The following is a 254,206-nucleotide window of genomic DNA, read 5'->3' as shown; positions in this document are numbered from 1 at the left end:
CCTGGGTCCAGCGACGTCGACAGCATCATCCATCGTGGGACAGCTCGCACCTCCATCCTGGTCGCCGACAACGCCTCCTGGTCCGTGAGATCTGCAGAGCACAGCGTCGCCCACTCTCCTAGTCGAGGTGACTACCATCCGGTGCCCTCCTGGTGCCACCTGACTACTGGCTAGTAGTCACGAACTTGGTCCCCTCTGCTTTCAGGTGTCATCCATCTTCGATCCAGGCTTGGATCACTCGAACTATCTTCACTGGTCGCCTGCCAGCAACTTCTTTCTTCAGGCTCCTGGTTCGTCTACGAGGATTCCCGACGTCTTTTGAGACATATGCAGCTGCAGCCCCTGGGCTAGGTAACTTCGGCATTTCGGTGCCCCAGCATAGCCTCACTATCCAAGGGTCAGGATCCACTGTCGTTTTCGATCTACCTTATCGGGTTCGCCCGAGAACACTACCTTTGTCCTTACTAGCTCCCATAGACTTTGTCCCGCATCCTGCGTGAGAGTGCACACTCTGCACCCGAGTCCCCTAGGCCTCCTACTAGTAATCTGAAGGTTCAGTAACGTAGTCCTAGCGATTCCAAAGCCTATTAGTACAGTACTTACCTGCTAGTAATTTCGCATTCCACTTCCATAGTATATGGTTTTCGGTGCCCCTCGGGCATTTGTGTAAATTGTGCAACTTAAAGTATTTTCGTAAGAGTTTTGTTGTGTGCTTAGTACCTTGTCCTCATAAAGAGTACAGGGCTGTTGTGATCTAAATAAATACACTGTTTATTTTCATAACACTTGTGTGGTGTCCTTTCACTTGGTGTTCAAGGGGTATATGTGATGGTATAACAGCTGGCTTAACACGCCCTCTAGAGTTTAACCCGAAGACTGCTCGTATCCACGCTACTAGGATAGCTGGTCTATAAGGTTGACTTACAACCAATCACCATAAGGGTTGTTTGGACTGATACAAAGTGTTCACTAGAATAGTGAACATTATATATCAGGCCAACTTCTCACACCTAGTGCCGACCTGTTTCAGTCCAATGTGGCCAAAAAGGTCCAGGACTTTCTTCAGGGCAAGATTGACCCCCTATGTGAGGGAACTGAAGGGATGGGGGGGTCCCTATCCTATCAGATTGGCGAGGGCAGAGTACGATAGCCTAGGACCAGGACCTACTAGGTTGAGATGCTGGGTGAGACCTTCAATTGAAGACCACCCACTTTATCTTACCGGTCCTGCGTGAATCGGTCAACTTCCCTAATTGGATGAAGTCTGGCAGATGACACACACTACATTTTACATTCCACGAGGAGCAGCTACTCTGCCCTCGCCAATCTGATAGGATAGGTACCCTCATCCCTTCAGTTCCCTCACATAGGGGGTCAATCTTGCCCTGAAGAAAGCCCTGGACCTTTATGGCCTGGACATTGGACTGAAACATGTCGGTACTAGGATCTTAGGACCATAATATTCGCAGGGTCAATACTGATTTGCATATGGCTGGGTTCAAACTGGTATGGCAGGGTGAGCATAAAAAACGATGATTTTAGGTCCAGATCTGTGCTGGGCTGAATGTATGACACTTCTGTATTCTGTCCATCAATTGTTCTTTTTGCATTTGTCAACCCGAGTGGGACGGGTATGCCCAGACGTGGGTCCCGTGCTCTCCATGCCACCGAAGTTAAGCTATCCTGGCGGATGAGGACTGCAAGCCCGAAACCGGTCCTAGGATGCTTGTTTCCAGTCCAAGGGAGGACCTGGCTTGGCAGTTCGGGCTGGACTGTTCCCATGGGGCACAGGGTAAAGACTGATTTGCATATGGCTAGGTTCAAACTGGAATGGCATGGTAAGCAAAAAAACAATGGATTTAGGTCCACATCTGCATTCTGTCCATCAACTGTTGTTTTTGCATTTGTCACCCCGAGTGGGACTGATATGCTCAGACATGAGTCCCGTGCTCTCCATGCCACTGGAATCAAGCTATCCTGGCGGGTGACCGCTAAACACTTGTAGAGCGCTCTACTCACCCGAGTGGGTCTCAAGGCACGGGGGTGCTGCTACTGCTCGAAGAGCCAGGTTTTGAGGTGTTTCCTGAATGTGAGGTGGTCCTGGGTCAGTCGTAGGTGGGCAGGGAGGGAGTTCCACGTCTTGGCCGCCAGGTAGGAGAATAATCACCCTGCGGCGGTCGTTCTGCAGATCCGTGGGAAGGTGGTGAGGGCGAGGCTGGCAGAGCGGAGTTTGCGTGTAGAACGTGAGGCGGATGTTGAGGTATTCAGGACCTATGTCGTGGATCGCTTTGTGTGCATGGGTGAGAAGCCTGAACGGGATTCTTTTGTTGACGGGGAGCCAGTGCAGGTCTCTAAGGTGGGCTGATATGTGGCTGTGGATTTCGAGGATGAGTTGTGCGGATGAGTTCTGTATGCGTTGGAGTCTTTTCTGAAGTTTGACTGTGGTTTCTGCGTATAGGGCGTTCCCGTAGTCTAGTCGGCTGGTGACGAGGGCCTGGGTGTCCGTCTTTCTGGTTCCGGTAGGGATCCACCGGAAGATCTTACGGAGCATGCACAGGGTGTTGAAGCATGAAGATGAGATGGAGTTGACTTCCTTGGTCATCGTGAGAGAGGAGTACAGGATGAATCACAGGTTGCGTGCGTGGCCAGTGGGTGCCGGTGCGGTGCCCAGTTCTGTGGGCCACCAGGAGTCGTCCCAGGCGGATGGGGATGGTCCGAGGATGAGGACCTCCGTCTTGTCTGAGTTCAGTTTCAGACGGCTAAGTTTCATCCATTCAGTGACGTTTTTCATTATTTCCTGGAGGTTGAGTTTGGTTGTGGCTTGGTCTTTGGTGAGAGAGAGTATCAGCTGGGTGTCGTCGGTGTATGAGATAACGTTGAGGTTGTGTTTGCGTGCAATGGTGGTGAGGGGGCTCATGTAGATATTGAAGAGGGTTGGGCTGAGCGATGAGCTTTGGGGTACGCCACAGATGATCTCGGTGGCCGCGGAAGGGAGGGAGGGAGGTGGACTCTCTGGGTTCTGTCGGAGAGGAATGAGGTGATCCATTCCAGGGCTTTACCTTGGATCCCTGCGTTGAGGAGGCGGGTTATTAGGGTGCGATGGCAGACTGTATCAAAAGCGGCTGAGAGGTCTAGGAGGATGAGGGCGGTGGTTTCCCCGTTGTCGAGTAGGGTCCTGATGTCATCAGTGGCTGAGATGAGGGCGGTCTCAGTGCTGTGGTAGGCTCGAAATCCGGACTGGGATGGGTCGAGGGATCCATTGGCCTCAAGGAATGTGGTCAGCTGTTTATTGACGATCTTCTCGATCCCTTTAGCCGGGAAGGGAAGAAGAGAGATGGGGCGGAAGTTTTTGAGGTCTTTAGGGTCCGCTGTGGGTTTCTTCAGTAGGGCGTTGATCTCTGCATGCTTCCAGCTCTCTGGGAAGGTGGCGGACGCGAGGTAGTTGTTTATGACGTTCCGTAGGTGGGGAGCGATGATGGTGTCGTCTTTGTTGAAGATGTGGTGAGGGCATGGGTCGGATGGCGAGCCGGAATGGATGGTGTTCATAGCGTGGGCGGTGTCTTCGGTGCTGATGGGAGTCCAAGCGCTGAGGGTGGTTGTAGGGCGTTGGTTTGGTGGCTGGGGGTGGAGTCTGGGCGCCGAAGCTGTTGTGGATTTCGGCGATCTTGCAGTGAAAGAACGTGGCAAGGGAGTGGCAGAGGTCTTGTTTTTGCATTTGTCACCCCCGAGTGGGACTGATATGCTCAGACATGAGTCCCGTGCTTTCCATGCCACTGGAATCAAGCTATCCTGGCTGGTGAGGGCTGAAACACTTGTAGAGCGCGCTACTCACCCGAGTGGGTCTCAAGGCGCGGGGGGGGGGGTGCTGCTACTGCTCGAAGAGCCAGGTCTTGAGGTGTTTCCTGAATGTGAGGTGGTCCTGGGTCAGTCGTAGGTGGTCAGGGAGGGAGTTCCACGTCCTGTTCTCAGGACACCCCCGCGCAGCATGGCCACCAGCTGTGTGTGTGCACCTCGCTGCTGCTCGCAGCCTCGTTGTGCCATCTGCCTGCCTCCCTAGCTGCCTGCCTCACTGTTCCTTTCCCCAGCAGTTCCGCCGTATTTTCATTCTAGGTGTTGTATTTCCTGCCTAATTGTTAAATAGTTGTTGTATTTCCCCCTTGTGCCTGCCCGCCCCGCTCCCCGCTTCCCGCCGCCATTCACGCGGCCACGCCCCCTTTTGTTCCGTGTCCTCCCCGCTGCCGCCTACCAGCTGCTCCTCCCTCCCACTTGTCCTTAAATGGCGACAGCGCGGCGCAGGTGAGTGTGACCTGTTCTTAGGACACCCCAGCGCCGCACAGCCACCAGCTGTGTGTGTGCCCCTCGCTGCTGCTCGCAGCCTCGTTGTGCCGTCTGCCTGCCTCCCTAGCTGCCTGCCTCACTGTTCCTTTCCCCAGCAGTTCCACCATATTTTCGTTTTAGGTGTTGTATTTTCTGCCTAATTGTTAAATAGTTGTTGTATTTCCCCCTTGTGCCTGCCCGCCCCGCTTCCCGCCGCCGTTCACGCGGCCACGCCCCCTTTTGTTCCGTGTCCTTCCCGCTCCCGCCTCCTAGCTGCTCCTTCCTCCCACTTAGCCTTAAATGGCGACCGCACGGACGTGCAGCGGTCACGCGCAGCGGGCGCGCCGATTGTGCGCCTAAGGCGCGCCAAAGGCAAGCCCGCATGCGCCCGTCCGCGCCTGGACCGCGCCCAGCGCCAGAACCCCCAGCTCCTGCCGACCCCAGACAACACGAAGGAGCTACAACGCCGCCACCCTCAACGCACTCAACGCCGGCCCAACCCCCGCCTGCTGCCGAACCACCCAGAAACGTACCCACGGACCCTTCACCTGCCAAGCCTGCAAGTTAACCTGCCTCCGGACCTGCACCGCTCCCGCCAAACCAAGCACCCGCGGTAACCACCTTAAGTGCATCCTGCTCAACACCCGCTCCGTCCACAGACACGCCGTCGAACTCTGGAAACTGCTCGACACCACATCACCAGACGTCACCTTCCTCGCGTAAACCTGGATGAACGCCTCCTCAGCGCCCGACATCGCCATCGCCATCCCGGACGGATACAAGATCATCCGGAGGGACCGCTTGAACCAGACTGGAGGAGGCTTCGCCATCGTACACAAGAGCACCATTCGCATCACGACCGACTCCAGGGACACCTTCCCCGCCGCCGAGCACCTCCACTTCCAGATACACACGGACCCCAAGACAACCCTCAGAGGCACCCTCGTCTACAAACCCCCGGGACCACGCACACAATTCAGCGAAGACATCACAGACTTCATCAGCCCGCACGCCCTCCCCTCCACGGACTACATCCTCCTAGGGGACTTCAACTTCCACCTTTAGAACAACAAGGACCGCAACACCCCCGCCCTGCTGGACAACCTCGCAAACCTCGGACTCAAGCAACTGGTCAACACCCCCACCCACTACGCAGGCCACACGCTTGATCCCGTCTTCTCATCCAGCAAGCACATCACCTTCAGCCAAGCCACTCTACCGGACTTCACTGGACCGACCACAGCTGCGTCCACTTCAGCTTCAGAAGAACAACGACCCACCACCACCCGCAACAGGTTCCTCACAGGAGCTGGAGCAAGATCACCGCCGAGCAGCTCACCACCTCCCTCAGCCAGAACCCGCCTGCAAGCACAACGGACCCCAACGAAGCATCCCGCAACTTCACACAGTGGCTGACCGTCTGCGCAGACGACCTTGCACCACTGAAGAAACCTCCCAGCAGACCCAGAAGCAAGAAAGCCACCTGGTTCACCGACGAACTCAAGAACTCAAAGAAGAACTGCAGCACCCTCGAGAAAGCCTGGCTCCTCGACCAGACCACAGACAACATGACCACCCTCAAACAAGCCACCCGCAAGCACCACCAGCTCATCCGCACGACCAAGAAGAAAACACTGAAGGAACGACTGGACAACAACGTCCGCGACAGCAAGGAACTCTTCGACATCGTCAAGGAGTTCTCCAACCCCAGCACCGGCAACAACAACATCACTCCTTCTCAAGACCTCTGCGATTCTCTCGCCTTGTTCTTCCACCGAAAGATCGCCGACATCCACAACAGCTTTGACGCACCAGCCACGCTCCCCACCGTTGAACCAACGCCCCCCACCGCCACCCTCCGCACCTGGACCACGGTGACCACCGAAGACACAGCCTGCACAATAAACACCATCCACTCCGGATCTCCGACCGACCCCTGCCCCCTCCATCATCGCACCCGAACTGCGGGAAATCATCAACGCCTCCTTCAACACCGCCACCTTCCCGCAGAGCTGGAAGCACGCCGAGCTCAGCGCCCTACTGAAGAAACCTACAGCGGACCCGACCGACCTCAAGAACTTTCGCCCCATCTTGCTCCTCCCTTTTCCTGCCAAAGTCATTGAGAAGACCGTCAACAGACAGCTGGCTGCCTTCCTCGAGACAAACAGATCCCTTGACCCCCTCGCAGTCCGGTTTCCGAGCCAACCACAGCACTGAGACCGCCCTCATCGCAGCCACCGACGACATCAGAACCCTGCTCGACAACGGGGAAACAGCGGCCCTCATCCTCCTGGATCTCTCCGCAGCGTTCGACACTGTCTGCCACCGCACCCTAGTCCAACGCCTCAGCAACACAGGTGTCCAAGAGAAGGCTCTGGAATGGATCATCTCGTTCCTCGCCGGAAGAACGCAGAGAGTCCGCCTCCCCCCGTTTCGATCCGAGGCCACCAAAGTCATCTGCGGCGTTCCGCAAGGATCATCACTCAGCCCCACCCTCTTCAACGTCTACATGAGACCCCTCACAGCCATCGCACGCCAACACAACCTCAACATCATCTCCTACGCCGACGACACCCGACTGATCCTCTCCCTCACCAGTGACCCCGCCAACGCCAGAACTAGCCTACACAACGGGATGAACGACGTCGCCGAGTGGATGAAGAATAGCCGCCTGAAACTGAACTCAGACAAGATGAAAGTCCTCATCCTAGGACCATCGCCCTCCGCCTGGGACGACACCTGGTTTAGTCCTGATGATGATCCCTTAAATTGAGCAATGGATCGAAACGCCGTCGATTTGTATAAATAGACATACATGTAACTAATATGTACCGCTATATATAGTCTATGCTGGAGAACACTATCTCATTGATATAACAAGTGTCCAGGTTGCTCTTTCCTTTTGCCTGTATACTCTATATTTTTTCCCCCCTTTCATTTCTTCTATTACTTTCCCTCTCACAAGTACGGCACAGGAGTGTTCCTCACTTTCAAATTACCTACTTGTATTTAATTTTATCTCTTCATTAAAATAAATCCCTGGTCCGGCTGGACAGGATTTTTTGTATGGTTACCATTGTGTTCTATACTACATTTATTTGTATTTGTCAATTTGCTCTGGACCCTTGTTTTGTGATAATAGTATATACCCTTGGTCCCCAGCTACCCTTCGGGTGCCCCTTGTTTTTTATAAAAAACTTGAGCGCAATCGCTGGATTGCAGGGGTTTGGTTGCCAAACCTATACCTCGGTTTCCGAGGTGGGCGCTCCTAGTGCCCGTGTACATTTGTTCCTTGTTCCCTATTTTCTTACCTTGCCTTGATTACCAAGTTATGTCAGCACATGCCCCCCTTTACACAGCAGATTACATTAAGCATCTATGCGCAGGTCCCTCCCTCCTTTCCGATAACACAGATGCTCCATCTTCTGTTGATTCTTCGCTGCCTGACCAATTAGAGAAACTTAAGAAAAAACAGGTTTGACTCCAACTGATGATATTAATGCTCACAGATTATTTAAAATCTGATGTAATACCCCTAGGCCTTCAAGTGAGAAACATACCCGGCATCTTCACAGATAATCCTAAATATATCTCAAACTTCAGCTATATAGGGACGACCTGTTCAAGACATTGGCTGGCTCTAGGTATAGATATAGCTACTGAGACAATGAAATCCTTAAAACTTGAAATAAACGATATTTTGAAACAAATTAATGATTCTGATCCCAGTGCCGATTGTAAGAAACTGCTAGACCAAATCGAGAAGACGGTGGCAGACTTTAATAGAATTGAACAGAACAAAAAAGCCAATAAAATAAAGAAAGATATCAGGATGTATAATATCGAGAATACCTACCCCTACCTCAAGAAAGATTTTTATACCAATAGAGCTTACACCAATCCACAAAATAGCAGACCCTGGGGACGTTATAACAAACGCCAGACATTAGTAGGATTCTCAGATACCTCGGCAGAGTCTTCAGATAATTCAGACCCGTAACTCACGCCGAGGAGGTGGAGCAAGAGCCCCACATAATAATTTTTTAGGCAGAGGCCAACACCAAACCCCTCAAAGAGGCAGGGTAAAGAAGCCACAGAGATGAGTCAATCCCCCAGGAGAACGCAGGACGAGAAACAACTACTACCAGTGGTAGTTCCACATATGAGACCGGAAGTCCATATGCAGTCCACCCCCGAGATTATTCCGATTTTCAATCTTTCGGAACATAATCTACGCAACCCTGAAACAGAACTCCTCAAAAAAGGTTTATCTTTTGTCCCGACTATTCGTCCTAACTTTATGGATCTACACACTGAACTCTTAAGATTCTTTAGGTTGGTTCGATTAAAAGCTTTCTTCCAACTACATCCCTCCCCAAGCATCTATTCAACACACCCTTTCGCCCACCATCTACATTTCTGCCATCCTCTAGCATGGTCCCCTCTGAAGTTGTTACGTTTGAGAAGCTAGTTCAGAAAGATCTCCAATGTTTGGAGAAGAAAAAACTATACATTCCCTACAACATTTCCAGAGAGGAAAAAGATGCCATCAACACACTCAAGAATAATCCCTCATTAATCATAAAAAGTGCCGATAAGGGAGGGGGGATTGTCCTTCAAAATATTGATTCGTATAAAGATGAGATTCATCGACAATTAGCCAATACAGATCACTATCTAAGATTGGCGACTAACCCCACTAAAGACATCCAACAAACTATCCTAAGGCTTACCTCTGAGGCCTGTTCAGGGGGATATCTGAGTAAGAAGGAGTTAAATCTTTTGAATGGCAAAAATCCTCGACTCCCAGTGATATACACCCTTCCTAAAGTGCATAAAAGCACTATATACCCTCCGGGCAGACCGATTGTTTCTGCTTGTGGATCGGTCCATGAACCCTTGGGTGCCTTTGTTGACTTTTTCATTAAGGATTTCGTACCTGGGACCACTTGCTATGTTAGGGATACTATGTCTATGGTCAATCTAGTGGAACATTGTCCCTTTGACCTTGCAACCAATACCCTGTGCACATTGGACGTAGAGTCGCTATACACAAATATCCCACAAATAGCGGCTCTACTAGTCATTCAGAGAAAACTTGATTCACGTCCACGCCCACATAAGGTTCCCACTGTATTTATTCTTCAACTGTTGGAGCTGTGCCTGACCCGAAATTTATTTGTCTTTGACAGTGTTTTCTACCAACAGATAAAGGGTACATCCATGGGGGCAATTTTTGCCCCCAACTTGGCAATACTTTTCATGGATGCATTGGAAACTAACTCTATCCTCAATGAGACTAATCCTTTTTACTCAGGCATTGGGTTATGGCGTCGTTACATCGACAATATTTTCCTTATATGGAACCATAACATTGACACACTAGACCAATTTTTACATTGGCTAAATACCAATTGTACTGATTTAAGATTTACACTCTCGCATGATAAATCAGAGATTGCCTTTTTGGATTTAACAATCTACCATAAAGAGGGCGAAATATTGACATGTCTCTTCAGAATACCCACTGAGAGGAACACACTGCTAAGTTATGACAGTAATCACCCTAAGGCATTGAAGGACTCCCTGCCATACTCTCAATATCTGAGAATAAGACGAAATTGTTCATGTAAATTAGACTATTTTAGGGAAGCTAACATTCTGTCTGACAAACTTAAACATCGTGGTTACCCCAGAAAGTTGGTAAAAAATGCTTCTAAAAGAGCCTGGTATTGTCCGAGAGAGGTACTACTAACACCAAAAGTACGTGAGAAATCAGACAGGATAGCATGCGTCACCACATTTTCCCCTGTGTCTAACCAAATCAGGAAGTCCATTCTTAGACATTGGCCAGTAATCAATGCAGGCCCCCAATAACCTAAAGAGACCCATTTTTGCATTCCGTAAGAGTAAGAATCTCAAGGACCACCTGGTCAGAGCGGCATTACCTGCGCCTGGGCCAAGGTCTACCATTGAATCCAACTGAAATCTTCCCCCAGTCCTAGGACATGTGAAATGTGGAGGGTGCAATGTCTGTGGGTACACAATTGAGACCCGTAATTTCATGCATAATGGTGTCAACGTTGAGCTAAAATCTTTGACTAATTGTAACACCAATAATGTTATTTATGCGATACTATGCCCTTGTCCAAAAATGTATGTGGGTCAAACCACACAAAAAGCAAAGACTCGGATCAGCCAGCATCGTAGTCCGATCAGATGTGGGACACTCAATGCACCATTAGTGGAACACTTTACAGAAAAGAATCGTATGGAAGATGACATTCGCTGGACAATACTCAAGGTTGTCAAATTACCACCCAGAGGCGGCAACCTGGCACAGCTTCTGAATCGCGAAGAACTTAAAAGTATCATTCAGTTTGATACAATACGGACTGGCCTCAACAGGAATGAGGATTGGACTAAACTACTATGAAGTGTTCAGTTAGAACAAAATAACTTGAATACAGAGCACTCAAATGGACAAATGGTTTTTTACCCAAAGCCTCATGCCTATAATTGCTGCTTGTGATCACGTGCAATTTTTATGCCTTCAACTCAGTTGCTAGTGAGAAATTCGAGTGTTTAACTACATCCCTGTACATTTATTTGAACTGTTGTTTGTGATGTTGTGTAATGTTTTACATTAAGTCACTTTTGGGTCCACTTTTCACTAACTCTTCCCCCACTCGAGCACTTCACCACTCCAAGATGACCGCCATCTTCGGCTCGCTTCGCGTGGTCACGTGACCACCACCTGACACCAGCGCGTTAATGTTGCGACGCCCTGACCTCCGTTCTTACAGAACAGCGCGAGCATCCAGACTGTCTCCAGCCACCTCGCTGCTCCTGCTGACTAATTGCTGCTAAGCGGTAAGCTTCGTAATCCGCATAGGTTCCTGTGCACTAACCCTAGTTGACCACTGTTTTAACAATCCCACTCGTTTTTTCATAGCGGATCTCTTTATCGTAAAACCGCCTGAACGGAGGAAATAGTATCTGCAAATTTTAACTTCTTGACTCATTTTCGAGCACCTATCATTGGTAAGCAACGAATCCTTCGGCCACGGTCAAGCCATTAGCTCACTTAATTTCCGGTTTACGAGCTTTCATTCCTTCTTCCCCCAGCGTTACCGGCTGCTCCATCCCGTAATTACAAGCAATCCTAGCACTGCATGTAAACCATATAATTAGTACCCTCGGAACCGAGGTAAGCTCATATTACTGCCGTATGCCAATTCCTCACGCATGCCAGTCGCATTCCGCCGTTCTGCATGTTTTCAAGGTAACTTTTTAGTTATCAGTCAATGCCGTGATTGCTATAATCCCTTCTGCATGATATTCACACGGTACAAAAAACTCCAATTTGCCACTATTCTTCATTTTTGTGGTCATCGTAAATACGCTATGACACCACAGATCCCTGAGGTGGTTCACATTACGCACATGCCATGCCTGCCCATTCATAATGCTCAATGCTCCTTCACAGTCACAATGTGTGTTCACTGCCGCACTCCCAGCTTGCCTTATTTCAACAGGTGCACTGCGCTTCCGAAAATGCAAAATGTAAAACTGCTGATAGTGTCTGCAAGACCTTGCCTTTTCAATGCTCCTTCAGAGTCACAACGTGTGTTCACTGCCGTACTCCGTGCTTGCCTTATTTCAACAGGTGCACTGCGCTTCCGAAAATGCAAAATGTAAAACTGCTGATAGTGTCTGCAAGACCTTGCCTTTTCAATGCTCCTTCACAGTCACAACGTGTGTTCACTGCCGTACTCCGTGCTTGCCTTATTTCAACAGGTGCACTGCGCTATCAAAAATGCAAAATGTAAAACTGCTGATAGTGTCTGCAAGACCTTGCCTTTTATTTTCCTGTTTTCTACTCTTTCCACAGGCGTATTGAATTTAACCAGGCAAAATTTAAATTGTTTTAGTCCTGATGATGATCCCTTAAATTGAGCAATGGATCGAAACGCCATCGACTTGTATAAATAGACATACATGTAACTAATATGTACCGATATGTATAGTCTATGCTGGAGAACACTATCTCATTGATATAACAAGTGTCCAGGTTGCTCTTTCCTTTTGCCTGTATACTCTATATTTTTCCCCCCCTTTCATTTCTTCTATTACTTTCCCTCTCACAAGTACGGCACAGGAGTGTGCCTCACTTTCAAATTACCTACTTGTATTTAATTTTATCTCTTCATTAAATAAATCCCTGGTCCGGCTGGACAGGATTTTTTGTATGGTTACCATTGTGTTCTATACTACATTTATTTGTATTTGTCAATTTGCTCTGGACCCTTGTTTTGTGATAATAGTATATACCCTTGGTCCCCAGCTACCCTTCGGGATCCCTTGTTTTTTATAAAAAGGCCCCCGGCCCTAGGCAGCGCACCCAAGCCAACAGACCACGCACGCAACCTGAGCTTCATCCTGGACTCCTCCCTCTCAATGACCAGACAAGTCAACGCCATCTCCTCATCATGCTTCAACACCCTACGCACGCTCCGTAAGATCTTCCGATGGATCCCGACCGAAACCAGGAAAACGGTCACCCAGGCACTCGTCACGAGCCTACTGGACTACGGAAACACCCTCTACGCCGGAACCTCAGCCAAGCTACAGAAACTACTCCAACGCATCCAGAACGCCTCCGCCCGACTCATCCTGGACATCCACCGACGCAGCCACATCTCTGGACACCTGAGGGACGTGCACTGGCTCCCCGTCAGCAAGAGAATCACGTTCAGACTCCTCACCCACGCACACAAGTCCCTCCACCACCTAGGTCCCAAGTACCTCAACGACCGCCTGACCTTCTACACGCCCACCCGCCAGCTACGTTCGACAAGCCTCTCCTTCGCCACCGTACCACGCATCCAAAGAGCCACCGCGGAGGAAGATCCTTCTCCTACCTGGCGGCCAAGACGTGGAACTCCCTTGCCACCCACCTCCGGCTGACCCAGGACCATCTCGCCTTCAGGAGACAACTCAAGATCTGGCAGTTCGAGCAATAGCAGACCCCCCTTCCCCTAAGCGCCTTGAGACCCTCCGGGTGAGTAGTGCGCTATACAAATGCTATGATTGATTGGCCGCCAGGTAGGAGAATAATCTTCCTCCGGCGGTGGTTCTGCGGATCCGTGGGAAGGTGGCGAGGGCGAGGCTGGCAGAGCGGAGTTTGCGTGTAGAACGTGAGGCGGTTGTTGAGGTATTCAGGACCTATGTCGTGGATCGCTTTGTGTGCATGACTGAGAAGCCTGAACGGGATTCTTTTGTTGACGGGGAGCCAGTGCAGGTCCCTCAGGTGGGCTGATATGTGGCTGTGGATGTTGAGGATGAGTTGTTCGGATGCGTTCTGTATGCGTTGGAGTCTTTTCTGAAGTTTGACTGTGGTTTCTGCGTATAGGGCGTTCCCGTAGTCTAGTGGGCTGGTGACGAGGGCCTGGGTGACCGTCTTTCTGGTTCCGGTAGGGGTCCACCGAAAGATCTTACGGAGCATGCACAGGGTGTTGAAGCATGAAGATGAGATGGAGTTGACTTGCTTGGTCATCGTGAGAGAGGAGTCAAGGATGAATCACAGGTTGCGTGCGTGGTCAGTGGGTGTCGGTGCGGTGCCCAGTTCTGTGGGCCACCAGGAGTCATCCCAGGTGCATGGGGATGGTCCGAGGATGGGGATGGTCCGAGGATGAGGACCTCCGTCTTGTCTGAGTTCTGTTTCAGACGGCTAAGTTTCATCCATTCAGTGACGTTTTTCATTATTTCCTGGAGGTTGAGTTTGGCGGTGGCTGGGTCCTTGGTGAGGGAGAGTATCAGCTGGGTGTCGTCGGTGTATGAGATAACGTTGAGGTTGTGTTTGCGTGCGATAGTGGTGAGGGGGCTCATGTAGATATTGAAGACGGTTGGGCTGAGCGATGAGCCTTGGGGTACGCCACAGATGATCTCGTGGCCGCAGAAGGGAGGGAGGGAGGGAGGTGGACTCTCTTGGTTCTGTCGGAGAGGAATGAGATGATCCAGTCCAGGGCTTTACCTTGGATCCCTGCGTTGTGGAGGTGGGTTATTAGGGTGCGATGGCAGACTGTATCAAAAGCGGCTGAGAGGTCAAGGAGGATGAGGGCGGTGGTTTCCCCGTTGTCGAGTAGGGTCCTGATGTCATCAGTGGCGGAGATGAGGGCGGTCTCAGGGCTGTGGTTGGCTCGAAATCCGGACTGGGATGGGTTGAGGGATCCATTGGCCTCGAGGAATGTGGTTAGCTGTTTATTCTCGATCCCTTTTGCCGGGAAGGGAAGAAGAGAGATGGGGCGGAAGGTTTTGAGGTCTTTAGGGTCCGCTGTGGGTTTCTTCAGTAGGGCGTTGATCTCCGCATGCTTCCAGCTCTCTGGGAAGGTGGCGGACGCGAGGGAGTTGTTTATGACGTTCCGTAGGTGGGGAGTGATGATGGTGTCGTCTTTGTTGAAGATGTGGTGAGGGCATGGGTCGGATGGCGAGCCGGAATGGATGGTGTTCATAGCGTGGGCGGTGTCTTCGGTGCTGATGAGGGTCCAAGTGCTGAGGGTGGTTGTAGGGCGTTGGTTTGGTGGCTGGGGGTGGAGTCTGGGCGCCGAAGCTGTTGTGGATATCGGCGATCTTGCGGTGAAAGAACATGGCAAGGGAGTTGCACAGGTCTTGCGACGGTGTTATATCGTTGCTGTAGGCGTTGGGATTGAGAGCTCTTTTACAATGCTGAAGAGTTCCTTGCTGTTGTGTGTGGTGTTGTCCAGCCGTTCTTAGAACGTGGCTTTTTGGTGGTGCGGATCAGCTGGTGGTGTTTGCGGGTGGCATTTTTGAGGGCTGTCATGTTTTCTGTCGTCTGTTCACGGCGCCAGGTTTTCTCGAGCGTTCGGCAGGATTTCTTCGATTCTTTGAGGTCGTCAGTGAACCTTGTTGTTTTCCTGTTGCCGGGCTTGCCTGGAGGGTCAGTGGTGGTGATAGGTGGGTTTTGGCTCAGTGATGTGGTTAGCTGGTCTGCGGTGACTTTGCTCCAGCATCTACGGGGGATCTGTTGCGGGCGGTGGTGGGATGTGGTCTTCTTAAAGGTGAAGTGGATGCAGCTGTGGTCGGTCCAGTGTAGTCCGGTAGAGTGGCTAAAGGCAAGGTGGCTGCTGGCAGAGAAGATGGGGTCGAGCGTGTGGCCGGCGTAGTGGGTGGGGGTGTTCACCAGTTGCTTGAGTCCGAGGTTGTCAAGCAGGGTGGTGGTGTTGTTGTCATTGTTGTTCTCCAGGTGGAAGTTCAGGTCCCCTAGGAGGATGTAGTCTGATGAGGCGAGGGCATGTGGGCTGATGAAGTCGGCGATGGCTTCACTGAATGGTGTACGTGGGCCTGGGGTCTGTAGACGAGGGTTCCTCTGAGGGTGGTCTTGGAGTCGGTGTGGATCTGGAAGTGTAGGTGTTCGGCGGTGGTGAGGGCCTCTTCGGAGTTGGTTGTGACGTCGATGGTGTTCCTATAGATGATGGCGATTCCTCCTCTGGTTTGGTTGACGCGGTCCTTTCGGGTGATCTTGTAGCCATCCGGCATGGCTATGGCGATGTTGGGGGCTGAGGAGGCGTTCATCCAGGTTTCTGTGAGGAAGGCGACGTCTGGTGCTGTTGTATCGAGGAGGTCCCAGAGTTAGACGGCATGCTTGTAGACGGAGCAGGTGTTGAACAGCGTTCTATGGGACTCTGTATTCGACCTTCACTTTCCAAAAACAAAAATTCTAACTTTAGAACTCTATTATTCTACAATTTGACTTTCATCCAAATGTGAACTCTGTTTTTGGCACAAAGTAATCTGCTTAAAGTAGATCTATTCATAGACAACAAGACTTCTGTGAAAACTTCAGAGACAATATTTTGACCTTGTCCACAACCAAAACAGTTTATATATTCTGTCATGGAATGGTCTCGACTTTTTCTTCTGTATTTAAGATCCATTTCATAAATGTAATTTCATGATTCATTCGGATAGCATTTCCAGTCTCATACTATAGGCTTTGAATGAAAACATTGCTTTTAAAATGCTTACAGCACATATGCTAATTTTAGTGTACAACCATTTCGAATCCATTTTATGTATTTTGGGTGGGGTTTTTACACATCATGCTTTAGATATGTTTTAAATGCTTAGAATTTAGTAATGTTGAACATAATAAAGTGGAGTGGGTGTTGTGTGGCGTTTTAGGATCCGAGTGAAATTTCCCGATTCATGCCCTTATATACGTACAATTCACATTGTCCTAATATAGGCATAGAAAAAAATACCCATATTTAGACATAGCCCATGCAGTCCAAATTCAGGCATGGCTACTTCCACCCGTACCAGAAAGCCACAACGATTGCTTGAATATTGATTTGTCCAAGAACTCATGGAGTTTTCAAAGAACTACCACTCACTTGGGGTTCTTCAATGACGTTATTATGCCCGACTTTACATCAAACCAGGCACCTTCAAGGTATAAATATGCCTTCACTTGCTCTAGCAAACACACAGTGGTTCGGAGCAGTTCGACTATCTACTTGCCCGACGCAGCTCGCTACAGCAACTGCCGAAGGAAGCCGACCCTCCAGCTGACGCACTGATCGAGAAGCTGTCCTTTCTCTTGCTGAGAATCCAGCTCCAGTGTTTCCAAGCGCCCCTCGCGGGGTGTTGGGAAATAGAGTCCCGAGACAGAGATACCAGACCTCCTTCATTCTAAACTAAGGTATGGAGCTGATTAGACCCTAAAGAGAAATCTTGGATAAATTGTTGGCAAAGAAACTAAACCTATGCTACACCACACTTCTTTCCTTGTACTAGACTTAGGTTAGGTACCTCAGAGTAGGCGTATTTTAGAAGCACCAGTTGAGTACTTTTAGCCATTGTTATTTATGTATGTATTTATCTATGGTTTAGAAACCATACAATGCTTTTACAGCATAATACTCTTCACGCTGTACGCATTATACTTTGCAGCCTGTATTACGATTGTAGCAGTTCACTTTACTTGCATGAGAAAGTAAACTGTTCAATAAATCCTTTTATTGAAAACGCCCGTCTCTATATTTTCTCTGCACCTCTGATGAAACGAAGCATGCACGATTGACTGAGTAAAATATCTATCTATTGGTTTCATGACTCTGAAGGTACGTTTATTCTTGGGGAAAGAAAGTTGTCATGTTTATGCGGTTGTCAGAAACAAATCCCTTCTTGTTTATTCGAGAAAGTTTCTAGTGACCTCTGAGCTAGCTGCCACTCACAATTAAGTTTAATATATTTGATGGAGACCTACTAGACATAAGTCCTACGTCAAATCTATAGGATATATAATTCCAATGCGCAGAGCCTATTGGGAATATAGGAACTACACTACAGTATGAAACACCTCAAGTGGTCTATGACGCCAGATTCCTGTCTGTTATTCACGGGTCTAGAGTACACATTAATTAAGGCTATTTTTGTCTTTGTGGGAAGTGTCAGCAGGACACATTGGATGTCGTTAGTGGGAGATGTCATCTGCTCGGCTCTACAGCCAAGGTGTGTACCCACCCAGATAGTTATTCCACCGGAGGGTCTCCCCCTCCCCCTCGTAGTGGCCATGATGTTAAAAGACGCAAAACCCACCCTCTGAAATTCTTCCCTCGCCCATGTCTCTTGAAATATCATGGTTATCCACAAAAGGCCCCCATTCTGGGCAGATTAGTTTGTTTTTAAGTCCTGCCAGGTTCCAGGACAGGATTCGCAAGCTGCAACCTGTTCTCTTGTCCTACTCGGTGCCTCAAGGGCGGTGGCACGTGGGGACGGAAGATCACCAGAATGGGCTCCGGGTTAACTATTGGGTACCCTGCCAGGTTCACCTTCTCTGTTCATACCCATCAGAGCAAGTAAAGGTGAGGCATCAGAGACCCTACTTCATTGTGTTCTGACTCTTGGCGGGCTGATCCACTGGGCGTTGTCCGGGCTACTGCACCTACTGATCGGGTCCCACCACGGTCTACTTCGGCCCTTTGGACCTGCCACAGAAGTTTAGAGTTATCCTCTTCCTGAGACCCTCCCCCAGTCAGTCTACCTCCTCCAAACTTTCATATCTATTATTCACCGAGATTTTAGGTTGGGGACCCCTTTTACATGTGTCCCAGCTTCTCTCCATTGGGGTCCCTGGGCTCATCATTTGAACTACCGGTGTTACACTACCTCTTGAGGTTATTTGATGTTGAGGATAAAAGAAATCTAAGGGACGTTATGGCAATTAATGGTAGTGTTCAGTAGGTTTCTGACGGTGTTCGGATTTTTGAAATTAATAACAACACACTCCCCTGGATCTGTTTTCCGGCGATTTCCAACGCCAAAACAGGCATTTGTTTCTGAGTTCCAGTTGGGTTTCCTTTGTGTTGGGTGCGATTGGCGGGGTTCCTGTCAATATAACTACATAACTACTTAACTACATATGGGGCACATGCCGGTGGAAGATTTATGTTGGGCAGGTGGGTATCAACAATCACATTCCTCTCTACATTATGGCCTTGCTGTGATTGCCTGCTCTTTTTTCTAGTAACATCCAGGACTGGGGGGCGAGGTTTATCACTACTTCTGTTGGCAAGGGGTGTGGTTTCAACACTAGGCCCATGACTAATACTACTATTTCTCTTCTCCCTGCTGCTGCTCGCTTCCCCTAACTCTTGGCTAATAGAAGGTCCCTCAGTGGTACGAGCCCCCTCTCCCAGTTGAGTGTGTTGTAATCGAAATATCCACTGGCAACGTATTTCAATCCCTCCCCTCACTTTGTTAGTAGAATAATCGTGCCGTGCTGATGGCCCGGCATCCCCTGCTGCCAGTGCTTTCTCCAATTTGTCTAGTCTACTAATTAGGGGGGCTAGTTCTTCTATGAAGGTGGCTCTCAATTTGTCATGAAATGCCACCATCAAATTCCGTGCCCACGGTGGATGTGAGATATCTACACTGACAGATTGAGGGCTATCCTGGTTGTATTCTTGCTCAATGGCCCCCTCGTGTTCAGCTGTGGTGTCCTCACAGAATTTGTTTTCCTAGGTGCGACCTCAGTGGTTAGTTTGCGTTTGCAGTTCTTAGGGATATTTGTGCATGTTCTACCCTTGCGCAAAGCTTTCTCTGGTGGGACATCCCGAATGGCTGTCGTGCTGGGCTCAGCTAACTGTGATTGAGTTGTGGTTATTGGTGTGGACGGATCCGGCACTTGTATGAATATGTCAGGAGTGAGTGGCAGCCGCCGTTCCGTTAGCTCAATTTCAGTATTCGCCACCCCAATAGCCCTCTGAGGCATTTCATCTATTGATGTTGTGGGAAGTGGGGAGGCACTAGTGGTTTTATTTCTACTAAGTCCTACACTTTTTCCCATTTTTTACTCCACCTGTCACTCAATTAATACACACAGTTTAGCCTCAGATTGGGAATGAGGGAATCGCCCAGCATCAAAATTAAAGCATTAGTCAGTGTCCAAAAAAGCCCCCTATTCGTTCGTAGCCCCACCAAGTTCTGGGGATTTGGTAGCTTTGTGGACCGGACCAGCTGCCATGTGTGCAGTAGGTAGAACAGTTTTATAATTGACTATCAGAGTAGCAGTCACACAGCAGTGGGTCAGACCTGCTTGTTAGTGTCTCTGCCTCTTTGACGCAGGGTCCATGGAGGAGGGTGTGATGTTGGGAGTCTTACCCACTGCCTCCGCAACAAGCTGGAAGCCAGTGGATTCCGCCAAGGGGGATGGCCCAGCCCGGGTGATGACGGGCGCAGGATGGTCCCGCCCTTGGCTCGGCTTTGCCCAGGTGCGGCCAGCGCCGCTGGGTCTCTCCAGCACTAAGGGCTCAGCTGACTTCTCCCTCTCAGGTAGGAGACACGTGTTGCACTCAGGGACTATGAGTCCCACCAGAGTGTGCGTCCCAGCGGTAGTGCTCACGCGCACCAGGAGAAAGTGCCCCTGAGATGGCAAGGGGACAGGAGGCTCAAGGAGGAACACAGCCCCTCACGGGACCAATAAGGACAGTAAAACAATCCCACAGCAGATTAGCGTGTTTCAGTTTTGTATTGCCACTCGTCATGGGTGTAATCTCCTGTGATCAAGAATGCTTTGCATTCAAAACAAACATTAAGATTATGGATTAAGCCACACATACTGCAACCTTGACCGGGTCAAAACAATGTGTCGCAATATTTACAAAGACAAGGACACTTTTTAAAAAAACTTTTAAAATACGTATAATGGAGAGAAGAGAATTCAATTGAGTTGAAGCCAGAAATTAAGGTGTGAAAAAGTTCACATTTAGTGTAGCAGACCACAGGAGCACCAATCAAAGTTTGAAACCAGCAATAATTTCCACAGAAGGGAACACTGTTTCAGAGGCATGGGTGATGGCAATAGGATCACCAATGACACAATGGGCTGCGATATTTTGTAAACTCGCTTAGGCATAGTATTACAGCCATATTAGTAGAATTTAGTTTGAGCCATAGTCCGAATAAATAATTTCTATTAGTTTCGTACAAACCGTTCGAGGTGCATTACCTGTTGGCCTGATTTTGCAGTATCTCCAGCTAAGTTTTTTCTACAGCAGCAAATCCTGTTCAGTTGTCCCTCTCAGAAGGGGTATCTGGCCTTATGATGTCCTCGTCAGCTGCAGCCTGCAGCTTCATAAATCTAGAGATTTTCGACTTCTGAAAAAAGGACAAAGTCAGAACGTAGAAATCTTCACCGCAACTTTGTCAAGCTGCTCCCTGGCGACAAAGTGGGGCTACTCACCTTGCAGTACACCATCTACCTTACCCGCTGAACTTTGCTGTCTCAGCAACTTTTTCTTGATATGAAGGTAAGCCAGGACCGGGCCCAATCCACTACATGTAGCCGAACCTTGCTTCATCGCCCTGGTCATTTGTGCCAAGACACCAGTCGTGGATGGCTTAATACTTTATAGTGCTATTTACCACCTTAAATTTGAAAAATAAATAACTCTGGTTCAATGGCTTCAATTTACTTTAAATATTATTCTAGTTATTGTGTGGGATTTTTCCTGTGTTGTGTTTCCACTTGATTACTGTTGGTATGCTTCATAAATACCCAAAACAGTGCATCTAAGTTAAGCATGACAGCGTTTATGCCAGGCTACCAGAGGGTTAAGCACAGGTAAGTATGTGTCCTTTTGTGGTTCACCTGACAAGGATTGTGGTTGTTGCTTGAGAAGGGTTAACACTCCACTCAACGTCCAAAACAATTCTTACATGTGGCATTTAGATATCCCAGAGTACACATTTCTGCCCACTCCCAACATGGCTGGACTGTTTCGAGCTCTCTAGCCCATCCAATAGGTATGGCTACCTGGGGCTACACTCCCCTTGAAAACCAGATTGACAACAGCTTTTCCCTCTGTGCCTGAGAATAAAGCTTGTCTGTCTAAACAAAAGTGCACCTGTTCCTAATGTGACTACCAATTGCCCTTCAAAGGTGGAAGAAACAGAGAAACAAGTGAGTGGCACTCCAGAACACAACACACTCAACCCTCTCAGGGATCACAGTAACAGGACACACCCCTTTGCTCTCTCACTCGTACTTGTCAACAATAAGATAAACAAGAGACACAAAGGAAGTTTATAATATTTATTTGAGCTGCCATGCTCTAAGATGCAGTATCTGTGCCACAATTAGACAACGAATGCATACCAAAAATATACTTAGCATGGTAAACAAACCATGTACCATCAAAAGACTTGTCTTGTTACAAGACAGTTTAGCCTCCCCTTTCTACTGAAGATAAATGATTATAGCCTTATAGCCCGCCATAGCAGGCTATTTAAGGCCCGCTACCGTGCTAAAGGCCCGAGCCGAAGGCAAGACACTTTAACGCGGTAGCGGGCCTTTAATAGCCGGTCTAGCCCTGTTACGAAGGGTTATAAGGCTATTAGAACATTCTGCAACGAGAGGGCAGAATGTTCTAACAAATAAAATAAAGGCCTCTTTAAGCTCGAGGGGATTTAAATCCCATTGAGCTCCGAGAGGCCTTTGTAAGACATTGGAATGTTGCTCTGCAGGCCTTTACTGGCCCGCAGAAGCAGGGAGAACTCCATTGTCTACAATGGAGCTCCCAACATTCCAATGTTCTAATATATATTATAGATCTCTGGGATTAGTGGCGGACCCTGTACTTTAGCATACATAGGTGGATGTTCTACATCTCAACTGGCTCAGCTCTCTTACTTCAGGACCTTCGACCAGTGTGTTTTTTCAGAACCCCGGTCCTCAGTTATATGACATGATATGTGTGCTCACAAACAGCAACTGCATTCTCTTGCTATGTCAAAGTGCTAGTGACAGCCCAGAGAAAATAATAAGGGGCATGGCAGTTTGACCTTGTCTAGTGTGTTCAGACTAAATATCAGGAAAAGAATAAAATACGAAAACATGTGGAGGTTCTGTGTGAAAATACAATGGGGCACAAAGGCAAGCATGTTATGTAGTAACGTGTGAAAAAGAAAAGCGGTCAACAGCGTACACAGTTAGGCTAGCATAAGGGAAATGACAATGGGTCATGAAAAAAAACACACAACAGTGGCTTCACCTTTCAAGCTCCCCCTCTGGGCTCACACCCCCTCTGGCCATCCTGCCAGAAGATCACACCTCTTCCCCATGGCAGGTTATTAATTCCCCTTCCTGAGAGTTGTTCTCACCTCTCCCTAGGAGGGCAGCAGGCTGCCTCGAGGACAGCAGTTGTGTGTAACCAAAGGCAGTTACTGGAACGTCTTGGGCAACAAATTGACAATTTTCAAAAATTTGCAATTACAAAATATTTACATTGAACTCAATTTGCACATCAATTTAGATTTAATACAATGCTTCTTTTGATACCTTAAAGCTTCAACTTCAATAGTCCCATTTGGAAGTAAGCAATATTGAGTTGTTGGTGTGTAATTCCATACTAACCAATGGGGCTACTAGTCTTAATACAGAGAAAACGACAATGCAGGGATTTTGCTGTCAGCACATGTACAAAAATAACTGATATTCTTCTCTTTAATATAATGCACCCTGCCTTTGTTGCTCATTAGACCTACCTTAGGTGTGACTTACAAATATTAAAAAGGATGACTTTGCTACAGGTTGAAATGGCACAGTAAAGTTAGCATGTTTAAAGCAGTTCTGCCGGCCTGCAGTGGCAGTGTAGAAGAGATGTTACACCTTGTCACACTCGTGGTGGCACAATAAGTGTTGCAGTCCATGAGGAACACTTAACGTATAGACCCTGGGTACACTGGGTGTCATACATTAGGGACCAATGTATTAATAAACTTAAACCAATTGGAGAAAAGCCAATTAAACATGCACTTATAAGGAAGGGTCAGAGTACATGCACGAGGCCTGGAATGTAGGGTCCACAGGCGCTACAAAGTCATTACACAGCACTAAATCCAGCAATAGCAGGGCAAAACGTATACTGGGGAGCCTGCAAAAAGACTCTCTCTAATACTTAACTACATAATTAAACATTGCTTTTGTTCATTTACTACAAATACTCAAACAGTATAGCATTTCAGCTACTCATGAAATAAAAATAAGTCTTTAAAAATACCAATGATAATAAAGAGCATATTCCATTTTATGGATCTAAATATGCCATGATGTTTTTTATTGAGAATTAGTCACGTTAGTCACATTGCATTGAGGCTATAACATGGAATTTTGTCACAATAAGACATTTTTGAATCTTCATTTGTTGTTGCAAATAAGGTTTTATTGCACATTTATTTTCACAGGTCTGTGTCTACATGTGTGCATATGAATTTATGATACAAGTAGTATTTTTAAAAAGGACAAACAGTTGTCATTGCAATGAAATCTTAGAAAGTGAGTGAATGAGGTAATACAGACTTTAAAAAAGCTCTTGATCTGATACCATGGCGATGATGATCTTTACCTTTATAATTATGACAATTCCGCACACATTTATATTTACCAGTCTCGTACCCCTGTGCTGGGCATGACGGCAATGTTGATAATACGAAAAAATTGTCAAATAATAGAATATGTAAGGTGAAAGAGAGGACTCTTATTGTATTTTGAACTTGTCTTCCGGATTCACTTTTGTATCCATTCTGTCTCCCAAATGCTAATACATTTCATGTCCCCTTGCTTGACTAGTATCCCACATTCTAGGCTATGAGTTGTCTACAATGAACGGATTCTCTGATTATTTCACAATATCTGCACTCTTGTGAAGCTTTTCTCATGTTTGCCACAATGAATTGCCCTTATTTAGGGTATCTGTGTGAAGTTTTTGCTAGATTCGGAACAAAGAAAAGGTTTCTCTCATTAGTGCGGATTGTCTGACAATGATTTCTGATCAGTAACACGTTCCCTACATTCTGTGCATGGATACTATTTCTCACTAGTATGGATTATTTGAGGTCTTAAAAGAGCTTTCTTCCTATTGAAGCCTCTCCCACATTCAGTACACCAATGCAGCTTCTCACCAGTATGGATTCTCTGATGCTTCAACCGCGTAGCCTTCTCAGTAAAGCTTTTCCCGCATTCTATACACTGATGGGGTTTTTCACCAGTGTGCATTCTCTGATGTTTCAAAAGAGTGCTTTTTACAGAAAAGCTTTTCTCGCATTCTGTGCAATGATAGGGTTTCTCACCAGTATGGAGTCTCTGATGCATCAACAGCGTACCCTTCACAGTAAAGCTTTTCACACATTCTGTACTGATAGGGTTTCTGATCAGTATGTATTCTCAGATGCTTCCACAGCATACCCTTCTCAGTAAAGCTTTTCCAGCATTTTATACACTGATAGGGTTTCTCACCAATATGGATTATGTGATGCCTCAACAGCATACCCTTCTCAGTAAAGCTTTTCCTGCATTCTGCACATTGATAGGGTTTCTCACCAATATGGATTCTCTGATGCCTCAAAAGCGTGCCCTTCCGAGTAAAGCTTTTCTCGCATTCTGTACACTGATAGGGTTTCTCAAAAGTATGGAGACACCCTGTTTTCCAACGTGGCCTTCTTCACAGAAACCTGGACCAATGCCACCTCCAGCCCCGACATCGCCACTGCCATCCCAGACGGCTACAAGATCCAAAGAAAAGACCGCCTCCACCGCCGCCCAGGAGGAAGACTCGCCATCACTCATAAGACACCCCTCCGACTTTCCTCATCCAGCACGAGCCATCCACACTCCAACACAGAACACCTCCACTTCCAGATCCAGACCAACCCCAGGACCACGCTACGCGGCACCCTCATCTACAGACCACCGGGCCCTTTCATCCAGTCCACAACCACCATCACTGACCTCGCCGCACCCCACGCAATCATCTCCATGGACTACATCCTCTTGGGGACCTGGATTTCCATCTAGACAACCCCAACGACCCCCACTCCGCCAGCCTCACCAACCTCGGACTGAAGCAGCTGGTCGACACACCCACGCACAGAGCTGGACACACTCTGTACCCTATCTTCGCGGGAGGAACAAACATCCGGTCGGGCCACACTACCCAGCCGCCCTGGACGGACCACCACTGTGCCCACTTCACCTTCAACTCTACCGCCGCACCCAAACCCACCCCGCGACCGCCACAAAGAAACTGGAGTAAGATCACAGAGGAACTTCTCAACACCACACTACACCAAGATCCCTCCAACGCCACGACTGACACCACCTCCGCAGCCACAGAACTCCACCACTGGATCGCCCACTGCGCCGACACACTCGCACCGCTCTGACACCCCGCCAAGCAACACCAGCTGAAGGCTCCCTGGTTCACCAGAGAACTACAGGAAGCCATACGCTCATGCAGATGCCTAGAGAAAACCTGGCGAAACCAGAAAACCATGGAAGCCTGGAACAACCACAGGAGAGCCCGAAAGGAATACCACCAGTACATAAGAGACACCAAACGTACCTTCATAAAGAAATATCCAGGCCAACGCGACCAACGCCAAGAAACTGTTCAGCGTCATACAACAGCTCACTAAGCCACCCAGCGAAGCCACGGACGTCACCCCCCCCCCCAAGCAACTCTGTGACAAGCTCTGCACATACTTTCACTGTAAGATCTAGGACCTCTACGACAACTTCAGCAAACCGACGAGGGACAGAACTCTCCCCCCCATGGCAGCCGATCAGCCAACGATTTCGACCTGGAAGCCAGCGACCGGCAAACACATCACCGCGACTATGCATAAAACCCACTCAGGAGCCCCCACTGACTCCTGCCCACGGCACACATTCCACAGGGCCGCAACCACCATAACACCCGACGGACCATCAACACTTCCCTCACATGCGGTATCTTCCCAGATGACTGGAAGCGGGCGGATGTTAAACCCCTCCTCAAGAGGCCCACGGCCGACCCAACGGACCTGAAGAATTACCGCCTATCTCTCTGCTCCCGTTCGCAGCCAAAGTCACAGAAAGATTTGTGAACGCTCAACTGACCACCTTCATCGAAGAGAACTCCATCCTAGACACCTCCCAGTCCAGATTCCGCCTTAACCACAGCACTAAGACCGCTCTCCTCTCCGCCACAGACTGCATCCACATGCTAATCAAACAGGGATAAACAGCGGCCCTCATCCTTCTTCACCTCTCTGCAGCCTTCGACACCGTCTCTCATAGCTCCCTTGCAGCCAGACTTCACAAAGCTGGGATACAAGGAGCCACCCTCGACTGGATCCGATCTTTTCTCTCCTGCAGAATCCAGAGGATCACACTCCCTCCCTTCCTCTCCAAACCCACTGACATCAACTACGGAGTGCCCCAGGGAACATCACTCAGCCCCACGCTCTTCAACATGTACATGGCTCCCCTCGCCGCGATCGTCCAATAGCATGGGCTCAGCATCGTTTCCTATGCAGACACACATCTCATCCTTTCACTCACGAAGAATGCCGATGACACCAGACTCTGCTTCCAGGAGGGAAAAGAAGAACATGGCAACCTGGATGAAGGACAGCTGCCTCAAGCCTAACTCGGAGAAGACCAAGGTGCTCATCCTCGCACCCTGCAACTCAGGCTGGGACAACTCCTGGTGGTCCTCTGCCCTCGGGAACCCACCCACTCCATCAGACCACGCATGCCTCCTCTGCATCATCCTCGACTCTGCCCTCTCCATGAACGGCCAGGTCAATGTCGTCGCTTCCACCAGCTTCAACTTCCTGCGCATCCTCCGCAAGACCTTCAAATGGATCCCCCCTGACTGCAGAAAAGCAGTCACCCACAGGCTCATAACCAGCAGACTGGACTACGGCAACGCCCTATACGCTGGGATCAACAGATCTCTCCTTCACAGACTCAGGACCATCCAGAATGCCGCCGCCAGACTCGTCCTCTGCACTCCACGCCACAAACACTGGACTCAACACCTACGAGATCTTCACTGGCTCCCTGTCAAGAAGAGGGTCACCTTCAAGCTCCTAACCCCCGCCTACAAATCCCTCAACGTCGGACCCAAATACCTCAATGAGAGACTATCCTTTCACGTACCCAAGAGGAACCTCAGCTCGGCCGACCTTGCCCTGGCAGAGGTCCCCTGGATCCGCAAGAACAGAACAGACGGGATAGCTTTCTCTCACATCACAGCCAAGACCTGGAACAAGCTCCCCGTGAACATCAGACGCTCCCCAACCCTGCACACTTTCAGGAAGGACCTCAAGACCAGGCTCTTCAACTGATCTGGAGCTCCCCCCCTAGCGCCTTGAGACACTCTTGGGTGAGTAGTGCGCTTTATAAACCCCTGATTGATTGATTGACACAAGGTCCTGGTGGGTTACTGGTATAAGGAGAAGATATTGCTGGAGCAGACATTTTCTACTCAAACCAGTTTACATGAGGCAAAAATGAGGCATAGTCCTGCTTTATGCAAAATGCCAAAAAGTGTACATTTCATGTAGTACATAATTGCTCAAGATTACGCTGACTCAAACAAAAATTTCACAAAACGCCTAATCAAGACCTGATTGACTCAAGCCACAGGCTTAATCAAATAAAAAGGCTTTGCTTACATTACAGGTGCTGCTGAGGCTGGGGCAGGAGGACTTGGGAAGGGAAAAACATCCTGCCAGCACAAACTCTCCATAGAGCAGCACTGTGAGAGGTGAGTGTGTGCGAGACGAGACGCCATGCAGCTCAGGCGAAAAATCAAATATGCCACCTTGGGTCAATCGGAGAATGCTGCTCACTGCTGTGAGATCACAGGGGATGGGTGGTGCCTTGCCGGAAAAACACCAGGCCAGGCACCATCATGACCCACGTGAGAGCGGTTGTCATGCAACCTCTGCTTCATATTTTTCTCGTTGAAGTACCACAACCCCCCCCCCGCGGGGTCTGCGGGCTTAATTATAAGTTGGTCATTTTTGTCTCAAATTGTCCAAAGCAAGTTTTTCATTTTTAGGGAGGTTCCATTTCGCATAGATTTTCTTAGTTTCTAAACTTGACAAATCCCTTAGTACCTTCTTTTCGAATATTAATAGTTCTATAGACACATCACTGGTAGCAACATCGAGAATACTTTATCCAAAATAGAAGCGAAAACCATCCTGTTACTGGGCACTATGGAAAATTGCCTGAATGAGATGTCGGAACTTACAAACTGCAATTAGCCGCTACACCTGGTTGAAAAAGCAATACCATAAAGAAAGACCTTTCAATTCAACCTCTCTTCAAAGTGCATGATCCTTCCTTAGCAACATGAAATATCCCAGAGAAATGTGTCACACCATTAGTCTCCTCTCTCAAGATAAAAAAGACGAAATACTCAGCCCACAAATGAGAAAATATAGGAAGGATAAAAGCACTGAGGACAAATGTACATCCCATAAAAAACAAAAAATATAACTAATCTGAAACATCCTGGCCTAAATACCGTGGAAGGCACACTATGTCATGCCATCAGAGAGAAGTGCAGTACGTTTTGCAAAATGAGAAACGCTTCAACAAAATTATCCCCAAAGACATCTAGGTGATCATTACAATGAAACATGAAAGAATCAGCAATTATGCCATCTAAATGTAATGTGCAGCCTCATTGAAGCTTAATAAATACTGGCCCAAGAATGTTAGAGCAGACAACATAATGGAGTTTAACATCACGGTATTTATTACATGATGTAACCACGATGAAGTCTTGTTTCACTGAAGGAAGAACGCATCGGGAACTACAAAAATCCCAATGGCTTCACGCATGCGCAACAAAAACAGCCACGTGACGCAAAGAGGAAGTACAGCCTCAAGCCGCTGACATCAGACGCCATGAAGAAAGGTTATCAGTCGATTTAGAGTGATCAATTCCTTCTAGCGGTTGTATTTTGCCAGCGAGAACAGTGAATGAGATATTCGTTACCCGTCGCCGCTTAGAACTAAGCACGATAGCAGGTAATATTGTCGGAAGATGCGATGCCGCTAAACTGTCATTACACTCCGGCACCAGCAATCTAATCACGCCAGCATGCTCGGGCGGTGGAAGTCTAAAGGGGTTGAGAAGGATTTCACGCTAACGGAGTGAGCTAAAATAAAGAGAATGCGCGTGTGTACATCTTAAAGGAACATTGCTACTTTTAAAAATAAAACCTTGGGACCTTCACTAAAGATACAAGCTTGCTATCATGAACAAATACAAAGCACGTCTCAGTTAAAGCCTGCTATACATGTATAAGTTCACTTTTCACGTAGCATGGGCACCTTGGATTTCACGGCGACTGCAACTCAGGCAAGAAGTAACCTTAAAGCACCCTTGTATTCAGTAGTGGTTAATAAGCACTTTACATTTTCCACAGAATTAGGGATGCAATAGTAATATACAGTGCTCTCTTCTTATTTTCCCAGACTCTACAATAATTAAAAAAAAGGAAAATTAAGATTAACCAAGACCATTCTCCAATATAACCACAGGAGAAATGGTAGGTACTAAGTGTGAGCATGTCCAATTGTACCTTTCACTATGCAGGCATATAAATCGAGATTTTAATCACCATTCTTATTCAAACAGGTAGTGAAGACATAGTAATTCACTTCAGCTACAAGAGACGGTATGTAAAGCTTCAAAACTAATAGTAGAAATATTATCTGAAACAATGAACAGAACACACTTAAATTAGTCTTCTAATTATTTTATAGATCCCAAAGTTGTCCTACCACAACTAAAGCCAGCCCTGATGATGACCTTGATGTAAACAAAGTGTGATGGTCTCACAGCTGCAAGGTCGAAACGGGTCGGCACAATCTAGTGGTCTAGAAATATTTAGCAAAATAGAAGCTGCTGCTTCTTTCAGTTGTTATAGTTGGACTAATGCAAACTCAACTTAAAAAATTCTCAAAATGTTTTCTGGCCACTTAACAGGCCCTGAAGATAAGATAAGTGCAGAGGACTAAGTTGAACACAGTCCCAGTACGATAGACACCAGTAGGACACTATGCTTATGTTGGAAACCACACAGTGTTAATATTTTTGGATAACAAAAGTGTGAAATGTACTCTTTTGCATGAAGTAGAAGAATGACGATGCAATGTGTACGAATCTCAAATATTTGAATGTATCGAAGTGTATTGTTGTTGAATAACCAAAAGTAAGTCTAGTGAGTAATGTATTGTTTTTTGTATGTTTTGTATAAATGTTAAGTCTATTCAGAATATCAAAGAAATGTTGTTGTGTATAAGGTGAAGGAATACTTAAATGTTAAAAAGTATATTAAGAAAGAAAAAATAATAACACAAACACAGAGTCAATAAAAGGGACTTCTGTGATACAAAAAACTTTAGGTGTGATTTATGGTGTCAGAGGTATCATGTTTTGTTGAAATTATCTTTTGATTCTAGCCTCTGTTCTCCTCAAACAAATCATTCCCCTTAGTTATATGTCCAACAAGGACAGAGCGCAGAAGGAACAGTCCACTGCAGAAAGGCAGGAAAGACTGGCACTTCCCCTACAGCTATGGAGGTGTGAAACAGATCACAACCAATCCCCAAAGATGAAAACTAAGAGGAACCCAGGACCCTGAGTTAACAGAGAAGGCAGAAGGAGGGGAAGGGAGTAGGAGAGTAAATTGAATCTCCTAGCAAAGGTGAATCAAAAAGGCACCATATTACATGAAGAAGCCCCTAGAGGCATTTAGCTGTACATGGAAATTCTGAAAGGGAGGTAACAATGTAAACTCCCCTAAGAGAAAACCAATAACACCTAAAAGAGGCCAGTGGAGAACACCACCTGGCAAGGTCCTCTCAGAACGGGGAGGCTGGGTGGGCGTTAAGGAATCTGTGGCTAGACAACGTCTCTACCAGATACATTGTTACCGAAGATAAGTCACTCGTACATCTGATAGAGTCATCTAGCCACAGATTCCTTAACTTCGAATAGATACCAGAGCCAAACCCCAGGAGGGAGGTGGGTCTGTGACTGGACAAAAGAAAGCATCAAGCATTTGAGCCAGCAACCTGGTGACGGACAAGGGGTAAGCTGTGGCGGAACAGCCAGACAGCACCCCAAGCAGCTCGGAAGAGCAGAGATAACAGGATGCAAGACATCCCAAAATATGCCAGAATGGCACCAGACCATACCCATACAAGAATGACCGGTAAAAACGGCTCCAGACATATACCAAAACAAAGGAAAAGAGAGAGAGAGAAGAAAATGGGGACACTCTCAGCTTAATGGTGCACTATATGGACCCTGACCAAAGGACGAGATAACATGAGAGATGAAACTAGAGCCTATCAGACCAGCCTACGGAAGGAACAAAGAGTCTGAAAAGATGCAACCAGGGCCTACCAGACCAGACTATGGAAGGACTGTTGGAGGAGCTTTTGCTAAGAACCAAAGGGTAAAAGGTAGAAACTGAGTAATGCATGGAGTACAACACGTAGGTTCAAGTGCACACCCAGTTCAAAAGGGGGGAACACGGGTGAAAAACAGCAATGTAACCCCGGAAGAAGCAGGCCACTACCGACACATGCAGCAGGCAACAGGGTGCAGAGGCCTTAAGGTGGCATGGTTCAAGAAAGCATAAGACTGCCCGACCGTGCAGCATGAAGGTCAAAAGAAGAATGAACCCATGAATACAGATATGTAGGGAGTATGCCAAGGACAACTGCTATTAGAAGGGTGGCCCACAGGCATAGCTGATAGAACAGTAGGATGACACCCAGAAAAGAGGCACATCCAAAGGAAAGGGCAGTAGAGGTACAAAAAGCACCACAAATAAATGTGAGAAGAGTCTCTGAATCTGAGACCAAACCCTCCAACTAGAGGAAGGTAAGATAAGTACAGTGCCCGAACACTAAGAAAAAGAGCAGTTGCAAAACTGGGACACCACTCCAGTAAGTAGAAGCAAGGAGGAACCGGTGAAAAGCTCCCCCACGCATGGGGACACAGGTCCAGACCTTGCAACCTCGAAAGGAGGTGGCAACCCAAGAAAGGGAAAGCCATGGCAACCGGCATGTATACATACATGCAGAACAACGAAATCTGTAGAGAAAGAACTAGCCAGGAGCATGGAACATGTCCATACTATATTATACCCGGCACAAGTACCCCACATGGAGTATGCACACCCCAAACATCGGGGAACACCTCTTAGGGCAATAAAGCCAAGCCCTAGAGCGCAGTAAATAACTGAACCCTTGAACATGAGCTCCGATCCCCATGACATTACCGAGCTGAGCTCAATACCACAGTCAGAGGACCAGACACAGCAACCTGTGGAACACTGCCACAGCAGGCCAACAATTACCAGAAAGCAAAACGCATCCAAGGGATGTCAATAAAAGGGTAATTCCCCTGATAGAAAAGAAGACGTAAGGCTGACAGCCATTGCTAAACATAGAGCACATCTAAGGGATGCAAAATGAAAAAGTACCACCAGGGAAGACAGGCCTAGGAGGACCTCAGTGTGAGGATGAACGCCCGCAAGGAGCCATTGAAACGCCGACTCGCCATATTCATCAAATAATAAAACCCCATTAAAAGGGTAAGTCAACCAGCCGTTCCCGGATATTTTCAGGGACGACGCTATCTCTCAACCAAGCGTGGCACCTTAAGGCAACAGAACCCGCCACAGCTCAGCCTAAAGAATCCGTCGTGTCTGGGGCTGAATCGCGGCCATCCCAGAGGAGGCGAAGGAGATGAACGCAAGCACCTTCAGAGGTGGTAGGAAGCAAAGACTCTGCGGAGTCCCACAGGGCAGAGGTAGCCCAAGCCAAAACACACACTGTATTTACATACCGCAGGACTGCACTAGTGGATGAAAAGATGTTCCTACCCCACGACTCAAGCCACCACGACTCCAGAGAGGAAGGAAGCGCTAGAGGTGGCAAGGAGGGGAAAGCAGTCTGCAACACAAACCCCTGCACATCAGGATGTACAAAGAGGCACACAGGGCCGCTGGAGCTGGACGGTGGCGGTGCAAAAGTGGACGAGCCACCGGGTCACCTGAAGCAGGTCGGACCCAAGCACCTAAGAGGGTACATAAAGGGAAACCTCAAAGGGCAGAAGCGGCTCCACATTGCTGGACCAACGGTGAAGGACCTCAAGCAAGGGGTCCACAGACAAAGGGGCAGAAGGGGGTTGCATATTTAAAATTTGCGAGGCCAATGAGACCACTCTCAAAAAGGCTGCACCAGACTCGGTAGCCCTCCTCGGAGGGGACAAAAGCTCATTTGTGGGGGAGGTTTGTAAGCTGACCCTCCCCAAACACCGAGGGTGCGACCAATGCCCTGTGTAAGGGAGCCACACTGAAGAATGAGGATCTTGCTGGGGCTCCTGGGGAAGGGAAGAGCCTGCCGGCTCTGGTAGTACCTGAGGAGGCTCCACAAATTCAAAGGGGGGCATTGGTAACAGTACCTCCGGCAACGCCAGGCAAGAGGGCAGTGCTGAACATTCTCCAGAGGCCTCCGGAGAAGAGTCTAGAACTCAGTGTCAACACGGCAACAAAACTCTGCATGTCGGAGCCAATTGTGCCTCGTCAGACGCTGACTCAGCTGCATCCGGCACCGAGTTGGCGCCCTAACCATGACAAGTTCCCCTTCGGAGGAAGGAGAAGGCGCCGGTGCCGGCGAGGCAATTTTACGGCGTCGTGCGTGCGCCGACTCCGCCTCATCCAAGACAGGCTCCAATTCAGGAGAAAGTAGCATATGTGGAGCCGAGGAGGCGAGCCTTCGGCGCTGGAACGGGACCGACCCAGGCTCCGGATAGGCGGCCACCTGCCTGGAAGCATGGGGTGTGCTCAAGCCAAGGTTATGGGCACTGGCAATCACCTACGGTGCCAAAGGGAGCCCAGCGGGGCTATGCGGCGTGGCAGAGGTGCCATGGGTCATAGAGGGGGACCCAGCTGGGCCACGCCCTGATGACTCCATGTGGACCGAAGAGGGGGACCCGGCCGGGCGCGCCCTAATGATACCACATCTCCGGCGCTCCCAGGGAGCAAGGGCTCAATAGGCGCCGGGGCGAACCCACCGGCGAGTCCATAGAGGAACCCACACGAAGCGGAGGCCCTGAGGACACCCTAGGAATGGGGAGGACCCCAGGGAGGCCTGTAAAGCTATAGCATACGCCTCTATCTGGGCCCGCGTCACCCCCGCGCCCGGAAAGGGCAGATAAGGAGAGGGCGACCGTCTGGAGCACACATTCTTGGAACCAGAGCCCCTGATAACAGAAACAAGTGGCTTGACTTACCAAATGGTCAACAAAGGCCCCGGACTTCAGAGGGCGATTGACGGCGGAACCAGACAGTAGAGGGACCTGCCATGGATTACGAGGCCAGGGGACAAGAAGACTCCGACTGGGACAGCCGTGTCGATATAAGCTTCATACGGCGCTCCCGCAGAGAATTCGGTCTTAGATGTTGGCAGGCTTCGCAGTCTATGGAGTCATGGTACTCGCCCAGACACCACATACTTCTGCCGGGAACAGAAATTGCAAGTTTTAAAGCCCGCAGGCATTGTACACTGTTCTCGATGCGAAGTGTCGAAAAGGAGGCCTGAACACAGGCCAGAGGAACCGCTCACGCAGGATCCGCGATGCACGCGGAAAAGAAGGAAACTGACGTCAGTGCACCGGGAGGGACTTATATGACCTCGCTGATGTCACGTACGTGGACGAAGTCAGGGCGGGGTCGTGTTGCGCCATCCCCCAGCGCAGAGGTACTGCTGCAGCAAAAAAAAAATCTGGATCCAGTCTGATGCCTGGCGATATTCTAAGTTAAGGAATCTGCGGCTAGATGTCTCTATCAGATACCAGTCTTTTGTCACCCTAGACCTCTTGGAGCCTGGGCAGGGGAATGGGAGAAATTTCCAGAACCAGATGTAGAAAGACCTACTAGTCTCTCCCACTTCAAATGCTGGAACCAGGTATAAATATTGGACACTCAGACCCACTATTCAGTTTACTGCCATGCTGTTTGAACATAGGATTGCCAGAGAGGCCCCAAGGACTAGCTGGTTGGCCTCCTGTTCTGAGCTACAGGGACACACAACCGTGAAACTGCATCTGGACCCTGTCTAAAGGGAGTAAGGACTCCTAAGTGGTCTCCAACCAGTCCTGGATCCTTGGAAGTTGTGCTAAAGATTCTGTACTAGCCTAACCCTAAAACTTGGGAAGTACGAAATTTTCCACCAAAAAGTGACCTGAGAACTAACTGGAGACTGGCACCTACCTGCTTGCTGAACTGTTCGAGGTGCATAACCTGTCAGCCTGATTTTGCGGTAGATCAGACTACATTTTTTACATCAGCAAATCCTGTTCAGCTGCCCCTCTTAGAAGGCATATCTGGCCTTGTGATGCCCTCGTCAGCTACAGCCTGCAGCTTTATCAATCTAGAGATTTTCGACTTCTAAAAAATTGACAGAATGTAGAAATCTTCACCGCAACTTTGTCAAGCTGCTCCCTGGCGACGATGTGGGGCAAGGCACCTCGGGAGTACACCACCTGCCTTACCCCGCTGAACTTTGCCGTCTCAGCAATTTTTTCTTTTAGATCTGAAGGTAAGCCAGTACCGGGCAAAATCCACTCCATGTAGCTGAACCCTGCTCCATCGCCCTGGTCTTGTGCGTCTAGATGCTAGTCATGGGCGCTTAGTTCTTTTTGGTGCTATTTTCCACCTTAAACATTGAAAATTCATAACTCCGGTTCTACTGCTTTAAATTTACTTTGTGTTTGAGTCATTTTATTTATTAAATGTTACTCTACTTATTGTGTGGGAGTTTTCTTGCATTGGGTTGCCACTTGATTACTGTTTGTGTGCAGCATAAATACCCAACAAAGTGCCTCTAAGTTAGGCCTGACAGCTTTTGTGCCACTGTACCTGAGGGTTAAGCACAGGTAAGTCTGTGACCTTTTCTGGTTCACCTGACAAGGATAATGGTTGTTGCTTGAGAAGGGTTAACACTCCACTAAACAAAAAACACAATTTCTTACATGCAGCGTTTAGATATCCCAGAGTACACCATTTTGCCGACTCCCAACATGGCTGGACCTTTCTGTGTGTGGAGGGCTCTAGCCCATCAAATAGGTGTGGCTACCTGGGGGCTACACTCCCCTTGAAAAAACAGTTTGACAAGAAACCAGCTTGTTTGTCTAAACATAAGAGCAACCCCTTCCTAATGTGACTACCAGTTGAACTTCAAAGTTGGAAGAAACAGTGAAACAAGTAAGTGGCATTCAAGAACACAACGTACTCAACCCTCTGAGGAATCGTGGTAACAGGACACACAATTTCGCTCTCTCACTCGTACTTGTCAACATTGAGATAAAGACCCGAAGAAAGTTTATAATAATTATTTAAGCGGTCATGCTCTAAAATGCAGTATTGTGCTACAATTAGACAACGAAGGCATACAAAAATATAATTAGGATGGTTAACAAACCATATACCATCAAAAGGCCTGTCATGTTATAAGACAGTTTAGCCTACTAGATAAATCCCCCAATTCAAGGGCATTAACCTTTAAAAAATCTAGGCAGGTATTGGGGGATGTTATGTCGACACTCGGATTGGCGGATCCATGGAGGGAGAGAGCTGGTAGGGTACTTGGCGTATCATACCATAACCATAAATATAACCACAAATCAAGAATTGATTACGCCCTTTTTAGTTATTCATTAAGAGACCACCTAAAGGACTTAACGTACTTGCCCTTACACTTATCGGACCATTCCGCTATAATTTTTTGTTTGCAATCGGTCCAGCAACCCTCTCAGGCTTTGTGGTCATTTGACCGCACTATTCTCTTAGAGGCAGAGGAAACAGACCTCCTAATCCATGAAACAAAACTTTTCATGGACACAAATATTAATTCCACCCAGTTAAATATAGTATGGGAGGCCTACAAAGCTTATTTGAGAGGCTATATAACTAATAGGGCCTCTTATCGAGGGAAAATCTACAGAGCCAAGATCTATAATATCGAAAGGAACATTGCATTATTGGATCAACATATCGGCTCTGGAACTGGGACCAATATGGAACAAGAACAGCGTAAAGAACTAAAAGAGAAGCTAGAAAATATTCTTCAGGAAAGGGTCGCCCTAAAATGGGAAGTAAGTACACTCTCCAATTTTGAATATGGTGAGTCCGCAGGTAAGGTCCTAGCCTGGAAAATTAAATCGGACCAGGCAAAAAAAATATAAAACATATTTCGGTAGAGGGCGAGGCAATTGAAAGATCATCCGTTAAAGATATTGGGGAAGCATTTTTGGAGTTTTTCCAGAAAATATATAAGGAAGAAATCTTGGAGGACCCCATCTCAAATCTTAGATGGTTGGAGAAGATTACTCTTCCCACTCTTAGCCCTGAGCAAAGAGATCGTCTTGATAGGCCTATTTCAGAGGAAGAAGTGAGGGAGAGTATCAAAAAGGTGAAGAAGGGCAAAGCAACTGGCCCGGACGGCCTTCCTGGCGAATTATTACGGGTCGTAGCCTCCGAAATAGTCTCGGTGCTGACAAGACTTTTTAATGACATCTTAATAAATGGTGTGGCCCCCCCCCAAATCTTGGGGCGAGGCGATTATTGTCCTGATTCCGAAACCCGGGAAAGACCCAGCTAAATGCGGCTCATATAGGCCAATTTCACTTCTAAACAGCGACTATAAGATTTTTGCGGCAGTACTGGCAAACAGACTTGGACGTGAAGTTGGCTCGATTATACACTCTGATCAAAAGGGTTTTATAAAGGGTAGACAACTCTCAGACCTTACATACGATTTGATCGGGGCAGTGGATATTGCCTCTACTTTCTCCCTTCCTTTGGCCATTATGACCCTTCACGCTACCAAATCGTTTGATCGAGTAAACTGGGCGTACTTAGCCGAAACCATGAAGAAATTCGCCTTTGGTCCAAATTTTCGAAGATCAATTGGACTCCTTTATCAAAACCCCAGTGCAAGCATCATGGTGAATGGTGTATGTACTCAGCCATTTTTTATCACTAGGGGGACAAGACAGGGGTGTCCCCTGTCCCCCTTACTATTTAATATATACATCGAGCCACTTGCACAATCGTTAAGGGATGACCCAAGAATTTCTCCATTTAAATTTGGTGGGTAGGAAAGGAAAGTCGGGCTATACGCCGATGACATTGTAATATACACCAGTGATCCAGCAAATGCTTTCCCCATAGTGGTCGATAAAGCCAAAGAATTTGGAAGTATTTCTGGCTATGACATTTACGCCGATAAGACCGAGTTGATGACATGGAATATTGGCAATCCGGGTGTGGGGATGACGCCCTCAATTCATTCAATACGTTATCTTGGAGTCAAAATTACACAAGATATTGATGCTTTAGTAAAAACTAACCTAGACCTGGTGGCCAAAGAGTGTAGGGCCCTTTTAAGATCCTGGGTAGGGCTTAGACTATCAATTTATGGGAGGGTCAACATCGTAAAGATGTCCATCCTTCCGAAATTGACCTTTATCTTCAACACAATTCCCATTGCATTTGACCCTAAACAACTTCTTAGGTGCCAACAAGAAATAAACTCTTTCATATGGGGATACAAAGCCACGAGGTTGGCTTGGAAAAAATTGAGGAGGAGGAGAGAAAAAGGTGGACTGGCCCTTCCAGATCTACAGTATTATTCCTGGGCGTTTCAGCTTTCCCATTCAAGAATGCTTTTGAAGTCACCAGACCTTACCTCAAATGGGAAGCTATTTAAAGCTATGTTGGTCGGGGCAAACCTTCCATTGGATGGGTTTCTTTTTAAGTTTGGAGAACAAATGTTTTTCAAGAAAGTGAGGTTGAAGACTCTACTAACGCAATTGAAGACATGGGTACAAATTAAGCGTAAAGTGGGATTGGCGTATTATTCTATTCACGCACCAATTTGGGACTCTCCCGGGCTTCCACCATGCCTGCAGGACTCTCTGGCAACCCCCCTAAGAACAGCTGGGCTTTCTAGATGGGGTGACTTACTTTGCGGAGGTATCTTGACACCGTGGGAAGTCCTTAGGGATAAAGTGGGCCCGACTTTGTCAAGATTTAAATACATACAAATTAGTAGTTGGGTCAGAGAATTAATCAGGAAAGTCCCTAATTCCGGGAGTATTAATCCTCTAGAACAACAGCTAGTTGAAAAACAGATTGGAGGTAAAGAGGTGGCTTGTTGATACTGGTCTATACTTGAGGAGATAGATGGGGATTTTCTCCTCCCAAAACAGCTATGGGGCAGGGAAATTGAGGTAATGGATGAGGACAGTTGGTCAGAATCCTTCACCCTTTTGTATAAATTGGTAAAACCCGTTTGGCTTAGATGAAACCATCTATTTACTTTACATCGGGCATATCTCACTCCCTTACGTCTATCCAAATTTCAAGAGGGGAAATGCTGTAACAAATGCCAACTGCCCTCAGCATCTGACACTCATATGTTCTGGGATTGCCCCCATTTAGCTACCTACTGGACAGAGATCAAAGTTACTTTGGACTCAATTATCAAAACCGACATCTCAATATCTTTACCATTTGTCATACTCGGTTTAGACCAGAACATAACTGGGGCAGCACGATCCTTTCTGTTTTATGCCATTTTGCTGGCAAGACGGCAGATCTGCATGCACTGGGTGGACACCACCCCTCCCACCCACTCAGCATGGCTAAACTCATTACATGAAACCTCAAAGGTAGATCTGAGAAGATCATGCAGAGCCCAAAATCTCACATTTTGGAAGCTTTTGACAGAATGGAAGTGAGTTCCCTGTGGGGTTTTTTTTTTTCCCCCAATATCCGATGATTAAGCCCACCCACTCAACAGTTCAGTATTGTGGCCTGCCCAGATTTCGACATTTATATACTGAATATTTTGGCACGAAGTTGTCTTGAGACATCGTCACAAGATGTATGGTCGTTCCTATCGCCTCATAAAATTCTCTGCTGAGTTGTGAAGCGGCTCAATTCTCAGGGCCTTGCTCCCAAAAGCAGTGAGATGGTTGGTTGGTTTATTCCGCATCTAAGGGACGTGTGTCGGGCAGATGAGGATAAAAAAAATAAAAATAAAAAATAAAAGATAGTTTAGCCTACCCCCTCCTTTCTACTTAAGCTAAATGATTATATATTATAGATCTCTGGGATAAGTGGCGGACCCATATCTTACCATAGGCGGTCTCCTACTACTGTTTTGTATGACCACGCCACGCTGCTTACACCACTCAGGTCGCTCCCCTCATCCTCCTGCTATTTTGCACATTGTGATCTTGCACATCCTAATTGGGCTTCATTTTAAAACTAATTACAATACGCTTTTAACTGTAGATGAATTTTTAGCGTTCCTTCCATTAGTTATTTGTTTATTTTTTTAACTATGTTACTCTGACTTGCTCGCATCTTTGCACACTTCCATTGAGGCTACCCTGGTCCACCGCAGCTTCATGCCGATTGTTGCGGAGGGAAGACCTCGCTTTAGACAGTACTTCTGGGTACTCACTTCCGCCCTGTTTAGCGGTCCAGATTCCAGACGCACCTATTTAGAGGCACGCTGGAGAGGGCGCGCGCAGCGGGCGCGCCACCAGCGCACTAAAGGTGCGCCAAAGGCAAGCTCGTCTGCACCCATCCGCGCCTGGACCGGGCCTAGGGCCAGAAACTCTGCTTCAGGCACCGAAGATATGCCACTGTTACAATATGCGGGAGAGAGCCTAAGAGCTCTATGCCCGCCTAGACGACAGGCTGGCAATGTGTTTACAGTTGAGGAGCTATTAAAATCTGATTATTCACAATGCCTGGGTTGCAACATAAAAATACAAAAGCCCTTAAATTTGACACTAAATTCACATAATGAAGCTACTTTTTCAAATTCAGTGCTTAGTGAACTACACCTAGCTCTTATTAATGCCAGGTCACTTATAAAACATAGTTAGGAAGTCGCCGATATCATCATTGACAATAAAATTGATATACTGTTTATAACCGAAACTTGGGGCAATCCTGATTTTAACATTGCAGTTTCTCATGACTATAAAGTATTTAGACACAACAGACAACCAAACAGAGGCGATGGACTTGCTCTAATACATGGAATTGAACTAAGCTCCCACTGCTCAATTATCTGTTCATCTGACTGCGAGGCTTTTCTTTTTAAAATTTCAACACAGGGACAAGACACAATTAATGGTCTATTGATCTACCACCCCCCCCTGCCGATCCTAGATCTAACTTTCTGGCTAACTTAAACTCACTACTAGAGCTAAGTCTTGAATCCAATTTCTTTACGTTTCTAGGCGACTTGAACTTCCATTTTGAAGCGTTAGAAGATAAAGACACAAAGGAGCTTCTAGAAATGACATCAGAACTAGGCCTCTGACCGCTTATCCAAAAACCTACACATGTAGCAGGGCATATGGTCTTTTTTTCCAACAATCCCGCAATCTTTAATATATCTACTCTTCCACTAACTTGGTCTGACCATCACGCCATTCTCTTTAAATATAAGCTCCCTCGATCCAACAATACTATTATGGCAAACACCAAGACCACCAGTAGATTGATCCTTTTTCACTTGTTGACTATTTAGCTCAAACCCAGCCAGACTTGGAGCTAGATGCGGAATCCTCAGCCATAAAATATACTACATGGCTAGAGTATAACTGTTCGAAACTTGCTCCTATTACAATCATTAATAAAAATAGAAAAACACCTTCAGCCCTGTGGTTTGTGGAAGCCCTGAGATTAGACAAACAGGCTTGTAGAAGGCAAGAAACATTACAAAGCACCAGTAAAAGACAAATACAAAGCTATGCTCTCAGACTTTATACGAAAGTTGATTTCCAAGAATAGCCACTATTACACATCGCAAATAGAAAAAGCTGGTAATTCCAGTAAAGAACTCTTTCAGACTGTAAAATATCTGACCTTGGGCACGAAAGAGAACTCTGTCAATCATAGTCAAGAGTATTGTGATGCACTTGCTCACACATTCAAATCTAAGGTGAAATTAAATGAAATGAAATGAAGTGGATCAAATCTTTGACCAGTTTGCCCACTCTAAGTCACACATTAATTCTATAGAGCAAGAAGACATTGCCAAAACGTATTTTCTTAATATTACTCCTACATCTTCAACTCAAATAGCTAAACTCATTCTTATGGCCAAATCAGGATCACCAGAAGATCCTTGCCCCCCTAGAATTTTACATAGCATCGGCCAAGTCATGGGACCTTATCTGTCAAAGCTGTTCAACCAGATGTAACAAGGATCCTTTCCCACTGTGTGGAAACAAGCTTGTATCTTCGCTCTTTTAAAAAAAACCAATTTGAACTCGACCGACCCAGCCAACTATCGGCCTATCGCAAGAATTCCTTTGCCTGCAAAGATAATAGCAAAAAACTATAAATGCAGAACGTCCTACCTTCATCACGGACAGTCAGGTTTAAGATCATAGCCAGTTTGTTTTCAGAACTAATCACAGCACTGAAACGGCTCTGATAAAAACCACGGAAGAAATTCGGTCCTCTCTAGATGGCGGTGGCTCAGCAGTTCTTATACTGTTCGACCTATCCGCAGCATTTGACACTGTAGATCACGCTATTCTGGTCCATTGATTAAAAAAATAGGGATAAGAGGAGAAGCCCTCTCCCTACTGACAACATTTTTATCAGAAAGAACTCAAATAATCCACCTGGGCAATTTCAAGTCGGCACCTTTTACACTGCTGTGCGGGGTCCCTCAGGGCTCCTCGTTGAGTCCTACACTCTTTAACATTTATGTAGCTGAACTGGCACCACTGATCAGAAGTTTTAATTTTATTCCTACCTCCTACGCCGACGATACCCAGTTGGTAATCTCGACAGTGGATAAGGATATCAATAATTCCCTAAAACTTCACAAGTTAAGTAACTGGATGAGCAATCATTGCCTGAAATTGAATTCAGTAATAGTGTGGGGAAACCCCATGTACCCTTGGAGGCTTGGGCAACGGTATAAATGGTAAAAGGAGCCTACAAGGGATTATTTTATGTAAACTAATTTCCAGTTATTTAGAGCTGAGTCAAGGTGTCAGTCCTAGTGGAACAAACGCCAAAGTGTCAATAGACAACAAGAAATACAAAGAACAAATCTTAATAGAGAAAACACACGGGAGGACCTAGAAGTTTGAAAAAAATATATCTTGTTTTATATATTTTAGCTTGAAATAAAGGAGTACATAAAAACATTCAGCATGAAGTCATGAAAAGAAGCAAAAATCAAATTGTCCTAACAATACATGACTGTACAAATATTCCAAACAAATTATAAGCAACAAATCTCCAAATTAGAATATGTGTCGCTTCAAAATGACAAATTATCATAGGAATAGAAGAAAATGTAGACGTTTCGGTCTGTTCGGCGGAAGTCCTTCAGACCATCTTCAGGACGAAAGCAAATGTTGCTGACAAAAAGACTCTTTTTGTAAAAGTGGATGGCTGCCTGGTACCATATGTAAAATCTATGGTTGTTGCTGCAGGAACATAGGCTGTCTTATGGGGGAATGATTTATTTCTTCAACCCGGATCTGTCTGTGTTCAGATCAGAAAAATTGAAGAGTGCTGTATTTATTTTCACTATCTCAATCATGCGATGGCGTTTCGTGAAGGATCAAGAGCAGCATGTGAAATTGAATTCAAGCACAACGGAAGTGATCATGTTTGGTAATCTTTTTCCACCTTGGTCCCCAGCATGGTGGGCAGACAATCTCGGCCCCCCTCCTACAACTGTAGTCAAATCCAAGAACCTTGGCGTTGTTATAGATGACAAATTGGGCCTGAAGCCCCAAGTATCCAGAGTGGTGTCTTCTGCACACTTTATGATTAAAACCTTAAGAAAAAAACCTCCCTTTCATTCCTAAAAAAATCCAGAAAGACGGTTGGGACCTCTCTAGTCCTATCAAAACTTGACTACTGTAATGGCCTATACATCAATATCCAATCCACTCTTCTCAGAAAGTTGCAATCGGTACAAAATGCCGCTGCGAGTCTCATACTGGATATCCCCAAACATCAGTCTGTTAGAACAGGGATTCAGAACCTGCACTGGCTGCTAGTCGGTCAGCCGGTAAAATTCAAGGCACTCTGTATCGCTCACAAGGCACTCCTAAGAGAAGGTCTGAAATTTTTATGGGACCTTTTCAGATGGTATTCACCCAACAGACCTCTACAATCGGCCAATACCAATCTGATGCCCACTGTCAGAATCAAAAAAACTAACTGGGGTGGGAGGAATTTTAGCTACAATTCCATAAAGGAATGGAACTCCCTTCTATTACATCTTAGGAAGATTCCCTCTCTTCTTGAGTTCAGAAAACAACTAAAGACATGGCTCTTTTAGGAATAGTGGTCTGAAACACATTATGGAGAACCGGAAGCGCCAAGACACCTAAGGGTATATGTGCACTATACAAGTCATAATAAAATAACATGTTCTACATCTCAGCTGGCACACTATTCTTGCTTCAGGACCTTCGCTCAGTGTGTTTTTTCAGAACCCCTCTCCTCAGTTATATGACAAGATATGCGTTCTCACAAACAGCAATTGCATTCTCTTGCTATGTCTATGTGCTAGTAACTGACCAGAGAGAATAAGGGGCACTGCTGTTTGACCTTGTCTAGTGGGTTCAGACTAAATCCCAGGAAATGAATAAAATACAAAACATGTGCAGATTCTGTGTGAAAATACAATGTGGCACAAAGGCAAGCGCGTTATGTAGTAACGTGTGCAAAACAAAAGCGGCCTAAAACTTGCACAGTTAGGCTAAAATAGGGAAAGCACCAATGGGCCATGCAAGAAACCCACGACCACCCCCTCTGGCCTTCCTGCCAGAAGATCACACCTCTTCCCCTGATCAGGTCCTTAGGTCCCCTTCCTGAGAGTTGTTCTCACCTCTACCTAGGAGGGCAGCAGGCTATCTTGAGGACAGCAGTTGTGTGCAACCAGAGACGGTTACTGGAAAGGTTCAGGCAACAGATTGACAATTTTCAAAAATTGGCATTTATAAAATAGTTACATTAAACTCAACTTAGGCATCGAGTTAGATTTAATGCAGATTATTTTGGTACCTTAAAGCTTCAACTTTAGTAGTCCCATTTGGAAGTTAGCAATACTGAGTTGTCAGTGTGTAACTTCACACTAACCAATGGGGTACCAGTCTTAATACAGTGAAAACGACAATGCAGGGGTTTTGCTTTCAGGACATGTAAAACATAACTGATATCATTCTCTTTAATATAATGCACCCGTGAGGCTCGTTAGACCTACCTTAGGTGGGATTTACAAATATTTAAAAGGAAGGTTTTGGCTATGCCACAGGTTGAAATGGCACAGTTGAGTTAGCAGTTTTAATGCTACTCTGCCAGCCTGCAATGGCAGTGTGGGAGAGATGTTACACATTGTCACACTCGTGGTGGCAAAATAAGTATTGCAGTCCATGAGGAACACTTCATGGATAGACCCCGGGTACATCAGGTGTCATACAATAGAGATCAATGTAGTAGTAAACTTATTTCAATTGGAGATAAGCCAATTAAACTTACCCTTTTAAGGGTCAGAGTACATGCACCGAGGCCTGGAATGCAGGGTCCACAGGCACTACGGAGTAATTACACAGCACTAGCTCCAGCAACAGTAGGGCAAAAAGTTTACGGGGAGGGTGTCACTCACACTTAACAACATAATTAAACATAGCTATTGTTCTTTTACAACAAGTAACCAAACAGTATAGCATTTCATCTACTCCTGAAATAAAAGAAGTCTTACAAGAAAACCAATGATAATAAGCAGCATATTTCATGTTACTGATCTCCATATGCCATGATGTTTTCTAATGAGAATGTCACATTGCATTGAGGCTATAAAATGAAATTTTGTCATAGTAAGAAATGTTTGATTTTTACTTTGTTGTTGCAAATAATGTGTTATTGCACATTTATTTTCACAGGCGTGTCTACATGTCTGCACATAAATATATGAAACCAGTAGTATTTTAAAGAACAGAACACACAGCTGTCATGGCGAGGGAGTCTTACAAAGTGAGTGAATGGGGTAATACAGACTTTTAAAAAGCTCTTGATCGGACACCATGGCGATGATGATCTTTATCTTCATACTTTCAATAATTCTGCACACATTCATATTTACCAGACCCATACCCGTGTGCAGGGCAAGACGGCAATGTTTATAATAGGAAGAAATTGTAAAAATAATATGATAAGTAAGGTAAAAGAGAGGACTCGTATTTTGAATTGGTCTTCTGGATTTGCTTTTGTATCCATTCTATCTCTCAAATGCCGATATATTTCAAGTCACCTTGCTTCCACATTCTAAGCTACGGGTTTTCTACAATGAACGGATTCTCATATTATTTTACAATATCTGCAATCTTGTGAAGCTTTTCTCATGTTAGCCACAATGAATTGCTATTATTAAGGGTATCTGTGTGAAGTTTTTCCTAAATTGTTACCAATGAAAAGGTTTCTCACCAGTATGGGTAATTTGATATCTTAAGATAGCTTTCTTCTTAGTAAAGCCTCTCATACATTCAGTACACCAATTCTGTTTCCCATCCGTATGGATTCTCTGAGTGTTTAACAGCTTACCCTTTACAGTAAAGCTTTTCCTGCTTTCTGTACACTGATAGGGTTTTTCCTCAATGTGGATTCCCTGATGTTTCAACAAAGCACTTTTAACAGTAAAGCTTTTCCTGCAATCTGTACACTGATGGGGTTTCTCACCAGAATGGATTCTCTGATGGCTCAGCGGGGTACCCTTCTCAGTAAAGTTTCTCATGCATTCTATACACTGACAGGGTTTCTCACTAGTATGGATTCTCTGATGGATGATCTGTGTATCATTCACAGTAAAGCTTTTCCCGCCTTCTGTACAATGATATGGTTTCTCACCAGTATGGATTCTCCGATGGTTCAACAGCGTACCTGTGTCACTAAAGCTTTTCCCGCCTTCTGTACACTGATATGGTTTCTCACCAGTGTAGATTCCCTGATGCTTCAACAAATTGCTTTTTACAGTAATGCGTTTCCTGCATTCTGTACAGTGATAGGGTTTCTCACTAGTGTGGAATATTTGATGCTTCAACAAATTGCTTGTCACAGTAAAGCTCTTCCCGCATTCTGTGCATTGATAGGGTTTCTCACCAGTATGGATTTGATGATGGTTCAACAGCCTACCCTTCCCAGTAAAGCTTCTCAAGCATTATGTACACTCATAGGGTTTCTCACCAGAATGGATTCTCTGATGGTTCAACAGCGTACCCTTCACAGAAAAGTTTTTCCAGCATTTTGTACACTTATAGGGTTTCTCACCAGTATGGATTCTCTGATGGTTCAACAGGGTACCCTTCTCAGTAAAGCTTTTCCAGCATTCTGTACACTGATAGGGTTTCTCACCAGTGTGGATTCTCTGATGATTCAACAAATTTCTTTTCATAGTAAAGCTTTTCCCACATTCTGTACACTGATAGGGTTTCTCACCAGTGTGGATTCTCTGATGCTTCAACAAATTGCTTTTCACACTAAAGCTTTTCCGGCATTCTGTGCAATTATAAGGTTTCTCACCGGTGTGGATTCGATGATGCGTCAACAATGAACTCTTCACAGTAAAGCTTTTCATGCATTCTGTACACTGATAGGGTTTTTCACCAGTATGGATTCTCTGATGCCTCAACAGTGTACACTTCCGAGTAAAGCTTTTCTCGCATTCTGTACACTGATATGGTTTCTCACCAGTGTGGATTCTGTGATGTTTCAACAAATGGCTTTTCACAGTAAAGCTTTTCATGCATTCTGTACACTGATAGGGTTTTTCACCAGTATGGATTCTCTGATGCTTCAACAGTGTACACTTCTGAGTAAAGCTTTTCTCGCATTCTGTACACTGATAGCGTTTCTCACCAGTGTGGATTCTCTGATGTATTAACAAACTGCTTTTCATAGTACAGCTTTTCCCGCATTCTGTGCAATAATAGGGTTTCTCACCAGTGTGGATTCTGTGATGTTTCAACAAATGGCTTTTCACAGTAAAGCTTTTCCTGCATTCTGTGCAATGATAGGGTTTCTCATCAATATGGATTCTCTGATGACTCAACAGTGTACTCTTCTGAGGAAAGCTTTTCCCACATTCTGTACACTGATGGAGGTTCTCACCAGTGTGGATTCTCTGATGCCTCAACAGCGTCACCTTCAGAGTAAACCTTTTTCCACATTCTGTGCAGTGGAAGGGTTTCTCTCCAGTATGTACTATCTGGTGTTTCAAAAAACTGTTTGTTTTAATGAAGCTTTGCCTACATTCTATATACTGATAGGGTTTATTGGCGGAATAGCTTGTCTGATGCATCATCAGTGTGCTGTACTCACTGAAGCATTTCCTAAATTTTGTACAGTGACAGGGTTTCTAACAAGTATGGGTACCCTGATGAATCTGATCTATGCTATTCCAACTGAAGATGTTCTCACATTCGGTACACTGATAGGGTTCTTCACCAGCATACTTTATCTTATGCTTCACTATTGAATCTTTTTGCACTTTCTGTACAGTTGCATAGTTTCTAACCAGTATGGACTATATGACAACAGTGATTTCTTCTCAGCGAAATCTCTCTCACATTCATTACAGTGAAAGTGTTTCTCACCAGCATGGATTATCAGTTGCTTTATCAGTGTGCCATTCTCTTCTATGCTTCAGTGGAGCTTTTCCCACATTCAGTAAACTGGGACGGCCTATCCTCAGAATGAACTATTTGATGGCTGTTCAGCGAAGAAACCTCAGTGCATATTTATCCACATTCCATATACCACTAGATTTTCTCCCCAGTAAGCATTCTATGATATTTCAACAGAAATGTTCTAGGGTCACGCTTTTATCACACTCCTTACACTGGTATGACCTATCCTCAGGATATTCAGATTAATTGCTCTAATTTAGGATTATAATTACAATTGTGGGAGTTCTGAGTAAACCAAAGGTTTTCTTACTCGGTATACTCAAAGAGATGATCCCTGGTGTGCGTCTTTTAAAACTGTCCATAAAGATGAGGGCTGAATGAGATTTTTCACAAACTAGGTCTGTTTTTTTCCCCTGAAAGTATACATTATAGGGTGTGTATCCAGGTCCATCCTCCAATGAGGTTTTTTTCAGACTGTACACACTGATACAGTTGATTATCTGGTGCTGTGGTGCTGCAGATCTCTTCATCAGGTTCTTTGATGCTGTGAATGAAAAACAAATCTCTGTGAGGATGGGAATGAAATCAAAGGGACTATTTTATTTAAACAGCACATCATTCATCCGTATGGATATCACAGCGGTAAGGATGGCACATTATAAGTGAGGGTAAAGTTCTGACAGAGGGTTTCTAGGTTACTACACAGTTCTTGGAAAACATGCATTTTTAATTTTTTCCTGAATATTACGTAGTCATTGATAAGCCTAAGTTCTATAGGTAGTTCATTCCAGTGAGTCGTTGCTAGATGTGGAAAGAAGCGACCTCCAGCCCTGCTCTTCTTGATGCGCTTAGTTTTTGCCAGTGCCTAGAGGCATGACCTCAAGTTCTGTGTGGGTGCATAAAAGATGACTATCATGAAGAATTCTAGGGCTCAACTGGTGTAGGACTTTGTACGCCTGGCCTATTGGTTTAAATGTTGCCCTTAGTCATACAGGGAGCCAGTGGAGCGTCTTCATGCATTCTGACGCTGAACTGTACCTGCTTTTGTTGCATATAAGTTTCGCTGCCGCAATTTGGACCATCTGCAGTCGAGTGAAGTAGTCCGCCATACCCACGAAGAGTGCGTTCCCATAGTCAAATTTGCTAATGAGCAGGGCTTGGACGATGGTATTCCTACACTCTAGAGGGATCCATTGAAAGAGTCTTTTTTAGCCATTTTTGTGTTGCAAAGCTTTTCCCATAAAGTGCAGAGACATTGACCTGCATGTTTAGTGCGTTATCAACAAGAATGCCTACGTTTTTTGCAGCCTGTTTAGGTGTGTGTGCGTTGCCCAGTGACGAGGACCACCAGGTTGTATTCCAGACTGACGGTGCTCCTCCAAAGAGTGGACTCTCAGATTTGTCTAGATTCAATTTCAGACCGTGATCGGACATCCAAGCCACCATTTCCGAGAGGCAGTTGGTTAGTCTAATCCTTGTATCTTTGAGCCCATCAAGAGCAATCAACAGTTGTGTATCGTCTGCAGAAGAGCAGATACCGACTCCCCATTTTTCGCCTATGTTGATACGTAGACATTAAAAAGGGTATGGCTATAAAAAGGACTATAAAAAGGAACTATAAAGGACAAAGAAACTGAATGCGGAAGGAATGATTTTGAAGGGGAAAGGCAGAGATGAAGGGAGGAGAAAAGCAACAGGGTCTGCACTTAAGATATTTAGGTTTAATGTCACAGTTCGAGGATAAATGTAAAGTACACTTTTCTGATTGAAACTGGTGAACTAGTCGATCCAGTTGGTGCCTCCACCATTCAGACCAGAACTGATCAGTCTGTTCAGTTTAGAAAAAATGTGTGCCCCTTAACACACAAGTTACTACTTATTTATTTATTCATTTATTTATTTAGAAGCTTGTAAAGCGCACGGCTACCTCCGGCGGAAGTGTCCCGGCGCTAAGATTACATGAGAGTCCCCATAGAGAGTAACCAAGAATACATCCCATTGAGGGAAAGGAAATACTGAAGACCTGAGAAAGCTGCAGACCTAATGATTAGTGAACAACCAGGTCTTGAGTTTGCGTCGAAAGGCTGGCTCGGAATCAGAGAACCTGAGGTCAAGAGGAAGGCTATTCCAGAGCTTGGCAGCATTGACGGTGAAAGATCTGCCGCCACTACGAGAGAGCCTAAATCTTGGCACCAGCAGTAGACGCAAACTGTTGGATCTCAGGTGTCTAACTGAAGAAGAGATCTTGAGACGTTTTCTCAGATAGAGTGGGCCGATTCCATGGATTGCTCGGAATGTCAGGGTCAGTATTTTAAAATCAATGCGTCGGGCTATAGGAAGCCAGTGAAGCTCATCCCGGTAGGCTCTGACCGAGGTACGAGCAGGGATATTACCAATGAGCCGAGCTGCCGCGTTCTGGACAATTTGCAGACGGTCAATTAGGTATAGGGGGGCACCTGCATATAGACTATTCGCATAGTCTAGATGGGTGGTAATGAGTGCCTGGACAACTGTTTTGCGAGACGATTGAGGGAGGTAGGGAAAAAATTTCCTGATCATCCGCAATTTGGAAAAACAAGCCCCTACAACTTTGTTGACTTGGACACTTCCAGACAAAGAGTTGTCAAAGGTGAAGCCAAGGTTGCGGGCCGCTTGTACAGGAGAGGGGGGAGGGTTCAAAACGGTAGGCCACCAAAGAATTGCAGGGGGGGGATTTCTTGCTGAAAAAGAGAACCTCCGTTTTGTCGGTGTTGAGGGCAAGGTGATTGGCTGACATCCAGGTGCAAATATTGCCAAGGCAGTTTCTAAAGTTGGAAAAGAGGGAGTCAGAGCGGTCTCTAAAGGAGAAAACAAGCTGAGTATCGTCAGCATAAGAGACCACCCTGACACCCCAAGACTCAACTACCTTGGCAAGAGGGGCCACATAGGCATTAAACAATAAAGGGCTCAAGGCAGAACCCTGGGGCACTCCGCACAGGAGGGGTTTATCCTCAGATTCAAATGGGTGCAACGTAACCCTCTGAGATCGACTGGACAGAAAAGATTTAGTCCAGGCCAGCACTGTCCCTCCTACCCCTAGCTGTTGTAAACTGGTGGCAAGTATATTATGGGATACAGTATCAAATGCAGCGGATAGGTCGAGGAGGACCAACATGGCCTCCTCGCCCCTATCCACTGATTCCCTGATGATCTCAGAGACTTCTACCAGCGCCGTCTCAGTGCTGTAGCCGGTTCTGAAGCCGGACTGGGAGTCGTGTAGAAGCTGATTTGATTCTAGATACTGCTCCAACTGTTTCTGTACCACCTTCTCCAGAATCTTGGCAGGTTTGGGCAAGAGCGATATGGGCCGATAGTTGCTACATTGCAGGGGGTCAGCACCAGGTTTTTTCAGTATAGGGATTAGCCTGGCCTGCTTCCACACTGAAGGGAACTGGCCGCAAGACAGGGAGGTATTCCAGATGGAGAGAAATGGATTTACTAGAATAGGGGCAAGAATGCCCATGACTTTGGCCGGGGCTGGGTCCAGAGGGGAACCAGACTTTACGTTGTGTAGCAGAGACAGCGCTAGGTCCGGGGTCAGCTCACTAAAGGAGTTGAAAGAACAGGGGATAGAACCTGAAATGTCTTCAAGGAGGTTAGGAGGAGCCGTAGCAAAGGAGGAGGAGAGTTTGACTATTTTCTCCTGGAAGTAATCCGAGAGTCCATTACACAGATCTTGAGTGGGGATAAATTGGGATTTCGAGGCCGGGGGGTTTACAAAGTCTTTCACGATGGAGAAAAGAGTTTTGGAGGAGTTATGCGCCTGTTGAATGAGAGTAGAAAAGTAAGTTCTCATTGAGGACCGTTTCAATTTGTGAAAATGGTTCCGGGCCGATTTATAGGCCAGTTTGGCTAGAGGGTCATAATCCTGTCTCCATTTGCGTTCCAACTGCTTACACTTGCTTTTTTCCTCACGAAGCAGAGGGGAAAACCAAGGGGCAGAGGGACGTGATCTGAAAGAAGTAAGTGGAACAAGAGGGGCAACAGAGTCAAGAGCGGCGAAGAGGGTCGAATTAAATCTAATAGTCTCTGTGTCGAGATCTTCTAGCTGATTGAGTTGAAAATGAAGGTGGGCTTCCAAGGAATCACAGGCTACTTTGGCCCATTTACGACCTCTGACTCTGTTAAGGGGGGTGGGGGAAGGAGGGGAAGGGGCCGTGATGGTAAATGGAATAAGAAAGTGATCAGTCCAAGTCATGGGAGTCGGGGGAAGGGTGGAGATGCCAAGATGATTGGAAAAGATGAGGTCAAGTGTATGGCCTGCTATATGGGTTGGGCCTATAACTAATTGGGGCAGGGTGAGTCCATGTAAAGTTTCTAGCAGGGAAGAGGCTTGTGAGCAAGAAGGATTATCAATGTGGAGGTTAAAATCTCCCAATACGGTAAAATGGGGGTGTTTGAGAGAAAAATCTGCAATAGAATGCGTCAAAGCATTTAGAGAGGAGGAGGTCGCAGCGGGGGGGTTGTAGACCAGTATGCCTGCACAGATAGTACTAGCGGTGTCCGTGACCGTAAAATAAGCGGCTTCAATGAGGCCGAGATTGGGAATTTTAATGAGATTAAGTTTAAAATGAGATTTAGCAATTACCGCAAGACCCCCTCCGGACTTGGAGTTGTCTCGGTTGATGCCAACGAAACAATATCCGGGGGGAGTAGCCAGGTTAATGTCTGGTTTGGAAGAATCTTTAATCCATGTTTCAGTAAGACACAATATGTCCCATTTGTGGGTGTCGAGTGATAACCAGATGTCGGAGGCGTGAGCCGGAAGAGATCTGCAATTGATTAATGCAGCTTTTAAAATGGTCGGGGGCTGGCCATTAACAATCAAGGGTAGTAGAGGTGCTTTAGACATCATAGGGAGAGTGAAGTTGCAGTGTGGGCAGGTATAAGCTGTTGATTCCAGACCATGAGGGTTACAGCGAGTTAAGGGGATGCATGTGCCAGGACGAAGGAGCAGTAATTGATCCGAGGTCCAAGAGGTTATAGGGGTGTGAGGGGCATGGGTTCTGGCACTAGGCGCGGGTCCGGCGCGGACGGGCGCAGACGGGCTTGCCTTAGGCGCGCCTTCTTTATATCCCTGTCCATCTAGCGGTGGGAGGAGGGTGGGAGGCGTCCAGGAGCTGGAGCGCTACCCTGCCTCCCCCAAGATGGCGGTTCCGCGTTCTCCCGGCCGACGAGAGCGCTGTGCTCGGCTGCGCCAGGGGAGAGAGAGCAAGGTCGGGCCCCTGGGACGAAGAAATCACGTCCGGACCAACAGAGAGGTCTGTCTTTCAATAAAAGTGCTCCAGATAAAATATTTACAGTTTTTAAAAGGCAGATCAGCGTAGCGTCTGTACACACAGTATTAAATCACCAGGCGCACAGAAAGTAAATTCACAGCACACGCACACTCTCACCAGTGAGCCACACTACTAAGTGAAGTAGTGTGGCTCACTGGTTAGAGGCGGCAGACCCGAGAGCAGAGGACGGCCCGGGACCAGGGTTCGAATCCCAGCGCGGCAGGTTTCTGGACCAGGGTCAGCGGACTCGATAATTCTCTAGCCTGGGTGCCCACTCTGATCAGCGAACACACTCGGCAACTCTGGGCATTAGCTTGCCTCATCTTCACTAACGGCCCCACCAGACCACCGGGGATGCCTGGTCTCACCCTGGAGATACCCATTAAGGGACCATCTCTCAGGGAAGCCAGGAAGGGTTTCGCAGCGGTCGAAGCGCCTTGGGACCCTACGGGTAAGTAGTGCGCTATATAAATGCCTATACATTTACATTTACAAGGTTGACAAATTCACAGAATAAAGAAAGATGCCCCCGGCTTCCGCCTCAGGGGATAAACAAGTAATCTAGGGTGGATGGGGGCGGAGGGTCTTAAGTAGTGAGGGAGGGCGGGAGGCGTCCAGGAGCTGGAGCGCTACCCTGCCTCCCCCAAGATGGCGGTTCCGCGTTCTCCCGGCCGGCGAGAGCGCTGTGCTCGGCTGCGCCGGGGGAGAGAGAGCAAGGTCGGGCCCCTGGGACGAAGAAATCTCGTCCGGACCAACAGAGAGGTCTGTCTTCAATAAAAGTGCTCCAGATAAAATATTTACAGTTTTTAAAAGGCAGATCAGCGTAGCGTTTGTACACACAGTATTAAATCACCAGGCGCACAGAAAGTAAATTCACAGAACACGCACACTCTCAAAGGTTGACAAATTCACAGAATAAAGAAAGATGCCCCTTATAACTTGTGTAACGATATATCTGTAAGAGACATTAGTTAGTGATAGATTCCTTACCTTAGAATATCCCCAGGCATCCGACTGGATCTGGAAAACTTTTGTCAGTAGTACCCATGCGCGGCGATAGGCGTAGTCGTACGGCTCCGCGTGAGTCGTTGGCATCGTATTCGCTGATATGACGTCACTGGAGCTACTTAGACACGGCCTCGTGCGCTAATGTCAGTTCTGTACACAACTTTCCACGACAGGAACGCAGAGCCATGTAAGATACTGACCACTGGTGCATAGAAACTAAGGCCTGAAAGGATGACCTTAACCCCAGTAATCAGTTCGCAGAACGGGGAGGATGGGTGGGGCGGTAAGGAATGTATCACTAACTAATGTCTCTTACAGATATATTGTTACACAAGTAGTAACTTGTGCATCTGAAAGAGACACGTTAGTGATAGATTCCTTACCTTAGAATAGATACCCCAGCAATACAAACCCCAGTTGTGGGTCTGCAAATAAGATTACACCAGAAAGTCACAGAGAACAGAACGGCCAAAGAAACTGTCCTTCCAGACCTGACTGCAAAGCAGTTATGCTTTGTAAAGGTGTGCAGTGAAGCCCACGTGGCAGCCTGACAGATGTCCTGCAGGGGGACATCACATCCCAATGCCGTAGTGGCTGCTGTAGCCCTGGTAGAATTGGTGCGCAGCCCCACTGGAGGTTATTAGCCATAGAATAACAGGCCTTGATACACAAGACGACCCAGCGGGAGATAGTCCTTTTGTGAACAGCCCGGCCTTTCTTGGCACCTGCATAGCCAACAAAGAGCTGGTCTTCCACCCGGAATGCTTGTGTGCGAGTCAGGTAAAAAGAGAGCGCACATTCTGTGTCCAGAAGGTGGAGCCTCTGTTCCTCTCTGGAAGGATGCGCAGGTGGACAGAAAGAACATAAAGTGATAGTCTGCCCGATGTGGAAGGCAGTGACAACCTTTGGGAAGAAGGAAGGACGAGTGCAAAGCACAGCCTTGTACGGATCAACCGACAGAAAAGGAGGCTTACAAGAAAGAGCCTAAAGCTCACTCACTCTCCTGTCCGAGGTGATAGCCACCAGGAAGGCAGTTTTCAAAGTCAGTAGACGTAAGGGACAATTGTGAAGTGGCTCAAAGGGAGCACACGTGAGGCAAGTTAAAACAAAATTCAAGTCCCACTGAGGCATTATGAAAGGAACAGGAGGGAACATATGCGTAATGTCGTTTAAGAATCTGTGTACAACAGGGGACTTGAAAAGAGAAGGCTGATCTCGAAGCCTTAGAAAGGCTGAAATGGCCGAAAGGTAGCCCTTGATAGTGCCCAGAGCAGAGGCCTGCCAGGCCAGAGAAAGAAGGAACAAAAGGACCTCAGAAAGAGGGACAGAAAGAGGATCCACAGTCTTGGTTGTGCACCATGCCACAAATTTGTTCCACCTGCAGGCGTATACCGATTTAGTGGAGGGACGCCTGGCTGCCAGAATGACATCACAGACTTTGGGAGGCAAGTCAGATGGAAAAAACTGTCGCCGCTCAATCTCCACGCATGTAGGTGGAGGCTGGGCAGGTTCGGGTTGAGAACCATCCCCTGCTGCTGCGACAGAAGATCCTCCTACAGAGGCAGTCGGATGGAGGGTTCCAGGCTCTTACTGAGTAGCTCAGGATACTAAACTCTTCAAGCCAAGTCCGGAGCCACAAGGAGGACTTGGGCCTGGTCGCGTCTCATCTTCTTCAGAACTCTGGGCAGAAGTGGTACAGGCATAAAGGCATACAACAGACCGCAACTCCACTCATGACGAAAAGCGTCGCTGAGCGAGTGCTGCCCTGGACATTCCAACGCGCAGAACGGATGACATTGCGCGTTCTCTTCGGTGGCGAAAAGATCTCACAAAGGCTCTCCCCACTGTTGAAAGAGACCTTGCGCCACCTCCGAGTGAAGACGCCATTCGTGATCCATCAGGCACCGGCGGCTGAGTTTGTCCGCCCTGGTGTTCAAAGAACCTGCCAGGTGTTGAACCATCAAGGAAATGCCATGACGTTCCAGCCATGTCCAGAGGCGCAGAGCCTCCTGACATAGGGTCCACGACCCCACCACGCCCTGTTTGTTGCAATACTACATGGCGGTGGTGTTGTCTGTGAACACCTACACCACCTTCCCCCTGACAGAGGGGAGGAATGCCTTCAGTGCAAGAAGAATCGCCCGAAGCTCCAGAAGGTAGATATGGAGCCGGGACTCCGCCGGAGACCAGAGGCCCCTGATCTCCGCCTCTCCCATGTGGCCGCACAACACTGGTGGGACTCATCTGTCACCACTGTGTGCTCCGGTTGGGGAAGGGAGAGTGATCTGCCACTGACCCAATGCTGATTCATGAGCCACCACTGCAATTGTTGTGCAGCGCCCTCAGAGATCTGGACGTAATCGGACAGTTTTCCCTGATGCTGTACCAACTGGAACTTCAGGTCCCACTGCAGAGCCCGCATATGCCACCTGGCATGGGTGGTCAGCAGGATGCCATGAGTCCCAGCAGCCTAAAGGTCTTCCTGACCGAACCCAGGACAAGGGCTGAAAGATTAGAATCATAGCCTGAATGTCCTGGACTCGCTGTTAGGGAGGATAGAACCTAAACTGCGCCGTGTCCAGAACTGCTCCGATGAAGAGGAGCTTCTGAGAGGGAATCAAGTGTGACTTTGGCACGTGGATAGAAAATCCCAGCAAATGCCGGAGGTTATCCATAGTCTGAAGGTGGGAGACGACTGTCTGAGGCGAGCCCGCCTTGAACAACCAGTCATCGAGTTAGGGGAAGACTGAAACCCCTGATCTGTGCAGATAAGCTGCGACCACCGCCATCACCTTCGTGAACACCCGAGGGGCGCTGGTAAGGCCAAAGGGGAGCACGGTGTACTGAAAATGGTCCTGGCCCACCGTGATTCGTAGGTAACGCTGATGGGCCAACAGGACGGGAATATGAAAATAAGCATCCTGCATGTCTAATGCCACCATCCAGTCTTGTGGGTCGTGAGAAGACAAGACCTAAGCCAGAGTGAGCATCTTGAACTTCTCTTTTCGGAGGAAGCAATTGACGTTCCGAAGGTCTAAGATGGGACGTAGACCCTTGTCCTTCTTTGGAACTAAGAAGTAGTGGAAGTAACAACCACGACCTACTTCTGGCGTCGGAACGCGCTCGATGGCCTCCTTGGCCAAGAGGGCTGCAACTTCCTGTTGGAGAAATGCCAAGTGATCCCCCGACATGCGGTGGATTGGCCTGGGGGGGTAGACTTGCAGGGGAGGGGTAGCCCCTTCGACCTTCGAACTATCTCCAAAACACACCTATCTGATGTAATGGTGCACCAGTGGGGGAGGGGAGGACATATCCTGCCTCCCACTGGCATTTAGTGGGCCTGTAACACCGGACTAGGAATGTGTGGAGGCACTGGCAGCAGGGGTGTTGGTGGACTGACCCACACGCTGGCCCCGTGACCCGCCTCGGCAAGCCCCACGTCCGCGTATGCGCTGGGACCGTTGCTGCGCAGGTATATTCTGAAAGGAACGTGTGTGCATGCCTCTTCTGGAGCTTCGAAAGGAATGAAAGTTGGAAGTGGAAGGAGTACGTGCAGCCGAAAAACCTAAGGACTTGGCGTTTGCAGTGACCGAGGTATTTTCAATGATTGGGTCGGTTATGACCGTTGCCCACCACCATCTCAGCATATTTTATCCTAATATAGTGATATTTGGGTCTGTTTCTGACTTTACCTTGTTTTATGGCAGTGCTGACTATTGCCTTTGACATGCTTTTATGTTATCTTGCTTTGAAATTCATATCATCACATGGACATAGTGATGTGTAGACCTGAAGCTACAAAGAAGGGTTTGATTATGTCTCTTTCTGTTTCTGACTTCATCTTGCCTATTGGCTTTGGCATGATCTTATGCCTTCTTGCATACTAATTGTGGCTCTTTGCAGGGGTAGAGGCCTATGCTTGAGCAACTCCATATTCTAAGCTCCACGTAGAGCTAGAACCAGGAAGGTCCAAAAACAGTGCTCCCCCACCGATAAAGAATTTACATTCTACTACATAAACTGTCGATCCTTGCCCAAACACAAATTGGACATTTTTAACCTGCTGCTAGAAGAAAAACCTAGCGCACTGTTCCTCACTGAGACCTGGCTACATGAGAGCTCTGGCCCAGATGTGGCCATTGCCCTGCCTACTCCTACGCGATTCTCAGACAAGATAGATCCCGGGAAACCGGGGGTGGATTAGCAATTATTTACGATAAAACTTTAACATGTGCACTTGAGACGCTACAGATTCCTGACTGCAAATCCATACTGTTTAAAATCTGTTTGAATCCGAACTTTACTTTTTCTGGTTCCCTAATTTACCGGCCTCCTGGGAGTGGTTCTAAATGGGCTTCTGAATTTGCAGAACGTATCACCCCTTCTTTATTGGCCTGTAAAAACTTCTCTATTCTTGGAGATCTAAATCTACATTTAGAGGACACATCCAACACTGCCTGTGTGAACTTACTAAAAGACTTGTCAGCATTAGGTAGTAACCTCATTAATTCTGGACCCACCCACAAAGCGGGGCATTTGCTCGACCCCATCTTTTCAAATCTCCCAGAAGTTATCTGGCAGGAAAATATCCCGTCTGCTGGTCTGATCATTACTTGATCAAACTTAATCTGAAACCTCCGTCCAATTCCCTTTCTCCTCCTATACCTCAGGTTTTATCTAGAAAAAACTGGAAAAAGCTAGACATCTCTAAACTCAACACGGCACTTTGCTGGAATGTACCCAATAGAATCCATGACATGGAAGGCATTGCAAATGCCACTCAACAATGGCTCGCCAAAGCGGCTGAGTCGTGTCTGCCTACATCAAACACTAAGAGAAACAGACCCCGACATTTTAGCCAATTATAGACCCATCTCCCTTCTCCCAGCCTTCTCTAAATGCCTGGAGAGACATGTACATTCTGCCCTTACCACATTTGCGGAAGAAAATTCCCTTCTCCACCCAACCCAATCGGTTTTCCGAGCGGGTTTCTCTACAGAAACCGCTCTGTTGGGAGTTTCTGAGACGATCCGGAAACATCTCGACGACGGTCAAACGGTTGCGCTTATCCTACTAGACTTAAGCGCAGCCTTTGATACCGTGTCACATAAAAAGCTGCTTATCATGCTAGAAAATAATGGAATCCAAGGCAATGCCTTGAAATGGATTAAATCCTTCCTGGACCAACGAACCTTCCAGATAGCTTCACCTTTGGCATGCTCGGAATCTTTCAATTCCCCACATGGAGTACCGCAGGGATCAATCTTGAGCCCTCTTTTCTTTAATCTGTACTTAAGACCCCTGGCAGATTTAGCCGAAAAATCTGGGCTAACTTTTATGACGTACGCGAATGATTCCCAGATTATCTTCAGGCTATCGGAATTCAACCCTTCATCTCCGTCTTTGCTCAAACAAGTTCTCCAGAACATCTCCAACTGGATGAATGTGAATCAGCTGAAATTAAATGGAGACAAGACAGAGATTCTTCTAATGGGAAAACAACCCAATCTCTGGAATGCCTCACATTGGCCTTCTCAGATAGGAATTCTTCCAACACCAGTCTCTCATGCTCGGAATCTAGGGGTAATTCGAGTTGTCCATGAAGCAACAGGTCAGCAAAGTGGTTGGACTCTGTTTTACCATCCTGAGATGGCTCAAAAAGATATTATGGATGCTGCCAATCTCCATGCAGAAAACAGTAGTCAATGCCTTAGTCACATCCCGGCTTGACTACGGGAACATCTTATATCTAGGTGCCAACAAAGGAATAATAAAAAGACTTCAGACGATACAAAATGCGGCTGCCAGGATTCTCTGTCAAATACCTAAAAATGCCCATGTAACCCCTCACCTGCGTAAACTTCACTGGCTCAGAGTGGAAAACCGAATCAAATTTAAGACTTTAAACTATGTGTTTAAAATAAAAGCAGGCACTGCACCTAAATACCTTCAGACATTGGTGCACCCCTACATCCCTAAAAGAAACTTACGGTCACTCTCAGCAGCAACATACTGTGTGCCCAGATTCAAGCTCTCCAGAATGGGAGGAAGATCCTTCGCCCATCAGGGTCCTTCTATGTGGAACACCTTACCCATTCACATACGCAAAGAAGAGAGCTATCTTAAGTTCAGGAAAGAAATAAAAACCTGGCTGTTCAACCAATAATTCTGAATGACCTATGACGTTCCACTCTCTATGTTTTTGCTGTGTCTTTGGCGCCGGGAAACCCTAGTTGGGAAGCTGTTGCGCCTTACATGTTCATAAAATAAAAAAATAAAAAATAAGCTGTCGCCATATTCTGAGCCTCTTTAGGTGAGAGGTTATGTTTTAATTCCTATTTGTTATTCGCTCTTGCTAAACTAGAGAGGACCGGTTCTTATCAGAGGAATGTGCTCACTCCATGCCGGAGTCATAACAAACACCTGGCCAGCTGCTGTTGTACTCTCGGTACAAGGTGGTGCAGGAATCTGATAAGAAAAGTAGGAGGATTGCATTTTATATTGGAGAAAGGATCCGAGAGCTCTCAGAGAGAGTGTGAGTTAGTCTGGTGGTTTGGCGGTCTGGTGATACATCACGGTGCAGACGTGCAGTTGTGACTGTGGGGCAGAGAGTCCTGACTGAACCAGAGGAAGAGAGACAGACTTTTCTCTGAATGCAACAGGAGTAAGACCATGGTGAGGTTTTCCATTGACGCTTATATGATGTCTAACTATTCTTTTTATTTTCAGGCTCTACATATATGTATATGTCAGTAATTGCTATTGTGAAGAATGTCTACTGTGATGTTTAGTTATTTCTTTCTTTTGTCATTCTATCATTGTGTAATAAAGAAACCCCAGAGCATATAATTTGTTTGTGTTCTTTGTGAGGGAAGGTTGGGCCCCTTTTTTTACCAAGTGCTTACAGAGGGATATTTAAGTTTCCCCTCTAATGGGTAGTTGTTGATACGGAAGGGAAATCGGCTCCCAGTAGGAATGTCTAAATTCTAAGTGTTTCATCCCAGCATAGTGGAGGAGGTATGTGTTTGTTTTGCTCACCGGAAGGTGTTGTTCGCACAGTGGTGCGTTGTAGTGCAGTAGCGCGTTGTTTCACCGGAAGGTGTTGTTCGCACAGTGGTGCGTTGTCGTGCAGTAGCGTATTGTTTCACCGAAAGGTGTTGTTCGCACTGAGGGTGCGTTGTGTTGCTCTACATATCCTCCTAACTATGGCTATAGGCTTGCAGTATTTCTAGCTATCAGTGTTATTCCTTTCTCAGGTAGGTATTCTAAAAGTGTGGTGTTTTTATGAGTCCTGAGAAGGGCTGTGGTAAGTAATGGCCAGGTAACTGACAGAGGCACCAAAATATACGGAAAACCAAGTCATTACAGCGGTGGCCAGGGAGTCCTTAAAACGCTCCAATGTGGAATCCACCTTATCACCAAAGAGGTGGGTGCAATTGAAGGGAATGTCCATCAAAGTATTCTGGACATCTGCAGAAAAGCCAGTCGTCCTCACCAGGCATGATGACGTAATGCCACCAATGTGGAAATCGCCCTACCCAGCGAATCAGCAGTATCAAAACCACAACGTATAGTGAACTTGGACGTATCTCGCCCCTCCATAAGAGCTCGGGAGAGAACTGCCCGAGCCTCCTCTGGACACGGAGGTAGCACCTACTCAACTGCATCCCATACAGAATGGGAATAGCGGCCCAAGAGACAGGCAGTGTTCACAGACCGCAGTCCAGAACTTGTGGAAGAATAAATCTTCTTGCCAAACTGCTCCACTTTCTTGGATTCCTTGTCTGAAGGAGCAGAAGGAAACTCACTTGGGGACACGGAGGCATGAACCACAAAACTTTCAGATGTGGGGTACTGGGTGAGGAAGGCAGGGTCGCCCGGAGCCGGGCGATGATGTTGACCCACACCCTTATCCACAAGAGCCCCTGTGTTGGGCCGGGACCAAGTGCCCAAAAGCACATCAGAAAGTGTGTCATTAAACGGCAACAGCGGTTCTGCAGAAGAAGAAGCTGGCCGAAGCACTTCAGTCAGTAGGTTGGTCCTGCAGCCACTGTAGGGAGCTCGAGGTCAAGAGCCTTGGCCGCCCTACGCAGCACCATGGAAAAGGAACCACTCTCCTCCATAGTAGCTGAAGGGGGTGGTGAACCAGGCGCCGGAGTGTAATCCGGCCCACCGACCTCCGCCTCCTCATCCCAGTTGGGGACGAACTTGCACCGTGCTGCAAGAGGGTCTTCAAACCTTTCCCAATCCTCCCCTTCCTGCACGAAGGGACAAGGACGTGGGTGAATAAAAGGGTAAAAGTCCCCCATTGGCGGAGGGATCGGCACCTGAAGACATCCCCAAGCACCATGCCGACGTCTGAAAAGATGACGCCGCTGGTGTTGGTCGCCCGCACCGGCATCGGCGGCCAGTGGGGGCTACACTGGGTCAACCGGCAAGAACGGGGAGCCCCAGCCAGAGCCATGGAGGTCTCTGGGCGTCGATGACGTCGGGCCGGAGCTTTTGACGTCGAGGAACACAGAACAGTGGGGCCCGCAGGGCCCAAAGGTGATCCGACGGGGCCGCACGGCCCGAAAATACGTGCCTTTGCAAACACGAACTCTTGCAATTCGGCAAAGTCACCAATAGAGCCGGGAAGGGTGGGTAAGCCAACGGTAACTGCTCAGGCTCCGTCGGAGCCGCAGGGGTGGGGCCACCTGCCCCCTCAGCCACATCCCTCGACTGGCGAGGGGATGACGAAGAGCGAAGACGCTTCTTCGACTTTTTGTGCTTCGCCTTACCGGACTCTGAGTGTGAAGACTTTGAATGATGGTGCTTGCTCTGCGAACGGGCCCTTGGCCTCCCACGAGACCGGGACCTGGAATGACGTGGGGCCGACTCCCGGGACCGCTCACGCAAAGTTTTCGGGCCATGGCTCGGCAGTGGGTACACGACTCGGTGTCAGTCACGCCCCAGACAGAAGAGACACTCACGGTGTGGGTCCGTCAGCGACATTGTGCGCAGAAAGGCCTCGCAAAGCTTGAAACCGGGCATCCCTATGCACCAGGAGTAAGATTTACTTACAATTTAATCAAACTCTTTAGTCAACTAGTTGGGGGGGTACCGCTCTCTCCGGATCTGCACTTGCTAGCTCGAAAAATGAAAGTACTGATGTCAGCTCTCAGGGGTGCGTCTAAGTAGCTCCAGTGACGTCATCTTGGCAAACAAATTAGCAGTATTTTAAATCTAAGGAGCTGTATCATAACAATGCAGACCTACAATGTCCTAGTTAGTTTTCTCCCATAAAGGGTGTCATGCCTTTTGAAAAATCCCTATAGAGATTTTGCAGTAGAATCTTTCTCTACTTGTACTCATTGACTAACTGTCTAAGGAAGCATAAAACAACCAACAGAGAATAGACACAGACAACTGGTCTCTGGAGAAATATATTCTATATAAATATATATTCTATATGAATGTGTTGCTTCATAGCTCGAGACCCACTTATCAGGCGGGAATTTACTTGAGCTGATTTTTTCAAATTTAGATATCATAGATTCGCGTCTGCCTGGTGCGAGGAATAGTGGTATGATGTGATATATTGCTATTTTGCACAGTGGTTGAAATGCTTAGTTTTTAATAAATGTTATCGCTACAACGGAGCATTGTTTTAATGTTTTAAACCAAGCTACTCACTGCCGCGCTCTTATCCTCGGACACCCGCAGTCCAGTCCGCCGGCTCCCCGGTCCACTACGGGTTGTCCCGGTTGTTGTGGAGGGAGTGAAGGCGTGACTAAGACACTCTTTCGGGTTAGAGGCCAGGGGGCGGGAAGACTACTGAGACAGTACTTAGTTGACTCATGTGCACGACGCGCAGTGGACGTGCGCAGCGGGCACGCCAGTGGCGCGCCAAAGGCAAGCCGGTCTGCGCCCGTCCGGGACCAGGGGCCACCCACCCTGCCCAAATCCCTACAATCCTAATCTATTCGCACAGAGAACTACTCAGTCTAAGGCCAAAATGCCACCTGCATTGTGAGATGATAAAATTTGAGAGTCCAGCGTCCGCTTGTCCTGGATGTAACTTCTCCTTTTCCCATTTGGGACTGGGGAGAATGGATGGTATAGGAATAGTAATTCAATGATAAAAGGTAGTGAATCTAGAGGCTTTAAATTTCTTAGCACAAATTTAGATCGCTACCTAAGCACAAAGAAGAGATATACAATCTGCTAATTGACCTAAAACCGGATGCATTATTTTTGACTGAAACATGGCGGAGTGATAGCTCAGGTCCAGACATCGCTATAGCCCTACCGCCCAATTACACCATATTTAGAAGAGACCGGAAAAATCTAAATGGGGGAGGTGTAGGCATTATTTTTAAAAAGGAATTTAAATGCAAATGGGAAGATCTAATATTAGATAACTGCGAAGCAGGTCTTTTTCAATTAACTCTCACACCCCAAACCACCTTTTCTGGGATACTGATTTATCGACCACCAGGAGCAGCAGGAGAATGGGTGGCTGCTTTCCTAGATTTTATCACCCCATTATTATTGGAAGCCTCCATTTTCTCTATTTTAGGAGATTTTAACTTACACTTGGAGGATCGTAATTGCCCCATGAATCTGAACCTTATAGCGGACTTGGACGCTCTTAATATGCTACTCTGTAATACTGGACCCACGCACACAGCAGACTACTTGTTGGACCCAATATTTGCTAATGCTGATAATCTAACGTGTGAACCTGCATTGCCTGTACCCTGGTTCGACCATTATCTGATCAGCTTTGAAATTAGAATGTTAACTGCTAAGAGTCTGGACGGGACTGAGGTTACTTGGTTTAGAAATTGGAAAAAACTGAATATAGACTGTCTCAACACTTATTTAATAAACTCAATGCCTAATCTAAAAGAATTCAGAGTTACTGATCATAATATAATTAATAAATGGCTATCTGAAGCCGTAGATACCATTATCCCACTCACGAAGAATAAGCGTAGATCCTGCAACCCCCCAGTCCCTTGGTTTTCGGAACTGTTGAAAATAGAAAAAAGCAATTGCAAAAAACTGGAGAGACAGTGGAGGAAATGTTATGATTTGGCCAGTAAAGAGGCTTACAAACAAGCCATAAAGGCCTATCATTTGTCATGCAAGATCTCACAAGCAGATTTTATAAAGAAAAACATTCTGGAGGCACAAAATAATCCCAGAACTCTTTTCAAAGTAATAAAGGATCTAGCTGGTGCAGCACAACAACCAGTACCCCCTACATTGTCCGCTACACAATGCAACCTCCTTGCAAATTATTTTTATGAGAAAATCGCTAGTATTTATTCGGATCTTAGGGGATCGGAGGACTTAAATCCGATCTTAACCATGGCCCCAACTCCGAGTGACTCCAATGAACTGGGTGTTCCACCTAGGAACCTGCTTACTGATTGGAATCCATTAGATACAAATTCCTTTACGGAGATTCTAAACAACATTAAATCCGGATCACCTAATGACCCCATGCCAGCCCACATAATAAAACAACTTGACCCAAGGATCCTAAATGAAATTAGAACGCTTTTAAATGCATCACTGGGTGAAGCAGTGGTACCAGAGACATGGAAACATGCTATGGTTGTACCACTGCTCAAAAAAGCCAATGGAGATCCAGAGATCTTTTCGAATTTTCGCCCTGTTTCACTCCTTCCAATCTTCTCTAAAATCATGGAAAAATATGTGAACAGACAATTAGCAGAATTTGTTGATACCAACAGGCTACTACACCCATCTCAGTCGGGTTTCAGAGCAGGATACTCCACCGAATCCACCTTATTAGGAGTGACGGAAACCATCCGCCAAGCACTGGATAGGGGTGGTACGGTGGCACTCATTTTATTAGATCTGAGTGCCGCCTTCGACACCATATCCCACAAAACTTTGATTCAGACTCTTGAAGGGATAGGTGTGAGAAGTACAGCTCTGAATTGGTTAGAACATTTTCTGTCTAACAGATCATTCCAGGTTTTCTCCAAAAACAACACCTCCAATACTATGACTTCCCCTTATGGAGTGCCTCAGGGCTCAATTTTGAGCCCGCTGCTCTTTAATATCTATATAAGTCGACTAGCAAAAATAGCAGAGAAAGCGGGTCTAACAATATTTTCTTATGCGGATGATACACAGCTGATTTTCTCCCTATCGGCAGTAGACAAATTGGAAACATCTCCCCTTCTCAATGGGCTGCAAAGAATGGCGGAATGGATGCTCCCCAAGAAATTGAAGCTGAATGGTGAGAAAACTGAGTTGCTTGTCTTTGGAGAGCAAAAAGAACTCTGGGGACCGGGTCATTGGCCTACGGAAATGGGTCCTACCCAATTACCAGCTAAATCTGCTCGCATTCTGGGTGTGGAAATTGACGATAAACGGTCTACGCGACCACAAGCGGCCAAAACGGCATCCATCTGCTTTGCCATCTTAAAATGGCTGAGGAAAAATCTTTGGCAGCTCCCTGAAAGGGCACAAAAGACAGTGGTCCAGGCGCTTATCGGCTCGAGACTAGACTATGGAAATATCCTCTATCTAGGCACCAGCAAAGAGATAAAACGTTGGTTACAGGTGGTCCAAAATGCGGCAGCCAGAGTACTTCTTCGCCTCCCTAAGAGAGCGCATATCTCTGATCATCTACACAAACTACATTGGCTTAAAATGGGAAGTCGATCTAAATTCAAACCACTGTGTTTTATGTTCAGGGTAAACACGGGGGAAGCCCCAGACTACTTATGTAAGCTGGTTCAAAAATACATCCCCTCCCGTAACCTTCGTTCTCTAAATCAGGCAAGATTCATTGTTCCTAGATTCAAACGCGCGCGAATAGGCGGCCGCTCATTCGCTTACATGGCTCCGACTCTGTGGAACTCGCTCCCTTTACAATTGCGACTAGAACCTACAGGAAATTTCGGAAAGGCATTAAGGCCTGGCTATTTAACCAATATTGTTGTACAGACTTGATCTCCTCATGGTAGAGTTCGGTTCCAAGGCGCCGGGAAACCCTCAGGGTAGCTGTTCAAAGTTACAAGTTCAAAAAATAAAAAATACATAAATGCCAGACAGCCCTAACCATAACTTGGTCAGATCACTTCTTGGTTGATTTTAGGGTAAAACTGGAGACGCAGATTATTAACTCTCCAACCCTTCCTTCCAAAGCGGTTTTCAGAAATTGGACAAATTTAAACATTGCGCAATTCAACCAACTTCTTCTTAACAATATCTCTGCCATTTCCCCAACTAAGATTGCGGAGGCGGGCAGTATCCAATCATGGTTGATGGCCTCTGTGAACGCATGTCTACCTATGTCCAACAAAAAAGTGAACAATCATCGTCCTCCTGCCCGATGGTTCTCGGACAAACTAAAAAGAGTTAAAACAACATGCAAAGCTCTAGAAAGACATTGGAGAAGGTACAACACACCAAAATCAAAACTTGCCTATAAACGGGCAAAAAAGGACTACCATGAACTATGTAAAGCAGCTCGTGCGGAGCATGCGAATCATACCATTACCTTAGCACACAACAATCCCAAAGTCTTATTTACAGTGGTAAAAGAGCTGTCAGGCACAGCCTGCCAACTTACACCTCCGGAGCTAAATACAGCCCAATGCGAAAACCTGGCAGAGTACTTCATTGAAAAAAAATCGATAACATTTACACTGAGTTTAATAACATGTCTATCAATACGGAGCCGCTTTTAAAAACCATCACAGGCAGTCCCATTACCTGTATGACACAGACCACCACTCCCGCCACTGGTGTGACACTGGAAAGTTGGCAGCCTCCTGACACACCATCATTTAGTCGCATCCTCTCCGGCCGTAGATCAGGTTCCCCCGAAGAACCACTTCCTATTCCCATTCTTCAAAAATTGGAACCTCCATTACTTAATGTTATCATGAAGTTGCTTAACTCTTTGCTACGGGAAGCAATAGTACCAGCGGCGTGGAAAAACACCATGGTTCTACCCCTGCTAAAAAAAGTGAATGCTGATGTAGTGGAACTTTCTAATTTTCGCCCTATTTCCCTACTCCCAGCCTTCTCTAAAATCCTGGAGAAACAGGTCAACCTACAGCTGTCTCAGTTTGCAGACTCACAAAAAATCCTCCATGCATCTCAATCTGGTTTTAGAACTGGCTACTCCACGGAATCCACGCTCTTGGGCTTTACTGAAACCCTTCGCAAGCGGCTAGACATGGGAGAAACACTGGCACTGATACTGCTTGATTTGAGTGCTGCTTTCGACACTGTATCTCATACTATGTTATGTTATGTTATGTTATGTTATGTTATAAAAGCTTTTATATCGCGCTCCATTACTAGCAAGTATCCTGGCGCGGTGAGTGAGACTGCAGAAAGTAGTGGAAAAAAAGAGCTGACAGTTAAAGGATCATATGGAACAAATGAGTTTTCAGCCCTTTCTTGAAAGCAGCAATGGTCGGGGCAAGCCTAAGATGCAGAGGAAGAGCATTCCAGGCCCTAGAGGCCCTAACAGAGATAGACTGGCCTCCTAATCTAGCGTACCTAAATCTAGGCACAGTCATTTGGCACTGGTTGGCCGAGCGGAGGCTGCGGTTCGGGACATATAAGGTAAACCTTTTCCTCAAGTACACAGGGCCAAGCTGATGGGTCGCACGAAAGGAGAGAACCAGTGATTTAAACAAAAATCGGTGGGCAACCGGAAGCCAATGAAGACTGCGTAAGTAAGGGCGGACGCTACCCTTCTACAAAGTTTACATTCTTGGGGTATTGTTGGAACAGCACTCAAATGGTTGGCTAGATAGGACTTTCCACGTCTTCTCTCCCTCTGCTAGTTCCAAAACCCATGTCTTCCGGTATGGAGTACTGCAGGGATCCATACTGAACCCGCTACTCTAACATTTAAGTTAGCCCTCTGGCCACAATTGCTGGGTAAGCTGGGTTAACAATTTTCTAATATGCAGATGACACCCAGCTTATCTTCTCCTTGTCCTCCAAGGAGACATCTAATGTGTTATCGCTCCAGTCAGGGTTACAAGAGAATAGCGGGCTGGATGCTTTCCAATCGGCTGAAGGTCAATGGTGGGAAAACCGAGGTCCTCATCCTCGGTCGAAACAATGATCTTTGGGGCCCCCAACATTGGCCGCCTCAAATGGGTGATCTCCCTAAACCTTCGCCATCAGTCCGTAACCTAGGAATTAGCATAGATGACAAACTCTCTATGAGGCAGCAATTAGGCAAGGTTGTTTCGACCTGCTTCACCATCCTTATATGGCTAAAAAAATACTATGGATGTTGCACTTGAACAAATAAAAACGGTCATCCAGGCTCTAATCATATCCCAACTGGACTACGGCAACGCACTTTACTTGGGTGCAAACAAAGAAGTAGTGCGTAAGTTGCAGGTCATCCAGAATTCTGCTGCCATGTTACTGTGCCAATTATCTAGAATGGCACCCATTTCAGGAACCCTCTGCGACCTTCACTGGCTCAAAGCAGAAAATCGCACAAAATTTAAAGCCCTTTGCTACATGCATAGAATTTAATCTGGGAAGGCGCATCAGTATCTCAGGGCCCTGGTTCGCCCTTACCTTCCTACACGCCTTCTTCGATCCTTGTCTCAGGCTAAGTTCAATGTCCCACGGATCAAACAAGTACGCATGGGTGGTAAATCCTTTGCATGTCTTGCTCCCTCACTGTGTAACTCCCTCCCCCTTCAACTCCCGCACAAAACCTCCTACTGTAAATTTCGAAAGGATCTGAAAACTTGGCTATTTAACCATTAGAGCAGCTCCATCTATCTGCGTGTGTCCGTTGGTGCCGGGAAACCTCTGGGTTGCTGTGCGCCATATAAATTCAAGAAATAATAATAATATAACCCACTATTAGCAAAAGACACACATCAGTGAATCATAAATCACACAAGCATAGGTTATGGATAATTCTTCACAACAAATGCTCCAAGTACTGAAATCCCTTCTCACAAATTAATGAATATTGTCATCAAATCTCTCAATAAAAGCATCACCCCAAATCGAATTTGCAGTCAACAATACCATAAGCTGTCTGCAAACATGTAATCATGGTGTTGTGAAGGACCACCTACAGAAAAAATATGATGGCAGTTAGGTGAGAAGTTGGCCTGGTATATGATGCTCACTAGTTCTAGTGATCACCTTGTACCATGCCAAGCAACGCTTATGATGATTGGTTGTAAGTCAACCTTATAGACCAGCTATCCTAGTGGTAGCGTGGACAAAGCAGTCTTAGGATAAACTCTGAAAGGCATGTGAAGCAAGCTGTTTTACCATATACAACCCCCTTGAATACCAAATGAAAGGACACCACACAGATATATATTGAAAATATATATATATTTATTAACTACAAATATCCCCTGGACTCTTTATGAGCACAGAAGCACAAGCGTTAAAACAAAACACAGTTAAAATGCACAAAAGTTGCACAATATGGCTGAGCCCTAGGGGCCACCTAAACCATATACTAAGAAAGTGGTATAAGAGATACCAATCGAAAAGGAAGTAGGCCTAGGGCCTTGGGAATCACTGGAGCTGATCGGGACTAGCAGTGACTAAGTTGGGAAAGGCCCGCGGGACTCGGGTGCAATGTTTAAAGTGCACGCACTCACCAATACAATGTCTATGGTGCGTAAAAGTTATAAAGTTAGTTAGATAGGAACCTTCCGAGTGACCTAGAGGAGTGAAACTTAAGACACAGACACTAGAGGTGTGTACAAGTGTGGGAACACCGGCGTTGCTGAGTTACCTCACCCACAGGACGCGGGTGCATAGGGTCGAAGTAGTGTCGGGTTTCGTCACGCAGGACGATGGTGCTTGGAGCTGAAGATGCTGCAGGCGGCTCGATGTGAAGAGTTCCGGTGGATCCAAGGGTGTATCTGAAGTGGTGAATACCTGTAAGCAGAGGGGACAATGTTCAAAGTCACTAGCCAGTGACTACCGTGGAACCAGATTGGAACCAGGCGATGTCGGGTGCAAACAGGCGTTGAGGTGTAGCTTCTCTCTGCAGCCACGCGGACACGAAGAGGTCGAGGACGTCCAGGAGTCGATCACGAGCTGTCCCACGCAGGCTTCTCGCTGTTGGCGGTGTCGGCAACTTGATTGGAGCAAACAGGCCTTGGCTAATGCAAATCACGCAGGAATCGAAAAAGGCTTATCACTCGGACCAGCAAGGTCAGAGCGGGTGCTCCCTTTTACAGGAGCAAGGGCAAGTCTGGAGCAACCAGACCCGCAGTGTAGTTTGTAGGTTTCGTCAACAAGATGGCCGCTGACCATGTGGCTAGTGGCCGGGATGGCGCGTCGAGTGGCACAATGCAAAAGGGCCCCAGATCGTGGAGATGCTGGGGGGGCTGATCTTCGGTGCAAGGGCTGCTCGGTGGTAGGGGTTCTCAGTCCCCAAAGCACAACGTCGAGGGTGCCTCGGATGCTGCACAGTCAGCTTTTCAGGGGTCTTCCAAGAGGTCCGGTCCCACGTCTCTCGGTGCCTCCACGGGTCCCTTCTTTGCAGGGACTGTGGATCGGGAGTCTGGGTCTTGTCAGGCTCTGGGCTCGGGCTCCGGCGGGAGGCGGCGGCAAAGCAGACGTCGAGTTGCTGGATGGTGCCTGTGTTCACAGGGTGGCCACTCCTAGGCCACAAGGGAGATGCTCTTCAGTCTTCTGTGCAGCAGAATGTTGAGGTCCAGTCGTCTTCTTAGTTTCGAGTTGATTCAGGATGATCTGAGGTGCTATGGCACTGCTCCCACTCTTATTCCCAATCTGAGGGGTGGATCACCTACTAGGTCCCTCCTCTGGGTGGGACCAGGAATGGGGGCGGTTACACCCCCTTTCCTTTGTCCAGCTCCTCGCCAGGCCTTTGTCTGGAAAGTCCCAGGACCGGTTTGGACTGGCTTATGCACGGGGACACCTTGTGTGCCCCGGGCATGCCTGTTTCTATTCAGCCCTGTCCTACCCAATACACAAAATCCTGTCTGGGGTGGTGCTCGCACCTCCCAAGGCAGGAAACCCTTTGTCCAAGCCTCCCTCGCTGGAAGGACTCCCAGCAGCAGGAGGTCAGACTTGTGTCTGTGGTGGCAGCATCCATTTTGTGATGCTCAGGCTCTGGTTAACCTTAACCCGGGTTAAGGCTACGTACATGTCGTGTCCCTCTAGAAGGGTGGAATGCTATCCCCGTCGACAGAACTGTCGAGGGGATAGTATTCCAAATCGTATGACACCTTACTCGACATGTTTTGATAAAGCCAAACCAAAGTTAGCATATAACCACGAGGATTATAATGCACTTAAGAGTATATGGTATGGCAATATCCCGAAACAGCTAAGGGAGTTGTTCCCGACAGCTGCAGACAGGCTCAGCTCATGCTAGAGCACCATCTCACATGAAACTACGCACTCTGCCCCAGGATTGCAGGGGCCTTCCATAGGAGTGGCTGATAGGTTAACATGTGTCCAGTTAAGGTTAGATATAGGGATACTATATCTAAGTAAGAGGCGATTACACCAACTTACCCCAGCTGAGTGATCAGCCAGTTGTGTCAAATATGGAGGCCAGGCCAGGGGTGGCACAATACATGCTGCAGCCCCTGGTAGGCCTTGGAAACACCTATGCCCTGGGTACCTAGGGTACACTCTTACAGGGGCCAATAAGGTGAACCAGTTCCAATTGTGTATGCACCTAAGGTACATGGAGTCCATTTTAAGGAGAGAGCAATTAGCCTGGGGCCCTGAATAGCAGGATCCCAGGCCAACTATGTCAAAAACCAGCTAAACACCAGGCAAAACGTTTGGGGGTAACCATAGTCAGGTATCCACCTTCCTACACAACCCCCCCCCCCCAAACGAAAGGAGATAAGGCTATCCTTGACCAGGTAAGCCTATATTGCCTAAGTGGCCATTTAAGGAAGAACCAGCTCTGGCTTGGTTACCCCCTGTCTCATGGTCCACTAAGCAATCCCTCACCCTAAGGGTATCTGAGGGTCTCCACCATAGGGAATCTCTACCTGTGGTGTGTCTTTGCAAAGTCAAAGGCTGGTGTTGGGATGGAGTACTGAAGTGAGATTCCTCTGTAGGACTCAGCTTCCTCCAATCACTCCCCACCATGTGTGCCTTTCTTTCTTTGACTGAGTTGCACTGTGCTCTCAGGGTCAACCTCTGGCTACCTAAAGCTGGAGGCTGGGTCCCTTTGTTTGGCTTACTGGAGGGACAGGTCAGGTTTGGGGCCTTGGGGTCCCAGGTTTGGCTGTGCCCAACAGAATCCATCTGTGGGAGGTCCCTAACTACTTTTAAGGGGGCTCCCTCAGGAGTTTTTAAAGTTTTCACCTCACTAGGGCTACTAGTTTTGGTGCCCCTAATCTGTTGATGGGGGTGCTATATTTGACAGGGGGCCCTATGGGGCTCACTATCCTTCTTGCCCTCTGCAGCCCTGGGCTGACTAAGGCAAGGTAGAGAGGGGCAGGTTTCCTGCTCCAGACTGGGTCCCACCTGAGAAGGGTCCACTGTAAGTATGGGCGGAAAATCCGCTACGCTCGCGGATTTTGCGGATTTTCGGTAAATTCGCAATCCGCGAGATTTGCGAACTTCCAGCAAAATCCGCAAATTCGCACGCAGCGGATTTTTTTTCTTTGCGGTGTAAGTTCGCAATTGCGAACATGTAGATGCGGCGGGCAGCAACAATCTCGCACTCGCGAAATTACAAAAATTACAATTCTGCACAAGAAATCTACTAGCAAGCAGCATAGACCTTCTGAAAATGATGATTTTTATCAGAATAACTCCTCAGGTTGACATTTGCCTGCACTTTTTTGGATTTGAGGCCTTTTGATTTCCTTTGGATAACTTTTGGATTAGAAATCAACTTTCTCATATAAGCTTGGTGGGGCATTGCAGTTGCTGTAATGGTGTTCTGCAGAAAAACGACTTTTGCAAAAGTGAAAGCAGGTTCAAAAGTTCAAACTCATCATTAGTAACCGTTCCCTGTAGTGCTTCCTGACAAGGGCCCCTCCAGAGCAGTTGCTAGTTGCAACAATTGTATGACCCTGCTCTGACCCTCACAGCAGGCTCATAGAATAGCTACAAGTACGCCACAAAGGTCCTGGAAAAAACAAGTTGCACTGCAAACAGAAATCAAATTACAGATAAGGAAGCAGGTGCCAGACTGGAATTTTAAAACAGTGACACATTATTAAATCAACCCCAAATTAATTCATGTCAGTTGAAGCAGGCAGGTGTGCTTGCTTCCCCCCCCCCCATAATCTACAGTGAGGATGAATCAGAGGGTGGCATTGATGTAACAGAGGGTGGCATGGGTGAAACAGAGGGTGGCAGGGGTGAAACAGAGGGTGCTGGGAACCTGTGATGAGGAACCAGACGTAGAAACAACATAATCGTGACCGGTGCGAGCCGACATATAAGTTCGCAATTGCGAACTGTTACAAAACCCTTGCGAACTGTTACAAAACCCTCGCGAACTGTCAGAAATCCTTGCGAACTGGCAGAAATCCTTGCGAACACAAACAAAAAAAAAATCCGCAAATTCGCGAGAATTCGCAAATTTTGCGGATTGCGAGTTTGCAAATTCGCAAAATTCGCGAACGCCAGATTCGCAAAATTCGCCCATGCCTAGTCCACTGCCATCAGAGGCTCTGTCAGGCCAGGCCTAACAACCTCTGGGACAGTTCCTTCAGCAGGGGTAAGATCAGTTCCCTGAGGAGGCTGATCCTTTCCTAATGTCTGGTGAGGGGGAGATTTCTCTTCCTCCTCCATGCTCTCAGTTTGGGTGGAGTGATCCATCATTTCAGGCTTCACTACCCATGTATCAGTTTGAGTTTGGGCTGTGGCCGTCACAGCCCCACCAACCTTTTCAGGAGGAGACTCAGTTTGGGTATGAGCTGTTATCATAACAGCTCTGCTAATCTTTTCAGGAGGGAAGTTAGCTAAAGATGGGGCTGAGGTTTGCTCAGCCCTCCCAACCTTTTCAGGAAGGACATCTTGGATTGGGGCTGTAGCCATTACAGCCCCACTAACCTTTCCATGGAGATTTACCATTCTAGAATGGGTTTGCTGTTCAACCTCAGCCCAGGCTGAGATTTCCAAATCATTACCAGGTAGGCAATCTACAGGCAAGTTTGCTGACACTGCCACTCTCTTGGGGCCAGTGACACCTCCCCAGCTAAGATTGACTACTGCCATGGGATGTTTGGTTTCTATGCCATCAATGTTTGTCACCTGATATTTGGCATCACGTAAAAGTTGCCTTGAGGGGACTAGACATTCAGCCACCATGGTGATGCTTGCCCCTGTGTCTCTGAAGGCCTCAACTTTCAAGCCATTGATGAGGGGCTCCTGTCTATACTTGCTCAAAGTGTTTGGGCAAGCAGTGAAATTGGCAAACCCCATGCCAGTCTCATAGACAAGAGTATCTGAGGTAGGGGCCCTGGTTAGGCCAGAATCCACCTGAGCTCCAAAAGTAAATCCACCCAAATTCTTGGGGGTGCTCCCACCACCGGGGGGACCACTGCTGACAGTGACAGGAGGTGTTGGAGCTTTACCTGGAGGTATATTTTCCTTATTACCATTCTTGGGACAACAGCTGTCTGATTTCCAATGTCCAACCTGTTTACAGGCATGGCAGTAAGGCTTTTTCTCTGTAGGGGAAGTGTTCTGGGCCCACCCTTTCCATTGGAGTTTTGGGGCCCTGGGGAAGTCTTCTCTTTGGATTTATCCCCACCTTTCTCTTTAGGCTTGGTAGTCTCTTTCTTTTGGTCACCACCCTGGTTCTTAGGCCGGATTCTGGTTCTGACCCATTTGTCTGCCCTCCTACCCAATTCTTGTGGGGAGGTCAGATCAGAGTCAACCAGGTGCTGATGTAGAAGCTGATTTTGACAATTACTTAAGATTTGCTCTCTCATAATTAAATTATACAATCCTGTATAGTCAGTAACCTTACTTCCCAGCAACCAGCCCTCCAGAGCCTTAGTGGCACATTCAACAAATTCAGACCAGTCCTGAGTCTGTGTCTTCTGGGTATCTCTGAACATTAACCTGTACTGTTCAGTGGTTAAGCCTAACCCATCAATCAGAGCACTCTTCAGGACCAGGTAGTTTCTAGAATCCCCCTCACTAACTGTGAGGAGTCTGTCTCGGCCTCTACCTTCAAAGGAGAGCCACAAGATTGCTGCCCACTGCTCCTGAGGGATCTGCTGTACTCTGCAGGCTCTCTCAAGTGCAGTCATCCATTTGTGCATATCATCCCCAGCTTTGTAGGGGGGCACAATCTTACTCAGGTTTCTTGTATCAAAAGACCTGTCTTTATCCTTAGGGATAGTGCTGCCACCAGTGGATCCTAATCCACTCTCTCTAGGCTGTCTTGCTCTAGCAAGCTTCTCTTGGGCCAGGGCAACTTCTAATTCTTGTCTCTGGATCCTAAGCTCAGCCTCTCTCATTTTGGCCTCATGTTCCCTTCTCTGAGGGCTAGTAATCTCCCTTCTGGAGTGACCATGAGAACCTCTAGAAGCCTGGGAGGTATTGGATTCACCTGAGTGATTCCTTCTCCTCCTACGCTCCTGGTTAAGTCCACCTGGGTGTCTGGGCAAGGTCATCCTTGCTTCCGTCCCAAATACACTTAAGTTAGCCTGGCTGAGCCTGCTGGCTGGCACCTGACTAAGTCTACCATCATCAGAGTCACTGCTCCCCCCTTCTGTCTCCTCTTCTTCTTCCTCCTCCTCATCTACCTGAGGAGCTCCAGTGACTTGGTCATCCTCATCTACCTGGACTATTGGGACAGGGGCATCAGTAGTGTCATCTTCAGAAGGAGAGCCTCCATCAGCATTCCCTGTGGGGTCTGCTTTAGAGGGCTTTAGAGTCTCAGACTGGTCTAAGAGCTCTCTAAGGTGGTCTGTAGTAGGGGATGGCCCTGTCTTCAGACCTCTTAAGACACAAAGTGGTCTTAGTTCCTTAAAGGAAAAAATAGAAAATCCAGATGGTGCCTTTGGAGGGTCACTCTCAACAGAGACATTCCCAGTGGAACCCTCTGCCCCAGACATTGCTCTAGTGTGGGTGGATATGTTGCAATCTACCTACACTGGTGTTTACCTACTAAACCTATCTAGTAGTTGTAGTCAGGGTGTGCTACTCCCTATCCTCCACAACAACTAAGTTCAGTAGAACTTAAGTATACTAGTCTTGTTTTAATATGTACCTAGCAGGTACCTGTATGATCTTTCAAATGATACTCTCAAAGATTGTAATGGTAAAACAACAGCAAGCTCAAATCCCAATCCGCTGCTCACCAATGTGAGAAGTTGGCCTGGTATATGATGCTCACTAGTTCTAGTGATCACCTTGTACCATGCCAAGCAACCCTTATGATGATTGGTTGTAAGTTAACCTTCTAGACCAGCTATCCTATTGGTAGCGTGGACAAAGCAGTCTTAGGCTAAACTCTGAAAGGCATGTGAAGCAAGCTGTTTTACCATATACAACCCCCTTGAATACCAAATGAAAGGACACCACACAGATATATATTGAAAATATATATATATATATATATATTTATTAACTACAAATATCCCCTGGACTCTTTATGAGCACAGAAGCACAAGCGTTAAAACAAAACACAGTTATAATACACAAAAGTTGCACAATATGGATGAGCCCTAGGGGCCACCTAAGCCATATACTAAGAAAGTGGTATAAGAGATACCAATCGAAAAGGAAGTAGGCCTAGGGCCTTGGGAATCGCTGGAGCTGATCGGGACTAGCAGTGACTAAGTCGGGAAAGGTCCCCGGGACTCGGGTGCAGTGTTTAAAGTGCACGCACTCACCAATGCAATGTCTATGGTGCGTAAAAGTTATAAAGTTAGTTAGATAGGAACCTTCCGAGTGACCTAGAGGAGTGAAACTTAAGACACAGACACTAGAGGTGTGTACCAGTGTGGGAACACCGGCGTTGCTGAGTTACCTCACCCACAGGACGCGGGTGCATAGGGTCGAAGTAGTGTCGGGTTTCGTCACGCAGGGCGATGGTGCTTGGAGCTGAAGATGCTGCAGGCGGCTCGATGTGAAGAGTTCCGGTGGATCCAAGGGTGGATCTGAAGTGGTGAAGATCTGAAAGCAGAGGGGACAATGTGCAAACAGGTGTTGAGGTGTAGCTTCTCTCTGCAGCCACGTGGACACGAAGAGGTCGAGGACGTCCAGGAGTCGATCACGAGCTGTCCCACGCAGGCTTCTCGCTGTTGGCGGTGTCGTCAACTTGATTGGAGCAAACAGGCCTTGGCTAATGCAAGCCACGCAGGAATCGAAAAAGGCTTATCACGCGGACCAGCAAGGTCAGAGCGGGTGCTCCCTTTTACAGGAGCGAGGGCAAGTCTGGAGCAACCAGACCCGCAATGTAGTTTGTAGGTTTTGTCGCCAAGATGGCCGCTGACCACGTGGCTAGTGTCCGGGATGGCACGTCGAGTGGCACAATGCAAAAGGGCCCCACGCAGATCGTGGAGATGCTGGGGGGCTGATCTTCGGCGCAAGGGCTGCTCGGTGGTAGGGGTTCTCAGTCCCCAAAGCACAACGTCGAGGGTGCCTCGGATGCTGCGCAGTCAGCTTTTCTGGGGTCTTCCAAGAGGTCCGGTCCCACGTCTCTCGGTGCCTCCACGGGTCCCTTCTTTGGGACTGTGGATCGGGCTGTGAGAAGTCTGGGAGTCTGGGTATTGTCAGGCTCTGGGCTCGGGCTCCGGTTGGAGGCGGCGGCAAAGCAGACGTCGAGTTGCTGGATGGTGCCTGTGTTCACAGGGTGGCCACTCCTAGGCCACAAGGGAGATGCTCTTCAGTCTTCTGTGCAGCAGAATGTCGAAGTCCAGTCGTCTTCTTAGTTTCAAGTTGATTCAGGATGATCTGAGGTGCTATGGCACTGCTCCCACTCTTATTCCTAATCTGAGGGGTGGATCACCTACTAGGTCCCTCCTCTGGGTGGGACCAGGAAGGGGGGCGGTTACACCCCCTTTCCTTTGTCCAGCTCCTCGCCAGGCCTGGGTCTGGAAAGTCCCAGGACCGGTTTGGACTGGCTTATGCACGGGGACACCTTGTGTGCCCCGGGCATGTCTGTTTCTATTCAGCCCTGTCCTACCCAATACACAAAATCCTGTCTGGGGTGGTGCTCGCACCTCCCAAGGCAGGAAACCCTTTGTCCAAGCCTCCCTCGCTGGAAGGACTCCCAGCAGCAGGAGGTCAGACTTGTGTCTGTGGTGGCAGCATCCATTTTGTGATGCTGAGGCTCTGGTTAACCTTAACCCGGGTTAAGGCTACGTACATGTCGTGTCCCTCTAGAAGGGTGGAATGCTATCCCCGTCGACAGAACTGTCGAGGGGATAGTATTCCAAATCGTATGACACCTTACTCGACATGTTTTGATAAAGCCAAACCAAAGTTAGCATATAACCGCGAGGATTATAATGCACTTAAGAGTATATGGTATGGCAATATCCCGGAACAGCTAAGGGAGTTGTTCCCGACAGCTGCAGACAGGCTCAGCTCATGCTAGAGCACCATCTCACATGAAACCACGCACTCTGCCCCCAGGATTGCAGGGGCCTTCCATAGGAGTGGCTGATAGGTTAACATGTGTCCAGTTAAGGTTAGATATAGGGATACTATATCTAAGTAAGAGGCGATTACACCAACTTACCCCAGCTGAGTGATCAGCCAGTTGTGTCAAATATGGAGGCCAGGCCAGGGGTGGCACAATACATGCTGCAGCCCCTGGTAGGCCTTGGAAACACCTATGCCCTGGGTACCTAGGGTACACTGTTACAGGGGCCAATAAGGTGAACCAGTTCCAATTGTGTATGCACCTAAGGTACATGGAGTCCATTTTAAGGAGAGAGCAATTAGCCGGGGGCCCTGAATAGCAGGATCCCAGGCCAACTATGTCAAAAACCAGCTAAACACCAGGCAAAAAGTTTGGGGGTAACCATAGTCAGGTATCCACCTTCCTACAAGTTATGTAACAATTCTGCTCTCCAAGGAACAATCTTTGAAGCCTGGTCTATTTGTCTGTATATCTAATGCACATTGTTTATTTGGACTGAAAAATCAATAACAGTGACCCCCATATTATGACAATTTTTGGCAACAACGCTCTGGATTCGAGTGTACGCAGATTTACTTTTCCAAGGTCCACTACGCAAGTGGTGTTGCTTAAAATTCAGATTTGCACGTTTGAGCCCCACACCCTAAGTTTACATTAAAAACAAGCACTGGCGTTGCCAATAGGTCTCGCAGTAGGAAAGTTGGAGCTATTACAATTGCAAATAACAATGCCTTTTATTTTGCATGTTAAAAACATAAAGGGCTTTGTCATTTAAAAAACCAATATCTCCAACTTTCCTACTGCGAGACCTATTGTGCACTGCACAGTGTGTGTGAAAGTGGCACTGCGTGGCTGAGTGGCGTTGCGTGGCTGAGTGGCGTTGCGTGGCTGAGTGGCGTTGCGTGGCTGAGTGGCGTTGCGTGGCTGCGTGGCGTTGCGTGGCTGCGTGGCGTTGCGTAGCTGCGTGGCGTTGCGTAGTTGAGTGGCGTTGCGTAGTTGAGTGGCGTTGCGTAGTTGAGTGGCGTTGCGTAGTTGAGTGGCGTTGCGTACTTGAGTGGCGTTGCGTAGTTGAGTGGCGTTGCGTGGCGTTGCATGTGTGAGTGGCGTTGCATGTGTGAGTGGCGTTGCATGTGTGAGTGGCGTTGCATGTGTGAGTGGCATTGCATGTGTGAGTGGCGTTGCATGTGTGAGTGGCGTTGCATGTGTGAGTGGCGTTGCATGTGTGAGTGGCGTTGCATGTGTGAGTGGCGTTGCATGTGTGAGTGGCGTTGCGTAGATGAGTGGCGTTGCGTAGATGAGTGGCGTTGCGTAGATGAGTGGCATTGCATGTGTGAGTGGCGTTGCATGTGTGAGTGGCGTTGCATGTGTGAGTGGCGTTGCGTGTGTGAGTGGCGTTGCGTGTGTGAGTGGCGTTGCGTGTGTGAGTGGCGTTGCGTGTGTGAGTGGCGTTGCGTGTGTGAGTGGCGTTGCGTAGATGAGTGGCGTTGCGTAGATGAGTGGCGTTGCGTAGATGAGTGACGTTGCGTGGTTGAGTGGCGTTGCGTGGTTGAGTGGCGTTGCGTGGTTGAGTGGCGTTGCATGTGTGAGTGGCGTTGCATGTGTGAGTGGCGTTGCGTAGATGAGTGGCGTTGCGTAGATGAGTGGCGTTGCGTAGATGAGTGGCGTTGCATGTGTGAGTGGCGTTGCGTAGTTGAGTGGCGTTGCGTAGTTGAGTGGCGTTGCGTAGTTGAGTGGCGTTGCGTAGTTGAGTGGCGTTGCATGTGTGAGTGGCGTTGCATGTGTGAGTGGCGTTGCATGTGTGAGTGGCGTTGCATGTGTGAGTGGCGTTGCATGTGTGAGTGGCGTTGCATGTGTGAGTGGCGTTGCATGTGTGAGTGGCGTTGCGTAGTTGAGTGGCGTTGCGTAGTTGAGTGGCGTTGCGTAGTTGAGTGGCGTTGCGTAGTTGCGTGGCGTTGCGTAGTTGAGTGGCGTTGCGTAGTTGCGTGGCGTTGCGTAGTTGAGTGGCGTTGCGTAGTTGAGTGGCGTTGCGTAGTTGAGTGGCGTTGCATGTGTGAGTGGCGTTGCGTAGTTGAGTGGCGTTGCGTAGTTGAGTGGCGTTGCATGTGTGAGTGGCGTTGCGTAGTTGAGTGGCGTTGCATGTGTGAGTGGCGTTGCATGTGTGAGTGGCGTTGCATGTGTGAGTGGCATTGCATGTGTGAGTGGCGTTGCATGTGTGAGTGGTGTTGCGTAGTTGAGTGGCGTTGCGTAGTTGAGTGGCGTTGCGTAGTTGAGTGGCGTTGCGTAGTTGAGTGGCGTTGCATAGTTGAGTGGCGTTGCGTAGTTGAGTGGCGTTGCGTAGTTGCGTGGCGTTGCGTAGTTGAGTGGCGTTGCGTAGTTGAGTGGCGTTGCGTAGTTGAGTGGCGTTGCGTAGTTGAGTGGCGTTGCGTAGTTGAGTGGTGTTGCGTAGTTGCATGGCGTTGCATGTGTGAGTGGCGTTGCATGTGTGAGTGGCGTTGCATGTGTGAGTGGCGTTGCGTAGTTGAGTGGCGTTGCGTAGTTGAGTGGCGTTGCGTAGTTGAGTGGCGTTGCGTGGTTGAGTGGCGTTGCGTGGTTGAGTGGCGTTGCGTGGTTGAGTGGCGTTGCGTGGTTGAGTGGTGTTGCGTGTGTGAGTGGCGTTGCATGTGTGAGTGGCGTTGCGTAGTTGAGTGGCGTTGCATGTGTGAGTGGCGTTGCATGTGTGAGTGGCGTTGCATGTGTGAGTGGCGTTGCATGTGTGAGTGGTGTTGCGTAGTTGAGGGGCGTTGCGTAGTTGAGTGGCGTTGCGTAGTTGAGTGGCGTTGCGTAGTTGAGTGGCGTTGCGTAGTTGAGTGGCGTTGCGTAGTTGAGTGGCGTTGCGTAGTTGCGTGGCGTTGCGTAGTTGAGTGGCGTTGCGTAGTTGAGTGGCGTTGCGTAGTTGAGTGGCGTTGCGTAGTTGAGTGGCGTTGCGTAGTTGAGTGGCGTTGCGTAGTTGAGTGGCGTTGCGTAGTTGCGTGGCGTTGCGTAGATGAGTGGCGTTGCGTAGATGAGTGGCGTTGCGTAGATGAGTGGCGTTGCGTGGTTGAGTGGCGTTGCATGTGTGTGTGAGTGGCATTGCGTGGTTGAGTGGCGTTGCATGTGTGTGTGAGTGGCGTTGCATGTGTGTGTGAGTGGCGTTGCATGTGTGTGTGAGTGGCGTTGCATGTGTGTGTGAGTGGCGTTGCATGTGTGTGTGAGTGGCGTTGCATGTGTGTGTGAGTGGCGTTGCATGTGTGTGTGAGTGGCGTTGCATGTGTGAGTGGCGTTCCATGTGTGAGTGGCGTTGCATGTGTGAGTGGCATTGCGTAGTTGAGTGGCGTTGCGTAGTTGCGTGGCGTTGCGTAGTTGCGTGGCGTTGCGTAGTTGCGTGGCGTTGCGTAGTTGCGTGGCGTTGCGTAGTTGCGTGGCGTTGCGTAGTTGAGTGGCGTTGCGTAGTTGAGTGGCGTTGCGTAGTTGTGTGGCGTTGCGTAGTTGCGTGTAGTTGCGTGGCGTTGCGTAGATGAGTGGCGTTGCGTAGATGAGTGGCGTTGCGTAGATGAGTGGCGTTGCGTAGTTGCGTGGCGTTGCGTAGTTGCGTGGCGTTGCGTAGTTGAGTGGCGTTGCGTAGTTGAGTGGCGTTGCGTAGTTGAGTGTCATTGCGTAGTTGAGTGGCGTTGCGTAGTTGAGTGGCGTTGCATAGTTGAGTGGCGTGGCGTTGCGTGGCGTTGCGTAGTTGAGTGGCGTTGCGTAGTTGAGTGGCGTTGCGTAGTTGAGTGGCGTTGCGTAGTTGAGTGTCGTTGCGTAGTTGAGTGGCGTTGCGTAGTTGAGTGGCGTTGCGTAGTTGCGTGGCGTTGCGTAGTTGAGTGGCGTTGCGTAGTTGAGTGGCGTTGCGTAGTTGAGTGGCGTTGCGTAGTTGCGTGGCGTTGCGTAGTTGCGTGGCGTTGCGTAGATGAGTGGCGTTGCGTAGATGAGTGGCGTTGCGTAGATGAGTGGCGTTGCGTGGTTGAGTGGCGTTGCATGTGTGTGTGAGTGGCATTGCGTGGTTGAGTGGCGTTGCATGTGTGTGTGAGTGGCGTTGCATGTGTGTGTGAGTGGCGTTGCATGTGTGTGTGAGTGGCGTTGCATGTGTGTGTGAGTGGCGTTGCATGTGTGAGTGGCGTTCCATGTGTGAGTGGCGTTGCATGTGTGAGTGGCATTGCGTAGTTGAGTGGCGTTGCGTAGTTGAGTGGCGTTGCGTAGTTGCGTGGCGTTGCGTAGTTGCGTGGCGTTGCGTAGTTGCGTGGCGTTGCGTAGTTGCGTGGCGTTGCGTAGTTGCGTGGCGTTGCGTAGTTGAGTGGCGTTGCGTAGTTGAGTGGCGTTGCGTAGTTGAGTGGCGTTGCGTAGTTGCGTGGCGTTGCGTAGTTGCGTGTAGTTGCGTGGCGTTGCGTAGATGAGTGGCGTTGCGTAGATGAGTGGCATTGCGTAGATGAGTGGCGTTGCGTAGTTGCGTGGCGTTGCGTAGTTGCGTGGCGTTGCGTAGTTGAGTGGCGTTGCGTAGTTGAGTGGCGTTGCGTAGTTGAGTGTCATTGCGTAGTTGAGTGGCGTTGCGTAGTTGAGTGGCGTTGCGTAGTTGAGTGGCGTGGCGTTGCGTGGCGTTGCGTAGTTGAGTGGCGTTGCGTAGTTGAGTGGCGTTGCGTAGTTGAGTGTCGTTGCGTAGTTGAGTGGCGTTGCGTAGTTGAGTGGCGTTGCGTAGTTGAGTGGCGTGGCGTTGCGTGGCGTTGCGTAGTTGAGTGGCGTGGCGTAGTTGAGTGGCGTTGCGTAGTTGAGTGGCGTTGCGTAGTTGCGTGGCGTTGCGTAGTTGCGTGGCGTTGCGTGTAGTTGCGTGGCATTGCGTAGATGAGTGGCGTTGCGTAGATGAGTGGCGTTGCGTAGTTGCGTGGCGTTGCGTAGTTGCGTGGCGTTGCGTAGTTGCGTGGCGTTGCGTAGTTGCGTGGCGTTGCGTAGTTGCGTGGCGTTGCGTAGTTGAGTGGCGTTGCATAGTTGAGTGGCGTGGCGTTGCGTGGCGTAGTTGAGTGGCGTGGCGTAGTTGAGTGGCGTGGCGTAGTTGAGTGGCTTGGCGTAGTTGAGTGGCGTTGCGTAGTTGCGTGGCGTTGCGTAGTTGCGTGGCGTTGCGTAGTTGCGTGGCGTTGCGTAGTTGCGTGGCGTTGGGTAGTTGCGTGGTGTTGCGTAGTTGCGTGGCGTTGCGTAGTTGCGTGGCGTTGCGTAGTTGAGTGGCGTTGCGTAGTTGAGTGGCGTTGCGTAGTTGAGTGGTGTTGCGTAGTTGCATGGCGTTGCATGTGTGAGTGGCGTTGCATGTGTGAGTGGCGTTGCGGAGTTGAGTGGCGTTGCGTAGTTGAGTGGCGTTGCGTGGTTGAGTGGCGTTGCGTAGTTGAGTGGTGTTGCGTGGTTGAGTGGCGTTGCGTGGTTGAGTGGCGTTGCGTGTGTGAGTGGCGTTGCGTAGTTGAGTGGCGTTGCATGTGTGAGTGGCGTTGCGTAGTTGAGTGGCGTTGCGTAGTTGAGTGGCGTTGCGTAGTTGAGTGGCGTTGTGTAGTTGAGTGGCGTTGCGTAGTTGAGTGGCGTTGCGTAGTTGAGTGGCGTTGCGTAGTTGCGTGGCGTTGCGTAGTTGCGTGGCGTTGCGTAGTTGCGTGGCGTTGCGTAGTTGAGTGGCGTTGCGTGGTTGAGTGGCGTTGCATGTGTGAGTGGCGTTGCATGTGTGAGTGGCGTTGCATGTGTGGTTGAGTGGCGTTGCATGGTTGAGTGGCGTTGCATGGTTGAGTGGCGTTGCATGGTTGAGTGGCGTTGCGTGGTTGAGTGGCGTTGCGTGGTTGAGTGGCGTTGCGTGGTTGAGTGGCGTTGCGTGGTTGAGTGGCGTTGCGTGGTTGCGTGGCGTTGCGTGGTTGCGTGGCGTTGCATGTGTCAGAGACTAAATGTTGCACAGGGAGACCTCCAGTGGTAAGACAATCAAAAACAACTTAGAAAACATTTCACAGTATGAAGAGATCAAACTCATGAACGAGCGTGATACACCTCAGCTAAAAATCATGATAAATAACAACACACATTAGAAGTGAAACTGCAAGTACAGAAGGACCAGCTTTGCTTGTTTAAAACTCCCACTTCAGGCAGATGAGTGTAATGTGTAAAGCGTCTTGTGCACATGAGCAGATCGGAGTCTGGAAGCAAATACAAAGAAGAGGAATGACTGAGGCGCATTGGTGTGAAGCACATCAAAGGGCTTCTCCTCCCCTAATTAGCCGTTCCGGGAAACTGAAAGTACGGCCGGCCTGTGGCCGGCCATGAATAATTAGGGGAGGAGAAGCCCTTTGATGTGCTGGGCTGGCTGGCCCTGAATGCGCGTGCATGTTATCACGTGGTTCACGTGAACAGCATGAAAACCGCGGGGCTGAAAGCCCTTTGGTTTGAAGCTGTTTTCGCCACATGAATTCTCGCTCCGCTCGATGCGCTTGCGCACATCGATAGGTCGCGAGACCTAAAAATATATATCTTACAGTTTCAACCAAAAAAAATTTTGCTGCGCATACAATATTATCCCTGCCAAGCCTGAAAAAACCGTGGTGTGCACTAATATAATACATTTCGTAGACATCGGTATGCAAATCCTCGTAGTTTTTTTTTAACAATTTAACCAAAAAAACACTTTCTGAATCATAATGCAAATGTGCATGAAATTAATATTTTTTCTATTTAAGTGTTTTTTCTGGTTCAGCGGTTTCAATTCTTTACTGAACCAACTTTCCTTTATGGAAGGCACCCTTTACAGGGAGAATTCAATGCGTGGTAGAAAATAAGGGTTGGAAAGACCTGCTGTAGACTGCAGTGGATGCACGTCTGTTGCCTGCTACTTGGAAACTGGACTGGTGCAGCAAAGGAGGACAAGTGAAGGCCGTTCGTGAGCTCGATCTGCCACTTCTTGGCCCTCCATGAACTCCATCTTTCATCACTGGCAGGGGGGGCAGCTGGGCGCTGCAGAATGTGAGCTGTGAACCTAGCTTGAGGAGCAGGGGAGGGTGGCAACTTCCAAGGTATTCTTCTCCATGATAACCGGTGTTGTGTGTTTGCTGCCTGGTTCTCCACTTCAGCCCTGGATGCCATAAGGACTGATGGAAGCTTTTAAATCTGCCTCAGTGCAGCACCTGTGAGAAGCTCACGTAGAGTGAGCGGGCCAGGCTGATCGGTGCCACAAATCACGTGTTACCATGACAGTCCTGAGCTATCCTCGGCTCTGGGTATGATCACTGAGCTGCAAGCAGGATAAGATAAACCTGGAAGTGACAGAGTCACAGACTTCATACACAGAGCACCAATGACACTGTTATACATTCACTTCTATAATATTATGCCTGTACAGCTCCACCTACTGACGTGTGCCAAGAAGATAAAAATAGTAGTCATCATGCTTCTCACCTAATTTCATGAATATCTTGCAAATCGCAAAATGACTGAGGAACTAGGAGTTCTAGAGGTGCACTGAGGCTATACGAGCTCAGAGGAGCACTAATGCTGCAGAGAGCTCAGAGAAGCACAGAGACTGTGGAGTCAGAGGAGCACTGAGACTGGATGAGGAGGATCAGAGTAGCACTGAGGCTGCAGGGGGCTCAGAGGAGCACTGAGGCTGCAGGGGGCTCAGAGAAGCACAGAGACTGTGGAGTCAGAGGAGCACTGAGACTGGATGAGGAGGATCAGAGGAGCACTGAGGCTGCAGGGGGCTCAGAGGAGCACTGAGGCTGCAGGGGGCTCAGAGGAGCACTGAGGCTGCAGGGGGCTCAGAGGAGCACTGAGGCTGCAGGGGGCTCAGAGCAGCACTGAGGCTGCAGAGGGCTCAGAGGAGCACTGAGGCTGCAGGGGGCTCAGAGCAGCACTGAGGCTGCAGAGGGCTCAGAGGAGCACTGAGGCTGCAGGGAGCTCAGAGGAGCACAGAGGCTGCAGGGGGCTCAGAGGAGCACTGAGGCTCTAGGAGCTCAGAGGAGCACTGAGGCTGCAGAGGGCTCAGAGGAGCACTGAGGCTGCAGGGGGCTCAGAGGAGCACTGAGGCTGCAGGGGGCTCAGAGGAGCACTGAGGCTGCAGGGGGCTCAGAGCAGCACTGAGGCTGAAGGGGGCTCAGAGGAGCACTGAGGCTGCAGAGGCTCAGAGGAGAACTGAGGCTGCAGGGAGCTCAGAGGAGCACTGAGGTTGCAGGGGGCTCGGAGGAGCACTGAGGCTGCAGGGGGCTCAGAGGAGCACTGAGGCTGCAGGGGCTCAGAGGAGCACTGAGGCTCTAGGAGCTCAGAGGAGCACTGAGGCTGCAGAGGGCTCAGAGGAGCACTGAGGCTGCAGGGGGCTCAGAGCAGCACTGAGGCTGCAGGGGGCTCAGAGGAGCACTGAGGCTGCAGGGGGCTCAGAGCAGCACTGAGGCTGAAGGGGGCTCAGAGGAGCACTGAGGCTGCAGAGGCTCAGAGGAGAACTGAGGCTGCAGGGAGCTCAGAGGAGCACTGAGGTTGCAGGGGGCTCAGAGGAGCACTGAGGCTGCAGGGGGCTCAGAGGAGCACTGAGGCTGCAGGGGGCTCAGAGGAGCACTGAGGCTGCAGGGGCTCAGAGGAGCACTGAGGCTGTAAGGGCTCAGAGGAGCACTGAGGCTGCAGGGAGCTCAGAGGAGCACTGAGGCTGCAGGGGCCTCAGAGGAGCACTGAGGCTGCAGGGGGCTCGGAGGAGCACTGAGGCTGCAGGGGGCTCAGAGGAGCACTGAGGCTGCAGGGGGCTCAGAGGAGCACTGAGGCTGCAGGGGGCTCAGAGGAGCACTGAGGCTGTAAGGGCTCAGAGGAGAACTGAGGCTGCAGGGAGCTCAGAGGAGCACTGAGGCTGCAGGGGCCTCAGAGGAGCACTGAGGCTGCAGAGGGCTCAGAGGAGAACTGAGGCTGCAGGGGGCTCAGAGGAGCACTGAGGCTGCAGGGGGCTCAGAGGAGCACTGAGGCTGCAGGGGGCTCAGAGGAGCACTGAGGCTGCAGGGGGCTCAGAGGAGCACTGAGGCTGCAGGGGGCTCAGAGGAGCACTGAGGCTGCAGGGGCCTCAGAGGAGCACTGAGGCTGCAGGGGCTCAGAGGAGCACTGAGGCTGGATGAGGAGGATCAGAGTAGCACTGAGGCTGCAGGGGGCTCAGAGGAGCACTGAGGCTGCAGGGGCTCTGAGGAGCACTGAGGCTGCAGGGGGCTCAGAGGAGCACCGAGGCTGCAGAGGGCTCTGAGGAGCACTGAGGCTGCAGGGGGCTCTGAGGAGCACTGAGGCTGCAGGGAGGTCAGAGGAGCACTGAGACTGGATGAGGAGGATCAGAGTAGCACTGTGTTAGACGGACCGGGAGGGTCGGCCGAGATTACGGGGAGAGGTCTCCAGGGAGAGCCGTCTCCAACGACTGTACAGATAAGTAACTTCCCCCCCACAGACGGACACCACACAAGGTTGAAGGTTAACGAGACTTTATATGTAGTTCTTAGGTTACGATAGGATGATACAAGGAGGTCTGGACTCAGGGGTCCCCTCGGTTCTGATCTCTTTGAGGAAAAGGGTAGCGGGACAGTCTTAATTACCAATGAGGTCAAAATAGCTCCCAATCCTCGAGCTCGGCGTTCTTAGATGGTCGGGCCGTGGAGGAGCCAAGCAGGTCCCGAAGTAGATGAAGGGCGACGGTCCGCGGCGGAGCCTGCAGGTCCCGGTGAAGATGGCGGTTACAACGGTCCGCGGCCACGCCAGCAGATCCGGACGACGATGAAGGTTGAAGGTTACGACGACTGTGGCAGCGCCAACAGGCAGGACGATGGTGCACAGGACAGAGCTATGGCAGCGCCAGTAGTCCGTCCAGGATGAGTTCCTCTTTACGTCTCTCGACTCCAAGATACAACTGCCTTCCTGCTCTGGAGCTGCCCCAGTTATAGGGCTGGCGTGCTTTGATGTCCGGACCCTCGCACTTGGAGGTCGGGAGGTCCGGGATGAGGGAGTCCAGACACCCAGCAGGGGGGTGGAGCCAGCGCCCGGGGAGGTGATGGGCGAGCGGCACTTGGCGGGGGAGAGCCATCGGCACCTCTTTCTCCCATTGACTTGCCAAGTAGCCCGCTCACCTCCTGGGTGGAGGGTGGTGCCGGAATGTCTGAGGCCGGGCTAGGCCCAGGGTTGAGGTCGATCGGGGGCCAGGCGGCCTCGTGGCGAAGTGTCCAAGATGGCGGCCCGGGCTGGGCGCATGGGCCGGCAGTGGATCGGACCCACGAGGTTGTCATGCTCGAGGGCAAGGGTCCCTGAGGGGACGTAGGACGTGCAATGGAGGTGTGTGGTGCTTGCGTGACTGGGCTCGGGCCTGGTCGAGCCGGGGGAGAGTGGCCCGTCATGTGGCCTGTCCAACATGCGTCCCCCCCAGCTGAAGGCGGGGAGAGTTACCCATCCTCTTGGGGACTCTCTTCGTCGAGGCGGAAAAACCGGGACAGGCCATCTGCGTTGGCGTGGTCGGACCCAGGCCGGTGTTCGACTGTGAAGTCCATCCCTTGCAAGGAGATGGACCAGCGTAGCAATTTTGGGTTCTCCCCCCGCATGTGCATCAACCACTGCAAAGGTCGGTGGTCAGTCTGCACCCGAAAGTGGGTGCCAAAAAGGTAGGGCCGGAGCTTCTTGAGGGCCCATACCACCGCGAAGGCTTCCCTCTCTATGGTGCTCCAGCGTTGTTCCCGTGGTAGGAGTCTCCGGCTGATGAAGGCCACCGGTTGATCAAGGCCTTCGGTGTTCACTTGGGACAGGACCGCCCCAATGCCCTGGTCGGAGGCGTCCGTCTGGACGACGAACTCCCGGCTGTAGTCTGGGGCCTGGAGCACAGGAGCGGAACACATGGCGGCCTTTAATTGTTCGAATGCCGCTTGACACTCTGGGGTCCAGTTCACCTTCTTGGGCTGATTTTTTGACGTGAGTTCGGTGAGGGGCCCCACGATGGTACCATAGTCTTTCACGAACCTTCGGTAGTAGCCCGTGAGGCCCAGGAAGGCTCGCACCTCAGTTTGAGTGATAGGGGGTTGCCAGTTCTGGATGGCGGCAATTTTCAGCTGCAGAGGGGCCACTAGGCCGCTTCCCACCTGGTGTCCGAGGTAGGTCACTGACCCTTGTCCGATTTGGCATTTGCTAGCCTTGATCGTAAGGCCAGCTCGCTGGAGGGCTTGCAACACTGCCTGGAGGTGGTGGAGGTGTTCGGTCCACTGGTGGCTGTACACAGCGATGTCGTCCAGGTAGGCGGCGCTGAACTCTTCGAGCCCCGCCAGGACCTGATTGACGAGCCGTTGGAAAGTCGCTGGGGCATTCTTCATGCCGAAGGGCATGACCGTAAAATGATAGTGGCCATCGGGGGTGGAGAAGGCAGAACGTTCTTGTGCTCGGGGTGTGAGGCCGATCTGCCAATAACCTGCCGTCAGGTCGAAGATGCTGAGGTAGCGGGCAGCGCCCATTCGGTCGACCAGTTCATCTGCCCGGGGGATGGGGTGTGCGTCCGTTCTGGTGACTTCATTCAGGCCCCGGTAGTCGACACAGAACCGGAGTTCAGGTGTGGTTCCGGGGGCGGCCGCTTTGGGGACCAGCACGACCGGGCTGGCCCATGGACTGTCTGAGGGCTCGATGACCCCGAGCGTGAGCATCTTAGCTACTTCCGCCTGGATGCAGGCCCGTACCCGATCAGGTACGCGGTAGGCCCGGTGGCGGATAGGAGGGCTGTCTCCGGTGTCCACATCGTGCACACACCAGGAAGTGACACCTGGGGTGAGGGAGAACAGACTGGCGAACCGTGATAGGAGGGCTTGGCACTCTTGGCGTTGTTCTCTGGTGAGGGTCTCCGAGAGTCGGACCCCATCTATGGAGCCGTCTTGCTCCTGGGTCCGCAAGAGGTCAGGGAGAGGCTCGGAGTCGTCTTCAACCCCATTGTCTGTGGCCATCAGTAGGCTGAGTTCTGTTCGTGCAAAGTGGGGCTTCAGTCTGTTGGTGTGGAGGACTCGGAGTGGATTCCGGGAGGACTCCATATCGATCAGATAGGTGGCAGGACCTTTGCGCTCGATTACCTTGAAGGGTCCCGTCCATTTGTCTTGGAGAGCGCACGGCTCTGTGGGGGACATTACCCAGACCTGTTGTCCCGGTTCGAATTCGATGGATGAGGCGTTCTGGTCATACCATTTTTTCATGTCCTCTTGACTGGCCTCTAGGTTGGCTTTTGCTAGGTCTCTGAACCGCCGGGACTGGTTGCGGAGGGTGAGGAGGTACCGGAAGACATCTGGAGGGTTCTTTGCCGGAGGCATCTCCCAGCCTTCTTTGATCAGGCTGAGCGGCCCCCGCACTGGGTGCCCATAGAGCAGTTCGAAGGGGCTGAAGCCTAAGGATTTCTGTGGGACCTCCCGGTAGGCGAAGAGGAGGCACGGCAGCAGCACATCCCACTGGCGACGGAGGGGCTCTTCCAATCCCCCGATCATCCCTTTTAGCGTGCGATTGAACCGCTCAACAAGTCCGTTTCCTTGGGGGTGATAGGGGGTCGTGAAGCGGTAGGTGACCCCACACTGTTGCCAGAGGGACTTCATATATTTAGAAATAAAGTTCGTGCCTCTGTCACTGACGACTTCTCGGGGGAACCCCACCCGGGAGAAGATCCCCATCAGGGCCCGGCCGACCACTGGGGCTGTCACGGTCCGGAGAGGAATAGCCTCAGGGTAGCGGGTGGCGTGGTCCACTAGTACCAGGATGAAGCGATGGCCTTGTCTTGTACGCGGGTCCAGGGGTCCCACAATGTCGATCCCGACCCTCTCAAATGGGGTCGTGACTACTGGAAAGGGTTGCAGGGGGGCCTTTAATTTGCGGCCGCTCTTCCCACTGGCTTGGCACGTGGGGCAAGATCGGCAATGCTGGTGCACATCGTTTCTCATTTTGGGCCAGAAGAAGTGGGTCACTAGGCGGCTGTAGGTTTTATCTTGTCCCAGGTGCCCTGCCAGGGGGACATCGTGGGCCAGATTTAGCAGGAAGTCTCTAAAGCGGAGGGGCACCACTAGTACTCGGTTGGCCCCCAGCTCGGCGATTCGTTGCTCGCTGTATAATAGATCATTGTCCCAGTAGACCCAATGAGTTCCGGAGGTGTCCCCTGCGCTTTGGGCGAGCGCTTGTTGTCGGAGTCCCTCAAGGGAGGGGCAGGTCTTCTGTTCCCGACGAAATTGTTCTTGTGTGGGTCCCCCTTCTTGAGCCCATTGGTCGAGGTTAGCGAGGTCGGAAGGTTGAGCAAGTTCGAGGGGGGTGCCATGGTCGGGGGTCTCGGCGGGGGCGACCGGAGGCGGTGGCGCCGGCCATTCTGGTTCTTCCGGGTGATGGTTGGCACGGGCGGCCATGGACCGGGTGGTGACACACGCCCAGTCTGGGACGCCCAACATCCCCAAGTGTTCTTTTCGCTCCACGGCTGCCCACGGGGAGCTTTCCAGATCATTTCCGAGAAGGCAGTCCACGGGGGCGTCGTCTCGGACCGTTACCTTCAACATGCCGGAGACCCCACCCCACTCAAAGGGGACGCAGGCCATCCGACACAGACTCTCCGAGTTGTCGGCTGATCGCACAGGGCAGAGAATGTTCGGTAGATATTGTTCTGGGGTCACCAGATGGCAGCGGACGGCTGTCACACTGGCCCCGGTGTCTCGAAGGGCTTCGGCCCGTTGTCCATTGATGCTCACCCATTGGCTGTACTTCTGGGTGTTAGCGGGTAGGGGGACCCGCGGGACCATGTCTCTCCCCCCTAAGCACGCGAGAGTCATGGCGGCTGGCTCCCACTCTTGATACTCTTGCTCGTCTGTTTCTTGTTCCTCGGAGATCTGTTCCTCCCCTAGTGCCGCGGCGGCCACATGGCGGGGTTTTGGACTCTGATACTGCGGGCAGCTTGGGTCGTTTGCATAGTGGCCGACTCGTTGGCATCGGTGACATGTAACATTGGCTCTGTACCCCGGTCGCGCCGGGGTGCTGCCCCGGTTGGCCGGGGGGGTGGTGCTGGTAGTGGGGGCGGCCGGAGTGTTGTCTCTTCCTCGTCCTTGGCCCCCTCCTCCTCCTCTGGGTCGGTGGTGACCATTGTTGTTCCTGCTCTGCTCGTAGGACCCATTCCGGCCCACTCTGGTGATCTCCCACCGGTCAGCTTCGGCTGCGAGCTGCCGGGGATCGGTTAACTTGCTGTCGAGGAGGTGTTGGCGCAGTTCAATGAAGCAATTGTTGGACAGATGCTCCCATACCATCAGATTGAATAGCTGCTCGTAGGTCGAGACGTTGTTCCCTCTGATCCAGCCTTCGAAGGCTCGGCTAAAGTACGTTACATAGTCCACCCAAGTTGTACCTGGAATGCGTGTGCAGTCTCGGAACCTCTGGCGGTACATCTCGGGCGTGAGGCCATAGCGGGTGAGGAGGGCCGCCTTCATATGGTCGTAGGAGGTCATCTGGTGGTCTGGGAGCTGTAACAGAGTATCGCGGCCCTCATTGAGGAATTTGCCCCATAAGCCGGCTCCCCAGTCGGCTCTATCGATCCGGTGCGCGGTCATCGCGATTTCATAGGCCTTAAACCATTGCTGGATATCGTCTTCTCGAAAATATTCTCGGACCACATCCTTGGGGATGTGCACTTTTTTCTCCGTGGTCCCTGGGGTGGACGGTCTGTCGGGCACCCCTAACTCTTTATTTTGTTTGCGCAGGTTGATTTCGGCTAGGTTCCGTTCGTGTTCGTACGTTAGTCTTTTTTCCTCGAGCTCCCTTTGCCTCTGTTTCTCCTCTCTTTCTTCTCGGAGGCGAAGGTGCTCTAAGTTTATTTTTTGCTCGGCCAATTTGAGTTCTATGTCCATCTTGAGTCGGGCCATTTCGAGTTCGTGTAGTCGGGCTTTTTCTCTTTCTTGGATCTCGTCTTGCGAGAGACTGGTTCTTTGCCCCTCAGGGGCCGTGTTGGTATTTTTCGCGGTGCTTTGCTCAGGGGCTTCGACATCCCCGGTCTCTGCCCAAGATTCTAGGGCATGCTTGAAATCATCTTTGGTGCTTAGTCCGGTGGTAGCGATACCTAGTTCGATGCAGAACTGCTTTAGTTCACGATGGCTGTATTCCTCTAGCTTTTCCATTTGGAACTTCTCAGTTGCTCCGCTCTCTTTAGTCGACATCGTTGTTCGTTGTGGGGTGAGCTACTCTCTGTACGTTATGCGGTGATTCGGATCGCGCCGCTGGCCACCAATGTTAGACGGACCGGGAGGGTCGGCCGAGATTACGGGGAGAGGTCTCCAGGGAGAGCCGTCTCCAACGACTGTACAGATAAGTAACTTCCCCCCCACAGACGGACACCACACAAGGTTGAAGGTTAACGAGACTTTATATGTAGTTCTTAGGTTACGATAGGATGATACAAGGAGGTCTGGACTCAGGGGTCCCCTCGGTTCTGATCTCTTTGAGGAAAAGGGTAGCGGGACAGTCTTAATTACCAATGAGGTCAAAATAGCTCCCAATCCTCGAGCTCGGCGTTCTTAGATGGTCGGGCCGTGGAGGAGCCAAGCAGGTCCCGAAGTAGATGAAGGGCGACGGTCCGCGGCGGAGCCTGCAGGTCCCGGTGAAGATGGCGGTTACAACGGTCCGCGGCCACGCCAGCAGATCCGGACGACGATGAAGGTTGAAGGTTACGACGACTGTGGCAGCGCCAACAGGCAGGACGATGGTGCACAGGACAGAGCTATGGCAGCGCCAGTAGTCCGTCCAGGATGAGTTCCTCTTTACGTCTCTCGACTCCAAGATACAACTGCCTTCCTGCTCTGGAGCTGCCCCAGTTATAGGGCTGGCGTGCTTTGATGTCCGGACCCTCGCACTTGGAGGTCGGGAGGTCCGGGATGAGGGAGTCCAGACACCCAGCAGGGGGGTGGAGCCAGCGCCCGGGGAGGTGATGGGCGAGCGGCACTTGGCGGGGGAGAGCCATCGGCACCTCTTTCTCCCATTGACTTGCCAAGTAGCCCGCTCACCTCCTGGGTGGAGGGTGGTGCCGGAATGTCTGAGGCCGGGCTAGGCCCAGGGTTGAGGTCGATCGGGGGCCAGGCGGCCTCGTGGCGAAGTGTCCAAGATGGCGGCCCGGGCTGGGCGCATGGGCCGGCAGTGGATCGGACCCACGAGGTTGTCATGCTCGAGGGCAAGGGTCCCTGAGGGGACGTAGGACGTGCAATGGAGGTGTGTGGTGCTTGCGTGACTGGGCTCGGGCCTGGTCGAGCCGGGGGAGAGTGGCCCGTCATGTGGCCTGTCCAACACACTGATGCTGCAGGGGGCTCAGAGGAGCACTGAGGCTGCAGGGGGCTCAGAGGAGCACTGAGGCTGCAGGGGGCTCAGAGGAGCACTGAGACTGGATGAGGAGGATCAGAGTAGCACTGATGCTGCAGGGGGCTCAGAGGAGCACTGAGGCTGCAGGGGGCTCAGAGGAGCACTGAGGCTGCAGGGGCTCTGAGGAGCACCGAGGCTGCAGGGGGCTCAGAGGAGCACTGAGGCTGCAGGGGCTCTGAGGAGCACTGAGGCTGAAGGGGGCTCAGAGGAGCACTGAGGCTGCAGGGGGCTCAGAGGAGCACTGAGGCTGCAGGGGCTCTGAGGAGCACTGAGGCTGCAGGGGGCTCAGAGGAGCACCGAGGCTGCAGAGGGCTCTGAGGAGCACTGAGGCTGCAGAGGGCTCAGAGGAGCACTGAGGCTGCAGAGGGCTCAGAGGAGCACTGAGGCTGCAGGGGGCTCAGAGGAGCACTGAGGCTGCAGGGGGCTCAGAGCAGCACTGAGGCTGCAGAGGGCTCAGAGGAGCACTGAGGCTGCAGGGGGCTCTGAGGAGCACTGAGGCTGCAGGGGGCTCAGAGGAGCACCGAGGCTGCAGAGGGCTCTGAGGAGCACTGAGGCTGCAGGGGGCTCTGAGGAGCACTGAGGCTGCAGGGAGGTCAGAGGAGCACTGAGACTGGATGAGGAGGATCAGAGTAGCACTGATGCTGCAGGGGGCTCAGAGGAGCACTGAGGCTGCAGGGGGCTCAGAGGAGCACTGAGGCTGCAGGGGGCTCAGAGGAGCACTGAGACTGGATGAGGAGGATCAGAGTAGCACTGATGCTGCAGGGGGCTCAGAGGAGCACTGAGGCTGCAGGGGGCTCAGAGGAGCACTGAGGCTGCAGGGGGCTCAGAGGAGCACTGAGGCTGGAGGGGGCTGATAGGAGCACCGAGGCTGCAGGGGCCTCAGAGGAGCACTGAGGCTGCAGGGGGCTCAGAGGAGCACTGAGGCTGCAGGGGGCTCAGAGGAGCACTGAGGCTGCAGGGAGGTCAGAGGAGCACTGAGGCTGCAGGGGGCTCAGAGGAGCACTGAGGCTGCAGGGGCTCTGAGGAGCACCGAGGCTGCAGGGGGCTCAGAGGAGCACTGAGGCTGCAGGGGCTCTGAGGAGCACTGAGGCTGCAGGGGGCTCAGAGGAGCACTGAGGCTGCAGGGGGCTCAGAGGAGCACTGAGGCTGCAGGGGCTCTGAGGAGCACTGAGGCTGCAGGGGGCTCAGAGGAGCACCGAGGCTGCAGAGGGCTCTGAGGAGCACTGAGGCTGCAGGGGGCTCTGAGGAGCACTGAGGCTGCAGGGAGGTCAGAGGAGCACTGAGGCTGCAGGGGGCTCAGAGGAGCACTGAGACTGGATGAGGAGGATCAGAGTAGCACTGATGCTGCAGGGGGCTCAGAGGAGCACTGAGGCTGCAGGGGGCTCAGAGGAGCACTGAGGCTGCAGGGGGCTCAGAGGAGCACTGAGGCTGCAGGGAGGTCAGAGGAGCACTGAGGCTGCAGGGGGCTCAGAGGAGCACTGAGGCTGCAGGGGCTCTGAGGAGCACCGAGGCTGCAGGGGGCTCAGAGGAGCACTGAGGCTGCAGGGGGCTCTGAGGAGCACTGAGGCTGCAGGGGGCTCAGAGGAGCACTGAGGCTGCAGGGGGCTCAGAGGAGCACTGAGGCTGCAGGGGGCTCAGAGCAGCACTGAGGCTGCAGAGGGCTCAGAGGAGCACTGAGGCTGCAGGGGGCTCAGAGCAGCACTGAGGCTGCAGAGGGCTCAGAGGAGCACTGAGGCTGCAGGGAGCTCAGAGGAGCACAGAGGCTGCAGGGGGCTCAGAGGAGCACTGAGGCTCTAGGAGCTCAGAGGAGCACTGAGGCTGCAGAGGGCTCAGAGGAGCACTGAGGCTGCAGGGGGCTCAGAGGAGCACTGAGGCTGCAGGGGGCTCAGAGGAGCACTGAGGCTGCAGGGGGCTCAGAGCAGCACTGAGGCTGAAGGGGGCTCAGAGGAGCACTGAGGCTGCAGAGGCTCAGAGGAGAACTGAGGCTGCAGGGAGCTCAGAGGAGCACTGAGGTTGCAGGGGGCTCGGAGGAGCACTGAGGCTGCAGGGGGCTCAGAGGAGCACTGAGGCTGCAGGGGCTCAGAGGAGCACTGAGGCTCTAGGAGCTCAGAGGAGCACTGAGGCTGCAGAGGGCTCAGAGGAGCACTGAGGCTGCAGGGGGCTCAGAGCAGCACTGAGGCTGCAGGGGGCTCAGAGGAGCACTGAGGCTGCAGGGGGCTCAGAGCAGCACTGAGGCTGAAGGGGGCTCAGAGGAGCACTGAGGCTGCAGAGGCTCAGAGGAGAACTGAGGCTGCAGGGAGCTCAGAGGAGCACTGAGGTTGCAGGGGGCTCAGAGGAGCACTGAGGCTGCAGGGGGCTCAGAGGAGCACTGAGGCTGCAGGGGGCTCAGAGGAGCACTGAGGCTGCAGGGGCTCAGAGGAGCACTGAGGCTGTAAGGGCTCAGAGGAGCACTGAGGCTGCAGGGGCTCAGAGGAGCACTGAGGCTGCAGGGGGCTCAGAGGAGCACTGAGGCTGCAGGGGGCTCAGAGGAGCACTGAGGCTGCAGAGGGCTCAGAGGAGAACTGAGGCTGCAGGGGGCTCAGAGGAGCACTGAGGCTGCAGGAGGCTCAGAGGAGCACTGAGGCTGCAGGGGGCTCAGAGGAGCACTGAGGCTGCAGGGGGCTCAGAGGAGCACTGAGGCTGCAGGGGGCTCAGAGGAGCACTGAGGCTGCAGGGGCCTCAGAGGAGCACTGAGGCTGCAGGGGCTCAGAGGAGCACTGAGGCTGTAAGGGCTCAGAGGAGAACTGAGGCTGCAGGGGGCTCAGAGGAGCACTGAGGCTGCAGGGGGCTCAGAGGAGCACTGAGGCTGCAGGGGGCTCAGAGGAGCACTGAGGCTGCAGGGGGCTCAGAGGAGTACTGAGGCTGCAGGACGCTCAGAGGAGCACTGAGGCTGCAGGGAGCTCAGAGGAGCACTGAGGTTGCAGGGGGCTCAGAGGAGCACTGAGGCTGCAGGGGGCTCAGAGGAGCACTGAGGCTGCAGGGGCTCAGAGGAGCACTGAGGCTGTAAGGGCTCAGAGGAGAACTGAGGCTGCAGGGAGCTCAGAGGAGCACTGAGGCTGCAGGGGGCTCAGAGGAGCACTGAGGCTGCAGGGGGCTCAGAGGAGCACTGAGGCTGGAGGGGGCTGATAGGAGCACCGAGGCTGCAGGGGCCTCAGAGGAGCACTGAGGCTGCAGGGGGCTCAGAGGAGCACTGAGGCTGCAGGGGGCTCAGAGGAGCACTGAGGCTGCAGGGGGCTCAGAGGAGCACTGAGGCTGCAGGGGGCTCAGAGCAGCACTGAGGCTGCAGAGGGCTCAGAGGAGCACTGAGGCTGCAGGGGGCTCAGAGGAGCACTGAGGCTGTAAGGGCTCAGAGGAGAACTGAGGCTGCAGGGAGCTCAGAGGAGCACTGAGGCTGCAGGGGCCTCAGAGGAGCACTGAGGCTGCAGAGGGCTCAGAGGAGCACTGAGGTTGCAGAGGGCTCAGAGGAGCACTGAGGCTGCAGGGGGCTCAGTGGAGCACTGAGTCTGCAGGGGGCTCAGAGGAGCACTGAGGCTGCAGGGGGCTCAGAGGAGCACTGAGGCTGCAGGGGGCTCAGAGGAGCACTGAGGCTCCAAGGGGCTCAGAGGAGCACTGAGGATGCAGGGAGCTGAGAGGGGCACTGAGGCTGCAGGGGGCTCAGAGGAGCACTGAGGCTGCAGGGGGCTCAGAGCAGCACTGAGGCTGCAGGGGGCTCAGAGCAGCACTGAGGCTGCAGGGGCTCAGAGGAGCACTGAGGCTCCAGGGGGCTAAGAGGAGCACTGAGGCTGCAGGGAGCTCAGAGGAGCACTGAGGCTGCAGGGGGCTCAGAGGAGCACTGAGGCTCCAAGGGGCTCAGAGGAGCACTGAGGCTGCAGGGGGCTCAGAGGAGCACTGAGGATGCAGGGAGCTGAGAGGAGCACTGAGGCTGCAGGGGGCTCAGAGGAGCACTGAGGCTGCAGGGGGCTCAGAGGAGCACTGAGGCTGCAGGGGGCTCAGAGGAGCACTGAGGCTGGAGGGGGCTGATAGGAGCACCGAGGCTGCAGGGGCCTCAGAGGAGCACTGAGGCTGCAGGGGCTAAGAGGAGCACTGAGGCTGCAGGGGCTAAGAGGAGCACTGAGGCTGCAGGGGGCTCAGAGGAGCACTGAGGCTGCAGGGGGCTCAGAGGAGCACTAAGGCTTCAGGGAGCTCAGAGGAGCACTGAGGCTGCCGGGGGCTCAGAGGAACACTGAGGCTGCAGGGGCTCAGAGGAGCACTGAGGCTGCAGGGGCTAAGAGGAGCACTGAGGCTGCAGGGGCTAAGAGGAGCACTGAGGCTGCAGGGGCTAAGAGGAGCACTGAGGCTGCAGGGGGCTCAGAGGAGCACTGAGGCTGCAGGGGGCTCAGAGGGGCACTGAGGCTGCAGGGGGCTCAGAGGAGCACTGAGGCTGCAGGGGGCTCAGAGCAGCACTGAGGCTGCAGGGGGCTCAGAGCAGCACTGAGGCTGCAGGGGGCTCAGAGGAGCACTGAGGCTGCAGGGGGCTCAGAGGAGCACTGAGGCTGCAGGGGGCTCAGAGGAGCACTGAGGCTGCAGGGGGCTCAGAGGAGCACTGAGGCTGCAGGGGCTAAGAGGAGCACTGAGGCTGCAGGGGGCTCAGAGGAGCACTGAGGCTGCAGGGAGCTCATAGGAGCACTGAGGCTGCAGGGGGCTCAGAGGAGCACAGAGGCTGCAGGGGGCTCAGAGGAGCACTGAGGCTGCAGGGGGCTCAGAGGAGCACTGAGGCTGCAGGGGCTAAGAGGAGCACTGAGGCTGCAGGGGGCTCAGAGGAGCACTGTGGCTCCAGGGGGCTCAGAGGAGCACTGAGGCTCCAGGGGGCTCAGAGGAGCACTGAGGCTGCAGGGGGCTCAGAGGAGCACTGAGGCTCCAAGGGGCTCAGAGGAGCACTGAGGCTGTAAGGGCTCAGAGGAGAACTGAGGCTGCAGGGAGCTCAGAGGAGCACTGAGGCTGCAGGGAGCTCAGAGGAGCACTGAGGTTGCAGGGGGCTCAGAGGAGCACTGAGGCTGCAGGGGGCTCAGAGGAGCACTGAGGCTGCAGGGGCTCAGAGGAGCACTGAGGCTGTAAGGGCTCAGAGGAGAACTGAGGCTGCAGGGAGCTCAGAGGAGCACTGAGGCTGCAGGGGGCTCAGAGGAGCACTGAGGCTGCAGGGGGCTCAGAGGAGCACTGAGGCTGGAGGGGGCTGATAGGAGCACCGAGGCTGCAGGGGCCTCAGAGGAGCACTGAGGCTGCAGGGGGCTCAGAGGAGCACTGAGGCTGCAGGGGGCTCAGAGGAGCACTGAGGCTGCAGGGGGCTCAGAGGAGCACTGAGGCTGCAGGGGGCTCAGAGCAGCACTGAGGCTGCAGAGGGCTCAGAGGAGCACTGAGGCTGCAGGGGGCTCAGAGGAGCACTGAGGCTGTAAGGGCTCAGAGGAGAACTGAGGCTGCAGGGAGCTCAGAGGAGCACTGAGGCTGCAGGGGCCTCAGAGGAGCACTGAGGCTGCAGAGGGCTCAGAGGAGCACTGAGGTTGCAGAGGGCTCAGAGGAGCACTGAGGCTGCAGGGGGCTCAGTGGAGCACTGAGTCTGCAGGGGGCTCAGAGGAGCACTGAGGCTGCAGGGGGCTCAGAGGAGCACTGAGGCTGCAGGGGGCTCAGAGGGGCGCTGAGGCTGCAGGGGGCTCAGAGGAGCACTGAGGCTCCAAGGGGCTCAGAGGAGCACTGAGGATGCAGGGAGCTGAGAGGGGCACTGAGGCTGCAGGGGGCTCAGAGGAGCACTGAGGCTGCAGGGGGCTCAGAGCAGCACTGAGGCTGCAGGGGCTCAGAGGAGCACTGAGGCTCCAGGGGGCTAAGAGGAGCACTGAGGCTGCAGGGAGCTCAGAGGAGCACTGAGGCTGCAGGGGGCTCAGAGGAGCACTGAGGCTCCAAGGGGCTCAGAGGAGCACTGAGGCTGCAGGGGGCTCAGAGGAGCACTGAGGATGCAGGGAGCTGAGAGGAGCACTGAGGCTGCAGGGGGCTCAGAGGAGCACTGAGGCTGCAGGGGGCTCAGAGGAGCACTGAGGCTGCAGGGGGCTCAGAGGAGCACTGAGGCTGGAGGGGGCTGATAGGAGCACCGAGGCTGCAGGGGCCTCAGAGGAGCACTGAGGCTGCAGGGGCTAAGAGGAGCACTGAGGCTGCAGGGGCTAAGAGGAGCACTGAGGCTGCAGGGGGCTCAGAGGAGCACTGAGGCTGCAGGGGGCTCAGAGGAGCACTAAGGCTTCAGGGAGCTCAGAGGAGCACTGAGGCTGCCGGGGGCTCAGAGGAACACTGAGGCTGCAGGGGCTCAGAGGAGCACTGAGGCTGCAGGGGCTAAGAGGAGCACTGAGGCTGCAGGGGCTAAGAGGAGCACTGAGGCTGCAGGGGCTAAGAGGAGCACTGAGGCTGCAGGGGGCTCAGAGGAGCACTGAGGCTGCAGGGGGCTCAGAGGGGCACTGAGGCTGCAGGGGGCTCAGAGGAGCACTGAGGCTGCAGGGGGCTCAGAGCAGCACTGAGGCTGCAGGGGGCTCAGAGCAGCACTGAGGCTGCAGGGGGCTCAGAGGAGCACTGAGGCTGCAGGGGGCTCAGAGGAGCACTGAGGCTGCAGGGGGCTCAGAGGAGCACTGAGGCTGCAGGGGGCTCAGAGGAGCACTGAGGCTGCAGGGGCTAAGAGGAGCACTGAGGCTGCAGGGGGCTCAGAGGAGCACTGAGGCTGCAGGGAGCTCATAGGAGCACTGAGGCTGCAGGGGGCTCAGAGGAGCACAGAGGCTGCAGGGGGCTCAGAGGAGCACTGAGGCTGCAGGGGGCTCAGAGGAGCACTGAGGCTGCAGGGGCTAAGAGGAGCACTGAGGCTGCAGGGGGCTCAGAGGAGCACTGTGGCTCCAGGGGGCTCAGAGGAGCACTGAGGCTCCAGGGGGCTCAGAGGAGCACTGAGGCTGCAGGGGGCTCAGAGGAGCACTGAGGCTCCAAGGGGCTCAGAGGAGCACTGAGGCTGTAAGGGCTCAGAGGAGAACTGAGGCTGCAGGGAGCTCAGAGGAGCACTGAGGCTGCAGGGGCCTCAGAGGAGCACAGAGGCTGCAGGGGGCTCAGAGGAGCACTGAGGCTGCAGGGGGCTCAGAGGAGCACTGAGGCTGCAGGGGCTAAGAGGAGCACTGAGGCTGCAGGGGGCTCAGAGGAGCACTGTGGCTCCAGGGGGCTCAGAGGAGCACTGAGGCTCCAGGGGGCTCAGAGGAGCACTGAGGCTGCAGGGGGCTCAGAGGAGCACTGAGGCTCCAAGGGGCTCAGAGGAGCACTGAGGCTGTAAGGGCTCAGAGGAGAACTGAGGCTGCAGGGAGCTCAGAGGAGCACTGAGGCTGCAGGGGCCTCAGAGGAGCACTGAGGCTGCAGGGGGCTCGGAGGAGCACTGAGGCTGCAGGGGGCTCAGAGGAGCACTGAGGCTGCAGGGGGCTCAGAGGAGCACTGAGGCTGTAAGGGCTCAGAGGAGAACTGAGGCTGCAGGGAGCTCAGAGGAGCACTGAGGCTGCAGGGGCCTCAGAGGAGCACTGAGGCTGCAGAGGGCTCAGAGGAGCACTGAGGTTGCAGGGGGCTCAGAGGAGCACTGAGGTTGCAGGGGGCTCAGAGGAGAACTGAGGCTGCAGGGGGCTCAGAGGAGAACTGAGGCTGCAGGGAGCTCAGAGGAGCACTGAGGCTGCAGGGGGCTCAGAGGAGAACTGAGGCTGCATAGAGGTCTGAAATGCACTGACGCCGCAGGGTTCAGAAGTTCAATGAGGCTGTAGGGGGGGTCCGAGGAGCACTGAGGCTGCAAGAAGCTCATAGGAGCACGGAGGCTGTAGGGTGCTCAGAGGAGCGCTGAGGCTGTGGGGCTCAGAGGAGCCCCAAGGCTACAGGGAGCTCAGAGGAGTGCCAAGGGTGCAGAAAGGCTCAGAGGAGCACTGAAGCAGCAGGGAGCTCAGAAGACTAGTGGTGCTGTATTCACTAAGAGGGACACTGAGGCTGCAGGGAAACAAGGAGAGCACTAATCCTGCAGGGTTTCAGGGGAGCACTGAGGCTGCAGGGAGGACAGATGAGCACTGGGAATGCAGGAAGCTCAGAGTAACACTGAGGATGAGGGAGGCACAGAGGAGCACTGAGGCTGCAGGTGGCTCAGAGAAGCACTGAGGCTGTAGGGGGCTAGGAAGAGCACGGAGGCTGCAGGGACCTCGGAAGAGCATTGAGGCTGCAGGGAGCTCGGAAGAGCATTGAGGCTGAGGGGAGCTCGGAAGAGCATTGAGGCTGAGGGGAGCTCGGAAGAGCATTGAGGCTGAGGGGAGCTCGGAAGAAGATTGAGGCAGAGGGGAGCTCGGAAGAAGATTGAGGCTGAGCGGAGCTCAGAAGAAGATTGAGGCTGCGGGGAGCTCGGAAGAGCATTGAGGCTGAGGGGAGCTCTGAAGAAGATTGAGGCTGCGGGGAGCTCGGAAGAGCATTGAGCTGAGGGGAGCTCGGAAGAGCATTGAGGCTGAGGGGAGCTCAGAAGAAGATTGAGGCTGCGGGGAGCTCGGAAGAAGATTGAGGCAGAGGGGAGCTCGGAAGAGTATTGAGGCTGCAGGGAGCTTAGAGGAGCACTGAGGCTGCAAAGAGCTCAGAGGAGCATTGAGGCTGCAGGGGTCCAAGAAGCACCGAAGGTGTAACACCTCAGAGGTGTACAGAGGCTGCATGGATTTAGTGGAAGCAATACAGACTGGTCTGAGGTGCACTAAGGCTACACAGATGCTCCGAAGCAGCCCTGCCAAGTTCCACGCTTGAGGGGTTAAATTAACAAATTTTATTGTGGTAGCCCACATCACTGCACTAAAATGCATACTCATACATTATTAGGGCCTTGACTCCACTTGCAAGCTGCTAGGCACAGATCAGGACAGTGACAGGTGAAGGAGAGGAGCTGCATTATTAGCAGCGCGAAGAGTGCTATGAACTCTGTGCTACAGCTGAGACCCACTCTGCGTACAGGCCTTAGTCTCTGTCTGTGTTTAAAATATGATACAATAGAATGGGACGCTACTAGTGGTCTGCAACTGAACCCTCACCACAGCACTCCGTGGGCTGGGGCGTGGCTGACTGCATTGATTCAAGCGGAGACCCTGCTTTAGCTTAAGAGGCCGTACCAGGTCACTTGGCCTGCCTGTCATAAGATAGTCATCCTATCCAGAATGAATCATTACCCCAGCAGTAGTGCCCTTACATGAATCTGGGGGGCGGTACCATGCCCATTGTTTTTCTGGCAACTGGTGCCAACGCACCATAGTCATGTCACTGACCTTTACTGGCTGGTGTTCATGGCCAAATTAGTTTTCCTTTTTGATTGTGTGCGATGCCTGCTGCCAGGGAGTGGGGATGGCATCCCTCGGGTCCATGTGGCATGGCCCTCAGATGAGAGTGTACCACTGTAGCCAGCTGCCTGCTAGACTGAGGTGGTTTCGGTCTCTCGCTGAATTATTCACCTCCCCACCCTTTTCAATGTATATGTTGCACCGCTGGAAAAATTTATCAAATCATATGGATTTGAGGACATCTTTATATGCAGATGATACACAGCTAGTCATAACCATGGGACCCATGCCTACACACCAAAATAAGATTTAGAAACTGCATGAATCATATTGCCGGCTTGATGCAGCCAAACTGCCTACAACTTAACGCAAGTAAAACAGAGTTGGTACTATTCTGGAAAGCACACAAATTCTGGTCGGATGACTGGTGGCCAACTAGTATCGGTCCAAGCACCATCCCAAAAGCAACAGTAAGGAATCTAGGAATAATAGTAGACAACAAACTGTCCATGAAGGACCACGTAAACGATATAGCAAGCACCTGCTATGGCATCATGCGCACCCTATGAAACATATTCCAGTGGGTTCCACTGGGTTCAAGGAAATCCCTGGTCCAGGCACTCATAATCAGTCGGCTGTTCTATGGAAACGCCCTAATGGTGTCCATGAAGGAAGAGCTATATACACCAGACACCAGGTGGTACAAAACACTGCAGCACAGTTGGTATTTCATCTTCCTCCACGTCACTGTCCAACCCTATCCTAAAAAACCTACACTGGATACCAAAAAGGAAACAAACATGTTTCAAACTCATCTGTCTAACACACAAATCTTTACATGGAAATGGACCACAGTACTTACAAAGAAAACTTAAGTGGTATACGCCAATAAGGAAGCTCCTGTCAGGTGGAAAACATGTGTTGCTCCCCCACAGGGTCCGCACTGCCAGAAATTGCTGGAGATCATTTTCTTAACTATCCCCTCAGTACTGGAACCAGCTCCCTACACACCTCCGGGCATGATCTGACCAGACTTTTCAAACAAGCATTTGCAATCGGTCTCGCCTTTGGGCCCTTATATGTATTCAGCTATGCAGCACCTGAGCCTGGGTGCTGAAACATCTACTGTTCTTTAACATGGAGGGAAATTAAGCACCAAACTGCGTGACACGGCAGGTATGGGAACACATGGAGAGAAATATTACCTTTCAGTGGGAACCAGTCCTAGGATGCTGGTTTCCAGTCCAGGGCGGGCCTGTCCTGGCAGTTCGGGCTGGACTGTTCCCATTGGGCGCAGGGTCGAGACTGATTTGCATATGGCAAGGTCCAAACTGGAATGGCATGGGAGCAAAAAATCAATGGATTTAGGTCCAGATCCCTGTACTGGGGTGAACGTATTACATTGTCCTGCATGCTGTCCATCAATTATTCTTTTTGCATTTATTTTGATCACAGCACAAGTCCTAAAAAAAGTAAATGGGGGGGACCAACCAAGTTAAACAGAATGCAAGTGACATCATGGCATGCGATATCACAATGTGTGACATCGTAAGTGGAATCACAGGAAGTGACCTCACAGGAAGGAGCATTAAAATCCATAACCTCACAGGAAGTGACATTACAAGAAGTGTCATCAGATCGTAAGACCTCACACATATGTTTAGCAGGTATATAAGGAGTGCATTTGAGTGAATTACCGGATTTAACAAATGAGAGTTTGCGTTGAGTTGTGCCAAAAAACCGACATAACCACAATGCAAACTCTGGCCCTAAATTTTTACATTTATGTTTTTTTTTTTTAATCTGTTTTATTGTTTTCAAAGCAAACTGTGGCAAACATTACAGGTTTTACATATTCATACAGCACTATCAGGTTATTGTTCCATATTAACAAAGTGGATTTATCATCAAAACACTTTCTTTACAATGCATTTTCCCACACAAATCTATGTTCATTCTACCCCCCACATTATTGCTCCCCATCCGGACTTTCATCAGCACAGTCAGGCAGGCGGTGGCTCACAAATGTCGCCCCGGAATTTATTCCACGCCCCCCATATCGTGCTCCATTTTTGGGGGCAGCCCGATTAATAAACACTGTTCTTTCTACCATCATGGCCATGTCCATGTCTTTACACCACGCTGCTAAAGATGGTACCTCTGCCACCCCCCATCTCTGCACTATGTTCCGCTTAGCTACCATTAGTCCCATCGTTACCCATGCCTGTGCATGGTGCATGAGGTTAATCGGCTCCCAGACATTCAGCAGGCACCTTCTTGGTTCAGGGAAAATCGACCCCCCCCTCCGTTTGTGACACCGTCCTCCTTATTTTTTTCCAATAGTCAGCTATCTTGGGGCACTGCCACATTGTATGATAGAACGTCCCCTCTTCCCCACATGCTCTGAGGCAATAGGGATGGTGTGCCCTGCCCATCTTGCATAGGGTGTACCTAGAGTGGTATATGCGATGTAACACTTTGAGCTGTACCAGCCTGAGTCTAGAGGGTATCCCCACCTCCTTCGGCGAGGCCAACGCCTTCTGCCATTCCGTTTTGTCAAGGTCATCCACCTCGCGCGTCCACTTTTCCTTAAGGGAGACTGTGGGATCTGGCAGGTTATTAATGAGTTTTCTGTATGTAAACGATGTGGCCCGTTTTTGCATATAGTCTGTTAGTAGCCTATCCTCCATTGGGGAGGCCTCAGTCACTTCCGTGCCTTCTCGCAAAGCTGCAAGCAGCGTGTGCCTGATCTGTGTATATCTGAAAATTTCCGTGGGCACTAGCTTGTACTGCTGCTGAAGCAGTTCAAACGGGAGCACCCTCCCCTTGTCCCACAAGTCCCCCACCGTGGAGATACCGTTGGCATCCCACTGCGCAAAGCCCTTGCTGTTTCTGACATTTAACAATTGTTTAGTGTCCCAGAGCGGGGTAAGCTGGGTGATGATGCCCTGCCATCCCAACCGTGCCTGCGCTGCATGCCCTATTGCTACCGTGTGCTTCGTGGGACCTATCAGTTTCGAAGTTTGACCTTTACTGTAAAGAGCAGACAGCATATTTCCTGTACCCAGCTGGAACCTGTCAGCCTTGAATGTGGGGTCTGCCTGTGAGGCGTGTATCCACTGATTGGTGACTTTAAGGTGCGCTGCCCAATAGTACATCTGGACATTAGGGAGCGATATTCCACCATCGTACCATCCCCGGTGCAGTTTTACCTGTGCTATATGTGCCGGTTTGGCGCCCACAACAGCGCGGACACCTGAGCCGCAATTTGTTTAAAATATTTCAGAGGCACAGGGAAGGGCGTGTTCTCCAGAGCATAAAGGAACCTGGGCAGCTCCATCATCTTATACAAAGCCGCCTTCCCTAACAAGGTCAATGGGAGCGATTCCCAGTGGGTCACATCTCTTTTCAAACGTTCCATTGGGGGAGCTAGATTTTTGGGAAAAAACTCCTCCAAATTAGGCGTGGCATGTATACCCAGATACTTAAACGAGTCATGCGCGATTTGGAGCGGGCAGTCAGCGGGGAGTCGTGGCGGGGGTCCGCGCAGTACATATAGTACCGATTTGTAGGAAGATTCAGTCCTCCCACTCATCCGTCCACTGAAGGCCACGTATCATTGGCTCCCATCTAATCCAAGCTGCCAAGGGCTCCAATGCCAGTGCCAATAGTAGCGGCAACAGGGGACAGCCCTGGAGTGTCCCCTTCGCCAGTGGGATTGTGTCAGAGATGTGCCCGTTAGCTGTGACGTATGCCAGAGATTTGGTGTACAGCAGGCCAACCCATACACAAAACTTGGGGTCAAAACCAAGGTGCCTAAGCACTGCGAACAGGAAGTTCCACTCTACCATATCAAATGCCATCCGCGCATCTAAGGAGATCACGACTGCTGGCTCCTGTAGGGACGGAATCCTAGCTATAACGCCGTTCAGGCGTCTGAGATTTAGTGCTGTACTTCTGCCTGGCATAAAGCCAGATTTATCTGGATTGATTAGAGCCGTGAGGTGTGGTCCCAGCCTTATCGCTAGTACTTTTGCTAATATTTTGGCTTCTGCGTTAAGGAGTGATATTGGACGGTATGAGCTACAGTCTATCGTCGGTTTTCCTGGTTTAGGGATTGCTATTATGGTAGCTAATAGTTGGTCAAGCGGTAATTCCCCCTTCCCCAGGCTATCGGTATACATTTCTAATAATTGCGGGCTGATAATACCTGCTGTTTTTTTGTAGAGCTCGATCGGAACTCCATTTGGCCCCATTGCCTTCCCTGATTGCAGTGACCAGATTGCGGTTTGCAGCTCGTCTACCGTCAGATCCGCCTCTAGCTCGAGCGCTTTTTCTGGGGTAAGTGTAGGCATTGCTATGTCTTTGATGGAGGCCAACGCCTCCTTCTCCGTCATCAAAAATGTTGAGGTGTACACCTTCTGAAAGTATCCCGCCAACGTCCAGACTATTACCTGGGGATCTGCTGTCAACTGTCCCTCCTCCGTTTGTATCTGTGCTATCCCGTTAGTGCCCTGCTTCCTCTTGTCTAACCATGCCAGAGGTTTTCCAGCTTTGTCTCCTACATCATATATTTTATGTCTAGTAGCTCTAAGTTTTGACTTTGTCTCTTTCCTCAGTCGTTCCCTGTATTCCTGCTGTTTAAGACTAAGTGTATGGGTCGATGCCGGCGTGGGGTCAGTAGAGTGCTGTGTCTCGAGTGTGTGCAATTCTAGCTCAAGGTCGTGTATTTCCTTCTGCTTCTCCCGTCTGTGCCCAGTGATGGAGGCTATCGCTTGCCCTCTAAGGACGGTCTTATAGGCCTCCCACAGAACTGAAGGAGACACTACCGATAAAGCATTTTCTGCGAAATAGTGTTTTGTTGCTTTGACAATATCTTTTCGGATTTTTGGCACCTGTAGGTAGCCAGGGTAAATAGGATAGACCCGCCTGCGGGTCTCATGCTGACCTGAGAACGTCAACAGTATTGGGGAGTGATCCGAAATTCCCCTCGGTTTTATCAGTATCTCATTAATTCTCTGGAGACTGCCCACTGGTGCCAGGAAGTAATCTATTCTGGATAGACTGTTGTGCGCCCCTGAGTGGAAGGTGTACTGCCGTGTCATGGGATAACGATGCCTCCAGATGTCAGTAAGCCCCAGAGCCTTGACAAAACTCTGTAAGCGAAAAACTCCGGACGTCATTGTCCTCACTGGATACCTATCTAGGTCATTATCCATAGTGGCGTTAAAGTCCCCCCCTATCAGGAGCTCCCCCTCTGGTAGATTCAGAAAAAATTTACTAAACGCGGGGAGCGCTATTGCATGCAGGGCGGGGGGGATGTATACAGACACCACGTTAATCGGGCTGCCTTCCCACTGGCCCAGCAGGGCTGCGAATCTTCCTTGATCATCCTTTTTTATGTGTTGTACTATGAATATGGAATGTTTCTGCATCAGAATGCCGACCCCTCTGGAGCCCGATGAAAACTCTGAATCAACCACCATCTTATAGCCCCACCTATCAAGTGCCTTACATGCATTTCCCGTGAGGTGTGTTTCCTGCAGTAGTGCCAACGTCAGAGCGTAGCGCTTTAAAGCCTGTAAGACCAGGCCCCTCTTGATCTTATCCCCCAGCCCATGCACATTCCACGTGAGCAAAGTCAGCGGGCTAACCATGGTGTTTGGGAGCGGTTCTGTAGTGTGTTCAACTAGGACCTGTGACGCCATTTCTGCGATTACCGTGTGGAGCAAACATTGCATTGTGTACCGACTGCTCGCATAGTTTTACTCCTAGGAATGATGCCAACCTGCTGTTGCCTCTATGAACTAAACCCAAGAACCTGAAAACCAATACGTACCAACCCCCCCTCCCTGCCTCCCTGCCCGACGGACTCACAACTGCCCGCCTCCCCAACTTAGCAGAGTGCTCAGTCCCCACCCCAAATAGTACTTGCGTGTCAGGGGTACGAAGTCCAAGTACGGCGCTGTCCTCTCCCTCCCCCAAAGACTACTTCAGCAGGGTGCCCAAGCCGAGGTCTGCAGCAGGCTATTCTCAGTCCGTGCCCGTATTCCTGTTTTTAAAGTGTAGGTTCAGTGGCCCTGCTCTGTTTCACTCCGCGACTTCATCCTGTTTTATTTCGTCTCCTCCGTCTCTTTGCTGCTCCTGGTCCTCAGTCTCCTCCTTCCTGTCCCGGCGCCGCTGACTCCTCTCCTTGCGGTTGTGACCGTTCACCTGTCGCCAGCCCTCGAGCCAGTCATGCGCCTCTTCCGGCGTATCAAAGAACCATGTTTTCCCATCCGCCACAACTCTTAGTTTCGCTGGGAATAACATTGAGGCAGGTCTTTGGCCCTCAGTTCCTTTTTAACCTTCATAAAGCTTCTGTGGCGTCTGGAGACCGTCATTGTATACTCCAGAAAGAAGGACACAGTGAAGTTGTGGATTCGGAGCAGCGGGGCCACTCTGGCAGTTTGTAGTATAGTGTCTCTGTCCCAGAAGTTGAAAATACGGGCCAGCACTGGTCTTAGGGGGGCCCCCAGCTTTAGGCTTCCCCCCGGGAACCCTGTGCGCCCGCTCAACTGAAAAAAAGGCTGACAGTCCTCGAGGCTGGAGTCTTGTTTTGATGAGATCTTCCACATAAAGATCCATAGCCGGGCCCCCTTCGCTTTCAGGAATTCCGGTAATTCGTACGTTTTTCCGGCGGGAGCGCCCTTCTTGGTCCTCCAGCTTTGCCGCCATCATTTTGCTCTCTGCTTCCAGTCCGGTTACTGTTTTTTGTAGCGTTGTTGTGTCCTTTACAAGTGTTTTGGTGACTTGTTCAACCTCCTCATTTTTTGAAAGTCTGCTCTTAAAAATGAAACATCTGTGGATATTGTCCCCACTGTGGACTGAACATTGATGAGGGCTACCATTATGTTGCCAGGGTTACTTTCTGTGTGCCTTCTCCCCCCTGGGCCTTGCCTGTCGGGTCTTTTCGCTCAGGTAGTGGTGCAAAGTCTTTGCTGTAGGTGTATTTGTCCAATTTCGACTGGGTGGCCGATGTCCGTGGGCCCCTGCCCGCCATCGCACCCCCTTACTATTTGAGGAACTCCCGGTACTAGCCGCCGCCTGCCACGAAAGTCTGCGTTCCGCGCGGCCTGTCGGTGTTCCCAAGGCTCCCCTGCCGCACGTTATGCTACACCAGATGATCAACTGGGGGGGAGGGGGAAGGGCCACCGTTCTGCTAGCTCCTCCGCAACCCTTCGTCTCTGTAGCTGCTGTCCCAGGCCCGTCGCTGAGTGTTGCAGCACATGGAGTAGGCGGCAAAACTGAGCAGTCGCCTTATACAGGGGATCATCCGTGCCACAGTTACAGCCCGTCATGTGCGCCGCCCGCAATATGGGGGGGCGGGGGAAGAAGTCTGCCCAGGCTTGATTCCTCTCTGTCCACCTTCACACAAAATGTCCCCCATCAGTTGTTGGCATTATGACGACGAGGGCCTCCTTTCTTCAACAATGTCCCCCAATCCTGTCCTTCATATGTGTGGGGACCCGGCCATGTCCCCGTGAATCGCCCTCACCTTTTATTCGGTGTTTCCGGGGCTCCCGCTTCTTGCTCCGAACTTCAGCGGCGTGTCCCCGTGAATCGCCTCCGTGTCCGCCCCGGCGTCTATTTTGGAGCCTCTCAGGCTTGGGGACTCCGTCTCCTGAAGTCCATTATTGAATCTCCCGAAGGAGGAGATGCGTGGGTAAAGGGGGTCCGGAGGCAACACTCGGCACCTCTGCCGACACAAATCTCAGGAGCCGATCCAGGCCCCACACCTACGGGGCCACGTCTCGCTCGGCTTCGCGTCCCCGCCACCACGCCACCTCCGGTGGGCATATATTACTGCTCGAGTCCCCGGCGTCTCCAAGGGCCGCAGGCCGCTGTCTTCCGGTTACGCTATCTCGCGTCTCCCGCTGCTGTCTCGGTCCGGAGTTTCTTCTGCTGCCGTCACTTGCCTCCGGGCACCAGTGCGAGCCTCTGGGGTACAATTTCTATGCGGATTATTGAGCGGATCTGTGTGGGAGGCTACCGTTTCCCCTGAGCTCTCCTACTCCGCAGCCATCTTGCCCGGCTGCATAGCCACGCCCCACATTTATGTTTTTTAAATCTCTACAACAAACAAATTGACACAAGGAGAAACATGGAAAAAAATTGGTTCTGTTTAATTGGTAAATATTATTAAGTGTACATTGCCTCTGACACCATAGATCTCACAAATTATTTATAGTCAATGTCCTATTTATTGACAATGAACGCTTAAATACTTTAAGCACATTATTTTACGCTTTTTTCAAAAAGGTACACATTGGGTGTAAACATTTCATTTTTGATTATCTCCTTATATCATGTAGCACATTCGACATATATTTACAACAACTAATAACTTGCTGACTTAAAAATAAATCAACGTGAAACAAATAATCAATACATAGTGATGAAATTAATAGATTCATATATCAACAATACACAGTGATGAAATTAATAACAAGTTCCTACTATCGGTCTAGCAAAGATTTTATGGGTATCCTAGGGGTATGTTATCAGTTTGTCCCTCAAAGGAGTGATTAATTGTCCTGCGTATAGCCAGGGAAAGTCACTTATTTCGCGAAGGATTTTATGCCTTACTGTGAGATACGTCTCTCACGGTATGTCCAAATTATTTTGACTGGATCATAGGGCATACATTTCTCCTGGCTTTGAGGTTGAGCCTACGAGTTTCGACCTATTAAATTCTTGACAGGATGAATTATTTAGACAGGTCTTCATCAGGGCTCGCTGTAGGTGCTGTGGGACATCATGTTACACCTAAGGGAAAGTTATAAGGGGCATGTTTTAGTGATTAAATCTGGGTTATAGGACCAAATAGCAGCGCTTTTTAATGTTTTCAGGTGCTGAATAGTACATATAAAGCTCACGTACCCAATTAAAGTAGAGGCGATTCTGCATGTCTTGTTTTACATGTTAAATACAGGAGGCGGTGTGGTGATGCGTCCCACGGTGGCCTGGTGGAACTGTGGGCCCGCAGTCGGGAATTACTGCGGGGAAAGCAGGAAAAATGAATTGATGGTGGGTCCATGACAGCCTGTGGGCATCTCTCATATTGCAATTGGGGGCCTACTTAATGGTTCATGGTACTTGTGGAAGATGCCTGTTTGCAAGTGTCTTAAAAGGGCATGAGGGGGGTACGCTCAGTTTTTTTCAAGGGTCCCTGGTGGGTCTGGGGCCCGCCATGGGCATAGCGTACCTGAGGGTGATCTTTCTGATCAGTGGTCGTTTTCTTTTCTTTTTATTCGTCACGGCGTCCTCATCGCGGGGCTGTCTAACCGCGGGGTGGACGGGCAGGGGTGCGTGTCGTTCCTGGATTTCCGCGTCTCCCTGCAAAGCGTGGCGCTTCTCTGCCGGCTCTCGCTGTTATGCGTTTAAACAGCGCGCGTCCGGCATGAAATCTTTTCTCCCGGGTTCTGGATGAGAAAGGTATTCTCATTGGTTGGTTCGCCGGCCTGTGTGTCTCGGCGCTCCTGATTGGTCGGTATCTTCGCGTCATGAACATGTGATCTCGTTGCTGTGAGATCAGGACGCTAGTTTCTGTTATGCATGAATAAATGCAATAAATGCAGGCTGGGGGTATTGCGCTGGATTTTGTATAGTGATTAACACGTGAAGCTGGATATTTCCGCTAGTTCATTTAATCCCTGATTCACAGTGTTAAGATACATGATAGTTTTCGCTTCTTGTTTAGACAAGTTGTTAGCCACATTTTTACCCTTCACATGTTTTACAACTGTCCATTTGAGGTCGTCTGGTCCATGATGTTTATCAATGCAATGGGGAACCATGGGTGCATTTTCTTTCTTGCACCGAATCCTGGAGCGGTGTTGGGATATTCTCGTTTTTATGGGTTGGCTTGTTTTGCCCACGTACGCCAATCCGCAAGGGCATATGACACAATAAATAACGTTGCAGGTGTTACAGTTTGTGAACACCTCATGTTTGATTTGTTTCTGGCCATAAGAGAATATTGTTCCTTCTATGGTGCTGTCGCAAGAAATGCAGTTTCCGCATTTGCGATGGCCTTTGACTGGTGGGAGGTTAAAGAGTGACTGAATGGAACTTTCATGCTTTGGTAGTGATGTGTCTGCTCGAACCAATTTATTTCTCACACTCTCGTTCTTTTTAAGTGCGAAGATAGGTGGAACGTCGAATGGTTTCAGGCTCCGTACTGTGTTCCAATTTTTGGTAACTATTTTCTTGATTTCTGTAGTAGCTCCAGAAAAAGTTGTCACACATACAATTGGGGTGTCTTCCTTGTTTTTTTCTTTGGGGATCAAGAGGGTGTCTCTTGGGATGTACCAAGTTCTCTTCATTGTTCTCTTCAATAATTTCTTGGGATATCCTCTCTCGATCAGCTTATGCATCAGCTCCTGGGCATGGTGGAAGTAATCAGTTTTCTTTGTACAATTCCTGCGCAATCTCATGAATTGACTTAGCGGTAGATTTTCCCGGAGATTGCGTTGGTGGAAGCTGGAAAAGTGTAGGAAGGTGTTCCGGTCAGTCTCTTTGGTGTATAAGGTGGTAAACATGGTACCATCTTCATGTTTAACCATCAGGTCCAGGAAATTGATTTGTGTTTTGTTGTATGACAAGGTGAATTGAATATTGGGATTGCGGTCATTTAACCAGACAACAAATTCTTTTAGTTGTTGTTCTTCACCTCTCCATAGCATGAAGACGTCGTCTATATACCGACGCCAAATTTTAATATGTCCATCAAATGGATTGTTGTTATAGATCCAAGTGGATTCATATAGAGCCATGTACATTATGGCCATTTCTGGCGCAAATGGACATCCCATGGCCAATCCCCATGGTTTGGAGGTATTGGACGTTGTTAAATTTGAAGAAATTGAATTTCAAACAGATTTCCGCTAGTTTCATTAGGAAATCGGTAGGGACATTATGTGGTCTTTCTCTCTTTTCGAGGAAGAATTCAAGGGCTTCCAAGCCATCTTCTTGGGGGATATTGGAGTATAAACTCACAATGTCCATGGTTACCAGGAATTCCATTGACTCATCAAAAGGTTGGCCATCTAGAAAGTTTATTGCTTCCATCGTATCTTTAATGAAGCTTGTGGTCTGGCCAACAAGGGGTTTTAGAAAAGTGTCGACATATTTGGCTGGTCGTTCCAGGATTGAATTGACTCCTGAAATAATAGGACGGCCCGGAGGATTCAAGGGGTCCTTATGGATTTTGGGTAGAATATACATCAAAGGTGTACGTGGGTTCTTATTTATTAAATATTCTCCCTCCTTTTTGGATAGCCAGCCTTCCTTACGGCCTTGATTTGCTAGAATTTCCAGGCGATGTGTCAGTTTGTCGTTCCAGTTGTCGTTTGTTTTTTTATAATACTTTTCATCCGTAACTTGCCGTATGACTTCAGCTTCATACATTTCACGTGGGAGGATGACGATCCCCCCACCTTTGTCTGCCGGCTTGATGATGAGACTTTTGTTGTCTTGGAGTCCTTGTAGTGCCATTTTTTCATCCATTTTGAGATTCCATTTGATGTATCTTTTCTTCCTCTTTTCGAGCGTATCAAGGTCCCGCAACACGTTCTTTTCGAATGTTAACAGTTCCACGGGACCCTTGAAAAAAACTGAGCGTACCCCCCTCATGCCCTTTTAAGACACTTGCAAACAGGCATCTTCCACAAGTACCATGAACCATTAAGTAGGCCCCCAATTGCAATATGAGAGATGCCCACAGGCTGTCATGGACCCACCATCAATTCATTTTTCCTGCTTTCCCCGCAGTAATTCCCGACTGCGGGCCCACAGTTCCACCAGGCCACCGTGGGACGCATCACCACACCGCCTCCTGTATTTAACATGTAAAACAATACATGCAGAATCGCCTCTACTTTAATTGGGTACGTGAGCTTTATATGTACTATTCAGCACCTGAAAACATTAAAAAGCGCTGCTATTTGGTCCTATAACCCAGATTTAATCACTAAAACATGCCCCTTATAACTTTCCCTTAGGTGTAACATGATGTCCCACAGCACCTACAGCGAGCCCTGATGAAGACCTGTCTAAATAATTCATGCTGTCAAGAATTTAATAGGTCGAAACGCGTAGGCTCAACCTCAAAGCCAGGAGAAATGTATGCCCTATGATCCAGTCAAAATAATTTGGACATACCGTGAGAGACGTATCTCACAGTAAGGCATAAAATCCTTCGCGAAATAAGTGACTTTCCCTGGCTATACGCAGGACAATTAATCACTCCTTTGAGGGACAAACTGATAACATACCCCTAGGATACCCATAAAATCTTTGCTAGACCGATAGTAGGACCTTGTTATTAATTTCATCACTGTGTATTGTTGATATATGAATCTATTAATTTCATCACTATGTATTGATTATTTGTTTCACGTTGATTTATTTTTAAGTCAGCAAGTTATTAGTTGTTGTAAATATATGTCGAATGTGCTACATGATATAAGGGGATAATCAAAAATGAAATGTTTACACCCAATGTGTACCTTTTTGAAAAAAGCGTAAAATAATGTGCTTAAAGTATTTAAGCGTTCATTGTCAATAAATAGGACATTGACTATAAATAATTTGTGAGATCTATGGTGTCAGAGGCAATGTACACTTAATAATATTTACCTTGATTCCAGCCTCTGATCACCTTAACAGAATCAATCCCCTGTGATGTTTGTTCTGTTTAATTGGTGGCAAAGTCTGCATTTTAAAATATGTTATGCGGTTGAGGCACCTGCTCCATAGAGCTTTATGTGCCCTGTAAATCTCTGGAAATAATAACACGCATTAACAAGCATTTGCAATGCAATAGGTCTCGCATTAGGAAAGTGTGAGCTATTGGTATTGTAAATGACACATTTTTTAAATATGTGTTGGCTTTGAAAATATATAAATTAATAGCATTGTTATTCACAAAGCCAATAGCTTACACTTTTCTAATGCAAGTCCTATTGGCTATGGCAATGCTTGTTGGTAGCAAGCAAGGACAGTGCTGTTGTGGTGCTGAGTGATAATGTGGTTGGGCTGAGTGGTGTGGTGGTGTCCCAGAGTGATGTGGTGGTGTCCCAGAGTGATGTGGTGGTGTCCCCGAGTGATGTGGTGGTGATGTCCCCAGAGTGATGTGGTGGTGTCCCCAGAGTGATGTGGTGGTGTCCCCAGAGTGATGTGGTGGTGTCCCCAGAGTGATGTGGTGGTGTCCCCAGAGTGATGTGGTGGTGTCCCCAGAGTGATGTGGTGGTGTCCCCCAGAGTGATGTGGTGGTGTTCCCAGAGTGATGTGGTGGTGCCCCCGTGGTGCCCCAGAGTGATGTGGTGGTGCCCCCGAGTGATGTGGTGGTGCCCCCGAGTGATGTGGTGGTGTCCAAGAGTGATGTGCTGGTTTCCCCGAGTGATGTGCTGGGTTCCCAGAGTGATGTGCTGGTGTCCCCGAGTGATGTGCTGGTGTCCCCGAGTGATGTGGTGGTTTCCCAGAGTGATGTGGTGGTTTCCCCGAGTGATGTGGTGGTGTCCCCGAGTGATGTGGTGGTGTCCCCGAGTGATGTGGTGGTGTTCCCGAGTGATGTGGTGGTGCCCCCGAGTGATGTGGTGGTTTCCCCGAGTGATGTGGTGGTTTCCCCGAGTGATGTGGTGGTGTCCCCGAGTGATGTGGTGGTGCCCCCGAGTGATGTGGTGGTGCCCCTGAGGGATGTGGTGGTGTCCCCGAGTGATGTGGTGGTTTCCCCGAGTGATGTGGTGGTTTCCCCGAGTGATGTGGTGGTGTCCCCGAGTGATGTGGTGGTGTCCCCGAGTGATGTGGTGGTGCCCCCGAGGGATGTGGTGGTGCCCCCGAGGGATGTGGTGGTGCCCCTGAGGGATGTGGTGGTGTCCCCGAGTGATGTGGTGGTTTCCCCGAGTGATGTGGTGGTGTCCCCGAGGGATGTGGTGGTGTCCCCGAGTGATGTGGTGGTGCCCCCGAGGGATGTGGTGGTGCCCCCGAGGGATGTGGTGGTGCCCCTGAGGGATGTGGTGGTGTCCCCGAGTGATATGGTGGTGTCCCCGAGTGATGTGGTGGTTTCCCCGAGTGATGTGGTGGTTTCCCCGAGTGATGTGGTGGTGCCCCCGAGTAATATGGTAGTGTCCCTGAGTGATGTGGTGGTGCCCCCGAGTGATGTGGTGGTGCCCCTGAGGGATGTGGTGGTGCCCCTGAGGGATGTGGTGGTGCCCCTGAGGGATGTGGTGGTGTACCTGAGAGATGTGGTGGTGTTCCTGAGTGATGTGGTGGTGCCCCCGAGTGATGTGGTGGTGCCCCTGGGGGATGTGGTGGTGCCCCGGAGGGATGTGGTGGTGCCCCTGAGGGATGTGGTGGTGTTCCTGAGTGATGTGGTGGTGCCCCTGGGGGATGTGGTGGTGCCCCTGAGGGATGTGGTGGTGCCCCTGAGGGATGTGGTGGTGCCCCTGAGGGATGTGGTGGTGTACCTGAGAGATGTGGTGGTGTCCCCGAGTGATGTGGTGGTGTCCCCAAGGGATGTGGTGGTGCCCCTGAGGGATGTGGTGGTGTTCCTGAGTGATGGAGGGTGGAGTTGGATTCAGTAAAACAAAAAATAAAAAACATGTCTAACATGAAGAAGCTTAATTAGTGGTGTGCCACAATTTCTGTACGCAGTTTATGGCAAGCACATGTCTGCAAAGGGCATCGGGGAATACAACAGGACGGAAAATCCTCTTGTCTATTTAAAAAAGTGCTTGATCTGCAAGTAAAACGAAATGTAAGCCCTTTACTCCTACACAACAGAAAGTCTATGTGAAGTTGTGCCCGCATTTAGAGCACTTCCATAATGGGTGCATGGTCTTCCCTGGTCATTCACCTGTTACATTTTAAGAAAAGTTAGCAATGTCCTATAAAAGAGCAGCTATCTAATGACAAGAGGGACTGGGTGTCACTGGGGATCTCCCCCCCCCCCCAAAAAACAGAAAAGAAAATACGAAGCAAAATGGAGACAATCGGCGTCGTTAGAGAGGAAACGGAAAACACTTCTGCTTCCTCTTTACGACCTAGAACGTCATCAAGGAAGATGAAGGCGAAGAAACAACAACGTGAAGAGGTAAGGGGAATTAAAAAATTAAAAAATATTGAGGGTTAAGGGCAGGGGTAAATAGACAACGGTTTGGGGGCTGGGGGACACGTAAGGGTACAGGGGAGGGGTATAACCTTTCCCAAGAATATGCCCTTACCATACATAAATTAACAACGAAAATCGTTGTTAATCTATGCGTGGTAAAGGAATATGCGTGGGAAAGGTTATGCGTAAAAAAAGAATTCTGTTGTAACGCATGCATGGTACAGGCATGCGTTGCAATGGAATTCGTAGTAATGACATAAAACCATTTGAGTAAAGAAAGGGAGATGCATTATATCTGGGTGAACAAACATATTTAAAAGCTCTAATGGTCTTGGAATGTTCTGATGCAACTGCTGCCACATGCCTTGTTATATTGATAGTAAATAGAAGTTTTAAAAAAGTGACTCCTCTCAGATTGACATGGCTGTTTCCTGGAAGAAGCGATAGAGTGCGGACAGTGGTATGCAGTGCGGGCAGTGGTATGCAGTGCGGGGAGTGGTATGCAGTGCGGGCAGTGGTGTGCAGTGCGGGCAGTGGTGTGCAGCGCGGGCAGTGGTGTGCAGCGCGGGCAGTGGTGTGCAGCGCGGGCAGTGGTATGCAGCGCGGGGAGTGGTATGCAGTGCGGGCAGTGGTGTGCAGTGCGGGCAGTGGTGTGCAGTGCGGGGAGTGGTATGCAGTGCGGGGAGGGGTATGCAGTGCGGGCAGTGGTGTGCAGTGCGGGCAGTGGTGTGCAGCGCGGGCAGTGGTATGCAGTGCGGGGAGTGGTATGCAGTGCGGGCAGTGGTGTGCAGTGCGGGCAGTGGTGTGCAGTGCGGGGAGTGGTGTGCAGTGCGGGCAGTGGTGTGCAGTGCGGGCAGTGGTGTGCAGTGCGGGCAGTGGTATGCAGTGCGGGCAGTGGTGTGCAGTGCGGGCAGTGGTGTGCAGTGCGGGCAGTGGTGTGCAGTGCGGACAGTGGTGTGCAGTGTGGACAGTGGTATGCAGCAGCCCCTTGTCTGTGCAGGAGGTGGAAGTAACTCCAGCTGCAGACGTGCTGTCTTCCGGACCCTGCCCCACCGAGCAGGTTCTGCCACTGCTTCTGACTCAACCGGCTCTCAGGACCTTTGCCTCCGCTGCTTATTTGATTCAATCTCTCTGTTGCCCTTTCAAATACAGGCTGTTGTTAGTAACAACCATTCCACGGGGCAACTCCCAGGCTGTCACCGGTAAAGAGCAAACTCTGCTGCCTTGCTGTATTTCCGCAAAGGCTGTTCTTCCACCGATTACACCAGAGAGGAAGCAGCAACTCTTGTTGTAGTCCCGGCTTCTCCACTTGACTAAGCTGTGTGCTCCTGGGTAGATTACTTTACCCTTCTCTGGCTCCATTTCCTTATGTGTAAAATTGGTAGGACCAACAGTAGGCTTACGTCATTTTTAAACAATGTGTACAAAGGCCCAAGATACTATGCTTTCACCGTGGACAGTTCTAGAGGTACTTCCACTCTCTTCACAGGCAGGCAGTATGAGCGCATACGAAGGTGTGGCACAGCGACCAGAGCTGCCGTCATTGGAGCAGGAGGGACCCAGGGTCCAGTGTCGGCGTCGGCCCAACATCCTGTGATTCTGGGCAGATCACTTGATCTATGGACAGTGCCTGGATACCCTCATGGGTGATAAGCCACGCTATATAAATCTACGAATTACAATACATCTCCACAGAATCGGTCCTTTGGGGCGGCCTGCTTGGGTGTAGCAGGGAATCAACCTCGCCATATGATGCTGCCGAAGCTTAGTCCCAGCGCACCAGGCATAGGGTAGCTCAGATCGCTTCTTGGGCTCTAGACCCCACAGCACATACGTGTCCTCCTAGTCAGGGCTTGTCTTCAGAGGGCGAGCACCAGTGTTTGTAAACTCCACCTCCCTGTTCCCAGCTGGTAGTGTGTTGGACCTGGGCCTCTTGGCAGGGTCATCCCTAAACTTTTTGCCTTCCTCCAATACTCTCTCTGACCTGTTTTTGTTGGTTTAATGACTCTGGGCACTTTACCACTGCTGACCAGTGCTAAAGTGCATATGCTCTCCCTGTATAAAGTATAACTGTGATTGGTATACCTGATTGGTTCATTGGATTTACTGTCAGTCCCCAGTAAAGTGCACCAGGAGTGCCAGGGCTTGTAAATGCCAATACTGCTAGTGGGCCTGCAGCGCTGGTTGCGCCACCCACAGAAGCAGCCTTAAAATGTGTCTAGGGTCTGTCATTGCAGAACCTGCGTGCAGTCTGGTACTGTCATGCTGGCTGGGCAAGTGCACACACTTGCCAGCCCCTAAACCTTCCCTTAACTTCATATTAGTCACCCCTATGGTAGGCCCTAGGGCAGGGTGCATTGTAAGTGTAAGGTAGGACAAGCCCTGATGTGTGTGGCATGTCCTAATAGTGAATTACAGCTAAATTCGTTTTTCACTGTGTAAGGCTACCTGCTCCCTTTAGGCCAAGATGGGCTGCTGGAATTATTACACCCTATAATCCCAGCAGGCTCAGGGAACATGGTAGAAATTAATGTTTAGTATGCCTGAACTCAGAATAATAAAATACTTCTTCTAGTAAAGTTTATTTTAATATCCTGTGTTTGCAAATGCTACTTTTAGAAAGTTAGCATTTGCTTGCCTAACCATTTCAGCCCGCCTCTGCAGTATGTGTATCTGACTGTCTGGGTTGTGTGAGTGACAGGGCTGGGGGATGACAGGTGGTGAATGGAAGGATTACACCTTAGTGGGAGGTGGGAGTTTCCCTGGACTATGCATCAGGCTGTGCTCTGCCACCACAATGCTGGCTCCGCCCCCCTGGGGAGCGACTGATGACTCAGCCTGCACCTGGCCCAGGAAGGGCGAAGCCCCATCATCAAGGTACTCCTGGCTGCCCCTGTCCACACAATGCTGGCTCCGCCCCCCTGGGGAGCGGCTGATGTGCCTGCCCTCACACTGAAAGCAGAAGCCAGAAGTACCCCCAACAAGTGCTCAGAGGCTGAGAGCAGTTATGCAAAGGCCCCCCTGGCCTGTGAGAACAAAAGAAACTGTGTATAAAAGTAGGAGCCCTGCTCCTTGTAAATCAGAATCCTGTTTTACCACAAAGGACCTCTGCCCGACTAGAAGGAGAAGAGACGCCGGAAGGACTGGCCTGCTGCTTGCCTTGCTGAGAAAGGAGAGGAGAAGACTTACTGAGGAAAGACTTTGTTGCTTTGTGCTCTAAACATTCTCCAAGGGCTTGACTGAGCTTGCCCCCTGATCTGGACCCCAGGACTAGTGGGTCCTTGGTGCTTTTGCTCGTCCTGACATTCGAGCCGTGTGTGCATCCCGCTGGAGCCAGACTGCGCCCCTCATCGCCCCTCCTAGGGCTGTGGCACTCGGGAGCTTGCCTGCCTTTGTCCTGTGAGAGCCTCGCTCCGACCGGAGTCGCTCTCTGCCCCCAGGCTTGGCTTCCTGCTCCTCTGCCCCTTGCCTGCTACTGGAGTGCCCTGAGACGCTCTCCCCCCTCCTGCCGGAATTCCCTCTACAGATTGCGATCTACGCCAGGTCGACAGCTGCACAGTCCGTGCCCTGTGACCCCGCTTCGCGATCTTGGAGGCTCGTCAGGCTGCGCCGCCCCCGCTGAGGAGACCCCCGCACCGTCGTGCCAAGGGTCGCGGGCCGTGCCTGCCTGACTGCACACGCCCGCTGGCGTCAAGATCCAAGAGTGCCCCCAATCACCGGAGTCGCACAAGCCTGTGCCGACCCCCGCTGAAGAAGAGGAAGTGTTCGTGAAGTGCTCCTCAATCACCACCGGGCTGGCCCGCAACTTGTGTTTCCCCCAGCCGAGCAGAGAAGCATTCCTGAAGACGACATCAGCCTTCCCTGTGCCTTGGCCCCAGAGGCTCCTCTCATCGCCTGCTTGCTGCTCTGCTCCGCAGCTCAGCCCCCACCTCTGGAAAAGGCCCAGGGTTTCCCGAGGCCCTATCTGGTCTCCATTCCAAGCCTACCGCGAGATGCGTGAGAGTTGGTAGGGGCCGAGTCAGTTTCACCCTTGAAGGGCCGGGACCGGCACAGGAGTGCTCACTCCCGATGCGTGAGAGTTGGTAGGGGCCGAGTCAATTTCACAGTGGAGAGCAGGAGAGGCGCTGCAAGGCACGCCGAAGGCCGGGGTGGGTCCAGAACCCATCGAACTGAGGGAGAGGTTTCATTTTGTGAGAAAGTAAGCCGCATTTAATAAAGAAACCTTTGCCCCTGGAACTGTAAACTGTTGGTGGGACATTTCAAGAAGAAATCCACATTAGAGCTGCAAAGAAGTAAATTTATAAGGGAACCCTGTGGAAAGCCTTTTGAACTGAAACTAAGAACCTTTGCCTATTTACAACCTGTGGTGCACCAGAAACGTTATTTGGTCTTGTGATAAGTCTGACCTAAGAGATATATATATTTTACATAAAGAAGCGTATTTTTATATATTCACAGCCTGGTGTCCATTTGTGGGGGGATTGGTGTATTTTACTGTGTGTGGGATTACAAATGCTTAACTAACTAACGCCTGGAGAATAGCCTTGGCTGCTCACGCCACGCACCTAGAGGGTGAGTAAGGGTCATTCTAAAGGGGTCATCCTTCGCCCTGACTTAGAGGAGAGGGTCCCTGCTTGTCACAAGTGCATACTTGCGCCAACCAGAGACCCCCAATTCTAACATTGGACGCAGCGGTGAGGATTTGCGAATTTGCATTTGTGATTGACATACAGTGAATTGCTGATCACCACATAGTGAGAGCAGACCTATAACGCAGCCACAGATTTCCATTTGTTTAATTTTGCTGGGAGATTTCCATGTGCTGGTGAAACGTCATGCCTGGTTCAGTGAGGATGGAAAAGGCAGCAACCAGATGCCTGTCGCCAGAGGAGTTGGCAGACAGGGCAGCAACCAGGGCACATGAAATGGAGATGGCGAGATTAAAAGGACAATTGGAAATGGAGAAGCAAAAATTGGCAATGGAAAGCCAAAAATTAGCCATGGAGGCGCAAAAACGCCAAAGAGCTCACTACTTGAGGATGAGAGAACTTGATTTGGAGCTTGAAGCCAGGAGGGCGTCAGCCCAACATCCAGAGATGTGTGTAGCTCGCAGATGGAGCTTTGCTGAGTTGGAGGTGGAGTCCAGCTCAGCTGGTGGCAGCAACATTCAGGTACCTAGTGCTGACAGCATAGTGCGCGCACCTAGAGATATGGCACCTGACTTGGAGGGGGTTAACTTACACCAGGAGGTTCAAGGGCATGAGGTAGCTCCAGTAGTGCGCAGCGTCCCTGAAGGGAATAGGGTGGCTGGCGTAGGAATTCATGGTCCTAGTGGTGGGAGGGATTCCCCCATGGTTGAGGTCCTGGTGGGTGAGTTTAAAGACCGCCAAGAAGAGTGTGGGTTGTGTACCAGAGACAGTCCGCTACTGTCTAGCCAGTCTCGGAAGAATGGTGTGCAGTATGTGTGTGAGGCGCTGGATGGTGAGGTGAAGGATAGTTTGGTTAACCCTGCTAGGGGGCTGTGTAATCCAATTGTGGGAGAGCATACTTTAAGTCCCAGTTTTCCAGAGCTATGCCAACACCTGTTTGAGAGTGAGTTCTCTGACCCCAGGGAGCTCACATTGGAGGCAGACCTTGTGGTGGATTCCGGTGGGTCTGGAGAGGCATTGGGGTGTGATCCTGTGGGGAGTGGCTCAGGTATCTTCCAGCCCAGAGTGGTGGAAGGGGCGCAGAGTAGCCCAGCTAGGTCCTGTAGTAGTGAGAGGTGTGTAGGGCCTCACTTCCTGTCCTTGAGAGGAAGGAGTGAGAATGGGTTTTGTCCCGGTAGTGCCCAACCTCAGTCTCAGAGCCTGGATGGTTCTTTAAGGGAACACCAGGTGGGGAGCCTAGGCTGTCCAGATGAGTCACCCTCTGAGGGGGATCCCCCAGTGGCTAGAGAACGTGGAGGCTCTGTAAACAGAGGTCCAGTAGTTCTGGTGTCTGGCAGTACCACTCCAGTTCGGAGGGTGGAGAAGTCCAGAAGGAGGGGCGAGAGGGGGAAACAGTCCCCAGTGGAAGAACCAGTGGGTCAGGGGCCAGCCAGCAGGGCTGCGTCCCCAGTGAATGACCATGGGGACACCACTTCTGTCCTGGGGGATCTTCCCGCACTGTCAGAGGGACAGAGGCTGGGAGATCTGCGCCAGGCAGACTGTCGCACGGCACATGAGCTATGTGCCACCCTCAGGGGGGGCATGCGTGCTCCCCGGGAAGTCCTGGTGCGCCAGGCAAGTGTTCAACTGCAGGGTTGGGTCCCTGAGTTGGAGAGCCAGGTTCAGGTGTTGTCTGACCTGGAGGGTGGGACCACTGTAATCAGTGTCCTGACCCATGTCACTTCTAGGGGTACCACTCCAGTGGGGAGTGGGCAGTACTCTGGAAGGGGGTGCAGAGGGAGGGAGTCCTTGCCTCTGACCCCGGTGCAGTTTGAGGGTTTAGACCCTAGGATAGAGGGCCAGGTGCAGGGTGTCCCCCCTGACCTGGTACCCCAGTTTCAGGATAGCACCCCTGAACTGGTGGGAGAATTGTGCAGATCACCTGCCACAGGTGCCCTGACAATTCTGGAAGGGGGTACCGCTCCAGGTGGGAGGGTACAGAGCCCCAAGGAGGAGGACCGGGTGTGGGAGAGGCCACCCCCGTGTTTGGTCCAGCCGCCAGGTACAGGCCTGGGGCTGGTGGGTCAGTGCCAGGATGACATACCTGACCTGACCGGAGGAAGAGTGGACAAAGGGTGCCAAGCACCTGGGGCTACTGCCCCCCGCTCTCTGAGGCCACAGAGGTTTGAGAGCCCTGAGAGGCATGAGGCCTGGTTCTCCACCGTGACTACTGTCAGTTGCCACTGTGAGTTGATGACTGTCTGTTGGGACACACCTGTGAGCAAGTTAAGGTTAGAGGCTGCACAGGTGGTGTCCACAGAGGAAGAAAAGGGTGCCCCATGGATTAGCTGGGTGAACCCTGAGAGTATGGACAGAGGATTTGAAATAGGTTCAGATTGGCGTAGAACTGGAATGTGCCCCTGCTGTTGCGGGCCAGGTCCAGGTTCTATCGCCCAAAGCAGGGAAGCCCATCACATTGGTGATTGGTCTACCCTGCGTTTTGGCTGGAAGGGGGTTGTGTTGGACCTGGGCCTCTTGGCAGGGTCATCCCTAAACTTTTTGCCTTCCTCCAATACTCTCTCTGACCTGTTTTTGTTGGTTTAATGACTCTGGGCACTTTACCACTGCTGACCAGTGCTAAAGTGCATATGCTCTCCCTGTATAAAGTATAACTGTGATTGGTATACCTGATTGGTTCATTGGATTTACTGTCAGTCCCCAGTAAAGTGCACCAGGAGTGCCAGGGCTTGTAAATGCCAATACTGCTAGTGGGCCTGCAGCGCTGGTTGCGCCACCCACAGAAGCAGCCTTAAAATGTGTCTAGGGTCTGCCATTGCAGAACCTGCGTGCAGTCTGGTACTGTCATGCTGGCTGGGCAAGTGCACACACTTGCCAGCCCCTAAACCTTCCCTTAACTTCATATTAGTCACCCCTATGGTAGGCCCTAGGGCAGGGTGCATTGTAAGTGTAAGGTAGGACAAGCCCTGATGTGTGTGGCATGTCCTAATAGTGAATTACAGCTAAATTCGTTTTTCACTGTGTAAGGCTACCTGCTCCCTTTAGGCCAAGATGGGCTGCTGGAATTATTACACCCTATAATCCCAGCAGGCTCAGGGAACATGGTAGAAATTAATGTTTAGTATGCCTGAACTCAGAATAATAAAATACTTCTTCTAGTAAAGTTTATTTTAATATCCTGTGTTTGCAAATGCTACTTTTAGAAAGTTAGCATTTGCTTGCCTAACCATTTCAGCCCGCCTCTGCAGTATGTGTATCTGACTGTCTGGGTTGTGTGAGTGACAGGGCTGGGGGATGACAGGTGGTGAATGGAAGGATTACACCTTAGTGGGAGGTGGGAGTTTCCCTGGACTATGCATCAGGCTGTGCTCTGCCACCACAATGCTGGCTCCGCCCCCCTGGGGAGCGACTGATGACTCAGCCTGCACCTGGCCCAGGAAGGGCGAAGCCCCATCATCAAGGTACTCCTGGCTGCCCCTGTCCACACAATGCTGGCTCCGCCCCCCTGGGGAGCGGCTGATGTGCCTGCCCTCACACTGAAAGCAGAAGCCAGAAGTACCCCCAACAAGTGCTCAGAGGCTGAGAGCAGTTATGCAAAGGCCCCCCTGGCCTGTGAGAACAAAAGAAACTGTGTATAAAAGTAGGAGCCCTGCTCCTTGTAAATCAGAATCCTGTTTTACCACAAAGGACCTCTGCCCGACTAGAAGGAGAAGAGACGCCGGAAGGACTGGCCTGCTGCTTGCCTTGCTGAGAAAGGAGAGGAGAAGACTTACTGAGGAAAGACTTTGTTGCTTTGTGCTCTAAACATTCTCCAAGGGCTTGACTGAGCTTGCCCCCTGATCTGGACCCCAGGACTAGTGGGTCCTTGGTGCTTTTGCTCGTCCTGACATTCGAGCCGTGTGTGCATCCCGCTGGAGCCAGACTGCGCCCCTCATCGCCCCTCCTAGGGCTGTGGCACTCGGGAGCTTGCCTGCCTTTGTCCTGTGAGAGCCTCGCTCCGACCGGAGTCGCTCTCTGCCCCCAGGCTTGGCTTCCTGCTCCTCTGCCCCTTGCCTGCTACTGGAGTGCCCTGAGACGCTCTCCCCCCTCCTGCCGGAATTCCCTCTACAGATTGCGATCTACGCCAGGTCGACAGCTGCACAGTCCGTGCCCTGTGACCCCGCTTCGCGATCTTGGAGGCTCGTCAGGCTGCGCCGCCCCCGCTGAGGAGACCCCCGCACCGTCGTGCCAAGGGTCGCGGGCCGTGCCTGCCTGACTGCACACGCCCGCTGGCGTCAAGATCCAAGAGTGCCCCCAATCACCGGAGTCGCACAAGCCTGTGCCGACCCCCGCTGAAGAAGAGGAAGTGTTCGTGAAGTGCTCCTCAATCACCACCGGGCTGGCCCGCAACTTGTGTTTCCCCCAGCCGAGCAGAGAAGCATTCCTGAAGACGACATCAGCCTTCCCTGTGCCTTGGCCCCAGAGGCTCCTCTCATCGCCTGCTTGCTGCTCTGCTCCGCAGCTCAGCCCCCACCTCTGGAAAAGGCCCAGGGTTTCCCGAGGCCCTATCTGGTCTCCATTCCAAGCCTACCGAGAGATGCGTGAGAGTTGGTAGGGGCCGAGTCAGTTTCACCCTTGAAGGGCCGGGACCGGCACAGGAGTGCTCACTCCCGATGCGTGAGAGTTGGTAGGGGCCGAGTCAATTTCACAGTGGAGAGCAGGAGAGGCGCTGCAAGGCACGCCGAAGGCCGGGGTGGGTCCAGAACCCATCGAACTGAGGGAGAGGTTTCATTTTGTGAGAAAGTAAGCCGCATTTAATAAAGAAACCTTTGCCCCTGGAACTGTAAACTGTTGGTGGGACATTTCAAGAAGAAATCCACATTAGAGCTGCAAAGAAGTAAATTTATAAGGGAACCCTGTGGAAAGCCTTTTGAACTGAAACTAAGAACCTTTGCCTATTTACAACCTGTGGTGCACCAGAAACGTTATTTGGTCTTGTGATAAGTCTGACCTAAGAGATATATATATTTTACATAAAGAAGCGTATTTTTATATATTCACAGCCTGGTGTCCATTTGTGGGGGGATTGGTGTATTTTACTGTGTGTGGGATTACAAATGCTTAACTAACTAACGCCTGGAGAATAGCCTTGGCTGCTCACGCCACGCACCTAGAGGGTGAGTAAGGGTCATTCTAAAGGGGTCATCCTTCGCCCTGACTTAGAGGAGAGGGTCCCTGCTTGTCACAAGTGCATACTTGCGCCAACCAGAGACCCCCAATTCTAACATAGTGTCTGGTCTTAAGATCTGCGCGATGGGCCACAAGACAAACATTTTGGGAGAAACGCTAAATAAATGTAATAAATAGATAAAACCATTTCACTCTTTTTCATTCCATTTCTTTGAGCTCTATGTCCGTGCCTGATGTGGACACCCCACCCCATAGGGATTCCCATCCACCATCAATGGAAGCTGTGCAGCTTTTCTTAAGAGTCGCAGACTTCTCGACCAGGCTGCTCCGTCTCTCCCTCCCGCCCTCTCTCGGACACCGGGAGCTTAAGGCCCCTTCCTTCAAGATGCTTTTTTGGCCTCCTTCCATGGGACAGGACGGTACACTACTAATACTAAAATAAACAATACTCTCTTCTGATGAGTTTATGTGGCTAACTTGGATCAGATCGTCTCTTATTTTGGCAAGATGGCTCAGCGAGTTTAACACTCGCAGCAAGCGCCCGATGTGTTTACACGGTCATGATTTTGAATAAGAGTAGGGCCATCTCTGCCATCCATCCGTCTGAGGTTGGTCAAGTGAATACTATGGACTGGGTAATAGTAAGACGCTACTTGCGGGTGCCTACCTCGCACATAGTTTTTTATCAACGATGTTAATTGAGAATCATCGCAACAGCAGATTTAACACCAAATACAAAAAGAAAAGACGTTTGAGTTTCCAAAACTTTTCTTAGATGTGTATTTCACCAAATAGAAGTCTATTCCAGCGAAATAAGACAGAATTGTTATGTTAATCAGCAACAGCTATAGCTTTTCGCGTGTTTGTGTTCATTAACTATTTCCCTTCCAGAATTGCAAATTATAAATAAAGGGCTGGCTTTTACTCTGGAAAAAGCCAAACTTAACATAAATTCACCTCAAACAGAAGGCATATTTCGCATTCAGCTGGACGAGCTGCTGGCGTATGCTGACTTGGTTGAGCGCCTGCTGCGGAGATGTGTGTGCTCTGCTCGTGTTACAATGCCAGGCCTGCCCCACTTCCCCGACACCCCCTCCAGCTTTGAAAATATATAAATTAATAGCATTGTTATTCACAAAGCCAATAGCTTACATTTTCCTAATGCGAGTCCTATTGGCTATGGCAATGCTTGTTGGTAGCAAGCAAGGACAGTGCTGTTGTGGTGCTGGGTGATGCTGTTGTGGTGCTGAGTGATGCTGTTGTGGTTGGGCTGAGTGATGTGGTGGTGTCCCAGAATGACGTGGTGGTGTCCGTGAGTGATGTGGTGGTGTCCGTGAGTGATGTGGTGGTGTCCGTGAGTGGTGTGGTGGTGTCCGTGAGTGGTGTGGTGGTGTCCGTGAGTGATGTGGTGGTGTCCGTGAGTGATGTGGTGATGTCCGTGAGTGATGTGGTGGTGTCCGTGAGTGATGTGGTGGTGTCTGTGAGTGATGTGGTGGCGTCCGTGAGTGATGTGGTGGCGTCCGTGAGTGATGTGGTGGTGTCCGTGAGTGATGTGGTGGTGTCCGTGAGTGATGTGGTGGCGTCCGTGAGTGATGTGGTGGCGTCCGTGAGTGATGTGGTGGCGTCCGTGAGTGATGTGGTGGCGTCCGTGAGTGATGTGGTGATGTCCGTAAGTGATGTGGTGGTGTCCGTGAGTGATGTGGTGGTGTCCGTGAGTGATGTGGTGGTGTCCGTGAGTGATGTGGTGGTGCCCCAGAGTGATGTGGTGGTGCCCCAGAGTGATGTGGTGGTGCCCCAGAGTGATGTGGTGGTGCCCCAGAGTAATGTGGTGGTGCCCCAGAGTAATGTGGTGGTGCCCCAGAGTAATGTGGTGGTGCCCCAGAGTAATGTGGTGGAGCCCCAGAGTGATGTTGTGGTGCCCCAGAGTGATGTGATGTGGTGGTGTCCCAGAGTGATGTTGTGGTGTCCCAGAGTGATGTGGTGGTGTTGTGAGGTGTGCAGCAGTGTGTGGCATGCAGCAGTGTGTGGCATACAGCAGTGTGTGGCATACAGCAGTGTGTGGCATGCAGCAGTGTGTGGCATGCAGCAGTGTGAGTAATGCAGCAGTGTGAGGCGTGCAGCAGTGTGAGGCGTGCAGCAGTGTGAGGCGTGCAGCAGTGTGAGGCGTGCAGCAGTGTGAGGCGTGCAGCAGTGTGAGGCGTGCAGCAGTGTGAGGCGTGCAGCAGTGTGCAGCATGCAGCAGTGTAAGTAATGCACCAGTGTATAGCATGCAGCAGTGTGAGGCATGCAGCAGTGTGTGGCATGCAGCAGTGTGTGGCATGCAGCAGTGTGTGGCATGCAGCAGTGTGTGGCATGCAGCAGTGTGTGGCATGCAGCAATGTGAGTAATGCAGCAGTGTGAGGCCTGCAGCAGTGTGAGGCCTGCAGTAGTGTGTGGCCTGCAGCAGTGTGTGGCCTGCAGCAGTGTGTGGCGTGCAGCAGTGAGTGGCGTGCAGCAGTGTGAGGCGTGCAGCAGTGTGAGGCGTGCAGCAGTGAGGCGTGCAGCAGTGTGTGGCGTGTGGCGTGCAGCAGTGTGAGGCGTGCAGCAGTGTGAGGTGTGCAGCAGTGTGAGGCCAGCAGCAGTGTGTGGCGAGCAGCAGTGCGTGGCGTACAACAGTGTGAGGCATGCAGCAGTGTGAGGCATGCAGCAGTGTGTGGTGTGCAGCAGTGTGAGGAGTGCAGCAGTGAGTGCAGCAGTGTGAGGCTTGCAGCAGTGTGAGGAGTGCGAGGAGTGCAGCAGTGTGAGGCGTGCAGCAGTGTGAGGCATGCAGCAGTGTGAGGCGTGCAGCAGTGTGAGGCAGGCAGCATTGTGAGGCGTGCAGCAGTGTGAGGCGTGCAGCAGTGTGTGGCGTGCAGCAGTGTGTAGCGTGCAGCAGTGTGTGGCGTGAAGAATAATGCGGGCTAACAAATGCGGGGAAGCTAGACTGAAACAAAACCCAAAACATCAAAAGCAAATCTGTTACTGCGGGGGTGGGAGGGGAGGGGGCTGTAGCTGAAACTAAATAAAGGTGACTTCGTATAATATGGGAATGCTTGCATGTTGATTAAAGCCCAGGCCATGGTTGAAGAAGCAGCACAGACGTGCTACGTTTATAGGAGGAGTGGTTCTGCATTCCTTTGAAGTCTGATTGGGGGGTGGGAGCGGCAGCCTTTGAAATCTGATCTGAGGCACAGACAAATGTTGCTGTGTCACGTGGCTGGTTTGTACACACGCATACATCACATGAACTGTGGCTAATCCGCCGTTTGGCAGACTTTTCGGACCGCTTACTAGAATCTCGACAAACAAACATTGCTAAAGCAATGCTTTAGGTCGAGACCTAAAAATACAAGATATAACTTGTGTTAATGCACCACCTTCCCTGAACGACATAATCTTGATAACTAAAACTACCTCGAAACATAATCCTGGACCTTACTAATAGGCCTACCCACATGACTAAATTGGCTTCCCACCATATTACCTTCTCCCGTCTGATCCTCGGAGCTGGACCCAGTCTCATCAGCTGGACAGTTTGCTCCAGGTATTAATCCACCGACATTCCCCTCGTAGCCTGTTGCGTCCTGCAACCGATCACTGACCTCCCCAGTAAACACAGGGAAACGTACTGAATATGCCACATCCCACCAACACTTAACCGTACTGATTATGCCACACCCTACCATCACTTAAGCTTACTGAGTATGCCAAACCCTACTGTCATGTACGCGTACTGAATTCCTCAGACACTCTACCACCTTTAATGGTTCAAAGAAAGAACTTTGACCGTTTGAAAATCTGCCTGCCTTCTTAACACAGACCCATTCTCTTCCAGACAAAGCCACATCAGCACAAGCATGCTTGTCATTATAATAATCCTTATAAACGTGTTACGCCTTCATTATGCTATTCCTCACTCCCTCTGCAGGCCATTCTACCTTTCTAGACTCACTCATGCAACCCATGTTGTCCTTAGTATACGGTTTCCCACTTCTCATTTATTGAAAAGGACTATATCCAGTAACAGAAGAATGGGGCCTATAAGCCCAAATCATTTTCTTTACTACAACTAACCAGTCCTTACTTCCCATTTCTGCCAATTGATTTGTGACCTTGCCAACTCTGTTGAACCTCTCAACAGTACTGTTACCTGCTGAATGACCCACTGAAGTAACCCATTCCTTTGTAAGTACTCGTTAGCCATGACAGGCTTAAACTGCGCACCATTGTCACTCAGCTGCGGTTCCTCCTCTAGGGCGGTGGAGCATCCCCCCGCCTGCTGCGTGTGTACCAGTAGGTGAGCAACAAATGCATTATTAAAATGGTATCACTCATTACCATTTCTAGGATTTGCTTGCTACTGGCGAGGTTGGGGGGAGGGGGGCAGAGTCTGGGTGATTCTAGCTTATTGACAGCAGCGGGATGACAAGAAAAGTGCAGAGTTCACAAATCAGATTGGCCGGCTGTCTTGCGATGGCCAGTCCAACATGCACTCTTCTGCCACAACAATCCAGCAACTGCATAACAGCCAGGGTATTGCAGCCACAGGTCACCAAAAAACAAAAAGGATCGCTAGGTTGGCCTTCACCATCCAATCCTGGTGCTTCTCTCATGCTGAAAACAGGATTGGGTCATGTGCAGGATTGTTTAGGTTTGCATTAGAGTGACCAGACAGCAGACTCAGAGCGCACAGGCCTTCGCAGTGGACCTCCCTTTGTGGAGAAGTTCAACTAATTTTACGCGCACCCTGGAAATCTCCGGCTGTGATGAGAGCCCCGTCCCTCACCTTCCCTTGGGATGGGACTACGTGTTCTTGGTTCACAAGAATTGAGTAGATGCAGTAACCAGACAACTCCGAGGGGGGGTTCACTCTATTTCAAATGAATGACAGTTGTCGCCTCGCACAGTGACGCTCCCTGCGATGCCGCTGGGTGCCCGATCACAACACCCTCATTGATAAAGACAGACTTTCAGAGCTGAGGTATGCTGTGATTTAGGTGACATCAGTAGCGCTATTTGCACCATGAGCTATGTAACCACAGATAACATTCCAATCCTGTTCTCATTTTATTTGCTCCAGTTCCAAATAGCTCCTTATAAATGTCAGGGAAAGGATTTTGCGCTGTAAAGAAGGCCATCTCACGCACCCTTTTTGGAAGGATCACACTTGCACATATTCACATGGTTAACTCATGCTCAAACACAAACATATGCACACACTAACATTTTAATTAATGAGAAAAAATGATTTTACCTCTCATAAGTGCTTTAATGTGTGCTCATTACAGAGCAGCGTTCTCTGTGCAGGGTCTTGCATTAATGCGGTTTCCGCTAGTCTCTCTAGTTCCAATTAAGAAAAAAAAAGAGAGAGAACATGAGCTTCAGAAAAAAAAAAGAATGACAACAAACAGGTATATGCGATGCAATCGGTCTCGACTTTGGGACCTTATATGTATTTAGCTATGCAGCACATCACCTCTACTGGCCGTTTTCTATCAAGACATTTAAAATCAGTGCAGTTTAACAGAAAAAAAAAGTCCCTAAGCTGAAGCAGACAAGTCCTAGGGCATATCTCCAGAGCCCACAAAGTACATACACATACAAATATTGAGGAAAAGTGTTCTTCTGATCGGCATCATTTGTACCGGGACTCCATTGCTTTTTCATTGCCATCTCGAGTCAAACACTTCCACACGACCCACCTGGTCGTTTCTGCTGATGCCTGAGGAAATTCTAACTGACATAAACCATCTTGCGCCTGTATTTCTGCCCAGGAACTGTCGCACACCCAACCCCCCCTGTAGCGCCTTGAGACCCTCTGGGTGAGTAGTGCGCACTTGACTGTCAAACAGAGGGAGAACTGGTGAAAATCTTTCCCGCATCACCGCTGCAACTCGCGGAACCCGCTGCGTGGGTCCCGCTTCGTGGAGGCTATCTCAGGGGCTAAGTGATTAATAGGATACATCTGTGCAGGGCTGCGAGCAGGCGGGGGCGGAGGCGCAGGACTACATGTCCCAGGAGCGCCCGCCTGACCGCCCGCCCTCATTCAACCCACCTGGGCAGCTCTCCCTGCACGACACGCCCCTCCCAAAACCGGACGCTACAAATCTAACAGATTATTCCCGCGGCGCGGGAGCTCGCGGGAGTGTGCCGGGAGAAGCCCGGGACAAGGGCGGGACCGTCTAAGGCCGTCCAAGGACGATCAAGGTAGGGTTGGGCCCACTCTCTTTCATTGGTGATCCCAGACTTTTCTTAATCGATTGATTTTAAGACGTAGTACTATATGTTTTTTAGTGGTTTATAGATAGGAATAACGATATACCAAACTCACATGATGTCCTTGCGTTCAGGTAAGGGTAGACAGGTAACTGTAAAAACGAAGAATGGGAAAGCCACTGGTACCCTAGATGACTTTATAACCCGGGCAACTGGGATTTTAGAAAAAGAAATTGCCCTTACTGAAAAGCGTTTGTCCTTAGATCTTATAACAGGAAAACGTTCCTCCTTGGGTCACATTGGTTCAACAATTGCCCCCAATAAGGCAACATCTATCCCTGATCAGAGTGCAGATAGCATCCTGGAAGCTAGTCCAAATCTAGTCGTAATTTCTGACTCCCTGACAATCACGGTAGCAGATTTAGGGGACTCTCAAGGTGAAGCACCTACACTCACTCCTATACCTATTCCATCAGGTATCACGGGGGATAGCACCCAAGACTGCAACTTGAGCAGTAATGGGTCCATCCCTACACAACCCCGAGCCGTAGATTGTGAGCATGAATTCAACCATCCGAATAAACGGAAAAGAGGGGGGAATCACAGAAAAGGAAGTAGAACCAAGTTAGCGAAGACAGTTGCACCCAGAGCTTTGGCAAATGCCACTAAACAAAAGGGCACCCACTTAGCTGATGTGGGACAGAAAATCTTTTCATTTAACACTAATAATAATGAAGACCTTTTGGGGAAAATTGAGAAATTGGTTCAGATGCTCTTGTCGCCCCTTCTAGAGAGAACCCAAATTGTTAACCTAAAGTTAGACCAATTGGAACATCTTATCTCACTTAATACCCATTCCCTTTAAACATTAGTAAATAAGAGCAAATCATCTGAGGTGGGGGGCACTAATAATAACAATAATAGTAACATCAACAATAGTAACTCAAGAAAAGGGGGAGAAAATAAAAATGTAAATAAAACACCTCAAACACTCGCATCGGCTGACCCTAAGGCAGCACCGGTCCCTTTAGTACGAACTAAACCTGTACCATTAGCACGCACCAAACCTGCAGTGGCGGTCACTGTGGGGCCCCCAAGCCAAAATGTGGCCAGTACAGCATCAACATCTGAAGCAACTATTTCTAAACAGGGAACTACCCATGGGCCCAAACTAATACCATCGCAGGGACCTGCAGCAGACAATGATAGAGTACACAAAAAGAAACTACCACCCGTAAACCTGCCCCCAGACTCAGTCCCTTTTATGGTAATTCTTACAGGAGTACCCCCAGTTTTGCCCAATAAAACGGAATCAAACCAGGAGCTAAAAAACAAAGCAACATATTGGCTCAATAACAATAGACCACTTCCTCCCGATTCTAAAACAAAAATACTCAGTGTGCGTAGAGTCCCCTGGGTGGGCCCAAGTGAGAAGGACTTAGAGGGGGACTGTATCCTGATCAATTTCAGTGACACCTGGGTAAAAGATATCATCTGTCGTAAACCAAGGTTTGCTAGAGTTGGGGATATCCAATGTATAGGTCTGGAATACTTTTATCCAAATTTGAATTTTGTCCCCCCGACTTTGTCTCATAAGAATACCGGGCAGACCCTTCATAGTGATACATACCCTGGGTGGGTCCGGAGGAATAGGGCTGCATGGCCGAACCAAAACAACTGGGGAACATGGCACCAGGGTGATGACTTCTTTAGGGGATCAATATGTAATAACAACAATTCTTTGCAAACTTGGTACAATGACCCAAGATCAAGAGTTCAGGGAGAAGACTATCTAGGATGGTTCCCAAGTAACATCCCCCTAAGAAACCGTTTCGACCCACTTCTGGGTATGGAGGAGCTGTATTGACCATCACAAAGGGGGAAAGTCGTAACGATAACTTGCGGGAGAATGTTTCCGTAGGTGACGATCGTACTTCGAACCCTCAAGCCCCCGAGGTTGGCCTTACCCAAGATAGCGAACTAAATCTAACCTAACCACCTTAAGGCAAAATTTGGAAGCAATATCTGAACCAGCCAGAATCAAACAAAGTGAATTAAGGTTGTGTCTAATTTCTTGGAACATCGCTGGGCTTGCTTGTAGATTAGAGGATGAGGCCTAGCTAGACTTTGTGGGAGACCGTGTCATTCTGTGTCTCCAGGAAACATGGAGCCGATCCACTCAGAATATCGATGGTTTTCAATCATTTAATGTTCTAGCGGTACCTTCACAAGCGGGTAGGGCAAAAGGTGGGTTAATGACAGCAATTTCTTTAAAACTATGTTTAAAACTATGTAAACTTGTAACATCTAAGATAGTTGACACCCCATGGTTCCAATTGCTAATGCTGGTCAATTTGTTCCCTGAACCATTGTTATTGATCAATTGGTATTATAACATCTTTGATGGTAATGAGACAACTGTAATGTCGAAACTGGAGGAGGCTATAGCCAGGGCACGCCGCGAACAACCCCTACCTTTTATCATCTGGGTGGGAGATTTCAACTGTTCGTTATGCAGCCATGGGGATTCGAATGTATGTGGCTTGAAAGACTCATGATCATCCCCTGACACACTTCAAACATACACCCCAGGGGGACGCTTTAAATAATATCATCATTCTAAATGATTTATGTATAGTGGAGCCCTGGGTTGGTCCAAATTCGGCTCCGATACCAACTTTTCAGGGAAGTAGAGGTACAATGAGTTTTATTGACTTTGCAATTGTGTCTAGTGGGTATTTTCACTATGTTGACAAGTTGGAAGTAATTGCAAATGCTGCCAGTGACCATAACCCTCTAATCTTATCCCTGCTTTGTCCTGTTAAACCCAAACATCTTGTCTGGGAGCAATCTATAAAGTATAACAGGAACCAAGGAATTACTCTCAAATGGGGCAAAATAGATGCTGCTGGTCTTGAGGCAGAGATCCTAAAAGGATATAGCTCCGAATATGAGGCATGTCTAACATCTACAGCTAACCCCGAAAAGGTCATAGGGAACTTTGAATCTTTATGCGGGCATGTAGCCGAGCGCCTCATAAAACCAATTGGGAAAAATAAAAGGATAGGTCCCAGATGGTTTGATGCCGCATGCTCGGCATCACATAGATCCTTGAAAACAGCATTAAAACAAAAACCAAGGGACAAAGAGCTGGTTAGAGCATCCAGACTGGCCTATAAAGAGGCCATAAGAACAAGGAAGCAGGATTTAAAAAACCTAGCCTGGGAATATCTGGAAAAGGCCTCGGAATTAAAAGATAGCAGGCTTTTCTGGGAAGTTATTAATCGTCCCCTCTTTACGAGTAATGGCAAGGATAACATTGTGATGCAGATTACATGTGAAACATGGGAATCACATTTTGGGAAAATTTTTAACCCACATGGAATCTTACTCCATGAATCATTTATAGGAGACCCTAGGGAGTTGGTGGTCTCTCAATCATCTTTGTCCCTGAGCTCATCGCTTACCTTGCAAGAGGTGGAAGATGCTCTGACGAAAGGCATATTATTAAAGGCCCCCGGCCCTGATCTAGTGCCTTTGGATTTCTTCAAGCACAATGTCAAGGTTTGGGCCCCTCTGTTGTTAAATGTATTTAGAGCAGTTGTTATCGGTCGTGTCCCGGTATCATGGAAGATGGCAGTAGTGGTGCCGATTTTTAAGAAGGGTGACAGATCTGATCCGCGATGCTATCGCCCAATCTCACTAATTGATGCATCGTGTAAGATACTGGGTAGGGTCATTTTAGCCAGACTGGAAACATGGGCAGATTCGGTGGGCCTAATTGTGAATTCCCAATATGGGTTCAGAAAAGGTAAAGGAACTGTCGAACAGTGCCTGAACCTGGCTCTAATCATAGGGAAGTACATGAAGGCAAGGAATTCTTCTATCCACCTTGCCTTCATGGACCTTTCAAGTGCATTCGACACTGTGGGTCGAAGCAAGTTGTGGCAAATGATGGGGGTGATGGGTTTCGAGGAACCCTTGGTCACCCTGCTCCGCAGACTGCATGAATCAACAACTGTAGCCATAAGGTTCGGGCCAGGGGGGGAAAAAACTAAATCTATCCTCTCAACTGAGGGCGTTCGACAAGGATGCATATTAGCCCCTTTTTTGTTCCTCGTGTACACAAACGGCCTGGAAAACTACCTGTTGGACCATTGCCATGACTTCCCAAAGGTCAACGGCAGGAGCATACCAATGCTTTCTTATGCCGACGACACGGTACTTATGACACTCACAGGAAACAGCATGCAGCTCTGTCTCGATGCCTTTCACAATTTCATGTTGGACCTAGACCTGAAGGTAAATTTCACCAAATCCTTTGCTATGGTCTGTGGTCCAAAGGGGTCCAAATCCAGAAAGTTTGTCGTAAATAATTCTACCATCGAAAAGGTAGAAAATTTTAACTATCTGGGAAACCTTTTTAATAATAAATTAAGTTGGGCCCCGTTAATGAAGACTCGAGTCCAGAGTGCCAGTCGCTCTATAGAAGGTCTGTTTTGCTTCTGTGGCAAATTGGGTCAGAAACCTGTCACACACTTAAAAACCTTGTACAAATCAAAATGTTTGTCGGTAGCTACTTATGGGGCCGGGGTTTGGGGGACTGAAAGCCCTGACACGATACAAATTATGGAGAACAAATTTATAAAACGTGTATTGGCTATTCCATCAGGTTCTTCAAATAAATTTGCCCATGATGAAATGGGTCTGAGCTATGTGAGTGACACCATTCGCCTTTCACCCTTACTATTATGGGGCAAAATATGGCTATCAGAGGACTTACAGCTTTCTAGAGACATTCTCCGGGACTGTCTAAAATTGGAAAATATGAAACAGATCCCCTGGCTATCTAATGTCAATGAAATGCTCCATAAAATAGGTCTGGGTGATATTTTCGATAACCCTGAAAAAATACAGGGAGACATTAAAACTGTCATTAAATCAAGTTATTGGAAATCCTCACTTGTACATTCCCTGGCTAGGCCTTACGGTCCTATGGTTACTTTACAGCATCAGTTTTATTTAACCTTCACAAATCATGTGCAATGGCGATTCTATCTGACACGGTTTAGGTTAAACATCTTGCACTTTCTTTTTGCGTTTCCTAAACAAGGGGGTTGGTGTGAGAGGCTGCCCCCCCTATCCCTGTAACAATAAAGATAGCCAAAGCACGATGCATGTTGTTCTCTTTTGTCCCCTATATAAGGACCCAAGAATTAGGTTTATTAAGCCCATTCTGAAGGAAAAGCAACCATGTCATTATAATGAGGGTTATGACTATTTGTTATCTTTATCATCATCTGGTGTTTGTTGTGCGATGCTAAACTTTATACGAGTGTCACTCTTGATCAGAAAACGGTATGGTTAATTTGGCCCCAAGAACCTTTGTCTTTGCCCATTTTAGATTGTTGTATCGTGACTTTTCTTTCTTTGTCCTCTTGATGTATACCCTGGTATGAATATTCTATGAATCATTAGAATTTGATTGAAAGTAAATGTTATGGGTCCTATTTGTGATTATATCAATTAATGTGTTTTATCAGTTTAGTGCTTTAATTCTAAGACTGTCTTTTAAAAACGAATTCTGTAAATGTAAATGTTTGACTTTTATGATTCTTTTTCTGAATCGAATAAAGTTTTTTGAACCGAACCGAGTAGTGCGCTATATAAATGCTCTGATTGATTGATTGATTGATTGATTGTTCTTTGCAGTTCAACTGAAAGCCATGAGACACCCACACCCTGAGTAAATGATTTATTTTCCATCTCCTGCTCCCAGCCTGGTAAACATCCTTGACACCGTGATCAGGTTATCTGGACAATGGTCTGACTGCTGGGCCTTGATCAGGGTGATTAAACAATGACTTGAAAGACCGGGCTTTGATCAAGGCAATTGAACAATGACCTGAAAGACTGAGCCTTGATCAAAGCCGAGTGAACAATGATTTGTGTACCGAGCCTTGACCAGGTCACCATCTACAAATGTCGTCTGGATCTGGTTATCAACTGCAAACACTGCCCTGATTAAACAATGAACCAACAGCCAAAAGACGGGGATGAAAAAGTATAAAAGGCTTGTAAGCTGCAGAGTGAAGCAGCAGCCTCCTGGGTTTCGTCTCTGACTAGCTTGGAACTCCGTTCCATAGCCCGGGTTATTTGAATAAATCTGGGTTCCTCCTGCAGACAAAGGCTCCTGTGTCTCCTTTTACTATGTATGAAGGGTATGGAAGATTTGGGCGGTTCCCCCGCCGCCGAGACCCAATAAGTGGGTTATTACGGTTCTTCAAATGGCGCCTGAACAGGGACTCCAAGAGCATGAAGGTCAGGCCCGGTGGATGTGAGGGGGTGCACGGAGAGACTCCGACTGAGGTACCCTACCTGAGGGATTCTTGCAATCCGGTAAGCCGAACGACTCACCCACTGTTCTTCCCCACCCGATCTGGGCCACTTGACCGTGTTCTCGCTGGAGTCCCCTAGCAAATCATTTCTGGAGCAGGACACAGCCCTACATCTGCAGAAGAGAACTACCCCTGTAGGGTAAGGGTGGACTGATCACCCACCAAGTCTGTATGATTCTGTTATTGACTTCCGCATAAGCCAAGCTGTTATTGACTTTTGCCAAAGCCAAGCAAGCGAGGTGAATTTTAAAAACCCGCTGGTGTCTGTTCTCTATGATTCTGCTGTTATTGACTTTTGCAAAAGCCAAGCAAGCAAGGTGAGTTTTTAAAACCCGCTGGTGTCTGTTATCTGGTTTTTTAAGCAAGCCAGTCAGTCAGTAGTAAGTTCAAGAAATTATGTTGTTGTATGTGTACACAGGACTCCCAGCTGGAGGTGGCTTGCCCGCTTCCTCCAGAAGGGACCCCTGCCATACGATGTAGGTTAAACATGGCCCTTCTGCCATAATGTTTTCCTCATTCTGGGTAAAATATACGAAACGAAGTGATGCGGAATTACAGTGGCCACTTTATGGCTCCTTTAATTCCCAAGTTCTCGCCAACTTAGAGGAACAATTGATGAAAAGAAAAACGCGCCTATCAATGTTTGAATCTGCCCGATTTTGGAGGAAAGATATAGAGCAGAGAGCTAGAAGAAAATTTACAAAATCAAATGACAAAGTCAGTAGAAATAGATGATAAGGAGCATGGGGCCCGGGTACAAAAATTTTATCCAGCTCGGGAGGAGAAAGGAAAGGGCCATATGGAAGGGGGAGAATAAGGTGATTCTTTGCTTGAAACCATGCTAGAAAGCCCTCCTGCATGTGCCCCAATGTACCCTGCCCTAACGCCTCACACCCCGCATGTCCCCCAGCCACAGCCCACTCCTGCCTCCACTGTCCCTCTTACTGTTCTCCCTGTCACACCAACCCTCACAATTTTTCCTATGACACAGACCACGCCCGCTAACCCTGTCCTCGCTGCGGGAATGACAAGTTTACATCCACTCAACCCCTGCGGCTTTACCCCTACATGCCCTTTTCCTGCTTCCTCGTGGTCTACAGTTAAGCAGGATTTATATAAATTGTTGAATTCCCCCCGACTGGCCTTCTTGCTCTCTGCAGTCAGCTTTTCGTCCCTTCGAGAAAATGATCTACAGAGGCAACAGTGTGAATGTTGGATAAATAACGGAAATATTTATGCCTTTAAAGAAATATGGTCCACCTTTTCCCAGTGGACGATTATGGAACAGACCACCTGGGCTGAATACATGTGTACCCTGGTCATGCAAAGATTTGAGAATGCGCTTATGCAGAAACCCACCGGATTAATGGACCTTAGGTCGCAAATAAAAAGAGGCGATGTTCAGGAGAGAGGATGTTTGGCGCAATGTCTGCTTTAATGGCTTATCGTGATATGACCGCTTTTCCCAACACCCCCCTAGAAACAGCTATGCCAATGAGAGAGGAGGCCCCTGTCTTTGTTAACGCACTTACTGATGCCCAAAATAATGGTCGAGGGCTGTTGAGGCACACTGGCGCAGGCTTTGGGTTCATGTTCCTTGGAAAAGGTCAGTAGTAATGCAGTGAAAAGGACAATTACCAGATCCCCGGGAGAATCCTGATGCCTGTTACAGAGAATTATGTCAGATTATATCTGCAGGTACTCTCGTTCTTGAGGATATAGATTTACTTTTTGGTACAGTTGTCCCCACCGAAATTTGGGACAAAATTCGACATATTGACCATGAAGTGGCATTGGGAGGTAAATGGGCTGACCTAGAGCCTATGGAAGAAGCAAGGGTAGGGGGGACTAAACTAGAAGCCTGACTTTGCCCGGTAAAATAATGACGTTGATCAAAACGCTTGTGCCGGAAACTGTCATTAACTGGGATAAAATAAACGCATGTAGGCAGCGAAAAGATGAGAATGTGGCTGACTCCTTTACCCGTTTTAAGACAGAATACAAGGGACATAGTGGTTTGGATCCCTGGACCTCTAGTTCTGGCCCAGTGTTTGTCAACAAATTTGTCAGCAACTTGCTTCCTGAGATCTTCGCCAGGCTTCAGAAAGTTGAAAGTACGTGGTCTGCCCAAACTATGACTGGTATCTTGGCTATGGCACAATATCATGAGAATAGGGAGAATGAGGATAGAGACAAGGAAAGTAAGAAGGTTAGGGATCTTAAGACTAAGGCACTTTTGCCGCATGCTTACCCTCCCCGAGGTCCCGATGCCTGCGGGAATTTCAGACCTCAACCCCAAACCCCTCCGAGGGCTCGCCAGTCTACCCCCTGCAGCCCTAACGTACGGGAGCCCTCCAAACAGATCAGTGTGCTTATTGTAAGGGGTACGGCCATTGGATAGATGAGTGTCCCGCGTTAGCTGAAAACATCCGAATAGGGAAGACTTGGCCTCGCGCTCCCAGGGAGGGGAGGCCGACTAGGGACCATTGCCCGCCCCATCCACAGGATAAAAAACGTAGACCCTGGGATGACGCTCCCGTCCGACAGCAACCGGCCAATAGGTTTGATGGGTACGAAGCAATACACACTTATTACAATGATAATTATGATGAAGTTGATGAGACAGGGTCCTACCAAGCATAGGACAGCCAGGAAAGGGGCATTACCAGGGTGCATATTCCAGTAGATCAAAGGGGCCCGTATGTTCAAATGTCAGTTGTGGGGAACGATCAGAATTTTCTTTGGGATACTGGGGCCACCAGGTCTTCTATTGCACGTCTGTCAGTCACGGATGCACCCCTTTCTGGCAATATGAATATCTCCGTGGGTTTTGCAGGAAAACCTGTGACCAGACCTGTCTCTGAACCCCTCCCTCTCAATATTGGCCCTGCACATGTTGCCGCTCCCTTGGTTGTTACTACAAGTTGCAGTGAAAACCTGTTAGGCATGGATTTACTGAAAGCTCTGTATGCGACCATATCATGTAGTCCCCAAGGTGTATCCCTAACTATTTCCCCCACCGCAGCTTCCTATATGTATCTGTCTGGTCCCCTCCCACCAGAATTGCAGTCTTTACCTTCCTCCCTTTGGGCATCATCAGACACTGATGTAGGGTGTCTCAACATATCCCCTCATGTGGTACGCATCCAGCCAGGTGCACTTCTCCCCCGCCTCCGACAGTATCGACTGCCCACGGAAGGAGAAATGGCCCTTTTAACAATAATATCTGAATTAATGGACAAGGGCGTAGTGGAGGAGACACGTGGCAATATCTGTAACAGTTCTATTATTCCCGTTCTCCCCTAAAATATACAGATTTGTAATTGACCTTAGAGCCCTTAACAAAATAACAATCTCCCAATATCCTGTTGTCCCCGACATTACAGCCCTCTTAATGATGGTTCATTCTGATGGAACGCACTTCTCTGTCATAGACCTGAAGAAAGCTTTTTCCAGCATTCCTATGCATCCTGACAGCAGAAATTTTTTTGGTTTCTCCCTTGGTGGGAGGAGCTTTAGATTCTGCCGCGCCCCTCAAGGTTTCACCGAGAGCCCCAGTATCTATAGTCAAGCCCTAAAAAGTCAACTAGATTGCTTGGAACTCCCTGATAATTCCACACTATTACAATATGTAGATGACCTCCTCATTGCTACAAATTCTGCCCCAGCATGTAAAGAAGCTACTTTCTGTTTGTTACGCCACCTTGCCCTCCATAATCACAAAGTCTCTTAGAAAAAGCTTCAGTTTTGTCAAGAGAAGGTGACCTATTTAGGTCATCTCCTCTCGAAGGAGGGGAGGCAACTTACTGCTGATCGTGTAGCCATTATCAATGCTATGACGCGCCCACAAACACAAAAGCAGGCGTGAGCCTTCATAGGCCTAACATCATACTGTAGACAGTGGATTTCCAATTTTTAGGCCCTGGTCAAACCTCTCCTTGCCCTCACCACCAAAAACGTAACACACAGTTCCTTTCCATAAACGAGACAGCATGCACAGGCCTTCCAAGATTTAAAAAAGGCTCTGTGCACTGCTCCAGTCCTCGGTACTTCTGATTATAACAAACATTTTTTTCTTTTTGTACATGAGACAGACGGCTGTGCATGCGCTGTCTTGACCCAGATGTTCGGAGGTCACCATCGGCCATGTGCCTATTTTTCAGCCACCTTAGATCCTGTTGCAAGGGCTCTCCCAGGATGCCTACGGGCGACCACTGCGGCCACCCTCATGGTCCGTCAGAGTGCAGGGATCGTCATGAACTCCTCCCTGACTCTGATGGTCCCCCATTCTGTAGATACCCTCCTTAATAACACCAAGACACAGTACCTCACTAGCGCACGACTCACAGGATATGAACTGACACTCTTTGCCAGCCACATTAACATCAAAAGATGCACTGTACTAAACCCCGCCACATTACTCCCACTGGATACTCATGATGCCCGCTTAGACCCACATGACTGCATATTAAGGACAGAGGAGGCGACCAAGGGACGGGTTGACTTACAGGACACCCCGATAGCAGAACCAGAAGGACACTGTATGTAGAGGGATCATGTCTCAGAGGGCCAGATGGTAACACCCCAGCTGCCTACGCTCTCATGCAATTAGGGCGAGTAGTAGAAACAGCTCCGATTCAGCAGTGCTCTGTTCAAGCAGCAGAATTAGTGGTCCTCACTAGAGCTTGTGAGTTAAGAAAAGGGATGACGGTCAATATTTATACTGACAGCCAATATTCTATTGGGGTGGCCCACAACTTCGGGAGGTTGTGAAAAGAAAGGAATTTCCTTACTTTCCATGGGACCAAAATTCAACATGGCCCCCTAGTTCACCGACTGTTAGACTCCCTGACACTCCCCAGAAAGGTGGCCCTCATAAAATGTAAAGCCCATAAGAAAGTGACAGATGATGTTGGGAAAGGCAATGCCCTGGCTGACCAGACGGCCAGACAAACAGCTCATAGAAAAAGGGAATGAATGTATGTAGGAGGTCCCGCTAGGTGGCTTGTAGACGAGGGCATTGTTGAAAACACAGTAGAGTGTGATTGATATTCAGTCCCATACTACTCCTGAGGAACTAAGGGTGTGGAAGGAGCAATTGAGAGAATTGATGGTTGTTGGGTCCGTACGACTATGGAAAGGCAATGGATCTTACCTGACAATCACGTGCCACCAGTAGTTACGATGGCCCATGGTCCTGCTCACATCAGTGCAAAAGGGATATGTAAACTTTTAGAACCTACATGGTACAACTCTAAGATACCAGCATATGCTGACAAACTGGTTAAAACATGCATGATATGCCTAATGTATAACCCAGGAAAAGGCACAGTTAGTCCTAAGGGAGGATTCTCTCCTCCTACCTTCCCTTTTGAAGTCCTCCAAATGGATTACATCCAGATAGCCTACCCCGTCAAAGACTGCACCGCTATCACTACCGACTAAGTACTATTAAAAGAGTACCTCCCACGATTCGGTTTGCCCCGCTTGGTCTGGAGTGACAATGGGACACACTTTACGGCCCAAATTATGGAATATGTCTGTACAGCATTGGGCATAAAACAAAAATTTCATGTAGCTAACCACCCCCTGTCAGCAGGTCTAGTGGAGGTGTACAATGGCATCCTAAAAACTAAAATGGCCAAAATAGTAGCCGAGACAGGTGTCACTTGGGTTGATGCTCTGCCCTTAGCCCTACTGTTCACAAGAACAATGGCCCACACCAGAATCGGCCTGTCTCCCCATGAAATTGTGTTCGGGAGGCCTGCCAATGTATGGGGTGTCCCGCGGCCTAAGAAACTGTCTGACGTTGAATACCCTGTATTAACTGATTACCTGTACAGTTTAACTAACACCTTTCGTACTCTTTATCACCAGGTGCATGAGGCCATACCTGACAAAAGCGAGGGCCCAGGACACGTCATCCAACCTGGAGAGTGGGTCTTGGTGAAAAATTTTCAACGACTAAGAGCCTCGAGCCCCGCTGGACACAACCACGTCCGGTGTTACTAGCCACCTGCACCGCTGTGAAAGTAGAAGGTTGGACGAATTGGGTGCATTCATCACACTGCAGACGTGTGCCTCTGCCCCTTCCCTATGATCAGTGGGTGAGGGAAGGACTAGGAGACTCAGAAACAGAAACAGTCCCGACGTTTGTCCCATTCAGCGATGCCAGACTGCATTCTACATCTACGGAAGCAGAGAGTGACAGCATACTGAAAGGAAGAGTGGAACCCTCCCTTAACTCTGCTTAACACCAAGAACAATTGTTTCCCGACCATACTGTCCCTACTTCCGACAGACACAACTTGCGCCCCAGAGGGAAGGCTTGCCTTTGACTTCGCCAAGTACCTATAGGCTGTAAGGCTGTGATCTTCCCCTGCTGAGAGTAGTGCTGATGTGTCAGACTATGGTAATGACATCTAGGAAAAGTGGGGATGCCACTTTTGGTGGTGGTGTGCACAAATATACTTCGACCTTTGGGTCTTCTTCAATTCATTATGTTCAATGATTCCTTCAAACAAAAGTTTTTATCCAATAAAATTCAAGTCTTTAATTTCATATTGTTTTCAATCTTCATTAATGCAAATGTATTCTTTGCAGATTTATATCACTTTTGAATTCCACATATACCCTATGCATTTCGGGTCATATGTGACCCTTCCTCAAGGGTCTGTGTATAGAAAAAACAAGGATATTTTGAGCCAGCCTCATAAACACATCAACTTATGTAGAAAACACATTCTGTTAATCACTTTTGTCAGTGCAACTGGTTATCTGTCCATACAAACTGTAAACATGTCAAAATCATTACACAATATTCATTAATCCATCAGGAACGCCAAAAGTTCAATGCTATACCCATCGCAACTGAGTGTTGATGAACAAAAAATCAAAATGCCATGTGTTTTCTATGGTTACTAAAGGTGCACGTGTCCCTGGAAAATACATCCACTTTAAACAATTAGTTTGGGTTCTAATGTGACTGTTATCTCATGCTCATAAAAAAATCGCTGTGCCTAACTAAAAATCAAACGACGGAGAAAAACGCTGCGGTTTTCCCGTTATTACTTACGGAAGTGGAAAGTGGCTCGTGCCTCGGTGTTCGGCCAATTCGGATCTACTGAGTGATTAACAGAATGTGTTTTTTACATAAGTTAATGTGTTTATGAGGCTGGCTCAAAATATCCTTGTTTTTTCTATACACAGACCCCTGAGAAAGGGTCACATATGACCCGAAATGCATAGGGTATCTGTGGAATTCAAAAGTGATATGGATCTGCAAAGAATAAATTTGCATTAATGAAGATTGAAAACAATATGAAATTAAAGACTTGACTTTTCTTGGATAAAAACTTTTGTTTGAATGAATCATTGAACATAATGAATTGAAGAAGACCCAAAGGTCGAAGTATATTTGTGCACACCACCACCAAAAGTGTCATCCCCACTTTTCCTAGAAGTCATTTACATATAGTGTTCCAAGACAAAACACTGGGAGGGAGTTGCACTAAAATTACAACAGATTTAATAAGGTATCACAACGTTAACAGAGTGCTCCGACGGATCTAAAAGGATTTGTTCAGACTAAGGTAAGCCATAAGGGCCCTTGGCACCTGCGCCCAGTCAAGCAACCACCAATCACAGACAGCCACTAGAGGTCCCTGGCTTAGCACAATGGCCGCCGTCCAAAACACTTGAATCCAGAAACAAGATGTCAGCCTCCGACATAGTAAATGCTTCATGGTCACCGTGGTGACGCTGTTTGTCTCCGACATCCTGGCTATCCTTGGTTGGCTGTTACTAATCTACCATCCAGTTCCCTCACCAACTCCTACCCCGACTCCTGCAGAACACCAGTATTACACGTTACTAGCCCACAAATTACCCCGCCGTGCAGAATTCTTCAACACCACCTTCATCCAAATGTTGCATCATCACCAGATGATCATGAACACTTCCAACTGCTGGGTGTGTGGACTGATGCCCGCATTCCATGATACACCCTGTCCCATTCTTTCCCTACCCCTTTTCCATCTCTGGGTCTTGTCTTGCATGGTGGATGTTGATTCAGGAGACCAACACTGTCAATGGTACTGCCAATTCTGCCCTTGGAACATTTCGGGATGACTTCTGGCGGAACAGATCCGGCCATGTCAATGCTCCCTTTTGCCCGACCAGCTCATCCACAACGCTACTACCACCAGATGAACTCAGTGAGATGGTAGTATTCAACTCAACTAATCGACGAACATTTTCCAGATTCCGCACAAGAAGGATACTGCCTGATGAACGAGACAGTGTGAATGTCATAAATGTGCAAGGCCGTGTCTGCATTCATGGCCTAGGGACTAAGAAAGTTGGTACCAGTATGAGTGATATCACAAAAACTTTCAACTCTACATCTCCTCCGAAGCTGGTGGCATCCCCCAGCACCTATTTCATCTATGACACTGCCGCCTACACTTGGCTCCCCCGTAACTGGTCTGGTACCTGCTATCTGGCCTTCCTTCTTCCACCAACGTATTCTACCCATGGAGGTTACCACCTGTCAATGAAGGGCGCTCTGCGCCGCTCACGTAGGGGCATCATATCAGCTGAGGATACAGCAGGCCAGGAAACCGGGGACTTCTTTAAAGGATTCCTTCCTTTCTGGGGCCCCATGGCCAACAGTCGGGCTGTACGAGGACTGACCAGGGTCCTTGAAGCCACCATCACAGTAACAGCTGGTGCTCTCTCCAACATCACTGCAGAGCTACAGGCGGACTGAATTATAATGCTTCAGAACAGAATGGTCCTAGACGTCATCCTTGCTGATCGTGGTGGTGTGTGAAAATTGATCGGCTCCAGCTGCTGCGTGTATATCCCAGACAACGCACCTACAGTGTATGATGCCATCCAACGTCTGCATTCTTTCTTCCGAAATTCATTTGGATGAAGGCAACTGGTCCCTCACAGGCTGGATCTGGGGCCTCCTTTCCCAGTGGGGGTGGAAGATCGTCATCTTCCTTGCCATGGGAGTAACTATCTGGTCTCCTGCTGTTTTTGCTTTTAGTGTCTGCCAGTGCTCTGTACAATGTGTGTCGAGACCATCAAGCCTCCACCCTCTAACATTCACAACATCAATATGATGATAATGCTCCAACATGAAACGGATGGCCTTATGAACATTGACATTTCTTAAAGTATTTGCCACTCAATGGCAAAAGGAGAGTCTGAGGAAAAGTGTTCTTCTGATCGGCATCATTTGTACCGGGACTCCATTGCTTTTTCATTGCCATCTCGTGTCAAACACTTCCACACGACCCACCTGGTCGTTTCTGCTGATGCCTGAGGAAATTCTAACTGACACGACAAAAACCATCTTGCAGCGTGCATTTCTGCCCAGGAACTGTCGCACACCCAACCCCCCCTGTTCTTTGTAGTTCAACTGAAAGCCATGAGACACTCACACCCTGAGTAAATGATTTATTTTCCATCTCCTGCTCGAAGCCTGGTAAACATCCTTGACACCGTGATAAGGTTATCTGGACAATGGTCTGACTGCTGGGCCTTGATCAGGGTGATTAAACAATGACTTGAAAGACCGGGTTTTGATCAAGGCAATTGAACAATGACCTGAAAGGCTGAGTCTTGATCAAAGCCGAGTGAACAATGATTGGTGTACCGAGCCTTGACCAGGTCACCATCTACAAATGTCGTCTGGATCTGGTTATCAACTGCAAACACTGCCCTGATTAAACAATGAACTAACAGCCAAAAGACTGGGATGAAAAAGAATAAAAGGCTTGTAAGCTGCAGAGTGAAGCAGCAGCCTCCTGGGTTTTGTCTCTGACTAGCTTAGGACTCTGTTCCATAGCCCGGGCTATTTGAATAAATCTGGGTTCCTCCTGCAGACGAAGGCTCCTGTGTCTCCTTTTACTACGTATGAAGGGTATGGAAGATTTGGGCGGTTCCCCCTCCGCCGAGACCCAGTAAGTGGGTTATTACGGTTCTTCAGTATATACTAAATTATATACAAGAGGTCTCGAATGCTCGACCTAAAAAGTAAATTGGCACGTTGAAGAGAAAATGATCTTAAACATTAAATAAGTCAGTGGCTACAGTGTCACTCTGGACTTCAGAAAAGAAATGGAAAAGAAAAGATTGTAAATGAAAAATAACAGAGTGTTTCGGTATCGCCCTTATAGGTCCATGCCTACAGTGTAAAAGTGTCTCAATCACAGCATGAGGAGCGGATGGATACTAATAAAGGCATTAATCAGTATTGGTTCCATGGTTCATGGAAGAGAAACACATCAAGACAGACGTGAAACTGGCATGTGCTGACCAATGAGAAGTGAGGAAATGAGAGTGACAACAAAGTTAACCAACGGTAAGTAATGGGCGAGCTCTAAGACCCCTCTATGTTTTATATAACAAAAGATCTCTCAAGGGACAGGAAAAAACTAAAAAGCAGTAGCAATGCAACAGGTCTCGCATTAGGAAAGTTTGAGCTATTGGTATTGCAAATGTCAAATTTTATATTTATGTGTTGTTTTTGAAACTAGCGAAATTAATAGCTTTGTCATTTACAATGACAAACGTTTTAACTTTCGTAAATTTGACACCTATAGCATTTGTAATGCAATATGTGCTGTATTTACTTGACTTATATGTATTGATATTACAAATAACAATGGCTTTTAATTTTTTTTAATAATTAATACTTAAATAAAATGTATTGTAATTTATAATGGTAATAGGGTAAAATGTTGTAAATAACTTTTGTGAAGATTATGTTCAGTGTATTTTATTGTGACGAAAATCCAAGAACAGAAGTGAAATATTACCATCTTTTTGTGACATTTGTAATATAGCTTGAAACATTGAGAGAACATATTTGAACCAGTTGTTGTTTAATGGTTGCACAGATTGATACTGTGGTGGCGCGGAGTGATGTTGTGGTGGCCACAAGTGATGCTGTGGCTTTCAGTGATGCTGTGGTAGCGCACAGTGATGTTGTGGTGCTCCTGATTGATGCTGTGGTGCTCCTGAGTGATGCTGTGGTGGCGCTGAGTGATGCTGTGGTGATGCGATAGATAGAGTGAGGGCGATAGATAGAGGGCGATAGAGTGAGGGCGATAGAGTGAGGGCGATAGAGTGAGGGCGATAGATAGAGGGCGATAGATAGAGGGCGATAGATAGAGGGCGATAGAGTGAGGGCGATAGAGTGAGGGCGATAGATAGATAGAGTGAGGGTGATAGATAGATAGAGTAAATTGTAAATTGATACTTGTATAGCGCACTACTCACCCGCAAGGGTCTCAAGGCGCTTGTACGAATACCGCTGTGGAACCCATCCTGGCTTTCCCTGTGAGGCGTCCACTCCTGGGCACCCCCAAGGTGGAGGCCAGGCATCCTTAGCGTTGTGGGGGCCGATGTGGAGATTAAGCAACCTATTGCCCAGAGTTGCAGAGTGGGACTCCATGATTGGAATAGGTACCGAGGCGAGAATTATCAGGTCCGTGGAATTTTGAGCCCAAGACCCACCGAGGCAGGGAATTGAACCCTGGTCCTGGGCTAGACCTCTGCATCAGCGTCTGCAGCAGAGTGAGGGCGATAAATAGATAGAGTGAGAGCGATAGATAGATAGAGTGAGGGCAATAGATAGATAGAGTGAGGGCGATAGAGTGAGGGCGATAGAGTGAGGGCGATAGAGTGAGGGCGATAGAGTGAGGGCGATAGATAGATAGAGTGAGGGCGATAGACAGATAGAGTGAGGGCGATAGACAGATAGAGTGAGGGCGATAGATAGAGTGAGGGCGATAGATAGAGTGAGGGCGATAGATAGATAGAGTGAGGGCAAAAGATAGATAGAGTGAGGGCGATAGAGTGAGGGCGATAGAGTGAGGGCTATAGATAGATAGAGTGAGGGCGATAGACAGATAGAGTGAGGGTGATGAACAGATAGAGTGAGGGCGATAGATAGAGTGAGGGCGATAGATAGAGTGAGGGCGATAGATAGAGTGAGGGCGATAGATAGATAGAGTGAGGGCGATAGATAGATAGTGTGGAGGGCGATAGAGAGATAGAGTGAGGGCGATAGATAGATAGAATGAGAGCAATAGATAGAGTGAGGGCGATAGATAGAGTGATGGCGATAGATAGAGTGAGGGTGATAGATAGATAGAGTGATGGGCGATAGATAGTGTGGAGGGCGATAGAGAGATAGAGTGAGGGCGATAGATAGATAGAATGAGGGCAATAGATAGAGTGAGGGCGATAGATAGAGTGAGGGAGATAGATAGAGTGAGGGCGATAGATAGATAGAGTGAGGGCGATAGACAGATAGAGTGAGGGCGATAGAAAGATAGAGTGAGGGCGATAGATAGATAGAGTGAGGGGCGATAGAGAGATAGAGTGGGGCGATAGATAGATAGAGTGAGGGCGATAGATAGATAGAGTAAGGGCGATAGATAGATAGAGTGAGGGCAATAGATAGATAGAGTGAGGGCAATAGATAGATAGAGTGAGGGCAATAGATAGATAGAGTGAGGGGCGATAGAGAGATAGAGTGAGGGGCGATAGAGAGATAGAGTGAGGGGCGATAGAGAGATAGAGTGAGGGGCAATAAATAGATAGAGTGAGGGGCGATAGATAGATAGAGTGAGGGTGATAGATAGATAATGAATACTCCAGGCACACCCCTCCATCCCAAGAGTGAATGAATACTCCAAGCCCATCACTCCATCACAAAAGTGAGTGAATGAATACTCCAGGTACACCCCTCCATCCCAAGAGTGAATGAATACTCCAAGCCCATCACTCCATCATAAAAGTGAGTGAATGAATACTCCAGGCACACCCCTCCATCCCAAGAGTGAATGAATACTCCAGGCCCATCCCTCCATCACAAGAGTGAGTGAATGAATACTCCAGGTACACCCCTCCATCCCAAGAGTGAATGAATACTCCAGGCACACTCCTCCATCCCAAGAGTGACTGAATACTCCAGGCACACACCTCCATCCCAAGAGTGATTGAATACTCCGGGCCTGTCCCTCCATTCCAAGAGTGAATGAATACTACGGGCACACCCCCCCATCCCAAGAGTGACTGAATACTGCAGGCACACCCCTCCATCCCAAGAGTGAATGAAAACTCCAGGCACACCTCTCCATCCCAAGCGTGAATACTCCAGGCACACCCCTCCATCCCAAGAGTGAATGAATACTCCAGGCACACCCCTCCATCCCAAGAGTGAATGAAAACTCCAGGCACACCCCTCCATCCCAAGCGTGATTGAATACTCCAGGCACACCCCTCCATCCCAAGAGTGAATGAATACTCCGGGCACACCCCTCCGTCCCAAGAGTGAATGAATACTCCAGGCCCACCCCTCCACCCCAAGAGTGATTTAATACTCCAGGCACACCCCTCTATTTCAGAAGTGAATGCATACTCCAGGAACACCCCTCCATCCCAAGAGTGAATGAATATTCCAGGCACACCCCTGCATCCCAAGCGTGATTGAACACCCCAGGAACGTCACTCCATCCCAAGAGTGAAAGAATACTCCAGGCACACCACTCCATCCCAAGGGTGATTGAATACTCCAGGCACACCCGTCTATTCCAGGAGTGATTGAATACTCCAGGTACACCCCTCCATCCCAAGAGTGAATGAATACTCCAGGCATGCCCCTCCATCCCAAGAGTGAATGAATACTCCAGGCACGCCCCTCCATCCCAAGAGTGAATGAATACTCCAGGCACACCCCTCCATTCCAAGAGTGATTGAATACTCCAGGCACGCCCCTCCATCCCAAGAGTGATTGAATACTCCAGGCACACCACTCCATCACAAGAGTGATTGAATACTCCAGGCACACCACTCCATTCCAAGAGTGAATAAATACTCCAGGCATACCCCTCGATCCCAAGAGTGACTGAATGCTCCAGGCACACCCCTCGATCCCAAGAGTGAATGAATACTCCAGGCACACCCTTCCATCCCAAGAATGATTGAATACTCCGGGCACACCCCTCCATCCCAAGAGTGAAATAATACTCCGGGGACACCCCTCCATACCAAGAGTGATTGAATACTCAAGGAACACCCCTCCATCCCAAGAGTGATTGAATACTCCAGGCACACCCCTCCATTCCAAGAGTGATTGAATACTCCAGGAACACCCCTCCATCCCAAGAGTGATTGAATACTCGAGGCACACACCTCCATTCCAAGAGTGATTGAATACTCCAGGCACACCCCTCCATTCCAAGAGTGATTGAATACTCCAGGCACACCCCTCCATTCCAAGAGTGATTGAATACTCCAGGCACACCCCTCCATTCCAAGAGTGATTGAATACTCCAGGAACACCCCTCCATCCCAAGAGGGATTGAATACTCCAGGCACACCCCTCCATTCCAAGAGTGATTGAATACTCCAGGCACACGCCTCCATTTCAAGAGTGATTGAACACACTAGGAACACCCCTCCATCCCAAGAGGGATTGAATACTCCAGGCACACCACTCCATCCCAAGAATGATTGAATACTCAAGACACACCCCTCCATTCCAAGAGTGATTGAATACTCCAGGCACACCCCTCCATTCCAAGAGTGATTGAATACTCCAGGAACACCCCTCCATCCCAAGAGTGATTGAATACTCCAGGCACACCCCTCCATTCCAAGAGTGATTGAATACTCAAGGCACACCCCTCCATTCCAGGAGTGATTGAATACTCCAGAAACACCCCTCATTCCCAAGAGTGATTGAATATTCCAGGCACACCCCTCCATTCTAAGAGTGATTGAATACTCCAGGCACACCCCTCCATTTCAAGAGTGATTGAATACTCCAGGCACACCCCTCCATCCCAAGAGTGAATGAATACTCCAGGCACGCCCCTCCATCCCAAGAGTGAATGAATACTCCAGGCACACCCCTCCATTCCAAGAGTGATTGAATACTCCAGGCATGCCCCTCCATCCCAAGAGTGAATGAATACTCCAGGCACACCCCTCCATCCCAAGAGTGATTGAATACTCCAGGCACACCCCTCCATCCCAAGAGTGATTTAATACTCCAGGCACACCCCTCCATTCCAAGAGTGAATAAATACTCCAGGCACACCCCTCGATCTCAAGAGTGACTGAATGCTCCAGGTACACCCCTCCATCCCAAGAGTGAATGAATACTCCAGGCACACCCCTCCATCCCAAGAGTGATTGAATACTCCGGGCACACCCCTCCATCCCAAGAGTGAATGAATACTCCGGGCACACCCCTCCATCCCAAGAGTGAATGAATACTCCAGGCACACCCCTCCATCCCAAGAGTGAATGAATACTCCTGGCACACCCTTCCATCCCAAGAGTGAATGAATACTCTCAGCACACCCCTCTATTCCAAGAGTGAATGAATACTCCATACTCCCGGCATACCCCTCCATCCCAAGAGTGATTGAATACTCCAGGCACACCCCTCCATCCCAAGAGTGATTGAATACTCCAGGCACACCCCTCCATCACAAGAGTGATTGAATACTCCCGGCACACCCCTCCATCCCAAGAGTGATTGAATACTCCAGGCACACCCCTCCATCACAAGAGTGATTGAATACTCCAGGCACACCCGGCCATTCCAAGAGTGAATGAATACCCCAGGCACACCCCTCCATTCCAAGAGTGAATGAATACCCCAGGCACACCCCTCCATTCCAAGAGTGATTGAATACTCCAGGCACACCCCTCCATTCCATGAGTGATTGAATACTCCAGGCACACCCCTCCATCACAAGAGTGATTGAATACTCCCGGCACACCCCTCCATCCCAAGAGTGAATGAATACCCCAGGCACACCCCTCCATTCCAAGAGTGATTGAATACTCCAGGCACACCCCTCCATTCCATGAGTGATTGAATACTCCAGGCACACCCCTCCATCCCAAGAGTGATTTAATACTCCAGGCACACCCCTCCATCACAAGAGTGATTGAATACTCCAGGCACACCCCTCCATCCCAAGAGTGAATGAATACCCCAGGTACACTCCTCTATTCCAAGAGTGAATGAATACTCCATACTCCCGGCATACCCCTCCATCCCAAGAGTGATTGAATACTCCAGACACACCCCTCCATCCCAAGAGTGAATGAATACTCTCAGCACACCCCTCTATTCCAAGAGTGAATGAATACTCCATACTCCCGGCATACCCCTCCATCCCAAGAGTGATTGAATACTCCAGGCACACCCCTCCATCACAAGAGTGATTGAATACTCCAGGCACACCCCTCCATTCCAAGAGTGATTGAATACTCCTGGCACACCCCTCCATCACAAGAGTGATTGAATACTCCAGGCACAACCCTGCATCCCAAGAGTGAATGAATACTCCCGGCACACCCCTCCATCCCAAGAGTGAATGAATACTCCAGGCACACCCCTCCATCCCAAGAGGGAATGAATACTCCTGCCACACCCCTCCATCCCAAGAGTGATTGAATACTCCAGGCACACCCCTCCATCCCAAGAGTGAGTGAATACTCCAGGGCCACCCCTCCATCCCGAGTGAATGAATACTCCAGGCAAACCCCTCCATTCCAAGAGTGATTGAATACTCACGGCACACCCCTCCATCCCAAGAGTGATAGAATACTCCAGGCACACCCCTCCATCCCAAGAGTGATTGAATACTCCAGGCACACCCCTCCATTCCAAGAGTGATAGAATACTCCAGGCACACCCCTCCATCACAAGAGTGATTGAATACTCCAGGCACACCCCTCAATTCAAAGAGTGATTGAATACTCCAGGCACACCCCTCCATCCCAAGAGTGAATGAATACTCCGGGCACACCCCTCCATCCCAAGAGTGAATGAATACTCCAGGCACACCCCTCCATTCCAAGAGTGAATGAATACTCCAGGCACACCCGTCCATCCCAAGAGTGATTGAATACTCCGGGCACACCCCTCCATACCAAGAGTGATTGAATAGTCCAGGCACACCCCTCCATCCCAAGAGTGAATGAATACTCTCAGCACACCCCTCTATTCCAAGAGTGAATGAATACTCCATACTCCAGGCACACCCCTCCATCCCAAGAGTGAATGAATACTCCAGGCACACCCCTCCATCCCAAGAGTGAATGAATACTCTCAGCACACCCCTCCATTCCAAGAGTGAATGAATACTCCATACTCCAGGCACACCCCTCCATCCCAAGAGTGAATGAATACTCTCAGCACACCCCTCTATTCCAAGAGTGAATGAATACTCCATACTCCTGGCACACCCCTCCATCCCAAGAGTGATTGAATACTCCGGGCACACCCCTCCATCCCAAGAGTGAATGAATACTCCGGGCACACCCCTCCATCACAAGAGTGATTGAATACTCCAGGCACACCCCTCCATCCCAAGAGTGATTGAATACTCCAGGCACACCCCTCCATCCCAAGAGTGATTGAATACTCCAGGCACACCCGGCCATTCCAAGAGTGATTGAATACTCCAGGAACACCCCTCCATCCCAAGAGTGATTGAATACCCCAGGCACACCCCTCCATTCCAAGAGTGATTGAATACTCCAGGCACACCCCTCCATTTCAAGAGTGATTGAATACTCCAGGCACACCCCACCATCCCAAGAGTGAATGAATACTCCAGGCACGCCCCTCCATCCCAAGAGTGATGGAACACACCAGTAACACCCCTCCATCCCAAGAGTGATTGAATACTCCAGGCACACCCCTCCATCCCAAGAATGATGGAATACTCCAGGCACACCCCTCCATTCCAAGAGTGATTGAATACTCCAGGAACACCCCTCCATCCCAAGAGTGATTGAATACTCCAGGCACACCCCTCCATTCCAAGAGTGATTGAATACTCCAGGCACACCCCTCCTTTCCAAGAGTGATTGAACACTCCAGGAACACCCCTCCATCCCAAGAGTGATTGAATACTCCAGGCACGCCCCTCCATTCCAAGAGTGATTGAATACTCCAGGCACGCCCCTCCATTTCAAGAGTGATTGAATCCTCCAGGCACACCCCTACATCCCAAGAGTGAATGAATACTCCAGGCACGCCCCTCCATCCCAAGAGTGAATGAATACTCCAGGCACACCCCTCCATCCCAAGAGTGATTGAATACTCCAGGCACACCCCTCCATACCAAGAGTGATTGAATACTCCAGGCACACCCCTCCATACCAAGAGTGATTGAATACTCCAGGAACACCCCTCCATCCCAAGAGTGATTGAATACTCCAGGCACGCCCCTCCGTTCCAAGAGTGATTGAATACTCCAGGCACGCCCCTCCATCCCAAGAGTGAATGAATACTCCAGGCACACCCCTCCATCCCAAGGGTGATTGAATACTCCAGGCACACCCCTCCATACCAAGAGTTATTGAATACTCCAGGCACACCCCTCCATACCAAGAGTGATTGAATACTCCAGGCACACCCCTCAATCCCAAGAGTGACTGAATGCTCCAGGCACACCCCTCCATCCCAAGAGTGAATGAATACTCCAGGCACACCTGTCCATCCCAAGAGTGATTGAATATTCCAGGCACACTCCTCCATTCTAAGAGTGATTGAATACTCCAGGCACACCCCTCCATTTCAAGAGTGATTGAATACTCCAGACACACCCCTCCATCCCAAGAGTGAATGAATACTCCAGGCACGCCCCACCATCCCAAGAGTGAATGAATACTCCAGGCACACCCCTCCATTCCAAGAGTGATTGAATACTCCAGGCACGCCCCTCCATCCCAAGAGTGAATGAATACTCCAGGCACACCCCTCCATCCCAAGAGTGATTGAATACTCCAGGCACACCCCTCCATCCCAAGAGTGATTGAATACTCCAGGAACACCCCTCCATCCCAAGAGTGATTGAATACTCCAGGCACACCCCTCCATTCCAAGAGTGATTGAATACTCCAGGCACACCCCTTCATTTCAAGAGTGATTGAATACTCCAGGAACACCCCTCCATCCCAAGAGTGATTGAATACTCCAGGCACACCCCTCCATTCCAATAGTGATTGAATACTCCAGGCACACCCCTCCTTTCCAAGAGTGATTGAACACTCCAGGAACACCCCTCCATCCCAAGAGTGATTGAATACTCCAGGCACGCCCCTCCATTCCAAGAGTGATTGAATACTCCAGGCACGCCCCTCCATTTCAAGAGTGATTGAATACTCCAGGCACACCCCTACATCCCAAGAGTGAATGAATACTCCAGGCACGCCCCTCCATCCCAAGAGTGAATGAATACTCTCAGCACACCCCTCTATTCCAAGAGTGAATGAATACTCCATACTCCTGGCACACCCCTACATCCCAAGAGTGATTGAATACTCCAGGCACACCCCTCCATCACAAGAGTGATTGAATACTCCAGGCACACCCCCCCCCCCATTCAAAGAGTGATTGAATACTCCAGGCACACCCCTCCATCCCAAAAGTGAATGAATACTCCAGGCACACCCCTCCATCCCAAGAGTGAATGAATACCCCAGGCACACTCCTCTATCCCAAGAGTGATTGAACACACCAGGAACACCCCTCCATCCCAAGAGTGAATGAATACTCCAGGCACACCCCTCCATCCCAAGAGTGAATGAATACTCGGGGCACCCCCCTCCATCCCAAGAGTGAAAGAATATTCCGGGCACACCACTCCATCCCAAGAGTGAAATAATACTCCAGGCACACCCCTCCATCCCAAGCGTGATTGAATACTCCTGGCACACCCCTCCATACCAAGAATGATTGAATACTCCAGGCACACCCCTCCATTCCAAGAGTGATTGAATACTCCAGGCACACCCCCCATTCCAAGAGTGATTGAATACTCAAGGAACACCCCTCCATCCCAAGAGTGATTGAATACTCCAGGCACACCCCTCCATTCCAAGAGTGATTGAATACTCCAGGCACACCCGGCTATTCCAAGAGTGATTGAATACTCCAGGAACACCCCTCCATCCCAAGAGTGATTGAATACTCCAGGCACACCCCTCCATTCCAAGAGTGATTGAATACTCCAGGCACACCCCTCCATTTCAAGAGTGACTGAATACTCCAGGCACACCCCACCATCCCAAGAGTGAATGAATACTCCAGGCACGCCCCTCCATCCCAAGAGTGATGGAACACACCAGTAACACCCCTCCATCCCAAGAGTGATTGAATACTCCAGGCACACCCCTCCATCCCAAGAATGATGGAATACTCCAGGCACACCCCTCCATTCCAAGAGTGATTGAATACTCCAGGAACACCCCTCCATCCCAAGAGTGATTGAATGCTCCAGGCACACCCCTCCATTCCAAGAGTGATTGAATACTCCAGGCACACCCCTCCTTTCCAAGAGTGATTGAACACTCCAGGAACACCCCTCCATCCCAAGAGTGATTGAATACTCCAGGCACGCCCCTCCATTCCAAGAGTGATTGAATACTCCAGGCACGCCCCTCCATTTCAAGAGTGATTGAATACTCCAGGCACACCCCTACATCCCAAGAGTGAATGAATACTCCAGGCACGCCCCTCCATCCCAAGAGTGAATGAATACTCCAGGCACACCCCTCCATCCCAAGAGTGATTGAATACTCCAGGCACATCCCTCCATACCAAGAGTGATTGAATACTCCAGGCACACCCCTCCATACCAAGAGTGATTGAATACTCCAGGAACACCCCTCCATCCCAAGAGTGATTGAATACTCCAGGCACGCCCCTCCATTCCAAGAGTGATTGAATACTCCAGGCATGCCCCTCCATTTCAAGAGTGATTGAATACTCCAGGCACACCCCTACATCCCAAGAGTGAATGAATACTCCAGGCACGCCCCTCCATCCCAAGAGTGAATGAATACTCCAGGCACACCCCTCCATCCCAAGAATGATGGAATACTCCAGGCACACCCCTCCATTCCAAGAGTGATTGAATACTCCAGGAACACCCCTCCATCCCAAGAGTGATTGAATGCTCCAGGCACACCCCTCCATTCCAAGAGTGATTGAATACTCCAGGCACACCCCTCCTTTCCAAGAGTGATTGAACACTCCAGGAACACCCCTCCATCCCAAGAGTGATTGAATACTCCAGGCACGCCCCTCCATTCCAAGAGTGATTGAATACTCCAGGCACGCCCCTCCATTTCAAGAGTGATTGAATACTCCAGGCACACCCCTACATCCCAAGAGTGAATGAATACTCCAGGCACGCCCCTCCATCCCAAGAGTGAATGAATACTCCAGGCACACCCCTCCATCCCAAGAGTGATTGAATACTCCAGGCACACCCCTCCATACCAAGAGTGATTGAATACTCCAGGCACACCCCTCCATACCAAGAGTGATTGAATACTCCAGGAACACCCCTCCATCCCAAGAGTGATTGAATACTCCAGGCACGCCCCTCCATTCCAAGAGTGATTGAATACTCCAGGCATGCCCCTCCATTTCAAGAGTGATTGAATACTCCAGGCACACCCCTACATCCCAAGAGTGAATGAATACTCCAGGCACGCCCCTCCATCCCAAGAGTGAATGAATACTCCAGGCACACCCCTCCATCCCAAGGGTGATTGAATACTCCAGGCACACCCCTCCATACCAAGAGTTATTGAATACTCCAGGCACACCCCTCCATACCAAGAGTGATTGAATACTCCAGGCACACCCCTCAATCCCAAGAGTGACTGAATGCTCCAGGCACACCCCTCCATCCCAAGAGTGAATGAATACTCCAGGCACGCCCCTCCATTTCAAGAGTGATTGAATACTCCAGGCACACCCCTACATCCCAAGAGTGAATGAATACTCCAGGCACGCCCCTCCATCCCAAGAGTGAATGAATACTCCAGGCACACCCCTCCATCCCAAGGGTGATTGAATACTCCAGGCACACCCCTCAATCCCAAGAGTGACTGAATGCTCCAGGCACACCCCTCCATCCCAAGAGTGAATGAATACTCCAGGCACACCTGTCCATCCCAAGAGTGATTGAATATTCCAGGCACACCCCTCCATTCTAAGAGTGATTGAATACTCCAGGCACACCCCTCCATTTCAAGAGTGATTGAATACTCCAGGCACACCCCTCCATCCCAAGAGTGAATGAATACTCCAGGCACGCCCCACCATCCCAAGAGTGAATGAATACTCCAGGCACACCCCTCCATTCCAAGAGTGATTGAATACTCCAGGCACGCCCCTCCATCCCAAGAGTGAATGAATACTCCAGGCACACCCCTCCATCCCAAGAGTGATTGAATACTCCAGGCACACCCCTCCATCCCAAGAGTGATTGAATACTCCAGGAACACCCCTCCATCCCAAGAGTGATTGAATACTCCAGGCACACCCCTCCATTCCAAGAGTGATTGAATACTCCAGGCACACCCCTCCATTTCAAGAGTGATTGAATACTCCAGGCACACCCCACCATCCCAAGAGTGAATGAATACTCCAGGCACGCCCCTCCATCCCAAGAGTGATGGAACACACCAGTAACACCCCTCCATCCCAAGAGTGATTGAATACTCCAGGCACACCCCTCCATCCCAAGAATGATGGAATACTCCAGGCACACCCCTCCATTCCAAGAGTGATTGAATACTCCAGGAACACCCCTCCATCCCAAGAGTGATTGAATACTCCAGGCACACCCCTCCATTCCAATAGTGATTGAATACTCCAGGCACACCCCTCCTTTCCAAGAGTGATTGAACACTCCAGGAACACCCCTCCATCCCAAGAGTGATTGAATACTCCAGGCACGCCCCTCCATTCCAAGAGTGATTGAATACTCCAGGCACGCCCCTCCATTTCAAGAGTGATTGAATACTCCAGGCACACCCCTACATCCCAAGAGTGAATGAATACTCCAGGCACGCCCCTCCATCCCAAGAGTGAATGAATACTCTCAGCACAGCACACCCCTCTATTCCAAGAGTGAATGAATACTCCATACTCCTGGCACACCCCTACATCCCAAGAGTGATTGAATACTCCAGGCACACCCCTCCATCACAAGAGTGATTGAATACTCCAGGCACACCCCCCCCCCCCATTCAAAGAGTGATTGAATACTCCAGGCACACCCCTCCATCCCAAAAGTGAATGAATACTCCAGGCACACCCCTCCATCCCAAGAGTGAATGAATACCCCAGGCACACTCCTCTATCCCAAGAGTGATTGAACACACCAGGAACACCCCTCCATCCCAAGAGTGAATGAATACTCCAGGCACACCCCTCCATCCCAAGAGTGAATGAATACTCGGGGCACCCCCCTCCATCCCAAGAGTGAAAGAATATTCCGGGCACACCACTCCATCCCAAGAGTGAAATAATACTCCAGGCACACCCCTCCATCCCAAGCGTGATTGAATACTCCTGGCACACCCCTCCATCCCAAGAGTGATGGAACACACCAGTAACACCCCTCCATCCCAAGAGTGATTGAATACTCCAGGCACACCCCTCCATCCCAAGAATGATGGAATACTCCAGGCACACCCCTCCATTCCAAGAGTGATTGAATACTCCAGGAACACCCCTCCATCCCAAGAGTGATTGAATACTCCAGGCACACCCCTCCATTCCAATAGTGATTGAATACTCCAGGCACACCCCTCCTTTCCAAGAGTGATTGAACACTCCAGGAACACCCCTCCATCCCAAGAGTGATTGAATACTCCAGGCACGCCCCTCCATTCCAAGAGTGATTGAATACTCCAGGCACGCCCCTCCATTTCAAGAGTGATTGAATACTCCAGGCACACCCCTACATCCCAAGAGTGAATGAATACTCCAGGCACGCCCCTCCATCCCAAGAGTGAATGAATACTCTCAGCACACCCCTCCATCACAAGAGTGATTGAATACTCCAGGCACACCCCCCCCCCCCATTCAAAGAGTGATTGAATACTCCAGGCACACCCCTCCATCCCAAAAGTGAATGAATACTCCAGGCACACCCCTCCATCCCAAGAGTGAATGAATACCCCAGGCACACTCCTCTATCCCAAGAGTGATTGAACACACCAGGAACACCCCTCCATCCCAAGAGTGAATGAATACTCCAGGCACACCCCTCCATCCCAAGAGTGAATGAATACTCGGGGCACCCCCCTCCATCCCAAGAGTGAAAGAATATTCCGGGCACACCACTCCATCCCAAGAGTGAAATAATACTCCAGGCACACCCCTCCATCCCAAGCGTGATTGAATACTCCTGGCACACCCCTCCATACCAAGATGATTGAATACTCCAGGCACACCCCTCCATTCCAAGAGTGATTGAATACTCCAGGCACACCCCCCATTCCAAGAGTGATTGAATACTCAAGGAACACCCCTCCATCCCAAGAGTGATTGAATACTCCAGGCACACCCCTCCATTCCAAGAGTGATTGAATACTCCAGGCACACCCGGCCATTCCAAGAGTGATTGAATACTCCAGGAACACCCCTCCATCCCAAGAGTGATTGAATACTCCAGGCACACCCCTCCATTCCAAGAGTGATTGAATACTCCAGGCACACCCCTCCATTTCAAGAGTGACTGAATACTCCAGGCACACCCCACCATCCCAAGAGTGAATGAATACTCCAGGCACGCCCCTCCATCCCAAGAGTGATGGAACACACCAGTAACACCCCTCCATCCCAAGAGTGATTGAATACTCCAGGCACACCCCTCCATCCCAAGAATGATGGAATACTCCAGGCACACCCCTCCATTCCAAGAGTGATTGAATACTCCAGGAACACCCCTCCATCCCAAGAGTGATTGAATGCTCCAGGCACACCCCTCCATTCCAAGAGTGATTGAATACTCCAGGCACACCCCTCCTTTCCAAGAGTGATTGAACACTCCAGGAACACCCCTCCCTCCCAAGAGTGATTGAATACTCCAGGCACGCCCCTCCATTCCAAGAGTGATTGAATACTCCAGGCACGCCCCTCCATTTCAAGAGTGATTGAATACTCCAGGCACACCCCTACATCCCAAGAGTGAATGAATACTCCAGGCACGCCCCTCCATCCCAAGAGTGAATGAATACTCCAGGCACACCCCTCCATCCCAAGAGTGATTGAATACTCCAGGCACACCCCTCCATACCAAGAGTGATTGAATACTCCAGGCACACCCCTCCATACCAAGAGTGATTGATTACTCCAGGAACACCCCTCCATCCCAAGAGTGATTGAATACTCCAGGCACGCCCCTCCATTTCAAGAGTGATTGAATACTCCAGGCACGCCCCTCCATTTCAAGAGTGATTGAATACTCCAGGCACACCCCTACATCCCAAGAGTGAATGAATACTCCAGGCACGCCCCTCCATCCCAAGAGTGAATGAATACTCCAGGCACACCCCTCCATCCCAAGGGTGATTGAATACTCCAGGCACACCCCTCCATACCAAGAGTTATTGAATACTCCAGGCACACCCCTCCATACCAAGAGTGATTGAATACTCCAGGCACACCCCTCAATCCCAAGAGTGACTGAATGCTCCAGGCACACTACTCCATCCCAAGAGTGAATGAATACTCCAGGCACACCCGTCCATCCCAAGAGTGATTGAATATTCCAGGCACACCCCTCCATTCTAAGAGTGATTGAATACTCCAGGCACACCCCTCCATTTCAAGAGTGATTGAATACTCCAGGCACACCCCTCCATCCCAAGAGTGAATGAATACTCCAGGCACGCCCCTCCATCCCAAGAGTGAATGAATACTCCAGGCACACCCCTCCATTCCAAGAGTGATTGAATACTCCAGGCACGCCCCTCGTTTCCCAAGAGTGAATGAATACTCCAGGCACACTCCTCCATCCCAAGAGTGATTGAATACTCCAGGCACACCCCTCCATCCCAAGAGTGATTGAATACTCCAGGAACACCCCTCCATCCCAAGAGTGATTGAATACTCCAGGCACACCCCTCCATTCCAAGAGTGATTGAATACTCCAGGCACACCCCTCCATTTCAAGAGTGATTGAATACTCCAGGCACACCCCACCATCCCAAGAGTGAATGAATACTCCAGGCACGCCCCTCCATCCCAAGAGGGATGGAACACACCAGTAACACCCCTCCATCCCAAGAGTGATTGAATACTCCAGGCACACCCCTCCATCCCAAGAATGATGGAATACTCCAGGCACACCCCTCCATTCCAAGAGTGATTGAATACTCCAGGAACACCCCTCCATCCCAAGAGTGATTGAATACTCCAGGCACACCCCTCCATTCCAATAGTGATTGAATACTCCAGGCACACCCCTCCTTTCCAAGAGTGATTGAACACTCCAGGAACACCCCTCCATCCCAAGAGTGATTGAATACTCCAGGCACGCCCCTCCATTCCAAGAGTGATTGAATACTCCAGGCACGCCCCTCCATTTCAAGAGTGATTGAATACTCCAGGCACACCCCTACATCCCAAGAGTGAATGAATACTCCAGGCACGCCCCTCCATCCCAAGAGTGAATGAATACTCCAGGCACACCCCTCCATCCCAAGAGTGATTGAATACTCCAGGCACACCCCTCCATACCAAGAGTGATTGAATACTCCAGGCACACCCCTCCATACCAAGAGTGATTGAATACTCCAGGAACACCCCTCCATCCCAAGAGTGATTGAATACTCCAGGCACGCCCCTCTATTCCAAGAGTGATTGAATACTCCAGACACGCCCCTCCATTTCAAGAGTGATTGAATACTCCAGGCACACCCCACCATCCCAAGAGTGAATGAATACTCCAGGCACGCCCCTCCATCCCAAGAGTGAATGAATACTCCAGGCACACCCCTCCATCCCAAGGGTGATTGAATACTCAAGGCACACCCCTCCATACCAAGAGTGATTGAATACTCCAGGCACACCCCTCCATACCAAGAGTGATTGAATACTCCAGGCACACCCCTCAATCCCAAGAGTGACTGAATGCTCCAGGCACACCCCTCCATCCCAAGAGTGATTGAATACTCCAGGCACACCCGTCCATCCCAAGAGTGATTGAATATTCCAGGCACACCCCTCCATTCTAAGAGTGATTGAATACTCCAGGCACACCCCTCCATTTCAAGAGTGATTGAATACTCCAGGCACACCCCTCCATCCCAAGAGTGAATGAATACTCCAGGCACGCCCCTCCATCCCAAGAGTGAATGAATACTCCAGGCACACCCCTCCATTCCAAGAGTGATTGAATACTCCAGGCACGCCCCTCCATCCCACGAGTGAATGAATACTCCAGGCACACCCCTCCATCCCAAGAGTGATTGAATACTCCAGGCACACCCCTCCATCCCAAGAGTGATTGAATACTCCAGGCACACCCCTCCATTCCAAGAGTGAATAAATACTCCAGGCACACCCCTCGATCTCAAGAGTGACTGAATGCTCCAGGTACACCCCTCCATCCCAAGAGTGAATGAATACTCCAGGCACACCCCTCCATCCCAAGAGTGATTGAATACTCCGGGCACACCCCTCCATCCCAAGAGTGAATGAATACTCCGGGCACACCCCTCCATCCCAGGAGTGAATGAATACTCCAGGCACACCCCTCCATCCCAAGAGTGAATGAATACTCCTGGCACACCCCTCCATCCCAAGAGTGAATGAATACTCTCAGCACACCCCTCTATTCCAAGAGTGAATGAATACTCCATACTCCCGGCATACCCCTCCATCCCAAGAGTGATTGAATACTCCAGGCACACCCCTCCTTCACAAGAGTGATTGAATACTCCAGGCACACCCCTCCATCCCAAGAGTGATTGAATACTCCAGGCACACCCCTCCATCCCAAGAGTGATTGAATACTCCAGGCACACCCCTCCATTCCAAGAGTGAATAAATACTCCAGGCACACCCCTCGATCCCAAGAGTGACTGAATGCTCCAGGCACACCCCTCCATCCCAAGAGTGAATGAATACTCCAGGCACACCCCTCCATCCCAAGAGTGATTGAATACTCCGGGCACACCCCTCCATCCCAAGAGTGAATGAATACTCCAGGCACACCCCTCCATCCCAAGAGTGAATGAATACTCCAGGCACACCCCTCCATCCCAAGAGTGAATGAATACTCCTGGCACACCCCTCCATCCCAAGAGTGAAGGAATACTCTCAGCACACCCCTCTATTCCAAGAGTGAATGAATACTCCATACTGCTGGCACACCCCTCCATCCCTTCGAGTGAATGAATACTCCAGGCACACCCCTCCATCACAAGAGTGATTGAATACTCCAGGCACACCCCTCCATTCCAAGAGTGATTGAATACTCTAGGCACACCCCTCCATCCCAAGAGTGAATGAATACTCCAGGCACACTCCTCTATCCCAAAAGTGATTGAACACACCAGGAACACCCCTCAATCCCAAGAGTGAATGAATACTCCAGGCACACCCCTCCATCCAAAGAGTGAATGAATACTCGGGCACCCCCTCCATCCCAAGAGTGAAAGAATACTCCGGGCACACCACTCCATCCCAAGAGTGAAATAATACTCCAGGCACACCCCTCCATACCAAGAATGATTGAATACTCCAGGCACACCCCTCCATTCCAAGAGTGATTGAATACTCCAGGCACACCCCTCCATTCCAAGAGTGATTGAATACTCAAGGAAGACCCCTCCATCCCAAGAGTGATTGAATACTCCAGGCACACCCCTCCATTCCAAGAGTGATTGAATACTCCAGGCACACCCCGCCATTCCAAGAGTGATTGAATACTCCAGGAACACCCCTCCATCCCAAGAGTGATTGAATATTCCAGGCACACACCTCCATTCCAAGAGTGATTGAATACTCCAGGCACACCCCTCCATTTCAAGAGTGATTGAACACACCAGGAACACCCCTCCATCCCAAGAGTGAATGAATACTCCAGGCACACCCCTCCATCCCAAGAGTGAATGAATACTCGGGCACCCCCCTCCATCCCAAGAGTGAAAGAATACTCCGGGCACACCACTCCATCCCAAGAGTGAAATAATACTCCAGGCACACCCCTCCATACCAAGAGTGATTGAATACTCCAGGCACACCCCTCCATCCCAAGAGTGACTGAATACTCCAGGCACACCCCTCCATCCCAAGAGTGAATGAATACTCCAGGCACACCCGTCCATCCCAAGAGTGATTGAGTAGGCCGGGCACACCCCTTCATCCCAAGAGTGAATGAATACTCCGGGCACACCCCTCCATCCCAAGAGTGATTGAATACTCCAGGCACACCCCTCCATCCCTAGTGAATGAATACTCCTGGCACACCCCTCCATCCCAAGAGTGAATGAATACTCTCAGCACACCCCTCTATTCCAAGATTGAATGAATACTCCATTCTCCTGGCACACCCCTCCATCCCAAGAGTGATTGAATACTCCAGGCACCCCTCCATCCCAAGAGTGATTGAATACTCCAGGCACTCCCCTCCATTACAAGAGTGAATGAATACTCCAGGCACACCCCTCCATCCCAAGAGTGAATGAATACTCCGAGCACACCCCTCCATCCCAAGAGTGAATGAATACTCCAGGCACACCCCTCCATCCCAAGAGTGATTGAATACTCCTGGCACACCCCTCCATTCCAAGAGTGATTGAATACTCCAGGCACGCCCCTCCATCCCAAGAGTGAATGAATACTCCAGGCACACCCCTCCATCCCAAGAGTGATTGAATACTCCAGGCACACCCCTCCATCCCAAGAGTGATTGAATACTCCAGGCACACCCCTCCATTCCAAGAGTGAATAAATACTCCAGGCACACCCCTTGATCTCAAGAGTGACTGAATGCTCCAGGTACACCCCTCCATCCCAAGAGTGAATGAATACTCCAGGCACACCCCTCCATCCCAAGAGTGATTGAATACTCCTGGCACACCCCTGCATCCCAAGAGTGAATGAATTCTCCAGGCACCCCCCTCCATCCCAAGAGTGAATTAATACTCCAGGCACACCCCTTCATTTCAAGAGTGATTGAATATTACCAGCACACCCTCCATCCCAAGAGTGATTGATACTCAAGGCATACCCCTCCATTTCAAGAGTGGTTGAATACTCCAGGCACACCCTTACATTTCAAGAGTGTTTGAATACTCCCAGCACACCCCTCCATCCTAAGAGTGATTGAATACTCCAGACACACCCCTCCAATTCAAGAGTGGTTGAATACTCCAGGCACACCCCTCCACCCCAAGAGTGATTGAATACTCCAGGCACACCCCTACATTTCAAGAGTGGTTGAATACTCCAGGCACACCCCTCCATTTCAAGAGTGATTGAATACTCCAGACACACCCCTCCATTTCAAGAGTGGTTGAATACTCCCAGCACACCCCTCCATCCAGTCCTGCCAAGTATCACGAAACAGGTGTGACATTCACGCATTTCAGTGCGGTGATCCGCATCACCGCACTGAAATGCAATGTCACGCATTTTTAGTGCTACTCAGAAATCCGTGCAGAGGTCTTGTGCATGCAGAGTCTGAGCAATGGGGTTTGATGCCAAATCTGAAGCATGGTGAACACAGAATTTAAGGCCTGGGCGCACTGTGTGTAGTTTGAAGATTGCTACACACAGACTGCATGTAGGTCGAGTCTGAGTGTAGAAGACTGAAAGTCTTAATAATTCCAAGGAATCAAGTGTAGATAAAATAGGAAGTTTATTCCATAGGTTCCAACCACTGAGAGATGAGGACTGAAGCATGCTATCTAAGAAGGTCTGCTGCACACAGCTACACCATGCACATAGACGCAAGCCTCCTGCATGCATACAGCATTGTGCACAGCTACACTGTGCACACAGACACAAGCCTCCTGCACGCAAACAGCATCGACGGCAGCAGAAGGCAGCACAATAACTGCTAAATAGTTTGAGGCCAAGTCAGGCATAGATCAAGAGCACACCAAACTCAGCAGTCACTAGTCTTTCTGAAAAGTTGTGTCACTTGTTTAATGTACTTTTAGAGGAGCGCGTGGGTGTAATTTTTGATATATATATATATGTATATATTTGTTTTTCTTGCCTTCATTGCTTGATTTTGCTTGCGAGAAAGTGTCACTCATAGTCGTTGAATGTCACTCATAATTACACTGAAATTATGAAAATGTCATACTAAGCAGCTATTTCCATACAAGAGTGAATGAATAATCCAGGCACACTCCTCTATCCCAAGGGTGAATGAAAACTCCAGGTACACCCCTCCATCCCAATGTGTTTCAGCCGGGTCTCCGCTCCTCACCTGTCCTCCGGTACCTTCGATTCAGGTACCAGCTCGGCCGTGGCCCCAACAGTCCCTGTTTAATTTTGTTTTCATTTGTTGGGCAAGGACTGCTGCCGGAAGTGAAATTGAAACCGGATATGCGTAATTGCCCGGATCCCTCTACCTTGCTACCCTTGGAGCAGGCGCCTCACAGGAGCGGGCAATCGTCACCAGTATAGGGAGCACCTGCCAATGACTCGCGAGTGACGTCACCAGCCCCAAAGAGAGGCTCATGCACTTCCGGTGCAGAAAGAAACGAAAGTTACTGTAACCGGAGCTTCTTCTTCTAAAGTCCGACTTCGAAATGTATTATTTAAACCGTCACCAGGACGTGCATGGCAACGTTTGAGAAACACAGAATGGAAATTAATGTAAGCAATCATTTCTGCTCTGTGCTCCCCTTCCATATCCAGCAGCACCGCCTCCCTCGGGCCCCTCCTGCCTCGGCCTCCCACGGGCCCCTTCCTCGGCCTCCCTCGGGCCCCTGCCTCGGCCTCCAGTGTCCCCCCCACTGCACATGGACGGGGACAGGAACAGAAGCATCAGGGAGCTCCGAAGACTGAGCAGGCAGGGATAAATAATTCCAATATAAACCTTTTGACATTATAGCTGCCAATAACTAACCTGTAGTGTAAGGATCAGCATTTTAACTTAATTTGGGCAGACGAATGTTAAGTATAATTAAAGGAGGCACTTTGTTAAGGAGCTTTTTTAAAATTTACTTTAGGAATTTTAAATAGGTTCATGAAGCGCAAAGAGAGAGAAAATAGTTTTATGCTATCTAGTCATCCAAATGAGGAAAAAAACGTGTTATAATTTGCAGACTTCGCTATGGAGAAGCTAGGGTTGCCACCGGGGTCATTTATACCAGTATGACCTCTATTTTTATGTCATACCTGTCAAGTTTTCAGGTTGCTTATGGGTGACATGTCCATTGTTTCAGTGTAGGAGTGACATTCAACTGCCAAATGTGACACTTAAAGTGACACTTTCACATAAGTTACAGCAAGCAATGACACGGCCACGATACTCATGAATTCAGTGCTCTACTACACTCACCCATGCCACTGTAAGCAAGACCATTGGAATTCTGCGAGTCTGCAGCTCCATGTTTTTTCTGCTTAATTAAGGACTTGCCTCATAATTCATCATCTGCTGCATAATCTTCAGATTTTATTTAAAAAAATAGTTTCTAGCTCAAACGATTAAAAGTTACAAAACACTTGGTGATAAGTGGTGATATGAATTCACGCACGTTGGAGGACCAGTCTCAAAGGATAACTGGTCACCCTTCAGTTGCCTATTTATGTATTTGGTTGTTAAAGTGTTACTTATGAAGTGAAATATTTGCCCAGACAGAATAACCATGTGTAAAAAGCACAAAATAGTGAAGTAATACTATCAAAAACTGTGCTGCATTATGCTGCACATTTTGCCTTTTTCTTGCCGCATAGTTAACACGGCTGCATAATTTAGTGCACCCTGCCACATAATTTAAGTTGCCCCAATTATGAGTGCCTCCTCAGTAACTGCCAGGCTCAATCGGAGAGCATCTACAGTCCAGGCTAGGCAAGGGGGCCATCGGGCCGCAAGCAGTGCCGCTTGTAGACTGGGGCATCTGTGAAGTGTTTGGCTTGTAATTATGTGGCACTGAGTGGTATTATGTGGGGTGTATGTTGCATTGAGTGCTGTATAATTATGTAGCATATAATTACGTGGCAGGGAGTTGTATTATGCAGATTGTTTTTGTGTTGTATTGAGGAGAGTGTAATTATGTGGCACTGAGTGGTATTCTGTGTAGTGCATGTTGCATTTAGTAGAGTGTAATTACATGGTGTAATTATGTGGCTTTGAATGTTATGTGGCGTGTATTTATGTTGTATTGAGTAGAGTGTAATTATGTGGCGTGTTATTATGTGGCACTGAGTGATATTATGTTGATTGTATGTATGTTGTATTGAGTAGAGTGTAATTATGTGGCATGTAATTATGTGGCCCTCGTGGTGAAGCTGACATCCTACCCCTCTCCCCATACTCTTCTCCTGGGGCACATGCACAGCGCCATGAAGGCTCGCCGCCGGCACCCCACAGACACCCCACAGACACCTCATGGCAAATGTCTGCCTGCCCTGCACTCAGCCAGTCCCCAAGAGCCTCTGTCCCTCAGGGCGAGATGACTTTATATGATAAAACTAAAAAGGCACCGGTCTCGGAGAGCTGTGGCCACGCTTCAATGTACACAGCGCTGGGTGACGCAAGCTTCACTCATAAAAGACGGTACAGCACGTGCGGTACAAACATGTACAGCTGTACAGAAAAGTTATTGCACTGAACAGTCTATTCGTACTATATATAGAAAGTGCAGGTCGGGTAGTAGTGGTGCACTTCCAACCGCAGTGCAAGCTTCCTTCAGGTAAAGCACAGACCTGACACACAAACGTCACTGACTCACAGAATAGGTAGAGTATATGAAGCAGACGTGCAAGCGTCCCACAAACACAGACGAGGTACTGCATGGAATTTCAGTGCAAGCGTCCCTCGCACAAATCAATAGATAAAGCTGCAACAGCATAAACAGTCTATCCATACATGAATCTTTACTGGGACTGGCCAGCCACTCATGAAGTGTGTATACACTATTTTACCTCGATATCGACTTGGATGTTGAGGTACGTTGCAGGTGTTCGGCAGAAGACTAAAATACATATTTCTAGTCTACGTCATAACAGTTTAAGAAAACACTGAGGAGTGTGTAAAACACTAGGAGACCTAACTGCAATACTCTGGTTCTGATACAGACTGTGTCAGTCTGGCCCAGTCAGGTTTTACTATCGATACGATGACTGATCCGGTCCAATTGTACGGGCACACATGTGCCCACTAAGACGCAGCAACAGACACACACACACTGCAGTGCCAGCAGTGTAGCAAGCTTGAATACTGACATGCAATACCAAAGGCAGAAAGTCAATGCATTGGCCACACACATACACTCTCACTGCACTGGCAACAGAGGCTCAAGTTGACACAAAGCACAGCGAGCACAGAAGGAATGGACACTAGCAAGCACCAATTTCCCTCAGACTGTAGAGATACACAATGTTTCCCTTGCGGGAGTGAGCAGGGGCACCATATGTTTGCAAGATAATTACAAACAGATGTCGCCAAAGCTCGCTCCCGCAAGGGAAACACCAACTGTGCATGCGTTGCAATAAAAAGCAATCCATAACGTGCACGGTTTTCCCCAAAAAGCTGATCGCTTCCAAAAGGTCCCCTCTATGCAGCACATGCGTGCTGTGTAGGCGAGACCTAAAAAAGGAAAGTCACTTACCTGGTGGACCTTGGCAGTTGCAGGAGCACCAGGAGCCTCACCCATATGAAGCTCCTTAAGCCCTATCTTGAGAGGGCTGATGTGACCATGCTCATGGATACAGATGAGGATCAGGAAGCAGAGAGTGAACCTCTTCCTGCCCTCCTGCCCAACAACCCAAAAGATGGGTCAGTCAAGGTAGTGGTCTTGTAAGACCCTCACTTACTAATGGCTGACTGATTGCAGGCAAGTCCTAAATCAGTTTGCTGAGCTCTTTTACTTGATCCCTGGTCAGGCGTACCCATGCCGTGGACACTGGCAAAACCCTTCCTGTCAAAAATGTAATCTATACGCAGTCTGATCACATCAAGGGGAGCATCAAAGCTGAAGAAAGCATAGTGCTGGAATTGGGAGTCATGGAGCCATCTGAGAGCCCCTGGGCAAGCCCAGTCGTCTTTGTCCTCAAACCTCAGACCCAGGGTGGTAAAAAGAGATGAGGTTCTGCGTGCACAATAGGGGCCTCAATGCTGGGACCAAAACTGATGTGCACCCAATTCCTAGGGCTGATGAGTTAATTGATAGGTTATGAATGGCCAAGTTTCTGAGTACCGTTGATCTCACAACAGGGTATTGCAGATAGGCTTGACTCCCACAGCCAAAGAAAAATCTGCATTTTTGACCTCAGATGAGAATTATCAGTTCACTGTGATGCCCTTCCTTTGGAAAAATGCACCTTCCACTTTTCAGAGGTTGGTGAACAAATTGGAATCCTATAGTGTAGGGTATCTTTACAATATTGCTGTCTTTAGCGCCACCTGGCAGGATCATCTGATCTACTTCATGAAAGTTTTGGAGGCTTTGAGCAACACAGGCCTCACTATCCAGGCAAGCAAGTGCCAGATGTGTTCACCAACTATGAGAATCTTAGATGTAGCCCTCCTATCCCTCTCACATGGACCGATCACTCGCTGATCACCTTTTCCATACCTCGAACCTCGGCGAAAAATTCAGACAAAGCTATGACACATTCAGCCCTGGTGCATCTCCTGTAAACAGTTGAAAGAATCGTTTTTGTCACACAGGCGATTTTTAAGGAATATTTGTATGTTGCAAAAATCGACTGAAGAATTTCTGGTAGAAACCAGGCAATGTTATCCTATGGAGGAAAATCAGGTTATCTGAAAACCACAGTTGTAATCACTTTTTCTGGTCAGTGCTGGGTACCTGACTCCAAAAAGTGAAACCAAAAGAGGCTTGGGTCCTTTATCACTACCTGGCCTAGACCACTCTAACTTACTGAACAACAAAATGGCCAGATAGGTTCTTTTAACAATCTTGTACCACACCTAGCCAAGAAATCCTAAGCGGGCAAAGTTTTCATTTGATCACTTTTACTTATTTACATGTATTCTTTTCATAACATTTCAATATATCCGAAACAAAACACTACTGTCAAGAATTTACACTATCAATACATAAACATTCACAAAACTCAAAAAGACATAATACATACAGTCAATGAAAAACATTGGTATAGACACCAAATAAAAAGTGGAATGCTTCCAATTACTTCATTTATGGGACACCAGTCCTTATGTGATATATATATAAACAAGCGGACAATGAGGGAATTGCACGAGCCTGCTTGTTTACTATGCTGGAAACTATTTTTATCAAAGGGTCAAGTTTTCAGGGGGGAATTGCATCCTATACTTCATTCCCTGTTACACCCATTAGGATTCTTGCTCCAGCACAGGGTCAACGCGTTTTGAACCCCAACTTTACTAAAGGGTTTTCCTCAGGACGTGGACTGGACTTCACTGTTGTCTTTTGTTCCTCCCAACGCTGCTGTGTCTTATTCACGGGGATGCAAGGAAGCTCTCAGACTTGGGATAGCGCAGTTTATTGTTCGTTCAGTCTCTCTACAGCAATTAGTGCGCTGCGGTGCAGTGTTTCCAACGCGATGCTCTATGTTGATCAAAATTCGGTGAATTACGATGCTGTTTACTTCGGCGTGGCTGCCTTTTGCTAGCGTGTTGGTAATTCAATCACATTCTACATTGCACGAAGCACACCAATCTCCGGATTACAAGTATGCAGCTCCTTGTTTCCTATGCCGGCGCAAGTCTTGTATTTCCGCCGTTTGTGTAATTCCCATTTACGCAAACGGCGGAAATACAAGACTTCGTGCTTCATGCAATGTAGAATTCATCCAGGGATAGTAACATCATACAGTGTAGGAAAACTGTGCCTTGAGTGGCTGCACAAGTCTACACTAAAGGAAGTAAAACAACACTTATCTATACTTAAAGATGGCGCTGACCTGAGGGACTTCTTACAAGGACCTAAAAAAAACGTGTGATAAACGTTTTATATACGTCAGTATCTATGCCCTATATAATGAAGCAGGGAAGATTATGCAAGCAGAGACTGCAGAGCGAATACGAGAAATTGATCGTATTAATTTAGAGAAATCTCTCTCTGTAGTTGACAATGGGTTAACAACTCTGTCATCCAGGATATATTCTTTGGACAGCATAGTTTCCTCTGCCGTAGACATAATGCAACATGACTTGGTCATGTTGCAACATGGTCAGTCGCAATTGCGTTCTATAATGCTATTAGGCTGGACGTTACAAAACCTTCATTCAGGCTATGTGCCTTGGTGTTTAATGAACACCACGTCACTGTTTTCAGAATTTAATCCCTGCATCTGCCTGTCTTTTGTGCCCCAGAAAGTTTTTGTCTCAATGGTGTCATTCCAAAAGTCAAAGCCTAATGTAGACAGCTGAGCATAAAAGGCCTCAGAATAAATTTGCTTTGTATTTGTCAACATACTTTTCGATCCTGTCCTATTTACATTTTTAAAGTTAAACGTTTCCGGATTTGAAACATTATACCCTGAAAAGTACGGAAATGTGCCCAAAAATGTTTTTGAGCTACCCTTTGGTGGCGTAGGACAATGTTCCCATTGGTTATAAGTTAATACATTTCTAGGATTTGCAGTTTTATGCAAAAAGTGATGACCATAGTGATTATAACAATACATGTGTTCATAATCAGATGAACCTTCTAAGTATTCATGATTTGTAAACTTTACAGACATTTCTAAGTCTGATATTATATTATTAACAGTCTTGAAGTCCTAATCATCAGAAAAGGTACTAGTTGAAACAAAGTCACACAAGGAAATCTTGAATTGGTGTGGAATCGTCAACAGCTCCGCCGGACCAAGAATGTCATATTCAGTTCTGTCCCAAGCTATACCACCTGGTATAGGAACAGCTGTGATGTTCACTGATGACAAGTCTCTCTGTTCCCGATGAGAGGATTTGTGTGGCTTGAGGAGTAAGTTGATGTTCTTACTTGCTGTGTCCTTTTTAACATATCTTCCATTTATCAGCATTCCCAGAGTAAATACAAGAGTCAACAAAAGTAGAAGAAATAGTACACCCAACACAATCCAAAGTTCAATCCATGGTGAAACCAGATATATCTTTTCCAGTTGATGAAAAAGTTCTGTTGCTTGTTCTTTATAAGCTCTTTTTACTGGCGTTGTTTCAGGTTCGCTGGGATGCTCGGAAAACGTATCAAAGTTAATGAAATAGCCAGAGGCAGTTCTGTCAATTGCAGGGATTGCATCAGGATTCGTTGAAATCGCTGGAACCACTTGATCACTTGTTACAGTTGTATAGTCAGTTGCTATTTCATTGTAGACAGGCACTTCTTGACAAACTGTTATTTGGGTGTCAAGAGGTACAAGTTCCATGGCTTTATTGCATAGTCCTTCTTTTCGCACTGCAGATTCTTCAAAAGTGATGAGTCTCTCAGTTTAAACCACTTGGATAGTAGCCAGATTCGGGTGTCTGCTACATTTTTGGAGTCCACTTGGCCTACTGCTTATGATCGGCCAGATGATGTGGTTTTACCAGGTCGATGGACACAAACCTGTTCTCCTTTTTACCAGCAAGGGGCGGCAATAATACTGTTCTTGATCCATGGATAGGTAGGACAGGTACTGGTTGTCTGTAAGAAGGCCCACATTCTTTCTTGTCCGCGATCTTTTCTCTGACTAGATCCCCAATCCTCAGAATCCAGACAGGCCTTGCTGGGACGGATGGTTTCTCTTCAGTGGTTGTTGGCTTCAGGAGTACGTTACTTTGTCTGGATCTTATTTAATTTAAATCCTGCAAAACAGCCAAACGATCTTTGATATGAAAGGGTTTTTGTTCTGTCCCTGAAGTGTGACAATCAAGGTCCGGCACAATCATTCTAGTTCCAAAAAGGATTTCATATGGAGTGATACCCCCTAGAGAACTTCTTGACAGATTGTTAAGACTACGTTGGATACTTATTAGATGTTTGATCCACTCATCACCCGAGCCGAATACCCTAGCTGGTATATATTGCTTTATGTCCTGTTTTTTTCTCTTCACTACCGAATTTCCCTCAGGATGGAATGGACTAGAATACCGCAATGCAACGCCCATATTGGCCATGGCCTCTTTGTAAGCTCGAGAGCTAAACGCAGGACCCTGGTCAGAATGTAGCGTGCCGACTGCGTATGTGCCGATAAAGACTCGTAAATCTTTCATAACAGTTCGAGCGTCAGCCGAGCGCCGAGGCCACATCCAAATGAATTTTGTCTAAAAATTTGTGGGACCGCATTTGTCCATAGGGACGTCTGTGTTTAGAAAGTCTAATGCTGTCTAACAGTGGTTTCTGTACTGGGCTTGCTACACTGTAGTCAGGTATCTGGCGGCTTTCTATGCTGCGATCTCTGTTGCAGTCATGGCAATTAATTGCAAATGTGTGAATGTGACCATTCATCCCCGGTCACCAGTACGTCTCTTTTAATTCTAGTATAGATTTAGAGATCCCCTGATGTATCAGACCCGCTCCCAAATGTGCTCCGTGTATCAAAGCTACTCTACATTTCCTGTTTGGAATCACTCTATCCCCCACTCCAGGAATTCGAGCAAAAGGAATGGAGTTTGCATCAATTATGCATGAGTGTTTGAGTGGATAGTTTTGAGGTATCGCTGCACCTTTGCTGCCTTTGCTTGTGGCATTGACAGCTAGCATTATTTTGCCGTCTATTTTTGTTTTTGAACGAGTGATTGCAGCTACGGAAGCCGTTTGCACAGCTACCTTTGCGGCTTCATCAGCCAATAAATTCCCAGCAACGTGTACGCCATCACGTTGATGACTCAGTGTATGGATCACGTGAGCTTTTTGTAGTTCTTGTCATAACTAAACTACTTGTTCCCATAGCAACTTATGCTTAATTGTGACACCTTTTGCATCTTTGAAACCGTTTTCAATCCAGTTCTGCAAGTATTCATTATAAGATTGAACGCAATAATATGAATCGCACATTGTAAGTGATGGGAATTCACGATCAGTATTTTCAAGCGCCATGTTGAATGCTTGTAGTTCAGCTCGCTGAGCTGTACAATCTCTTAGAGATTGCGTTTTAGTGACCATAGGTCGGAATTTGCCATCTCACCAGCGATCTTTTATCAATCGCATGCAGCACTATAAGCTTGTTTACCCCCAATAGCTGGTTGTGCTGATCCGTCAGTATAGATGATACATTCATACTGTTCTAGAGGCAGAATCTCAGTAGGCAGAGGACATTCTTGTTCATATAGTAGAAATTCTTATGTTTTCAAATATGGATCAAAAACGTATTCAACGTCTGTTGCAGCAAGAGAATTAACACATTGTATCCATCTCGGATGTAAAGCCTTAGCATTTGGAATGCTCGTTTTTGTCACTGCGTCTAAGGCAGGCACAAGAATAATGACCATTATGTGCTTACCCTGTGCGAGGGCTCTCTCTTTTGCTACTGCAGTTTGAACCGCTGTCAGAATTGTTTCTGTAGAAGTGAATTTCATTTCTGCTTGTATGTACTGTGTAGTGTGATTTGTAAGCTATTGGTACTTTTTCTCCCTCATTAAAGGTTAAGTACGTGAATCCGCATCTTCCTGGAATGATTCGGATCACTAAGTTGCGTATGTTTAGACGGGTTTGTAAATGTGTTGTTGCTAACATGTCTTTTTGGACTGAACGCAACATTTGTGTGTGTTTTTGAGTCAAATTAATTGTTTTAAAATCAGGTTTGATTAATTCGTAGAGAGGTTTAACCCTTTCTGCGTAATTTGGTATATAAGTTCTTCCGAAATTTAGGAAACCTAGAATCTACTACGTTTTTCAGCGTTTTGGGAGGTTGGAGCAGCGCACATTTCTCCAGAAAGTTTGCTGCCTGGCTTTTGCCTTCACTTGATAACTCATATCCTAGAAAAAGGACGTTGAGGTGCGAAATCCTCGATTTTCTTAAATTAAATTTATACCTCTCAGAGGCGTAGCCCAATATTATGGTGTTCACCCTGTTCAAGTGCCTATCCAAATCCTCGTCTGTTATATAGATGTCATCGACATATGATAATGCCTCATCATCATAGGTTTGTAGTAAATCTGTTACTCTTGCTGAAAATAACCCTGGACTATTCTTGAATCCCTGGGGGAGACAACAGAATTGACAATGTGTCCCCATAATTGAGAAAGCGGTCAAATACCTACTTTTATGTGCAATGTTTTGACAGAAGAAACCGTTAGAAATATCTAATGTGGTTTTATATTTTTTACACACAATGTTATTCATTAGTGCTGCACTGCGTGCATTTTGTACTGCAAAAGTTTTGCAACAATAGTGTAAATGTCTGTAATCCAAAAATAGACAATATGTATTGTCTGGTTTGGAGACAGGAAACAAAGGATTTTTCATGGACGAGGTGCATGTTTCAATCACCCCTTGGTATTCAAGTTGATCTAATATCTCCCTGACCTGGTTTTTTAGCTTCTTGCTTAACTGGATACTGCCTTTGTGCAGGTGGTTGATTTTTTATCTGGATTTTATGTTGAGGAGAATCCTCATCCCATCCTACATGATTTTTATATAACGCAGGAGCCTAGGCTACTGCCCATTTCCTGGCATACCATTATACCCCTTTGCCACTACATGCTTTTAAGAAGGCAAAAAATATAAGAGATTATGTGGTGAAAGCTCTATTGCCCAGTAATAATCCACCAAGTCAAACTGTCCTATGGGGGATTCCACCAGTAAAGGGCCACGTGAAATGTGGAAATTGTAAAGCATGCCCCTTAACCCAAGAAATCAAAAGCTTCAAACACAACAACCACACACACGTGTTAAAAGAACACAGTAACTGTAACTCAAGTGGAGTTATTTATGCGATCACATGCCCATGCGGGTTCTTATATATTGGACAAACTACACAAAGAGTAAAGTGTCGCATATTGCAACACGTGAGCCGTATCAAATGTAAAACCCAGGGGGCCCCACTTGTGGAGCACTTCATAAAATTTGAACATACACCTGACAGTCTAAAATGGTGTGTCCTTGAAAAGGTAACACCTAACTCCAGAGGAGAAGACGTCAGCCATGTATTGAGCCTTCGTGAGTGCCGCTTCATATATCTATTTGACACCATAAAGCGGGGGCTAAATGAATATGAAGAAATTAGCAAACAAGTAGCAGTATTAAATAATAGATGATCTATTCAGTAGGTGCCCTGACAGCATCCATGTTTGTTCATTGGTTTTGCGACCAACTCCTGGTGTATTGGTCTACCCAATATAATTATCATGGGTGAACCGAGAACTCTAATGAGTCTTTCTTCTATGTCAATCCATTTTCGAACGCTTAAAACGTCCGAGTGACGTCACCGCGTTACGAGGCCCCTGGACTTGATGAGTCGCCGTTAGCATACAAACACACTCGGTAAGAAACCATCCCTTGCCCTCTTTACCCCCCTCTTTAAAATTAGATTCCCTTAGGCCTCAGAATGACCGTACCGACTCTGATGTGACTTTATTTATGTTTTCTCATTCAGCGCCCCAAATTGCCAGTTTGGATAGCTTCGACATTTGCGAACATATCCAAGTGAGGGTCGCCTTACTAAGAATCTAAAAGGTAAATAATATACCACGAGTTATCCGTTACTTATAAACACGTTGTGTCAAAAATTCTTTCAAATAAACATGACTTAGGTAACACTCATTCCTGCATGCTCTTGCAGAATTTTTTGGCGCCAAGACTGAGCTTCATCTACACCCATCAATGATGTCCGTACATGAACACTGAAAGGTATGAACTACCCTTTATTTTCCGTAAAAACAGACCCAAATCACAGAATGACATCGTGGTAAACACATTCACTATGTGTTCCCTTACAGTAATGGACGAGGCCCTATATGTGAGCGGTATTTATTACCTCCGATAGCATCACTTGAATAACTATGTGGAAGGCCAACAACCACTAAATCGGTAAGCCTTTACATTTGGTTTTTGAGAAACCAAATTTCACTGATATCCATCCAGATCAGGAACTGACACTTAACATATCGACTCCTCCCTAGGAATTGTAGGAGTGGGACTGTGGCCAATCAGTTTTTTAAGACCATCCAGATGTAGGAGGATCGTGATCATCCCATTTAAAGAAATTTGGGTAAGAAAGCAATTGAGGTCGGTGCACCTCTCTTTATAGTAACAAATTCATGCACCCACCTGAATATTGCCTTAATTTATTGTAGGCTCACAGCTTTTTCACCACGGTACGAAGGTTGTGTCATACACGTCCTGAGGAAGACCCGCAGGTCGAGGTCCCCAGTCACCCCTGTACCCCAAGACGGGTCGAAACGTCGACGCTCTTCTCCAAAAATAGGACCACTGTCTTTTCAAACATTATACATGCCAGTCAAGACTGTATAAATGCTAAAAGTGAAATAAGCAATCAGTGGCCTTACTGCATAACTTGCTGAATTTTGTACAGCATTGTTTTTTCAACTTCACAAAAAACCCTATGTCACTTTTCTGTTGAGGCTTACACCCTTTCTTTCCAAACCACTTTTTTCTTCCTTTTTTCCGGCACCCTTGTAGAAGCACGTTGCTCTTCCTTTTACCGTTCGTTTTTGAATATTGTACAAATGTATATATGAATTTTCTCGCTGTGTTGGAGCAATTTATTAAAACTCCTTTTTGAATAAATCAGTTTTCTTTAGGTGGTTGCTTTTTAAGTGGAACGAACACTTTTGATTAAATCTATAAGAGGAGATTAACTCTAATACTCATTCAGTCACAAAAAATGATTAACTGTGAGTACATGATTCATTGAGCCAACAATCTATCTCGGGTTGGGCCATTGTTTTTGCTAATAACATTTCCTGGCATAGGTATATTTTTAATGAATTGGAATATGATTGGAGAAAGCTGGCACCATGATGTCTTCGCTATGTGTGCACTCCCTGACAAATTCAGGTTGCCAGTCTTGTTCAGCTAAAAGAATGTCATAACCCTGAGAGAGCTTCTCCCGAGAGAGTGCTCTTATTTTTCTAGTTATGTCCACCTCCATCTGGAGTGTTACTTCATATAACTTATGTGGGACACTAACCCTGGAATCTGCAGTTTACACTTGAATGTACTCATTCAAGTCCACTGTTTCCAGATGATCCTTCAAGTTCTTGCCAGCTATGGTGACTTCTGCTGCGCTGTCTAACATCGTTTGAGCCTATTCCCCGTTCTTGAGTTGTGTCCTCAAGATCCTCGGTACAAAAGGGGGTGGTGATGGACAGAGCATCTGAATCAATCAAACACTCACACCCAGTCAAAAGATCTGGGTTTAATCCATCACCGTTCTTTAGCCCACTCTGCCACCCCAGTTCAGACATGGCTATATGCAAATCAGTCTGACCCTGTGCCTCATGGGAACAGTCCAGCCCGAACTGCTAAGCCATGTCTTCCCTGGACCGGAAACAAGCATCCGAGGACCGGTTTCTGGCATTCCAGCCGTCTTCAGCCCGGCTTGCTTGAATCCAGTGGCAAAGTAAGCAAGGGACTCACGTCTGAGCTTACCCTGCCACACTTATGGCGGCCAAAAGCGGTACAAAAGGGGGTGGTGATGGACGGAGCATCTGAATTAATCAAACACTCACACCCAGTCAAAAGATCTGGGTTTAATCCATCACCGTTCTTTAGCCCACTCTACCACCCCAGTTCAGACATGGCTATATGCAAATCAGTCTGACCCTGTGCCTCATGGGAACAGTCCAGCCCGAACTGCCAAGCCATGTCTTCCCTGGACCGGAAACAAGCTTCAGAGGACCTGTTCTTGGCATTCCAGCCGTCTTCAGCCCGGCTTGCTTGAATCCAGTGGCAAAGTGAGCAAGGGACTCATGTCTGAGCATACCCTGCCACACTTATGGCGGCCAAAAGCGGTACAAAAGGGGGTGGTTATGGACGGAGCATCTGAATCAATCAAACACTCACACCCAGTCAAAAGATCTGGGTTTAATCCATCACCGTTCTTTAGCCCATTCTGCCACCCCAGTTCAGACATGGCTATATGCAAATCAGTCTGACCCTGTGCCTCATGGGAACAGTCCAGCCCGAACTGCCAAGCTATGTCTTCCCTGGACCGGAAACAAGCTTCCGAGGACCAGTTTCTGGCATTCTAGCCGTCTTCAGCCCGGCTTGCTTGAATCCAGTGGCAAAGTGAGTAAGGGACTCACATCTGAGCATACCCTGCCACACTTATGGCGGCCAAAAGCGGTACAAAAGGGGGTGGTGATGGACGGAGCATCTGAATCAATCAAACACTCACACCCAGTCAAAATATCTGGGTTTAATCCATCACCGTTCTTTAGCCCACTCTGCCACCCCAGGTCAGACATGGCTATATGCAAATCAGTCTGACAATGTGCCTCATGGGAACAGTCCAGCCCGAACTGACAAGCCATGTCTTCCCTGGACCGGAAACAAGCTTCCGAGGACCGGTTTCTGGCATTCCAGCCGTCTTCAGCCCGGCTTACTTGAAACTAGTGGCAAAGTGAGCAAGGGATTCACATCTGAGCATACCCTGCCACACTTATGGCGGGCAAAAGCGGTACAAAAGGGGGTGGTGATGGACGGAGCATGTGAATCAATCAAACACTCACACCCAGTCAAAAGATCTGGGTTTAATCCATCACCGTTCTTTAGCCCACTCTGCCACCCCACTTCAGACATGGCTATATGCAAATCAGTCTGACCCTGTGCCTCATGGGAACAGTCCAGCCCGAACTGCAAAGCTATGTCTTCCCTGGACCGGAAACAAGCTTCCGAGGACCGGTTTCTGGCATTCCAGCCGTCTTCAGCCCGGCTTGCTTGAATCCAGTGGCAAAGTGAGCAAGGGACTCACGACTGAGCATACCCTGCCACACTTGTGGCGGCCAAAAGCGGTACAAAAGGGGGTGTTGATGGACGGACTCACTCCCCTTAAGCTTGCGTTCTGAGACTTGTCTCCTTCATTTTCGTAAACATCTGAAAACATACCTTTTCTGTTACACCGCTGACCCTGAATTGCCTGTTCTGATAAGCGCTGGGATGCCCCAGGGTAACTACGCGCTATATAAGACCGTCTTAATAATAATAATAATAAAGCATCTGAATCAATCAAATACTCACACCCAGTCAAAAGATCTGGGTTTAATCCATCACCGTTCTTTAGCCCACTCTGCCACCCCAGTTCAGACATGGCTATATGCAAATCAGTCTGACCCTGTGCCTCATGGGAACAATCCAGCCCGAACTGCCAAGCCATGTCTTCCCTGGACCGGAAACAAGCTGTGTTTGATTGGTTCAGATGCTCCGTCCATTACCACCCCCTTTTGTACCGCTCCTCAAGATCCTCGGCATGTCTGATTTTTAGACCTGCTACCTTCTTTTTGGTGAATTGAGTTTTCTTATTTTTTGGAACGTGTTGATCGTCTTTGGACTTCACACGTTCTTCTTTTTGTTCTGATAGTCCTCTTCTTTCAGATTTCTGTGAGGAAGTCTGAAAGGTACGAGAGGAATGTGTATCAGTATCTTGATATCTATCAGGTTTTCTCAAATTATTCCAATTCCTGAGGTTATACCTCCTTTCAGAGGGCTCCTTTTGAGGAGACCTACCTCGGGATTGAGAACGTTTCTCTTTAGAAGTTTATTTAGTGTTCTCCCACTTCTATTTGGGAGGAGTAGGAGTGTTTTTAATAAAGTCCTTTTCAGGACTTTCAGTCAGTTGGGGTTTCACTGATTTACCACCCAAACTGTCTCTACCTTAGTCTTCATAAGATTTTTCAATTATTCTGGTCAGTTCGTATGGTTGCTCAGTTACATCAAATTCTCTTAACTTTTGGCGGATCGCCATGGATGCTGCTTCACCTTTAATATTAGGTTATATTATTGTTGAGACATGTTTGAAATCTTTCAGTAGTTTCATACCCAGATTTAAAGCAGGTTCTGCCCCGTATTCATTTTGAATGTGTTTCAGTACGTCTGGTATTACCGCCATAGACGGAACACCATGTGTTTTGGTGTAGATTGCAGCAAAGACTGTACCCCAAGTGTCGCTGTCCTCCAGGTGTGGTGCGATCCCCATTGGTAAACAGATTGTTAGAATCCTATGTTTCTCGTGAGGGGTAGTATCAAGAAATACTACCTCGATTTGTGTAATTGTTTGAGCTATCCAGAATGGAATTTGTTCCCTGTTTGCGGGTAATTTGCCAATGACTGATTGTATAGTCTGTGGTGTAATTTTATTTGTGTTCCCCTGGTAAGGGGAGTGTTGTGGAATCCTTATTGCTGTTTGGACAGTAAAGGTCTGCATGACATATTGAACCAATTGTCTGTGGATTTTAATTAGCTCTTTTATTTGAACTAATAGTTCCGCATCTGTCATATTTTCAATGGCAGGATGTGGTGTATAGTTGGCTAATACAGGCCATGTTGCTCCTGGTCTACCTAGTGGACCGAGCCTGGTAATGTGATGTGTATATTTTAGGGCACCCTTAAACCAGAGCACATGCTCTTGGTATGTTAGTGGAATTTCAACATCCTCGAAACGAATGTATTCATCTGGAGCTTCATCTTCTTTGTAGAAGTGAAACACTTTTGTTCTTGGATTTGCTTCAGGGAAGACTATCCATGAATAGAACACCTCTGTTTGATGATATTTGTTTGCATCTATCACAAAAACTACCCTACAACCTCTAGATGATAGGCCATTTCTTATAAGTTTCATAGTGATGGCTTTCCTTAAAGTTTCTGGAATGCTTATAGCATGCTCGTCGGTCTCTTGGAGACCTGTAAAGTTTAAAGCTTGTACGGCATTGCTGCCTGTAGCTTCACCGACCCCAGTATTATCTTCTTTGGTCAATTTTGTTTAATGAAAGTTTGCAGAGCAAGTTTCAAGGAAACAAAGATAAGGTGCACAATATTTTGGAACACTGTATCCTTCAACATTGACATAACCAAAAACGAATACATAGGATCTTCGTCCTACTCAGCTATGGCGGATATTATCCCTTTACCCACTCCTGACGTCTATTTGAGTATTTACGGAAAAGGGGCCTCTGTGAAAAGCACGACGGAGTTACTTTAGCATCTAGCGTTAAATTAGTGCCTTACCAAACGTTGGACGCCATGTAGTGTAGTCAGACCCCCCAGGATATAGCGGCATGAATTAGCAAAATTAGCGGTAGAAATATGGAAATTTAGCGGCACAAATATGGAAATTTAGTGGCAATTTAGCGGCACTTTGTTACTTTTAATCATTAATTTTCACCCTGAAATCAATGGAAACTGTTTTAGCAGAGTACTCTACTTTGAATTAGGCATGTTTAAAGTGTCTGTAGCTCTATAGAAGCACAGCTCCAGTTCTAACCTCATAGGAGAGAGTTCCCTGGGATGTTCTAGCGACAATGTATGCACCCCTGCTGGGGCACCGCTTTTCCTAGATCCGTGAGGCAGGACACCTCTTCCTCAGGCTCCCTAGGGCGCAGGATCATAGTGACTGTTCCAAATAAGTGAGACAGACTGCATCGCAGGTCACACACTCGACCCCATTTTCACCTCTAGCAACCATGTCTCCTTCAGCCACACTACGAATCTCCTCTGGACTGACCACAGCTGCGTTCACTTCACCTACAACAAGCCGAAACCCACCATCCACCTCCAACCAACTCTACAAAGAAACTGGAACAAGATCACCACCGACCAAATCTCCACATCACTCCTCCAAACCTCCCCAGCCCTCTCTTCTAACGCCAACGAAGCCGCCTCCAACCTCACCCTCTGGCTATCCAACACCGCCGACACCTTAGCACCACTGAAAAAACGTCAACACAAACCTGGCATCAAGAAGGCCTCATGGTTCAACGATGACCTCAAGAATTCCAAGAAACTGTGCCGCTCCCTTGAAAAGGCCTGGAAAAAAGACCCATCCACCAACACCAAAGACGCCTTCAAAAGCGCCATCCGTACTCACCACCAACTGATCCGAAAAGCCAAGAAAACAGCATTCAAGGATCGACTTGACAACAACGCCCACAACAGCAAGGAACTTTTCAACATCGTCAAGGAATTTTCCAACCCCTCGGCCAACTCCAACGACATCACCCCCTCTCAAACCCTCTGCGATTCCCTAGCCTCTTTTTTCCACAACAAGATTGCTGACATCCACAACAGCTTTGACAACCAACCCGGAAGCCAACCCACCCTACCATCAGCCGACCATCTTCCCCTCGTTAACACCCTTAACGCCTGGAACCCAATCTCCACTGAGGACACCATCCGCCTGATGAATTCCATCCACTCTGGATCCCCCACAGACCCATGCCCTCACCACATCTTCAACAAAGCAGACTCAGTCATAGCTCCGCACCTCCGAGACGTCATCAACTGTTCCTTCAACTCCGCTACCTTCCCAGAAGACTGGAAACACGCTGAACTCACCGCCCTTCTGAAAAAACCAACAGCAGACCCCACCGAACTCAAAAACTACCGCCCCATCTCGCTTCTTCCATTCCCGGCCAAAGTCATCGAGAAAGCTGTCAACAACCAGCTCGCCGCCTTCCTCGAAGCCAACAAATCACTCGACCCCTCACAATCTGGCTTCCGAGCCAAACACAGCACTGAGACCGCCCTCATCGCAGCAACAGACGACATTCGAACTCTACTGGACAATGGAGACACAGTCGCCCTCATCCTCCTCGACCTCTCTGCAGCCTTCGACACAGTCTGCCACAGCACCCTTTTACAACGCCTCAGAAACATCGGAATCCAAGGAAAGGCACTGGAATGGATCACCTCGTTCCTCACCGGAAGAACCCAGAGAGTCCGCCTCCCACCATTCAAGTCCGAAGCCTCTGAAATCATCTGCGGCGTACCACAAGGATCTTCACTCAGCCCCACCCTCTTCAACGTATACATGAGCCCCCTCGCGGCCATTGCCCGCCAACACAACCTCAACATCATCTCTTACGCGGATGACACTCAACTGATCCTATCTCTCACCAAGGACCCCAGCACCGCCAAAACTAACCTACACGAAGGAATGAAAGAAGTCGCCGAATGGATGAAACAAAGCCGTCTGAAACTGAACTCAGACAAAACAGAAGTCCTCATCTTAGGTAAATCCCCCTCTGCATGGGACGACTCCTGGTGGCCGGAAGCCCTCGGAAATGCACCCATCCCGACAGACCACGCACGGAACCTTGGCGTCATCCTGGATTCTTCACTCTCTATGAACAGACAAGTCAGCGCCGTATCCTCTTCCTGCTTTAACATTCTTCGCATGCTCAGAAAAACTTTTCGCTGGATCCCCACCGAAACAAGGAAAACAGTCACCCATGCCCTGATCACGAGCCGACTGGACTACGGAAACACCCTCTACGCAGGTACCACCGCTAAACTCCAGAAGAAACTACAACGAATCCAAAACGCCTCAGCCAGGCTCATATTAGACATCCCACGCAACGAACACATCTCTGGTCACCTCAAAGACCTCCACTGGCTACCCGTCAATAAGAGGATTACTTTCCGTCTGCTTACCCACGCACACAAATCACTCTACGACATCGGACCAGATTGCCTCAACTCTCGACTGTCCTTCTACACCCCCTCCCGCCAACTTCGCTCTTCCAGCCAAGCCCTCGCCACTGTACCTCGCATCAACAAGACCACCATGGGAGGCAGATCCTTTTCATACCTGGCTGCCAGAACATGGAACTCACTCCCCGCTTACCTTCGCCTCACCCAGAATCACCTAGCGTTCAGAAAACAGCTTAAAACGTGGATTTTTGACAAATAATCATCCTCCCCTTCCTAAGCGCCTTGAAACCCTCTGGGTATGTAGTGCGCTATATAAATTTTATGACTTGACTTGACTTGACCTCCTGCTTACCTGGTTCAGTCCTCGTAGGTCGACTTGAGCAAACATAACCTGGCCTCAAAAGGGAATCTTGTCCTGAAGATTTTGGAGAGGACGCTTGAACATAAAGGATTACTTTCTAGACCCCAGCTTAAAAGGTTTGAGAATTGTTTGCTCTTCCGCTCCTTTTTGCACAATGTCATCAAGTACATTACCAAATAGCTTTGATCCTCTAAAATGTAATTTTTTAAGTAGACCTCTCTGAGCCTAGTCTAGTTTCCATTGCTTCATCCAAAGCAGTCTAGGGCCAGTTATTGAAGCCCCAACCGACCGATGCAGCGGCAGCCCACACGCTTTTATTTTATTGTTTCCCTTTTGGTCTCATATTTTTCTTTTTTCCCCCGCTCCAATAAATGTTAATTCTATGCACAGTGCCAAGATCCTGTGGCGCAGGTGGTATTTGTTGTAGACCTTTTCCTTATCATATGGTCAGGCCAAGTAATTCAGTTTTTGTGGGCTAAGGTACAACATAGATATCAGGAGGCAAACGAGGAGCGGTGGCTGCTCCATTAGAGTTGAGGAGCATTGCCCCCACTAGCAGATAAAATGATAATAAAAAGTGTTTTACGCCCATTTTATTATAATTTTATTTTAATCCTCTGGACAGGCTAGTAGGGTACTGACGATTCTTGGGGCGGTCCCAGGGGATGACACTGCTGGCGGCGGAGAGGTTGACACTCCCACCATTGAGCATAAGGGTTTGGCCAGCTGTCTCAGGCCAGCCAATCCCTTATGCGCAGTAAAGCTCTCTCCCTCTAGGGTTCTGTGTGCTTTGGACGCACAGAGATTTTCCACGTAACTGAGGAAGTAGTTAAGCAATCTATGTGCTGGCACATATTGGTATTTAATATCAGAACAAGCTACATGCACATCCACAGTTCTTGCAGGCAAATTTACTTCACCCATTGCACAACATGCAGTAGCATTTCAGCTGAATGCCCCGCAATGTTCACACTGCACACTTAACTTATGGTTTAATAACTGAAATCATTCCTGTCATAGCACCCACTGCAGCCATAGCCTACTCACAATACCCACTGTGCAATCACTATTCATACTACAAGGCACACAAAATTCATTCTAGAGTTGCAAGACACTGTAAATGGCCATAACATTGCATAGCTGGTATATTTGTATAATTGCATCCAAAATGCATACACTGCGCACACAACTGGTGCAAAACATCTGTTGCGTGCTCACTTCGCAAGCATTTCACCAATCGTATTACACACAGGATGTTAAAGCACAATCACGCTGGCCGCAATACATTTGACCGTTAATACCAACAAAAGAACAAGCATTTGCAATGCAATAGGTCTCGCATTAGGAAAGTTTGAGTTATTGGTATTGTAAATGACAAATTTTTTATTTAGGTTTTGCTTTTGAAAATAGTGAAAGTAATAGCTTTGTCATTTACAATGCCAATAGTTTTAACTTTCACAAATGCTACACCTATAGCATTTGTAATGCAATATGTGTTGTATTTACGTGACTTAGATGTATTGATATTACAAATAACAATGGCTTTTAATTTTTTTTAATAATTAATACTTAAATAAAAGTTATTGTAATTTATAATGGCAATAGATTAAACTTTTGTAAATAACTTTTGTGAAGATTATGTTCATTGTATTTTATTGTGGCGAAAATCCAAGAACAGAAGTGAAATATTAACATCTTTTTGTGACATTTGTAATAAAGCTTGAAACATTGAGAGAATATATTTGAACCAGGTGTTGAATGGTTGTACAGATTGATGCTGTGGTGGCGCTGAGTGTTGTTGTGGTGGCGAACGAGTGATGCTGTTGCGTTCAGTGATGCTGTGGTAGCGCATAGTGATGCTGTGGTGCCCCTGAGTGGTGCTGAGTGAGGCTCTATGCTATGTTGTGTTTTGCTATCCTATGTTTTGATTTGTTATGCTATGCTGTGTTTTGTTATGCTATGTTTTGTTATGCTATGCTATGTTTTGCTATGCTATGCTTTGTTATGCTATGCTATGCTTTGTTATGCTATGCTATGCTTTGTTATGTTTTGTTATGATATGCTATGTTTTGTTGTGTTTTATTATGCTATGCTATGTTTTGTTATGCTATGCTATGCTGTGTTTGGTATGCTATGCTATTATATGTTTTGTTTCGCTATGCTATGTTTTGTTGTGTTTTGTTAAGCTATGCTATGTTTTGTTGTGTTTTGCTATGTTTTGTTATGCTATGTGCTGTTGTGTTTTGTTATGCTATGTTTTGTTTTGCTATCCTATGCTTTGATTTGTTATGCTAGGTTTAGGTGTGCTATCCTATTCTTTGTTTTGTTATGCTATGCTATGTTTTGTTGTGTTTTGTTATGCTATGCTATGTTTTGTTGTGTTTTGCTATGCTATGCTTTGTTATGTTATGCTATGTTTTGTTATGCTATGCTATGTTTTGTTATGCTATGCTATGTTTTGTTATGCTATGCTATGCTATGTTTTGGTGTGTTTTATTATGCTTTGTTTTGCTATGCTATGTTTTGTTCTGCTATGTTTTGTTATGATATGCTATGCTAAGCTTTGTTTCGTTTTGTTATGCTATGTTGTGTTGTGTTTTGTTATGCTATGCTATGCTGTTTTGCTATGCTTTGCTATGCTATGTTTTGTTATGTATGCTATGTTTTGTTATGCTATGCTATGTTTTGTTGTGTTTTGCTATGTTTTGTTATGCTATGTTTCGTTACGTTATGCTTTGTTTCGTTATGCTATGCTGTTTTGTTATGCTATGTTTTGTTTTGTTATGCTATGTTTTGTTATAATATGCTATGCTTTGTTATGTTATGCTATGCTTTGTTATGTTATGCTATGCTATGCTTTGCTATGTTATGCTATGCTTTGTTATGTTATGCTTTGTTATGTTATGCTATGCTTTGTTATGTTATGCTATGTTTTGTTCTGCTATGTTTTGTTGTGTTTTGTTATGCTGTGCTATGTTTTGTTATACTATGCTGTTTTGTTTTGCTATGCTTTGTTATGTTATGCTATGCTATGTTTTGCTATCCTGTGAGGGTGAGTGAGGGTGAGTGAGTGAGTGAGGGCGAGTGAGGGTGAGTGAGGGCGAGTGAGGGTGAGTGAGGGTGAGTGAGGGTGTGTGAGGGTGTGTGAGGGTGTGTGAGGGTGTGTGAGGGTGAGAGTGTGTGAGGGTGAGGGGGGTGAGTGGGGGTGAGTGAGGGTGTGTGAGGGTGAGTGAGGGTGAGGGTGAGTGAGGGTGAGGGTGAGTGAGGGGTGTGAGGGTGAGGGGGGTGAGGGTGGGGGGGGGTGAGGGTGAGGGGGGGTGAAGGTGAGGGAGGGTGAGGGGGTGTGAGGGTGAGGGTGTGTGAGGGTGAGAGGGTGTGAGGGTGAGGGGGTGTGAGGGTATGTGAGGGTGAGGGTATGTGGGTGTGTGAGTGCGAGGGGGTGTGAGAGGGTGAGAGGGTGTGTGAGGGGGTGAGAGGGTGTGTGAGAGTGTGAGTGAGGGTGAGGGTGGGTGAGGTTGAGAGATCCACAAAGTAAACATAACACTGTAGGGGAAAGTGGACAAACAAACACCCTTAACATAATTTGAGCCTCAGCATCGACTGTAATTATTAGCAAATCCCTATCTAGTAATTACAAAATAAATAATTAAACCGCAATCTCAGAGGGGCGGTGGGGAGAGAAAGAAAAAAGAAACACGGTTGGGATGGGTAAGTGTAGCATCTGAAACAAATGATGCAGAGCCTCGGCATCGGCGGAAATTATTAGCATATCATAGTTGTGACTGCTAGACACGTAGGCTTTGCAACAAAGAAGGTGACTGCAGGAGGAGCAACCAGTTAGGAGGAGCAGACAGGTGTCCCGACGAACAGCTGTAGGATGTGGCCTAAAAACAAGCACGTATTCTGTGTGCTGGGGCCTGTAAATAAGACTTGGTGAACTTGAAGGAGGCACCCTGCATGTTCCCCATGGCCAGCATTAGATTGGACCCCGCCCTCAATTCTATGACCTGTACAGTGTTCTATAGTATCCGTATGGGAAAAGTCCCGTATAAAAATCCCACATCAGTATCTATGTCATTTTTTGGTATATTTTACAATATTGTAATTGTGCTGAAATAAGCTCTGCCAGTACTGGGTACATTTTTATAGCATTTGTTTTGTAGCAATAGCATTCATATCATTGTCTATCAATGTTTATAAAGCGTCTAGAAATCTGCGGAGGGCATCTGAGTGCAGAATAATGTCAAGAGGTGAAGAAGAGTAAAATAGAGACCGCTGTGTTTTTTTATAGCATATGGAAATAACATCCCTCGAATTTAGTAATGCATTAGAAATTAACCTGGATTGTATTTACAAATAAAGTACTTCTGCGTGTGGTGCTTCACCTTTTGGTAAAGTAAAAGACAACCATTCTAAGCCAATACTATAATACCACTTCCGCTGCATTTCTCTCACCGCGTATTAAACATCACAGAAGAGGTTTGTTAAATTACCTATTGTAAGACATGCATCAGAGCAGATTGCAATTCAGTGATATTAGCTCTGCTTGACTACTTCAGCGATAGAAATGTCAATGGCATCTCTCGCTTTATTTTCTTCTAGTATCGAGTTTAGAGGCAAAAGCTGACTCCACTTAGTCCTGTGTCTGTTAACTAGTAGGGGAAGATATGCACAATAAAATATTTTCAGATGCTGGTCACCATTTTATTTGCGCTCTCGGCCAGAATATATTGGAGTGCCTCACATGAGCACCAATTACATTACACTACTACACCAGGTCATATTAATATTTTGTTGGGATGTAATGTAGTTTTAACGATAGATGTGACCTAATGAGTTGATATTGACTGAAAAATCAGTGGGTATTTGAGTCAAAATGCATGGTAGACAGAAATGACACTTGATTTGTTGTCACTAACATAGCCTAGGCCATCAATTTAAAGAAAAGGCTGTGTGATCCCTTACCAGACACCGAACACATGGCATGTGGGCCTGCGGGGATATGAAGTATTGCTCCCTCCATGTGTAGTCCCCTGTTGTTTATACATACCACCAGCCCGGAGAACTATTAACCTATTAACGGCCTAACTTCATCTCAGCACCAAAGTTTTGTCAGGCAAAAATGCGGAATATACAGCCTCGGCCAGACCAATTAATCCTGCTGGACAAAAACCAATTACTGGTTGCTCTCGCGGCCGGCATGATGGGCGTGTGGTGGTGGGGGGGTTTAATGAGGTCATCGCAGGGGGGGGGCAGGTGGAGCTAAATAAAAAAAATATATAAAATAAAACTTACCATCAGCCACCTCAACTTGGGTCCCGACTCCCGCTCCCGCCGTCCTGCATTATTCCAATCCTGCAGCTCTCATCTTCAAGGAAAGGCAGCCTCCCGCCCTCCCGTCCGCAAGGGGGGACCCAGGGAGAGCCGTGCACGAGCCTGTCTCTCCCTGGGTGTGTTCGCGCGAGGGAGACTGGGCACAGGGCAGGTGGGGTTGATTAGAGGGGAGGTCATAAATAGGTCCGGAGCCACAAATTAAACATAACACGGGAGAGGGAAGTGCTAAAACGGATGCCCTTAACATGTTTGGAGCCTCTGCATCGGCGGCAATTATTAGCATATCTTTATCTATTAAGTAAAAATAAATAAATAAACAGCGATGTCTGCCGGCCTGTGAGCAGTGGGAGGGCGGGGCCTGCTTGCGCATGCGCGCCACTCTTCAGTTTCGTTTCCTTTGCACCAGCGCGAGCCCGGAGACGAGAAGTGCCGCATGAAGTCCCGGGTCCCAGGAGGGGGCCCGGGTGAAGACCAGCGGGGAGACTGCGAGGCCCCCATGCCTATGGGGAGAGCTCCGCTTCTTCGTAGAGTGGGAGAGGAGCTCGAGTGCTCTGCTGGGCTCCCTTGGCAGATGGTGCGAGCCCGACTCCGGTGAGGTAAGAGGGGAGGGGGTGGGGGGGCAGAGGGGGGGGGGCTGTGTGCCTGCATGTGTGTGCCTGCATGTGTGTGCCTGCGTGTGCGTGTGTGTGTGCGCGCGCGCGTGTGCCTGTGCATGCAGTGGATGGGGCCTGCCTGTGTGCGCGCCGTGATTGCATGCAAGCCCTGCGGTCTGCGCAAGCGCGCTCGCTCCCGGGGTGAAATCCGACACTGGGAAAGCTCGTGACACTTTGGTGTCCACTTTCCCAAATACGGATAGCATTAGTTGTCGAGCTGACAGCATTCATGCTTCGCATGAATGCTAACGTCAGCTCGACCTAAAAAGGGCATGAGTCGGCACTCCTGTACCCCAGTCAATTCATAAACAACAACAGAGGAGTGACTAAGTTAAAAGCTAATTAAACAAAATGTGCTCAAAAGAATTTATATTGTGGTGTCTATTTTTGCGTCTCTATACTGTACGTGTAAATGTGTGCACAGAACGTCATACACACACCCACATGCACAAGCATGAAGTACTTTATCTCTCTCTCCCCTTAAGGAACCAAAACCCCCTTTGAGGAGGACACCTCCCAAGGGAACTAATATCCCAAGTATTTCGCAGGAGGGAAGGAAAAATCCCTAGCACAGAACCTTGGTAGTCCGTCCACTTTGTTTTTAATCCAATGCAGGTTGGCCATTATTAAAGACTTTTGTAAAGGCTACAATCTTGCATTTTTTTTAATTCTGCACACATAGTTATAATCGCATTCTAATTTGGGCACTGTTGCACTCACCACATCCCGCTCCGCTGTAATCAGGCGTTGTAGCACGCTGGGGGGGTATTCGGCCACCCCAGCGGGGACCCAATGATGAAGCATGTCACCAACTAGTAGTGAGTGAGGGTCCTTCATAAAAAAGAAAGATTTTTCCTTGTTGTTTATATATTTCGCAATACATTTGATGCATGATTTCTACGCGCTGTGGGCTGAAAGCTATTCAACAGCAATATCACAATGTGAGCTAGGAACAGTTTAGGAAAGTGCAGCCACTACCATGGCTGCATGCAGAGGACACTAAGAACATGCTCCTCTCACTGTAGCCCTTGCACATTTCACTATTGCAGTATGGAATTTCACCTGCGGGCCCATACATCTTTACGATCTGGTGATTAAGCTAAAATTCATCTGATCCACGCTTTAACAGGGCAAGAGCTGAGTTTCAAACAGCTGCACAGATATCCAGTTTTTTTTGTGCTTCACCATGAGTTTAGTCCTCTCAGGTTCACAGGTAACATCTCTCCTGTCTCTTTTGTTACCCATTTACTGTTTTCACATTGTATTGTATGGAAGCAAACACGTCATCATGGAATAAAAAATAAAATGGTTATTGTTGACACTAAACTGCATCAGCAAAAAAGCAGCATGCCAATGTATATGCAGGCATACATCATCAGACCATCTCACATGCTAAATGACATTTGAATATTTGCACTTATACGTTATGCCGGTACTGCGGCTTTAAAAAAAAATTGCTGTTTTGAAGACGGTGGAACCACAACCAAACACCGGCTAAACTGTTAGGATGGTGCGGGTGCTTTCTTTGAAGCAAATATAATTTACGGTGATTATTTTGAATTCCTTCAAGAGTTGTCTTTCGTTGCCACTGTTGTTAAACCTAACTTTCTTTTTGTCAGCCAAACCAAAATTCATTGCCATGGGGAATTCATTTCCGCATTCAGCAGCTGTGTTTTGCAAAGTAAGCGTCATTATAAATGACCTTCCGGGCAGAGTTATGCCTTTTAATCTCCAGAGACAAATGCTCCACGAGTAGATGTCAGGTCTGGAGATTTTCTTCCTATCATCCCGTCATAGTTTGCCACTAGATCTCAGATTAAACTGGCACACCTCTTTGTCATATTTGGGCTTGAATACACGAAGCCAATGATAATTAGCATATTGATCTCTTTATTATTATGATCAGCAAAATAAATTGACAAACAAAGTCAGCGCGTCAACATGATGGACACAAGAGGTCCTTGTTTCCCAAAGTTGGGAATTGAGAGGAATTTCGCGGGCAGTTTTGTAAAAATCGTGGTATTTTTTACAAAACTGCCGATTTCGCATTTTTTTTGCAAATCGCGAAATCCTGGAGTGTCTGCCTATATTCCGAATAGGCTCTGCACATTTAAACTTAATAGTGAGTGCCAGCTAGCTCAGAGGTCACTAGAAACTTTCTCGAATTCACAATAAGGGATTCGTTTCTGACAACCGCATAAACATGACAACTTTTGTTTCCCGAGAATAAGAAATATATCTCTCAGAGTTGCGGAAACAACAGATAAGTATTTCACTCAGTCAATCATGCATGCTTCGTTTCAACAGAGTTTCTAGAGAAATAGGGAGCGGGCGTTTTCAATAAAAAGGTTTATTGAACATTCTTCTTTCTCATACAAGAGTAGTGAACTGCTATAATCGTTAAGCAGATTGCAAAGTATAATGTGTACAGCGAGAATAGTATTATAAAATAATATTGTAAAAGCATTTTAGGGTTTCTAAGCCATATAAAAATACATACATAAATAACATTGACTAAAAATACTCAACTGGTGCTTCTAAATACGCCTACCCCAATGTACCTAACCTAAGTCTAGTACGCGGGAATAAGTAAGTAATGTGTAGCATAGGTTTAGTTGTTTTTGCCAAGAATCTACCAAAGGTTTCTCTAGGTTCTAATCAGCTCCATACCTTAGTTAGAATGAAGGAGGACTGGTATCTCAGTCTTGGGACTCAATTTCCCAACACCCCGCAAGGGGAGCTTGGAAACACTGGAGCTGGATTCTCGGCGAGAGAAGGGCAGCCTCTTGATCAGTGCGTCAGCTGGAGGGTCGGCTTCCTTCGGCACTTGCTGTAGCGAGCTGCGGCAGGCAAGTAGATAGTCGAACTGCTCTGAATCACCATAGTTTGCCATAACAAGTGAAGGTATATTTATACCTTGTAGGTGTTTAGGAATGCCATAGGTTGGCGTAAAGTCGGGCATATGAACGTCAGGAAAGAATCCCAAGGGAATAGTTGTTCTTTGAAAAGTACATGAGTTCTTGGACAAATCAATATTCAAGCAAGGGGAAGTTCCCTAACTGCTTCAGCCGAATTTCCAAGAAATCGTTGTGACGTTTGGTACGGGTGGAAGTAGCCATGCCTGTAGTTGGGTCGCATGGTCTATGCCTAAATAAGGGATTGATTTCAATGCCTATATAAGGGCAATGTGAATTGTACCTATATAAGGGCATGAATCGGGAAAAGTCACTCTGAGCTCTAAACGCCACACAACACTGGGCAAGCAGCGCTTAGAGGCTGCCCAGCGCTTCAGGAGCACAGCGCTGGGGGGTCACAGTTCTTGGAGCGTAGTGCTAGGTGGGCACAGCGCTTTACCTGGTTGATCCCCCAGCAGTGCTCACAGCAGGCAGTCCACTTCTTCAGTACAGCGCTTATCTTGGGGGGAAGATTACACAGCAGGCCTCAGTTGCAGGTTCTCGGGGGGGAAGAAGGGGTTGAGTTGGCAGTCATCAGAGGCAGGATGGTTCCCTGCAGCACACTGGAGTTGGTTCCCTGGGTTCCCCCTCACTTGGCAAGATCAGCAGGTTGGCAGAGTCCCTTATCTAACTTGGGTACCGCAGGGCCAAAGCTCAGTCAGTCCCAGTAGTGTAGGTTCCTCCCCTAGGCCCAACCGCCTATACTCCGGCAGAGGTTCCCCCAGGTCCAGTGGTCCCCCAACTGACTAGTTCAGTTTCCCTCCTTTCCTCTTATACCCCTAGGTCAGGTGACCCTCCTGTAAAGGCAGCAAAGCATAACCCCTCCCAGGACTGGGAGGTTCCAGGAGCTTCCACATGCTGGTCTATGAGACAAAAAGGCGGGATGGCAGAGATACAGTATCAGGATGTCCCAGCCTGCTCCTAACTACTAGTGTGTGGATTCAATGGCTTACTGCAGTAGCAGGGGCCAGTGGCAGCCATGTTATTGGGAGAAAGCACCTGCACCTCAGCACTGTTTGGCAGTGGTAAGGCGCCCAGAGACCTAGGTCCAACAAAAGACAGTGGCAAAAATAAGGAGAAAAGGACAAAAAAAAACAGGGTAAGACCACCCTAGGGCTGACAGGTCTAACAGGGGGAATGGACTCTGAAGGTTGTAGGGTGTCCTGCTCATGCAGTGGCACCCTCACACTTAGAACCAAGCAACCTGCCTTCAGGATTTAAAGGCCTACCTTAGGGGTGACTTATAGGTTTTAAGTGCAGTGACCTCAGATATAAGGAAACATATCTTTCGTAAATGGTTCTAGCACCAGCTTACACAGGCTATAATAGCAGGGCTGTTGCCACATTTTGAGTGGTCTCTCATGGGTGGCATAATGCATGATTCAGCCCATGGGAGACCCCTGGTGTACCTATGCCCTGGCTACTTAAGTACCATATACTAGGGACTTACCCGGGTACAGCAGTAGCCAATCTGGAGTCTACCCAAGTACTCACCATGTTCAATTTGGGGAACAAGGACAGAGACAGGGATCCTGATTAGCAGGATCCCAGTCAGACTAGTCAGTAACACATAATGACACCAGCAAAATGTGGGGGTGACAATGAAAGCAGGTCCTTCTTTCCTACACTCTTTCTTATCCTGACCCCAGAACAGTAGAGGGACTGTCACCAGTTGCAGGGACAATTTGCCTGCCTTTTCTCCCTTACCCATAGACTTACACAGTTGTTTACGGAAGACGCACATACTGGGGATAGCATGCCTGTACAGAACAACATTTACAGACTGTCTAACAAGGTGAGGGTTAGCATCAAGGAAGAAGTGTCCAAGATGCTTGACTTGGGGTGATTCAGCACTAGAATAGTCGCTGGTCTAGCCCAGTGGTACTGGGACGTAAAGTCACCCCATAGGGTACCACCTCAGAATTCAGGTTCTACGCTGGATTATAATGGGCTCGGCTCAGTTACCAACACTGATGCTCATGCCATCCCCCGAGCCGATGAGCTCATAAATAGGTTGAAAGCTGCCAAATTTCTCAGTACTTTTGATCTGACTTGTGGGTACTGCTAGTTGCCATAACTAAGGAGGCTAGAGCGAGGTCTGTATTCTCCACTCCAGAGAGCCACTTCGAATTCAGAGTGATGACCTTTGGGTTAAAGAATTCCCCTGCTACCTTTCAGAGGTAGGTCAACAGGGTCCTGGCTGGGATGGAGGCATTCATTGCCACCTACCTTGATGACATATCTGTCTTCAGCTCCAGATGGGAATATCACCTGCTCCACCTACAGTAGGTGCTTCAGGCTCTGCAACAGGCAGGCCCGACTATCAAGGCCAGTACGTGCTAGATAGGGCAGGGATCTGAGGTGTATCTGGGACACCTGGTGGGCGGGGGCAAAATGCAGCCATTCCAAGACAAGATTGAGACCGTCCTGGCCTTAGATCCATCTAAGACTCAGACTGAGGTGCCGGCTTCCTGGGTCTCACTGGATACTATAGGAGGTTTATTAAGGGCTTTGGCACCACTATTGCCCCCTTAACTGAAGTGACTACTAGGAAGAAGACCAAGAAAAGAAGGTGATCTAGACTGAGGCCCTCACAAAGCCTTTGATATCCCCAAGGAGGCTGTATGTACAGCACCTGTACTCAAGGCCCCAGACTTCTCCAAATAATTAATTGTGAAGACAGATGCTTCAGAACAAGGCATAGGGCTGTAATCACACAGATAAATGAGGGACAAGACCGACCTGTAGCCTTCATAAATAGGTTTTTTTTCCAGGAGGCAGCTTCTTCAGTACAAAGACTAGAGCAAAGGTGTCTCTGTCAGTAGAACTCTGAGACCATACCTGTTTGGGACTCACTTCCTAGTTTAGACAGACCACAGGCCCGTTAGATGGTTCATGCAAATGAGAGTTGAGAATCCCAAACTGTTGAGGTGGTCCATCTCAGTACATGGAATAGACTTTATATTGGAACACCACCCTGAGTCTGACCTCTCTAACACTGATGGTTTATTCAGGTTTTTCTGCCTTAATAATGAGAACTACCAGAAGGGTGGGTAGCCATCACAGCTTTCAGCTGCTGAGATCACATTAGACCAAACAGCCTTTGGTGTGCTCTTTCACCAAATGTTTTGCCTGCCCCCCTCCAGTTTCCTGAAATTCGTTTTTGTTGGACGTAGGACAATGTGCACTTTATCCCTGTTAACTAGTGCTAAAATACTTGCAACTTAAAACATGGAAAACTGGCTTATAACAATTGGCAGATTTAACTTACTCATATGTCCCTAGTAAAGTGGTACTACATGTACCCAGGGCCTATAAATTAAATGCTACTACTGGGCCTGCTTATTAAAGAGAACAAGGGTCCTAAGGAGTCGCAATAGAGAAGTGTATAAATCTATAGACCACAATAAGTACTATAGTTTAGCTTCCAAGCCCAGCCGGGCGAGGAATATTTTATTTTTGAGATAACAAGAATTTAGTTGACCTGAAGGGGGTCACATAAGAACATTTAGATAGGGCACAATCCTGTACCTATCCCAAAAAATAGAAAAACCATAGAATAAGAGAAGAAAGTAAGTCAAGAAAGAGGTTTAACAGGCACGAAAGGTTTTTTGGAGCCAATTGTCGCTTGCGAATTAATAATCAATCTCCGCAAGTCATGACATACAGTGTATACAGATTGATATGTGCAGTAAATTTCATGCAACACTGTTTTTTAAGCGTCAACGTTTCGATCCCAAGGCTCCTCATGAACCGGGATCATCATCAGGACTGTTTTAAATCACTGCCTGTTTACAATACGAACACCTGCCAAGTCCGTGGGAGGCTTGGTCGGACGTGGAGCGGCAATGGGGCTATTGCCGTGCCGTCAAGTGACCTTCACGAGTACAGGGACAGGGTCGTGAGGTCACGAGTCTTCCTTTGTGGGGAGTTATAGGAGTCAGTTTGCTCCTTGAGTTTTCAGGTCCGCAAGCTTGATGCTTGCTTCACAATAGAAGCGGCGGTGGGTGGGAGGAGTCTTCCTTTGTGGGGAGTTATAGGAGTCAGTTTGCTCCTTGAGTTTTCAGGTTCGCAAGCTTGATGCTTGCTTCACAATAGAAGCGGCGGTGGGTGGGAGGAAGAAACACAATGGTCTTCTCCCTCTACTTGGACAGCGCGAGTCCGCTGGGCCTGCAGCACTTATTGTGCCACTCACTTAATAACCCTCTAAAACATATCTCAGACTGCAATTGCAGCATGTGTGCCATTTTAAACGGGCAATTTGCTTGCCAAAATGAACCTTTTCCCAAGCCTAAACTTTCAGTCAGAAAACATATCTCATCCCTAAGCGAAGCCCTAATGAGACCATAGGGTATGTGGTGGCATATTATTTAAAAAGTGGGACATCTACTTAAAAGTTTTACATGTCCTGGTAGGGAAAAACTCATAAATTGTTATTTCACTACTGCGATACCTAAATCTTCCATAGGATAATGGGCTACCTTATTACATCAATTAAGTGCTAACTTTTGTTTGGGAATAGGTGGATATGTCATGTTTGATCTCTAAAGAATTGTAATTTAAAATCCTCTTTAACAGTAAAGTCAGACTTAAGGTGAGAGTTCTTAAAGTACCACTTTTAGAAAGTTGGCTTTTCATTTTCTAGCCATTTGGCGCCTGCAAACTGCGTTCTGGGTAACATGACTGTCAATTGAGAGGCATTTTTGTATTCCTCCCAGACAGTGAGACAAAGGGAGGACTCTGTGCTAGAAGGATAGATGGGGTAGATGGGGTGGAGCTGTTCCCTGGCAGACTTACATTCCAAAAGGCTACATCCAGTACACTGACAAAGAACTTGACACCAGCCTTATGTCACCCTAGATCTCCTGGAACTTGGGCAGGGGAATGGGAGAAATTTAAAATACAAGATGTAGAAATACCTTCTAGCCTCTCCCACTTCAAATGCTGGAACCAGGTATACATATTGGACACTCAGACCCACTAGTCAGTTTACTGACTTGCTGTTTGAACATAGGATTACCAGTGAGACCCCAAGGACTAGCTGCTTGGCCTCCTGTGCTGAGCTACAGGGACACAACAACCTTTAACAACCTTGAACCGCCTGGACCCTGACTGAAGTGAGTACGGACTGCAGCCAGTCCTGGATCCTTGGAAGTGGTGCTAAAGGTTTTGTACTAACCTAATGTGGTGATGTGTTTATACTTATGTTTATACTGAGGGACTGTGAACATTCTGTGAGGTCATCTGAAATGTTATCCTTGACATTCTCTAGATGATCCTAGTGACAGTTGCTCCTTGACTCTCAACTGTACTAGGCACGTCTCTCTGTGCTCCGTAATAAATATTTATCTAATACTACATTGAGAGTCATTCATCATTTCAATTGGCAACAGATGCTGGGATACGAAGCCATTTCCACATTTCTACAAGCTGAACCGAATGTGAGAGTTCTACAAGTGTTTTGCTGCGACTTTCACATTTCTACAATCTGAACTGAATGTGAGAGTTCTACGAACATTTTGCTGCGACTCCTCGGTGATCATAATTTTTTTTTAAACACCCGTGTCCCTTTTCATTATACTTGCAAAGCTAAACAGAGAGCCGTGCACCAATCTATATTCTCCAGCTTCTTCGGATTTAATGACACTGAATATTACGCTACATTTGAAATGTAAGGAAAAGCTGGATTTTGTAAGCACGATTAAGCCTTATTTACGTTGGCAATATTTATTACCCTGCGCAATATCAACTATAATAAGACTCACTTGGTTGCTCGAGGCGATCCTTCCCCGATGCTGCCAATTTGATTTTGAGGACGTCTTGGAATGTTCGACGTTGACGTCAATTACGTGTGGCTTGGTTGCTAGCTTCATTGTCACTGCGCGTTGACGTTCTGCACATGATGGAGAGCAGCAGCCATTTTGTTTCATTGTTTGCTGTTTCCTTGGCAACAGTGTGTTTCAAGTTTCAAGTTTAAGTTTATTTGTTTGATTAATTAAAATCTTACAAAAATGTGACCTTAGAGAAAATATCAGCATCAATACGCATTTAAAACATCGTGCAAATAGTAAATGTCATTAAAAAAAAAATAACAAAAAATAAATGTAACTAGATAAAATTTTCCTTAAGACGTTTGGCAATCACATTTAACATTTTTACAAAGGCAACATTCATTGGTAGGTTATTCGGGCATAAGCACGCCATTATTGCTTGTCTAAAGGTTCTTATTTCTCGTGCATTAAACAACCTCCTGAGGATTAGCCTCCTTTCTGAGTCTATGGCAGGGCACAGACATACTAAGTGCACAGTGTCTTCTTTTCCCCCCTTGCACAGTCTACATAACGTATGGCCCTCGTTTGACTTCCAGGGTGGAAGATGACACAAACCTGGCCATAGACCAAAGCGTGCTCCTATAAATGTTCGCTTGCTTTGGACTGACCATGCAGTATGAAGGTAAGGTTGGACTTGTTTTTTTTGTAGCCGTTTATGATTGGCCATGAGTGCTTACATTTTACTAATAGAGCTTTGTCTTTTAGCAGCGATAGGTGAGTAACCAGCTTATTAATTGTTTTTTAAAGCTTTCCTGCTTTATTGTGTTTTCCCAAATAGCTGATATTCCAAATTCTTCTTTTGCGTTGTTTAGGTATTTCCACGCTTGCAGTTTCTGGTTGTCTTGCACCTCTCTCCACAAAGCTATAGACAATTGATTGTCCTGATCATTCTTTACTCTATTCCAAACTTTTAATATTTGGCCTTGCCGGACATATAGCTGATTGTTCATACCGAATTCCATCCTTATTTGCGCTTGTGAGGCATTACATGGTAGGGAGAATAATATTTTATAGGTTTTTGCCACAGCATTGTTGATAAGTACGGCATCCTTCCCGTTTAACTATTCAGCACCGTATGTTAAGGATGGTAATAGTTTGGCAGCTATGATTTTTAATAGTGGCCCGTATGACAGTGCAGATAGATTCTTTTGAGGGTTCTAAATGCCGCAATCAAGCTGTTCGCCTTCCTTACAATATCTTCCCTTTGTCGTACAAAACTTCCGGTCTCATTGAAAAGGACACCGAGATATCGATAACTCTCCACTTGCTCTAGTTGTGTTTGTCCCAGCAACCATTTCATCTTTTGTCTTTTTCTTCCTGTCACAACCATTATTTTTGTTTTAGTCTCGTTTATTGTCATTTGGTTATCCTTCGCATATTTAACTGTACGATCGATCAGTCTTTGCAGACCCACTTTTGTGTGGCTCAGCAACACCACGTCATCTGCACATAGCAAGTTAGACATTTGTTTTCCGGCTACCCTAGGTGGATGTGAGTTTACCTCATTTAATGAGTTAGTAAAATCGGCCACAAATAAGTTGAAAAGTAAAGGTGCAAGCACGCATCCCTGCTTAAGGCCACGAGTCACCAGTATTTTATTGGTCAAAGCTCGGCCATCACCTATCCTCACCTTGACCCAATTTTCAGAGTATAATAGTTTCATAAGAGTCAGTAGTGAGCCTGGGATTCCGTAGCCCTCGAGTTTTTTCCATAGGAGGGACCTATTTACTAAATCAAAGGCCGATCTGAAATCGACAAAACAAAAGTAAAGTGACTATTTAGAAAAAAGTGTCTTATCCATTAAAACTGATAAAATTAACAAATTGGTTGTGGTGCCTAAGCCCTTAACGAAGCCGGTTTGGTTTGGGGGAAGTATTGACTTTTCCTTGACCCAATCTGTCAAGATTGATAATAAGAGTCCTGCGAATAACTTGGTGTCCGTATCTTACAGGGTGATCGGGCGGTAATTCTCCGGTAGTTGCCAATTACCCTTTTTGAACACAGGCGATATAATTGACCCTCTCCAGGATTGTGGTATTTGCCCTGTATGGAGAATTTCATTGAAAACCTTTGTCAGATAGGTGGCCCATAATAGGGGGTCCTCTTTGTAGAGGGCAAAAGGGATACCGTTGGGGCCCGGAGCTCCATCCTTTTGTCTCTTTATTAAGTTTGCTATCTCAGTGATTGTGAAATTTATCACCTGATCCGTTTCAGTTGGTCTTTCAGTGGGCTCTTCGTGGCCCCCACCGTTGGTAAATAATTCAATTTCGACGAATAGGGTTTTTTTAAGAAACCTTACCCAGTCCTCTTCTGTTATTGGCGAGGCTATTACATGCTTGTTTGGTCTGTTTATTTCGTTAATAATTTTCCAAAATTCTCTGGAATTTGGTTGGTTACTAGCGTGAAAGATTTTTGTCCAAAGCTCTTGTTGGGTTTTGTTTTTTTCAGACCATATTAATTTCCTCAAATTACTATTCGTATTTCTGAGTTGTATCCTGACATCTTCGTTATCCGGCATCTTGGTTAGTTGTTTCCTCAATTTGTTACGGGTCCGCCTCACTTTTTTAATTGTGTATGGAAGATTAATTTTGTTATCACTTTTTATTTTATTTTTCCTAAATTTCGATTTCTTATTAGTCGTGTTTTCGTTATCCAACTCTACTGCCTTTTCGGTGAATTGTTCCCAACATAGTATTGCTGATTGCGTTACATGCTTCTCAAAACATTCAACTGCCAATTTTTGGGCCCTTTTTTCCACAACATATTTTTTATCCGGTTTCCAGATGAGTTTCTTATGATTAATTGACATAATCTGTCCTCGTGTGGTTAAATAACTTTGGTGTCTAGAGAAATCAAAGCCCAATTCCACTATTTGCTGGCTGTGATCACTGTCGATTCGCTTATTAAGTCGATAGGAACCAAGTTTATCAAACATGTCTAATGACATTAATGTAAAGTCAATTCTTGATTTAAATTTGTGGTTGTGAAATGACCAGCCGGGAGGTTGATCCGTTGGGAACCTTCCGTTTAGAGCACGTAAACCTATTGCCTCCAAATCCATCAGTAGGTTTTTCCCAATTAAATTTCCCTTGCGAATTGGACTTTGATCCATTGATTGTTCCGGGATGGACCATTCATAGTTTTGAGAGTGAACCAAATCATTCCGTGTCATGTTAATCAGCAAGTTTATATTAAAATCCCTTGTGGCTAGAATACTGACAGTCGGATCAATCATTAGTTGTTCCAGCAGGAATGTTACTAGATCAAAACTTATGTTCTTGCGTGATGTGTTGTTTGGTGGAATATAAGTATTAAGTATTAGTAAGTTAATCCTGTTTTTTTGCTCATCATGCCCCATTGTTATCTTGACAGCTTGTATGTTTGCGTTATTGGTGTCCAATTGTTCGTGGTTGATTTTCAGGTCTATTCCGATAAATATTGCCAGACCCCCACATGGGCGACCAAACTTGGTGTATTTGATGGCTGGTACATAGAACCCTTTATAACCTTGTAGGAAGAAAGCTTGCGTATTCCATGTCTCTTGTAAACATATGATTTGATAAATATTTGACAGGGATTCTATTCCAGCGTTTTGGATTTTTTTCCCCAGACCGTTGATGTTCCATGAACATATGGTTACCGGCTGCCGATGATCTCTTCGTTCCTTCAATTTGTTATGGTTATTACCCGGTCAGAGATCGTGCAGAGCATTCCGTATCCAACTTTCATTTATTTGCCGAGGTTCTACCGGTTTTATTTCTTCCGGGGTCTCCTTATTAATCTGATGTGATCTACCCTGTGGGTTTTTTAATATTGAGTATACTGGGATGTCCGTTGCTTCCTTAACGGCGTTTTTTGGGAGATCTTTTTTGAACGGACTAGGGTAAGGTTTGGGAGGTGGATGAGCAATTTTGATCCCCCAACCATCGAATATTTCTTGGTGTTTTATATTATGCTCCGCTAGATGAGGGGTGTTGACCGTTAGGACTGTGTGTGGTTGAGAGCCGTCCATATTATGTGCAAATCCCACCGACTCTATTTCTTTTGATGTTATTTTTTCTAGCTCGGGAATCGATTTGAATAGATGTAAGATATTCCCTCTATTCAGAATGTCCCTAGAACCTCTTGAGTTGTATACTGGTGTCAATATTATTTGTGCCAGTTTCTTTGAATTCATTAATACCATCTTGTTTTCGCTTTTTTTTTGCATAGTTTTATAAATATTTTGTTTTTTTTCTCCAGTCCTTGTAACTGTTAATTCCTCATTGTTACTGTGATAATCTCCAGTATACCTCTTTTTGCTTGTTGTTTCTGCACCAGTTGCAGTGTTTTCTGGCTGATTTCCAATACCAGGTCGGTGATCTTCCCTTTGGAGGGAATTTGTAGGATCATTTAGTGAGTTGATTTGTTCTTGACAAATTGTTCTCCGTATCCTTAAACATGAGCAGTTATTTCCTCCGTTTAATGCGGTGTTAGGCTCTACTTCAGAAAGCACAATTTGAGTATCACTAGAGTCACTTTGTATATTGCATGGATAATTCCAGGCTATACATCCCTTTCCCTTTTGAGTATTTATTACTATAGGGTCCTGAGATGCATTCTGGTTATCGTGTGTCTGCATTTTTTCCCCAAGGGGTAAATTTCCACCGATTATTTTGGCCACATTATCATTCTGTTTGGTTTCGGTGTGGGTATTTGGCTTGTAAATAAAGTCATAACATCATGAATAGGGGTAGTTACAAAGAAGGAGTTCTAACAAGAAAATTAAAAAAGTATATATGTCATTTTTAATAATTATTCAAGTATAAAAACACATCTGACAATACATCAATATTAAATCAAAAAATAATAACATGTAAACATATCAAAATGTTGTATAAAATCATTACATAAAAAACATAAGCATTAATATTCAACACAGTCATTAAAAAGTTAACAAAAACGTGGCAAGTTAATAATTCCGACGCGCGTTTCGGCGTACTGAAAAACGCCTTCTTCAGGAGCCACAGTCTATATCTGCAAGACACAAATGTAAAACTCAGGAAATGCATTCATATACATGTTATACAACAATAGCGAAACATGTATCTCATATACCAACAAATAAACAATCGTTATGTTTAAAATAGTGCAAAAAGAATTCCTCATGTAACAAACCCTCCCTACATGTTTCAGCAATATTTCTATTGCTAAACAAGTCACAGATCTAAATACTATATGAGCAGTTGTAATGTGATAGAACTCATGTATATTGAGAGTTTTAGGAAACTAATACCATATCAAGATAAAGGAAAAGGGTACATAAAAGTACATGTAGTTTCTTGGTTCAGTTATACAAGATAGTGTGAAAAATATGAACCAAAACAGCACTTACTAATAGCTGGACGCTACGAGTCTTACTGCAATTGACGATGCTTCAACCAGTGGTCTAAACGTAGCAACAAGTATGGAAATATAAAATATTCCTAGGTAGGGGGCAATTGAAAAATGATATATATATATAAGATTAACGATTATCGCTAACCAATTCCAATCCATAGACAGACATCGTGTAAACTTGATGCGTTTCGACATGCCTTGCTATGTCTGTCTATGGATTGGAATTGGTTAGCGATAATCGTTAATCTTATATATATATATATCATTTTTCAATTGCCCCCTACCTAGGAATATTTTATATTTCCATACTTGTTGCTACGTTTAGACCACTGGTTGAAGCATCGTCAATTGCAGTAAGACTCGTAGCGTCCAGCTATTAGTAAGTGCTGTTTTGGCTCATATTTTTCACACTATCTTGTATAACTGAACCAAGAAACTACATGTATTTTTATGTACCCTTTTCCTTTATCTTGATATGGTATTAGTTTCCTAAAACTCTCAATATACATGAGTTCTATCACATTACAACTGCTCATATAGTATTTAGATCTGTGACTTGTTTAGCAATAGAAATATTGCTGAAACATGTAGGGAGGGTTTGTTACATGAGGAATTCTTTTTGCACTATTTTAAACATAACGATTGTTTATTTGTTGGTATATGAGATACATGTATCGCTATTGTTGTATAACATGTATATGAATGCATTTCCTGAGTTTTACATTTGTGTCTTGCAGATATAGACTGTGGCTCCTGAAGAAGGCGTTTTTCAGTACGCTGAAACGCTCGTCGGAATTATTAACTTGCCCCGTTTTTGTTAACTTTTTAATGACTGTGTTGAATATTAATGCTTATGTTTTTTATGTAATGATTTTATACAACATTTTGATATGTTTACATGTTATTATTTTTTGATTTAATATTGATGTATTGTCAGATGTGTTTTTATACTTGAATAATTATTAAAAATGACATATATACTTTTTTTAATTTTCTTGTTAGAATTCCTTCTTTGTAACTACCCCTACTCATGATGTTATGACTTTATGTACACATTTGTTGTTTCCCTGAACGAAGAACTATCGAACTTTTTAGGGGGTCCTTGTTACTTGCATTATATTTCCCACAGCTTGTCTGTGTAGGGCTGATCTTGTTTTTATATCCTTTTTGAAGGTATTGTTAAATATATGAGCAGTTGTGAATATAGGTTGATCATAACCTCAATACATCTTTATCTGTTTTCTCAGCTATGGCCAATTTACAGACCTTTGGGTTCAGCAATGAGGAATTTGCCCTATTGGTTGGCAATTCAGTCCCCTCCAGTAATGCCACCTCCAATGCCATAGGTAATGATGAAGGTAAAAAACTTTTAGAATTGAAAAAGAAACTCATCCGAATGGAGGCCCATGGTGAGTTCATGTTGTCATATTTAAAAACTGGCATCATCCCCAATGGACTACGAGTACGGAATGTACCTGGTCTTTTTGTGCACCATAGGCCTTTTTTAGAAAAATGGAGCCGCATAGCAAGTAGATGTTCACGTGATCTAATGATCTTAATTGTAGGAACATCCAAAGAACTAGCTGCAGCAATTAAAGCTGAAATTGATGAACTAGAAGAAAAATTAAAACAACTTAACGGGGTAGAGGAGGCACGGAAAAGAATAGAGGAATACAATAAAGACCTAGAATCCTTTGCCAACTATCTCAATAAAAGAAAAACAGATAAACTCTATAAATATAAAAGATTTTATACTGAGGAGACAGCATACCCCTATTTATGCAAGGATTTCTACCAACAAAATCATTTTGTAGATGAATCCAGAAATGTCCATCAAAGGGTCAACAACTTTACTGATAGCTCAGACTCAGAAGGTGAAGGCTCTAATAGCAATTACTATGAACCAGAAGGGGGATGTAGTTCATATGCAGGCTCCAGACCCCAACGTCGTCCTTTTTTATCCAACAGAGGGCCTCGTCGGGGCCGCCCCAGAGTTAGGTTCCAGGGAATAGGACAGACCAGGGGGAATTTTCGTGCAAACCAACAACATCAGCTACAACATCAGCAACAGCAACACCAACAGCAGCAACATCACCCCCAGGAACCTCAATTTATAAGGGAAACCCGGAACAGGCAGTACTGGGGCCAAGGAATGTAATTCCTATTTTTAACTTATCCTCTACGACATTAGATAAGCATAGTGATACATTGCTATCGAAGGGTCTCTCCTTTGTACCACATGCCCATACTAATATCTTTGAACTGTACAAGGATATTATTTCTTTCTTCAGAAAGATCAGGCTTAAAAAGTTTTTGGAGACTATGGATGAATCCAATGATGAACTAAGGGAGCACAGAAATCCCATGTTACCCTCTACATTCTGTCCCTGTTTGGACCAAGTAGGCCCAGAAGTAACAGCTTTCGAATTAGTAGTCCTCCAAAAATTAGATAGGTCACTGCGGTACGTTCCTAAACCTCTATATAATCTGAGCAAGGAAGAATTTGTGTCATTGAAAGAAATTTCGTCTAATAAAACCTTGACGATCAAAGGATGTAATAAGGGAGGAGGAATTGTAGTACTTGATTCTGACAAATATGAAAAGAGCATGAATCAAATGTTAGAAGATAGCTCTACCTATTTAAAAATTAATTCCAATCCCATGAATAATATCAAAAAGAAAATCCAATACCTTACTAATGAAGCCCTAACTAATGGAGATATCAATACAAAAGAATATGATTTTTTAAATGCCAACAAAAACAAAACAGCATGTATCTATGGACTCCCTAAGATACATAAAAATGTGCAGAATCCTCCCTATCGGCCCATTGTGTCCACAATTGGCACTCCAACTGAGCCTCTATCTAAATTTATCGATCACTATCTTAGGCCTCACATACCCAAAATCAAATCATATGTCAAGGACACGGGACATATGATTAATTTAGTTGAAGGCCTGGATTTTCTACCCAATAGAGACATACTAGTTACAATGGATATTGAATCCTTGTATAGTAATATACCCTTAAATGAGGCGATTAGGGCAACAGATTGGTTCATTGACAGACATACCATAGCATGTCTGAAGAATTTTCTCATTGATTGTCTTCTTATTGTGTTAACTGAGAACATATTTGAATTTGGACAGACCCTATACCGACAGGTTAGGGGTGTAAGTATGGGTGCTTCTGTTGCCCCATCGATAGCAAACATCTATATGTTGCTCTTTGAAGACAAATTCATTGACAATGAGGTAGCACCATTCTTCGAGTCTATTTCCCATTGGTCCAGATACATAGACGACATGGATATTGAATCCATGTCGTCTATGTATCATGGATATTGAATCCTTGTATAGTAATATACCCTTAAATGAGGCGATTAGGGCAACAGATTGGTTCATTGACAGACATACCATAGCATGCCCGAAGAAATTTCTCATTGATTGTCTTCTTATTGTGTTAACTGAGAACATATTTGAATTTGGACAGACCCTATACCGACAGGTTAGGGGTGTAAGTATGGGTGCTTCTGTTGCCCCATCGATAGCAAACATCTATATGTCGCTCTTTGAAGACAAATTCATTGACAATGAGGTAGCACCATTCTTCAAGTCCATTTCCCATTGGTCCAGATACATAGACGACATCTTTTTTGTCTGGACCAATGGGAAAGATTCTCTTTTAGAATTTCTGGAATGGATCAATCTAGCTGATACCAACCTTAAGTTTACAGCTCAATATAGCACAGACCAGGTTGAATTCTTGGATCTACTTATTAGACAGAACAATAATAAATTAGAAGTAGATCTTTTTGTCAAGCCAACGGCGCGTAATACGCTGCTACATTTTAGTAGCTTTCACCCTAAGAGTCAACGCGAAAGCATCCCTTTCTCTCAGTTCCTGCGAGTCCGCAGAAATTGTACAAATCTTATGGATTATGATAAGCAGGCAGCTATCATGCGACAAAAATTCTTGGATCGGGGATACCCGCATAGACTGGTCAGGAGCTCATATAAAAGAGCACGTTTTTACGATCGTGATTCTCTTTTGGAATCTAAAGAAACACCTATCAAAGACCACCTTGTCTGTGTGACCACGCACTCCACACTTAATGAACGTGTGAGGCAGATTATTAATGCCAATTGGCATATATTGAACTGTAATCCCACTTCGAAGAATAAGCTTATGAAACCTTTGTTCGCGCACAGAAGGAATAGAAATCTGAAAGACAAAATTGTTCACTCCAGATACAATGGGACTGATATAACAGCTGATCCCATTCAGCGATCTATAGTGAACAATCTCCCTATCCGAGGAACAGTCAAATTCTCCTCTTGCAAATCATGCAACAATATCATTGATGGGGAGGAATTCCTTCACAATGGTTTTCTCTCAAAAGCGAGAGATATGTGGAATTGCAAGACCACTAATGTGGTTTACTTCATCAAATGCGCCTGCGGACTTGGGTACGTAGGTGAAACCAGTAGGTCCATTCAGATACGTCTGACAGAGCATAGATCAGCTATCAGGACAAAAAAACTAACGGCGCCGTTAGTAAAACATTTCCTGGAAAAGAATCATGGATCTGATGATTTTCATTGGCGTATTTTGGAGAAAATACGTATTCCAGACAGCAAAGGTGGTTGTGCTGTCAGGAAGAAGAAAGAGGTTTTCTGGATTTTCGTTTTTAATACCTTTAAACAAGGATTAAATAGTGAAATTCCATGGGAGAATGCGATAGTTTAGGTCTCCTATCTCCCATAACTTTAGTCCAGTTACCACTCCTTCTGTGATATACAAATTGCCATTTATAACAAAGTCTAACTTGACTTCTGTTTTGTTATGGTATATGTTTGATACTTTGAATAGAATCTTCATCATAATATTTGATATGAATCTTGCTCATATTATGTTACTCTAGAATCCTAGACGAGATAGTTTGTCTGAAGCAACATAATTTTAATTGTGTTAGATCGAGCATCATATATATAAACCCTCTTTCTACCTATTGCTCATCTATAGCTGAAAGATATTCAGTTATGTCACTTTTTGTAGTTAAGAGAACGATTATATAATTGCAGGACAACTATATAGCAATTCTTTAGCAGTCGAGTAATTTTATACTAAATATCGAGCTACATTCGTTTTCCAGGTTCTTATCTTATAGAGATTTCTCCATCCATTGGATGGTTTACTCCACGTGACTTTTCAGATTTAAATGCAGCCGTGATACCCTTTTTTTACCGATTGCTCATCTATAGCTGAAAGATATTCAGTTATGTCACTTTTTGTAGTTAAGAGACCGATTATATAATTGCAGGACAACTATATAGCAATTCCTTAGCAGTCGAGTAATTTTATACTAAATATCGAGCTATATTCGTATTCTACGTTCATATCTTATAGAGATGTCTCCATCCATTGGATGGTTTATTCCACGTGACTTCTCAGATTTAAATGCAGCCGTGATACGCTTCAGGTGATACATCTTTCCAAACGGCCCGGAGACGCCAGCAGTCATTGAAAGCAGCGCCCGTCGCATACAGGTAAAACTAAATAGAACAGCCTTTCTAGAATTCTCGCGTATTTCCGTTAGCTATATTAAACCCTAATATTTACATTCTGGTTTTTTTTAAGTTATTTTTTAGATCAGAACCAAGGGGAACATTGACTTATATGTTACCGTTCTCGGAAGCATGGCAGATAGTCTATAAAGAAGTGGCTCCTAGATGTCAGCTCGATAGTTTATCTAGGTAAGAAACCCTGTTTTTCCGCGTAGGTGTTGGTACGTTATACGTTATAGAGCCTTACGTGTATTATAAAGAACAAGTAGATTTATGATTACATGGATATGTTTTCCAGAACTGTTTCCGGTAAGGGAGATAACATTGATCTTAACGCTCCAGTTTTAACTCGAGGCCCTGAAACGGCACCAAAAGAAGATATTTCACATCTCTTCATGACTCTATGAGTCTGTAAGTGTTGGATCTTTTCAAGGCGATATGACTACCCATATTTAAGAACAGAAATTGGAATTGATTACTAGATCAAATATCTGATAGTCTTTACCATTATTTTTTCTTCTCTGATCATTTGCAAATCTATCCGCATTTCTACTTGCAGTTTTACTGGGATCACACTCAATGCTTTTCTCGTATAATGGATTAATCATCGACTATATTTCCATATTGCCACTGTATCTGTTAAGGTAAGCGTGATGGTTGAACGAACATGTCTAATATATATCTAGTTAATAGATGTGTTAATAAGGGCGACAAACAGGACGGCTTTATACCCTATCGAGATTAGCTTACAGTGGAACTTTAAGATCACTGATAGGGGCCCATAATTTCTTTTGTATTTTTCAGTGATTACGTCTATAGACATATTCCGAACCGCAGACAAAGTGATTCTCTATATCCGAATCCAACCACCATAGCTCTATAGCTAAAGAAGCATAAGTACAATCTAAGATAAATATAATTACGGAATATAGATACCGAGGAACGTAATTATTAGCCTTTCTCACCTGTATCTATACAAAAATGTACAATCATCGTGTAAACTTGATGCATTTCGACATGCCTTGCTATGTCTGTCTATGGATTGGAATTGGTTAGCGATAATCGTTAATCTTATATATATATATATCATTTTTCAATTGCCCCCTCCCTAGGAATATTTTATATTTCCATACTTGTTGCTACGTTTAGACCACTGGTTGAAGCATCGTCAATTGCAGTAAGACTCGTAGCGTCCAGCTATTAGTAAGTGCTGTTTTGGTTTTTATTTTTCACACTATCTTGTATAACTGAACCAAGAAACTACATGTACTTTTATGTACCCTTTTCCTTTATCTTGATATGGTATTAGTTTCCTAAAACTCTCAATATACATGAGTTCTATCACATTACAACTGCTCATATAGTATTTAGATCTGTGACTTAGCAATAGAAATATTGCTGAAACATGTAGGGAGGGTTTGTTACATGAGGAATTCTTTTTGCACTATTTTAAACATAACGATTGTTTATTTGTTGGTATATGAGATACATGTATCGCTATTGTTGTATAACATGTATATGAATGCATTTCCTGAGTTTTACATTTGTGTCTTGCAGATATAGACTGTGGCTCCTGAAGAAGGCGTTTTTCAGTACGCCGAAACGCGCGTCGGAATTATTAACTTGTCATGTTTTTGTTAACTTTTTAATGACTGTGTTGAATATTAATGCTTATGTTTTTTATGTAATGATTTTATACAACATTTTGAAATGTTTACATGTTATTATTTTTTGATTTAATATTGATGTATTGTCAGATGTGTTTTTATACTTGAATAATTATTAAAAATGACATATATACTTTTTTAATTTTCTTGTTAGAATTCCTTCTTTGTAACTACCCCTATTCATGATGTTATGACTTTATGTACACATTTGTTGTTTCCCTGAACCAAGAACTATCGAACTTTTTAGGGGGTCCTTGTTACTTGCATTATATATGGTATTTGGCTTGTTTCCAGTCTGTTAATCGGTCTGATTATTAAAGATATCATAATATTTTTCACCTTTTACGCTCTTGCCATCGGTATCAAGCTGGATCTCCTCCATCTCACCTTTTGTCAGAGCTGGTTCTTCTTCGATTAAGTCTTCCGGATCGGAATCCTGAGATTCTTCTGATGGAGGGTATACATTTACAGTGTTTTGAGTTCTTAACTTATTTCTAGCCTTACGGATTTTTTTCCTTTGTCTCTTTGAGAGTTTATATCCTATGTTTTTATTGAGAATTAGATCTTTTACATCTTCCAATATAGTGTTTACTACATCGGGTATGGTTGAAAGTTTATTTATGATTGGTTCACAGGGACACTCAAAATAGTTAGTTGCTGCGTGTTCTTGGGCTTTAGTTATTAAGCCGTTCAGCGCCGACAACTTTCTGTCTATTCCGGAAACTGCATTAGCCATTACTCCGAGTATATCTATTTGTGTATCCATTTTGTTTGACTGATATGTCAGTGCTTCAAGTATTAGGGTAGAAGTTTGGTAAAATATGTCCCATGTAGCTCCAGAATCGCTTTTTTCCTTTGCCTCTCTTGTGGGGTTATAATCTTTAATTGGACAAGTGAAATCCCCGTTTTGCGGGGTCACACAGTTTTGCTCCCTTTCCCTGTAAGTTAAGTTATTACTTTCAAGAATTTTTATCGGTGTAGGTTCTACCACATGGTTTTTTGATATATCCAAGTCGTTGTTTCTTAATTCAAGCAATTTCCGTTTTTTTGTTTTACCAACTTCGACCTCCGCTGGTGATTGTAGTAACGTTTCCTGTGCAGTATTTCTGGGTTCCCGTTCAAGCTTGTTTGAATATGAAGAATCTACTGCCAGTGCTGTCGTGCTGTCAGTGACCTTATTGCTTGTTTCATGGAGTTTCCTCTTAGTTGTAATGTCCACATTAATCTCTAATGGTATTGACCTTTTCAAGTCTATGGGTTGTTGACGCATAGGAGTAGTTAGTATTGGGTCACCGATCTCTCTTTTAACCATGCCCGTTAGCTCTGCGTCGTTTAGCTGTAATTCGTGCATTGTAGTATGATCTATTGGGTCTCTGTCTAGGTTCAATATTTCACTTGCTGCGCTCTTTAGTTTCATTTCTTTGTTTAAAATTTTTTCCTTCGCTGGATCTTCTATGTCATTACCTTTTTCCTCAGGGAGTCTTGATGGTTCAATTGGGGTTTGTAATTGATGTTTGGATGTGTCTGATTCCATTGACTTTAAAGCCCCAGTAGGATCGGTCAGGAAGTCAAATTTCTGTGGTATTTTTGTTGACTTTTCAAACATCTGTGCAATTGGTGAGATTAGAGTTTGGGTTTGGTTTAATCCCTTTGTCTGTGTTTTAATGTCTTTTTGTAACTTGAGTGCTTGGGTTTTGCGTGCCTTTTTGGTCTGGGTACCTGATGATCTTATCTTCCCAGAACGCATCCCTGATTGCTTTGATGCCAATATATCTCTTGGGGCTGCGCTCCCAATTTTAAGACAATGATTGATAGTGGCCAGAAGTGAGGTAAAAAGTGGTAGAGTTCAGATAATCTCTCTTCAGCCTTTGTACAGCCTTCAATCTTCTGTCATTGGTCCTCCCCTTCAGCTTTCCCTTGCCCTCCCAAGCACGTCTACCCCAAATTTAGGGCAGCTGCCGTCTGGGAGGGTACGGGGGCGAGAGTTAGATCTGGCCATAGGGCTGCGGCGTTAATACTATAGTATTATTTGCTTATTCTTGGGTCAGTGTGAATACAAGGCACAACACCGCTGAAGCGAATCTTCCAAAACTGCAACCCAGCCTAATTTAAAAAAGAAGGGTTTTGAATGTTTATGTTAGTATATGCTCTATATATGTTTCTGAGCAATTTATTCTCTAGACAACTGTCTGCTCCTACTGCAGCTGCCTGGTCCTTAAACTCCTTAAGGGGTTCAGTGGCTTTCTTAGCGCCGTGCTGCACAGCCCCCATTGACCTCTCACCTGTTCACCCGGTCACCTGTGATACATGTGATGGGCAGCTGTTATGTGCAGCAGTTAGATCCAGTTTGCTGAAAGGAGGCTTCTGTGGCTTTTGTGGCTCCTGCCTGCTCCTGCCTCTGCCTCTGCAGCTCCTGCCAACAATAACGTCTCAATGGGGTCTTTGCAAGGGCTATACTGGATTTTCGCCTTCCTCTTCCCCAGCTGGAGATCCCCAAAGATGCCAAAAGATGCCAAAAAGAAACCAAATAACCCCTTGTGGCACTGGCTGTGACGCCGACCGCCAGTAGGGGGCTTTACTCTCTGGTCTTTCGGTTTGGATGTTTTTCTCCGCCAAGAAAACTCTTGCTGTTGCCCACCGCAGCTGAAAGAGAAGCTTGGCGGGACGTGCCTGGTTGCCGGGGGGGAGATGTGCACTCTTCTCCACGCTCCGCTCCACTGCCTGCAGTTCTAGCAAGGGGCGACGGCTGTAGCACCGCTGTTAGCTCCGCGGTATGACCGTTTTTATCCTCAGTTTACTGCCGCTTGCTTGCTTGGCAGCCCGGTCGCCCGTCGCTCGTTGCTCGTCTCTTGTCTCTTGTTTAGGTGCTCCGCCAACACCTCTGTACTCTCTACTTCCCGTGGGCGGATGACGTTCTCATGCTCAACTTGCTCAACTTGCTCAACTTGCCAGGCGTCTGGCTGGCACCTTGCACCTGGCACCTGGCACCGCGACCGGCCCACGGGCGGGCAAGCAGGACTCCCCCAGTCCTAAGTGCTCGCCTCACACACCGCCACCTATCTCCAACCTCCTTTCGGCTCCGATGCAGCTTTTGCTCTGCTGCTCTGGGGCCGCGCACGCGATCGCCACCTAGCGGTCACCGGAATCACCTCCGTCAACAGTGTGTAATACAGTGGGTCGTGGAACACGCATCGGCCACAACGAAGCACGAAACACGCATCAGCGGCTGCAGCAGTAGTAAGATGAGTATTATTTTTTTCTCTCAACCTTCACTTCTGGAAACGGTGAGTGAAATGCATCCTACATTTATTTGAATCTTCTTTCAAAGACAGTGCGCAATTGAACTGAATCTAAATTCCCGTCATAGCTTACAACACAGTCTTTACGCTGATGCACACAGCACTTGTGTATCAGCTGATTTTTCTTTCAATTTCACCCTCATCACGCTGATACACACAGCAATTGAGTATGAGCTAACAGCTTTTTTATTTACAGCAATCATTTGTATTGTAGCTACAGCAATTACCCATCACGCTGATACACACAGCAATTGTGTGTCAGTCACCAGCTTGCTTTTCATCAGCTCGCTGTCTCAGCATTTAGTATACTCAAAAACACTGATATTCTCAGTATTTGCGTATCAATATAGAATTCGGATGTTACTAAACCTTTTTGTTTTGTTGTATGTATTAACATTTACATTTATACACTGTTATACCACCACCTTTATGCAAAAGAAAGTATTGCATTATTTTTGAGATACATACATATAAATATATGCACCAGCGATCTTCCCCACCTCCGAAAAACGGCGAAATGAAGACACGGACCCCGGACCCCATATAAATATATATATATATATTTTTCCTCTTCCTTTTCTCTCTCTTCTTTCTTCTTTTCTTATTCTTATTTCTTTTCACTTTGCTCTATAAACATGCAAAGTGTGACACCTCCAGCACCTTTTCTACAATAACCAGAAGAGCCACAACTTGTATGGAAGTTATGGATAAGATCCTTTAAAGCATATTTAGGTGCAATTGAGGGTCAAAGATTCAGACCTGAAAGGAAGAAAAATGTAATGTATTATCATTTAGGAGTTGAAGGCCAAAATGTTTTTGACCACTTGCCTCCTTATGTACCACCTGAAGGTGAAGATCCTTATGAATTCGATACAGCATTCATGCAATTGGAGAAATATTTCACAAAAAACAAAAACATTGTTGTACACAGATACAACTTCTGTACGAGAACACAGAAACCGAATGAAAGTATTAATACCTTCATCACTGCTCTTAAAGTACTTGCTGCAAAGTGTGAATTTGACAATTTTACATTCTCAATTAGTAATGGATCAGCTTGTTGCACGCTGTTACTGCAAAAAAGTTCAACAAAAATTACTTACCTGCAAAGATTCTTCTCTAGATGAGGCTATTGACATTGCCAAAAGCATTGAAGCCTCTTTGGATGATGCGAAACAACTCAAGTCTGCCCTGTCTAATACCAACATTTCAAGTGCTGTCGCTACTAAACCTTCTACTTCTAACTCTTCTACTCCTAACTCCTCTACTCCTAATGTCTCTCTTCCTAATTTCGCTAAAGGGTTTACTTTTCAAAGGGGTGGAAGAATTTTTAGACCAAACAGAGGTGAAAGAGCATATACATCTAACAGACAGTCTAATTTCAAAATATGTTGTTATAGATGTGGATCTTTTATGCATGTCTCATCTTTCAAAAATTGTCCTGCTGTCAATCAACAATGTGGTCACTGCGGCAAAATGGGTAATTTTGCAAAAGTATATATGGGGTGGAAGTAGAAGAAATGTAAGATGTGTACTTAATGACTCTGATGAACAGTTTGATGAGCAATTTAGTGACAATGTCACCGATCAAGAATATGTGGTTGTAGTAAAAAAAAATTCTGAAAAATGTATGATACAACATGTACCTGATCCTGAAGTAGAAGTTACCATTGAGTCAAATAACATTCAACTTCTGGTTGACACTGGAGCACGTATCACTATTGTATCTCATGATAAGTATTTGAAATATTGGTTTAACAATAGTTTACTTCCTCCAGACATACGCATCGTAGCTTTTGAAGGTAGTAGGATTGATTTACTAGGCTATTTTTGGGCTAAGATGTATTTGGAGTATTTGGAGTTGATATCAATGGGAAAGTGTATGTAGCCAAACGTGGAATCAATGTTCTTGGTCTTATTCATCAAGCCGAATTTGGTCTTACCATTGAACCTGGATTACTCAATCCTGTATTCATTGATCAACAAAATGCTAATTGTTCTATCCCCAAAAATAATATTTGCACTAAATCTGTTGCTCCTTGGGAACAAAAGTACAGCAAAATTTTTGAAGATCGTTTAGGCAAGATTTCTAACTTTCACATTTTATCAAAATTAAAGAGAACGCAGTACCTGTCAAACCTAAACTACAAAATGTCCCCCTAAGTATCAGAAGTGATCTTTCCAAACACCTGCAGTCATTATGCGATCAAGGCATAATTGAAAAGGTTGAGTCGAGTCTTTGGCTTTCTCCAATTGTCTTAGCCAAGAAAAGGTCTGGAGACTTGAGGATGTGTTTTGATTTGAGGAGTCTTAATGAGGCCATTTGGGTTGATGGTTTTCCCTTACCACGTATTGAAAACCTCATTTCCAAGGTAGGCTCATCCTCATGGTATTCAAAACTCGATCTTAAGGCTGCCTACCATCAGGTCGAGTTACATCCTCAGTCTCGACATTTCACAGCTTTTGTAACTCCAGATGGAGTTTTTCAATTTTGCAGACTTCCTTTTGGCCTTGCTTCGGCTGCTGCCATTTTTCAAAGATTGATGACAGAAATGTTCAGTCATATTCCTAATGTTGTTGTCTTCCAAGATGACATTCTCATTTTTACACAAACTGAAGCTGAACACGATTCTGTTCTTGATCAAGTCTTTAGTGTTCTTGAAAGCAGTGGAGTTACATTACAAAAAAGCAAATGCACTTTCAAGGTCAAAGAAATTGAATATCTCGGCCATGTCATCTCTGAAAACGGTATCAAACCCAGACAAGGTCTTATAAAGAGTACAGTTGATGCTCCTCCTCCTGGAAACAAAGAACAACTTATGTCCTTTTTAGGACTTTGTGAATTATACTCAAAATTCATGAGAGACTTTGCAAAAACCACAGAATGTTTCTGAGCATTACTTAAACAAGCATTTACAATGCAATGGTTTTGCCTTTGGAAAAGTTAGAGCTATTGGCATTGTATATGACAATTTTTGTATTTATGTATTGGTTCTGAAAACAGGTAAATAAATGGCATTGTCATTTACATTGCCATTTTCTCGCAAATATGAGACCTATTGTACCCTACGGACGAGCTCAGCAGACAGCAATTACTACCACACACACACACCCAGAGCCACGCACACACACATGCATGTGTGCGTGCATGCGTGTGTGTGTGTGAGAGAGAGAGAGAGAGAGAGAGAGCTTGAGTGCGTGAAAGAGAGAGAGAGTTGTAGTGAGAGCGGGTATATCCAGTCAATTAGAGGGAAGGTGCTCCGCGGCACCAGTTCTCATGCAATCTTTTTGTGTTTTAGGTATTTCAAATGCTGTGTTTTTCGTACCTCTGTAATATACACATCGAGGGACAAGCGTGGAGCGTGGAGTAGAGCAGGAAAAGGTGTGAGGGAATGCACACACACCACCCTAGCCTTTCACAACCACTGCTGACTCCGCAGCTGCATGAGAAACATTAACATGCACCAGCCCTGAGCAGCTGGAATGGATGATGCACCACCACTGCTGGAGACTTGACCAGGAGCAAAGGACTGCCTGCTGTCAAGCCATGGCCCTATTGAAAGCAGTGAGCACCAATAAATGCCTTACCGTGCATAACAGAAGTCAAAAGTGCTTCGGCACTGCACACTGCCAACACCACGCTACCAGTGCTGGAGGCCTGAAAGGGAGCAAAGGGGTCCTTGTATCATACCACAGTCAAGCTAAAAGCACTAGTGAAGGTCTTACTGTAAACAGCAGGAGTCAAGGGGGCTTCTGCACTGCACACCACGCACTACCCCCGCCACGCCACCAGTGCTGGAGGCCTGTCAGGGAGCAAGGGGTCCTTGTATCATAATAAAAGCACAAATGAAGGACTTACCGTGCGTAGCAGGAATCAATGGTGCTTTAGCTCTACACACCAAAGAAAGAGAGAGAATGCATGAGTGCATGTGTGTGTGCGCGAGAGGGAGGGGGGAGAGAGAGAGAAAGAGCGTGGGCGTGTGTATGTGTGAGAGAGGAAGAGAGAGTGTGGATGTGTGCGTGCATGTGTGTGAGAGCAAGAGCGCGCCTGTGTGTGCGTGGGTGTGTGTGAGAGAAAGAGAGAGAGTGAATGTGTTTGTGTGTGTGTGTGTGAGTGAGAGAATGTGCATGTGTGTGTGTCTGTGTGTGAGAGAGAGAGAGAGCGTGCATGTGTGGGTGCATGTGTGTGAGAGGGGGAGAGAGAAAGAGAGCAGAGAGCCTGCATGTGTGAGTATGCATGTGCTTATAATGGACATCAAAGTGCCGAAAGGGGGGAAAGAAGGGGTGAGTGCATGCCGAGGTGACAAGAAGGACTGGGCGAAAAGGGAGGGGGAAATGCCAGAAGGGAAAGTGATCACGGGGGGAAGCACGCGAGTGTTGCACGCGCACCCGCTCACATGCACTGCAACTGTAGCCAGCACAGTGCATGCTGGACACTGAACAGTAAAGGAAGTAATATTTATTTTTATTTATTTTATTTTATAAACTTGTATGGCGCAACAGCTACCCAAAAAGGGTTTCCCGGCGCCTGAACATAGCACAGTAGATGGAATATACAGCAGGGGTTGTTCAGGGTTACTGGTCGAACAGCCAGGTCTTTATCTCCTTTTGAAACCTGAGAAGACTTTGCTCCTTTCGTATGTGGATTGGAAGAGAGTTCCTGATGACAGGACCCAGGTGGGCAAATGATCTTCCTCCCAATATGCCAACGGAATGCTGATGTAAGGCATTAAAACGCAATATGCGCGATGTTGTCATGATCGGTTTTCTTGAAAAAATAGTTTTATAAAAAGAAAGAAAAAAGTACAACATAGTAAAACAAACAGGCTCCTTCCAGCCAAAGCAAACATCCGGTCTCCTAGAAGAAACATTCGAGTTTTCACAAACCGTGTAGAGCAGGCCAATCTTTGCAGAGTTTACCAGCACAGCCAGCAGAAACGCAATGCATGGAATTTGCCGAGGAATGCACTGTAAGCGAACTAAACAAGTGTATCACGAGTTTTAATTTTACTCACCATGTAATAAGCTGTTAAGTTTTTAGAACTTTTTTTGTGCCTCTGATGACGTTTTACAATGACCTGAGAGTGAAGTCTATCGTGATACGAACCTGAGTATTGTTTGGCCCCTCCCAGCCTTGCACCTGTGCTCTTTCTATACTCCTTATTGGACTGTGCGGGCTGTGCCAGTGCGCTCGTATAGCGCTCAGCACCTCGGGATAATGTCTGTGCATAATTCTCTAAACCATATATATATATAAATACATGCACATATCTACCAAGTCGGGTGTAAACCTTTTAAGCGAACGTTACTTTGCAGAGGTCGGTGTGTGGCAGGTTAATAATTTGCCGTCTCCTATACACCCAGCAACTAGTGGAAGGGCACAAGGGCAAGCCTGGACGAATGGTGACAGGGCGCAGGGCCCCAGCAGCCCCCTCTAAAGAGGCCACGGAGTGGGGACGTGGGCGCAAAATATGTGACCTCTTCATTGCAGTTCACAGCCTCCCCGACTCGTACATTCTACTGTCATGTCTTGTGCCCCGATGACTGTGTCCGTGGTCTGCAGGGGAGGGCGGTACTGCGAAGAGACCTCTGCCCCTATGAAGTAATGGCACAACGTAGGCAATTATAGGAGAAGCAATATTCTTTATTTGACAACCCCACAGCGAGAACCAAGCAGACCCAGGAGTGGAAGAATACCCATCATTTCAATAATGATAATAGAGTATACAATATGTGAAGAACATAAAGTAAACAAACCCACAATACTACACCCTCCCATAGCGCCGGTGAGGGAGAAGATCGGCGCTTTGCTCGACCGCTTTTGTCCCTTCATGTTACTCGTTCCGGCCTCCACACCTTCCCTTGTTAGTGCCCTGCCCCGGCGATGACTAAAGTGCCGGGATCACCCTGCCCCACCGCGGCCTCGCGTGGAAGATCCTGGCGGCCTTAGGAGTCATCCCAGGGGCGGCTTCGAGAGCTGCACTAGCATAGCCGCTCTGCTCTGCCCTGCTGGGGCTGGACCAGTACTGCCAGGTTGTCAAATCAAACGGGCCTTTTGCTGCTATGACCTCGTCTTTATCTATAAGCTATCCAGCCCTTCTTTCCTAGTCAAATTCAGGTGAGTGCAGCGGTGATGCTAGTCGGGTACCTCACTAACCACAGCGCCACAACAGCTTGTTACTGTCTGCAAGCGCTTTGACACCTTGTCGGCACTAAAAGACGATAAACAAATGCTCTATACACGGGCAATGACGTCGGACACCTCCTGCTTTTTAGTGGTTCATGACCGACTGCTGGGAGACGGTTCGTGTCGGGTGTATCGGGAGCAGTTTAGGGGGTAATGCCAAATTACTGACTGCTCAGGTCTCCGCTGCACCATGGATTGTTTAATTAGCGTCTGGGCACTATACAAGAATAACTGGGGTATGGCCAAAGAGCTCGAGCACATGAGGTTTAAAATCTTAAGTGATTAGAAGTTAGTGTTTTTTGTCCCTTTTTTCCGCGCAGTGAAGGCTTCAGGCTCCACTTGACCAGAGCGTTACTGATTCAGTCAGTAGCCCAGCGGGGTCTGGCTGTGGCCCACCCACTGTGCCCCTTCCTTTGTCCGTGGTGTGCAGGGCCCCTGGGCGCATTCAGCATGATAAAAGGTACATACGGAGTGGGTCAAAGGTCGGCTCCTCCAATCGGTTTTCGAAGGAGGAGTTGATCGGGGGCCCTGGAACTGTTCATAGTTTACCTGAGATCGGAATTTAATTCCGATGCCGAGCTTCACTGATGGAGGAAAACACATGACTGGTAAGGCCGATTTGTTCTTGAGGCAAGAGAGGTTTGGTTATGCAACCGGCCTATTGATGGAGCTTGGTGATGTGAGTGTTTTTAAGATGTTTATCTGCGAAAACTTGTATAATCTTTTTGGACTGCTTTTACTGCAAGCCGCGGGAATTGTCTTCTCCCCTCGTGGCTGAGGAATCATTTGGCACCGCCTCAAAAGGGTGGCATTGTATGGCGGGTTACAGTTTTTAAGCTCGAGGCTCTACCCCTCTTTTTTTTAATTATAAAAAGGGCAGGAACGGGCTCACGGACAGCGGGAGGGGGGGCGGGAACGGACAGCGGGACATCGCACAACCTACCCCTGCAAACAACACTTCCAAAATGGCAAAAACAAACCTTGAAAAAATAAATAAATAAATAAACACGCCCACCGCCGCGATGACGATCAGAAAAGAGTGGAGAGGGAAGAAATTGCGGGAACGCCCAGGAATCTGGTCCGGCCATGACGGACCGATCTCTGTTCCAATGGCTAGCCTCCATTTATGGAGCTAGCCAATGGAACAGAGAGGCGGTGACCAAGCCACATACTGTTCTCATTAGATTTCGCCTGCACCGAAAAGCTGCGCTGCAGCTTTCGACCAGGCGAAACCTAAAAAGGATCAATCTATGTGTGGTCAGAAGAATGTCAAAAAGGATTTCAAACCATTAAAGATCACATTGTACAAGCTCCTGCCTTACAAGCATTCGTAGAGGGAAGACAAACTACTATCACAGTGGATGCCTCCGAATATGGTCTGGGAGCTGTTCTCTCACAAAATTTCAATGGAAGAGAAAATACTATTGGATTTGCATCAAGGACTCTTCGTCCAGTTGAGCGAAAATATTCTGTTATTGAAAAAGAACTCTTTGCCTGTGTTTGGAGCACTGAAAAATTTAAAGAATATGTTTGGGGTAGATCTTTTACCCTTAAAACTGACCATCGTCCTTTGGTTAATATTCTTTCAGGTAAAAACACTAAACGCACAGCAGCTCGTCTAGCACGTTTTCGATGTGTTTTATCTGGGAACCCGATTCAATATTGTGACTTTATGCCCCTATACGGCTATAATCAATAATATCCCTATAATGGCATAATAATCAGAGCCATATTTCAGTAAATCGCCCCTGCAGTCCAAGACACGGCAGAAGCTACTTCCTTAGATTCCTAGAGAGCACACCGAGTTCTTTCGACACGCCAAACCTCCAGCAACCTGGGAAAGCCCCGCTTGCTTTGTTTTGATTTGTAATAGAACTCCTGCGAGCACTGTAAGAACGGCCAGTTCTTAGTGACATCTTTATTGACGTCTTATGTCCAAACCTTACGTCAAACTCAGCACCTTTCAGGTATAAATATACCAACGTTGCCTTAAGCAAACACACAGTGGTGATTCTGGAGCAGAGCAGCTAATCTACTTTCCGAGAGCCCAGCAGAAGCGAGAAGCCCACGGACGCTGCCCCTCCTCTTTGACGCCCTGAGAAAGACGCTGTCTTTTCAACTGCCGAGAAAATCCAACTCCGGTGTTTCCAGCCTACCCTTGCGGGTGACTGGGATATCGGGTCCTGAGAGGGAGATACCAGACCTCCTACATTCTATTCCCAAGGTACAGTGCTGACTAAACCCTTAGAGAGAATTCTTGAACAGATCCTTGGCAACAAACCTACTTAACTTAAACTGCTACTTACTTACTCCTTCCCACGTATTAGGCTTAGGTCAGGTACACCGGGGTAGGCGTATTTTAGAAGCACCAGTTGAGCACGTTAGCCTATGTATATATGTATATATGTTTTATCCATTTTAAAGTGTCTTATGGCTAAGAAACCATATCAATGCTTTCACAGTATTATTTCATAATACTCCTTTTACTGTACGTACTTTACTTTACAATAAGTATTGCAATTGCGGCAATTAATTTCTCTTGCATGGGAAGGAAGACTGCTCAATAAATAATACCTTTTATTGAAAACGCCCGTCTCTCTATTCTCTGCACCCTGGTGAAATTAAATATGCACAACTGACTGAGTGAAATAGCTGTCTATTGTTTCACACGACTCTAGAGATTGACTCTTATTCTGAGGGAGCAAAGTTGTCATGTTTATGCGGTTGTCGGAAGCTGAATCCCTTCTTGTCTGAGCCAGGGAAGCTGATCACTTCCTATTCAGTCAAGAAAGTTTCCAGTGACCTCTGAGCTACCTGGCGCAAACCTAAATTAAGTCTAACATAGTCAGTAGAGACCTAGAAGACCCCAGTCCTACGTCTAAACTGCTGTTTATGTTATTCTAATGCGCAGGGCCTATAGGGAAAATAGGAACTACACTACATGGCGCCCAACGTTTGGTAAGGCGATAAAACTAACGCAAGACGTTAGAGTAACTCAGTCGTGCTTTTTCACACAGACCCTTTCTCCCGTAAATACTGCAATAGACGTCTGGAGTTGGTGAAAGGTTAAAATCCGCCGGAACTTAGTAGGAAGAGTTTCCTATGTAGAGTTTCTGGTTTAGTCAACGTTGAAGGATACAGTGTTCCAAAATATTGTGCACCTAATCTTTTGTTTCCTTGAAACCTGATCTGCAACAAAAACCTTTCTGACAGTAAAAATGCCAGACAGTGAAGACGAAAGGGAGGCAGCTAAATTAGCAGCCCAACTAATGGAGGATGACACGAGTCTCCTACAGAACGATAGGAATGCTATCCTCATCCCGGTCAACATAAGAAAAACCATAACTTTAAAACTTATAGAAAACGGACTGACATCACGAGGTGGTACAGTCATTTTCGTGATAGAGGTACACGAATATCGGCAGACAGAGGTATTCTATTCATGGATAAACTTTCCAGCGGCAAACGCTACAACGCACAAATTCCACTATTACAGAATAGAGGAACCACCGGAAGAATATACACCTTTCGAGGATATTGAAATACTACTAAATTACCAAGAGCACCTGCTCTGGTTTAAAGGCGCCCTAAAACATAATGATCACATCACCAGGCTCGGTCCACTAGGTAGACCAGGAGCAACGTGGCCGGTTCTAGCCAGCTACACACCACATCCAGACATTGAAAAAATGTCAAGAGAAGAACTTTTAGCACAGCTAAAATTACTAATTAAAATTCACAGACAGTTAGTCCAATATGTAATGCGGACTGCAACAGTCCAACCAGCTGTTAATATTCCACAGCTGACCCCTCATCAGGGGAACACAAATAAAATTACACCACAAAACATACAATAATGTCTAGGAAAAACACCCACAAAACGGGAACAAATTCCATTCTGGCTGGCACAGAAATTAACTCAAATAGAGGCAGTATTCTCGAATACTACCCCTATTGAGAAACACAGAATTCTGACTATCTGCCTTCCAATGGGGGTCGCACCACATGTGGAGGACTGTGACACTTGGGGCACAGTCTTTGCTTCCATTTACACAAAAACACATGGTGTTCCGTCTCTGGCGGTAATACCAGATGTACTAAAACAAATTCAGAATGAATACGGTCCAGAACCTGCTTTAACTCTTTTATGAAATTACTGAAAGACTTCAAGCAGGTCTCGGCTATATTATTAGCCAACATAAAAGGAGAAGCAGCATCTGTGGCGATCCGCCAAAAATTGAAAGAAACAGATATAACAGATCAACCAATTGAGCTTGCCAGAATCATAGAAAAATGCTATGAAGAACTAGGTAGAGATAGTTTGGGTGGGAAACCGGTAAAACCCCAACTACTTGAAAATCCTGAAAAGATATTTATTAAAAATAATCTAAACACTCCTAAAAAAAAGCTGGGATGGAAATAAACAATCCACTCCCAAAGAAAAAGGTTTCCAGTCCAGAGGAAGGTCTCCTCGGCGGAGAGAAAGAGCTCCGAGCCGAGAACACCAGTCTCCCCAAAGGGAGACCTCTGAAAAAAGATACAACCTTAGAAATAGGGATAATTTGAAAAAGCCTGATAGATATCAAGATATTGATACACGCCCCTCTCGATCTTTTTCGCAGAAATCGGAAAGAAGAGGACGGTCAGAACAAAGGGAAGAGCACGCCAAGTCCAAAGACAAGGAACCTGCTCAAAGTAAAAAATTAAAATTTCCAAAAAAAGAAGGTAGCCAGTATTAAAATAATCAAACATGCCGAGGATACTGAGGACACAGCTGAAAAACGGAGAGTGGGCACAGACAATGCTAGACAGCGCAGCAGAAGTGAGCATAGCTCGCAAGATCCTGATGAATCATCTGGAGACAGTGGACACGTATGAATACATTCAAGTGGAAACTGCAGATACCAGAGTTAGCGAACCTCATAAAATATAGGAAATAACATTGCGTATAGAGGGAGATAAGACTAGGAAAATAAGGGGTCTATTTTGGGATAACCTCTCAAAAGGCTATGACATCTTGTTAGCTGAGAAAGATTGGCCCCCAGAGTTTGTCAGGGAGTGCCCTCATGGCAAAGAAATGATTATGCCTGCCTTCTCAAATCATATTCCAATTCACAGAAAATATATATATGCAAGAAAATGGGCAGTAGCTCAAGCACCTGCATTATATAAGAATCATGTAGGATCGGATGAGGACTCTCCTCCTCACAAAATCCAGTTAAAATGTCAACCTACTGCACAAAGGCCCGATTAAGCAAGAAGCTAAAAAACAAGTCAGGGAGATTTTAGATCAACTTGAATACCAAGGGGTAATTGAAACATGCACCTCTCAAATGAACAATCCTTTGTTTCCTGTCTCCAAACCAGACGATTCGTATCGTCTAGTCTTGGACTACAGACACCTTAACTCATGTTGCAAAACATTTGCGGTACAAAATTCGCACAGTGCGGCACTAATGAATAACATAGTTCGCAAAAAATACAAAACAACATTAGACATCTCTATTGGGTTCTTTTGTCAAAATATTGCACCGGAAAGCAGATACTTGACCGCTTTCTCAATAATGGGGTCACAGCAATTTCTGTCGACTCCCACAGGGATGCAAGAATAGCCCAGGATTATTCTCAGCCAGAGTAACAGAGTTACTACAAATGTATGATGATGAGGCATTATCTAATGTCGATGACCTCTATCTCACAGACGACGACTTGGATACTCACTTGAAAAGAGTGAACACCATAATACTTGGGTTCGCAGCAGAGGGTTACAAATTCAACTTTAAAAAGTCACGAATTGCCCATCTAACGGTCCTATTTTTAGGATACGAATTATCAAGTGAAGGCAAAAACCTAGCAGACAACTTCTTAGAGAAGTGCGCTGTACTCCAAGCACCAAAAACGCTGAAGAACTTACAATCGATTCTAGGCTTCCTGAATTTCTGAAGAACTTATATTCTAAATTATGCAGAGAGGGTTAAACCTCTCTATGAATTAATAAAACCTGATTTTAAACCAAACAATTGGACTCAAAAACACACAGAAATTTTGAGATCACTGCAAACAGACATGTTAGCTAAAACAAAATTAGAAACAAGCGACAATACACGCAACCTTGTAATCCGAGTCATCCCAGGAAGATGCGGATTCACGTACCTGACCTCTAATGAGGGAGAAACGGTACCAATAGCTTACAAATCACATTTGTACACAAAAGCAGAAAACACATTCAGTCTTACAGAAAATACTATAAAGGCAGTTCAAACTGCTGTAGCAAGAGAACGAGCCCAAGCACAAGGAAAAGGAATAACTGTTTTCACAGCAAAATCACCCTTCGAGGCGCTATTAAGCCCAATAAATCTAAAAACAGTGGCACTAGATCCAAAATGGATACAGTGGGAAAATTCTCTTGATACAGAAAAAGTGACATACTATTATGTGCCGAACATGAAAAAACGGAATGATTTAAAATATGAAGAAGAATATCCTCTGCCAATCGAAATTCTGCCTCTCCAACAATACTCTTGTATAATCTATACAGACAGATTTGTACAGCATTACAATGTAGATGATAAATCCTACAATGCAGCCTGCGCGATTGTTAAAGGTCGCTGGCTCTGCGGTAAATTCAGACCGAAAATAACAAAAACTGAATCACTGAGAAACTGTTCGGCTCAGCGAGCTGAAATCAGATCTTTAAAGATGGCGCTTGAAAATGCAGAACGTGAATTCCCGACACTGATAGTGTGCGATTCGCATTTCTGCGTCAAATCTTACAATAATGAGTTGCAGAACTGGGTTCAAAATTAATACAAAGACGACACAGGTGCCACAATCAAGCATAAAATGCTTTGGAAACAGGTAGTTCTTTTACAGAAAGAACTACAAAAGACTCACGTGATACACACTCTGAGTCATCAACGTGATGGCGTTCACGTTGCAGGGAATTAATTGGCTGATACAGCCACAGCGGAAGCAACTAAACCGGCTTCCGTAGCCACAAAAAAGCGTTCAGAAAAATACATAGACGGGGAAACCATGCTGGCGGTAAAAACGTCAACTGTGCAGCACTACCCGTGAACTATCCACTCAATTATACATACACAATTTACGCAAACTCCGTTCCTTTTGCTCGAATCCCTGGAGTGGGGATAGGGTAATTCCAAACACGAACCGGAGAGTCTTATTAATAGCAGACGCACACATGGGTGAAGGTCCAAGGCACAAACAGATGAAGGAATCTCTGACAGAATTACAATCAGAATACTGGCGGCCGGGGATGAGCCTGCAACATTATAAATTTGCGAAGAGCTGTCCAGACTGCAACAGAGACCGCAGTAACGAGCCAACCGGATATTGCCATGGCCATTTCTGTAGTTAGCATAAGGCTATCTATACATAAAATCCAGCGTCCTATTAATTCCTTTTAAGACTAAAATCACGTAAGAATGTGGCCCCAGCGCTCGGCTGACGCCAGAACTGTTATAAAAGATTTGCGAGTCTTTATCTGCACATACGCAATTGCCATGCTTCATTCTGACCAGGGTACTGCTTTTAGCTCTCGAGCTTATAAGGAGGCCATGACCAGCATGGGCATTGGGTTGCGGTACTCTTGCCCTTCCATCCTGAGGGAAACGGGGTTGTGGAAAGAAAAAACTGAGACATAAAGCAATCTATAACGGCAAAGGTATTAGGTTCGGGTGATGGGTGGGTCCAGCATTTAACAAGTGTCAAACGTAGTCTTAATAACCTGCCAAGAAATTCTCTAAAAGGTTTCAGCCCGTACGAACTATTGTTCGGAACTAGAATGTATGTTTAGGACTTAGATAGTCATGCTTCAGTGGTAGAAGATAAGAAAAAATGCTTTGACATCAAAGATCGTTTGGCTGTTTTACAGAACTTAAATGAAACAAGAAAAGCCCTGAGCAACATAAAATTAAAACAGCAGCCAACAACCACTGAAGACACACCACCTGTCCCAGCAAGACCTGTCTGGATTCCAAAGATTGGGGATCTGGTCAGAGAGAAAATAGCGGTGAAGAAGGAATTTGGGCCTTCTTACAGAAAAGCAGTACCTGTCTTAGCAATCAACGGAACGAGATCAGTTGTACTACCGCCCCTTGCTGGTAAAAAGGAAAACCGAGTTGTATTCATCGACCTGGTAAAACCACAATCATGTGGCCAATAATAAGAAGTAGGCCCAGTGGACTCTCAAGAAATAGCAGAATACCAAAATTTGCTACAATCCAAGAGGTTCAAACTGAGAGACTAATCACATTTGATAAACCTGCAGTGAATAAAAAAAGGACTATGCAGAAATGCCATGGAACTTGTGCCTCTTGAAACACAAATTGTAACAGTTCATCAAGAAACATCAGTCTACAGTGATGTAGCATCAAAATGTGCTAATGAAAGGCAAATTGAAAAAACAATTCCACCAATTGACAGAACTGCATCTGGCTACTTCATCAATTTCGATAACTTTTCTGAAGATCAAAGCGAGCCTGAAGTAACGCCAGCAACAAAGACTTTTAAAGACAAAGCAATAGTACTCTTTCATCATCTCAAAGAAACCTATCTCATTTCTCCATGGTTAGAATTTTGGATTGTGCTAGGGGTATTTTTCCTCCTGATTTGGCTCATCATGGTACTTTGTTTGGGAAAATTCATTCAGGGAAAATACAGTACAATGGACACAGCAAGTCAGAACATCAACTTAGTTCTAAAGCCACACAAGTCATCTCACATCGAGAAAAAAGAACTATCATCAGTGAATGTCACAGCCATTCCAATACCCAGCGGGGTAGTTTGGGACAAAACAGATTACGAAATATATGGACCGGTCGAACTCTTGAAATATCCTCATCAGTTTAAGGTTTCACTAAGTGACTTTGTAAAACCAAGTACATTCTCTGATGATTGGGACGTTGAAAGCATAAATAATATGATGTCAGATTTAGTAATGTCAGCAAAATTTACAGAACATGATTATTTGCAAGGTTCATCAAATTATGAACAGATGTATTGCTATACCCATTATGCAGACCACTATTTGCATAAATCTGCTCAACCTAGAAATGTTTTTAAATATAATCAATGGGAACATTGTGCAACTCCACCTAAAAGCAGTTCAAAAACATTCTATGAGAAATTCCAATACTTTTCAGGGTTTAACACAAGTGATGCAGAAACATTTTATTATAAACTGTTAGATAAAACAGGGACAAAAACCATGCTGACAAATACAAAATTGATCTATTCGGAAACATTTTATGAAAAAATGATTACATTTGGTTTTGATTTCTGGAGAAACAACATTGAAACAAAAACCATCTGGGGTACAAAAGAATGGCAGGTACAAGGCCTAGAAGCATTGTTTCGAGCCTGCATGATACCAGAACAAATAATGCTCTTGAATGACACCATTCAACAAACTACCTGTTTTGGCCTAGCCAAAATCAAAGACTTAAACAAACCGTCTATTCCAAAGCCAATATCTGATAACACAACCAAAGATATTGAGATAGACGTATCCAAAATTTTACATCAAAATAGAACACATCCTGATTGGAAAAAGTGGTTAATCTGGCCAAGAGACACAAATAAATGTCAAGATAGATTCCTGAACAAAATACAGGGGTTGAAAATGACCAGACCAGACCCTAGATACTCCCAGAGACAACATTCAGAGATAGTAACAACATACAGTGTAGGGAAACTATGCCTTGAATGGCTACAAACATCCACACTGGCACAAATTAAGCAACACTTATCTTTACTTAAAGATGGTGTTGACTTGCGCGATTTCATAATGGGACCACGCAAACAGCGTTAAAAACGTTTCATAGCGGCCAGTTTATACGCTGCTTACGAGGCATGGAAAGTGACTCAAATTGAGACAGCAGAGAAAATACGAGAAATTGATCGTATTAATGTGGAAAAATCACTTTCTGTTGTGGACAACGGGTTAATGACTCTGTCTTCCAGAATATATTCACTGGACAGTATTGTATCATCTGCTATAGATATAATAGATCAGGACTTGCTAATGTTACAACATGGTCAGTCCCAATTACGTTCTTTTGTACAGCTAGGCTGGACGTTGCAAAACCTGCGTTCAGGCTATGTGCCTTGGCGTTTAATCAACACAACGTCATTGTTCTCTATCTTTAACCTTACTGATAAACAAATCAGTTTGGCACAGAAAGGAGCAGACTATACGATTCTGAGCATTGAAAAACTTGAGAGATTACCATTGACAATGTCAGAAAGACCTGTCATTGAATGAATAATACATGGGATTATCACAATTCCGATAACGACTTTCCAATTTAAAAAATGCCAAGAGTATATACCAGCAGGCCAGTATGAAAGGTTGGGTAAAGGGTACATTAAGACATCATGGAAATTACCTTATACACACACATGTTATAGTGACAAATACCAGAATGTATTTCTTAGTGGTAATAATTGTAAACAATCACTAAGCGGTATACTTCTGTGCCAAGGTATTAATTTACATGGGGCCTGTGAGGGGACTTCAAATAACCTTTCATGCCACCAGCACGGCACACCTGCAACACAGATAGAGTCATTCTTTAAACAACTTTTTAACGGGAGTTACGTTCTAATAACGGACTACAGCTGTTGTGGCATGGTGGCAGGGAAAGCATATCTCGTAAGCGTTAGTTCCATGGTCACTTGCTGCATGCAAGCATTGTATCCAAATGGCCCTGGAGACTCAGAGGCGACGATTTGGCCTCTGTTGAATATCTCTTCTATACGAATTGATACTTTAAGCAGAATGAAGTCTGTGCTTTTACAGACAACAGTACACATCACGTCATCAAAAGAAACGTAGGATCTTCAAGTTGCAAGGACAACGGCAGAGATACATACACTTTTATCAACTAATTGCCCCGTGCATTTCGTAGAAATGCTAAGCCAAATCCTAAATATGTCAGATGCCAGTGGTAATGTATTTAAGACAACTTTTTCGGGACTGTTATCACCCTTCGAAGCAGTCCTGGGCATTTTTCCCAATTTTGTCCATTCAGTTTTTGGTGGCCTACCACTAGTTTTGGGACTCGTAGCAGGAATCTTATTTTTGACTCTTCTGCTCCGATATGGCAAGCCAAAACACAGACATGACCCCGCAACGATGGAAGAAACGATCCTAGCAATACGCTACCGGGGCCGCATAACTAAAGTCCTTGGATTAGCCCGGCTAAGAGATCTGAATATGACCTGGTTTCTTTCATTCAGACCTATATGGCAGAACTGCATCTTACCTGTGCTTCGATGTATGCTATGCGGAGAAGGATGCGTGTTAGACACCTGTCTTACACTACAATCAGCAGTACCAATGGATGTCCATACTTTGCTAAGTCCAGTAACGGCTCATGCATCGTGTTGTCCCCAGCGGTTACCAATCCTGATGACGGCATTCGTTGAGACTTCTGCACTACGATTAGGTGGTGGCAGTGAAGCAAGAAATGAGAGCAACATCACCCAGGTACGACCTTCTGTGAGCATTGCTGATCCCGAAATCGATGATAGCAATCATTCTCACGACTGCCCGGTTACAGCATTATCATCCTTGGTTGAACTTTCACCTGAAGCTGTAGACTGTTTTTTTGCACATCTATCTGAAGTCATGTTCTCCCCTGAACCAAAAGAATAACTTTTAAGCCAACCGGCACACAGCGTTCCCCTGAACTCTGAATTCGGCCTTCAGCTTTGAAAAACAAAAGCTACTGAAAACATTTGGAACTATTTTTTCCCTGAAACGAAATTATTTTTTTCCAAAATTCCAAAATATTTACCTTTTTTGGCATGTGTACTCTGCTTACAGTAGAACTATTCATAAAGAACAGAGCTTCTATTTTTAGCTTATTTAGAGACAGTATGTTACCACAGCCTCTGGCACACTCACAAGCAATTTCATTTATATGTGATGAAATAGTCTCGACCTTCTTTTCTGTAATTAAGAGACATTTCATGTGTAATTTTCGCAAATCGTTCAACTGAATATATATGCAATTTTTTAATGATTACACTGCTTAAAAAGGTACAGTACCTATAACGTTCCGTGTATTTCGCATACACCATTTCGAATGCAAAATGTATTTTGGGGTGGGTTGGAATACACATGCATCTTTTTGCTTAGTTTTAGTAATTGATGGACATAAAACCGTGGAGTGGGTGATGTGTTTTATCTAGGAACCCGATTCAATATTGTGACTTTATGCCCCTATACGGCTATAATCAATAATATCCCTATAATGGCATAATAATCAGAGCCATATTTCAGTAAATCGCCCCTGCAGTCCAAGACACGGCAGAAGCTACTTCCTAAGATTCCTAGAGAGCACACAGAGTTCTTTCGACACACCAAACCTCCAGCAACCTGGGAAATCCCCGCTTGCTTTGTTTTGATTTGTAATAGAACTCCTGCGAGCACTGTAAGAACGGCCAGTTCTTAGTGACATCTTTATTGACGTCTTATGTCCAAACCTTACGTCAAACTCGGCATCTTTCAGGTATAAATATACCAACGTTGCCTTAAGCAAACACACGGTGGTCATTCTGGAGCAGAGCAGCTAATCTACTTTCTGAGAGCCCAGCAGAAGCGAGAAGTCCTTGGACGCTGCCCCTCCTCTTTGACGCGCTGAGAAAGACGCTGTCTTTTCTCCTGCCGAGAAAATCCAGCTCCGGCGTTTCCAGCCTACCCTTGCGGGTGACTGGGATATCGGGTCCTGTGAGGGAGATACCAGACCTCCTACATTCTATTCCCAAGGTACAGCGCTGACTAAACTCTTAGAGAGAATTCTTGAACAGATCCTTGGCAACAAACCTACTTAACTTAAACTGCTACTTACTTACTCCTTCCCACGTATTAGGCTTAGGTCAGGTACACCGGGGTAGGCGTATTTTAGAAGCACCAGTTGAGCACGTTAGCCTATGTATATATGTTTTATCCATTTTAAAGTGTCTTATGGCTAAGAAACCATATCAATGCTTTTACAGTATTATTTCATAATACTCCTTTTACTGTACATACTTTACAATAAGTATTGCAATTGTGGCAAATCATTTCTCTTGCATGGGAAGGAAGACTGCTCAATAAATAATACCATTTATTGAAAACGCCCGTCTCTCTATTCTCTGCACCCTGGTGAAATTAAATATGCACAACTGACTGAATGAAATAGCTGTCTATTGTTTCACACGACTCTACAGATTGACTCTTATTCTGAGGGAGCAAAGTTATCATGTTTATGCGGTTGTCGGAAGCTGAATCCCTTCTTGTCTGAGCCAGGGAAGCTGATCACTTCCTCTTCAGTCAAGAAAGTTTCCAGTGACCTCTGAGCTAGCTGGTGCAAACCTAAATTAAGTCTAACATAGTCAGTAGAGACCTAGAAGGCCCCAGTCCTACGTCTAAACTGCTGTTTATGTTATTCCAATGTGCAGGGCCTATAGGGAAAATAGGAACTACACTACATTTTTATATAGATATTTGTCTTCTTCCTTTTCTCTCTCTTCTTTCTTCTTTTCTTATTTCTTTTCACTTTGCCCTATAAACATGCAAAGTGTGACACCTCCAGCACCTATACTACAATAACCAGGAGAGCCACAACTTGAATGGAAGTTATGGATAAGATCCTTTAAAGCATATTTAGGTGCAATTGAGGGTTAAAGATTCAGACCTGAAAGGAAGAAAAATGTAATGTATCATCATTTAGGAGTTGAAGGCCAAAATGTTTTTGACCACTTGCCTCCTTATGTACCACCTGAAGGTGAAGATCCTGATGAATTCGATACAGCAGTCATGCAATTGGAGAAATATTTCACAAAAAACAAAAACATTGTTGTACACAGATACAACTTCTTTACGAGAACACAGAAACCAAATGAAAGTATTAATACCTTAATCACTGCTGTACTTGCTGTAAAGTGTAAATTTGACAATTTTACGTCTCAGTTAGTAATGGATCAGCTTGTTGCACGCTGTTACTGCAAAAAAGTTCAACGAAAATTACTTACCTGCAAAGATTCTTCTCTAGATGAGGCTATTGACATTGCCAAAAGCATTGAAGGCTCTTTGGATGATGCGAAACAACTCAAGTCTGCCCTGTCTAATACCAACATTTCAAGTGCTGTCGCTACTAAACCTTCTACTTCTAACTCTTCTACTCCTAACTCCTCTACTCCTAATGTCTCTCTTCCTAATTTCGCTAGAGGGTTTACTTTTCAAAGGGGTGGAAGAATTTTTAGACCAGAGTTAGGAAAGGTCTATAGCAAAGTGACAGACATTGATTAGATAATACAATTTACGTTTTTTTGTAAATAAAAACCTAGAACGAAACAGTATATTAAGTCCACTTGTGTACAGAAACCAATGAGCAAAATAATTTCTGATAGAGCTTTATTGTTTATTGTTGTTGACTATTTTTCTTTTGTTTTTTACAGTTTTTTGTATATATAGTTTTTATAAGTGATTATGTGTTTAAATTTTATATAGTCTTGAATTAAAAAATACAAAAGAGAAAATACAAAATCAATAGACATGAAACATATATACAGTGATGAAGGCAAAGCGGTAGACACCACTACACGCGTTTCGGCTCTTGAGCCTTCTTCAGGTGACCGTCTATTGTTAGAGTTTCAAAGAGTCCAGGACTCACAGTTAGGTGTGGCGTGGATATAAAAGGTCAGTCGGTAAAGGCAGCTTCTAAAGATCTTGAGATGTGGAACGATGTAGTCCTATAGCTTGTCATATGATGTTATGACATCAGAGAAAAGGAGGTGGTAGAACAGTATAGTGGAGGTAGCTTAGATTCAGATCGTTATTTGTGTTGACATTTGTAGAACCTCCACGAGGATAACTTCCAGTGAGTAGATGGTGATGAGAGCAATAGTGAAGGAAGCGAGTATTTATCTCCACAAGTTGATAAAATATCCGGAGGCGAGCAATAATGATGTATAATTGTTAGCACGAATATTTTGTATCCACCTAGAGATAAAGTAGAAAGGGTGTCCCAGGAGCGGAAGATACTATGGAGGATGATCTGGTCATAGCATTGCCCGTGAGGTTTGATGAAGATAGTGACGCTCCTGGTAGAAAAGGACTGGTAGCAGTACTCGACCGCCAAAAGACCGCACACCGGTATGCTAGAACGCAAGCCAATTTTTAGACCAAACAGAGGTGGAAGAGCATATACATCTAACAGACAGTCTAATTTCAGAATATGTTGTTATAGATGTGGATCTTTTAGGCATGTCTCATCTTTCAAAAATTGTCCTGCTGTCAATCAACAATGTGGTCACTGTGGCAAAATGGGTAATTTTGCAAAAGTCTATATGGGGTGGAAGTAGAAGAAATGTAAGATGTGTACTTAATAACTCTGATGAACAGTTTGCTGAGCAATTTAGTGACAATCAAGAATCAAGATCAAGAATATGTGGGTGTAGTAAAAAATAACTCTGAAAAATGTATGATACAACATGTACCTGATCCTGAAGTAGAAGTTACCATTGAGTCAAATATTATTCAACTTCTGGTTGACACTGGAGCACGTATCACTATCGTATCTCATGATAAGTATTTGAAATATTGGTTTAACAAGAGTTTACTTCCTCCAGACATACGCATCGTAGCTTTTGAAGGTAGTAGGATTGATTTTCTAGGCTATTTTTGGGCGAAGATAAGTGTATTTGGAGTAGATATCAATGGGAAAGTGTATGTATCCAAACGTGGAATCAATGTTCTTGGTCTTATTCATCAAGCCGAATTTGGTCTTACCATTAAACCTGGATTACTCAATCCTGTATTCATTGATCAACAAAATGCTAATTGTTCTATCCCCAAAAATAATATTTGCACTAAATCTGTTGCTCCTTGGGAACAAAAGTACAGCAAAATTTTTGAAGATCGTTTAGGCAAGATTTCTGACTTTCACATTTAATCAAAATTAAAGAGAACGCAGTACCTGTCAAACCTAAACTACAAAATGTCCCCCTAAGTATCAGAAGTGATCTTTCCAAACACCTGCAGTCATTATGCGATCAAGGCATAATTGAAAAGGTTGAGTCGACTCTTTGGCTTTCTCCAATTGTCTTAGCCAAGAAAAGGTCTGGAGACTTGAGGATGTGTTTTGATTTGAGGAGTCTTAATGAGGCCATTTGGGTTGATGGTTTTCCCTTACCACGTATTGAAGACCTCATTTCCAAGGTAGGCTCATCCTCATGGTATTCAAAACTCGATCTCAAGGTTGCCTGCCATCAGGTCGAGTTACATCCTTAGTCTCAACATTTCACAGCTTTTGTAACTCCAGATGGAGTTTTTCAATTTTGCAGACTTCCTTTTGGCCTTGCTTCGGCTGCTGCCATTTTTCAAAGATAGATGACAGAAATGTTCAGTCATATTCCTAATGTTGTTGTCTTCCAAGATGACATTCTCATTTTTACACAAACTGAATCTGAACACGATTCTGTTCTTGATCAAGTCTTTAGTGTTCTTAAAAGCAGAGGAGTTACATTACAAAAAAGCAAATGCACTTTCAAGGTCAAAGACATTGAAAATCTCTGCCATGTCATCTCTGAAAACGGTATCAAACCCAGACCAGGTCTTATAAAGAGTACATTTGATGCTCCTCCTCCTCAAAACAAAAAACAACTTATGTCCTTTTTAGGACTTTGTGAATTCTACTCAAAATCCATGAGAGACTTTGCAAAAACCACAGAATGTTTCTGAGCATTACTTAAAAAAGGATCAATCTATGTGTGGTCAGAAGAATGTCAAAAAGGATTTCAAACCATTAAGGATCACATTGTACAAGCTCCTGCCTTACAAGCATTCGTAGAGGGAAGACAAACTACTATCACAGTGGATGCCTCCGAATATGGTCTGGGAGCTGTTCTCTCACAAAATTTCAATGGAAGAGAAAATACTATTGGATTTGCATCAAGGACTCTTCGTCCAGTTGAGCGAAAATATTCTGTTATTGAAAAAGAACTCTTTGCCTGTATTTTGGAGCACTGAAAAATTTAAACAATATGTTTGGGGTAGATCTTTTACTCTTAAAACTGACCATCGTCCTTTGGTTGATATTCTTTCAGGTAAAAACACTAAACGCACAGCAGCTCGTCTAGCACGTTTATCTACAAAAGTTTTGGAATACAGCTTCACCATTGAACATATTCCAGGAGGAAAGAACTGCAGAGCTGACTGCTTATCAAGACTTCCCGTTCATGATACATATGAAGAAGACTGTGAAACTGAAATTGAAGAATGTTTTGTTGCACTTTTGTTGCACGTATTAACCAAGAGGAATTGTCTTTTGCAGAACATGACTGGATAAGTCAAATTGATAAAGATCCTGTACTTAGAGAAGTTGCATCTCTGATTAGGAAAGGCTGGCCTAAAGAGAGAGGTCTTTCACCTGAGTTACAAATGTACTGGAAAATCTGTAACAAACTTTCTATAGAGAATGGAAAAATAGTTAGAGATGATAAATTAGTTCCCCCTTCTTGCTATCGAGAGAAAATCATCCTAGTTGCACATTCTGGTCATCTCGGACCGACTATTACAAAGAGGAAAGTTCGAAGTGATTTTTGGTGGCCTAAAATGGATACACAAATTGATGATCTAGTAAAACAATGTTCGCGCTGTAACATCAGCGATAAGGTTTTCTCCTGTGTTTTCACCTAGCAGATCTTGGCAAAAAAATTGGCATGGACTTTCTTGGTCCCTTTCATGTATTACCTCCAGCTCCAAGTATTTTTTAGTTCTCATTGACCATTTATCTAGGTGGGTGGAAGTAGAACCAATTTCTACACCAAATTCAAAGAGTGTCATCAATTGCTTAGATAATATTTTTCGCAGAGGTTATCCTGAAGAGATTCTCACCGACAATAGTGTCCAATTTGTCTCAGATGAAATGATGTCATTCTTACATTCCTACAACATAAAACACACTAGAACTCCACTCTACCACCCACAAAGTAACGGTAAAACTGAAATGTTTAACAGAGTAGTAGTGGAATATGTACAAGCTGCTTTCAGATCTAAATCTTGTGTGTTCCAAGCTATCAAAGACCTTGTCTGGTCATATCGCACTTCACCTCATGCAGCGACCAATTTTTCACCATTTGAACTTATGAGGGGTAGAAAGGCTTCATCTCAAGTCTATCCTTTCTGGATGGTTAATTCATTTCATACTGGTTGCGACATAAAGTGTATTTGGGAATCTGCAAAAAAGACTTCAGATGAAGTTTGTTATAAATCTAACCGATTTTCCACCACAAAACTTGCTCACAAACTCTGTGTTGGAGACTGGGTTAGATTAAAAAACCCTGTAACAGTAAGAAAAGGTTTTTCTAAATTCTCAACAAATTATAGAAGTAAGAAAAAATGCTGTTAGGTGGTCCAATGAAAACTGCCGGAACACCTCTCGTATTGCTAAAGACCCCTCTGCCCCTTCTGAAAATGCAAATTTTCATCATAATGTTCCCATTGGGTGTGGTGTTAGGAAAAGTACCAGAACTTGTATTAAGCCACGTAAACTGCAAGATTATGTTTAAGTCGCACCACCTTGTTCTTCTGTTTCACCCTTTTTCCTCCCATCTTTATTTTTTGTTTCCCAATCTAAAAGAGGGAGGTGTGGTGATGTGTTTATACTTATGTTTATACTGAGGGACTGTGAGCATTCTGTGAGGCCATCTGGAATGTTATGCTTGACATTCTCTAGATGATCTGAGTGACAGTTGCTCCTTGACTCTCAACTGTACTAGGCACAGGTCTCTGTGCTCTGCAATAAATATTCATCCTATACTACATTGAGAGTCATTCATCATTTCACCCAACCCTATATCTTGGGACTTACAAAGTTTTCCACCAAAAAGTGACCTGAGAACTAACTGGAGACTGGCACCTACCTGCTTGCAGAACTGTTCGAGGTGCATCACCTGTCAGCCTGATTTTGCGGTAGTCAGCTACAGCCTGCAGCCTGCAGATTTATCAATCTAGAGATTTTCAACTTCTAAAAAATGGACAAAGTCAGAACGTAGAAATCTTCACAGCGAGTTTGTCAAGCTACTCCCTGGCGACAATGTGGGGCAAAGCACCTCAGAGTACACCACCTGCCTTACCCTGCTTAACTTTGCCGTCCCAGCAACTTTTACTTCTAAATCTGAAGGTAAGCCAGTACCGGGCCCAATCCACTCCATGTAGCTGAACCGTGCTCCATTGCCCTGGTCTTGTGCATCTAGACGCCAGTCGTGGGCGCTTAGTTCTTTTTGTTGCTATTTTCCACCTTAAACGTTGAAAATTATAACTCCGGTTCTACTGCTTCAATTTACATTGTGTTTGAGTGATTTTATTTATTAAATGTTACTCTATTTATTGTGTGGGACTTTTTCTGCATTGTGTTTCCACTTGATTATTGTTAGTGTGCATCATAAATACCCAACATAGTGTCTCTAAGTTAGTCCTGACAGCTTTTGTGCCACGCTACCAGAGGGTTAAGCACAGGTAAGTCTGTGACCTTTTCTGTTTCACCTGACAAGGACTGTGGTTGTTGTTTGAGAAAGGTTAACAACCCACTCAACCCAAAAAAAACAGATTTCTTACATTTGGCATTTAGAAATCCCAGAGTACACCATTTTGCCCACCCCCAACATGGCTGGACCTTTCTGTGTGTGGAGGGCTTTAGCCCATCCAATAGGGGTGGCTACCTGGGTGCTACACTTCCCTTGAAGAACCAGTTTGACAACAGCTTTTCCCTCTTTGCCGAGAAAACCAGCTTGTCTGTCAACAAAAGAGCAGCCCCTTCCTAATGTGACTACTAAATGCCCTTCAAAGGTGAAAGAAACAGAGAAATGAGTAAGTGCCACTCAAGAACACAACACACTCAACTCTCTCAGGGATCTCAGTAACAGGACACACCCTTTCGCTCTCTCACTCATACATGTCAACAATAGGATAAAGACATGAAGGAAGTTTATAATAAATATTTAAGCTGTTGTGCTCTAAGATGCAGTGCTGTGCCCAATTAGACAGCGTATACATACCAAAAATATAACTAGCATGGTTAACAAACCACATACCATCAAATGGCCGGTCATGTTATAAGACAGTTTAGCCTACCCCCTCCTTTCTAATGAAGCTAAATGATTATATACTATAGATCTCTGGGATAAATGGCGGACCCCGTATCTAAAGCACAAATAGGTAGATGCTCTACATCTCAGCTGGTGCAGCACTCTTGCTTCAGGACCTTCGCTAAGTGTGTTTTTTTCAGAACCCCTGTCCTTAGTTATATGACAAGATATGTGTGCTCACAAACAGAAGCTGCATTCTCTTGTTATGTCTAAGTGCTAGTGACTGACCAGAGAGAATAACAAGGGGCATTTCTGTTTGACCTTGTCTAGTGTATTCAGACTAAATCCCAAAGAAATAAATACGAAATCATGTGCAGGTTCTGTGTGAAAATACAAACTGGCACAAAGGTAAGCAAGCTATGTAGTAACTTGTGCAAAAGAAAAGTGGCCTACAATGTGCACAGTTAGGCTAAAATAGGGAAAGCACCAATGGGCCATGCAAGAAACACATAACAGTGGCTTCACCTTCACACGCCCACTGGCCATCCTGCTAGAAGATCATACCGCTTCCTCTGGGCAGATCCTTCGTTCCCCTTCCTGAGAGTTGTTCTCACCTCTCCCTAGGATGGTAGCAGGCTGTCTCGAGGACAGCAGTTGTGTGCAACCAAAGAGGGTTACTGGAAAGTTTTAGGCAACTAATTTTCAAAAATTGCCATTTATAAACTAGTTACATTAAACTCAACTTGTGCATCAAGTTAGATGTAATGCAATGATTCTTTTGGTACTTTAAAGCTTCAACTTTAGTATTACCATTTGGAAGTTAGCAATACTGAGTTGTCAGTGTGTAGCTCCATACTAACCAATGGGGCTACCAGTCTTAATACAGTGAAAACGACAATGCAGGGTTTTTGCTTTCAAGACATGTAAAACATAACTGATATCCTTCTCTTTAATATAATGCACCCTGCCTTTGAGGCTCGTTAGACCTACCTTAAGTGTGACTTACAAATATTAAAAAGGAAGGTTTTGTCTTTGCCACAGGTTGAAATGGCACAGTAGAGTTAGCAGTTTAAAAGCTGCTCTGCCAGCCTGCAATGGCAGTGTGGGAGAGATGTTACACATTGTCAAACTCGTGATGGCACAATAAGTATTGCAGTCCATGAGGAACATTTAATGTATAGACCCATGGTACATTGGGTGTCACACAATAGGGATCAATGTAGTAATAAACGTATGACAATTGGAGATAAGCCAATTAAACACACACTTTTAAGGGTCAGAGTACATGCACTAAGGCCTGGAATGCAGGATCCACAGGCTCTACAGAGTCATTACACAGCATTAACTTCAGCAACAGTAGGACAAACAGTATACAGGGAGCCTGCAAAAAGACTCTCTGACACAAAAAAGCATTGCTTTTGTTCTTTTAATACAAATAACCGAACAGTATAGCATTTCACCTACTCATAAAATAAAAATAATATAAGTCGTAAAAAAACGCCAAATGATAATAAACAGCATATTGCATGTTACAGATCTTCA

The 254,206-nt window shown here is 47.3% G+C and overlaps 1 protein-coding gene across 1 annotated transcript; it reads right to left on the bottom strand.

The window, feature by feature from the left end:
* Positions 1-43,905: 43,905 nt before the first annotated feature.
* On the bottom strand, positions 43,906-176,175 carry LOC147725014 (uncharacterized). The gene is made up of 3 exons (XM_086966484.1): positions 176,067-176,175; positions 137,391-137,476; positions 43,906-50,007 (listed from the first exon to the last, which is right to left on the bottom strand). The coding sequence occupies exon 3, from the start codon at positions 49,136-49,138 to the stop codon at positions 47,996-47,998; it is 1,143 nt and encodes a 380-aa protein (XP_086822610.1). The 5' UTR covers positions 49,139-50,007; positions 137,391-137,476; positions 176,067-176,175; the 3' UTR covers positions 43,906-47,995.
* Between the last annotated feature and the right edge of the window lie 78,031 nt (positions 176,176-254,206).

Source organism: Lissotriton vulgaris, chromosome 4_1 (genome assembly GCF_964263255.1).
Source record: "Lissotriton vulgaris chromosome 4_1, aLisVul1.2, whole genome shotgun sequence".
NCBI lineage: Eukaryota > Metazoa > Chordata > Amphibia > Caudata > Salamandridae > Lissotriton > Lissotriton vulgaris.
The sequence above is the reverse complement of the archived record's forward strand: the minus strand, read 5'-3'. Positions and strand labels throughout refer to the sequence as shown.

Bases quoted from the DNA above. Each gene is read 5' to 3' on its own strand.
- LOC147725014 (XM_086966484.1), bottom strand. From the start codon at position 49,138: ATGATGCATCAGACAAGCTATTCCGCCAATAAACCCTATCAGTATATA.